The sequence below is a fragment of the Xyrauchen texanus genome, chromosome 25, assembly GCF_025860055.1.
Source record: "Xyrauchen texanus isolate HMW12.3.18 chromosome 25, RBS_HiC_50CHRs, whole genome shotgun sequence".
Classification (NCBI taxonomy): domain Eukaryota; kingdom Metazoa; phylum Chordata; class Actinopteri; order Cypriniformes; family Catostomidae; genus Xyrauchen; species Xyrauchen texanus.
In genome coordinates this window covers 20,849,451-21,084,954 of record NC_068300.1, presented here as the reverse complement: position 1 = coordinate 21,084,954, position 235,504 = coordinate 20,849,451, and the positions used below count along the sequence as shown (strand labels likewise).

Genomic DNA, 235,504 nt, shown 5'->3' with positions numbered 1-235,504 from the left:
ATCTGAAATTTCTTTATTCTTGGATCCGGGGCAGGGGCAGCAGCAGTCTGGGCATATCGCACCAGCTGAGGTAGGACAGAGGAGGGAAAAATGGGTACATAATTGATGCAAAGTCCTTTATTGAGGTTACTGACTTCAATATAAAGGCAAGGCGTCAGTATTAGTAAAAGTTATTTTAAAAATCTTTTAAAAGTGAAACTGAAAGGATTCTCTCATAATTTACTCATCCTCATGCCATCCCATGCCTATCCACACTTATATCTAGGGATGTCCCGACACCAGTTTTTTGAGAAAGAGTACAAGTACCGATACATTTTTTAGTACTCGCTGATACGGAGTCTTTTTTTATTTGCAATTTTCAAGTTCATTTCAATTTTATCATCAAAATGGTCTTTAAATAAATACATTAAAACTTAAGTATAACAATTAATTTTCAGCATATTGTATTTTTTTTTTTATCAAATGAAGTGATTATATACAGAACCTCACAGCACAATCCTTAATTCAACATACAAGTTATTTTTGTCAAATAAAGGGCTGCACAACAGATCACAACAGGAGTGAGATATTGCTTAGATATAATACAATTACAATTTACTTATTATTATTATTATTACTACTTTAACAGTGAATATTGCATAACTTAACAGTAGTGATCTATTTCTGTTTTACTTATTTGATTTAAATTGAACTTTTATTTTGAAGTGTTTCTGTGTTGTTATGAACAATGAGTTCTGACTTAAGGACAGCAGCTTCCCAATCCGGAAAAGCCGGTCGCTACATGACTCAAAGTGATTATAAACCACAAAAGGTTACCATTTAAATAAATAAATGTGTACTTACATGACCCGTGCAAAACGTGAATTAGCACTCTGCCTGCTGTCATCTGCGATGCTCATAATAGTGTTTCCATGAATGAGCAGTTTGTGTCTTTATGGCAGCGCATCACCGGCTCCACACATTCACAAGCACTCACATTTAAAACGCTGCACATGCAAACTAAATATTTCATACCTGGGATGACATGAGTAAATGATGAGAGAATTTTCATTTTTGGGTGAACTATCCCTTTAAGTGCATAAGCAATTGAAACAAATGAGCTCCACTAAAGCGCCACTTGTAGGTGTAAAAGAGAAGTGCGATGGAATTACATCACTGTTACTCAACTCACATTGAAACGGCATGGACAGTTGTTTTCAATATCACTACGTCATACTATAATGTGATTTCTGATCATTTCAGTTTCACTCCATTGAAAAGACATGTAGCACAGATATCATTTGAGAAGACACACATGCAACAGCGGTTAAGTACCATTTAACTAAAGGCAATGTTACAGGTTAACTTTTAATCTATCAGATAAATAGCTCAGCCTAATAAACTTCACATCTGGGTACAAAGTTCCGTGCAACTTTAAAGTAACCACGAAGAAGTCAAGAATACGACCGAAAGACACTGTCTTCAATAGTTAGATAACACTGTTTGATTCAGTGCTGAAATGTCTCCGATTTTTGTTGATTTAAATATTTCTCCGAGGAAAACATCATAAAGATGGCATTTTTATTGTTATAATGACGCGACCTCTTCCCGGAAATTAAACGTACGTTAAATATACAATTCTTCACTATGATTGCCGTACATCATGCGGACTCTTTCCAGATGTTGTTGACAGAGCAGATATAAACATCTTACCATCAATGCTCTAGAGTTGCGAAAAGCATCAGCGCTGCGGCCGAGAGCTGTTAACACAGACGACATTTTCCACTTCAGTGTTTTTATGTTGGAGTTTCTTGTCTTCTTGGGCACCTTGAAGAGTTTCAAATATGTAAGTGCCACCTGCCCCTCCTCCAAATGTCAACGCAGATGGGACGTGATATTACGACAACAAAAAGCGACAGCAGGACATGTAACTGTTCCTGAAGTCCTTTACGCAATAGAAATGTTACAACCTCCTAATATTGTGATTAACTGTAGTATGTTTATTAGGAATCGAGCCCATGCCCTTGATGTTGTCATGTTCTACAATATTGAGTTAAAAGTTCTTATGAACTGTGGCTGACAGAATGAACTTTAGTTAAAAAATAAATACATAAACACATAAGCCAGCTGCAATTGGGGCACGTTGTCACAAAAGTTCTATGTGTGTTCAATTAACTGTATCTTTTTTCCTGGGCAATAACGTGTAAATGTTCAATAGCCAAGACTTTAACGGAATAGTTGACCCAAAAATAAAAAATTATGATATCCCAGGTATGACTTTCTTTCTTTCTTTCTTTCTTTCTTTCTTTCTTTCTTTCTTTCTTTCTTTCTTCTGAACACAATTAAAACATTTTAGGAGAATATCTCAGCTCTGTAGGTCCATACAATGCAAGTGAATCGTGGCCAAAACTTTGAAGATCCAAAAAGCATATAAAGGCAGCTTAAAATTAATCCATACAACTTCAGTGGCAAAATACATGTCTTCAGAAGTGATATAGATGTGGGTAAGAAAAATACATTTTCACTTCCACTTGGTGATGGGTGATCCAACACCAAAAAAGTCAATTCCTTGACTCTGACTCAACCTAGTATTGGATTCTTTGTATAGGAATAAATTATTTTGTTCAACTTTGTGATTGGCTCAAATCAATGAATTAGCGTTCTTAAGAACCAGTCACATCTTCTAAAATATCTGTTGGTTGGTGGGGCACTTTTAAGTAACATACTCACTACAAAGGACTGAGCTCATGATGTTGGCACTCTGAAGGGTGCATGGCATTACAGGTTGAAAGTACCCTTCACTAAATGTCTTGTGTAGGGGCCTTTGTAAAAAAAATAACTTTCGTACTTTTGTTTGGAATGACCCTACGAGTGATGTCCTCTTCCCTAAGTGCCCTTCAAGGGCACAAAAATGCAGTGTGGAAATGTGAGTGCGTGCAAAAGAGAGAGAGGGTGTGCGACAGACAGTGTTGGATGTAATGCATTACTAAGTAATTAATTACTGTAATTAAATTACTTTTTCATTGAAGAAAAAAGTAACGTAAGGGATTACTCTGAACTTTTCAGTAATTTAATTACAGTTACTTCTGATGTAATTGTGTTAAATACTGTATAGGCTATAGAACAATACTATTTAAAACAATGGTGAATTTGAAATCGAAATTTAACGTCTAATGTTAAAATATATGTTTTATAATTTAACGCTGTCCCCTTAAATTCTTTAGCCAGTTCATGAATAATTTATTAGATTTTATATGATTTATTTGAAAGAATTAAAAGAATAGTTTCATGTCTATCCTTGTATTTTTCATCTGGTCAAGGTTGATCAGGGTTTTAGAAAGTAGTTAGTAATAAGTAATGCAATAACTGGTCAGACAGAGTAATTTTTCTCTTGTAAAAAGGCAGACAAACTGCTAAAAATAGATAGATTTGCCCCTTGAAGGTCTCTGCGTTGTTCTGTCTTTTCTGAGTGCTGAAGTAAAGCAATTATTGTTAATAATTTGCACTTTAAAAATTCATCCCGTTATTAATTTTATCTGACTCCAACTTTATATTAATATGACTCCAATTTTAAGTTGACCTCTAATTTAGATTAAGGCTCTAATTACTTTCGGATCATTCTTTTATTTTAATATTTTAAGTTACTGATTACTCTGAATCCTCTTCTGTTCATTTACCTTTTGATCAGTTTCTAATGAAATTCAATCTGACAGTCTTTAAGTGGCTTCCTCCTATATTAAAGCTTCAGTTATGATATAAATGATTCTTAAAATGGTATTCTCCTGCTCGGTTCCTCCAGAGCGGTTTCTCCTATTTTAAAGACCCTTTATTGATATAAATGATTTCAGAGAAATACAGAATAAATCAAAAAGTAACAATTTATTTGCCAGGTAGGATTTAAGTTACAGAAACAAGTCAAAGAACATACCTGGCAGTTGAGAAAATTACATGTAATTGCAAAGCATGGGAAATTTGAATGCAGATTCCTATTATTAAAGTTACACACATTGAGGTGTGGGATCATCTGACTACAGAGAACCCTGAGCTCTGGGCCAGCTTTCCTTAAATATCCAGACAGTATACACATTGTGTACCAAATGGATTTATCCTTTGAACAATGAGAATTTGGGGGTTAATGGGTTCTTGACTTCCTGGTGTTAAACCTTCAAGGAGGGGGATAGACCTCCAGAATGATTCAGTATTTGGCAAAGACCTTATAACTTTATTGTCATTAAGTTTTACAAACCTGGGGAAAAGAACACTATACCAGACGCACTGAGACATTTTAAATAATACCAAACATGTTACACTAGTTACATTATTTGTGTACATCAGATATGATATTTTGTTACATACAGATCTTAGGTGAGTTTGAGATGATTCTGAGCTGAAGGGGAACAGATGAGGAGGAGAGGGGAGAGAATGGGACAAATGTTGAAGGGCAACAATGAGGTGTGAATTTGCAATCTTCGCTCAGTGGGGTGTGGTACCTCAGGAAGAGTTGCTAATTGTGAGATCTCAAAGATCATACATTTGCTCTTTGCCTATGGGGCAGACGTTGGGGAAGGTGGTTCTTCCAATTTGTCTAGTTTCTATTTGGCAATGAAATAAATTATTTTGGTTACAGCCCATTTCTTTTCATAATCGGATACAGCCTGTTTCTTTTCATAATCAGCACTAAGGGAATGACATTGTTACCGGTTATTTTAAGGTAAAGTTACACAATGTCTCTAAATTAGACTAAAAGTGTGCTGTTATAATAGCAGGAGTTTATCTTCATGTCACACATTTTAAAAACTCTTAGGAGAAAATAAAAACTACATTTAGTTTGTGATAAAGACTGCAATCTTCACAGGACCATTGCCAGAACACATGGAATGGGGACAGATGTGGATAGTAACTACGTTATTTACTTGAGTAACATTTTGGGGAAAATGTTACTTTCAGAGTAGGTTTAAAAGTGGCTACTTTTTACTCTCATTCAAGTAAATTTCGAATAATTTGTTTTACTTTTACTTCTTTACAATGTGTGGCATTACTGTCATTACATTACTGGGTTTATTTTGAATTAATGTGTAATTTATTGAGCGATTATTGAATGTGACTTTTACGAGAGTGGAAGTTCCCAGTTGTGCATGATGAGACCTTCTCACTTGAGTGATGAGACTGTCACTCAAGTCATCAGTGCAGCAGCATCAAACTCTTCAAAGTGAAACACTTTCTTCGCACCACACAGTGAAAAAAATAATAGATTCGTCATGCAATGCCTTCTTTTAACACCAAGACAAGCTGATATTTCAAGATTAAAGTCACAGCTCCAACTTCAGGCATCACACTGAGGTAAGTTTTGGCTCTAATTCTAACGTGGGCTTTTCTGTGTAATGAGATGGTCATTTTCAGGGTGATTTTGTAACTGGGCTCTCATTTTTTAAGTGTACATTTTTAAATCAGTGCAGCAATATATCAGTGTGTTTTGTCCCACATGTCATAAGCAGTATTTATGCATTTCTCAGCGCCCTTGCGGGGGTACTTGAAACTATCGCAGCAACTTCAGGCGGATTAACTGTATAAATCCACGTAAACATCCAAGTTGAGCGTAAATCGCTGCCATTCACAAGATCGACAACTGGAGCACGAACAAACAGCATTTCTGCATGTGCACAGCGAGGTCGTGTGATGTGCACAAGGCAATAGTCGCGAGGAGAGTGGCTGAGTCTGCAAGCGATCACTCATTCACTATTTCCTATATAGTAAATGGCAGTTAGTGCACTATATCTCAGCAGTAAGTGAACCAAATGAGTGAATTCGGACGAGAGTGTCGGAGCTCTGGGGCTATATGATATTATGTTATTTTAACGCAGTAATGATTTGTCAAAAAGTTATTTACTACATTCAGCATGAAATAAAACATTGCAGGAGTGAAGGAAGCAGTAAACTCCCAGCTCATACGTCTTCCCCATGATGGATTGTGGGAAATTAGCCATCACTTGAAATGTGCATTGTGGGTAAGAATGAGTGAACAAAAGTAGGGAACAAGTGGCTCACTCAGAATTCAGACACTCCTACAAATTTATTGCTGCTCCACTCCACTCACATACTCTGGTGGCAACATTTTAAAACTAAACAAACACACAAGTCTGCATAAAAATAATCCATAAATCTCTAGTGGTTAAATCAATATCTTCAGAAGTGATGTGATGAGTGTGGATGAGAGACAGATCACTTTCACATTCTTCTTGTTTTTTGGTGATTCACATCCTTCTCTGCATATCGCCCCCTGCTGTCTAGCAAAAAATGAGAACTATTGATCTGTTTCTCACCAACACCTATCATATCACTTCTGAAGATATGGATTTAACCACTGGAGTCTTATGGATTACTTTTATACTGTCTTTATGTGCTTTTTGGACCTTCAAAGTTCTGGCCACCATTATTTTGCATTGTATGGACAAACAGAGCTGAAATATTCTTCTAAAAATCTTTGTGTTCAGCAGATAAAAGAAAGTCATACACATCTGGGATGTTTTTATTTTTTTATTACATTTTTTTATTTTTGGCTGAACAATCCCTTTAAGGTACGTGGCTATGTAGAAAATTACTTTAAAAAAAGAAACCTACCTTGAGAAAAAGTCACTAGAGTAAAAGGTGTGAGAACTAGCCCATGACCTCCCCTATATTCCACAATAATTAAATAGTTTATTAAATAAAATATGCCATTTTTTATACCTGCTAAACCTGCTAAATTATAACCCTAATATTAATAAATTCCAGGTTAATCCTAACTGTATTCCCAACCCTAACTGCTATACTCATCAGTTTAGGAGGAGAATCAGTGAAGACAGCATTTTAGAAACAACTTTGCCAGCATTTTGAGATAAACCTATGGGAAAAGAGCACAATTAGAAGTTCATTATCTTTACAACCCATCACCCCATCACTGCTGTAACAGCTGAAAACTAGCCTACGGTGTGGTTCTGAAGATATATTTCATATCTATTTCTGAGTTCACAGAGTAAGAGTTCATCTTGAGTCAACCATTCCTCACTTCTTTGAGAGATTTCTAGAATTCCGATCGTACAAGCATTAAAATCCCTTCGAGGTAAAACTTGAATTATGTTTATCGGCCTTGTCTCATTTCCAACCTCTCCAGGAGTCATCTGTTTATTTGTGAATTGAGTCCCACTTCTGCCAGAAGAGCTTTCTCTTGGACAAATCCCTTTGACCTTATGTGAGAAGGGAATATTGGGGCAAACAGGATATCAGAAAAGATTTCTTTTAAATGTGTCAAGTAATTTTCCTTATTCAAGTTAAACTGTTTAATTATTTGTTTCCACACTTAATGAAAGGTTTATCTTGTTATTAATCAGATTAAAAGGGTGATTCTTTTCATGAGTATTTGTCCTTTTTCTGTCCAATACTGAGTCTGTACAGCACTAGCTTTACATAGTGTTTTTTTTTTTTTTTTGTAATTTGTTCTACATGCATTCTTGTCAGGCATGTGAGAAGATACAGCAGAACAAGTATGTGATCTCAATAAAACTCCTTTTATAATCCTTTAGTTTCTCTAAACATGCTATTTCTGTCCTCAGGTTTTTGCTGGTTTTTGTCAGTAATTAACAATTCTTTAATTAATGACACGCATGGTTGATTTTGTTCAGAAAGATACTTTGATCTTTCTGGACTGGAGGAGAGAGAAAACCTTGCGTTGTTGTAAACTTTATTGAGCTAGGATCTGCTACCGCAGGTTTCATACATTTTCTATTAGAACTTTTACAATATTTAATTTCTCACATATTGTATGATATATTGTTACTGAACGGGAAAACAACTTTTGTTGTTGTCTCTGGAAATGCCAGCTATCTTACAATATTGTAACATTCAATCAAAATGCTTTTTTACTAAATTTTCAAGAATTCAATCACATCTTGACTATGTGGTAAAAATGGTTCTGCATTACAAGAAAGATTCCAAGAAAGGGGTCATGGTTGTGAAATCTATAAACATGTATTAACCTGAGAGGTTCGTCCATAACTTAAGTAATGTATAAATCCAGGTGAGAAAAAGTAAAAAGCTGTGTTCTCTTCTCTCTTTAGGTTACTTTATCTAGCAAAGGATGGAGTTTATATGAGGTTATTGATGCCCAAAGAATTTGAATGTATCTCTAACTGAAATAATTTGTGACGTGTTCTTGATTCACTTACTCATCCTCATCCAAAACAAAGTACCAGTAAGTAGATTTCCAGTCTTCAATTAGACTGTGAAACCAATTGGGATGGGATAATATGGTTATAACAATTCGGTTCGATTTATGATATGAGGTTCACGATTAGATATAATCTCGATTCAATATAATACTTAAATTAAAAAATATTACTGAATTTTTGGTATTTTCTAAAATTGAGCAAAATGCCCATTAAAATTTCTCATCAAAAATAAACTTCTTTAATATCACACTATAAATGCTCAAATTTTAAACAATAAGAGTTGCTCATATATCTTTCTCTATAAGAAAAGATCACAAACAAATAAGCTTAAAAAATAGTGGCTTATCAGGTGCAGAACAAGCAATAGAACTGAACAGAACCTGTCTTGAAAAAAGTATGTGAAAATATATATTTACTTTTTTTTATAATTTGTTTGTCATCATTATTATAAATCAAAATGTAACTTTGTAAAAATAAAACAATTCTACATTATACTTATATTCTATCATTAAATTGTATATATAATAATGATATGAGCTATCACTGTTTGAAACAATATGTAATTTACAAGTAATAACATTGAGTTTACCTTCATTTGTATAAGAAATGCTAAAAAGGTTACTGTAACTATAAGGGTTCAACAATGTTACGGTTCAGCGAACATTAACACAAATCTCTCCATTTCTTTAGCGCATCCATGCTGCGTGAGATTAAAATTTATATTTCTTTTTACTTTTTTATCTGACTGTAAAGAACAGAAAGAATATTAAGACACATTATTCAATGAAAGTGGAGTGCAGGCGGGAGTCTATGTAGCTAAGCGAGTATTGATGCTGACTACCACCCCTGGATTCACGAGTTCGAATGACTCCAGTCAGGTCTTCTAAGCAAACAAATTGTCCCGGTTGCTAGGGAAGGTAGAGTCACGTGGGGTAACCTCTTTGTGGTCGAGATTAGTGGTTCTCACTGTCAGTGGGGTGTGTGGTAAGTTGTGTGTGGAGAGTAGTATGAGCCTCCACATGCTGTGAGTCTCTGCGGTGTCATGCACAACCAGCCACGTGATAAAATGTGCGAATTGACGTTCTCAGAAGCGGAGACAACTGAGACTTGTCCTCTGCCACCCTGATTGAGGTGAGTAACCATGCTACCACAAGGACCTACTAAGTAGTGGGAATTGGGCATTCCAAATTGGGAGAAAAGGGGATTGTGACAGGGCGGAGGGCGGGCCGGGTCGTGATTCCGCACACCCGGCCCCTAATCAGGCTAATTAGCCCTAGAGAGGGATAAAGGCCAACCGAAGATGGCAGTGCGACAGAGAGAGAGAGATATTTACGGACACCTGTGTCTGTGTGTTTGTCTTTTTGGTTGCATTTTATATTAAACTATTATTTAGATTGTCAAGCTGGTTCTCACCTTCTCCTTGCCCATCTTAATCCCTTTACAGGGATACATTTATTTAGTTTTAAATGAAAGTGGAGTGAGCCTCATCAATGATGGACACACTTTACACAGAAGAAACAATCTGTTTTAATCTCAAGCAATTTTCATCCAAACAAGGCGACTTTCTAGGTATTCCAGTACTTACATTTTTAAAAGCTAAATTCAAGCATTTTAAGCACTTCAAGGACCTTGTGTGAACCCTGAAAACAGTGTAGAAAAAAGCGCTGTAGTATAAAATCAACCGATGGAGAGATTATGATGTTTGACGGGTTATTTCAATTATGATCACATGGTCAGAAAACAATGTTGCAAATTTCAAAATAATGAGTAATGCCACGATATGGTTCATAATTTTTAAATTTTTTGGTTTGCAATATATCAAAATTTGATATATCGTCCCATCCCTAGAAACCAATATTTTTTGCTCTACGCACTCTAACGGCGAAATCGTAAGGCTAATTCGAATGATGTCGTACAACTACATTCGTCTGAATTTGTACGACTTTCACTACAGCCAATGACATCGCAGGACATTTGTCTCCATCTAATATGCGACAATTACTTGCTTCTGTCACACACAACAGCTTCCTATCATGTTTGCACACTCTACTGAATGGTTAGGCTTATTTTAGAGGTTTGGGTAAGGGCATAATATTAATAAGCATGTCCTTTGCGCCTCGTGCATGAAACTCATGCTTACTTCCGCATTAGACATCCAAGCATTTGCACGTGATGAAATCATACAAATTTATACCAACAAACTAGTACGAAATCATTCGAAATAGCCAACTGGTAAAATATGTAAGAATTTTCATGAGACTGGGTTGTTGTTGCCATAGCCTACTACAATATTTTGAGAGTGAAGCTACAGGCAAAAGCTCCAAACTGCCAGCCAGTACAGAGCGCATAACACAACACTTACCCTAACCATATACATGAGCGGAAGTGCCGCCCCATTTTGGAGTAAACCCGTCCCATTCTGAAGTTTTGGAGTTTCCATCCCCATCTTTGGGGTTTTTGGTTATGTTTTATTATCCTGTAGAGTTATATTATTAGCTATGGAAAACTAAAGAAAAAGTGACTGTATGTGTCATTATGGATGTCATTTTATTGCCACCTCGACACCTTCAGTCGTTCAGAAATGACTCATCCCAAATCTAGGTGTCACTGATGTGCTTCAATGGCACTTTTAATAAAACAGACATTTTATCTTCACAACGACAATGTCTGGACATAAAGAGGAAGAGAAAATTGGGTCAGGGCTCTCTGTGCTGGCAGGCTGGATGTTCTTGTTTGAGTATGGAGTTGTTTAAAAGCAGACCTGGGAGGACTATTGGACACAGTGTAGGGAAGACAAGGCAAGTGCTAGCGGCTCTCTCACATTTTACGGATGACGTTCAAAACAGCAGAAAGAGCCCTGACCATACAATTAAATCTTCCTGCACTCTCTTTATTTACAGATAAAATTAATACATTCATTTATTTCACATAGTAACAAACCTAATCAATCTTTTTTAATGATCTGTTTTTCATCCATCCAAACAGTTCACAAGTCACATCTGCATTCAAAATTCATTCTTTACATTTGTCCTTTACTCTCTATTTATACACTTCATGACTCTTCTATAAGAACTTCCTACTTCTGTGTAGTCTTAAATCCCTTAAAACAATATGTAAAAGTATTTACATGAGCAGTAATCTCTAACTATACCATCACAAAACCATGACTTGACCCTCCCACCCCACCCACATTTCTCACCCATTTCCCAAAAAGTCATATCCTAATGAAAAAGCTACAAAAAAAAAAAAAAAAAAAAAAAAGTAGGGGAAAAGCAAGAAAAACCAACTTAATTGATTCCCAATGTCACAAAAAACATTTCTTGCATCCTCCCCATTCTAAAAGTGCATGCCTAGATTCAGCAATGGAAAATAAAAAGCCTGTACAGAAACTTTCCAAAAGCATTTCACCCAACTTCCTATCTCAGACATGGTGAACGAAGTGACAAATCAGGATATTGACAACAATAATCTTCTTTCTTCTTGATTTTTAGTTTTGACAAATACGTGACCACGTTGAGTGATTTTAGAAGGTCTAAAAGTTGGTTCAAACTGTAGTGGAACAATTAAAGTGGGTCTCTGAGGCAGCAGCTGGTAATGGAGCAGTTTTGGGGAAACTGTCATTAAACAGTCAGAGGTGGCGGGGGCTGGGATGACCATTATGATAGAGCTTCTGCTTGATATGCACCATGTTTCCACTGGAATCCTCTAGTTGCCGCAGCTGTGCACGTCTACGGAGGTCCCGAAGGTTACAGAACTGGGGTAACCATGACCAGGAAGGGGTATCTGTCACATGAAAAGAAAACAATTAGTAAACTGTTGAGCTTTGTCTATGGGATTCACCTGAAAAAATATAATTAATGTATGGGGTGACTCTAATGTTGTATATGTTAAGATTAGTTAATACATTAGGCATCACTACTAGCATTGAACAATATTTCTTTACAACATTTATTACTTTGGGTTAAAGTTAATTTATATATATATATATATATATATATATATATATATATATATACTACTCTGCATTTTTTGTTGCATTTATATTGCATTCAAAATGTAAACGTACAGTATAGGCTAAATCTTCCAATGGCAAAAATTATGTTTATGGTAGGGATGTGCAAGGGTGGCAGACTAATCGACTAGTCATCCAACAACTGACTAGTCAATTACTGGGGTCAACTACTAACATTAATATTTGTAGTGGTGTATTGTATTTAATGGGAGAAGCATTTCTCAAATGAATTAAGAGAGACAAATTCTTGATGACCATTTTTGCATGATGATAACTTGCTGTGCTAAACAGTGAATAACAGTCAGAACAGTAAAACCCTCTGCAAGAAGTTTACTTTCTTTCATGCTTTGGATTTAGTCCTTTTATGTGCTGCTGTTACAGCAATCAAAGTGCCGAATTAACCATACATTTTAAGATGATCACTGTTAGACATTAAATCCTCTGCTGTGAGTAACGTTACCATATATGTGAGGTGTTGTGGAGATATTAAAGTCTTTTGCAGATCCTGTCTGAAATATTTCTGTGCTTTTGAATGCATTCAGGATGTGCATAAGCGGTTTTGTGGCACTCTGTATTAGAGCCTTTCTTATTTTTTACTTTTATAGTTTCGTGCTATATGATGTTAGTTATTTAGCCTATTTAATTTTTTAATATCCATTCATTACCATGTTGAAGTGCAGCACTTATTGTCTGTATATACCTCTGAAAGTCATCTGATTCAGGTCACGTGAACATAATTGAGCCTAATTATACATTATCCTAACTGGACTAACACAGGGTACCTTCATGTGCCTGTCTGGATTTAAATTCTTTAATGAAATTAAATTAAATTCTATTCTTTTGTTGTTGTTTTTTTTTGTCCTGTGTTTAGTAATCTTTTCCAATCAGTTTTACCAGGGTCAAACTGCTGAACATTCGGCAGCATATACCAGATAATCTTTTCCCAGTTTTTGCATATTCGGACACTTTGCTGGACATTTTAGCCGCCGGCGCAGCTTTGCTGTTAAAGAGATGCAGGCGAGGGAGATGAGCAGGTGCGCTGGTGAAGCTCCATCGGCGCTGCTTTCGAACAGCGCTGCCAAGCATTCATCTAGCGAATCTCCGCTCTCTCGCTAACAAAATTGACAAACTTCCTCTCCTCACCCGTACAAACAAGGACTTTTGAACCTCTGCTGCCTTGTGCTTCACAGAAACCTGGCTGAGTGAAGCAATTCCGGACAACGTAGATGTGCTGTCCTAATTTGGAAGTGCTCTTTATTAACTGTAAGCCTTTCTACTCACTGCAGGAGTTTTCTTCACTTATTATGGTGAGTGTTTATATCGCGCCAAACACGTGTGAGGGCAGCGCTGCAACATCTGGCTGATCAGATCACAGACACGGAACAACAATACCTGGACTCAGTTATTATTATGCTTGGGGATTTTAACAAAGCAAACCTCACACGTGAACTGCCCAAACAGCACATGCCCCAGCAGAGACTGAAATATACTGGATCATTGCTACACAACAATAAAGGATGCATATCGCTCTGTCCCTAGAGCAGATTTGGCACTCACTGATCACTGTCTGGTTCATCTTCTTCCAACCTACAGACAGAAACTAAAATATACTAAGTCTGTAGTAAGGACTGTGAAGAGATTGACCAATGAAGTAGAGCTGGAACTCCTCATGCAACCCCCCTCCTGCTACTAAACCTGCATTTAAGATCTGTTCCGAAATCAAAAGTTAAGGAAAGCACAGGGCCCAGATGGTGTTTCACTCATGTGTCTTAGATCCTGTGCTAACCAGCTGGCCCCCATCTTCACACTGATTTTCAATAGATCAATGGAGCAGTGTGAAGTCCCATGCTGCTTCAAATGCTAAATCATCATTCCTGTCCCAAAGAAACCCAAAATCACAGGATTTAATGACTACAGACCTGTCACCATGATGTCCGTGGTCATGAAATCATTTGGGAGACTGGTGTTGGCCCACCTGAAGGACATTACTAGACCCTTTCTAGATCCCCTTCAATTTGCTTATCGAGCAAACAGGTCTGTGGATGATGCAGTCAACATGGGATTGTTTCATATCCTGCAACATCTGGACAGACCAGGGACATATACAGGGATCCTTTTTTGTGGACTTCAGTTCTGCCTTCAACACCATCATCCCAGCTATAATCCAGACTAAACTACACCAGCTCTCTGTTCCCATGTCTATCTGTCAGTGGATTACCAGCGTTCTAATGGACAGGCAGCAGCTTGTGAGACAGGGGAAATTCACTTCCAGCACCTGGTGTGCTCTCCCCACTACTCTTCTCCTTCTACACCAATGACTGCATCACCAAGGACCCCTCTGTCAAGCTCCTGAAGTTTGCAGACGACACCACTGTCATCGGCCTCATCAGAGATGACGTTGAGTCTGCATACAGAATGGAGGTTAAACAGCTGGCTGTCTGGTGCAGTCAAAACAACCTTGAGCTGAACACTATCAAAACGGTGGAGATGCTTGTGGACTTTAGGAGGAACACCCCAACACTGACCCCCCCCTCACCATTCTAAACAGCATTGTGGCTGCAGTGGAGTCATTCAGGTGCCTGGGCACTACCATCTCACAGGACCTGAAGTGGGAGACCCACATTGTACTTCCTTTGCCAGTTGAGGAAGTTCAACCTGCCACAGGCGCTACTGATAGAGTTCGACTCAACAGTCATTGAGTCTGTCCTCTGCACTTCAATATCTGTCTGGTTTGGTTTAGCCATGAAATCAGATATCAGAAGACTACAAAGGACAGTTAGGACTGATGAGAGGATTATTGGTTGCCCCCTGCCCTCCCTTCAAGAACTATACACTTCCAGAGTGAGGACAAAAGCAGGGAAAATCACTCTGGACCCCACTTACCCTGCCCACTACCTTTTTGAACTGTTGCCTTCTGGCCGGCGCTTCAGAGCTCTGAGCACCAGAACCGTCAGGCACAAGAACAAATTTTTCCCTCAGGCTATCCACCTCATGAACAGTTAAATTGCCCCATTGAGCAATAATAATGTGCAATTCACAGTCTAATCTTTTTATATTTGTCCAACACATCCAACCTCTTCTGCCATTCCATTCCATTGCACTGTATAAAACAGATTTTTATTTAGAGTTGCACTACGTATGTGTATGTGTTTCTGTATGTGTGTGTCTGTGAGTATGTATGTACATGTGTACGTGGGTGGTGGCGTAGTGGGCTAAAGCACATAACTGGTAATCAGAAGGTCACTGGTTCGATCCCTACAGCCACCACCATTGTGTCCTTGAGCAAGGCACTTAACTCCAGGTTGCTCTGGGGGGATTGTCCCTGTAATAAGTGCTCTGTAAGTCGCTTTGGATAAAAGCGTCTGCCAAATGCATAAATGTAATATATATATATATATATATATATATATATATGTATTCTGTATATAACTTATTTCCTATTAAATTATTATTTTTTTTTTATTAAATGTTTAATTATCTTTTATTATTATCTATGTCTTGTTGCTGTTTTGAATTGTTGTGCACTGGAAGCTTCTGTCACCAAGACAAATTCCTTGTATGTGTAAGCAATAAATCTCATTCTGATTCTGAAATGTTTTTCTGCTTAAACATGCACAGTCAGATGTCTTTTGACCACTTAGTACATATCTCAGGCTGCTTTTAAAAGACGTTTATTTTGCTGACTGTTTACTGTCGGCACGACTTGCCGCAGTGGATACTTCAATGGTAGACAACATCATTGATTATAATGGGTTCTATTTCTTTTGACATGAATCGTGTCTGGTGTAGACAGTTGTGCTTGAGAGGAACAGTTTAATATATTTGGATGCAATGTGTTGAATGTGCGTTATGTGTAAATCCTAACATTTCGTTTTATAATGTTGTTGAGCTGGGTCATTCTCATCCGACTAAGTTTCAAAAATGGCTCTATTCGAGGAGCTGCACGATGTTAGCCAATAATAACAGTGGGCGTTTATGTTGACGTTTTAAGCAGTTTTAGGCCAAAACTGAGCACTTCAGACAGAGGGCCAAACATTTTATAAAATGACCAAATATTACTAAATTATGACTATTTTAGTGCAAAAGAACCCATTACTAACATTATCAGTGGACCTCAGGAAAGATAATAAAACTACATAAAAAGACCATTTCATGACCCCTTTAACTTTGGGCACTTTCATGTTCAAAGGGTTGGTTTGTTATTAAATCAAACTTATTTAAACTTTTTTCTTTCTGTTATATGAATTTCTCAAACTGAATTGGAAACTGTTTACCAGGGCTTCCTCATTTGTATTGTTGGTACATTTCAAATTACTTTTATGTACAGATTTGAACTGTTTTACCCTTGTCCAAGACAGAACTAAACTGTGATATAAACTATTAAAAAGATATTAATCTAAACAAAGGGAAAAATAAGCATAAAGCATGTCAATATTTATTGTTTGAAAATATATGTGTGAATAAATGTTTGTAATTATTATATATTTTTTGTGCCATTTTCACCACACCAACATATTTGCTCCTATAATAAAGTTTTTTCCCCCAAAAGTTAGTGTTCTTGTAATAAGTCGGCAAAGGTGTCAGTGAAGAGCATGCTTGAAATGAAAAATGAGACAAGTGATGTTTGAAGAACAGAAAATTCTAGGTAAATATCACTGGTGAGCAGAGTAAATACTTTTAGCGTCATGTCCAATCAAGATGTAATTTTGCCAAATTATGGAAAAAGTCTGAAAATATAATTTTATTGTGTTTTGTTTTTAGTACACATAAAATGTAAACCACCAAATTAGCCTTAGCAATACAAATGAGCTGTCAATTTTATTTCAAAACTTTATTTCATTTAATTTCTCCATCATTTCCACTAGAATTATATTAAACACAATACAACATTTTAGATCTGGTGGAAATGACACTATAGTGGGAATTTTAAATCTTCTGTGGTGCATGTACACACACTATTGAACATTTAAAGAGAGTACAGTGCCAAAAATGTCTACCCACATGTAGAAATCAGGGCCTTATCCATCATAGACATGAGGGAGACATGTTTAAGACATATATATATAAACGTATTTAAAAATGTTACCATGAAAAGTAATCACTATGAAATGTCATACATTCTTGATATGTCTAATAACACGGTTAAGTGAAGCACTTTATATAATGAACCAACATGTTAATGTGTGTGTGTGTGTGTGTGTGTGTGTGTGTGAGAGAGAGAGAGAGCGAGAGAGAGCGAGAGAGAGAGAGAGAGAGAGAGCGAGAGAGAGAGAGAGAAAGAGAGACAGCTCTGCCCCTCACTACTGGCCCTGTTAGAAATGTGTGTGTGTGTGTGTGTGTGTGTGTGTGTGTGTGTGTGTGTGTGTGTGTGTGTGTGTGTGTGTGTGTGTGTGTGTGTGTGTGTGTGTGTGTGTGTGTTTGTGTGTGTGAAGGTGGGGGATATTTATAGCATTCTTGGGTATGCCATCAACTAGGACTATAATGAATGGCTTACAGAGGAAGACAGTGAATAAGGGTTTTATGAATCAAAAGGAAGCGGAGAAGAAGTTAAATAAAGACTTGCATATGAAGGGGATGCAATAACAGGTGTAAAGAGATAGAGTTCCTTAGATTAAATAAAAAGCGAATGGTGGCAAGCCATCACTTTTATAAGTGTAATCTTTCATTATTAAAAAAGATTTCATAAATGAATCCAAATACATTGCTCCTGATCTGAACAGAAAGTAAAATAACTAAATGGAAAACTGATAAAGGGGTTAAGAATACTCAAAGCGATAGCCTCCGTAGGCTGAGGAATGAGAAATTATATTGATCTCTAGAATGGGACAAAGACAGCCAAAAAAATCTAAGTGTATCTCTCAATGTACTGTGTATGTGTTTAATGTGCGAGTTGAGTGTGACTGCATATATACACGTCTTGCCAACTTGCCTTCCCTTTCCAGCTGCTCTTTGTCTATTTATAGCACTCACACAGTGCAAGGGTGCAGGAGTGTGTGTGTGTGTGCTGGTGGGGGTGGGGCATAACAGCATCTCCCTTCATTCTTCCTCTCCATCAGCCTCACCTTCACTCCTTATATTGGTGAGGCTAAATGAGGTTGACCTGCCATCAACGTCACAGTTTCACAACTGTGGTGTGATTCACTAGAGGGGCATTCCCAACACTTTTCAGTAGGTCAAATATGGAGATATTATTTTCTCTTCTAGATCTGAATTTTGACACATATATTTCTCTCAACTAGCTCAGTTTTATCCAAAAGCTTGCATACCAAACCAAATCACAGGTTATGTATTCTTTTCTAGTGGAGGCTTAGTTACCATATCATATAATAATATTTACTAATACAGTTCTTAATGAGATTCTTATGCACTAGTACCACTTGATATGGTCTTTTCGGTTAAACTCTTTTGTTCCAAGCTTTTTGTATTTGGCTATATCTTTAAAGGGTTAATTTACCCAAAAGTGAAACTTCTGTCATCATTTTCGCACCATCATGTTGTTCCAAACACATGACAAGTTTCATTTCTAGGTGAATTATTCTTTAAATCATAATAAAAGTCTGTCCAAGGAACATTATGAACATATTCATACTAAAAGCATTCCTTTTTAAAGTAACATTTACATCTTCTGCCACAGCATCTGTACTTCTTAGCCCCAATGGACCTTGGCAACTGTTATAAACAACTGCTGTTTTGCATGTGTTTCGGTTACGTTCAATGAACGCCTGCTGTTAATTTCTGCAGACACAGTCTACATCTTATTACATTCATTACTGAGGGTCATAATAATAGGGTAAAAGGGGAACACTGACAGCTCATGAAAATTAAAAATGTAGCTGTGTAAATGTTTGGGGACAGAAAATTACATTTTTGGAACTTTTGGAAAAAAATATGTTTTTTAAAAGGTTTTAATTATCGATTTGTTTCTCACACAAACCTATACATTTGCTTCAGAAGACATTCATTGATTGACTAGTAGTGTGGATTACTTTTATGCTGCCTAATTATGCCTTTTGGACCGTCAAAAAGCCAGCAGCTTCACGGTAAGATTCACTTTCATTGTATGGATAAACAGAGCTGAAATGTTCTTATAAAAACCTTCAATTCAGTTCTGCCGAAGAAGGAAAGACATACACATCTGGGATGGCTTAAAGGGGAGTCTATTATGAGAGAGTTATCATTTTGGAGTGAATCATTCCTTAAAGGCACTTGGTCATAACAGTATTGTGTTGCATGTTAATTCTATAGTTTTTATGATGACAGTGATATGACTTATTAGTATCTGCACATAATACATGGCATTTATTGAGCAAGAAAATATCTCTCAATGTCTTTCAACCTCAAGCGCATCATTCCAAATGAAATATAATGGCAACCATTATAAAAAGCATTCATGTAACGATTTCTCTTAACATTAAATAAAATGTCACTCTAGGCAGAAAAACTGTTTAAAAATGCATGACCACTCTGTGACCCAATCATTTTTCAGTTTCATTTGTCAAATCTTGGCCTGCTGGATTCCTACAAGAATATCCTTTGACCCTTACATTTATGTATGTAAAGTATATGCTTTCTCTGTTCTCTTGGTTACAGTGTTCTTCCAACTCACCATAATAGCGACTGGCTCTCCAGGCTCTCACAGCACAGTGCAAAGCTCCATCCAGCCACAACAGCAGCCAGCTGATACAGAACCCCAACAACAGCCCCAGCATGAGGTCCATCTCCTGTTTGGTCACACTGTCGCTCACAAAGTAATTCTCAGATGAGTCCACGAGTGAATTGTCTCCGTCATATGGAATTACGTAGTGAACATGATGCCTAAGACAGAGAGGGGCTTTTTAGAATACAGTTGTACATTTTGCAACAAAAGAGAAAAGTATAAACCTTAAATATTAAATAATGAAAATATAAAAATGGACAACAATAGATGGAGAGAGAGAGAATTAGGACATATTATGTAAATTACACAAACCATAAAGAAAAGCAGAGAGGGAATAAGTGCTTTAATAACTCTCAGCATGGTGGAAATAAATCAACATTTCTGTACTGTTGCTAAACTGCATGTGCGTGTATTTGGATGCAGCAGAGCTCAACCAAGCTGTGATGTTTTCTTGGAACATATAAATGCAATGCATGTGGCTAAACCCGCAGCTGTTAGAAATAATGCAATTTATAAATGATCAAATAATAAAATTAGTCATGTTGCTCTGTGATTTTTGTAATTTATTGTTATGTTATTTTACAGTTTCATGTTACTTTAGAAATAATTCTGCAGAATTATCTCCATGTGTCTTAGATAACTGTTAACTCTTCATCTGTTTTTTTAAAGTAAAAATTACTTTATATGACAACATTTTGATTCAATTATAAGCTAATTAAACAGAATTGTAAGTGCTTTTTAAGTGTTCCCCATTTATCACCCTTTTTTGCCCTGCTGTCTATATGCAAAGACACTTGATGTATGATAATTTCATATAATTTACATGCAACTTAATCCTTGACAACCTATAGTCCTATCTGAGGGTTAATAAATCATCATTTGGTGTTCTGTGTTACACATGAAAAAGTAAAAAAAAAAAAAAGAAAGTATAAACTATTAATCTCTTCCAATTCAGAAGAAGTGTATTTGTAAGATCTTATATAATAAACTGTACTAGGCACCCCAACCAGTGTTGGGTAAATTACTTAAAAATATAATCCAATACAAATGATTTATTATTTAATGTAATCAAAAATGTAATCAGATTACTTTACTAATTACTTCATTGAAATAATAAACACATTACTAATTACTTTACTTTTAACTTTCCGCTCAACAAATTCAAAACAATATCTATATTTTTTCCTTGTTCATTGTTAGACAGACAATAATTTAAAATCTAGTCACCATTGGCGACAGTCGGGATGTGTGCTTTCATATGCGGTTTCGTCAGATATCATCTTGTGAGTTACTGAATACATCTTTAGAGTGCCAGTGTGTTTCGCGCAGCTTTTCAGCCATTCCGTTGATGATACGAGCTCGCTGGCTGCACGCAACAACAAATACAGTGAATGCCATGATTTCCAATTCGTGAACAGATGACTCTTTTGAACCAGGTCTTTATAAAAAAACACCCGATCAAAAGCTTGTTTGAACTCAGGAGCTCAGGTTAGCAGTTTTAATTCTAATCACTTTCTCAATGAATCAGCAGTCAGCGTGTTCAAAACTGGGAGCGCAGACATTTCAAAATAGTAGTCTCATGTGAATTTGGGGCTTGTTTATAATTAAAAAGTACAGTGTTATGTACCAGATCTTTTTTTTTTTTTCTGTTTATTATTGATTGGGATTGGAGTGGCACAATAAACTGCATCTGGGATTTCATTCAATTTGCACACTTGTAGTCTTTGCGTCTGGGGCCATCTGGTAACAGTAAAGAAAGAGTACGATTATTTGTGTGTAATAGTTGTGTATGAGTCCCTCAATGGTCCTAAGTATCAAAAGCTGGATCACACATCACAAATAAATATATATATATATATACACTGGTGGACAAAAGTTTGAAATAATGTACAGATTTTGCTCTTATGGAAAGAAAATGATACTTTCACTCACCAAAGTGGCATTCAACTGATCACAATGTGTAGTCAGGACATTAATAACATGAAAAATTACTATTACAATTTGAAAAAGATATTCAGAACTTCTTCAAAGAGTTCTCATCCAAAACATCCTCCGCATGTTTGCACTCTATCCACTCTAACCTTTTCTTTTTGTTTTTCTGTTTAAAAAGTGGATTTTTCTTTTTAATTCGTCCCATAAAGCCTGCACCCCTGAGTCTTCTCTTTACTGTTGTACATGAAACTGGTGTTGAGCGGGTAGAATTCAATGAAGCTGTCAGCTGAGGACACGTGAGGTGTCTATTTCTCAAACTAGTGACTCTGATGTACTTATCCTCTTGTTTAGTTGTACATCTGGTCTTCCACATCTCTTTCTGTCCTTGTTAGAGCCAGTTGTCCTTTGTCTTTGAAGACTGTAGTGTACACCTTTGTATGAAATATTCATTTTTTTTGGCAATTTCAAGCATTGTATAGCCTTCATTCCTCAAAACAATAATTGAATGTCAAATATCTAGAGAAAGCTGTTTCTTTTTTTGTTGCCATTTTTGACCTAATATTGATCGTAAGACATGCCAGTATATTGCATACTGTGGCAACTCAAAAACACAAAGACAATGTTAAGCTTCATTTAACAAACCAAATGTCTTTCAGCTGTGTTTGATATAATGGCAAGTGATTGTCTAGTACCAAATGATCAATTTAGCATGATTACTCAAGGATAAGGAGTTGGAGTGATGGCTGCTGGTAATGGAGCCTGTCTAGATTTGATCAACAATAACTTTTTTCAATTCGTGATGCTGCTGTTTTTTACATCAGTAATGTCCTGACTATACTTTGTGATCAGTTGAATGCCACTTTGGTGAATTAAAGAACCAATTTCCTTCCAAAACAGCAAAATCTGTACATTATTCCAAACTTTTTCCTGCCAGTGTGTATATATATATATATATATATATATATATATATATATATATATATATATATATATATATATATATATTATTTATTTATTTGTGATGTGAGATCCAGCTTTTGATACTTAGGACCATCGAGGGACTGATGCTCAAGAAGGCAACACACTACTATATACATATTATACTTTACATAAATACCTGTTATGTAGACCCTGAAGGGCATTACTAAATAATAAAATATATTTTATCTCTTATATTTGTATAAATTAATAAAATAATACATGTGAAAACTTATGAGACAAAAGGGGAATGCAAATGTGTGCACTCATCTATTCAGTGTATATATTAACACACGATTAATGAACTATCAGCTGTCTTTTCTTTGGCTTTCTATCTTGTTTTTGAACAACAATCTAAACCAAGTAATTCTGTGATGTGGCAACTAAAACAGCCATTTGGCTCCTAAATGTTTCAGTTTAGGAGCCAATGGATTTTTAGTAAAAAAAAAATGTTAGTCTGGAGCCCTGCAACTCTGTAAACCCAAAAATAAGCTGTAAACTAAACACTGTGAACAACAATTAAGGCAATCAGTTACATCCACATTTTTGTTAATAGAAATTTCATATTTTAAGACATGTGCATGATTGCAAAATTGCTCTTAACTTGAGTAAGCTATCTCATACATTTTGATTGCACTTAATTTTACATGTAACTCTTTAGCTGAATTTAGTAATCTCAACTTAAATACTTCAGGTAGAGGAAACTAAGAGGTAGTACTAACATGAATCAGCTAGTACAGTGAATGCTAGCATGCTGAATGCAAGCTGATGGGTAACATGCACTATGCTTTGATTAGCATAGCAAATGCTCAATGAGTAAAGCGATAGATGAAGTTACTGTTTAGAAACAAATGCTCCACCCCATCCCTTCCACTTCCCCAGTTTTTATAAAGTTTTTTTTATTTATGTGCAAAATAAGGTCTGTGGTACACATTACTTGACTTTATTTTCTACAGAATAAATTACACACTTTCACACCTCAAATGTGACATTTGAAGCCACTGTACAATAAAAAAGTTTGTAATTCAATACAGCTTCAAAATTCATGTTTGAGGTATGACTGTGTGTAATTTGTGTTGTAGAACAAAACGTCCACGTATCATGGCAAATTCTCTTCCGTGTTTTTGGACTACGAGCTGAACAGCTCTATATGGAACAGTTCTATATTGTACATGTCGTCAACCTAAGCTCAAGCTTACAATCATCTTGTACAAAAAAAAAAAAACATTTACTCTCACTGTTGAGTACCATGCAAAGCATGCTGGGAAATATAATATATTTATTCTACACGGAGAGGGTACGCACATGGGGCTGCCATGTTAGAATCACATGACCAGCTGAATACTACTCACTTAATCTCAGTAACCATCCTGTTATTTGACACTTTCACTCACTGATTAAAGTAATCATGGCTGACTATGAATACTAAATTTCTACAAAGGCATTTGAAACTGAAAACTATTGATTTAAAATGATGCTGCATCCAAGCTGCTAGGTCCAAGATTATACAAAGACAAACGTTACTGAGTGCACCTTTAAACTCAAAACAATAAATCAATTCAGTTTACTTAAAAGGTGTAAACTTCATGAACTCAAAAGAAAGAGGATGTTATAAATACTCAAAGTTAATTTACTAAACTAATTTGTATGATTTAAATTTGTTCACCTCAAAACAATTAATTATTTTAAGCATTATGGTTTACCGTGAATGATGAAACAAAAAATGACAATATGGCTGTGTTTATATGATTTATGAATTGACTTGAAGTTTCATATAACAAACAAATTAAGACGCATGAGATTTTTTATGCTTTTTCTGGGCACGAATCGTGTTTTCACTGACCACAGTTCAATGACCCATTTTGAGTGCTCTTACTGTTATGTGAAACAGAATACACTCTATGTTTGGAGAGAAGATATAGGCCAATTTGAAATCACCAAGGTACAATCTGTTAAGAAATTGTACACAACTGATTCCCATCAACATTAAGAAGCACTGTTAAACAAGCACTCCTTTTAGTTGGGAACAATTTGAATTTGACCTAATTTAGTTCTCTCATATAGATGTTATGTTCTTACATGAAAAACTTGTAATCAATAGAGTTAGAAGTCTTGAAAATAAAAGGACAACATGAGGTTCTTCAGTAGCATAACTAGGTTATCTTTAGTAAAGAAGATTCTGTCTTAAAAATAATTGGATAAAGGCCATCTAAACTTAAATGAATATTCCAGGTTAAAAATTAGTTGAGCTCAATCGACAGCATTTGTGACATAATATTGATTACCTAAAGAATGTGTATAGACTCATTCCTCATTTTCTTTTAAAAAGCAAAAATCTGAGTTATAGTGTGGCACTTACAATGGAAGTGAATGGGGCCAATTCGTAAACGTTAAAATTATAGCCACAAGACGTAAACAGTGTGCCTTAACATGACGTTACTTTGATAAAATCGCTTACTTACCTTTACTTTTACTTTTAAAGTTATATCTAATTGTACAACTTTGTTGCCATGATGACATAACGCCATAAACGACTGTAAAATTAGTATTTAAACAACTTCACGGCTCAAACAATACATGAGTTTTCACAGAAGACTAAAGTAAATGCTTTCATAAAATTATAAGCTTCACATTTCTGCCTTTAAACTCTCAAAACAATGTCCCCATTCACTTCCATTGTAAGTGCCTCACTGTAACTCTATTCGAAATAAAGATTTGTGGTCATCACAATTATCCAACAAATGCTGTCGATTGAGCTTAACTTGATTTGACCCCGGAATATTCCTTTAATAAACATTTTCCCATGCTTTTGTTACTAACTTGAACAACATAACAAAACTGCATTTAAGGTGTTACTATTACTATTACTATGCATTCACTCAACGCAGTCCTTATGTATTTAAATCGCACCTAAACGTGGTGGTATGGCCAACACAATCACCCAAGACAACATAATCACTGGATGTGCTTGGAGAAAAAGCACCCCTTGATACGCAGAAAGAAACACACACACACACGCGCGCGCGCGCACACACACACACACACACACACACACACAAGCAGGGAAATCAAGGACAATTCTCTAAATAAAAACTGACGCAAACCAACAGTGGCTGCTCAGCTGTATTGCTAATCTTTCAAATTACGCCCAATTTATGGCCTAAACCCCACGAATATACAAAGGCTATATATAATGTGACAACATGCTAATGGATAAACCAGATAAAATGGAAAAGACAGTGTTTCAGAGGTTAGAGAATGGTTCAGGCCTAAGAGCTGTTAGAAATAGATGAGGGACCTATCAATGCGTGTGATAGCGACGTTACATTGTTGTCTCTAGTGATACAAATTCCATGCATTATTAAAATTGGTTGTGTTTTTTATTATTATTATTACCTTCCACAGTTGCAATGACATACGCGGTCTTCCCCTCGTAAATGCGGTAAGATGTAGTTGTGAAAGCGGTCCAGGAGTGCGTTCATGTCCATTAAACACGCTATCGCCTGCAAAGAACCATTCGAGTCAACCAGGACATGACAAGCAGTATTGGAACACAGCAACCGCTACATGACCTGGTACTGTGACCACTGCAGGGGAAAATACACATTGATACATTTCCATATCAGCCAATAATAGAAACAAGTGTGCTTGAGCTGACTTAATTAGATTTTGTTTAAATGGACCACGTACTCCAATTCTGTATTTTCTCCTCGTTAAAACACTCCCCCAGATTTTTTTTTCAGAAATAGATATTTGTAAGCTAAATGATGATGTGCATAGGCAGCCTAATTAGCTTACCATTACAACTGAAGCACCGAGGATCATAAAAATCATGGTGGTTGTGATCATATGCATCAAAACTTCCAAACTCGCCTTTATCCTCTTCACCCAGTCTTTTCAACAAATCCGGTTAAACTAAAAACATGCCGTCCCAGGAGAAGACGCTCATGGATGCGCCCTCACCACTACACCTGCTTCTCAGTCCTGAGCTCGCCAGATTGGGAAATGTTCTGAAGGTGCATAAGGGTTGGGATGACCAGATCTCACTATCCCAGCGTATTAGCCTACACACCCGGTCTTCACCCACATCCAGTGACACGCTAAGCCTCAGCCGCGCGGTTCGGTATCGTCGTGGGAGGGTGCTGAGGAGAGTGTCCTAGTCTGATTACTGATGATCTCTCTCCTCCTTTGCGCTCCAACACCGCTGAAAAAGCCGTGCGAAAACGAGCAAGGCCGGTGCCCGTTGGTTTTGTTCGCCTAAATATTGTCGGAGTTGCCAGCGTCTTCCAGACTGAGAAGAAATGCTCCCGTTTCATGCATGTGCTATTTAGTAGGACCTATACAATTGATTCTTTTCGCCGTCGAGGCTTTTTTGTCGCATGTTCAAGCAGTCGGCTTTATAGGCTATCTCCTGTGATCGCCAGTCACACACTGCGTGTTGTTCTTTAAGATCCTTCTTTCTTTATATCCATTTTTGTTCATGCAGCGGCTTCATACCTTCGTCCACGGCAGAAAGAATCGATCTCGTTGCCGCGCGTGAGCGTATGTGAATATGAAAGAAAGAGAGAGGGGGAGAGGGGGGTTTGGGAGTGGTAGAAGAGTCTGACTAATTCATTTTTCCCGTAAAGACATGGCTGATCTTTTTCAATAAATCAGATGCTTTTACATTATATAGGACGCACGCAGGCATCCCCCAAGGTAGTTTTCCCAATCCATCCTTGCGCCATGCACTCACGCGCTCTGCAGTTAATTTTGCGCCATTTCGTTGAGCCTCTGTATCTCACCTAATGTTGCCTGATACTCTGCACGTTAACTAACACATGTAAAAGGACCTTGACCGAAGATTCAAAGCACTGATTTGGCAGGAATTCAAGCTTTTAAGCCATATTGTTCTCTATCTGTTTCCCGCGTGACAGTGATACTTGATGCACTTCAGTTTCTTTCCAGGGCGTGTAGTAGTGCAGACTGAATATCATCAATATTTTCTCGAACAAAACGCAACAAAATTCATTCTATTCTTCTGCAAGAGCCTTAAAGTGAATACAATTAAAAAAATGTAGGAGATACTTTTATGTTTTCAACATGCTTTTAATACAAAATTTACTGCTATTTCTGTTTTTCACGATTACACACTGATGCATCACAGGTAACTAACGACCCATCTTAATGTGTGAAGGTCACTTAAAATATACCATGATGATGCCATCCACATTCAGCAACAATGCATTTCAGCACCCTGGAGAGCAGCCACAGTATAGATTTACTGCTGACCACCATCAAACACCACCATCTCTCTCTCATTCACCCAGTCTCTCTCTCTCTCTCTCTCTCTCTCTCTCTCTCTCTCTCTCTCTCTCTCTCTCTCTCTCTCTCTCAATAAACCGACACAAGACTGAAATGGAGAAAGAAATCAGTTGTAGATTGCTTTGAATATTTTTACAGCTGTGTTTTCTTTGCAAAGCACATAACAAATAAAAATATATATGCAGAATTAAGCTTTAAAAATAGGTGATTTATGACTTTTAATTGATTTATGACCGATTATGAGATGGTTTCAGCCTCCAAAAAATAAACAGACAGTATAAGAAGACTTTACAACTGTAATTTTAACAATAGTTTACTGTAATAATGTAATTTATTCTCTTGTTAAACTTAAAATAATTTTTACTGTTAATTATATGGTAAAATTATTCTTTTTTTACATCTAATATATATTTATTGGCCCCCTCGCGAGAGTTACTATGCGCGCACAGAGACCAGGTGCTCAGGCACCTCAGCCGTTTGGGGCTTCAGGTCAACTGGGAAAAGAGCAAGCTCACCCCGGTTCAGAGCATCTCTTTTCTCAGCATGGAGTTAGACTCAGTCTCAATGTCAGCATGTCTCTCCAACGAGCGTGCACAGTCGGTGCTGAAATGCCTCGCTTCCTTCAAGCCAGGCACCGTGGTCCCTTTAACGTTTCCAGAGACTCCTGGGGCATATGGCATCCTCCGCGGCGGCCGCACCGCTGGGGTTGAAGCATATGAGACCACCTCAGCACTGGCCTCAGACTCGAGTCCCACCGCCTGCCGCCAAATCTTCAAATCCTGGACAGACTCAAGTCGCTGCGTGCCACTCACATCCCCGGCAACTTCAATGTGATAGCGGATGCGCTGTCACGACAATGCTTGCCCAGTGGTGAGTGGAGGCTCCACCCCCATTCGGTCCAGCTGATCTGGGAACGGTTCGGCAAGGCCCAGGTAGACCTGTTTGCCTCCCAAGAAACCTCCCACTGCCCGCTCTGGTATGCCCGAACAGAGGCTCCTCTCTGGGCAGATGCATTGGCACACAGCTGGCCCACGGGGCTGCACAAATATGCATTTCCCCCAGTGAGCCTTCTTGCACAGGTGCTGTGTAGGGTCACAGAGGACAAGGAGCAAGTCACCTTGGTGGCCCCCTATTGGCCCACTCGGACTTGGTTCTCGGATCTCACCGGACAGCCCCTCCCTGGCGAATTCCCCTGAGGAAGGACCTTCTTTCTCAGGGACAGGGCAACCTCTGGAACCTCCACGTCTGGCCCTTGGACAGGATGCGGAAGGTCTAGCCGGTCTACCATCGACCATCGTATACACAATCAACCAAGCCAGAGCACCTTCTACCAGGCATCTTTACGCCCTAAAGTGGCGCCTGTTCGCAAATTGGTGTTCTTCCCGGGCTGAAGACCCACAGAGGTGCCCAGTTAGGTCAGTACTTGTGTTCCTACAGGAAAGGCTGGAGGGGAGGCTGTCGCGGCTCACCACGACACAATAGACGGCAAGTCTCTGGGTAAGCACGACTTAATTATCAGGTTCCTAAAAGGCGCCTGGAGGCTAACTCCCTCCCGGCCAAGCTTGTTCCCCTCCTGGGATCTCTTGGTGGTCCTCACGGGCCTCCGGAGACCCCCCCCCCCTTCGAGCCGCTAGATTCAGCTGGACTCAGGGCCCTCTCTCTCAAAACGGCCCTGCTTATCGCGCTCGCCTCCATCAAGAGGGTCGGGGACCTGCAAACATTCTCTGTCAGCGACACTTGCCTGGAGTTCGGTCCGGCAGACACATACGTGATCCTAAGACCGCGACCAGGCTACGTGCCCAAGGTTCCTACCACACCCTTCAGGATCAGGTGGTGAACCTGCAAGCGCTGCCCCGGGAGGAGGCAGACCCAGCCCTTTCGTTGCTGTGTCCGGTACGTGCTTTGCATATCTATCTGGACCGCACGCAGAGCTCTAGACGTTCTGAGCAGCTCTTTGTCTGCTTCGGGGGACAGCAGAAAGGGAACGCTGTCTTCAAACAGAGGTTCGCCCACTGGGTTGTCAACGCCATTTCACTGGCTTATCACACCCAGGCTGTGCCCCCCACAGGTCTGAGCTCACTGAACCAGGAGTGTTGTGTCCTCATGGGCACTGGCCAGGGGCACCTCCCTAGCAGACATCTTTAGAGCAGCAGGGTGGGCAACACCTAACACTTTCGCGAGATTCTACTATCTCCGAATTGAGTCAGTGTCATCCCGTGTTCTCTCAGGTCCGAGCCCGTAGAATTCGGTAACACGCTGACGATCTGGCCGGGTGAATCGCTTGCACCTAGCGCCCTTTCTCTCAGCCGAGGTAAAATAGTGCGCCTTTGTTCCCAGGAGACCCCATCTTTCGGATCCCTGGTTGATTCCTCCCTAGCCCTTTTGGGTCTGCAGTTCACTCAATCTACCCTGTACTGGAATAGGTGCTCCACGGGTTAAGGCCTCCTGTTCGGACTCCCCTTGTGTGTAATTCCGCAGTACTGTCCCCTCACGAGCGGACTCCCATGTCTCCCTTAGGCAGTTCCAGCTGCCTCGGTCACCGTGCTGTAGCTTCCCCCCTCCACGAGGCTGGATCTACCACTGCGCCAACTTTCCCACATAGGACCTAAGCGGCCATGTGATATGTTCGCCACTCTTTGCCTCCCCTGCAGGGTAGGTGTGGTCTCCGCAGGGTCTTCTCCCCCTGAAAGAATAGGAAACGGGGTAAGGCCATTAATGTATGTAAGGGCCCCGGCCGTAGTTGCTCTATGCGAGAAACATAGAGAGAAAAGAGGCCCAGCCAGCTGGTCGCCTTTGCACGTAAAAATACCTGTCTGCTCCTGTATCAGCAGTTCACGTACACGGCTCAGCGCATGGCATGATTGAAGTGGGACCCCTAGTGTCGCTTCTCCGACACAACGTGGAGAGAGCGACAGAAGGGGAACGTCTAGGTTACGTATGTAACCTCCGTTCCCCGATGGAGGGAACGAGACGTTGTGTCTTCCCCGCCACGTCGCTGAACCTAGCCACTGTTGTGGCCGGACCATTTCCAGCTCCTCAGAAAAATCCTGAATGAACTCCCGTATTCGCCCCGCTTAAATGCCAGTATGTCCGGGGGCAAATACCGTCTGCCAACTTCTCATTGGCCTTTTTTCATAGAACAGAGGTATATATCGGCTCTCAAGAGAGACCCCTAGTGTCGCTTCTCTGACACAAAGTCTCGTTCCCTCCATCGGGGAACGGAGGTTACATACGTAACCTAGACGTTCTCTTGTTGAATATATTAAAATGTTTTACCGTTTATGTTAACCTGTTAACCGTTGCCAGAGCGCTGGCGCTCTGAAGCATTTTCTTTTTTAAATAGTTCAAAGTTACTATCAGATTTAATGTTATTACCTTAACAAACTATACATCATTAAAAAGATATAAGACTCAAGGTTCAGTATTTGACCACTATTGTATTCTGAGAAACTTATAGTGACAGTTATGTCTTAATTTGTGTCTGTAGTTATGTAATCAAAAAATGAGTCGATACCTTTAATATGAATTATGAGCGTCAGCGCTCTCATTCAGAAAAAAACTCCTGTGAGATCGTCATGACAGCGCTTGACAAAACAACGTCCCTCAGGGCTTTTAGCTCAAAAATGTGCAGATTTGGAGAAATATTGATAGATTCTCATAGGTTTACATCAGATTTATATAGACAGGAATCATATTTATTGAATATATACCCAAATGCGTCGATGTAATCATTATGAGCGCTGGAGACTCTGATGTATTGTGTTATCAATCCATACTGGCAGCCTGAGAGCGCCGGTGCTCTGTGCACAGTATAATCGCCACCCTCGACGGTGGAGCGCGCCACAGGTACACGGAGATCCCCCAGGTGGATAGAGCTGTTGCGCTCCACTTATGTCCCGGAAGCACTACCACCTGGCGGGGCCGCCCTGTACTCCCTTCCCGGTCCTGTAGAGCAACATCCTCGCTCACCGCGAAGGCCTACAGCGCTACCGGACGCGCCGCTTCCGCCCTGCATGCCATGGCTCTCCTGCAGGTCCACCAAGCCAAGGAACTTCGCAACATGCATGGGGGTGGCCCTGATCCCGACACGCTGAAGGAACTGCGCTCAGTGACCGACCTCGCCCTGAGAGCGACGAAGGTCACAGCGCAGGCTCTCTGGCAGGCGATGGCCACCCTGGTGGTCCAGGAATGTCAGCAATGGCTGGACTTGGTTGAGATTCGTGAAGCCGACAAGACTCGCTTCCTCAACGCCCCTGTCTCCCAGTTCGGCCTCTTCGGTGACACCGTTGAGGACTTTGCCCAGCAGTTCTCCCTGGTGAAGAAGCAGACGGAGGCCATTTCGCACATCATGCCACGCCGCAAGCTTGCCGCCACGGCCCAGGCCCCACCTCTCGCCGAGGGCGTCCTCCCGCGGCCAGAAGACCTTCTGCTCCACCCCAACCTGGGCCCAGCTCTCAGCCCCGGCGTCGAGCAAACCGCAGGAAGCGTACGCCCCCTGCCTCACGGACCCCGTCAAGGACCCGGAAGGCTCCCAGGCATCCCTGAAACAGCAGACCCAGAGGACGAGAATTTAGCTCCGGAGATGGTAAGACCGCTCCGTCCCCCGGTGGAGGGCCGGGAGGAGAATCTTTTGTTTTTTCATTTGCCGCACACCCAAATTCTCAATAAAAGAGCTATTTCCTTTACCTCTGGGTCACATGGCCCGCAAATGCCGTTCTCACGGCACCTTGCTTTCAGGCCTCAACAGTCTCGGCGCCCAGGATGCGGTGCTTCCACCCTCAGCCCCATGACTGTTCCCCGGCCGGCCGGTTCAAACGAGTCCAGAGGACGCCAGCATCAGACCTCCTCCTCAGTCACGAACCCGCCCCCTGCTGGGTGCGCAGAACAAGGTAAGTGCTTTGAGTTTATTCTCAGCACCAGAGCCTCGGGACGCCACAGCGCCTCCCGACGCCGCGTTACCTGTTCCGCACCGCTGCGAAGCCCCGCTGGGTACGTCCAAAATACTCGTCCCCTTGGTGCCCCTAGCACGGAGCTTAGAGGCATGGCTTTCACTGCCCAGCTCGTCACGGTGGCTGCACCGGACCATCCGACTCAGTTACGCAATTCAGTTTGCCAGGTCTCCGCCCCCCTTCGTGGGCGTTCGTTCCTCCGCAGTGCACGGCGAACATGCCCACTCCCTGCGCGAGGAAATCGCCTCCCTTCTAATCAAGGACGCGATAGAGCCTGTCCCTCCGACCCGAAACGAAGAAGGGTTTCTACAGCCCTTGCCGTTGTACCCAAGAAAGGCGGCGGCATACGACCGATCTTGGACCTGCGAGTTTTCAATCGGACCTTGTCCAAACTCCCGTTCAAAATGCTTACCCAGAAACAAATTCTGTCTGGCGTCCGGCATCTAGATTGGTTCGCAGCGGTAGACCTGAAGGACGCGTACTTCCACGTCTCAATTCGACCCCAGAGCATCTCTTTTCTCGGTTTGGAGTTAGACTCAGTCGGACCTTGTCCAAACTCAATCGGACCTTGTCCAAACTCCCGTTCAAAATGCTTACCCAGAAACAAATTCTGTCTGGTGTCCGGCATCTAGATTGGTTCGCAGCGGTAGACCTGAAGGACGCGTACTTCCACGTCTCAATTCGCCCTCGACATTGACCCTTTCTACGGTTCGCGTTCGACGGCCAGGCGTATCAGTACAAGGTCCTCCCCTTCGGCCTGTCTCTGTCCCCTCGCGTCTTTATGAAGGTCGCAGAGGCGGCTCTTGCCCCGATACGAGGAGCGGGCATACGCATACTCAATTACCTCGACGATTGGCTCATTCTGGCTTCCTCGCAGGAATTACTACGCGCACACAGAGACCAGGTGCTCGAGCACCTCGGCCGTTTAGGGTTTCAGGTCAACTGGGAAAGAGCAAGCTCACCCCGGTCCAGAGCATCTCTTTTCTCGGTTTGGAGTTAGACTCAGTCTCAATGACAGCACGTCTCTCCAATGAGCGTGCTCAGTCAGTGCTGGAATGCCTCGCTTCTTTCGAACCAGGCACCGTGGTCCCTCTGAAACGTTTCCAACGGCTCCTGGGGCATATGGCATCCTCCGCGGCGGCCGCGCCACTCGGGTTGATGCATATCAGACCACTTCAGCATTGGCTCCAGACTTGAGTCCTGAGACGAGCATGACGCCACGGCACGCACGGCGTGGAAGTTACCACTGCCTGCCTCCAAACCTTCAAACCCTGGACAGACCTCTGCTTTCTACGGGCAGGAGTACCCTTGCAGCAGGTGTCCCGTCGCGTTCTGGTTACAACCGATGCCTCCAAGTTGGGTTGGGGTGCCGTGTGCAACGGGCGTGCAGCCGCAGGCCAGTGGAACCGAGGCCCGCTGCGCTGGCACATCAACTGCCTAGAGCTGCTGGCCGTTTTTCTTGCCCTGAAGAAATTTCTTCCGTTGATTCGTGGCAAGCATGTCCTAGTCAGGACAGACAGCACCACGGTGGTGGCCTACATAAACCGCCAAGGCGGAGAACGCTCCCTCCACATGTCACAGCTCGCCCGTTGTCTCCTCCTTTGGAGTCAGCAGCGACTGGAGTCACTGCGCACCACTCACATCCCCGGCAACCTTAATGTGATAGCGGACGCACTGTCAAGACAAACCTTGCCCGGCGGAGAGTGGAGGCTCCACCCCCAATCGGTCCAGCTGATTTGGGACAGGTTCGGCAAGGCCCAGGTAGACCTGTTTGCCTCCCAGGAAAACTCCCATTGTCCGCTCTGGTATGCCCTCACAGAGGCTCCCCTTGGGACAGATGCTCTGGCGCACAGCTGGCCCGCGGGGCTGCGCAAGTACGCTTTTCCCCCAGTGAGCCTTCTTGCACAGGTGCTATGCAAGGTCAGGGAGGACAAGGAGCAAGTCACTCTGGTGGCCCCCTACTGGCCCAACCGGACGTGGTTTTTGGATCTCACGCTCCTCATGACAGCCCCTCCCTGGCGAATTCCCCTGAGGAAGGACCTTCTTTCTCAGGGGCGGGGCACGCTCTGGCATCCGCATCCAGACCTCTGGAATCTCCACGTCTGGTCCCTGGACGGGACGCGGAGGATCTAGCCAGCCTACCTTCGGCCGTCGTAGACACTATTAACCAAGCCAGAGCCCCTTCGACCAGGCATCTTTACGCCCTGAAGTGGCGTCTGTTCATGGACTGGTGTTCTTCCGAGCCGAAGACCCGCAGAAGTGTGCAGTTAGGTCAGTGCTCGTGTTTCTTCAGGAGAGGCTGGAGAGGAGGCTGTCCCCTCCACCCTCAAGGTGTATGTTGCGCTATCGCGGCCCACCACTGACTACGGTAGACGGCAAGTCTCTTGGTAAGCACGACTTAATCGTCAGGTTCCTAAAAGTTGCCCGGAGGATGACTCCCTCCCGGCCTAACCTGTTTCCCTCCTGGGATCTCTCGGTCATCCTTATGGGACTCCGGAGACCCCCCTTCGAGCCGCTTGACTCAGTTGGACTCAGGGCCCTCACTCTCAAGACCGCCCTGCTGATCGCGCTCGCTTCCATCAAGAGGGTCGGGGACCTGCATGCGTTCTCTGTTAGCGACGCTTGCCTGGAGTTCGGTGATCCTAAGACCACGACCGGGCTACGTGCCCAAGGTTCCTACCACACCCTTCAGGGATCAGGTGGTGAACCTGCAAGCGCTGCCCCGGGAGGAGGCAGACCCAGCCCTTTCACTGCTGTGTCCAGTACGTGCCTTACGTATTTACCTGGACCACACACAGAGCACCAGATGCTCTGAGCAGCTCTTCGTCTGCTTTGGGGGACAGCAGAAAGGAAATGCTGTCTCCAAGCAGAGACTCGCCCACTGGGTTGTCGACGCCATTTCCCTGGCTTATCACACCCAGGCCATGCCCCCCCCCCTTTGCGGGTCCGAGCCCACTCCACCAGGAGTGTTGCGTCCTCGTGGGCACTGGCTAGGGGCACTACCCTAGCAGACATTTGTAGAGCAGCGGGCTGGGCAATACCTAACACTTTTGCGAGATTCTACAATCTCCGAGTTGAGTCAGTATCATCCCATGTTCTCTCAGGTACCGAGCCCGTAGAACTCGGTGGCACGTCCACGATCTGACCGGGTGAATCGCTTGCACCCAGCGCCCTTCCCCCTAACCAGGGGAAACAGTGCGCCTTCCCAGGAGATCCCAGGTTTGGGACACTGGTTGACTCCTCCCTATCCCTCGTGGGTCGCAGTTCTGCGGAGGAACTCGCCGACCCAAACCACTGCGGGTACCACTAGCTACCCTGTACTGGTATAGGTGCCCCACAGGTAAGGCCTCCTGTGCGGACTCCCCCTGTGTGTAAAACCACGGTTCTGTCCCCTCACGAGAGTTGACACCGTGTTTTCCTTAGGCAGTTACAGCTGCCTCGGGTGCCGTGCTGTATGCTTCCCCCCTCTGCGAGGCTGGATCTACCACCGCACTACTGTTCCACATAAGACCTAAGTATAGGCCATGCAATGTATTTGCCACTCAAAATTTGCCTCCCCTCCCGGGTAGGTGTGGCCTCCGCAGGGTCTTCTCCGCCCTACTAAGGGCTAAGACCCCCTTCCTTCAATGCGTGTAAGGGCCCCGGCCGTAGTTGCTCTATGCGAGAAACATAGAGAGAAAAGAGGCCCAACCAGGCTGGCCCGTTCCCATGTTGGCGGCTGTCACCTTGTTCCCCCCTCCAGGGTAACGATAAGGAATCCTGATGGCTTAAATGGGGCATTGGGGAAGGGTACGTGCAGCCTGATACAGTTGGTCGTTCTGCACGTAGGAATACCTGCTCGCTCCTGTATCAGCAGATCACGTACACGGCTCAGCGCATGGCTCTTTTTAAGTGGACCCCTAGTGTCGCTTCTCTGACACAACGTGGAGAGAGCGACAGAAGGGGAACGTCTAGGTTACGTATGTAACCTCCGTTCCCCGATGGAGGGAACGAGACGTTGTGTCTCCCCTGCCACGTCGCTGAGCCGAGCCCCTGTTGTGGCCGGACCATTTCTGGCTCCTCAGAAAAATCCTGAATGAACTCCCGTATTTGCGCCGCTTAAATACCCGTATGTCCGGGGGCGGGACATGCAAATACTGGTTGCCAACTCTCATTGGCCTTTTTTCATAGATCAGAGGTGGATATCGGCGCTCAAGAGAGACCCCTAGTGTCGCTTCTCTGACACAACGTCTCGTTCCCTCCATCGGGGAACGGAGGTTACATACGTAACCTAGACGTTCCCGTTTCTTCATTTGTTTCTCTTCATTTAGTCACACCTGACATCTTTAAACCCGTCAAAAGGCATACGCTATTAAATTATTCATTTAAGCGTGTTTAATTATTCATTAAACGATAATTTTGAATGCTCTCTAGTTTTTCATGTGTGTCATTATTTACACTTCTGCTTAAAGGAATATTCCGGGTTCAGTGCAAATTAAGCTCAATCAACAGCATTTGTGGCATAATATTGATTCCCACAAAAATATATTTTCACTTGCCCTTCCTTTTATTTAAAAAAATTAAATAAAATCTGAGTTGTAATGAGCAGGGTTGGGGAGTAATGAAATGTAACGGGATTATGTATTTAAAATACAAAATATAAGCAACTGTATTCCACTAGTTACAATTTAAATAATTGGTAATTGGAATAGTTACATTCAAAAAGTATTTTGATTATTGAAGAGATTACTCTGCATTTTATTGTCATTTGTTTCATTTAATATTTAGTCCTTTCAGATGGAAAACATTTATGATGCGATACAAAGTGCATCTGAACAGCGGTGAAACACTTTCTTAGGATGTGTCAACCCCCTATAGTGTCCCAGGATGAAAGGGTAGATATATCCTCTAGGACTACGCTCTCTGTGAAAACACATGTTAAAACCTTTAATGAAGGAAGTGGATTGGATGTTGTGACAGGGTGGAGGGTGGGGCCTTGTCGTGATTATACACACCGGTCCCTAATCAGGCTAATTAAGCCTCCGAGAGGGAGAAAGGCCGACTGCGGAAGGTGGTGCAACGAGAGAGAGATAGTTTACGGTCAGCTGACCGTCATGTGTGTTTGTGTCTTTTGGTTAAGTTTTTTATTAAACTATTATTTATATCGTCAAGCTGGTTCGTGCCTCCTCCTTTCCTTTTATTCCCTTTACAGATGTGTTTGAAGCACAGACTGTTCGTCCATCTGCGGGAACAAACATGTCAGTGTACAACCTCTTCCACGACATGCCAGTAAGAAGAAAGATCATTGGCACTGTTTTAGAAGCTGAGCACATCTGTCAGAGAGACATAGAGAGCCATATCGCAAATTCACCCATCTGTGTCATTTACAGTGAAAAAGAATAATTGGGCACTTATGATGGTGCAGCTCTCCAAAACAAGTAATACCTATTACAGGTTTGTTCAGATTCATGGGTTGAGTCGAGCCCAAAAGCTTGGAGAGGTCAGTTATACTCCTGAGCAGTTTGAAATTACTGGCTATATTGGTCGTGATGGTCACTACAACAACAGCTTGCAATTCCTGTTTGCAAATGGGAGGCTTCTTCTGAAGACACACATTTATAAAATGCTCAACTGCCTCGTGAAGAGAGTGAGCAGTGCAGTTAGACAAAAAACAGCCTGAACCTCGACTCTTTTAACATCAAGCCCTAAACTAAGTGGTGGAACTTATCTACAAGCAGTCTATGTGTTGATTATCAAATGTCACTACTCTGAGTATGACTACTCTAGAACCTGCTAAACCTTTTAGAATTCAAATACTGGGATGGTGTCCTCATCAGCATTGAGGAAGGGGTAAAATCATTCCTTGCTAAAGAAAACTTGGTGACAGAGTATTTCATGAATGACACTGAAAATTTGGGGAGTGTTTTGATAATCCAACAAGTAGTCCTTTAAAAAAAGGCAAAGACCCTTGCAGTAGTAAGAAACCTCAAGAAAAATGTTGAGGATACAAGGAGTAATACAAGACATAAGAGGTTTGAAGCACTGACTGAGAACAAGGATAATGCCAATTATATGGAAGTGTGTGATGATGTTCAAATGCTGGAGCAGGTGTCAACAAACACTGAAGTTATTTGGAGAAAGCCATTCAGGATGGTGATTTTCTATTCAGACTCCTTTATCAACTGCTACAGAATTGAATAACAGTCGCATAGGTGATGACATACTTGTATGTGATAAAAGTTAGCTAATTATACTAACATAAATAATAAAGTCTCGCCAGTAACAACAAAGTGACAGGAAGCAAGAGCAAGATTTCAATACTGGATGAAATAGGGGAACAGGATAGTTTGCAAAAATTGAGTTCAATCTACTTTGTGCTTAGATGATTTGGTTACAACCGATTGCATGAAACAAGAGAACATCATAGACAGGCCCTTTGAGTAGCAGGCCATTTACTCTTTTTGTATATACCAGTTTGAAATGTTCTGCTGAATCTTCACAATGGAACAAAGGAGACTAAATATCATTGGCTGCCAAATGTTCCTGTTTAAAATGTCCCTTCAGACATAATCGGAATACACTTAGTGCTGATAGAGAAGATGATATATTGTTCAATTTCTCATGAACTGTTGATTCAGTTGTGAGTGATCCTTCTAAGGACCTTCAACCCTTTTCTTCCACTTCAGAAAACTCAAACTTTAACAAAAATATGACTTCTTGGGGAAGTGTGAGCTTTGGTGATGAAGCTGGGTTAACATTATCCTCAGCATTATCCTCAGTCAAAAAACACAGGAAATGAAGGTCAAACTACAAATTAAAGCCATTATATTGGTAAAGTGATCCCAACATCCAGCAATTGGCTGGCTCATTATGACAGTTCATTAGGAAAACTTGATTACATCAACCAAGTTACGGATCTTGGCAAATATAATTCTCCAGTGGAGGATACTCACATGCCATGTACAATAGATGTTACCAACATGGCGGTCAGTGTTGTTTCAAAAGCAGGTATAAAGAATTAATTAAGGAGTGTTTTAATCACTAATTATGTCAATTTTTCCTGTTATCTTAGGTTTTTCAAAATATTTCAAACTCATTTTACCATAACCAACATCATAATCATCTTTTCTTTGCTCATAGGATTTGAGTAAAGGTGTTGTGCATTTCAGTCAGATATTGTACTTCCTTTTCTGCCCAAACCAAGAGCAAAAAGAGCTTTTTACTCCGAGACAGACAGCAGTACAGAGAGTACAGCTATAGACTGAAATTAGGGCAGGCTTCATGTTTTTTTGGAGCCGATTTACTAATTTTCTTTCTATACTCACTCTTCCTAAGGGGATGTCCAGGGTCCCAATTGTCTGTCGACTTTATTCTCAGAAAGGATTAACCAAGTGTTCATATGACCACCAGAGGTAAAAAGACTAGAGTTGTTCACTCAAACAAATCGTATAATTGTCCCTGAGAGTTGTAAGTTTTAGAAAAATTGTGAACTATTTTCCAATTCTTTCTGAAAAGATAGCCGTGAATGTGACCAATGGTCAAGCTGAAGGCCTTGCTGTAAAAATCCACAACATTCTTTTCCCCTACTAGTTTACCCTGCAATCTTGTAGAGTGTTGAGGAACTGGTATGTCTAGATACTTATAATAACAAGGTCACAAAGCTAGGGCTTCTTTTTTCTGGGGTGGAAATAACTGGGGTTTTTTTCAATCAAGTGGATGATAAGTGTCTTGCTTGTTTGATAAATACAACAGAGGAAAATACAACATAAATATAACACCTCTGAACGCAATGAAAAAGAAGGTACCGTGTTAAACTTGAGCTAAAAAAAAAAAAATACATTGAATTGTGTGATATTGTTTTAAACATTTGCATTTGTAAACATTGAATCCCTGTGCAGGAAATCTTCTTGTGTTGGTTGATTAACAGGTAAACACAATCACATGATCCAGGGGTCTTTCATTTTCTTTAATTGCAGGGGGGGACGACACAATCAAGAGTGCTAGAGAAAACATTTCGGGTGATGCCATGCGAGGATCGGACGTTTGAACAGCGAGCTCTGCGCACTTTGCTAATTTTAATACTTTTTATGACATAAACCGGTGAGATTCGATGCACTCTATTCCATAACTGTTCTAGGAGGACAATATGTCAAAGAATTACATTTTATTTTAAAGTGCTGGCTCGAGTAAAAGCAGCGGAGTCATTACACTGATATGTAAACATCTACAATTCAAATGTCTCAAACAGATTAAAGATAAGTTAGGAAGAGTCATTATTGTTTAAGTGAAATTCAGGGACAAAGTCTTATTTTGGCTAATATTTATGCACCTAACGTTGATGATCAGGGCTTTTTTATAGATCTTGAAGGGATGCTGCAAACCACTGGCACCCCTCATGATATAATATCGGGTGGAGAGTTTTGATGGACTCAGTCCTTGATCATAGTTAAGCAAAAGGCCGCTAGAGCAACATTAATGCTTCACAGGATGTGCAAAAATCTTGGTCTTACAGATATTTGGAGACTTTTGAACTCATCTGGGAGGGACTATACATTTTTTCATCAGTCCATAAGATTTACTATAGAACAGATTTAAAGAAAAAAATGTATAGATATATTTAAGTCCTTCATTTCATCTGTTGTTGATTGCTCAGTTGGAAACATTTTAGTCTCAGATCACACCCTTGTGTGTTTAGAGGTGTTACCACATATGGAGAAAAATAAATCATATAGTTGATGCTTTCATGTATCCCTTTTGCAAAATCCTGAATTCCAACAGATGTTAAAGGCTGAAATCAATGTTTTTATGGAGACCAACTGGTCCTCAGTATCCTCTGTGGGCGTGGCTTAGGAGGCCCTTAAGGCAGTTCTTAGGGGCCGTTTTATTATTAATAATAAAAGTGCCGAGGCAAAGATGGAGCGTGATAAGAAATCAGAAGATTTGGCTCTGACAACTTATTGCCCTGTAACAGCTTTTCAGCTGGGAACCTTCTAGTGGCCCAAGCAGGGCATTAAGTATTTGGGCATTTTATTTCCATCAAGTTTGATTGATATAATTAGGGTTAATTTTGACCCTTTAATAAAAGGGTTTTCGAGTGATGTGGACAGGTGGGGCTTCTTTACATTTGTCTATGATTGGGAAGGTTAAAATTATAAAAATTAATTGTATTTCAGAATTAAACTACTTACTCCCCATTGAAGTTCCCCTCACTTATTTTAAACAATTTGATATTATAGCCAAATCCTTTATTTTTAATGGTAAACATCCTCCTATGCATTTTAATAAGTTACACAGGCCAGTTGACAAAGATGCGGTGGGTCTCCCCAAAATTTTATTTTACTATTATGCTTTTGGTCTCATTGATCGCTCCCAATGGAGAGGTCCTCTCCCTGATTTTGAATTGAACAAGAGGCCCTTGCCCCTATTTCACCATTGCAAAGTCTTTCTACCAAATTGCCCAGAAAGGTAAAATCTCATCCCGTCATTTCGCACTTGCAATCAGTGTGGTCAAAGGTTTCATGCAATCACGACATGCTCTTGATCTACTCATTAGCAAGGGTCTGAACATTCCGTCCATTATTATTAAGGACGTTGGGCTATCTGACCATTTCTGTATTTTCAATGAAATATTGATTTCTTCTGCCACTAAAGTTAGATATGTCTCTGTCAAAAAGAGGTACGTTTAATGCAAAAACTAGTATGCAATTTATCAAGGTTATGTCTTTGAAACAGAGTATATCCGCAGACTATGTTGATGATCTCCTCGATAACTTTAAAGCAAACGTTAAAATTGCTATTGATGGCATTGCTCCTTTAAAGGTCCGGATGATCGCTGGCAGGCATAAAGCACCTTGGAGGAACACAACAGCAGTGAAAAACATGAAAAGACAATACAGGAAAGCAGAACGAATGTGGCAGAAAACACTTGAAATCCATTATAATATCTATAAAGACAGCCTTCGTGCTTTAAATTTGGAATTAAGCACAACTAGACAGACCTTCTTCTCAAATATTATTAACAGCAATATAAATAACACCCACACTCATTTTGCAATTTCTGATTAGCTCAGACAGCAACCACCACATAAACTTCAGAAATTAGTCATTATATCTAATTTTGAGGAAATTTATGGCAAAACCCTGGAAGAAATAGAACAGAAACGTAAAACTTCAACCTGCTGTCTCATAAAGATCCTTAATGATATTCAGCTAAATACTGATTCAGGCCAAATATCAGTGCTGGTATTATTATATCTCAGTGCTTCTGTTGACCACAACATTCTCCTAGACAGATTGGAAAACTGGGAAAGACTCTCTGGGTCTTCAGCTGGTTCAGGTCATATCTAGAAGGTAGGGGTTACTATTATTGGCACTTTTCCACTGCACGTTACGGTTCGACCTGACTTCACTCGACTCTGCTCACTTTTCTTTTCTGAGCTTTCTTTTCTACTGCAGTTTAGTGCCACCTTAATATGGGTGGGATTATAGGCTGATCGTCATAGTTGTGCCGCCTCTACTGCCGTGCCATCATCTTAAATGCGACTCAAACATTCCTGACCATAAGCAATAGCACATGTTAGCTACTAGTTCATTGTGTTGCATAAAGCATTTGTTGCATGGTGATTTTACACTGGTTGCTTTAGAAGCAAGCTTTCCAGTAGTTGGTCAACTTAATAAAGTGAAAATTTCAAGCAGAATATCGAGTTAACATAACAAAATGCACCATCCTCCATCGTGGACGCCAACAACGCCGTGGCCAAGTTCAGGGCACTCTTCCTCCCATTGCTCGCCGGTCTATTGCCATAGATAGCGTCCATTTGATTCTCTTTGACCAATCAGTGATCTGCAATGTTTTGAAGTCACATATAGTAACGGCTTGGCTCACTTGGAACCTCAACCGAGGTGGTACAAAACAAAGTACCAGGTACCATCCACAGTGGAAACCCCCCAAAAAGCGAGCAGAGTCGAGTCGAGCTGTACCGTGCAGTGGAAAAGGCCCCAGTGAACATGGGCAACTATGAATCTGAGTGGACATCCATGACGTGTGGAGTCCCACAAGGCTCAATTTTTGCACCGCTTCTGTTGAACCTATAGCTCCCAGTAGGCCAAATTATGAAAAAGAACGAAATTGCATACCATGGCTATGCAGACGATACCCAGATCTATCTAGCCCTATTGCCAAATTACTACAGACCCATAGACCCTCTGTGCCATTGCATTGATGAAACTAACAGTTGGATGTGCCAAATCTTGCTTCAGTTAAACAATGACAAGACAGAGGTCGTTGTATTTGGCAACAAAGGTGAATTTCCAAAGGTGAATACATACCTTGACTCCAAGGGCCTAACGTAAAAAAATCAAGAAAGAAATCTTGTTGTCATTTTGGAGTCAGACCTTAGTTTCAGTATTCACATCAAAGCGATAACAAAATCAGTCTACTCTCATCAACAAATATAGACAGAATGAGATGTTTTGTATCTAGTCAAGACTTGTTCATGCATTCATCACCAGTAGGGTAGACTGGACTCCTAACCAGCCTTCCCAAAAAGACCATTAGACACCTGCAGCTCATTCAGAATGCCGCTGCCAGGATTCTCACCCGAACCAAAAAATCTGAGCTTGTTACTCAAGTCCTCAGGTCTTTACATTGACTTCCAGTTACATTTAGAATTGATTTTAAAGTACTATAACTCATTTATAAATCGCTCAATAGCCTAGGGACCAAATACATATCAGATATGCTTGTCGAATATACAGTGACGTGCGGTGATGTCTTAAAGAGGCTAGGCACTGAGTTATGAAAGCCAGATTACCTGATTTATTGTTTAAGCTAATAATACGTAATAACAGTGAACATTACGCACAAGCGCGGCATATCAAGAAATGTAAAAATCAGGATGTATATCGTGTACTCTCTCTCTCTCTCTCTCTCTCTATCACAGACACACACACACACACACACACACACACACACACACACACACACAAGTGCGTAAACAGTGAACGTTACGCACAAGCGCGGCATATCAAGAAATGTATATGTATTTTATATATGTTTTATAAATAATATATACGATTTTGTTAATATATCTTCATTAGATATTATTATACAAAATTCAGTAGTCAAAACACAGAACATATAACAGAACATAAGTTGTTTATTTTTTACAACATTATGTGCTTATTTTTTTATGTGCAATCTTCATCTTTATAACAGAAGATACAATACAACAATCCTTTACCTTTTCATTGTGGTAGGTTATATACAGCTTCCTTTGCTCGTCAAGTGCAAGGTCGATCCGAGATTTTCCAAAGATTTTCAGTGTAATTTGACACTGGATGTGAGCTGACGACTTTTCATGCTTGGTTAAAGCTGCGGGCAGGTTGTTCAAATCACAATATCCCGCTGAAGTCCAAACAGTCTGACTGGTTGAAAAAAGCAGGCAGGGATGCTGATTGTTAGCACAGCCACATAGCCAATCTTTTCTTACATACCAATCAGTTTGAAATGATCGGATAATTTTTGGGCCCTTTTGCTGTACTAGTCCATCTAAGGCTGGCGTAGACCTCCCTCTTGCAATTAACTCATATTTGGAATTAAAATCGAGCTTGGAAGTTGGAAAAAACTCTTAATTCCGTGATGACGGCCGGTTCTGTCATTTTGATTTTGAATTTGGCGGGGATTAGGCATGTACGCTAGCTGTGGTGTAATGACGTTAGCTACGCAAATGTCCAGGAATATCTCGATTTTAATTGGTCCATGTCTGATACGTAACGGTGATGATTACGGGCATTACATATTTACGTCAAAAGGCACAGCAGATTTGTGCTTTTTGCCGTACATGTTAAAGAATACAGGATCGAAGTGCGCATGCGCAACATGGGTTTTCCGCGTGTCGTCTGCAATGAATGGACCGTGAAAGCACTGCTTATTCTACCATTTGTTTTTAGTTGATTATGCGTAACTGCTACATTTGCCATCATAACGTCTAAACAATTGGAATAACACACATATTGCATATATAAATCACAAGAATAAAAAGTAAAAATACAAATACAAGTTTATTATTTAATAAACATTTTATTTTTGAATTTTGGCAGGGTAGGCAGTGCCTAGTTTGCCTACCCAGACCGCACGTCAGTGCGAATATAACCCTAACAGACCTCTCAGATCATTAGGATCAAGTCAGTTAGACATACAGAGGGTTCACTCAAAACAAGGCGAGACAGTGTTTAGCTATTATGTGACCCGCAGCTGGAACCAGATTCCAGAAGAGGTCAGATGTGCCTCAGCAGTAGCCACATTTCAATCCAGACTGAAAACACTTCTGTTTAGCTATACATTTTCTGACTGAGCATCGTGCTGCACTTCATCATTTCACTGAATCATTTTGCTTTGTCTTTCTTTCATTTTAATTATTCTATTTAATTATTTGTATTTTATTTTGATATAACTTTTTCTCAATGTGTTTATAATTTTTGTTATTCATGTTCTTAATTGGTTATTATTTTTTTATGTATCTTGTATTTTCTTTCAAATGTATATGTAAAGCAATTTGAATTGTATTAAATGTACTATATAAATAAACTCGCCTCGTGTTACTATAAACCTCGTCACCACGATGAGCAGGGATGGGGCCAGAGCATATTACAGTGTCTGACATTGATTTTGCAAGGTCACACACCTCTTTAACATTATCTTTAGTGATCTCTGACTGGTGAAGCCGGACATCATTAGTGCCGACATGAATAACAATTTTAGAAAATCTATGTTTAGCATTAGCCATCACTTGTAAATTTGATCTGATGTCAGACACCCGAGCCCCTGAAATGCATTTTACAATAGTGGCTGGAGTCTCTATTTCCACATTCCTTACAATAGAATCACCATTATTAAGGGTCTTTCAACATGATTCTCAGTGGGTGCATCACCAAGTGGGGAGAATCGATTGGAAACCCTAACAGGAACGGGAGAGTGGTGTCAATTTGCTGAGTAATATTTCCATGCACAACATTAAAATATAATTGTTTGTTTGGTTTTCAAGCAATTAAGTTCAATCACATTTTGAATAAAGAGTGCTTTAGTCTGGTGACCTTGCTCTCCTTCCCTTCCAGTGTGCTCATGGAAAGACCTTCACCACTTGGAAGATCAACAGGTAGATTTAATCTTAAAATATTACGACTTTAATCTCATAATGCTTCGACTTTATTGTTGTAATTTTTACTTTATTCTTAAAATATTATGATTTTAATTTCATAATGCCAGAGGCGGCGGCAGACGATTTTGCCGGGGCTTCAGCCTCGAATGTTTTCAGTGTAGCCCCGAATGTATTTTGAAAAGTTGACTGACAAATATGAAACCAGACAAAAGCCTATGTAACCCCCCGTAATCATAAGTTGCCTTATTTCATTGTGCTTTGGCTTTGCACATACTGCATACAGCCTGTAAAAATAGACATAGGCATAATCTAGCCTATAGAATAAGTTCCTTTGCTGTCGGTAGCCTATGGGCGACTCCATTTCTTCCTCTCTGTTGAATATGCAGCAGGTAGGGGAGGAGCTGACATCAACTTACTTTACTTAGTGGCGAGTTAACAGCAGTTAGCAGGAAAGACAGCAAAAATGAAGCAAATGAGGCTTCTAAAATTTCCGAAAGAAGTCAGTGGGTAAGAATTCACATTTGTTTTTGTCCTTAAAGTCTAAAGATCATCATCTGGCTGGCTTTCACTCACAGTAGGCTAAACCTCAAGACGTCTGCTACTGACTTACATCACATGTTATAACCTATATCCTCGTGGTTAGCGCTTCTGCCTCTCACGCTTGATGCCGTGGTTCGAGTCCAGTCTGGAGTATAATTTTCTTGTTTATCAGGTGTTATTTTCTCTAAGGATAACCAATAAGCATTAGCATAAAATGTATGTGTGACTTGTTTTGTGATATTAGTTTGTTGTAAATATACACTTTGAGGGTAGCAAAGATGTGCCAGAATCAGGCATGGAAACTGGTAACAATTAATCAGTCACTTTACTTTAGAGAAAGTTAAAAGTGAAACATTTCTTATCACAATGATCCTAATGAAAGGATTTTGACAGATGAACATGGAGAATTATATACAATTCGATGCCATGGTGTGTCAATGAACTTAGACTAAAGTCATTCATGTATTGCTTTAACTTAGGATCTTATACATCATTTTGACTATTTATGTCAAAAAAATTAAATTATTTATATAAAAAAAATTTTTTACTTCACTTTACTCACTATAATATAACTCTTTTGTGATGACTTTATTGTTAATGTACATGAAAATTCAAGAATCATGATAGATCTTAGGGCAATCCCACTGATCTGCTCTTCCCAATACATTTTCTTCAATGGTATTGGTCTACAATTTGACATATGTAGCACTTGATGAATTAGTTGTTTGAAGCTGATTTGCAATAAGTTATATGCTTGTATCTGTTCTTTTGCATCACAGATGATTCAGGGAGGAGAGAGGATGTTGAGGATAGTACTAGAGTGGAAGATTTAGGAACTGTAGAAACAGGCCCAGCCAGAGCAAAACTCAAAGAATACCCTCTCACCAGCTTTGGACTACAGAGAAGTGGTTGCTAGTGTGAAAATAAAATTGTCTGGGCTAAGCCCCGGATGTCCTTCAATGCTGGAATATAATGCTATGACTTTATCGTTGTAATTTGGACTTTATTCTCAAAATATTACGACTTTAATTTCATTATGATACGACTTTATTGCTGTAATTTTGACTATTCTCAAAATATTACTTTTATTTCAAAATGATATGACTTAATTGTCATAATTTTGACTTTATTCTCAAAATATAACGACTTTAATCTCAGTGCAATAACCTCAATGATGTAATTTTTACTTAATTCTAAAAATATTACTACTATTTTCATACTGATCTGATTGTATTGTCGTAATTTTTACTTAATTCTAAAATATTACTACTATTTTCATACTGATCTGATTTTATTGTTGTAATTTTTACTTTATTCACAGAATATTATGACTTTAATTTCATAATGCTTCAACTTTATTGTTGTAATTTTTTCTTTATACTCAAAATATCACAACTTTAATCTCGTAATGCTACACATTTTTCTAAAACAAAAACTCTCAATATATTACAACTTTAATTTCATAAAGATACGACTTTCTTCCTGCAATTTTGTTTTATTTTTAAAACATCAGGATTTTGTTCTCATAATGCTATTACGTTTTTGTCATTACAAGAAATCTTAAGATTTGTATTTTATTTATATGTGGCACTAAAACACTGTTGTGTAATATAAACATCTTTGAAATATAAAAAAAAATATAGCTGCAAGCAGCAATGCGGATTCCTCCTCAAAATGGCAAATCATTTCAAATTGATCAGTAGAGGGTTGGGGTTAAACCCTCTCAATGGATGAATCCAAAAACATGTATTTCTGTCTGAATCCTAAACGAAACATTTTCAGTCTACAGGAAAATCCATCATACCTTATGGATCCTTGAGGCGTTTTTGTTCCCAATGAGAAATGAGGCATGTACACCAAGATTCAAAAGAATTGGTTAAATGGCGTGGAAATGGTATCACTTTGAAAATATTTTTTGGGGGCGTGGCCTGTAGCGCCTCCTATGGGCAAATGTGGGTCATTCTTGGTTTGTGGGTTCCTGTTGGCCTGTAGTATCAATGTACATAATTAGAAAATATTTGACCAGAAAATGGGACTTTTGGGAATTACCTGTAGCGCCCCTAGGGGTGAATGTTGGCCATTCTTGGTTTGAGGGTTCCTGTTGACCTGTAGTATCAATGTACCAAATTAGAACATTTTTGACCATAAAATGGGAATTTCGGCGTGGCCTCTAGTGCCCCCTAGGGGCGAATGTTGGCCATTCTTTGTTTGTGGGTTCCTGTTGGCCAGTAGTATCAATGTACCATATTAGAAAATTTTTGACCAGAAAACGAAATTTTGGGAGTGGCCTGTAGCGCCCCCTAATGGCGAATGTGGGCCATACTTGGTTTGTGGGTTCCTGTTGGCCTGTAGTATCAATGTACCAAATTATAACTTTTTTGACCAGAAAATGGGAATTTCGGCTTGGCCTCTAGCGCCACCTAGTGGTGAATGTCGGTCATTCTTGGTTTGTGGATTCCTTTTGGCCTGTACTATTAATGTACCAAATTAGAACATTTTTGACCAGAAAATGGGAATTTCGGCATGGCCTGTAGTGCCCCCTAGGGGCGAATGTTGGCCATTCTTGGTTTGAGGGTTCCTGTTGACCTGCAGTATCAATGTACCAAATTAGAACGTTTTTGACCAGAAAACGAAATTTTGGAGTAGCCTGTAGCGCCCTCTAAGGGCGAATGTGGGCCACACTTGGTATGTGGGTTCCTGTTGGCCTGTAGTATCAAAGTACCAAATTTGAAAATTTTTGACCAGAAAATGGGAATTTTGGCTTGTCCTGTAGTGCCCCCTAGTGGCGAATGTCGGTCATTCTTGGTTTGTGGATTCCTGTTGGCCTGTACTATTCTTGTACCGAATTAGAACATTTTTGACCAGAAAATGGGAATTTTGGCTTGTCCTGTAGTGCCCCCTAGTGGCGTATGTCGGTCATTCTTGGTTTGTGGATTCCTGTTGGCTTGTACTATTAATTTACCAAATTAGAACATTTTTGACCAGAAAATGGGAATTTTGGCATGGCCATTCTTTGCACAGTACTTCAGAGTGATGTCATCTTTAAGCATGTTAGGTTTGAAAAACCATCAGTCAAAATTACATTTGATTTATTGACACGTATATATTGTTAAAATTTGGACATTTACATAAACACGCCCCTTTCAGCCATTTTGTATCGTATTCATTTTTCCTAAGTAACGTTTTCAAGGATGTCCATTCTACACATGTGTACCAAATTTCAAGTCAATTGGAGCTACGGTTCAGGAGAAGAAGAGTTTTGTAGGTTTTCGCAAATTTTCAACGTACGGGAAAATCCATCATGGCGGAAGTTATGGGTTCTTGAGGCTTTTTTGTTCCCCATGAGGAATGAGGCATGTACACCAAATTTCAGAAGATTTGGACAAATGGCGTGGAAATTGTATCACTTTGAATTTTGTTTTTTGGGCGTGGCCTGTAGCGCCACCTATGGGCGAATGTGGGCCATTCTTGGTTTGGGGGTACCCGTTGGCATGGAGTATCAATGTGCCAATTTACAAAATTTTTGACCAGTGACTTTTTGAGCTATTGGGGCTCAAGGAGAAGAAGAATAATAATAATAATAATAATAATAATAATAATAATAATAATAATAATAATAATAATAAAACCATCAATTACAATAGATTCCCTCCTACGGAGGAATCTAATTATAAGCATATCTTAATCTGACAGAACCTTTGCATATCCCTATATTTTCAAATCACAGGACAACTGTTTCAGAGGAGAATACTGCATTATATGAAAATACTTGAATGTGTATGTTGATAAAGTAAAATTTTTACATCCCCACAGGATCCACCCAAACCACATCTGAAGAAACTATTAAGGATGTACAAGTCATGGCAGCTCTATGGACAATCTAAACCTCTGTCACAAAACAAAGCATGAATTTATAAGCAGTGACCTCCTGCTCTTTGCATTAGATTTTTTACTTTAATAGAGATTGCCTACTTCTCCTTATTTCCATTAATATTAAATGTTTAAAATAAAATGTAAATTAGATGTAAATCTAAGTGGGGTTTTATTTTGTTACACGTCTCTCACTTGATGCGTACATTTCCTGGCAACGAAGGATCTAGTGGCCAATAGTAACGCAATATACTCAATCAAGAAGTACGTCCTCCAATCAAATCATTCTTCTTAGCCTGTGGTCCAATCAACGTTAACGTAGGAGGGAGTTGATGATGGCCCTAGCACTAGTGGCTCATTGTGTGTGGCGTTCATCGCAGGAAGGTCTGCGGGAAGATCTAAGCCAAACCTTAACATAAGTGTCACTATATCGGTGAGTTTTGCTCCTAGAAATGCCAGATTACAACTTTCAACATGATCTAGCACTAAATGGATAATATTTATTGGTTAAGAATATCAGTTCTTGTGTTTTAGTGATAGTTTAAATCGAATATATTGCCCTCCCATTTCAAAGATGGCTGCACAGCAGTATTGACGTATGTATTTGGCGCTTTCTACGGTAGACGACAACATCAATCTTATTAATTTAATATCCCCGAGTCATTATAATGTTACATTTATATTTTCTTTATGCTAAGCCATGTTATTTTATTTCAATGTCTGGCAGCTCTTTGTGATGACAGTTGGTCACAGGATCTAATTGAAAATCGTATGTTGACTAAACTACCATATATTGTTATATAACTTAAAGAATGCACGTTAACAAACACTGCACGTATTTGGCTTTTGATACATGGGCATAATTAATTTGTGTGCAGCTTGGGTGAGCTTTTTCATGCTAGCACATGGCAATGGGAATTCAGTGCAACCTGTTTAAAGACGTTATAAATGCTCTTTATGTTGTCAAAAATGTATCGTAAATGGTGGTGTTTGTATTTATGTATATATTTTGTATGTTTGACTTTAGCGCGACCCTTCAGCAATGAACAGGATTCGGATCCACGTGTTGCCGTCTAGTAGGGGTAGAGTGACTCAGACTGCTCGAGCCCAGGAGCCTCAGACCTGCTCACATACCCAGAGACCCTGTTCACAGCCTCGCCTGGAGGGTCTAGAGTACTGCATCAAACACGTACTAGAGGATAAGAATGCTCCTTACAGGCAATGCAGCTATGTGTCCAATAAGAATGGCAAGCGCTGCCCCAATGCAGCCCCGAAACCAGAGAAGAAAGAAGGGTGTGTTATTCTTTACTCCCTTATGTATTTATAAATGTTGCTAGGAAATGTATTTGACCAATGGTGCTGCTTTCCATTCTCTTAGGGTTACATTCTGTGCTGAGCACGCACGCAGAAATGCTTTGGTTCAACAAGCTCAAATGCGGAAAGCCTCCTCGGGACCTTCCCCTGAAGTTCTGCTGTCTCAGCTCAGTGGCTACAGTCGGCCAGAGTCTGGAGTTTACAGTCAAGAGGGGCGTAGTGAAGCTAGTCGCATACTAGGTGAGCTATAACTGGCTTTGCATCATGTACTGTACTTAAACAAAAGTTTTGGACCCTGTTTCCACCTGTTGTTAAGATGCATTTTGGTGATCTGATCCCAGTCCTCCACCCTTCCACTTTCAATCAACATTTGCGCTAAAACAAAAGTTTAAACTTTGCCGGTTATGTGCGGCTTTAAAAATAAATAACTGTCCATTTAAAAAATTTGAAAAAACAAATACATAATCACGAGAACTTCACAAATTCTTCAGTGTGTCTAATATCAACATGCAGAGACATTGAGAAGCTCAAACATCTGAAGCTCAATACAGGTACTGCACTAAAATAACATAATTCTGCTTCTTATTTTTGTGTTTTCTTTGTCTTCATTACTTTTTGCTGTATTGTATCATGCAGTAACGCACTGAACGCATTTATGCTCTTACACTGATTATGCTTAATATGCCGACAACGCGTGTGGTCATGTTAACCCAATAAACACTGTTCCTTTATCGGTGGAAGGTCATAAGCGGCATAAGAAACTGGTCGACGAGTAGATTTTTGCCCATTGCTCCGATTTCTTCAGGCATGTAAACACCTTTGCCGGTGTTCTCATTGACTTATCCAATGTGTGCATGTGTTGAGCATATGTCTCTTCACGGTTTGACGTCAAAAGCAGAGAATAATGGGATTACTCTGTGGATACTCTGTTTCCTTACTACTCTGTACAATTGACAATTGCTAATGCATATGGGGAGTGTCCTTCCACACAACCTAGTTGAAACTGCTCTACAATAACAGCAATATTTTAATATTTGCTATGGTGTTTGAGACCCGCCCTTTTAAGCACGAAGCTGTCTGCTATAAAAGCAGGTGGACAAACACCATTCCTCCAGAATTTTATTACTTCAAGACAGCGATTCATCTCTCATCTAGAAGCCCTGTACTGCTTCGCCGTGAACTACACTAGTCAGCGGGCGGATCTTCACGGCAACGAGAATACTCTCCCCTGCAGTGTTCCGGCAAACATCACTCCGCCTTAACGCTTCGCTGGTGAACGGGCTGCTTCATCATCCTGATTCCCCACAGTGATTCGGCAGGTGTTGTGTATCCTTAAAAAGCTATTTAATATTGTGTGTATAAATATATCAATATAAAAGAGTTTCTTATGTTTTTGCATCTTTTTAAAAATTCGTTCCGTAAGTGTTTCTTGTGCAAGAGGCACATCCGGCCATCAGATCAGCATTTCACTGCGAGGGCACAAGTCTCAAGACGCTTCGCTCGTGAATCGCCCTCGTTCTGTGGGACAATTTAGCCTCACTCGCCCTCCCACCTGCCTCTTCTGTCACACCCAAGGGATCACACGAGGAGGCACTGCAGGGCCGCGAGGTTGAGTTGGATGAATTGGAGGTGGACCTCGTGCCAGCACATGCCCCGTGAGCCCCTCAATCTCCAAGCAGTGCATCTATGCCAATACATTATGTGCGTGATGAGCTCCGGGCCTCCACATGAGCGCACTGCCTCTTCTCATTCAGCAGTTCTGATGCTGGGGATGATGTCATGTCCCTCGCTGCATCAGGCAGGTGGTCAGTGTATGACGCCGCCACCCCTTCCCCGAGCAAGAAGTGTGTTTGGCCATTGACAAGAAGATGCTTTGTGTCCTTTCAGGGGTTGTCGAAGAGCTCAATATCGAGTGGTCTTCTACAAAGGAACCTACACAATCTCGCCTTGATGAATGGTTCCTGCGGTCCGGCGACTGCGTCTCATAGATCTGCCCCGTTCTTCCCTGAAGTTCATAACAAACGTTCAAAATCCTGGTGTGAGCCATATTCAGCTCGCCCATGCAGTGATTACGTCCTCTCAAATGTGGACCCCCTCCCCAAAATGGCAGTAGCCGCAAATCTCTACCTGGTAAAGCCACGCAAGCTGTGGCCCAAACGATGGCAGATGCAACTGTAATTACTAGCCAATCAGAGGCACTACTGAGCATACATGGAGTCTTGCTGCTTTGCCATGTGGAAAATCTGGTCCAATGTAAACTGCCGAAAAGCACACTTCCAAAGCTAGTTGTAGGGCTCACAGTTTAGGAGCGGGTTTGGTTATTAGCAATAATTATCATAGATATCTATCAATTATTAAAATCAATAGAACATTGATTAGAATCAATGTTAGCTTTTTTAATCCTTTAAATCAACAATCATCAAATTTAACAGAATATGAATTATCAAAGATAATAATGATTAAAATTAAACATTGATTAGTCTTAACACTATCTTATTGACCGTTCAAATACAACAATCATCAAAGATAATTGTCAAATATCAAAATCAATAGAATATTAATTAGGATTAATGTAGACGGATCACCACCCTGGAATCAGGGACTAATAACCAGACAGTATAACAGTCTCAATGTTAGATTGTTCTCTTAGGAAAATTGATGTCCCTAGATCATCAAGATTAAAAAGGGAACAACGAAGGGTTGAATTCGAGCACTGGCATCCCCTGCCAGCCTTTGACATGCGTATGCAAAACAAACTAAAACACTTTTAATTATAACGAAGTTTATTGAAAATATAATATCAATTAATAATCAATACAATGCAGTCAATAAACTTCTGACATTCAACGACAAATTAAACAGTGATATGATAGATATGGTAACCAAAATAAGCCTATAACACATGAGAGGACGGAATGTATGTGTGTGTGTGTGAGGGGAGTGACGCGGACGTGAGACTCGTGGAGAGTACGTCACGTGAGATTTCCGGCCAGAGAGTATGGCCGCGAATGTGGGCGGAGAGAAGCCGGTTAATGGCGTATGCCCGTGTGCGGTGTGTCTTTCGCTTGTACGATTTATGTGTGTGTGGTTAGTATGACACAGAGAGAGAGAGAGAGCGAAAGTGGCGGCGCCGCCGAAGCCGGTTTCGCGATCGTGGGAGAGAAGGCAACTGTTATGGATAAACTGTGTGCCGGTCTCATCCGCAATGGCGTAAATACACAAGTCCAGCGTGGTTGGATTACAACACAGCAAACTCTCATTTGTGATAACAGCGTTACATTTAATACCTTGAGTATTAATAGCAATAAATGAGCGGACTCCGCAGTCCGTAAACTGTACAAACAATAAACTTGATCCACAAGAATAACACACCTAAATATCCTATCGCTGCCCAGACGTAACCTCTTACTTGTATCGCTTGAGGGCGCATGAAGAACATGTGTTCATCCGTCGTTTCACTCCCACTCGGTTCCTCGAGGCTTGAGTAATGACGGGAGGCCGTTATCTCGCTCTGTCGGCGGGCGGCTGCTGATTCTCGACGGCTGGCGGAGAAATCAGCGATGTTAACTTGACTGAAGAGGAAAGGGGATCCTTCACTTCTGTAGGCAAACGGATGATGCGGTTTCCTTCGGATCCGTTAAAGTGTTCGTTGGAACACAATGTAATCTCAACTCGTCAAGCGATATGGAGATTGTATGGCCACAGTTTCAAGTTGCATGTTACTTTTGCAACGATGCAACACCTGAGAGCAGTGATGACTGCCTCTATGCACAGCGAGAGAAGTCGCTGGAAGCGAGGTACAGAGCGATTTTCACGGTATTTCTACTCCTGATGACATCATAGTTGAGGTGCGTTCTGTTGAGTGCCTCCTCCAATAGGAGTTGAGAGTTCGATCCTTTGGAATTTCACACAGTTGTAAAGTGAGCAAGGCTTCTTGGGATTTGTAGTCCGTTTTGTACTCCCTTTGTTTGATTTTGGCGCGGTTTTTATCAGTAAGATTTATGACTTTGTTTTTGTGGGCCTCAGTCAGGCTTTACGACTTCGTTAGGCCTGCCTGTGTCTTGTATCTGAATACATGAGGCCCTACACAGTAAATCTACTTTTTAGGAGTTTGTGCATGTGCATCTCCTGAACCAGCGTTTACAGACCATTCTTCTGTGTCTGTTTCAGTTTAAAGAGCAACATGCAGGTTGAATTTATAACTGAATTAATACTTTATATTGTCTGCAGAGGTCTTTTAAAAACACATATGTAGAAATTACTAATGAAATCTCATTTGATGTAGAGATTTTGATGAAAATGTGCTAGGCTCTGGAATACGCCTTTCCCGCTATCAACGCGTCATATGACGTAGGGCGAGGCAAACAAAAGAGCTCGCGGTCAGCTCTCTCATTGTGGGTGTTGATGTAGTTAGAGCAGTAGTGAGAGACAGAAAGTTTTAGAGAAGCCATAATGGTAAATTATTGTGTTTATGCTGGTTGCACGAATTCCAGCCTGTCAGGACATCGTGTCCATCATTTTCCTTCTAGAAAAAACAAGGCTTTTCGGTCTTGAGAGCGTTTTGTGCAGGTGGAGAGAGCAGACTTCACTGCCGTGTCTGTTACCACACACTCGGTCGTTTGTGGCGCACATTTCACTCCGGAGAATTATCAACCTGGAGATTTGTTGGAGTCTCGGATGGGATTTCGGAGTAAGGACCACGTGAGGCTGATTACTGATGCTGTTCCCTCGGTGCACTCGATGGAATCAAGTCCACCGTCAAAGTGTACACCGGATTTTGGCGCGGGCTGGACTGGAGGACAAAGTGCTAACGTTAGCAGACATTCTGTGCAACGAAAATGAGGACTTAGCAGAGTAAGTCTTACTTTTAATTATTTTAACTCTTAATTTGCTCATAATTATAGGCCTGTGGGCCATCATAGGCATGTTCGTCCACACCGGAGAACTTCGGTTTCTTCATTCGCATCCATTGTAACCTGAGCTTGAACTTGACCAGACTCCTCAGCCCATCGTCACTTCCGGTTAGTGCTTTATAGACGCGGAAGTTATTTTATCACAATTTATCTCAAAATATCGTTAATGGCTAAATATATATTACTCCAGTTCAGAAAATCTAGTTGTTTTATCATCAACATACACTATGCTATATAGGGGTGTCCAACCTGCATGTTGCTCTTTAAACAAAGTTTTTCAACATTTTCATGTGGATCGCGGTAACTCACCACTGTCTGGCTGCTCTAACACCATGGACAGCACCAGCTTACTTCCAACAGGGTGTTATGCTGGGTCAAGTTTTCAGAAAGAAAGTGCTGACCACAAATGCATTCAACACAGGCTGTGGCATGGTGTGTAATGGACGCCTGACTTTCATCCCCGTGAAATATGTGCAAAACGGCTGTGACAAATCAACCGCCTAGAGCTACTGGCTGTCTTTCTAGCTTTGAGAGCTTTTCTGATATTGTGAATCACCACATTCTAAATCGTTCGGACAACACAACAGTAGTGGCGTATATATGTTGCCATGATACACTGGCCGGTGAAACGTAGCAAATACCCAGTGGACTGCCCAATACCTGAAATGCTTAAATTTATTGAAGAGCGATTAGACACAGGACTCAATTCCTCAATGCTCAAAGTTTGTGGCGACTATATCTTCGTATCGCACACCTGAAGCCAGCGCCACTATAGGCAAGCATGATTTAATCATAAAGTTCCTTTTTGAGGAGCAAGATGATTAAATCCACCTCAGCCAGCTACATTCCTGACTGGGAACCTAACCATGGTCCTAAAAGCACTCGCAAGGGCCCCCCTTCAAGCCTTTTGATTCTTGATTTGTGCATGCTCTCCATTAAATCCGCACTACTGCTGGCTCTGGCCTCAGTAAATGGGTCGGTGAATTAATGCACTATCAATTGACAATTCATGTCTGGAGTGTGGCCCCAGTCTTTCAAAAGCAACTGTCAAACCCAGAAAAGGCTATGTGCCTAAGGTTCTAACCTTAAAGCTTTCTTCCTTCCATTTAATTCGGAAGAGGAACAATCCTTGCATTTGTTATGCTCTTGTGCGGGCACTACATGCATACGTTGAACACATCCGCCAGTTCAGTCTGTCTGATCTGCTCTTTGTGTACTATGGAGGACACACAAAAGGAATGTCCGTCTCCAAGCAAAGAATTTTCGTTGATGTGATTGCCCTGGCTTACGAGTCACAGGGCAAGATCTGCCCAATTGGTGTTAAACAACACTCAACTAGAGGCATGGCCTTGTCATGGGCATGTAAAGACACACCATTTGTCCAAGACATATGTTTTGCTGCAGGATAATCTTCTCAAAACACATTTGTGAGTTGCACAAAGTGTCCTGATCTAAGGGGGAGAGATTGAAACTACATCCGACTTATGCACACTCTGTCATGGGGACGCTCGCCCCTCGAGTTTGCGCTTAATGCAGCTAGATCATAACGTGATTGCTCGCGACTTATTGAATCAAAATTTGTGTCTGTGCATTTCTTATTGTGAAAAAATGTTGCAATACGCAGCTTTATTAATGAGTTAATTTTTATTTGGTTAATGATTGAACTGAACAAAAAGAGAGCGGGTGAGAGAGGAAGTCTTCACCCCCATTATACAAAACAACAAAATACCTAAAACTCATTTAAAACAATGTACATTTACTATAGGAACTATACTGCAGATTTAAAAATTGTTATCTGAGAATGTTGAATATAATATTAAAAATACAAATATTTGTATTAAATTATCTAAAAATCCTTTAAAAAAAAGATACATTCACTTGAGAAGCAGACTTATAAATATCTTCTATGTTGCTTCTCAAGTAAATTTATCTTGTTTTAAGGATTTTTAGACAATTGTAAATGGAAAACAAGACAAAAACACACAATAATATATATTTTTTTACAGTGAATTTCTAAACTGAATTAAACTTTAATAAAGTATTTTTCCCCCTTTAGTTCGGTGAATGTCATTTTATATATATATATATATATATATATAAAAAAGAATTGTCCTCTTTATTGTAAGCACGTTTAATACAACCTTTTAAGTTGGGGCACAAGCTGATTAATCGGTTAAGATTAATCATTGCAGTAATCGCCGAATAATCGTTAGATTAATCGATTATGAAAATGATCTTTAGTTGCAGCCCTAATTGAGATGCATTTTAATGGAAACATCCCTGAGATATGGTGAGCTGATGTAAAAGGATGGTTCAACAACATTTTTTATTCTTATTTACCCTCCCTCATGCCATCCCAGATGTATATGACTGTCTTCTGTAGAACACAAAGCTTTTTAGAAGAAAATCTCAAATCTGTAGGTACTTACAAGGCAAGTGAATGGTGACTAAAATGTTTAAAGCTCAAAAACACAAAGGCAGCATAAAAGTAATCCATACAATTCCTGTGGTTTAATCAATGGCTTCAGAAGAGATCTAATAGAAGGGAACAAAATGTAACTCATTTTTTTTACTATACATCTTGCCATTGCATTCTTCAGATCATGATTTCAAGCTCAATTACACTTCCTAGCACTTTACGCTTGCGCAGAGCACTAGATGACGCTATAGAAAGTGTAATCTAGATTAAAATCATGATCGCCAAGACTGATATCAAGATGTACAGTGAAAATGGAGAGAAGTTTGGGTCTGTTCTCACCCAAAATCAATTAGATCCCTTCAGAAGACATGGATTAAACCACTGAAGTCTCATGGATTACTTTTATGCTGCCTTAATGTGCTTTTTGTAGCTTCATGATTTTGGTCACCATTCACTTGCATTTTATAGACCTACTGCATAGCTGAGATATTCTTCTAAAAATCTTTGTGTTCTGCAGAAGAAAGTCATATACATCTGGGATGGCATGAGGGTGAGTTAAAAGCATTTATTTTTGGTAAACTTTTTAAAAAAAAATTTATATAGCTTTTAATATATGTAAACATGTGTTTAAATTGAATCTTAAATTTGGAGTTTTGTATCAAAGCCTACAAACGTATTTGTAAAATTGCATTGTTCTTTAACTCTTATCGGATTTTTATATTGATGAATGTCTGTTGAATTCTCTGTATAGATGACAGCTGGAGTGAAGAGGATCAGGACCCAATTGTTTTGGATCAAACATGGAGAGGAGAACCTGACAGTGAAGCTGAAAGCCTTGACAGTGACCATGAAGACCCTTTGAAGTGAGACATTCTTCAATTTATAATTGATTTTATTTAATTGCTCCAAATCAGTGCTAAATGAATGTCACCTAAGAAGTAAATTATAGGATGGTTAATTTTCAATAGGCATGCGGGTGTATACACAGCAGAGGAAGTGGCACTCATCACCCGGGAGAAGCTAATCAGACTTCAGTCCCTCTACATTGACCAATTTAAACGCATGCAACAATTATTGAAAGAAAAGAAACGACGCTACCTGCACAGCCGCAAAATTGAGCATGAGACAATTGGTAAGTTGGCTCCCATTCTACTTTACAGTGGCATGATGAACTGCTATTGACTAACTTTGAACACTAAATGTTTGTGTTCACAGGGAGCAGCCTGCTAACAGGTCCAGAAGGTCTGTCCATGAAGGAGCGAGAGAACCTGAAGAAATTAAAGGCCCTGCGTCGCTACCGTCGCCGCTATGGCGTGGAGGCTTTGTTACATCGTCAGCTCAGAGAGCGTAGACAAGCTATTACTGAGGGAGGAACACCACAGGTATCGAAGGCTTTTCTTGAAATATATCATGACTCATGGTTTTGTTTCTCCAATTTGAAGGAAAGGATTACGTAAATGAAATCTGGACAGCATACTCATTGTTTCAAAAGTGTAAATTTAAACTAATGAAAATTAAAAAAATTTGGTTTGCTATTTTTGGGTATTATTATTATTACTATTTCGTTATGTGTAAACAATAGAAGGCTCATCTTTTTTTCTGGTATGTTCTATTTCAGTTTTGCTGATTACCATTTCAAAGGGCCCTGAATGCCAGAAAAGTGCTGTATTTTTTAGTAGGGCTAGGCTTTTTTTTATGTTGTAGTAGAGTAATCTCTCTCGACTATTGAAAAGTTAAAAATGACACATATGTGAAATGTATATTTGAAGTTATTGATATATTTCAAAATACGGCAACTTAAAGTAGTCTGAAATGAACAATATTAGTAAAAATTTAAAAAACATTATAATTTTTTACTTTGCACTCACCCAGAGCTCAGAAACGGAAACTAATGCTGGCAGCATTAGGGTAATTCACAAACTCTTGAGTCTACATAAAGGCAATCACTTTTGTCAATTCACATGTTATTCATTAAAACAAGTGGTGAAAGTTGTTTTTTATAAAATACACCATGTTGAGAGTTTTAACGCACATACTCATACCGATCTGATCAGCTTAGCATTTCTTGTACCGCTTCGCAGTTTCTTTCCACCATAAAAGCAGATCCTTGTTTGTTGGTTTGCATGTCTCCAATGGAGCAGTGGTTCCCAAACGTTTTACATTGGTGTACCCCTCCAAACATTCAACATCCTTTCACGTACCCTCTCTCTAATGCGTAGATAACATTTACCCAATGTATTTTGAAAATATGTATATTTAACACAATTACCTTTGTAAAACAACTCCCTTTTATTAATTTTATTTTTGTACATGCTTTGTACATGTTATATTAATCATATACATATTGAATAAATGGCTTATCAACTGAGATGGGTATGCTAGATATAACTGCGTAACTTAAACTCCCCCCTCATGTCGCGTTATGCAAGAATGGCAACCGATTCTGTGCCTGGAATTGTGCATTATTGCAGGTACGGCATTGCCTGCCGACTTCAAGTATTGCGGGTAAGTAGATGTGCAATTGCGCAGTCTGCTCAAGGGAATTTTTTTATGTCACATTTGACACTATTAGCCAGGTTGATCTCATTTGCTGAAAAAAGATCATGTAACAATGTAAAAACGAGTTTCTAGTGTGCGAGCAAATATGAGTGAAAATTACTGCATGTGAATGTGGAAAACTATTTGGCCACACCGGATGTCTGACTCCTGTCATCAAAGCTTATGAACTTGATACTATCATCAAAACTCCCCATGCATCTAACCTTCAATACAAATTACATTTTAAACTGTGAAAAAAAACAATAAACAGTCAAACTAAAATTGTGGACGACTGACGTGCAAGTCTGCTAAAACAGTGAAGTATTAATTTTACTTTCTATCACTGAACTATGTCACCTAGCAGTGTGCTGGGCTGGTGAAAAATAAACCTGTGTGACGAACGACGCATCAGTAGATGCATTTTTTTACCGCAAAAGATAGGGTTATTTCATTGCATATTTATCTAACCTTTATGACAGCCATTGTGGTGTTTCTACATTAGAGGCACACACACTTATTTTTGCCAGTGAGAAATGCATGAACTGGGTTTGAATGTTATTTTAGATGGTGATTAAATTAAAAGAATGGTAAATCTCAGAATTGTATTGTAGTGATTCGCCTCAATTATGGGTGGCGGAGGACTAATCCCAGTCGCCTCTGCGTCTGAGAGCGTCAACCCACGCATCTTATCACTTGGCTTGTTGAACGCATATCCACGGAGACATAGCAAATGTGGAGGCTTCACGCCATCCACCGCGGCATACTTTATTGTTAGTGCTACTCTAAGCTTTGCTTTCAAAAGCTCAGACACTATTATTTCTCATCTAACAAATTAATGACACTCATCTACAGCACTCCCCACTGGACTCAATTGTAACGGCAAGATTTGGGGAGCAATTCAGATGGAAAGCGCATTCAGCGCTGCTGACGGCATGCAAATGCGCAAAGAAAAATCAATTTGGTTTATTCAAGTAGTGTTTTTAATAGTCGTCTAGCTGGTGCAGAACCGAGTAGTTGCTTAAATCTGGCTTTTTTTGGGTTAACCCTACTTAAGTCAGTTCAGTCAGAAGAGACAATCTGAGCCTATTGTTATGGTCAGTTATTTTTATTATTGTCTGTTGTATATCTTTAATTTTTTGTTCTCTTTTTGCACAGGCAATGCGTTTTGGCCAGAGGTGCATTTCTTTTGTGGAGGGGACACGCTGCTCAAATCAATGTCTGCCAATGACTCGTCATTGTGTCTCTCGTATCCTTGCACATTTATCGTGTTTCAATACCTCAGATCTGTTACATTTGTATTTATTTTTATTTTTTCAAATTGCAAAATAAAACTAGACTAATCATTTAGTTCTGCTAATCTATGAAAATGTCCTGTATTTGGGCATATATCTAAATGCCGCCTCCTTGGAGCCCTGAATCAAGGCCCACAGCTTGGTGTAGCTGTTGGTTTCAAACAGTGGCTTAAAGCAATGTCTTCTTATGGTCTGTTGGCTTTCCCAGTTTTATATAATGGGTTGAGCCAGTTCAGTTAGAAGGAACACCTCTTAGTCAGCCCTCCTTTTTCTTATAAATTCAATATTTAAGGGATAGTTCACCCCATCATGAGAATTGTCATTTACCCTTTGGTCCATTTATTATTATTTTGCCTTAAACCTTCACACTAGACATTTATCAAGACAGTAGCCAAGTTTTATTCAAGATGTGCCCAGGCCTGAAGGATGTTCCTTGTGACCGGCCTGTGCACATGGGACAGTCAGAGGAGCCCCGTTGCCCTCTGCACCTGTCCCTACCTCCACCCATGTACCAGCCTGAACAGGAGTCTCTTGCCCCGGAGGAGCTGGCTTCTGCACCCACAGACATGTACCTCAGTGCCGCAGAGCTCCAGCCAACAGAAAACCTACCTCTGGAATTCAGTGATGTATGATTTGTGTTGGTTTTTACCTCCATTAAAACAAATCACTGTGCAATTGCTTTTCTCAGCTGTTTTTGCATATCCCTTCAAATTAAGTTTCACATTATCCGAATAATCAGCTTCTTGCACTTTACTGTGTTCATCAAACACCTGGCTACATCTTCATACTGCAGAGGTATCAATCAAGTATCTACATGCCTGCAAACAGCTGCTCAAACATGCTGTGTAAATAATGTACTTGGCTATAGCCTCGCATGAATGGAAAAACAACTGAATCTGAATGTTCAGCAGTGATCTTTATTTTGGTTGTCTGACGTTTTCTGTGTGCCCGCAGTAGAACCTCTCATTAAATTTAGTTTTTGGTAACGTCTGATTTCCCTGTTACCGTTTATGTGCCTTTCAATTACTTGTTCACAGTATTTTTGAAAACGGGCAATGTCTTAAAATATTGCTGGACTTTGTTTGCTGGTTGCTTTAATCACTGACATCATAACGATGATATTTGAGGATGAGAGCGACTAGGGGATTTCTAATTTTAATAGATATTTGGTAAGCTAAAAACAAATTTGGTTTAAGGATTGTTACTATCATGCATAAACATTTTGACTTATTTCAACTAAATGGACCTTAGTTTGAAGAATTGTTCCACCATTTTAGATAATGAAAACTGAATGAAATGACCGCATAATGGAGGAGGTACCTCAGATCATACTAGGGAGCCTTTGTACTAGATTTACATGATGGTAATTACCCAAGAAATGCATGAATGTAGTCTTGCTTGGATTCAAATTCCTCATTCATTGTAACTTCACAATCAGTGATGTATATCCAACATCTTTTAAAAAGTATTTTAATGTGTAGGATCTTGACATTGAAGATGAGGGTTTGCAGTGTCCTCCGTCTCCCTTGCTATTTGACACCGCGCTTGCTTTAGAGGACCAAACCATCAGAGAGATTGCAGAGGCCCCCATGGACATACTGACAGGGGCAGAGCAGGATGATCTTGATGCCTCTCCCCAAGATGCAAAGCTGTCTGATAAAGATGAGGTGGATGATCAGGTAATGATTACTGTCTCTGTTCTCGTATAGCAGACCAAAGTTCTGTTTCGTATGGTACTTTCCGCTCACTAGTGAGCGTATAGTGTATATAGGCACTCCTGTCTTCTGTTGCTTTAGCACCACGTGTGAACACTCAAGCACCAGACTTATCTTGTCTTTTTACAGGTTGAATCTGAAATACTTGAAGCAGTTGGACAAGCAGTCGCCACACAGAATTCATCACAGGACTCTGACATGAAAACAACAGATGCCTTATTCTGACCTGATTTTCTCAGCTGCTGTACTGTTCATATTTCAAACTGTTTCAATAACTTTGCCTAAAAGCCATTTTTCAAGAAGCATGTTTTCATTGCTAAAAACATTGAAACAAAACCTTTTCATTTCATAAAATATCACTAGGCATAATGGTCTCCTAGTAAATCATTAGATAACTAAATGTAGTGATTGGACCCCAAGTTTTTTCTCTTGTGAAATTATAAGGAATTTGAAGTGCAGGTGAGGATGAGAAGTGTTTCATTACAGTTTCACCAAGCTGCAGAGAGTTTCAGCACATCACCATTTTTTCCAAGTACATTTTTAGTTCCATATTTGCAATGCATTGTCTGCTTGGATTTTTTCTTTAAATACATTTTTACATTGTGTCTTGCCTCCGTTAATTATAATTTTGCTAAATTATAGCTCTTCTGGAGCTTCACTTAATCACTTAAGTGATTGCCTTGGTTTTTTCCAGTTACTTATCCGATGTGTTGGTCAAACTAAACTAGATTTAATTTAAATATGTTCTTTCTTTAAAGGGATAGTACACTCAAAAATGAAAATATTTACTCACCCTCATGCAATACCAGATATGTATGACTCTTCTGCTGAGCACAAAGATATTTAAAACAATATTTCAGCTCTCTAGAACCTCACGATGCAAGTGAATGGATACCAAAATTGTGAAGCTCCAAAAGCACATGAAGACAACATGAAAGTAATACAAATGTTTCCAGTGGTTCAATCTATACCGTCAGAAGCTAGATTATTGGGGTGTGTGTGTAAGAAAAATCAATATTTAAGAATGTTTTTATTTCCAATCTCCGCTTTCGCATTTAGTTATTAGTGATTCGCATTCTTTGTGCATATCGCCACCTACTGGGCAGGGAGGAGAATTTATAGTAAAAAGAACTTAAATATTTATGTTTCTCACCCACACCTATCATATCACTTCTGATGTAGATTTAACCACTGGATTCAAATTGATTGCTTTTATGCTGCCTTTATGTGCTTTTTGAAGCTTTAATATTTTAGGAGTCATTCTCATGCACTGTAGAACCTACAGAAATGATATATTCTTCTAAACATCTTAATTGTGTGTTCTACAGAATAAAGAAAGCCATACACATCTGGGATAACATGAGGGTGAGTAAATTATAAGAGAATTTACATTTGGGGTGAACTTTTCATTTAGCAAGGAAAAAACTCTTTAAAAAAAACTATATCGCTGGTAAGTCATGATTAATGAAATCACTGCAGATGCATAGATAAGATCTAACTACATAGAATATTAATACAATAAATGTGGCTAGCAAATAATAAAAAAAAACCTACTTAAGATAAATGTATAAGGCCAAGCGGTAAAGAGAACCAGCTTTTGTAAATACGACGTGGAACATATAAAGATAGGCCCTTCACAAAAAGTGGGGCGGGCAACACAATTTCAAGCCATGACATCACGTTTCTTGCCTAGTGCTTTAACCTAAACACGGGAAGGGAGACGGATGGGAAGAGACAACGATAAAACCTCTGACCGACGGCTGGGAAAACAGATAAACATGTATACACGCTGCGAATTAAAAAATACAGTAGTGGGTATTTCTTAGCAATATTTATCGGGGATATTTTCACACCTTCTGAAGTAACACAAGGATCGCGCGAGGTAAATATCCCTTTTCCCTGCTATCGCGCACACAGTTCGGTGTTTAAGTGTCGAAAGTAAGCTGAATTTGCTAAATGTTTCATACCATGCAAATAGCTGTAGTTGTTGTGTAATTAAATGTTAATGTAAGAAGGTAAAGGGAAATAGGGGGGACATTAGCCATCCGGCTATCTGGGACACCGGTGGGGTTGTAGACTGAGGATGCTTGTGATATTCTGCTTTGCTCAGAGACATTGTACTTGGCTCTTAAAATCATGAGCTCTGCACAATAGAGTGGTTTTGAGAAGGTTATATTTTGCTTGTTGTCGATTTATCCTAACATTGAGGGCAGTGCACTAAAAATAACAATAATCCGTCCTTGTTCTAAGCCTTTACATAGTGATGAGTAGAAACCAGTGCAAATTGTTTCATGTAGTTAGAGGTGTAGCCCTTTTTCTTTCTAAAGCATAGCATAGCAAACGTCTGTTTATGGCCTCAAATTTTGACAACCCTCAACTTTTGTGTTTACTTTATGTGGACGCAGACTGCATTGTAAAACTGCTAATTTTGGCACATTTCATTCTGCATGAGACCCTAAAACAGCAACTAATTCAAGAGTAATTGAGGGTAAAAGCATGCCCCCATCCCCTCCCCTTTAATATTTCACAGATGTTTTTCACATTTGCAGTCACGTGTACAAAACCATGTTAAGATTATTTTTTATTTTTTTATAGCCTTCAATTCCCCTAGATTTTTCATTTTCAGACTGTGCTGAAGAGATGTTCTTACGTAGTGCATTTGGAATGTTGATGTCTAAACAAACCATTGCACACTACATGAAATAATGGCCCCAAAATAGCTGACAGCAATTGAAAGCGAGATAAACTCCAAATGGCCACAAAGAACATTACAGGCTGCTGGGGGGGGGGCTTGCTCACAGTTTAATGATAGTCACAGTTATGTGGTAATTTTGCAAACTGCTCTCATGATCAAAACATTATCTTGCTATAGCTTTTGATCTATTTGCATACCCGGGGGACATACATTGTCCTTAATGGCAGTCAGATGACACAGGCAGGATCACATTATTGCAGATCCCTAAACACTTGGTTGTATTCAAGATGTTTTATGCTGCGGTTTTCCTTTGCCATTTCTCTCATGTGATGTGCGAAATGCGAAAATGTTTGAGTAGGGGAAATTTATCTATTTTTGTAAACATATTTAATCAGGATATGTTGTTTATTTATATATATAAGCAATATCACACAAGCAAGAGTGCAATATGGCCCTACTGTGATCCGGCCATAGGTAATTACAGCAATGCTGATTTAAGGCCATATAGCACAATTGCGAGTGTTATGTTGATTATATACAAAACAGTTCAATGAACAAGCAGATGTGGAAAAACTGAGTATGCATAAAAAACGTATTTGTGCATGCCCTCATTAGTAATTAAAACATTTAACTTTAGAACTAGTTTCATGGCTTGGGCTGTTTCTATCAAGTTATTGGAGAAACAATTGTGTGTGTGTGTGAGTGTTTGTGAGAGAGAGAGAGAGAGAGAGAGAGAGAGAGAGAGAGAGAGAGAGAGAGAGAGAGTGTGTGTGTGTGTGTGTGTGAGAGAGAGAGAGAGAGAGAGAGAGAGAGAGAGAGAGAGAGAGAGAGAGAGAGAGAGAGAGAGAGTGTGTGTGAGTAAGAGCATGTGCGATCACCTGTTGCCACTCCCAAGCAGAGATGCCTTAGTGTGTTAGTCAGCTTCCTGAAGATAATGTAATTTTTATCAAATTGATCTTATATTCTCAGTGGAAAAGCAGACATCCAAGTGGGGGTATTCCTCCCTATTTTGTGGTAGCTGGTGCATAAGAGTCATTCTCTATAGAAACCGCAATCACCTCATTTTTAACAGTATGTCCTCTCCAATGTGGAAACTCCAGTAAGAGATAAGAGTTTGTGTAATTAATCAGTCTGATGGGTCTCCCAGCTGTGATGCACCTTAATGCTGAAGTTCTTAGTTTAAAGCTGTTGAAGTCTATTTGCTAGCTTTAGTAGTAATATGAGCTGTAGTAATAATATGAGTGCTGATGAATGAAAACACTGACTAACGCTGACTCACTTCACGTCACCTAACTGGCTCATATTACACACAAAAATGGTCGTTTGCCACAACCTGCTGGCTAAAATATGTAATGTCAAAAAATGTAATGTAAAGAGACACATATAGCTCTTAACACATCTGCACTGCTCTAACACTTTAGTTTAGAATGGCACTTACTCAAGCAGAGTGATACAAACAGTGAAGTGTCGGAGTGCTGATGGTGTGAGACCATCAGTACTCATTGATCGTCTCTCGTCCAATCAGATTCGAGGACCAGAACTAACTGTTGTGTATATGTGTATGTGTATGTGTGTGTGTGTGTGTGTGTGTGTGTGTGTGTGTGTGTGTATATATATATATATATATATACATATATATATATATATATATATATTATTAATATTAGGGATGCACCGATATGGAGTTTCTGGGCCTGTACGATAACCAATATAAACAAAACTCTATACTTTAACCTGGAACTGCTAGCTCATGTTTTTGGCACCATTCTGAGTAAGCTCTAGAGACTGTTGTGTGTGAAAATCACAGGAGATCAGCAGTTACAGAAATACTCAAACCAGCCCGCCTGGCACCACTAATCATCCATGCAATTATCTAATCAGCCAATCGTGTGGCACAGTGCATTAAATCATATAGATACAGGTCAGGAGCTTCAGTTAATGTTCACATCAACCATCAGAATGGGGGGAGGGGGGGGGATTTTGATCTCTGTGATTTGGACCATGGCATGATTGTTGGTGCTAGATGAGTTGGTTTGAGTATTTCTGTAACTGCTGATCTCTTGAGATTTTCACGCACAACAACTTTTTTTAATTGCATCTGTTAATGTGTTACTTTTAACAGCTCTAATACTTTATATATATATATATTGCTTCAAGACCGATTCTGGACATGCCAATGTGGGTGTATCTTTGCTTAGAGAGTACACACACATGCATGTACCGGGTTCTCCTTGGCACTTTGTGTGAGCCAGATTTTCTAGTTGGTCTTCTTCACTGTGCCTTGCCATTACAGTCCCATATCTTTTGACAAAAAACTGACTGGTGACAGTTGTATTTATTTATTTTTTTGTCTCTGCGAAAAATGTAATATGTTGAAATTAGTGACCTAATGTTTAAATGTGAAATTTCAGTGATTAGTACCACATTCACCTATGTGAAGCATAAACTATATACATTTTGTAATGACATGTACAGAAATGAATAACACTGCACTAATCAAGGGAACAAATTGAATTGAATTGATTTGCTGTGCAGGAGTTCCACTCTAGTTGGAGTTCCTGTATACTGTCCAAAGCAGCCAAATAATTACTGTTGTTTCCATGTGTGTGTATTTTTAAAAGATACTATCAGTCACTGCACTGAAATGTATTTCAACACATTACAACTCCCACATGGCCTGAAGTTGTTAATCTGCTATGTTGTAGCCGACGAACAGTGTCATTCGGTGTTTTTACAGGTTGAGGATCATGATGTTATTTCATGGACTGGAGCCCAGAATGGTTAGGGGAGATTGTGCTGGCCACCTGATCCTAGTACAAGACAGAAAAGCAGATCGGCTGCTGTCACAAAGCAGAGGCACATGAGTCACATAAAAACAAAACCCCTGTGAAACATCTGATAAAGGCATGAAATCACAGTGCTGTGGGAAAATGTTGAACTGATATCTTTTAGATTTTGCCCCCTTCTCTAATGTTTGTTGTTGAAAAGGTTTATGTCTCTTGATTGTTATTTTGCAGCATTAAGGAACCAAAACAGAAAGTAAGGAAGTGGACCCTTCCTTAAATTAAAATGTGAAAGTTTTCTGGCCATTTTTATTTATTTGTACACGTTGTTGAGGAGTTTCAGGAAATTGTTAAAGTTAGACAGGACTAAATAGAACAAAACACAGGTGATTTAATATTTAAACATTTGCTGAGAAAACCCCAAATTAATATGTCTTTAGAAGTCAATTTACTGATCTCTGTACGATTCCGTCGCTGCTTTAATGTTTGTTGTTAAAAGGTCTCAGTCTTGCTCTGCACAGCTTTAAAACAAATACAAAAAGTAGGGAAGTGATCCCTTTCTTAAATTTAAATTTGAAACACTGGACATGTTCTTGCATTGAAAAAAGCTACACGGAGTAACGAAATGGAACAAAATTCCAGTCTTGCAAGACATGTTTTTAGTTGAACTGTCATTAACTTGAGATGGTCTTGTGTAGTGACGGGGACTCAACTCAAAGAGACGATTCCTCGACTCTGACTCATGCTATAATGAATTATGCTGATACAGAAATTAATTTTACAAACAGGACGTTGTGATTGTCTTGAGACAATAGTTCAGTTTTTAAAAGCTGAACTATTTTAACTTAACACTGTGTTGTTAAAATGCAACGCTCATTATGTAAAACGTTGAAAAGAAGCAAGACTCATTGCAGTAGTCAAAAACAGCCATCAAGTGCATGTCTACATAGAAAAAATATTTAAAAACAGCACAGATGGATGCAAGAACGTGTCCTGTGTGAACAGCCCTTCATCCCCACTGCATTCGGTCATCTAAATATGGTTCTCTGAACAATTAGGTCTGAGGCATGAAATTGGACCTTTGGCAGTGCCTGCTTGGCTCTGTTCTCCGGGCAGCCTGATTGAGGCCCAGTAGTCTTGCATTAGTGTGAGAAAATGGAAGGTGTCATTATAGCAGCATCTTTTTTTGTCAACATAAAAGTCTGACAAGTGTACTGATTGGTCACTTTTGGCACAAAGCATCTTTAAACTCCCTCCAGACACACAGGCTTTTATTTTACATTTACATTTATGCATTTGGCAGACGCTTTTATTCAAAGCGACTTACAGAGCCCTTCTTACAGGGACAATCCCCCTGGAGCAACCTGGAGTTAAGTGCCTTGCTCAAGGACACAATGGTGGTGGCTGTGGGGATTGAACCAGCATCCTTCTGATTACCAGTTTACCAGTTATGTGGTTTAGACCACTACACCACCACCACTCTCAAAAAAAACATTTTACCCATGCTGTGTTAGGTTGCAGTTTCCCCTCTGTTACCATGGATTGGGGGATCATATAAGCATGTAAATATAAAAAATCTAAATAATATAAACTTATCAATTACTTTGATGCTTAAATTATATGCTGAATCCAGAGGAATTGGCTGCCCCATCCCCAAGACATTACTGCTGTTTATACAAACACTGCAGAAATTTGGGCAAAAGCAATTACGCTTCCAGTGTTCCACTCCTCCAGTCTTTGTTTCATTTTGGGGTCCACCATCCATACAGGCAAATTGAGGAATTTGCACATCCATTATATACAGTTGAAGTTTACATACACCGTAACCAAATATATTTAAACTCAGTTTTTCACAATTCCTGACATTTAATCATTGTAAAATTTCCCTGTCTTAGGTCAGTTAGGATCACTATTTTATTTTAAGGATATATGTATATATATTAGGGCTGTCAATCGATTAAAATTGTTAATCGAATTAATTACATGGTATCCCGATTAATTAATCGTGATTAATCGCATATACAAATATTTGCTGAGAAAGCCCCTCATATAACAATAATTCAATATATAATGATTATACATATATATCAATATATAATTATGCATTGTTATCTTTAGATATTAAAAAATTATATATATATTTATAAATAAAAAATATTCAGATAATTAAAATGCATTATATTCTTAATCATTGATAAGACAATACAAAAAGCGGCTTTAGAAAACAACGTATTGTTTACTACCATATTATTGATCATAAGTCAGTCATTGGCATACAGTTCACAGCAATTTCACAAGAGAATTTGTAAATCAGTACAAAACGTTTACATCTAGAGCCAAGAGGTATATTAAAACAAACAACAACAAAAAGGAAAATAAATAAACAGTTTAATAAAAATATCAAATTATTTACATATTTCAATACACTTAACAGCTTTCTTGTTACTAAAATTGGAAATTGTTCTTAGGTGTTGCTGAACCTCTGAATTAAAAATAAAATCTAATTGTTTATAACCACCATACTTACATTTATATATACAAAAATTTGCCAACAAAAGCAGAACATTAATCAAATAATATTCCTTATGAAGAGACATGTCATGGCTAAAAAAATAATAACAGCTGGGAATAATATGATCTCTAACAATCTTGCAGAAATCAGACCAAAAACAGGTCGAGTAGGAACAACTCCAAAATAAATGAAAAAATGTTTCCTCCTGCAGATCACAAAATGTACAGAATATATCGACATCACAATTAAATCTCTCTACAAGAAAATAATTAGTGAGGTAGTACTTATAAATACGTTTGAAGGAAATTTCTTAGATTTTATTAGTGATTAAATATTTATGGGTAATTTCCAAATTTTGCACCATCTCAATCCAGCGTCTGACATGCTTGTGTAGCATCTCGGGTGCGTTGCATCATAAACATAAAATGTTTAGTTCACTGTTTCAAGTTAAATATAGTTTAATACTCAATCTTTAAACACATCTTGAAATCCCTTAGTTCGCATTTGCGCTCCATCAAGCGTTTTGAGCGCAAGAATGTAACGCATGTTTGTGTTCTTCTGCCTACTGAAGTGTTTTCTTCACTGTATAAACTGCACGTTGCTCATACTGCTGAAATTTCACTTACTGCCCTCTGGAGTAAACCGGTGGTACTACAAGCTTGCATTTCTCAAGACTCTTCCTTATTATGGTCCGGGGTGGGGCCATTGCGATTAAATGCGTTAATTTTTTTAACACGTTATTTTTTTGTAAAATTAATCGCACTGAATTAACGTGTTAAATCGACAGCCCTAATATATGTGTGTGTGTGTGTGTATTACAAACTCAAACAAATGAATTGCATGATATGCCAATTGAACAACAATTTAACATAATAATAATATTATTATTAGAAAAGGCCCAAAATGAAGGTAGTTATAAAATCATTGTGTTACAAATGGTGGCTTTAGAAGTCCATATGTTTTTTTGTTGTATTTCCATAAAAATGCACATACGACTATAACTTGCATACAATCCAGAGCAATCCATTTTTCAATCTAGTTGTCGGTCTGTCTCGGCCCAATGTAGACTTAGAGGCCTTTCACACAGAACACGTTATTATATTCCATCTGCTCTATTTTTTAATTGTTGGTCTTTGTACACATGTATCAGGTGGAATTTTATCCATTGCATTTCACAGTTTTTCAGCATCTTGCACCATGAGTGCCACGTTGCTAAGATTCCATGTCAAGTCACAGTCACAATGTAGACTGTATTTAACACATTTGTGTATATATTACTGTGGGGTTGTCTCCCTTACATTCCTATTACCTAGCTTTTGCGTTGAGCACTGCCGATTAAAGAACATGTCAGTGGAGACCTAGTGAGAGAAATGCACCTTTGCAAAATATGTGGATTTATTTTGCTTCACATTCCCACTGCAGAAAAACTTAGGGCAAACATTTGCTTTGGTTTCTCACAGTGTGCCAGTCTTCAGCTGCAACAAACATTAAATTCATACTTTTACTCAACGGAAATATGCTTTGGAATGTGGCCTTAATCAATTCAAGAAAACCAGGTCAATGGCACATCCTGTTTGGGGAGAGAGGGGATAAATGTCCATGATTTGGCTGGGCAGAAATGGGAGTCAAACAAACCTCATCATGAATGGTTTAGAGTGGGGCATTTGTACAGCGACATACATTTGATATGGCAGGGGTCCCTTTGGTCTGGCACAAAGAGTCTACAGTCAGGGTCCCCTTTGAAAAGCCACACCATCATCCTGTTTGAAAGAGGGGAAAAATGGCCTCATGTGCTTTCATTTTCCTTCTTTTTTTCCTCTTGAAATGAAAGCGCTGGTGGTTTGGGACCCTGTGACCTTTAGCCCGTTAATTACGGCAAACTCTTCCCCTAAGAGGCTTGCCAAAGCTGATGTATGTTATGTTTATGTTAAATACGCAACCTTCCCTGCTCAAGGGTCTTCTTTTAAAACACTCGCACTATCAATCTGTTCTATAAGAAGTGGTGGCAGTCCGTTATCATGGTATTGTTTTTGGGTGGTAGACTTCATATGTTTAGTCCAGACAGATGCAGAGGATTAACCAGAGGACGGATGGGAACTGCACATTTGCAGCATATCCGCAGAATACATTAATACGGCTTAAATGTGATTTCTTGCATTTCTGAGTGGAATGTGGCCACATGATGCAGAACAAAAGAGGCTAGGTAGGGAGCTATAATAGCTGTGGTCGCACTGGTCCAGCTGGAAGTTGCCAGAGGGCATTTGCTTTGAGCCACGATGCCTAATGTCCAGATGTTTAGTGGCAGTGTCCATGTTCACTGGTTCTGCAGTCTGCTGAAAGCCAGGCTTCACTGCACTTTACTGCAGTGCCAGCATAGGGACACCAGCTTAGCCAGCACAGCTCACATGCCAGCCTTTAAACCAAGCATACAGCTCACTGTTTTACTATGGAAAGCTGCTTATTTTACAGTGGAAGAGAATTTTTCCAGGTTGGTTATATGTTTGGCTCATTTTATTGTTTATCATTGGATTTTTTTTCCCTCTCCCTTTGTGAGTTTAGCCAATACAGTAGTCAGTGTTACATTTATTCAAGGTGGTAACCATAGCTACAAGATTATTCAGTGTAGGATTTACCAGATGTCCTTGTCCGGTAGACAAACCATTTACGTGTGCAACCTCCAAGTCAAATTTGCTTTGTCAAGCAGTTTATTTTAATTTTTTGTAGCATGTTTTTGCTGTTCATACGTGGTATATTTGGAGTCTAAAGGATTACTGTTCACACATAATCAAGGAGGAAGAGCACATCAACTTAAGGATGAGTAGGATAAATACATAGGGCCCTATGATTTCTGTGCTGTGGAAAACACAGATGGAATCGCAGAATCCAGTCATAAAAATGGGTTTAAAAGAATGTTCTGGGTTCAGTACAAGTTAAGCTCAATTGAAAAAATTAATTTAGACTCGTCCCTCCTTTTCTTTAAAAAAAGCAAAAATCAAGGTTACAGTGAGGCATTTACAAAGAAAGCGAATGTGGCAAATGTTTTTATAAAAGCACTTGCATTAATTCTAATAACTTTTATATGAATAATTTGTAGCTGTAAAGTTGTTTAATTCATAATTTTTACAGTCATTTTAGGGCTGTAGTGTTTCTTGACATCGTCACGGTAACATTTTAAAATTGGCTATAACTTGACACAGAAAAGGTTTGTAAGTGATTTTAACATATTGCTTATGTCTTGTGGCCATTCTTTTAAAAAGTATTTTAAAGTTTATGGATTGGCCCCATTCTCTTCCACTGAATGAGTGCCTCATTGTAACTCCAGATATTTGCTTTTTTTAAAGGAAAGGAGGGACGAGTCTAAATAAATTTTTGTGGTAATCAACATTATGCCACAAACGCTGTCAATTGAGCTCAACTTGTATTGAACCTAGAATATTCCTTTAACTATAAAACGCAGAATGTCACGGAATTTGACATATTTGGGATGAAATTAATGTATTAATGCACAATGAATCAAATTAAAATCTTGATATGTCCTAGTTTGATTAAACCACAAAAGGCCTAACCCTAAATGGCAATATAAAATTTCCATTTAACTAGACACATGAAAAAAATTTTTTCCATAAAATGTAATGTTCAATGTAGTAGTAATGGTAATAATGATGATGATAATAATAATAATAATTATTTCATTATATTTAAGCAATATCTCAAGCGAGAGTTTCATCACTGCTTTCATTAATACTGTGATGGTCTACTGTGCAGCTCTGTATTTGACCCAAATAATAAAAATAATTATTGCTCTTGTATATGACACTCCACACTCCCCGTGGTGCAGAAAACAGGAGTAGGGTCAGTTTAGCACAGTGGCATACAGCCCCTCCCTTTCCCCCAGACTAGAGTCACATTTCTAAAAGGTGGATCAGCCCCTCCACCTCAAATCGAGTTCAGCACATTACCGCCCATTAAGCTGTCTCACTCTCAATGGGGGCTTTTTTGCCATGAGCCTGATTTATTCCTTTAATCCTGAGTCACCCAAATGCTTTGTCATTGACCAACTGCTGGCAAAAGAAGTGGACCAACGCTTGCAAATGTCTCAAGGTTTCTGTTGGATGTTCTTTGCTAATATATTTCTTATTTGTTTTGTTTGTAGGTAGTTGACTCATTAGGTGTCCATGGATTGAATTTTTATTTTTATGGTAAAATGTACATGAATAAATGAGTAAAAGTGTGTTTAGGTGCTGTAACTGGTTCAGATTTTTTAATCACCTTTTTTCCTTCACTAGTTCATCTGAAATGATTATTTTGTGTGAATTTTGATTGAACACTGAATGCATAATAATTATAAAAGAACTGCAAAATTCTGTTTACAATATTTTAATATCGCTTTCATAAAGAGAATAGCATGCACACTGCAGGACATGTGAACTTTGCAAAAGTATTTCTTGTCATCTATATACCATGCAATAGATGTGTGCACTGTAATTTAATTATAATAACATTCTTATCGAGTTTTTCATCTTCTCCCCCACAGAATCCAGGTTTACACAATCAGCTCTATCAAATTTGTTGTAGTTATGTAATATTTTCTATGTACCGGATATTGCCCAGTCAGGTTGAATCAACAGTTTCAGAAATGTTATTGCATGCATTACTTACTTTTGAGGTTTTCTAATTGGGTTAAATGTCCAGCTGGTTTGAAGATTTAGTTCAGCAGAATTGTTACAAGCATGTTAATGTCACTTGGCACCTGGGGCTTACAAATGCTTTCAAGTGTGCTCCAGTTTGCATGTCATTGCTGAGTAGTGAATTGGTAACACATTGGCAGCATGAGAGAAATGACAACATCCAACAAAAAGATTCTACTCTAAATTCCTGACATTTTACTAAATTGCAGGGTTATTATATTTTACAGTTATTATTATTATTTGTCATTTTATTTTCAATTTGTCCTATACAATCTGGTTTCATTTTTGGTACCTATGACTTAGTTTTAGTTTGGTTCTAGTTTTTTCAGTGTTTTCTAGTTTCTAGTATATTTCGATTTTACTTTAGTTTTATAGTTTCATTTAAAAGGGTTTAAAAGCATTACGATTATCAGGGCATTCTAGTGTTATCGCTAGCTAGTTATTTTCTTGTTTAAAGAGTGCAGGTTGTAAAGTTTTTCTAAAACTTAAATTAATTTGTGGTCATTTTTATTTTATTTTGGTTTGTTTTAGGATCATGAAAATGTATTTCAGTTTACTTTCAGTTTGTCCAAATGTTTTTACTTTAGTAACCAAAAATGTTTTCTATTATTGACACAGTGTCACAGTGCCTCCCATTGTGGATCTGGATTATTGTGTAATAATGTAAGTCTATCCTTCTTGGTGTATAGAGGTGAAAATGGACTTTAAAAGATCACAAAGGCCCTTTGTCTATAATGCTCTCATCCCTTGACTGTTGACTCCATGACAACATGTTACCCCCTTGCATTTGGGCCATTTCATCCAATTTGGTAGTCTCATGTGAAGATGTTAACATCGCTGAGATGGAATTTCACCTACAGGCATGCACATATATGAATTGGTGTCTGGCAAGGAAATGATCATTCATAGTCTGGGGCAAAGTCTTTTGTTTTGGTTAGCTACTTGGCCTTGTAGACCAGCCCTGTAGCCATAATGCTGAAATATTAAGATAAGATTTTAGTGCTTACAAGAATTGTGCTCTCCTGCTGGCAAAGGGATGGTCTTTTAATTAGGGCAGGAATGGATTGTGGTAGAGTAATTAACTTTTGGTGTGGCGGGAGTCAAAAACTGTGTCAAATTCTTAGTGTGCCCAGTACAGTTTAGTGACTTATAGTCCTATTGCTGCTGATTAAATGTGTGTGTGTGTATATATATATATATATATATATATATATATATATATATATATACACACACACACACACACGCACGCGCGCGGCTTAATGTGGTAATTTTAACGCATGTGCGTGAACAGATCGGATAACAAACGTCATAGGATGGAGCCCATGCAACAAGTCAACAAAGCACAAAGAATTCAACATTTCTGAAAATACAGTGAGGAAAATATCATATACTATAAGCTATACCATTAATACACACCTATGTAAAATATAGTCCCTCACATTCCTGTATATGCGCTTGTACATTGTGGGAATCTCGAGATTTATGTAAGAGGGAAACCCTCTTTTTGCAAATTGCAGCGCAATTCTAGTGCACGCTGTAATAGAAAGTTAAGGAAACAAACACGGGAACAACTCTGGACTATCTGGAAATAAAGCTAAGCTACATAGGATAAAATAGCAATTCCCCATCTTGGGAAAATTATGTTGCTGTAGAGAAAGCTACTTCCTGACCGAGCCGCCACGTGTATACAGAAGTAGAGTATGCCACTTATACAGTGCATGGAAACAGGAATGCTACTTTCTCACAATAAGCCACTTTCTCGCAATAAGCTGCTCTCTGGTGTCCATGTAAACGGAATAATGAATTCAAGACACATAAAGTGGCTAATGGTGCGTTGGCATCATGTCGGAATAACCGTAATTATGAGATTCCAACTTTTCCTGTCTTTTAAGGACTCATAAGTACAAGTTGGAAACAGACTTGACAATCAAATTTGAAATAAGTTGATGTAAAAGGAACCAAAATGGCAGTGGCCTTAACAGTTATGAAATGGCATTTTATTGTAGCTAACATTATCTGGTGCTCTTTCTTTGTTCTTCAACCTTTTGCAAGAAAATTGAGGTGAATTAATGTAGGGATAAATTATTTTAGCCGCACATGTATCCATTTTGGTCTTCTGAATGTTGCCATAGAAACCACTTGCACAGAGTTGAATCTCCCAAGTTTTTCCAATAAAATGTTAACCCCGCATTATAGTAAATAGGCCATGCAGATGTATAGAATGCCAAGGTATCTGCAGTTGCAATCCAAACAGTGCAAGTCTTATAAAGTAGTCCGATCCTCTTAGAAAGGAAGCTTCTGCTACTTGAGATGGGCTGAGTTGCCTGGGTAACTCCCATTTCTCTCCTGTACTTGTTCGGATATGCTTTTCTGTCCTCATCTTTGTTTGGGGTGCGGTGTTTTCCTTTTTGAAATATAACCCCCTCTTTTTTATGGCCTCTCCAGCAGTTGTAGGGTTAATGTTTAGCTGCAGCCATTGGAGGAGGGAAAGACACTCAGTGGAGAGAGGTGGGGGGCTGGCCCACAGCTGTTGTAGTAGGCTGGGTCTATTGGGGTAGGATGCCTGCCTCACACTCCCTTGAACAATGGGAGGACATGGAGGCCACTGCAGTCGGTATAGACAGTTTCCTTACAGCTGCCTAAGGACAGCCACCCCAGCTCCAAAGTAAAGGGAGAAAGATTTCTGTGCTTGCAAGGGACGAACGATCACTGAAAATTCACCCTTTTCATGAGGGTTTCTTTGTGGCATTTTCAGATCCTGCTCCTGTGTCTCGCATTTTCCTTGCATGGGTTGCACTTAAATGCCTGGGATGCTTTGACTGGAATTAAAGGTAATTTTATGCATAGCTGTTCGCAACACTATTTTTCAGCTAAGTCTGAATCCTGTCTGTATATATCACACTGTTTTTCAGTGACTTGTTTTAGCAATCAATTTGTCAGTAGTATTTTTCGTGATCCGTTGGAAATGAATCTCAGATGTGGCTTAGTATTATAAGTATGCATTTATCCCTTGGCAGACAGTTTGCACAAATCTATAGAATCTGTTGCATTTGTATTTTATCTATACTTGCGTTCCATTACTATGCTGCAATAATACACATTCCTTAAATACACGTTTTAAAATGTGCAAGTCAGTATCTCTCGGACATTAATTTCAAGCAAACACTTTCCTTAAAGGACCCAAACAAGTTTTCATTGTTGTGTAAAGCAGGGGCTAATGTCATTTTTAAATAGACTGAAGTCTTAGATTTCATTAGAGAAGCAGTTGCATATTAAAGTGAAAAGAAAAAAAAATCAGTTTGAATTGGATCAGAGACAACATGGCTTACACCTTTTGTTTTGGTAGCTCATGCTGCAGTCAGGGCCATGAAAATGGAGATTTCATCTAAACATAGCCCACATAGATGCACAACTCCAAAAGGAACAACAATAATGCATGAGTCTGCAGATGGCTGCACGCTAACTTTGCTGCAAGCTACTGAGTAACATGGCTTACCTTTCATGTTTTGAGCAAAATGGAGGTCTAGAGAGTCAAGGAAAATTTGGGGCCTTGCTGTCAGAGTGTCACTGACGCAGCAGTCTGAGCCAGTGGATAAAATTATCTTTAAAGCACATAGAAACTTGAAATAGAAATCTTAACTTGGGCTTTATAAACCTACATTATTAAAGATTTTATATATTTAATGCCACATTAAGGAAAAAAAGTTGCCTTGCATACTTCAGAGACTGTCTTTATCCCCAGAATAATTTACTTCAAAGGGAAAAATTAATGCCCTTTGGGACTTGGTGGAAGGTCTGTTTGTTTACTTTTCTTTAGGTTGTGGCATCATCTGTTTTAATTCGCTATAACTCCATTATTCAATGCATTTGAGGAGTGCCTATTTTCTCTCTAAGCATGAGTGATAATAGTATCAGGTCGTAAATCATAGGAATAGATCAATAATAGGATTATGAAGGTGTATGAGGGCTCTGTGCACATTGTGCTGGGTGTGAATAATCAGAGACTGTCCCAGTGGATGGGGATTGGCTGCTTCTTAATAACTCCTCAAGTGTGGGGGATGTAGGCAGTGCTCCCAGCACATTTTGGGATCCCAGAGAGCCCTACTTCTGTTTGATTGCCTTCACTCTGGCTTTATTCCACCCCTCTTAAGCCATACAGGGCCTCAGTTCCCCTTTTTATCTACAGTCTTTACTAAATCCTTATTTGCATTATTTAAGATATCATTCTTGACTGTATGAGGCTCTCCACCAAAAAAATTAAAATTAGCACCAAATCCATGTCAGCCATTCATTAATTCCTTCATTCATGGTTTATCGGTGACTGAAACCAGAGAAGCTTGTAAAAGAAACATAGATTTGCAGACACCAACACAAAGGACCTGCAAAATCTAGCCTACTAAATGTCTTTGGAGAATATAACACAGTGGAACGATGTTTGTCAAGAATTGGCTGGCACCGGATTGGCTGTCGACTTGAAAATGTTTGCCCCTATGTATCCATTACCCTGATTAAAATGCTTTTACCTTTCAGCCATCCATTTTGTATCTGCAATTAGTGTAAGTGTATAAATTACAGACATTCATAAGAAGGCATGTGAAAGTCATTAGGTATTTTCTCTTGGTCCTGAAGCCCTGATGTCCTGATATATTGTGATACAATAATTTTTAGGGCTGTCGATTTTACGCGTTAATTCAGTGAGATTTAATTTTACAAAAAATAACGCATTAAAAAATGCCCAGGGACCATAAAAAGGAAGATTCCTGAGAAATGCAAGCTTGCAGTACCACCAGTTTACTCCAGAGGGCAGTAAGTGAAATTTCAGCTGTATGAGCAACGCAGAGTTTATACAGTGAAGAAAACACTTCAGTAGGCAGAAGAACACAAACATACGTTACATTCTTGCGTATATATATATATATATATATATATATATAATTTTTAAATATTTAAAGATAACTATGTATAATTATATATTGATAGAAATATGTATAATCATTATATATTGAGTTATTGTTTTATGAGGGGCTTTCTCAGCAAATATTTGTATATGCGATTAATCGCAATTTAATTAATCGGGACACCATGTAATTAATTCGATTCAAAATGTTAATCAATTGACAGCCCAAATTATTTTTTTATGGTAAGGGGAGTTCTTTGGTACAATGCAAAACGGTGGCAACAGTGCTATGATAAATGCACCAAAGTTTAATAAACAGTTCAATTTGTTAATAATAATTTATGAAGAAGACAATACTTCCACCAAGTTATATAGTTAATTATCCTAACTGTAGGCTATTTGTGATTGCCAAACAACGTAGAGGCTTGGCACATTTATACAGCATGTGTGGTCACAGGTATGAGTTTAGTCATTTTACAATGGCTTGGAATGCAGCTCATTCAATCAGAATTTAGAGTTGGAACTATCTATTTTACATCTATAAAAAATTGGCACCCTATATCTTTTAAAAACTTACTAACTACTTCATAATTCTCCAGGAGTTATCTCTTTTAAACAAATAGACTCTGTGTGCCATCTCCTCTAAATCATTTGTCCAAGTTTGCCTGCCTTTAGAGAACCGTAGTCTGTTTCCTCCACATTGTCAGATATGAGAGGTCATTGACTGTTTGAGATATCCAGCAAAAGAGACAGTGGCCTCTGGTGTCTGACTCTGCTATGCTTTGCGAGAATCTCGTCTGCAGAGCAAAGCTTTGATTTCTTGTCTTTGTCCCATTCAGTAGACTTCTCTCCTCTGGGTATCATACCAAGCCGGTGACTCAGAAGGATGGGAGAATTTAGGTCTTACTAGGCCTCTGTGTTCTAATGTACAACACTAACAGTAGTCTCAGAAGCTAAGCCTCAATAAATGCACTGCTCATAGACAAATGACTTTGGGGCCCTGTTTAGGGAATGCAACAGTGCTTTATTGCTATGTTTACTATGCAGCATATCCACGGATTAGGGGGTAGCATTGTGGTTGAGCGCTGCCAAGAATCTTATTTACATGGGTACTCATTTGCCTCTTTTTGCTTGCCACTGAAATCAGCTCCACATCAAAATACTAGGCTAGATACAGCAGGGCCGTAACTACCATAGAATCCCCTGCAAAACTTAATTGAAAATTGATCAAAGGAAAAAAATTATCCTGGATGCATAAATGGAACAATGTTTTGATAGTACAACAGAGCCACAGTGTTTACATTTTTGGAGGAGTCAACCTACAAATGGAAGACTTATTGGCTGTTTAGATTGAACATGTGCCTCTGTTGAGAAAAACTAGATGCATTGCAACAAGTAAAATGGAACACAGGTGTCTCGAAATGAATTTTTAGGTTTTATGTTTTTTACTTAACGCAGTGACCATAAATGCAGCACTCCTGCGTGAGATGCTGAAAAAACAGCAATTAAAAACCAGCGCAGGCAGATGCAAAACGTGTTCTTTGTGAATGCTCTCTTATAGTTGTCTCTACATATAAAGCTGGGATAGGATATAGTAGTTTGAATGTGGAATAAATTGTGCTCTTCAGTGCTTTTAAATTTTTTAACTTTTAAATTTGGTCCCCACCAGAAACATTTCTGTGCCACTAGCGCCATCGAACGGAATTGCAAAAATAAACATTGTTTTCAGACAGCCTTCCGAATACGCCCGTCATCTGCTGTTGATAGAACAAACAGATAGTCCCACTGCAAACTCACTCATTGGTTGAGTCAGTTGTGTTGTGTCAGGCTGGACTCAAAACAGACAGGAATTGACTGAGAAAATTGCTTACTTATAGTTGTCTCTGCATGTTAAACTGGGATAGGGGAAAAGATATCTTAACATAAGATATTCTTTAAAAGTCAGGTTTTTCAGATTGGTGATTTACTAAGTGAAAGTTGGAGACCAGCATGAATGCATAATGATTATTTGTCCCAGTTAGTATTTCATAATATATTTAATCCGCAAAATGTCCTATTACAAATCTGTGTGGATTGTCACATGTGTGCAGCAAAGAGCAATTTGACAATCCTTATTTGGTCTGCATAGAACACAAACATGAAATTTAGGGTCAGATACAAACTGATGCTAATCTGTTTAGGTTCTTACAAGAGCAGAGGGGATTAGCCTTGTTCCACTGAGGGAGTGAGAGCATAGTACTTTAAGTGTGTGTCAGAAGTAATTGTACTGCAGGTGAGGCCACAAACCTTCAGGACATCTGTTCTCGACAGAGGCGCAGTTTGACAGTGATGCAAGTGCATCGGCGTAAACATTAGTCATAATTTGAATTCCGAGCTGTCATTTCATAAACGGGTGACGTTAGTGATGTGGCTATGAGCAATTTGACTGAATAATAGGTCGATGGTTTTCATTTCTCATCCTGGAGGCACCATACTAACACATCTTATTCAGGTCATTAGGTGCCAACTCAGTGGTGTAGCGGTCGAACCAGGTATAGTAGTTCTGGACTGAAAATTGTTTATTTGGCTTTTGTTTAGATGGAATGAAGTAGTTTGGAATGGATAAATGTAAACCTGACATTGAGAGGCTCAACTTAGTTAAGCTTATTACTGTTGAGGCAGTCTAGTACAGTGGCTCTCAACTGGTGGGTTGTAACCCCAAAATGTCTCCTCGAGTCTGTTAGGGTCACAGCAGTGGTAAAAAAAAAACAATGCTAAATACTAATAGTAAAATTTATCATCTTTTGTTGTTGACATCAAAGGTCATACAGTATGTTCAATCAAATTGTATGGTATTTTATTGCAAATCCATCTGTCACTTGGAAAAATCTAGCCAAATAAGGCAGATGCCAACATGGACCAGTTGTTTGACATTCCCTCATCCTCAAAAACCATGAATAAAACTATGCAAGGTAAACAAAAATACAACCCAGACTGCATTATATACAGTTTTTACTTGCAAAATGACATTGGTATGTGCCGATCTCAATAGGTTTTGTGTGGTGTATTATTAGCAGCCAGAGCTTGAAAAGATTAAAATTCAATTTCTTGTTGAGCAATTTTGAAATGGTCGCCACTTTATGTATAATCAGAGGCTTGAAGTAAAACCATTTTAGAACCACTGGCCTAGGGCAGTTGTTCCCAACCATTTTTCTTTGAAGCCCCCATATATATATATATATATATATATATATATATATATATATCTCAAGTGTGTGTGTGTGTGTGTGTGAGAGAGAGAGAGAGAAATATGATGATTATAATATAATGATTTTTAGAATGTCAATTTCCTGCCATACAACGAGATTTTGTATAACAGCAATGGCAATGATACTTGCAGTTGACACATATCGACTGGAAGCTACAGTATATAATTTTGGTGATTATCGACTCAGTCCTGCAGCTGTTTGATGGTCTCATAATGCGTTAACATGTCAACAAGGAAGGCAGTTTTAAGAGGTTTTACATTCCATGGTTATGAAGTTGCAAAAATTCCATGCATTTTTAAGATCCAAGAAAAAGAAAATTACAAGCACTTGGTGCGCTTCATTCTCATACTGTTGTGCTAAGATGCTCTGGTTTGTAAAGTGAAATGTAATTAAGTTTTTGCTACAATTTCCATGGTGTCAAGTTTATGTTAAGATTTTGTTTATATCTTATTGAGTTGAACGAGAATGCGTTGACATGCTGTCTTACTGCTGTAGTGCATTTTAGGTATCTTTGACCACCTCAACCATATTTGTAGCTAAAACTATGTCAGCTTCAATTGGTCAAAATGTAATTCTTGAAAAATGTGGCATATTCGTAATGCTTTCGGCAGACTTGAAAGAAAGGTACAAATGTACAGTAGCAGTAAATACAATTTCTCATCGTGTTTGACAATTCAAATCATTGCTAGCAGTCATCTCTCCACTGACAGTGATATCTTAAAGACTTCAAAATAGGCTTTTGAGGCTCTGTTTCACCAGAATAAGCTTTCATTTCATCCATTAATTTTTCATTGCTTGCTAGTGATTCATAGATGAAAAGGAAAGATGATTGAGGCTGGTGGTAGATCACATCTCCTGAGATTGCCCAGCCCTGGCCACCAGCATTCAAAAAGCAGGCAAGCATTAACAACACAGTAAAAATAGATAAATGAACAAAGACATAAACATGGTTCTTGCTAATCCAGAAGTATTCAAAACGTTGTGGGGTGTATTTTCAACTGACGTGTAATCACTTATGTGTAATTACATATATGAATGTAGATTTAACTTCCTTGGAGGGCAGTCAACTTTTTCACATGTATGGGTTAGGCAGACACGTGAGAAATTGAGCGTGTTTTTTTTTATTATTATTTTTAAGAATACTACCCTGTAATACCAGTTAGTTCTACTCCTCTGGCTCTATTCACTCTAAAGAAGGCTATCATGTAAACATGATAGTTAAGCTATAAGATTCCATTTATTCTTTTGTGCCTAAGGCTTTGGATTGTTACAATATAAATTTTCAAGTTTTTGGCTTCTATACTTTATAGGTATTTTTCCAGCAATCAAAAACAGAACAAACCAATTAAAACGTTTAATTTATTCCAGAATAGAACATCAGATAAGGTATTTTTTCATTTATTGCTTTTCAACACATAGACACATGATTGACACATGGATGCATAGCATATTCTTGAAAATACTGAAATTATAAAATTGTGGTGTATAATTGCTGAAAATGGTATTAAAATTTAAAATGAATTGGTTCAATATTTTATGTATTAAATATCTGGTATAATAGCAGTAAAACATTTAATGGCAACATGCATTAGTTTGTAAGATTTGTGATGTGTAGATAGAGGATAAGATTTGAATTATGATTAAACATTACTAGTCTAATAATGATAATTATTTTCCTAATTTGTCATTTGGATAAAAATTCTCTGTTGATAAAACAACTTAAACCAGCCCAAATTGGCTTGCTTGTCTTAGTTGGTTTCCCAGCCTGTACTGGATTTAGAGGGGATTTGGGCAGCTTGTCAGATGGCAAACCATCTTGGCCAGACTGTAAATTTAGCTAGACCAGCTTAAACAAACCAAAACCAGCATAGGGGGTTTTCAAAATAAAAAAAAAATGCACTGTACATGCTTCCACTCTGCACAGCTAAATGTGCCACAGTTATAGTACAAATATGTCTTCCTCTATTGGAAGACTATCCCTTGTGTTTCTATGAAAAGAGTCTGCCATGTGAAAGGAGCCTCCTGGCACTGCAGTGTTCCTAGAGGAACTACCAGTCGTATAGTGTGGCCTGGAGCTTGTCTTAGTGCCATTCTTTACTGTCAAAGGATAGTTTATTCTCTGACACGCTAAACCCTCTCAACCCTCCGACCCCAATAGCCTTTGTATTAATTTACTCTCAGAAATGGAGTTTCCATTTAGCTATTCACTTGCAAAGAGTCAGACATCTATGGATAGGCTTGCCACATAGATGGGCATAAAGAATGCTTTGAGGATCAATTATGAATGGGTCCCATGAACATGCATATTGATTTTTTGATTAAATTTAGCAATGATAGTCCATCCGCTACAACATCCGGTGTTCTTATTGAAGGTCAACTGTATCGTATAGTGCAGTGGTGGGAATGGGTGGAAGAAGGCTACTTGAGTTATGCTGTTAATTAATATAGTTGGGTTTTAGTTGGATCTACACTCTAGTGAAGGGCTTGATTTAAAATCCCCACCATTTTATTTTATATTGCATTTCTCTATGGTTTAGTTAATGAGTTTAATTAAATTACTAACAATACTTATTAATTAATGATTTTATGTTGTTATAATATTTATTTTCTGTCACAAGTTTATATTTTATCTGTGAGAAGCGACTCAATATCCAATTTCCACCTGGTATTAAGATATGTTTCGGGTGATTCGATCACATGTGATCAGTGCTAAATACAGGTCTAAATGGGATCTAAATCGTTTTGTGACCAGATCACAACATCCATTATACAGTATATACACATCAAATTTGTTTTATTTTATTTTTTATTTCTGTGTATTTAATTCTTCGTTTTGTTAAATGCATTTGAGGGCCTTTTATTATTAAATATAAATAGTTTTTATAGATGCTTTTATTTTTTATTTGTTTATTTTTTAATATCCACTTTTAAAGGACTGACAAAGATCGCATGACTGAAGCATTGCTTTTCTCCAAAATATAGGATTTCTTGCAATCTACAGCAGTGTGTAGGATTTTAACTTCAAGCTATAATTCAAAACTCCTGCACAGTGATTGGATAATAGGCCATCATACTTAATTAATTTAATATCATAAAACCCCAGACTTTTAGGATATCATATTCTGAAATGTACACACTATCACATTGGATTGAACACTTGTCCTCTTAGTTTGAATATAGGCCACGAGTAACAGACTCTGATGCAGTCAGTAAGTCAGTAGGTCATAAGAAGTTAGCATGATGGTTGAAATCCTCCTGTGTCAGACCTCTTCTGTCTAATCCGCTCCGATGACACTATTAATGTGGCTACTTCTGCACACTCCTCTGTTTCATTCACAAGTGTGTTTGGAAAGCTGGATTTGACCAGTTGTTTACAATACTTGCATACATGGGTTAAAAAACTTTTTGTATCAAACAAATTGTATTTTATATTAAAATACTTTCTCTGGCCCCAGACTGATATGCAAAAACAGCTATAAGTAATCCATTCATAGGTAGATTTTTTTTTCCATAAGGGTTAACTGTGACTGTGTGCCGTTTGTTTAGAGCGGCCAGTCTAGCCTGACATAGCAATTTTGGCACAACCAATGGTGTGAGTTTGGGCCGGGACTATCTGTTTTTCTAACCAATTGCAGATAGGGGGAGTGTTCCGTGAAAACAATTTTTGCAATTCCCTTTGGTGCTGCACAGAATGCACAGAAATTACACACTTCACCTTTAAGAATGGCACAATAAATTTGCCATTTACAATTTTGACTAAAATGTTCCACCTGTGTGTGTGTGTGTGTGTGTGTGTGTGTGTGTGTATCATATATAAAATGTCTATCTCTCTATTGTTAGATAGAGACAATGTCAGAAGAGGTCCAACATAGAGTGGATGAGGACTTTGAGTCTGAGGAGGGAGATCTTGAGTCCTGTCTGGAGGAAGAGTGTAGCAGTGAGCTTCTGGAGCAGGTGAAAGAACTTCAAGTAAGTATACCATAAACTTCCACCAAGAGTATATTTGTATCAATTTCGTTTCTTTTATTTCTTGATTCATTATTTTTTTTTGAATAGGCAGAGAACTCTGCCCTTTCCCTGGCAAATGAAAGTCAGAGAGAAGCATACGAACGATGCTTGGATGAGGTGAATTCTGATTGACAGAATAACATTTTTTCCTTACCACTCATACGTACATATTCCTAGAGATTTGCAGTGGTTTTGCCTAAGCACCCTGTTGAAGAAAAAAAAAAACACACCTTAAAACCAGAGTTTCTTTTCTCTGTTGATTATATAAACAATTGTTCTCAAAGTAATTTATTTTAAATGCCTGTTTGTTTTTAGGTGGCCAACCATGTTGTCCAAGCTTTACTCAATCAAAAGGTAAAAATACTGTTAAACGCTTTAAGGATCTGAAAGACAATGATAAAAGCTGTACTTTTTTTTCATTTATCAAAATGTAATGTATGCAGTGTAAAATACAAAATGTATGTACCACTATGTTTGCATTTTTTATGTAGTAAAAAATAAAGTGTTTATTGTATAGGGGTAATGACATTTAATAGTGGCGATCACAGTTTTAGCCATAAAATGTTCTATGTTTTAATGGTTGTACATCCTTGTCTTAGGATCTCAGAGAGGAATGCATTAAGCTGAAAATGCGTGTGTTTGATTTGGAGAGGCAGAACAGAACACTGTGTGAACTGCTGCAGGAGAAATTACACAGTCAATCATGTGTACATCAGCAGGTAGGTGATTAAATGTTGAAAATGTGATGGAAAATTGCACCGCACCAGTCATGTTATAGTTTTAAATGTGCTGTTTTTCCCCGAAACATTCTTCTAACTCCACAGGGATGTCATATTAGATTTGTTTACAAATGGAAGAAAATGTCTCAATTAACTTCTTCCTGTTTAATTTTCCAGTGCTGCCCGTGCAGCAATTTTTAATGTGACTAAAAGGAATTTTTGTATAAGACAGAAAAAAATACCCTTGTTATACATGCACAGTGGGGTTCAAAAGTCTTGAGTTGACATTGAAAATCTAGGATTTCAAAATCTAAACCTGGAAATAAACACATTTTTAGGATTTTGAAAAATGTGAACCAATAGAATTGGTTTGATGGAAAATAAATAAGAAAAATTTAAGATTCTGCAATTTTTCTAGGTCACTAATCAAATAAGCAAATTTGTGACATGATAACTTCCTGAGATTTCCTTCCCTCCATTAATGCACACAAGATGCTCCTTGAAAATTCTCAGATCATGCTGGAATAACACGGATCATCAGGGTTTGCACAAACTTGTGGAGTCCTTGCCAGCTTAAGTACAAACTGCCAGTGAATCTAAAGGGGACAAACTAAATGTAAAGAAATCTGAAATTCATGTCAAATTTTCAGCTCAACTTTTCGATCAAATTGTTATGATAATAATTTTATTTGTAATGAAAAGTGTATTAAATAAGAAAATAGAACAAAATAGAAGCATTTTCACAAATTGACTCCCTACTCTATATTTATCATTGTTATACATTGTGTTTTACAAAACCCACTAATTGATTTATATAATAAGACGCTTAAAGCTAACTTGATGTGTCTTATCACAACAGCCAGGACCCTGTATGGAACACATCGGCGAGCTGCAACACAGTGACTCAAATAAACTGACTGAGACTCAGAGGATTCCGCAGGCCAAAGTAGGTGACATACACAAAGAACAAATGCACGGCAGCAGTGTTTGATAAATCTATTATTTATGAGATCAGTGTAGGCAACTTTTCCTTATATGTATGATTCTGCTCCACAGGAAAACAGTGAATGTGCACAAACTTGCATATCTGACACCCAGGGCTCATCCACCTCAATGGAGGCCATGTCCCCATTCTTGAAAAAGAAAGCACACATATTAGAGGTCCTCCGCAAGCTTGAAGAAACAGATCCACTTCGGTACAATCGTTCCTCTGGCATTCCCTCAATCTGTGATTACAGCCAGGCTCTTGCCTCCAAGGAGGCTGTATTAGCCTGCAGAGACAATTCATCCAGGTGTAATGCACCCAAAGCACATTGTTCCCATTCCTGTCCAGATGTTTGCACACATCAGCATTTGAATGGAGGAGAGCACAGCAATGTAAAGTGTGGTAGTTGTAGCACATGCCTGATGCTGTCCAATAAAGATTCTGTTTGCTTAGCCAAGAGTAGTCACAATTGTTGCACTTCAAACCCCATTACTATTAATAACCTCAATTTGGCTTGGCCCGATTTCCAGGAGAATACGGACTTGCAGAGCCTTGTGAAGCCTGCCACAGGTACAAGTGAACCGTTTGTTAATAGAACATCTGCTGATGTGTCCATTCTTTCAGCAGACCATCCTAATGATCCCCACTCATTAGAAGCCCAAGAGTCATATTCCAGATTATTAGTCTCGGAAAGAGATCAGCCCAGAGGAGTTCCCGGTCATATGTCCATAGAAACAAGAGACAAGAATAGGCTGTCAGACATTCTGCTTGAGTCCCAATCAAACCGGTCAGGTGGCAGCACCTGCAAAGTGATGATTTGTGATGATAGCGCAATTGATGTTACCCTACTGGACTCTGACTTAAAGCACTTAAATGCTGTGGTGCCACAGAGACTTGAGAAAGTTAGTGGTAGTGAAGAGTTTGCAAATAAAGAAGACACTGACTGTGTCTGTGGAGCCAACACAGCTGCCTCAAAGCTGCCAACTTTTGGACTCAAAAACAATGCACACTGTGAGATAGAAAGCAATGAACCAGTTCACAAAGGTCTATTATTTTCACCCAATGAGAACCATACTGCCTCAAAAGTATTGGAGGACATTTCCATCCCTGTGAAAGACAGTACCCCACCTGATCCTCAGTCCAACAGATCTAAACTTGCAATGAGCCCCCATCAAGTTTCCTGCATTAGAGAGGTCAAATCCTCTCCCTCCAAACTTCTCAAATTCCTGAAAATACCCACTCTTGGAGAACGTACAGCAGTACCAAATACACCCCATCTCAGTCCACAATTGACTCGTAGTTCAAAGATTCCTTGCCGGAGCAACAACTATGAGGTGCACCAGTCACCTGTTGCTACACGAAAAGCCACCACAACCGAGAGGCAAAGACAGTTGCCAGGCTCTAAATCCGAATCACACTCTGCTCCAACTTCTCCACCCCAGCCTGATGATGTCCCCACACCACTGACAAAGGACCTTAGCTGTGGAATTCCTAAAACAAGTCGTGTAGCCAAACCTACACAAAGTTCTCATGTTCGGAAGACCCCTCAGAAGATACCACACTACGAAAATGTCTCGGATCTCTCCAAGACATACGGCACTGATGTATCCCAGTTGCTTGGGGAAGTGAGCTCATCTCTTTGCATTGCCAGTCCTAGTAGAGAAGGTGTGAAAGGAAAGCAGCTAACGTTTGGTATGGAGCGGCCAACAAGTCTGAGGCAGAATGATATCTCACCAGAATCTGATTCTTCAGACCAGGAGGACAGCTCGGAGAGCCCGGTTTGGCATAAGCAAGTCAATCATCGTAGTCTGCCTAGTCAGTCATCATCGCAGAAGGTTCAGAGCGGGATCGGCACAAGGTCCAGAAGCCAAGAGAAGAATGAGGTCATAGTTAATGATCCACATATCAAAGAGTCACCTTTCAAAAGGGATGATCCACCACCTGTTCCTAGAAAACCAGGGATTGGAAGACATTCAGGTGAATCAAACCATTCATTTAAAGAGCGTCTGGCTGCACTTGGCAAGCTAAGGAACCCAGAGGAATTTACTTCTTGTCCTCAGATTGCAGAAAAGAAAGAAATTCAGTCTGCTGATATTATACCAACATTGACCAATGATAAAATCAAAACGGCTGAAAGAAATTTTGATTGTAGGTCAGGAGAATATAGACTTCCAAAAAATTCAGAATCCACTGATGATAAACTCTACCATTCAGGTCATCTTGATGGTTCCGTCTCCAAACAGCAAGGATCCTTTCAGCATGCCGACCAAGCAGTCAAGTCACTTCCCTCTAGCTCGTTAGTCTCGAAACTTGAACATGAATCTTCTAAAACATTTTTAGCAAAGCAGGAGAGCCCAAAATCAAAGATGCATCAACCATCTGCTAACTTAGAAGCTGCACAAGCATTACGCAGCTATGCTAAAGGTACAACACCCCACAGCCTTTCATATAATGGTAAAAATTTTGCTGGCCCCCACAGTAGTAGTCCTAACAAAATCCCACTCAAATCACCGACGAAAACTGTGCCGCCATCTATGAAACGAGATGGGAAACCTACTCAGGAGTTTCAGAGGTACATGTCAAAATCTGAGGACAGGAGCCATCTCAGGGCCAATAAGAAGAAGACTTCTTATGGAGAGAGCCTTCCTCCTCCACCACCAAGGCCGGTAGAATCTGTAGAAGAAAAGAGGCACTCTGCTCCCAGCCCGCAGTCCTCTATTGAGCAGAAGGTCATGAAGGGCATTAAAGAGAATATGCTAAAACTGCAAGAGCAAGATAAAGGGCAAATGGTTGAGGTCAAGCAGAAGGCTTCCAATGGTATTGCCAACTGGTTTGGCCTAAGAAAAAGCAAGCTACCAGCCCTGAGCCGAAAACCAGAAGCACTGAAAGGGAAAGATGACAAGAGAGAATGGAAACTTAATATATCTTCGGTTGGCAAGGACTCCAAGGGTGCTGCTAAGAAAATGGAGAGTGAGAGCTTGAACATATCTATGTTAATTGAGAAAGCTGAGGGCTTACATAAAGCGCTTGAAGAAGAACGGGCCTATGTGAATGGAGTGGCTTTGGATCGCCAAGGAAAAGGACATTCCTGTGAGGTGGTGATGGATCAAGCCCAAGGGCAGTTGTCTGTAATGTACAGAGGATTGCCATCTGACAATTTCATGCAGCAACTGCTAAACCGGTTAGTACAAAACTGTATCTCAACTTACAATATTTGTTTCCCAGTAAGTTCTGGGAAGGTTAGATTGTGATTTATAAAAAAAATTCAATCCTTCAGTGAATGTTCTTACAAATGTAGGATTTGATTCCCTAAAAAAATAACCAAATGGGAACCATACAATACCATTAGGGAAACATTCTTTGTTTTCTGGGATATAGATTATTGCTATGTTATATATTTGTATTCATTTTGTTGGTTACATTCCAAGCAGACACAGAGGCCAAATTAATTGCAACTGAATGTAAGCTTTACAGCCATTTTCCTATAGTCTTTCCCCTTAGGAAATTTCTTGATGAGAACTCTTAGGAGGAACTGCACAGCCTATGAAGCAAAAGCAGTAGTGTTTTCATCTAGTGTCTACAAATCAAAATCAACAACACCAAACAAAACATTTTGTTTTTGTTCTGTTGGGGTGCATGAGCCTTGTGGTAGTGAGAGGAGAGATGAGGCACTCTCGATAAACATCTTATTATTGTATCTGTTATCCCAGGAAAAATTCAATGTGGTAATCCAGAAATCACTTTATTTTCTGTATAGTAACAGTACAGATGCAATGAAAACTCAAACCGAGTCTCCCGTTGGAGTCACGCAGCATCTCTTCTCACCTCTTGCACACACAAAATATGTGAAACTAGTGATTTTATTAGGATACTTTGTTGGTTTTTGGGTATTGGAAAATGCAAAAAAGTGCAATTCTCTGAATAGAAGTCTAGCAGCTACAAGTTTGCTTACTCATAGCGTCTGTTGACTCATCGACTCGTGTTTCTCATTGCTTTGTGCTTTGACCAATCACAGGTTGCAACACCTCCTACAGTCCCTATTCTCTCAAAAAGTACTTATCCGGGAGTAAGAGCTAAAATAGTCCCTCTAAATGGCTAAGAAAAACAATAGTGCCTCATGCGAAAATTACGAATAATAGTAGTTCTGAGTAAAAGTACCTAAAATGTTCTTATGTCAAGTTGTACAAAACAAACACATAGCCAGGTTGACGTAATTGTTGTGCAGGTTTGCATGAAAGGAAAGTGACCTTATGTGATTAAAGACTTAATTTGATAATGACTTGTTAGTCAGCTGCTTTGTCAGTGACTGGGAATTCTTATGGATAATTTTCATAGTAGCTTGACCGGGATGTAAAACGAAAATTCTTCCATCTACTCGAACCCCATATATGGTGTGTGACTGTTTGGAACATAAAGAGTTATTTCTCTGAATATAATATAATAATAATAATACAGTTAGAAATTGAAGAGGCAGTGAAGCTCCAGAAAGAAAATATAAGTACCATTAAAATTGTTGATTGTGTATTCTAAGTCTAATAGAAGCTATACAGTTTGTGTGAGGAACAGAACAAAATGTGAGATATTGCATTGTACTCAAGTGTAGAAAAACAATTAAAAGTGCTTTTCAGATCACTTATTTTTATCCTTATTCTTCAATAAGGGTTGATGGGCAGGACACAGGGATCACTATGGCACATCGACGCTTCTCATTTGACTGTAAATCCAGACCTGTATTTAGTCATCAGAGCACAGGCATTCCTAGTCAGAGAAGAAGCAGTGATGACATGGAAAAGGTAAAATCATAAGTTGAAATAATCACCAATTGAAATGAATGGAAATCAGGCACATTTTAGGTTTGAAAGTAGTTAATGTGATGTTGCTTTTTTAATTTCAGTTTAAACCCTTCATATTCCACAGGTTTCTACTTTATTAAGTAAAAATGTTACATCGGATGAAAACCTGGCTGAGACGATTCACCATGAACACTTTGCAGGTAAATTATGATTACAATGCATGGCGTCAGTTTTCATAGGCAAGAATTCTGATTGTTTAGCATATAGCCACAAAAAACAGGTTTAAATCTGGTTGTACAGACTCTGATGATGAATGATCTAGGTGCGTCTGAGTTTTTCCCCCCATTACGGTGACTCATTCTCAACAACAGCTGCATGGCAAACAGAAATTTTGTTTATAGAGTTTAATATGCATGTCTATACTTTTCATCATATTCCTTGTGAACTCCTTATTTAATAAAATCCTTATTTAATCCAAACTAGCCTTTTTATTAATTACTGCATTAGCAAAAATAAGTGACATTGGTTTAATTAAATACTTTAGGTAGAAATAAGAATCAATTGGGTAAGTAAATATGAAATTTACTTTTTTGGTCACAATCAAAACCACTAACCAAACACTGCTTACCAAAATGGGGCTTATGGCCATATAATAATTCAAATGGGGAAAACCCTGTTGATGCTTGCGGGACCTCTCACACTACAAATAATAGGGGTTCGAGCCACTTATCCCAATTTCGAGCATCTTCGTGAACTAACTTAGGAATCATATTTTTAAGGTCTCATTAATTAGCTCGACCAAGCGTCCATTTGTGTTTGGTACACGCAAATAGATTGTCTGAATAGATTTAATACCTGATAATTCATACAGCTTGACTTGAAAGTAGTGCCTTGATCAGTAAGGATTTATTTCGGTATCCCCACTTGGGAGATGATTCTGAAGAGTGCCTCTGCAGCACTATAAGCTGAGATGTTGCGAAGAGGCGCTGCTTCCAGGTATCGCATTGCATTGTCCTCCAGAACACAACTGGCTAACATCCATGTGAATGCCCGGCCATAAGAAATGGGCCATGAGATGGTTTAGTGTTTTCTCCTGTCCCAAATGACCACCATTGGACTATGATGAGCCGCCTGAATATAATTTCCTGACGGCTCCTTGGTACTAACAACTGGGTTCTTTTGTATAAGTGTCCTGCATCACTAGATACAACCAATCGTTTATAATTGAGAAATACGGATATGTGGGTGCAATGCGCAGCTGAAGGCATTGACCATCAATTAATTGGTCAAACGTATGCTTAAGAGTCTCGTCTTGTGTCTGATTCAGAAGAAAATCCCAAGCGGGAATTCCCCTAAGTGCTGGGGATGTCGAGGCTCCCTTACGTCATCCTGATGTGCAGCTTACGTAGACAGCCCCAGCTCCGCTTCCCCGTCGGCGTATTGCACACCCCACACCATCCCACTGTATTACAGGACTCATCCACACACAACCCTTTTAACAATTTGGAAAAAGCCTGCCAATTAGTACCAAAAATTAGTGGATGGGTGAGGTGGGAACTAACTACAGCCTCAATGTTATGCTTTTGACCCTGAAATAGAATAGTGACGGTCCATGCAGGATAATCATAAATATCCCCATGCACACATCTCTCCTTCACCCAATTATTTGTAATCAATGCACCATTTTGAAGCGAGCGAGCAAGCTGTACTGCTGTACTGCTTCATCCAGTGATAGTGGGCGGTGGCACTAGGCCCACTCTGCCGATCTTTACGTTAGTTGAGAGACGTCGCTGGGCACCTCAGCCAGCACCCACCGCCGGCAGGCATCATGGAGCAAACATTGGAGTCAGGGATCGGAACTGCTGGCGGTGCTCCTCTGGACTGCGGCTGACCCGCTGCAGGATGGATTTCTTCAGATCAGGGTACCTCAGGAGTTTGTCTACCGGGAGCTGTTGGGCCGCTATTTGGGCCAACCCCAGTCAGCAGCAGTAAGAGGGGGACTGGCCATTCCAGAGCTTGGACCGTGTGCTCATAGAGCTCCAGAAAGTTATCTGGATCATCTTGTACCCATATTTTCACAAGCAACACAAGGGGGTTCGTTGCTGCTGGGGTTATGGAGTGCGCCCCCTCTTGAGGCACAAGCTCAGCCACACCCATGTCACACATCACCCATAAGGGCCTGGTGTTGAGCCTAGTGGATGCTGGCGAGGGATCGGAACTCTTCCTCCAGCGGCGAAGATGACTCCATAGCAGCGTACTCTTCCTCCTTGTCCCAGGTTCAGCACCAGTGTAGCAAAGGTTCGTATTTGGATCAAAGGAGTAAATGGGAGATGGTTTTCACACTCCACAGGAGTCAGAGATTTATTAACAATAATAATAGAAAATCACTTTGCAGTTTCACACTCAACCAAAAGAAAAGATGAGACAGTTCTGCTTTTCAGCACAACACTCTGGTAACAGACATGTATTCTCTGGTCTGTATTTCTCCCTCTTTCTCTAGACTGGGCAGTCTTTTATCTCCCCCAACTCTCACTGTGAACATTGAAATGTTAATTGGTCACAATTCATCTCAGGTGGTTGTCCTTACCACATTCTCACTCCCCAAACGGGCGCTCGACCACGCCCACACCTCCACACATATATACAGTATATCCTGTAAAATATGCATATATAATATAGTAAATACAAATTTTTACTTTTAACTTCAACTTTTTCAAAATGAAACCCTCTCTTACAGGTTCAGGAATCTCTACACACACCCTTGACAGTGGCATCGGCACTTTTCCTCTTCCTGACTACAGTGCAAATGCTGGTTGCAAAAGCATTTCCAAAGGAAAGGCACATGGGGAGAATGACCCTTCTCTTCTCCAGGGAAAAAATGGCTTAGGGACGAAGATTTCCCACAAGGTCTGGACTTTGGAGAGAGAGCTGTCATCTTTAGAAGAAGACTATATGGGGAGTCAGGATCTGGACCATCACACCAGCACTATGGAAACCAAGATTCCATCCAGCCAGATTGCAAACATTGTTCATGATGGTATGACTTGAACATTATATTTGTAATACAATGCTTTTTTGTTAAAATAACTTATTTATAGAGTATTACTGTAAATGGCCATGCTAAACCAATATGTGAAATATGCCATGATAGAGAGTAGCTTTATTCTGTCATCTTGTTGAATTTGGAGGGAGCTTGTAGAATATTACACCACTTTGCTGTAACTAGCCCGTTCACATTGCCAGGCTCTATTTGGAGCATAGATGTCTGAAAACTCTTAGCTGTCCCTTAATATTATGGAGTTATGAGACCTTTGAATATAGAATGATTTTACATTTAATAAAAGGCATTATTTAAGAATTTTGTTAAAATATAACCGATACAGTGGGGTCTAAATGTCTAGACCACTTTTGAATATCTCACTGGGCACTTTATTAGGAACACTATGGTCCTAATAAAGTGCCCAATGTGGTCTTCTGCTTTTGTAGCCCCTCTGCCTCAAGGTTCAACATGTTGTGCATTCTGAGATGTTGGTTATCTGAGTTACTGTACTCTTTCAGTCAGCTCAAACCAGTCTATCCATTCTCTGTTGACTCTCTCATCAACAAGGCATTTCCGTCCGCAGAACTGCCGCTCACTGGATGTTTTTTTGTTTTTGGCACCATACTGAGTAAACTCTAGAGACTGTTGTGTGTGAAAATCCCAGGAGATCTGCAGTTACAGAAATACTCAATCCAGCCAGTCTGGCATCAACAATCATGCCACGGTGGAAATCACTGAGATCACATTTCCCCCATTCTGATGGTCCATGTGAACATTAACTGAAGCTCCTGAACCTTATCTACATGATTTTATGCATTGCACTGCTGCGACATGATTGGTTGATTAGATAATCACATGAATATGTAGTTGTACAGGTGTTTCTAATAATTGCCCAGTGAGTGTATGTCTTAATTATTTAGCATCATAATGTCTTTTGTATTACATTTTTCAAAATTCTAAAAACTTTTGTTTCCACATTTTAAATTCAATTTGTAATCCAGATTGTATTATATGTAGATATGTAGGTATTTCTTTCTCATTGGATAATAAGCTGTGATTTGTATTTTCAGGCACTGAAATCTGTGGAGCACCTGTGAAATTAGGCCCCACAAAGAACTGGACTTTCCCTAACCTCAAAGCATCTGCAGAGCCATCTGAGGTTTATCTTGGAGATGGAGTGGAGTCAGTCAGTCATAAGAGTTCGTTTAAGAGGGTGAGCATCACTTAGGACTCCTATAATTACTCAACAAGAAGATGGAAACAACAAACAACGTCCTTTCTGTTTTAATTAAACAGAAAAAATGATATGCTTCATGTGTTCATTCCTACTGTGTTACTCACAATGCATTTTCTGGTCTGTTTTATATGCAGCGCAACAAGACTAGTGATTCCATGGTCAGCCGTGAAGGCGACCCAAGAAGTCTTCCTCAACCTGGCCAGGCACGTCGAGGCAAAAGCCGGATTCCTGCTAACCCAGAGATGGTCAGGGACACTGGTCTAGAGTTGGTGAGAGAAAGACCTGATGATAGTCTGTCTCCAAGCCATCCCCAAGTTCTTGAGACCCCCGAATCCCTGAGCGATTCTCTCTATGACAGCCTCTCCTCCTGTGGTAGCCAAGGCTGAAATGGTTTTAGAAGTTAGGACTGAATGATAACCAGGTACCAAACTTTATATTGTAACCCTGATTCTCGTGATACTTCTTACGCTTCAGACATTTTAGGAGGAGGATACTTACGGGATAACCCATTTTTTTGACTGGAAAAAACTCACACAAAATGTTACTCCTGTACACAAGATACCCATGTTTGTATCTCAGTTATCCTGATGGATGGAAGAAGGACTTTTACAGTGTGCTTGTTGTGATTTTAAACCATTATAACAACTCTGTCACCTCATTCGTGTTCTCTGTTTCTAGTAGCCAAGTAGTGATGTTGATATCATATTGTTATAGGAATAGTTCATCCAAAAATGAAACTTCGTTAATCATTACATTACCTTCATGTTCTGAACTTGTATGACTTTTCTTTTAGCCTCAGTGACCATTCGCTGAGATAACATATGGTCCCATGGAAGAAAATAAGTCATTTAGGTTTGGAACGATGACTGTGTTTACATGGACATCAGAAAGCAGGTTATTACGAGGAAAGCAGTGTTCCGGTTTACATGCATGGTTTAAGCGGTGTACTCTTTACTTCCGTATACACGCGGCTCGGTCAGTAAGCAGCTTTCTCCACAGCAACGTAATTTCCCTGTGATGCTTGTGTAAATAACAAACATGGTATCCGAAAAAGACTTCACTATTTCATTCTCTGTAGCTTCACTTTATTTCCAGATATTCCAGAGTTGTTGCTGTGTTTGTTTCCTTAATTATCTATCGCGACCTGCAGTGGAATTGTACTTCAATAGTGGGGTTTCCCTTTACGTAAAACTCCAATATTGCCTCGATGTACAAGCGCATATACGTGAATGTTAGGGACTGTCAATATTTTACATTGGTGTGTATAAATGGTTATAGTTTATTGTGTGTGCTTTCCATACTGTACTCCCAGAAATGTCTTATTGTTGGGCTCCATCCTATAACGTTTGTTATTTGGTCTTTTCCATGCACATGCACACTCTTCAAAAACCCGTTAGACAGCCACTTATGTGTTTACATGGCCACATAAGCAGTGTTCTCCGGTAGAAACCTAGGTGTGCTAAACTGCTTTCTCTTAATCCCTTAAACGGCGTAAAGAAATCAACATTCTCTTTTATATGACGTTTCAGAAAGCCCCTTTCTGCAAAAACCCTGGAATAAACCGCTTTCTTAAGTGCATGTAAATGTGTTCAATATGATGGTGAGTGATGACAGTTTTTATTTTTTCATTTTTGGGTGAACTACCTCTTTAAATTAACTTTACAGATGAAAGCTTGAGTCCATTGCAACAGTCTTCCAGTTTTTAATCTCACAGAATGTTCTGCTATTCTCATGCAACATTAGTGCACATTCTTTGGTAAAATTTGTGTAAAGTTATTGGAATATGAATGTTAATATATGTGAGTTTCAATTAATTTAATATGCTTATTTCATGAAAATAAAAAATATGCATTTGTGTAAAATTCATGCATAGAGATTGTTTGATTCATTGTGTTTAAAAAAACTAAAAAAAAAAAAAAAACTTGTAGCTGCAACATAAATGCTATCCATGCAAGACTGAGCTACAGTGATCCACAGTTTATTTATTTGATTTCTTTGAATAGTGTATTGTAAGACAAGACCACATTTTATTGGTTACTCCTTTCAAGTTGTTTTAAAACATGTACCATGCCTAACTTTGTACTTTGTCTCTCTTGGTGTCTATACTTTAGTTTTATTACCCAAATTTGTCCATGGCTTATTTGTTATGTTTATGCAAGGATTTTTCAAAAACTTTTGACTTGTGAATTCATGACCTATTTTGAACTGTGTTATTGGATCACCCTGCTTACAATCACTGACATATTTATACAAAATTAAAATTTTGACCACAACCAAGTAGTAGAAAACAAAAATGAGCAAATAATCATCAAACCATTCCTTGTGAATTTTGAATACTATGCTGATAAGTCATTTAATATTTTTGTTGATGTAATTATTCTGTCTCTGCCTTACACATCTTTTCACAAGCTGTTAGAAATGATCTGACTCTGGGCCTCTGAAAAAGAGATTTTCATTGGGAAATTCTCATGTTTTTCCACAAACCCATATTTTTTCAGCCGAAAACATTTTGGTGCAATTCAAGTCAAGGTGTAGCAATGCGTGTTTTTGACAATGCTAATCCTGCAAAAAAATAAAAATTATTATAATAAATAATGCCTTGCATTTTCAAGTGGTTGCACAAAAAGCCATAGGTTAGTAGATAAGTAGTACAGCCCAAATCCTTTCTAATATGTGCTGACCTCTTTTTTTTAATAAATCAACCATAGCAAAAGACCAATCAGAAACATTCCCAAACATGTGTACTGTCATCCAGCTGTCTCTCAATGCCCATGTATAATGTACCATTTTTGTAGAGAGGAATAAACTTTGTAGTCCTGCTCCATCTTTTAAGCATGACACTCTTGTTTTGTCACAAAACCTTCTATTGATTTTTTTAAGTAGTTTGTTACTATGTTAGATCCATAATTTGCCTGCCATTAGAACTATTGTTATTTACGTTGTTGTAATTGTCAGGAATATTTTATATTAGTTTGGTATGTTTACAAAATAATGAAGTTGTTAATATATCTGTAAAATGATTATACTGTAAGGTGCTATCTGATTTTTTTTTTTTCACTCTGTCCTGCAAAAGCCATAAATGTGTTCTCATAATCTCCTTTTTAAGCAATCGCCATCACTCATGCAGCTCAATAAAACCTTTTGAAGTATTTATTTTTGTGGTTCATTATAAAATATGTGGCATGGTTTTTGTACATGTAGTTTTAAGATGGATTCCAGTGCCACTAGTGGTAAAGGATGAACAAGTTAGTCATCTAAGAGAGATTTAAGACTACTTGCAATATATGTGGTTCTGTGATATCTGAAAGTTTCATAATATTCTGATATTAACAATTATTCACCTATAATTTGTAGGTTTTTAATTTATATGTTATTTTTTCAACCAAAAATGTAAAGCTATTGTTTGGCCCAATGTCAGGCTGGTCGAGATGCTAAAAAAACAAAACATAGTGCCACAGTTAAACACTTTTTTTTTTAGTAGGAATCAACCTAAAACTGACTTGCTTGACTCTGAACATTAAACTGGAATAGAAGTTATTTTAATAACCAAATGATTTCACATGCTTTACTTTAGAATTGTGTAGTTCTGTATACAATATGTAAGATGAATATTATTGCCTTAGCCATTTTATATTCCTATTTGGGGGAAAACTAAATATTGTCTGCAATAAAAAGTCTAAAATATTAAATAGCACAAACTTTATTCAGGGCATGTTGATTTTTGAACAAAGGCAAGATAAACACCCTTTGTGTTTTTATATATATATATATATATATATATATATATATATATATATATATATATAAAAACATGGCCATTTTGAATGCTTATGCTACAATGAAAACAACTTATAGAAATGATCATGTTTAAATAATATTACAAGATTGAAAAAAAGAGCTGGAACGTCTGGTCTATGCCAGATAGAATAACAGTATCATATAAAGATTTTAAACTCAAGTTAAACCAAATATACACATATATGATGGACAGCAAGTAGTTTTCTGCATAAATACAGCATGGTGTAAACCCTCAGAGACTTAGAAGTGAACTCAACAAAATAAATATCTTTGGTTCATTCTATGTGGTTAATTCTGCCCCGCAAGTATCAAAACAACCTCTTTCATCAAGTACACTTGAAGCAGATATAAGGCCACTTAAAGATGAATACAGGAAGTGTCAAATTAAATTAACAGTATGTGGATGTAATTCACATGAAACAGTGTTAAAAACAGGAATATCATTAAAAATAAAAAATATTCATTCACCTCAGCTATTTACGCCTCAACAAGGCTTTTGTAAAGTAATAGAACTGTTACCAAAAACAAGGCTGTATTGGTCCTTGGTGTCACATTAGCATTTATAAAAAAGAATGCATAGCATGTTGGATAGTTAATATAAGATGTATTCCATTTAAGCCATTTCACAATTTTTGTGGCATTATGCTTACGTCTGGAATACTTTAAAAACACCAGTTTCCCTTTAAATATTGTAAGTATAGTTTTGAATTCATGATGTAAATTAACATGTGACGTGAGGGTGTGTTCAGGTAGAGCTTGCATAGAGACACTGGCCTGAAGGTATATTGTGCTTACATTACAGCTGTATGCCATAATGCATCGACTTCAGTTTGTTAATGACTTGATTAGACCCTGTGTATTGTCCTGTTTAACAGCATCTGTTTAAATCTCCCCAAAGATGGCATTATAATTGTAAAAAAATACTCATAAAATAGTACAAAAAAAAAAAGAAATAATGATGATAATAATACAAAATTTGTAAATTGTTATTGCAAAAAGCAAGCTCTATGACCGAGACAGTTGGTCTCTGACCAGAATATCATCCACGTAAGTGTAATCCATAGTAGAACACACATTTCTCTCTGTTCAGTAGAATACTTGTTTATGTTTTTAGGTCAGAGGGTTGAGCCTTCTGTCATATGAGCCGCTTGCGTGTGATTGGCAGTCAGTGCAATGCAAGATTTAGGTTTGCTGTGGTCTGGCAGTTGTAGGGATTATGGAACCCTGAGTTGTTCTAGTCTGCTATAAACATCTTCAGCCTGACTTAACTCTTCAAATACTGGGATGAGGTGCAGCAGCTCAGTGTCCTCTGAATCATCAAACCAGGACATTACAGGAACCTGTAAAAGACACAGAGGTCCTCATATAGTCAGCATTACATACAAAATGCATGTCATTATTAAATATAAGTGTATTAAGGATACAAAGTGTAACCTACTGTATATATGATTTAACATTCATAATTACATTGTTACATACAGTGGGGTACAAAAGTCTGATTTAATACAGTTTGCTTTCATTAGAAATTATATTTTCAGTACCACAATTTAAGTAAAAAGTTCCAGTTCAATGCCAGTTAAGCTTAATCAACAACATTTGTGGCATAATGTTGTTTAACACAAAACATTTTTTGACGTGTTTCTTTAAAAAAAAAAAAGCAAATATTTAGGTTACAGTGAGACACTTACTATTGAAGTGAATGGGGCCAATTTTTGGAGGATTTAAAGTCAGATATGTGAAGCTTGAAATTGTATAAAAGCACTTTCATGTAAAACTCTGGTATTATTTGAGCTGTAAAGTTGCTTAAATTGACTTTTACTGGGATTACGGGGTGTACAGTATTATGCTGTCATGGCAACGAAGATGTAAAATATAACTTTACCCAGAAAAGCTTAGCAAGCGATTTTATCACACTAAACTCATGTTATTGCACGCATTGTTTAAGTTTTGTGGCTATACTTTGGAAACACTGAGTATTTTAATGTTTACGGATTGTCGAAAAACATTTTGTTTTCCATAGCAATCAACATTATGCGACAAATGCTGTAGATTGATTTTAAATTGTATTGAACCTGGAATATTACTTTAACATTTGGTATGTCTCCCTATTGCTTTGATAACTAGAGCTGGCATGGGCTACACAGGTTTGTGCAAAACCAGATGATCCATGTTATCCCAGCATAATTATTTTGTACAAAGGAGTTAATATGGTAAATGTCACAAATTTGCTGATTTGATTAGTAACCAAGAAGCAAAAAAAAAAAACCCTGCACAATCCCTTGATTAATATTACATAGTAACATTTCTTTGTTTAATTTTTTTGTTGTTGTAAACTTTCATTTCCAGGTTTAAATTAGATTTTCAGTCTCACATTTTTAATGTGGACTAAGACTTTTGAACACCAATGTACACTTACTGACAACTTTATTAAGTCCTTTTATATATTAAGACCTCTCATCAACAAGCCTTTTTGTCAGCAAAACTGTTCACTGGATGTTTTTGGCACCATTCTGAGTAAACCATAAAGACTGTTGTGCGTGAAACACCAGGAGATCAGCAGTTACCGAAATACTCAAACCAGCCCATCAGTCACCAACAATCATGCCATGGTCAAATCAAATTTTTCCCCAGTCTGATGGTTGATGTGAACATTATCTGATACTCCTGACCTTTATCTGCAAGATTTTATGCATTGCACTGCTGCCGCACGATTGGCTGATTAGATAATTGCATGAATAAGTAGGTGCACAAGTGTTCCTTGTCTCAGTGAGTGTATATATTATGCCCAATACAACTAATTCAGTCTTAAACTGCCCAATTCTGTTCACAATAAGTGGATGCATGAAACTTAAAATGTATGTAAAATGGCAAGAGAATTAATCTAGAAGCCAAGCACAGGGTTCAACAAAGGCTAATCGACAGCAGGAAAATGAAACCCACAGCATTCTCAGGGTGGAAGATGTAGGAGGCAGGGGAGTTGTCTAGGATCAGGGTTTTGTGGAGCTCACGGCCGAGGCGACTCAGGTCTTTCACATAGCAGCCTTGATAGAACACACAAGATTCACGGAACAGCCGTGCCCGGAATACACCACACTGATCCAGCAGGTCAGTCACTGGGTCTGCATACTACCAGAGGGATAAAAAAAGGATAGACGAGAAGGAGGGATGGACTTAGAAAAGGGCAATGGATCTGCAAATTTGGATCAATACAGGATCAGAACAAACATTGGAAAGCTGGGATAAGCAAAACTATCAGGGCATAATTCACTAAAACAGGATTCCCACACTAATGAACTACCATGATTTTACCAGGACTTTTACAGTCACTTGTGATTACTAAATAATAATTTTTGGCTTTTGCACTCACAAAAAGAGATACTTAGCTAATTAAATATTTTAAAGCTAAGCATATCTAGTATACATCTATGAACAATTGAAATGTTCATGTACTTTAAAAATGTTAAAATTTTTATTTCCATGATTTTTCCAGGTCAGGAAAACAAACGTTTCAAATTCCTTCATATTTCCAGGTTATCCATGACTGTGGGAACCCTGCTAAAACCATTTGGTAGGTGAATCACAAACGGTCAAATAATGGTCAAATTATTTAAAATTGATACCTTAGCAAGGCTTGCAGTGAACAAAACACATTCAAACAGTTCTCCCATCCTCCGAAGAAACTCATCCACATATGGCCTCTTTAACACGTACACCTAAAACACAAGTGTTTTTTGTCAGTATAGTTGACATCACAGATATATTAAATGCAAAGTTCACTGCTAAAAGAAGTCATCAAAAATAATTTGATTTGAGAACATAAATAAAAAATAACACCACAAAATGTTCTGTAGTGCACTGTGGTGCTTATAGTTCCGCTGCTGGTAGCCTCCTCCTGAAACAAGTAATCGAGAATAGGTCGTACTAGTGGGAACTAACCTATCCTGGATTACTTGAACCAGGCAAAGGCCAAATGAAGGTGAAAAGTTAGAAAGAGGACAACCACAAAGGACTAAGATATTTGTAAAGAAAGATGCAAGCTCAGTTTAAAAAAAAAAAAAAAAAAATCTAAGCATTGGCAAATGTCTTCTGTGATTACTTGTGTACATAACATCGCAATCCTCAGCCACTGCCAAAGCTCTCTTCTCACATCAGTCCAGCAGAGGGTGCTCATCATTCATTTTTCATTGGGAAAAAACTGCGCACATGCAAGTCAATGAAAAACACCAGTGCACTGGCAGGGGAATACCAGTGTTTCTCACATATACAAATATGAATCAGATCTCACCTGGTGTGTGGTCCCCTCAATCTCCACAGGCACAATGAAATCTGCATTGCTTATTGGCTAAAAAAAACACAATATATAACTTAAGATATTACATATTAACAATGCTGTTAAATGTGAATATTATATGAACTGTTTTAATATTTATATTTTAATATGATCTTACTATGTAAATCGACATAAAATAACAGGATACAAAGTATTAAAACTGCTGCATGTCGCTTAATTTATTTACAGACAATATATCTAGTTCATTAGACATTTGCTTCAGAGACTCATTTAAATGAGTATGCAATCTCATACGTTAAAGTTTAATGCACAACTGGGCGTACCTTAAAGGAGCTATGCACCAGTGTTTCATCCAGATCTATAACCACACAGATCTTCCCCTGGTCCTGAGAGGTCACTGCTGGCAGAAGACACTCCCCTGGAATCTGGAGATGATACCATAACTCTTTAGGTAAGTATATGTACATCATGCTTTTATCATTTCCTAACCATGTGAGCTTGTAACTCATGATCAAACAGCTTATGTCTGACAGGAGAAAATACTTAAAGGCATATTTTTATTGTCTGTTCATTTTATAGAACAGAGGGGGAATTCATTTGGTGTTTTTATATGTATCTTTTGCATTCCTCTACCCAAAGATTTCATCACATTCATTCTACTGGGCAGGACAATGCAGTGGCTTACAATGTAGAACAAATGCTGAGCAGAAGCCCAAGCATGAAAATGTTTCCTGATCAATGCATTATTCAGTCAACTTGCAGCTAAATTTAATGTATTGGATGCAGCTAGAAATGTATATTTTGTTTTGTTTACACTAAAAATGTAAATGGTTCAAAGTTAAACGAGTCAGTTGTCAGGAGCTGCCAGTTATTTCTACGTGATCTGACCCTTAAAAAATGACTTTTGCTGGTACAGCCTAAAATATTCTGGTTTATTCAAATTAGATAATATTTTTGACCAGTTCATTTAGATGTTACCACATAAAGTTGGCAGACAAAACATTTTTACACTGGAGGTAGCTACTGTTAGCTAGTCCAACTCTTTATATAAATTAAATATGCTTTACATAAATCTAGTAATCTTTAGAAATGTATTTTTACATATTTTTAAGGTGTAAAAGTGATTCAATGATAATTTAATACTTCAGCAATGGTCCCATTGTCCTCAGGTGATAACAAGGCATCATGGTTAGGTGATGTTGGCAGCTGGGCATCTTGAGGTCGAAGGCAACAGATTAGCTTTTTGAAGATGTTCCGACTTCCAGGTTTCCGAGGCGAGTTATTATTTACCTGATCTGTTTGAAGGACAACACAATAAAATATAATTTTTACATTTTCTACCTTCCTCAAATGAGTTAAATATAATAACAAGTTTCCTGGCGATTGTTTTACAAAACAATCTAAGTCTGCTATTAATAATTATTTTGATATATCAATTAATCTTTTGACACTTTCTTCAATTAATCGAATAAAAATAAAAATGTCCTGTATTTTTTAGTATATCATATATTCCTGTACTATTCTTCTCATAAATATTGTTACTTGCATTATTTGTTGGATTTAAATTAAATGTGGTTAATTCAAAATATAAATGTAATTATCATTTTAGTAAATTTTTGTTTAGTTAAAATTGCACTCAAAATTACAATTAATTTCCTCAGGAGTAAAACATTTTTCATTAGGAAAAAACTACAGAGTACACCTTTAATTATTGTTGTTCTCCGTTTCTTTATTGTACTCTGCTTGGTTGAGACGCATGCACATGCCTCTGCCTTTTTTTTTTGTGATCAAATGTGCTTATATCATAAAAAAAACAAAAACATTTTCGTCATTGTAGAGTGACATCACTTATGGAGTATCTCCAAGCATAGCCAAAAGACCTGACTAATAGAGAATACAATTTATTGTTGACCATTTTCAGTTTTATTGATTAGTTGTTAACACCATAAATCAATCTAACTTGAAGCTACTACAAAGTTCTACAGACTATTGCTAGACCCCACCCAGTGTGCATTAATGCATTTTTCTTGATAAATCAATTTAACCTTCAATAGATAAGACAGACCTTGTACTACATGCAAACAATATTTTTCTTTCACTATTTAGCATTTAAGTATACCTCTGGCACTTGACAGATCTTATAAATATTTAAGAGCACTGCAATGGAATTTGTTTTCGTCAGTAAACACAGTGATTGTAAACATCAAAATGATCAAATGCTCAGCCACCCTTCTGCAGAGATTGCACACGTTGCACAGAAACAGAAAATCTGTTTTAAATGAGACTGCTGGCCATGGCTGGTATATGTTATATAATCTCAGAGGGCGGGAAAGCCCACACATTTCAGCAGTACCATTGGAGCACACACACACACACACACACACACACACACACACACACACACACACACACGCATGTTGGTCTACCTATCATTATGAGGACTTTCCATAGACATAATGACTTTTATACTGTATAAACTATAGATTCTATCCTCTAAACCTAACACAACCCCTAAACCTAACCCTCACAGAAAACATTCTGCATTTTTACATTTTCAATAAAACATTGTTTAGTATGATTTTTAAGCGATTTGAATTATGGGGACACTATAAATGTCCTCATAAATCACATTTATAGCATAATAACCTTGTAATTACCAGTTTGTAACTTACAAAATTGTCCTCGTAAATCACAAAAACACACACACACACACAACACACACAAACAAACACACACACACACAACACACACACAAACACTGCTATTTCATCACAGGAGAGTCTGCCAGAGACAAGTCCTAGAAGTGCATATATGGAGGACCGAATTTGACTACATATATATATATATATATATATATATATATATATATATATATATATATATATATATATATATATATATATATATATAAAATATAATATATAAATTAAGGTTTTAATTAAGGTGCACTTATAAATAAATAAATGTTCAAATCTGACATAAATGAGTATTTATACATTTATTTCCTTATTTATGCATTATTGTATTTATTACCAAATTAATTTTTTCTTATTTATTTATTTATACATGTATTTATTCCCAAATATTTTTATTTATACATTTCTTTGTCTGTGTGGTAATGAGAGGGCGTGTTTTCTAATTCAGGCATAGCAATCAAGTTCAGAGTGCTCCAGAATAAAGCTTGGAGGCCACAGTCAAATAGGTTGAATGGATAATGAATGATATCTACTGAATGAATGATTTAGAGGTAGACATTTTATAACACTGTTTAAGTAATTTCATATCATGGTAACTGTATGTACCTAGGATGACAATACCTGTCAGACACTTTTAGAAATCCCAGCCATCAGGGATTCCGCTGAATATCTTGACAATCTGAACAGAAACCACAATTTCAACAGATCTGATAACAGACACTTTGACATAATGCGTACTTCCGTCTCCCTCCACCTGGCCAGTGATTATGTAATTGACACTAGTGCATGAAAACTCGGCTAGTGTGGCCCAGCTTAAGGCATGTAAATGAATAAACACAGTTTGTTTTGTTGTTACACACAAGACTCTTGATTAATTTTTTTTACAGATTTTTATTTTATTTGAAAAAAGTTAAATAAATTCTTAACAATTTTATAAGCATGTAATTTACTATGTGTGATATCCTACAGTATACACTGTATATGTATATTGCCATTATATCGTCCATCCTGCTCTCTAGATATCTCCATTGAATATGAATCAATACAAATCAGTCGATTATTAGTATCAATTCTCATTTATGTCAAATTTAAACATTTATTTATTTATTTCTAAGTATACTTTTTTATTTTTTACATTTCTTTGCAAATATATATATATATATATTTAATATTTTTTTTCTTATATTGTCTCATTCGGTCCTCCATATGCATCCCCCACAAACACAACTTCTAACCACAGAAATAAGAGCTATGTTTTGTAACATGACATCTGTAGCATGTTTTGCAATTCATTAAAGAGGACTTATGGCTCACTGTAAATTTAGGGGCTTCTGCATACTATGGCTTAAAAATATGCATGTAAGTGAAACATGATTTTGTCCAGACTTGCCTGTTACGATTACGAGGAAGCATATAATATAAGAAATAGACATTAAAGCTCTTGCACATGAGAGTAAATCATGCAATGATTAGAATCTGCTTTTTATTTCAACAATGATGTAATATGAGTACTAGTTATTATTTCTATTTTTTTGTTTCTCATATGAAGGCATTGACCATCCTGATGGGCAATGGAAAAAGAGGCTGATCCTCATTTCCAATCCATGCACCTTTTCTCCCTCTTGAAGCCTTTGGGGGCTTATGTAGCCATAGGACTCATCTTATGTAACATACGAGCGGCATGTACAGCGGAGAGAGGATGAGAGAAAATGGCCTCCTTCGTCATCATTTACTCTTGCTGTATTTGCCCATCTGTACACTCACTGATAAAGCCCTGCTTAACACAAGGACTTAGGAAATGAAGTACAAATGTAATTATCCATGAATTTAAATCTACTTTCTGTTTCACGTGCAGATGGAACAGTATTGCACTGATTTCTGAGCGGTCTGAAATAAGGAATGCCATTTTAAGGGCCATCAAAGGTTCTGTTAGAAGCATGTAAGTGGTCAGAGTACTAACTTAATAGTAACTAGAATTAAGAGACTGTGAGTCCTTTTATAAAAATCAATTTTCTGTTTAACACTGAATAAAAGTAAAAGTAAAAATTAAACACTAAAACCTGGAGATTCTGCAGTACTAATTTGGTCCTTTAATTTGGTGAATTATCATTTGCTTGACATTTCCTACATAATAAAGATCTAAAGAAGGTGAAATAAATGTCAAGCATGGATTTGAGTTCCAAGAGGTTGGTGTAACTGGACTCCAAGGAATCAGTTAAGAAAACAGTAATAGGCCATGTGCTTGATTTCTGTAATTAGAGCACTGGATGGAGAAGCTCAAATATACATACCTGCCCCCAGAACTTTTCAATTCTGTTCAGAACTTTTTTAAGATAAGTTGTATTTTTTTTTACATGTATCTAAAGAGCAGATATCTGAAAACACTGGGAGAACATCAGCAATGTTATCCCACCCAAAAATGTCTTTGTTCTGGTCTTCACCAAATGAAAAACAAATCGTTTAGACTTAATGTTTTATCAATACATATGGAAGCTATTTTTCAGGTATGCAGTGAGTTACTGGACATTTGATTAAACTAGCCATGGATCTATAGTGTCCTCAAGTATATACAGATTACAACACTAAAATTAAAGTCAGTAACGTAATCTATTGGACTATATTTTAAAGTAATCTAATCTGATTGCTTTTGGATTTCTTCCTACCTAATTCTTGTTTATGTGATGTCACATACATTTGAGTAGGACAAGCTTGAACCATTTTGATATAATGTTGTAAAAAATGCTTCAGTGCAGTAAAGAAAACGTAATTAAACCTGATGTATGTAATTTATGCAAAACTTGCACCACCAAATGGACTTGCAAAAAGAAATATGCACCAGATCTGGGCATCGTTTCCCAAAAGCATCGTAAGCCTGAGTAGATCGTAAAATCCAATTTATAATTAAACTTAGTTTTGAGGCCCATTTCCCAAAAGTATCATAAATTAAGTAGTTCTTGAAAATGCTTCTAGATTAACGAGTGCTCTGGAGTAATCGTACAGAGCTAAGAACATCGTGAGGATACAGATTTAAGCAGACACCTGCAGCACGTCTCCAATTTTGCGCTCCACGATAACACAGAATAATAGTCAATGAATGCTTGTAATAAGCAGGGCCTCCACTGTCGTCACTATAATCCTGGAAGCTTTTATACCGAGAGGAATTTGTGAAAACAATATATTACAAATGCACACCTGATTATGGAAGCAGATTGTGTAAAAGAACGTTCTGCACAAAATTATTGTAAAAACAATATGTAAATATGCAGTTAACTAGGTCGAATATTTAAGAAATGTTTTTAAAAAAATGTTAGTGAGGTAAATTACAAATTGTAAAGTTATGAACAAATATATTGAAGTTACAATGACGAGCAGCACTATATGGTCACATTTCAGCACTGTCACAAGGAAGGCAAGTCTCTTAAGCAGCACTTAAAGCACATCCTCGCATGTTCATATTAAGTGCAGTTTTGGGATACGCTTGTAAAAAAATAACAAACGTTCGTAAAATTGCCTGTAGAAAATGCTCTTAACCGCTAAGATCGATCGTTGTTGGGAAATGTAGTCCAGACAAGTTATATTTGTGAATTTAGTGGTGTCAAAAGTACAGGTACAGAAAAGTCGATACTAAAATAAAAAATAAAAATTTAATGATACCAGTGTTTCTGCAGTACCGGTAGTACTGAGCACCGACTCAATCTAGTCCCAACACACTGTCTGACTGTAGGGCTGCAACTAACGATTATTTTGATAAACGATTAATCTAACGATTATTAGAATGATTATTCGACTATTTGGTGATTATTGCAATGATTAATCATTAGCTCTTAAACGATTATTCAGCTTGTGCCCCTGCTTAAAAGGTTGTATTAAACGTGCTTACTAACAATAAAAAGGAAAAATAATAATCTTTTAAAATACCTTTAAATGACATTCATTGAATTTAAGGGGAAAAAAAAAACCTTTTATTAAGTTTAATTCAGTAAAGAAATTCACTGCAAAAAAAAAATTGCAAGTGTTTTTGTCTTGTTTTCCATTTAAAATAGTCTAAAAATCCTTAAAAAATATAAAATATTTTTCAAAGAATTTTTGGATATTTTAAAATATTTTTTCTTCTGCAGTATAGCTGCAAAAGTAAATGTACATTGTTTTAAATCAGCTTAAAAGAAAACAAACCATTTTACATTGAAATGGACAATTAATCAAATTAAAATAGGGATATGTCCAAGTGTGATTATTAAGCCATGTGATTATTAAGCCATGTGATTACTGAACCGTGCTAAATTTAGTCTGCATGTGCTGCACGCTTCAGCACACACGTGTATGAGTGAAGCCACTTCTATGCGGAAAACACCAAATTTTTTAAGCATCAAGCACTGCGCTTGTAGTAGACGACAAGAGAGAATGCACATTTAGTTTAAAGTGTGCAGCGCCTGCAGACAGTAAATTTATCAAATTAAATCATAGCATTTTTCCCTTTAATAATCACACTGGAAACTATAACCAAAGTATTAATTGGAGATGTGAAACAACAGTGAAAAACACAGAACGGAAAAGCCGTCACGTTAAAAAAGAAGTTTGATTCAACATAAAAGCTTAACGGGAGAATTAAGGAAATCACAACAGAAATATATAAGTAATGTATAGTACAATGTAGTATTTACTGTAGTAATAATAATAATTATTATATTTAAGCAATATCTCACAAGCAAGAGAGCTGTTGTACTGAATATAATTTTTCATCATTGTTTTGCTATAATGTGATATACTGTTGTGCAGCAATTTATTTGACAAATTAAAACCAATTTTGTGTTTTGAAATATGCTGTGAGCATCTTTAATGAAGCACTTCATTAACTGACTTAAAAAAACCTTTGATTAAAAGAATGCAATGGTTAAGAAGTGGTTGTTCTATTTTCATATGATTGCAGTTATATTAATTAATTTAATTAGACACTATTTTGATAATGAAATTGATGGAAAACACAGAATTTGGAGGTAAAACGGCATTTAGAAAAACAAATCATTTTATACGGTCCTACTTGAGGAAACATGCAATTATTTTAATGTATTATTTCCATCGATACATTCAACTTTATTAAATAGGCTAAAGGAGTGTTCAATAGCATATTACCGAAATTGATATCGAAAATCTGGGAGTTTTACTGGTATTGATACTACTGATATTTTGGTATCGTGACAACACTATATGAATCAAAAGCGGGTTTGGGAAAATTTTTGAAGCCGTGTACAAAAGCATTTTGCAAAACTAACTTTACCGCACTAATGCAATCGGTTTGGCATTTATGTGTGGATTACTACCACATTTTTGTTTTATGTAAATCAATCTCATTACAAGTACTTGGGTTTGTAATATGATTACATAATACAGATTACATGTAATCCGTTATTATCCAGCACATGTACAACTAAACCATAGATAGGCTACAAGTGGATAATTCTCAGCTATTGACAAAGGAATGTCAAACAACTATCTAAATAACAAATGAATACACTGTAATCCTCACTTTAATCATTTAAATATTTATAATACTGAATAAAATTCTTAACTAATCGAATTTCTTAAGATTCTAAAGCAAACACACAACTGAAAACAATACAAAATGCAACACTGCAAAACATTATTTGCCACAGACGTATGTTTACATTTGCACTTTTTTATTTGTTCACAATCTGAGCTCCATAATTTGACTATTTGCTGTCATGGCCACAAACGAGTCATTTATTAGACATGTGGTAGAGTCGTGTAATTGGACACTTCTTTATGCAAGCAAGCATGTACAACTGTGTTCAACTATTTTTTGCATACTTGCCTTGGCCATTTCCATCATAATGGCTGCTCGTAATTCACTAATACATAGGTCGTAAAATATGTTATAATAGCCTTATTAACATCAATAACATATGGTCACAATAGAACGACGGCTTTCATATCAGAAGTATTTACGTCAGGTCTATAATAAGAGCAAAGCAGAAGAAACACGATAACCAGTAGCACGTCAACACACTGTCGAGAGGATAGGCTGGTCCGCCGTGTAGTAAGTAAGGGAACAAAAGGGCTACTTGGTATTTTCTGCAGAACATTGTGGCCTTTACGCTAAAGAAAAATAATAATAAATAAAAAAACACACACGATCCTTTAAATGCTTAAATGAATGCGTCCAGGTTTACAATTCGTGTAATCGTATCGCCTGTGGCTGTTCGTCGAGCGGCAGATGGAGGGCGTGTGCTGAGGGGTGTGTTTGTGCATTCCTCCGCGGCACCTTGCGTTCTCGGTTAGGCCGATGTTTTTCACATTTAAACTCGATGTTTTAGCAGTTTTACTTCAGCGAGGTAGAGTATGAGATATGCGATTTTAGGAAACGCGTTCAAACCGAAAATAGTTCAGAAACCTAATCTGCATAATGTTAAGAAAAATTGTCTCTTGAATTATTCATTAGACAAGCTATGAAACACCGCCCGTTTAACATCACAAAAGAGCAAACAGTAGATTATTTCAACAACAATGAACTTGGTAGGATTGATGACGTTTAAAAAAAAAAATTACAAACCTTCAGCAAAGTATCATAGTATTGTAATAAGGAAACATAAATAAATAGAAAACGACTCATTAATAATTTATAAGCTGAAAACAATAATAAAAAAATTAGAGAAAGAGAAACAGTATTTTAATTATATTACGTAAACATCAAGCATCTGCCTGATTGCAACAGCAAAACATGTAGATTAAATAATGGGGGGGAAAAATCAGCAGTTACACTGAGATTTAGCCTTGTCTTAACAACAAACACACACGCGCGCGCACACACATATATATATATATATATATATATATATATATATATATATATATATAGATAGATAGATATATATAGATATATATAGATATATGTTGTGATGTTGAGCTGATTGATGTGTCACATTATGGAGCGGATTTCGTTAAGTTCCGAAGAATTCCGCTCCATAATGTGACACATCAATCAGCTCAATATCACAAATAACAATGTGCGAATCTCACGTCGCGTTAGAGCCAAAGCGAGAATCTCTGAGTTCAAAGAGGTCCGCTTGTATTGACAGCGCTGAAACACTACCATTTTACATGTGACAGTGCATTGCCTACCTGTTTTCGAAGGCAACCGAGAATTCTCTCTCTGCACTTGAGTGATGATCGAACTTTCCATCTAACAAACGCACAGCCCTCAACGTCCAACCAACCTTTTCCAGCGACAAACAGTCGGACCGCATTTAGTGGCTTTAATGGCTATCGATACTTGAAATTAATAATTTCCGTTCGCGCAAAAATATCTCGAACCTACGGCGACAAATTATGTTGATATTTATTTATTCCCGCCTTCTATTCTCTTCCACATGGGAGGGGCATGGCACTTTGTTTTGTTTTCTCTTATCTGCTTTTCTCTAGGCTTCGCGTCTCAGTTTACTTTATCGCTTGTATATTTATCCGTAGCCGCCTCTAGTCTAGGTAAAGCCCTCACTTTTTCTCCGACAACATGGAGAATCCAGGCGAAAGAAGAAAAACAACCGAGGACATGGGGCAAGGGACGGTTTCAAGTTCCCCTTACTACAGATAAACAACCCGTAGCTGGCTGGGCTATAACCAGCATTATGTTTTCAAAACAAGATACGGCCAATTCGCCTAGATTTATAACTTGTAAAGAAAAGAATCGAAAATAGCCGATAATTGATGATTTTAATGTTTTTCTGTGTATTGTTTTGCTTATGTTGGGCTCGGAGGGGCGCCTTGAAACAGCTGGTCGTTTCGGATTGGATCTCCAGGAAGTGGGAGTAACTGAAGCATTCTTCTGTACATTGCACAACTCACTGAAAACATTCTAGTGCTGGTATAGGCTGATGCAGTAGTCTTATTGAATCTAAATGAAAGTGTCGGAATGCTAATTAAATAATGAGGACATTGCAAAGGAAATTAGGGATGCGCTTGAATTGGTAATATTTGAAAAGCTTTGTTTTCAAAATGTATGACACCAAATCTGCCTTCTTTTCTTACCTCATCCTCCTCATCATAATTGTAATTTTAGAAATATTGATTTACTATTGATCCTTTTAAAATACCAGCTAACAATATAATTGCAACATTCCAATGAACTTCAGATTATTATTATGCAATTATTGAGTTTCTAATTTTGTATTTTTACTGCATTTAATGCAAGCGTAATGCTGATTCGGGCATGAGCATTTTCTGGCGTTATGGAGTATGTCATATCACTAAAATCTCTGTAAAGCTGTAAGACCACTAAACATCAAAACAGTTATGAATCTTCAAAATCATCAAGTTTCTCCAACCATGTTACCACTTCGATAACAGTGCTTTGACAACAATATTGCATGGTATCCGTGCAAGGACTTTGGCTCAGTGAAAGCATCTATGTAAAACTGTTATGATGATCTGCATGAAAAAAAATGCCTCTGGCTGAGATACATATTCTGTCTTCAGGGTTGGGGAGTAATAGAATACATATAATGGGATTACATATTTATTAGTAACTGTATTCCACTACAGTTACAATATAAATAATTGGTAATCAGAATACAGTTACATTCAGAAAGTATTTTGATTACTTAAGAGATTACTTGAGTACTCTAACGGAATATGTTACAAATTACATTTTACATTCTGTAATCTGTAGTGGAACACATTTCAAAAGTAAACCTCCCAACCATAACTGTCCTGTGACAGTATGCTGCTATAATCTCATAACCCAGTTTGACCAATTTTTACACATGAAATGTGCTGTAAGCTATTTTTTCTTGGAAAGGTATGCAAAAATGTTCCTACTCCCTGAAAGAGATCACTGAAATATGTGTCATGAGATATCTCACCAGTCTCTGCGACAACTCTAGTCTCTGTAAACAGCAAATAAAAATATGTTCGCAGACCGCAGTCTCTGACGCTTTCTGCCTGTCAATCATTTTGCTAGTTCTCATAGTGTTGTCATTGCAGCTAATTATTGCGACATACTGCCATATTCTGATTTATGATTTGTCAGTTGAGGGTGCTATTTCGCTAATGTTGTGTTTAATAAATGTGGGCACATGCTTTGTGTCGGTTTCAATGGTATTGGTGCAGTGTTTTGGAGGGGGCGTGGCTGGCTCAGTCTAATGGAAGTTAGAAAGGCTAAAATAACTTACAGCACCTTTAAAGGGTTAGTTCGTCCAAAAATTACAATTCTCTCATCATGTACTCACCCTCATGCCATTCCAGAGGTGTATTACTTTCTTCTGCAAAACACAAATGAAGAATTTGAAAAGAATATCTCAGCTCTGTTGGTTCTCACAATGTAAGTGAATGGCTAACAAAATGGTAAAGCTTCAAAGCACATAAAGGCAGGGTAAAAATAATCCATATGACTCCAGTGGTTTAATACATATCTTCAGAGGCTAAATATTGACCTGTGAAAAACAAGTAAATATTTTTAGTAATTCTTTGCTATAAATTCACCCACCAAGTAGGTGGCGATATGCTTGAGGAATGCAAATCTCTAAAAGCAAAAGAAGAAGAAAGTGAAAGTGGAGATTTATAGTAAAATACAATCTTAAATATTAAGCTGTTTCTCAACCACACCTATCATATCACTTAGGAAGATATGGATTAAACCACTGGAGTCATATGGATAACATTTATACTGCCTTTATGTCCTTTTGGACCTTCAAAGTTCTGGCCACCATTGATTTGCATTGTATGGACCAACAGAGCTGAAATATTCTTCTAAACATCTTCTTTTGTGTTTGGCAGAAGACAGAAAGTCATACACATCTGGGATGGCATGATTGAGTAAATGATGAGAGAATTTTCATTTTTGGGTGAACTTTAGTTCGCTCTAGACGCTTTAATTGCGTCGTATGTCTAGTGCAACCCAGTAAGGTTAAGTTAATTTAATAATGTAAATAATTACTTCAGACATGCAGTTGCATTTACTGTAGTAAATAATTCCCATTAATGTGGTGCTGCTGTTGAATTAGTTGAAGCAGTGTTATTGTACTATGGCATCCAATCTGAACATGTTTTCAATCAAAAATATAATCTCTGCTCACTCGCACATTGTTTATCTCGTTTTTATTTTAGTTATGAGAACAGAGGTAGAGGTAAATATTAGTGTATAAAGAGGAAAGGTACAGCGACAGTGTTATGAGTCTGAGTGCTGCCCAGATCTCCTATGTTGGAAATCTATTCCTGACTATTCCCAAATGGGACCAATTCTATACCACAAAACCAAGACATAAACAAGAATGGTACCACTGTTTACATTCTTAGTTTTAGAAATGTTGAAGTTGTGCAGATGTCAGATATGTGACTAAAATAAGTGTAACCAGGAGAGTTCCAAAACATGTTCTGCATTTGAAAAAGTTTTTTTTGCAACACCATGCAACTAAAAGCATGGAATCACAAAAAACCACGATGCATAATATATATTATATAATATCTTCTATGTTTACCACATAAAAAATATATATATTAAGATAAAATAAGCCACAATTTACTTTTAGCACAAAGTGAAATTACTTTCTCAATCTATTGATATAGAATATGAAAGCATTTATGTGTTACAGAAACTTTAACACCTCTTGCTTGCTCTAGACAGTGCCCCTTGTTTGTCCTGCCGACTAAGCATTCCACAGAGGTCAAAGCTGTGAGATAAAAAGAGGTAAATGAAGCTCTATCTTGATTTAACTTGAGTTGAGCTGTTGAGCTGATTTAATATTGAAATATTAGTTACAGCAAATAAGCTTGGTCCAAAATATAAAATGATGATTATTATTATTTTTTGTTATTATAAATAATAATAATAATGATTATTTAGAAAGTATATTATTGTCTGTTTTTCACATAATTTTTTTTAAACATTTCTATTACTAATTCCATTTCTTCCATTAGAACTAAAGCTAACAGGTACAGGTAACAAGAGCAAAATTGTTATATATTGCCAATTTAGGATTGTTTGGCAACTTGTTCCTTTCAAATCTTCTCCTGCAAAAGATCCCTTGTAAATGAATCACGGAACATCATGGAGTAGTTGTACCTCACTCCAAAGAGTTTATTAAACCCTACTGTAATCCTAGCTCCTGCATGCCCTCACCCAAAAGGGCAACCCAATTGTTGTGTTTTTATAAGGTTACAATTTTGGATTAGTGCCTTGAACAAGGGCGGAGCGAAATTAGAACATGCTCCCTTGAACTCAAGCATCTGTACATTTCAAGAACAGCAAGCGAGAAAACTGTCAAACTGTTGCACACACTTATCTGATGCATTTAACAATCATGTATATTTATATATAATATACATATTTAATTATAACATTAATCTTAGATCATGCATGTGTGCTATTTTGAATGACCATAATATTTAAGTTATTCTTTATCTAATTTTATGTCCTTTAAAGCATTTTTGTCGTTGAAATCTGCATTGTCAAAATATGGCACTTGATTAAATCTTAAGATCTCCAGTTTTTCTTCTATTTGGTATTTTTATAAATATAATTATTGTAAGTATAAGATACAAAATGTAACTTATCACAACATTGTGGTATGTTGTTTGTACACCTAAAATATCCTCCATGTTTAAACATTATTTGCACTTTTTTGTATATGAATAATAACTGAACAGGATGTAAGATACTTAATCTGGCATAGAACCTCCCACCCTCGGTGTCAGTCCATGCATGTACTCAATGACCTGAACACAAATATCGTCAATGCTCAAGAAGAGCTGTGCCCAGATTGACCAAATCTGAGGTTTCTGTAAGGCTCAGATTTAAGTCTGATACCATGTGATTTTCAGGAAGGGAAAGGAGACCCCCTTCCTCAATCACACTCTATCTCCCTCCAAACCTGCCCCTATGTGGCCCCTGCCAGGCTCTGCTTCCAGGAAAGGGGCCTAGTGGACAGGCACAGGGGCCTGCGTCAGGGAGAGCCTGGCTCATTGAGAAAAACAAAAACAGGGAGGGGAGGTGGGGAGACTCTCCCTCCTTACATAACATTCTCTAGCAGTGAAAAAAGCCTCTCTCTACCCATCTGTTTGCTCTTCATACAATGCCACACCCTATTGTAGGTCTGTGCTAGAACTTCATCATTCATTTCGGACTGTTTTATTTATTAAAGAGAAAGAAATGCCCTGCTCCTTTTAATAAGTTAAAGATAGATTCATTCTACACGAAGACATACGTGAGGCTTGCAAAAATCTCTGCAAGGGAATGCTGTGCATACATTTTAAGATGACAAAAAGTGGTAGCAGCAGGTTAACTGGGTTTTCACTAGCCTATTTACAGAGCACATGCAGAGTTTTAGTGCTATAGATGCTAAAAGCAACAGTCTTTCTGAATTTTAATACTTGACTGCCACCTTGTGGCTAAAAATAATTCTGCAAGTAAAAAATAAGATTAACTAAACGTAAAAAGATTTTTGATAAATACATTTTAGTAGCAGTTTAACGTGTTTATGAAAAGAATAATAATAGTTTACTATTTTAATAGTAACATTTAGTAGTTTATCTAAAATTAATCTAAAATTTCTTTTTTTTTTTTTTAAACCTTTTGATGCCAAGGACCCCAAAATACGAGAAACCATTCTGCAAGTAAAAAATAAGTTGAACTGTGATGTATAAAGATTTTTAATAAATTAATTTTATGAGCAGTTTCACGTGTTGAGTCAAAAAATACCTATGGTATTCAAAAATGGCACCTTCCTTTGCGTCTTTTTTGACCGAAAGGTTTAGATGTGTAACATCTAAACCTTTCTTAACTTTTTTTAATTTTTTTAAAAAATTTTAAATAAATGAATATATATATATATATATATACTGTATATATATTGTGCGCACAGCTTCGCTGTCAAACAAATCAAAATATCAGGTCGGGAGATGAGATTTTGCCCTCCCTCCATGCCTCTCTACATCTCCGCACAGTTTCACACAGTCAGGCAGACAGCAGCCCCTCCCAGCTCATATCTCAGTTGTGTTTTTCATGGCTTGTGTGGAGGTGAGTGGTGATGAACAAAAGACTAAGCTACCAGTGCATCGACTTTACAGCTAATTAGCCAAAATCCAAAAGCCAAATAAAGCTAATGTAATAAGTTAGCTAAAGTTTAGCTAAGGCAACATATCATGGCCATACAGGCTATTGTACTGGTGACACTACAGGTGAATACTATAACATTTTTGTCTAATAACATCATCACAATCAACACATTGATATGCAAATTAGGTGTTAACTAATTAAAATGCGCTAATTTGTGCATACATTTGCCAAATAGTTTTTTTTTTTAAATAAATAATTATGATAAGTGCCATTTTTTTCCACTTGAGCCCCTGCCCCCCACAATGTCTGTGTTTGTAAGTGTGTGTGAGGGGGTGTGTATGTTACACTGTTATGTTATAGTGAGAATGTTTTAGTCTCACCCTGAAATTTCTGTCTGTTTTTTTCTGCATTGTGGCTGATATCTTGATCGTATTTGACAAATCAAAAAAAGAATAGCTCTGTTTTTTTCCAACCCCAATATGATAAGGATCAGATAAAGGAAACCATTTTTATTACATTTGTTTTGGTCAAAAATGACCGAATAACATAGGAGGGTTAAATAAATTGTAATAGCAATTTCAGCAATTCATCTAAAATGAATCTAAAATGTCTGTTTTTAAACCTTTTGATTCCAAGGACCCAAAAATATGACGATTGTGTTGTAAGGGAATCACTTTCTAAAATAAAAAGGCTGCTATACATTTTAATGTATTAAGACCCATTTATTCTGGGCATGAAAATAGTATACGTAATAATATAGACAACATGCTGTTGGCTTTAATATTGTCATATTACTAAAGCCAAAAGAAGTCATTAATATGATTTGAAAAGTATTTACATTGTTTTAAGTATTTACTTTATATCTTTTTTTTTCAACCCACTGTTAGAATAAGGTGAATGTTAGGTTTTTTTAGTTTTAAATTTTCAAATTGATTGAAATGTATTTGTAGACTTTATAATGCAGAATGAAACATCAGTAATGTTGAATTTTTGCAACTTTATTATTTCTCAATAATTTTACAGTATCTAGCAAATTAATGATGATTTTACATGTGGATATGATTCTGATATCAAAACAGATGTATTTACTTCATCTTGCAACATTTGTTTTATGGTATAAGATAGTCCAGAACAAATATCAAAACAGTCAACAATTCTGATGTGCTGATATCATGAGGGTCAAATTAATCAAAATTACATACAGAGATTAGTACAACTATAATTTTTTTATAATCAAAATTTTAGCCTGATTTAGCTTTGCAACCTCTCTAATCTAGCACACAGTTTAAGCAGGAAGTGTTAAGAACGTTTAAAAGTTTTAAAGGTAGTGTGTCAAATTTAGAGGTATGTTTTGTCCATTGCTTGATCAGTGTATTAAAATGTGTATAATAATGGGATGAAAAAATCGTTTTCATGAATATATAAACTACAATATGGAGCATTTCAAAGCTTTTTCATTTTAAAGCAATGTTCAGCAGTCAAAAACTCAGACCAAGTGGGTTTTTCAAAACTTTCTGTCAAGCAGTCACTTGAATTTCCACAAGATGGGGGCAATATAATTAGTCAATGTTCTGTACAACGATGATTGCAAACAGATTAGGAGCTATTATTTAAACAGCAAAAAAGTACTCTGTGGGAATAAACCACAAATCAAAAGAAAGAAAAATAAGCCTTAGTCATCAATAACTCAAATAGAAAAAAAATATATATATATATTTCTGAAAAATTCAAAATCTGAAACTTTACCAAAGCATGCTTAACAATTATTGCAAATTCAAAGACAGTGTCTTTGAACACCAAAACCTGAGATTGGTGCTCAAATATATAGGCAAGACAAGAAAATACATTAAACTCTCCATCCAATAATCATTAAATAATAATAAAATCATAACTTTTCCTCTGGATGCGTATGCCTTATGCATTTGTCTTAAGCTTATTTTATAATACTTGGAATAAAAATTACTTCTAGATCTCGAAATACAAACTTTAAAAGAGCAAGCGCTATGACCACATTTGGGCACAAGTTTTCAGAGTTAATGAACTACTGACTTATAAGCATGTGACTGAAAGAGATTGCTGAGGTAACAGGGTCATTTGAATTTTCACTTGCAGTCATAAAATAGTAAAAAATAAACTATTTTCAGGCCAACTGCAATTATGAATTCAACAAAATGGCTCCTCACAAAAAAAGCTGGTGCCCAAATAATACAATACATCACATCTGGCTTTATTAATCTATACTCTCTCAACTAAAATTATTTTTTTTTACTAGGTTTTTGACATTTATTTACTGCTTTGCATTGAACAATGAGATCCCAAACAGAAGTGCTATATACTTTAGCTTTCACAAAATGACCACCCTAAATAACTTTCTTCTTCTTTGGAAATAATAGGGGTTGCAGCTTAGTGAACTAAATATACAAACCCTGTCAAAGCCCTGCCTTACAACTAACCCACCCAAAATGTCAAAACATTTATATATAACATGTATATATTATGGCACTCCAAGTAACTATATTATTTACATTAATACATTTATAAGTCAATTCAAGCTTTCCCCTGACCAAATTCCTCATATACATATATTTCTCTAAATAATCAACACTCAACAATTCATGAAAGTGACAAAGTGTCTCAACATAATTACAGGGGAATGTATGGGGCAAGCTCATATGGAACTTGGAAAAACTTTGAGAGCACACCTGTGACATCACATTTGTACTGCAATATTAAAAAAGGTTTTCTGGCTTGCAGGTTTGTAAAGTTACAAACACATGTTCAAATGAACTTGTTGAGTCCAATCTGGAAGGCAAGCAAAGAACAACATCATCCTTGCAACACTTTGTATAGCCCTCAGTGTAGCTTAAGGGATTTATACATACATATTACTATTCTTATTTTTTACAGATTTGAGGAGATTAGAACTCCTCATGTACGTTGCGGGCATAGTCCATGAGTTTGCTGCCAGTAAAGTACTCGCTGTATTTAAGGATCTCTTCTAGTTCCAAGTTATGGTTTTGGTTCTCATCTGCAACAGCAATCATCTGCTTGGCTTCATTCAGAGCATTGTACTCATTCATGGGGTCCATGTACTCCTGTGAGAGAAAGATATAAAATGAATGAGACACTACTGTATTAAGGTTCCATCAACAACACTTAAAAAAATACCAACCTCCAACTCTTCCTTAGTTACAATTGTATCATGGTTAGCATCAATGACCTCTTCAAACTCCTTCTTTCTTTCACGAACCCAGTCATCATCAATGTCTTGGGCCTGCTGATTCTCAACCGTTCCCATAGGGAGGGAGATAAATTCAGCAAGAGTCAACTTTCCATCTCCATCTTGATCTGTTTATTTACACAGGGTTCAGTTATCAATAATAATAATAATAATAATTAAAAAAAAAAACATTTCACATTCTGATCTTTCATGTGCTAAACTATCATGTTCTTAAAGGGATAGTTTACCCAGAAATATAATTCTCTCATCTTTTACTCAGACTCATGATGACTCAAACTCATAGGACTTTCTTTCTCTCTTCTGTGGAACACAAAGATATTTTGACTCGAGTGGTTTAATCCATGTCTTCCGCAATGCGAAAAATGCACCAAAACTCATTAAAAGTCCAAAAAGTCCTTATTCGCTATAAATCTTGACATCGAACCCGATTGGAACCCAGTGCAGGCTTCAAGACTTTGAATAACATTTTCAATATCGGATCCTTTTAACTTTCATCTACATTTATAAAAAATATGTTTCTATGATGTTAACCTATATTTTATTGCTTCTTTTCAGTATTGAATGGATTATAAGTACATATACAGCAGTGGCCAAAAGTATTGGCAGTGACATACATTTTGTGTTTTGCAAAGTTTGCTGCTTCAATATTTGTAGATAAATTTTTCTCATGTTTCTATGGTATACTGGAAAACAATGATTATCATTTCATGAGTTTTAAAGGCTTTTATTGGCAAAAACATTCAAAATATGCAAAGAGTCAATATTTACAGTGTTGACCCATGTTCTTCATAACCTCTGCAATTCGCTCTGGCATGCTGGATATCAGCTTCTGGGCCAAATCCTGACTGATGGCGATCCATTCTTGACTTATTACTGCTCGGAGTTGATCACAATTTGTGGGCTTCTGCTTGTCCACTCGCCTTTTGAGGATTGACCACAGGTTCTCTATGGGATTAAGATCCGGGGAGTTGCCTGGCCACGGATCCAAAATTTCAATATAATGATCTCCGAGCCACTTCATTATCACTCTTGCCTTGTGACATGATGCTCCATCATGCTGGAAAATGCACGGATCATCACCAAATTGCTCCTGGGTCGTTGTGAGAAGTTGCTCTTGCAGGACGTTTTGATACCATTCTTTATTGATGGCAGTGTTTTTGGGCAGAATTGTGAGAGAGCCCACTCCCTTGGATGAAAAGCAACCTCACACACGGATGGTCTCAGGCTGCTTCACTGTTGACACGACACAGGACTCATGGTAGTGTTCACCTTTTCTTCTCCAGACTATCGATTTTCCAGATGTCCAGTCAGAAGGGGGATTCCTCAGAGAAAATAACTTTGCACCAGTCTTCTATTGTCCAATCCTTGTACTTCCTGCAGAATTTCAGTCTGTCCTTGATGTTTTTCTTGGAGAGAAGTGGCTTCTTTGCTGCCCATCTTGACACAAGGCCATTGTCCAAAAGTCTTTGCCTCACTGTGTGTGCAGATGCACATCCTGCTGCCAATATTGAGAAAGCTCTGCACTGGTGGTGACACGATTCTGTAGCTGACATCCTCAGGAGGAGACAGTCCTGGCACTTGCTGGACACTCTGGGATGCCCTGAAGCCTTCTTCACTGCAGTTGAACCTCTCTCCTTGAAGTTCTTGATGATCCGTTAAATGGTTCTTTCAGGTGCAATATTCTTAAATATTGCACCAAAAAACAGTGAAAACAGTAACTGGAATTTTTTTTGGTCAATAAAGCTTTTTGCAATTATTTAAAATGCATCTGATCATACATATGTGATGCACAATAATCTAGAAACAATGTGAATCAACACCACAACAACTGATGCAGAACATTTTGAGAAACACAAAATTGATGTCACTGCCAATAATTTTGGCCACGGCTGTATAATCAACTTCTCGCACTTTGTCCGCCATCTTGGATTTATTTATCCACAGTGCTAATCACGGTGTATTCTGGCATTCTGACCTACCCAGTGAGGATACATAAAATTATACCTTAGAATTTGAACAAAATTAGTTATCTTATGAGGCAGCATGATTTAGATACCTACCTAGCCTTCACGTCGGGGGAACTCCGATGATTCCTTAAAATGCTGCCTCCAGAGGAAGCTCACTTGGTTTAGTGTGTAAAGGAAATTCTCTCGTAAGTGTGCAAAGGAGACTGTCGATGTCATGATTTATAGTGAATAAGGACTTAAATTTTACGTTTCTCATACAACGCTATCATATTGATTTAGAAGACATGGAATAAACAACATGAAACGTATGGATTCTTTTATGCTGCATTTATGTCCTTTTTGGAGCTTGAAAGTTTTGGACCCTATTGACTTACATTGTGTGGACAAAAACACATCATACATCCTTCAGAATATCTTCAGCAGAAGATAGTCATACTGGTTTGAGACACATGAGGATGAGTAAATGATGAGAGATGGGTGAACTATTACTTTAATGACCCCAAAATTATATGACAGTCTGTATGTATGACATTCCTATGCTTACCAAGATCTCGGACAATCTCCTTCACCATGTATCTGAGCATGCCTCTGCTGTGCTCAGGGTGCAGAAAAGAGAGGAACTCTTCTTCATTCAACAACTGGTCAGCTGGAGGGTTATCTGCCTGGAACCAGCGATCCTTCAAGCTCTCCAGAACCTCCTGGGCTGTGGTGATGCCATGTCATTAGAAATTGATTTATTAAGAGTACTGCACACTAACCATTTAATTCTTCTCAACAACTTACTTTCTTCATCCATTTTTAGTTCTTCATTGTTCTTTATCTTCTCAGCTACTTCTTTCTCATTGAAACCTTTGCTGGCCAAAAACTTCACACGGTATTCATCCCAAGTAACATGTCCTGAGAGAGAACAATTTGAGCATATCAGGTAAAAAAAAATTGCATTTATTTATTAAGCCCAAGGTGGCAAAACTCACATTTGAGACATTGTGGTCACAAAGAAGATGTAATCGCTGCTAAACATCAGGAGATGAATGTAAAAACAACAACGGTGGATGTGTACATCAAGAGCGCACGTGTGAATGTCAGGAGATACCTACATTTGTATTTGTAACTCAAGTCTGAAAGAATATAGACATCTTTATGGGTCTAAACTCCTGAATAGAAATAGTCCAGAGTCTCGTAGTAGTCGTAGCGTGCATGCAATAACCACCTGTTTATGTGCGCACAGTCATGTGGAGAACACTTTGACAGGCTCACGTTCGAATGTACAAATACGCTGAACGGTCGTGTCAAAATCGAAGTAAACTTTGGGCTTTTTGCTGGAAAAATCAGCTAGTGTGTTGCTGGCTTAACATGTAAAACACCATTTTTAAACAAGGATACATTTTAAATAGATGAAGTGTATTTGCTCTAGTTTAGTAACACAGTGTAACACGTAAAGCCATTATAACCAGAAGATGGTATCTATGGGAAACCATTTTTAAACCTCTTAAAAACCTGATCAGACATTTGCTATCCTATGAAAATGAGATCTGCTAGACAATTCCATGGCACAAATCTATTGCCAATTAAATGTTATTTACCATCCCCATCAGGGTCCACAGCATGGAAACTGAGCTTATTCTCTCTAACAGCTTCCTGAAAATGTTCCTCCGTCTTCTCCATGATCCAGCGCTGCATTTCTTTAGCACTGACACTCCTGTCTTTATTGATATCCACCCTAGTGACAGTAAAGAAAAGCTAATTATGTATTTATAGAGTATTTGAGCTTCAAATGAATTCTATGCATGTTTATTAAAAGTCTTATAATCTTGAATATCAACACCTTCAGGGGATCAAATATGCACTTAATGCCCAAGTTTGACGTTTTTTTTAATTATATTTATAGAAGTTGTTCATGATGACTAACAGAAATTGCTTGCTGTTCATTGTGTTAAGTGAGGAATGTGGGCCTGCCTTTAGAATGAGACTTAAGAACATATCATGTATTTCAACAGATGTGGACATACTTGGTGAAGATTTCAATAAGCTTCTTCCTGTTCCGTCTGGGTTCTGAGTCTTCCTCAAACTCCTCCATGTCCTTCCCCAGAAACACCTCCTGATGAAAGTCTTTATTGAGGTGTCCATCCATCTCCATCTTCACGCCGTTCAGATGGTCAGGTGGAAGGATCTCATTTTCTTCTTTACTGTTGGGATGCTTGTCTTTTAATGCTGACATATTCGCCGGCCTGGCGTTGACATTTATGGCCAGAATTATAAACACAACTGCTGCCAAAGATGAGGCCCACAGGCGGTCAGTCCGAGATCTTCTCCGGATACTCATGGTTTACCGTGTCAAACTTCACAAACTAATGCAGAAATACTAAGAAAAGAAAATAAGACTTAATTCAAACACAGGCGAAGACATTTATTTAGTGAAAACTTGCGGTTTATGGGTCAAATTGTACAATGACTTTGCTGCTTTGATTCGTGTTAATTTGACAGAATATGAACAATCAGATACCGGTTATTTAGATCAGTTAGCGTTAGCGGCTATAGAGCAGCACAACTTTGACAACAGGCCACTGAAAGAAATAAAGACAAATCCTGTCAGTTAGTGAAGGAGATAAAATAACACATTACCCACCTGTCAGTTTAAACGGTAACTTGGATAAAAATAAGTAAATGAAAAGTAGCAAATGGCCTGCTGTCTATACACTATGCGTGTACGTTCCTGTACACGTCGCCACTCGAGATGAAAAGCTGGTCACTGAAGCAGTTTATGGCGCTGAAAATGACCTCCTCCCTATGTGTGTGTGTGTGTGTGTGTGTGTGTACTCTGATCAAACATGCAACCCCGTAAAAGAGATAGCGATGAACGCAGGAGTTGACGCAGCTGACACCGGGAGCGTTCACGAAAGAAACATTGCTACGTTGTCAAGATCTCACTTCCTCTTCTTGTGTAACAGGCGGTGAACTGGAGGAATAACGCGCATATCGCCTCCTATTGTACAAGGAACTGCATAGCAATTACAGTGCATCCGGCACCATTTTGGTGAAAAAAAAAAGCATGAAACCTTTGACAGATGTGTATAAGCTTACCAGTTAAAGCTATTGACGAGGAAAGACAAACCTGCAAGAGATACACTGGAGAGAGGAAGACATATAGTACATAGAAAACTGTATTAATTTAAATAAACATTTCAGGGACTAAAAACGATTCGAGGAATGAATGTCTCTTTCAGTTGTTCCGGAGTACAAACGGTATTTTTAAATGTTGATAACCAGTTAAAATTATTGCAAATTAATTTTCATGAAATCGAAGTGTGAATGGTTGATCACATTTAGTACATTTTTGGAACAACACTTTCTATATAATATATATATACTGTATATATATAAATATAAAAAAGCCGCGTTGCTTGCTTAGAAATGGAGTCTGTAGACTGGGCTGACCTGACAGATGTAGCCTTCCGTGACATGTTGAAGAACTTTTTGCCAACTAAATATAATTACTACATATACATGCACAATTAATCCAAATGCAAGTCAAATATTGAGGTAAAAGTACATTTCTCAGTTGTTTCCAAGTCTTCACTGAATTATTGTTAGATATGATGCTTTAGAACAGATTTGATGCTGCTGGGATTTGACTGACAAGCAGATCTGTAAATAAAACAATTAATTCAAATAAAATAATTAAACAATTATTCAATAATTAAAATACAATTATTTGGCCTGCATAAGATGATGTTTAGTCCAAATGTGCCCATGCCATGTGTGCATGTATGCAGGAGAGAAAAATTTAGGCTATTAATTGATTTTAGATGGCCAGATGTATGTATTTATATTTGTTATTAACCGTTCCTTATTTTGTTTTAACCAGTTACCCGTTAGAAAGGAGGCTTTTTTAAAAAATGTTTTATACTTTTTCTGCTCATAGTGAACCAAAATGAAAAACATTTTGTTTTTAGTACCTGATTGTGATATTGTTGCAGTGGTTGTTGCTATGCTTTTTATCTCTATACATTGTAATGGACAGTTTTTCTTAGCAGAAGCTTTAAGCTAATCTACAAGGAGTGAAAACAATTATAATTAAAACTCAAATCTCAATTTCACATACATGCATTTATTATATCGTAGATATACCCTGATCATGCTAAACTGCAGACAGACACTTGGACTTAGTCTTTTTCATAAACCCCTGTGTGGCCTGCTACTTTGCCCAAGGTCAAAAGGTCAACATCTCTGGATCATTTCACTGTTCTGCCTTTTTTTTCTCAGTGTGATTGACAAGTACTTGTACAAAAGTGTGCTGCATTTGCACAAAGCAATATCTCAAGAAGGTGCGTGGTTATATAGAGGAAAATGTAGAATACATTTCAGGAGAAGATACCTTTGATTGCAATGAAAACAATGCTTAGCTTTTTCCCTTGCTCAGTCAAATCAAGTCACTTTGGATAAAAGCGTCTGCCAAATGCATAAATGTAAATCATCCTCACAACTAGAAAATAAACATATCACTTAACATTGATAGATATCTTCCTGTGAACTGAATTAAACTGCTTATCATGACTGTTTGGGACACTGTTGCATTTGGGAAGAAATTGGACCAGAAGCAGTAGTTTTGCATCAGAACTCTTTGTTTTTTGTTTTTTTATTATTTGGCTCTGTAATAACTTAATCTTTAATTCTTATAGGCTAAATGGATGGGTCTTTCTACTCACTCACTCACTCACTCACTCACTCACTCACTCACTCACTCACTCACTCACTCACTCACTTTTGATGTAAGAAATACAAGAAATACTTTGTCATTATAGTATTCCTATTATATCATATATAACATGATACAGTTGGTTAGACACATCTAGCAGTACTCATTTTTATTTTTTAAAGTATGTAATTAGGACTACAAGTCTGTAAATATTGGATAGAAATATCATTACTGAATTTTTATATTTGAACTTTTATATTTTATATTTGAAGGAGTAAGAGCAAAAGTTACTTAATATACTCTAAAAATAATGCACCAGTATGCATATTTATTTCCTTTCATATTTGAATAAAAAAGACAACATTGAAAGACTCTGTAATGACAAAGGACCTTTATTGCAAATGCTTCGTTTGTGTATCAGTTTTCCACGCTGATTTGGGATTGTCTGACCATTTGGCTATCTTTTTTAATATTGAACTCCCACACACTAACATATCCTGTTCTCGCACTGTACAATACCGCAAATGGAAATCCATTGATCTCGCTGATTTCACTGACTTTATTGACTCTACTTTAATTTGTTTGTCTCCATCTGACCCACTGGAGTACAAAATATCTATGTTAAATACTGTTCTCTTGTCTGGCTTGGACTCATTTGCTCCTATGAAAACACGGTCTGTTTCCTTTATGCGTTCTGCTCCTTGGTATAATGATGAGCTGCGCTCTATGAAGGCAGCTTGTCGCAATATAGAGCGAAGGTGGCGCCTCTCTCTGGCCTGAACGTACATCACCAGGCTTGGAAAGACCACCTGCATGAATGTAAGGCAGAAATTGTATACGCCAGGTCCAGTTATGTTTCTCAGATAATTGTCAATAATCAAAGAAATCCCAGACAACTGTTTCATACCATTAACAAATTGCTCAAATGTAACAGTTCCTCTATTGTGGCTGCATCAACTCACCTCTGTAATAGATTCCTTGATTTTTTTCAGCACCAAGATTGACAATGCTAGTAAAGGCATTCTTAATACTCCTTTCTCATCGGCTTCTCCTCTTTGTATCTCTTATTTCTCTGGCACCTCTTTCTCAAATTTCTCCTCACTTGACCTGGTTTCTCTAGATAATGAGGTATCACAAATGAAAGCTGCCACTTCCATAGTTGATCCTATTCCAACTTGTTTGTTAAAATCATGTTTCGCCTCTTTGTGTCCTGTTGTCTTGAGTATAATAAATTACTCCCTGTGCAATGTTGTTGTGCCATCAGCATCTAAAACTGCTGCTGTAAACCCTGTACATAAAAAGACTAACTGGGATGTGGACCATCTTAACAACTTTCATCCTAATTCTAATCTTCCCTTTCTTGCAAACATTTTAGAACGAATTGTGGCTTCTCAATTATATACTCATCTCACTGTAAACAATCTTTTTGAGGCCCTTCAATCTGGCTTTCGCAAACTTCACAGTACTGAAACAGCATTAGTAAAGGTCACAAATTACTTGTTAATGGCATCGGACTCTGGCTGTCTTTCAATTCTGATCCTCCTTGATCTCAGTGCCGCTTATGACACTGTAGATCATTCTCTTTTACTCACACGTCTAGAGACAGTCTTTGGTGTTACTGATACTGCATTAAACTGGTTTAAGTCTTGTTTCTCAGATCGTTGGCAGTTTGTTTCCTTGGGTGGATGTAAGTCCAAGTTTGGTTTGGTTAAATGTGGTGTTCCTCAGGGTTCAATTTTGGGGCCCTTACTTTTTAGCATTTACATGTCTCCCCTTGGTCAGCTCTTGAGATCTCTCGGCTTTAATTATCATTTTAAGGCAGATGACACCCAGATTTACACCAGATAAAAAAATGGATGTCTCTAAATTTTCTTTGTCTTAACACTGACAAGACTGAGGTAATGCTCATTGGTTCACCCAACAAGCTTTGTAAAGCTGGTTCTTTAACCTTAAAAATGGATGGCTCTGGTCTGAATTTTCAAACAAAATTCAAAAATTTGGGGGTGATATTTGATGCAAATTTAACATTTGATCCCCATGTCAAGAATTCTGTTAAAACATCATTCTTCCATCTCAGAAACATTGCAAGACTGCACCCTATGTTATCTATCTCTGTGGCTGAAAAACTGATCAATACTTTTGTATTTTCTCGTATTGATTATTGCAATGATTTACCTTAGTTTCTAACTTCAAATAAATTGCAGTATGTGGAAAACTCTGCTGCTAGAATCGACAGGGACAAGTGATCACATCACTCCTGTCTTGGAGTCCTTGCACTGGCTTCTTGTCAGGTTTTGTGTAGACTTAAAAATTCTCATGATTACCCACAAGGCTTTGCATGGTTTGGCCCTTCAATACTTGTCTGAACTTTTAACCACTTACACTCCAATGCGTGATCTCCACTCCTCCGAATCTGTTTTTTTAACTGTTCCTTCTACTCATCTACGTTCTATGGGTGACAGGGCGTTCTCTTCTTTTGCTCCAAAACTGTGGAATTCTCTTCCCTCTGAGGCTAGACATGCTGAATCTTTTAGTATTTTTAAATCTTCTCTTAAAACTCAATGTATTTCCATTTTTCTCTTGTAAAGTGCTTTGAGATGCAACTTTTAAAGGTGCTATATAAAATAAAGTTTTATTATTATAACATTAAACTGAAAATGTATTAAACTGAACAAGATGCATTTGATTAGTATTATTGTCAGCCACCAGATGGGGGAAGAGCGTCAAGTGGTGAAGAACATCTTCCAGTACTGATGCTTTGCAGAGAGAGGTTTTCCACAGTAATACTTAAAGTTACAAAAATCTACATCATTTAATAAATTAATTTAAATATCATGCTGCTTTGATTAATAGCATTATGCTTTTTATGTAAATGTAAAACACTGAATGGATGACATTGTAGAAATAAATGCAAAATGAGAGGGTATGTTAACACTAAAATTACACTCATCTTGTCTTTTTCTGAAGATTTTTACTCAAAAGTGCTGTGTTGCATATTATGAAAAAGTATAGTTTGCATTATAGATATGTCTCGGACACAGTTATGTCACAAAGTGTACATGCATGTGGATACATTTCAGGTTATCAGATTAGTAAGTTAATGTATTTTCAGCACCTCTTTCTACAAGTGATGCCATGAAGAAGCCCTTTGTGAGTTTTTTGGATTCTCTTGGACTAAATGTCACATGTGCAGAGCTTCTTCAAAGTAGGACAGTCCTCAAACAGATTAACACTTACACACATGAACACACGTTCGCTTGAGTCTGCCTGCAAAAAGCTCTCCTTTGCTTTCTAAAAACCTAAGTAATTTATTAGTGAAATAAAACAGGGGTGAGCCCAATTGGGTTGCCAGTTTTACTGATGAGAAAAAGTGAAGCAGGGAAATCAGAAAGAGAGAGGGAGAGAGACAGAGAGGGGGTTGTGATAAACTCAGCCGTGAGCACTCCTGTAAGCAGAGTGAGAGAGTGCAGCAGTACAAGATCTGGAGAGAGTGAAAACACAACTGTGTTGAAACAAGCAAGCACAGAGTGAGCAAGACCTACCACAAAGTCTAGGCAGATTGTGCACTAAGAGGTGAGTGTGCATTTGTTTTTGTCACCCTGATGAATAAGGACTGGTGAGATGTGTGCAAGGGGGTGCGTTTGAGGGTGTCAGACTGCGATCGTCCCGTCAAGTGCTTCACTTCTTTGAAGTTGCTCCGAGGCAGCCGTAGGGGACCAATTTTTCCCTGCAAGGTAAAAAAGGCAATAGAAGGCTAAAGGCTACAAAAATTTCCAGTTCCCTCAGGACATTTTTCTCAACTCAGCTTCAAGAAGGAACCACATGTGAAGACTGATGGGGCAAGGGCTCAGAGCTTACCAGAGAATCAACTCAACTGCATCCCTGACCACAGAGACTCCACAGCAGACAGAGGTAAAGAACCAGAGAAAGAGCTAGGGAATCTCCATCCACTCCCCCCTCCCCACATTTCTTCATCTGCCTGGACCTTCCTCAGTTGCCCTCTGGTACCCCCAACAGGGCAGGAAGCGTGAAAAATCTCACTAATGGGTTTATTTACCGTCAGCTCAGCCACGACCTGTCATTTCCCAGGACTACTTCACTTGACACGTTTCATAGTCGAGTAAGCTTTACTTTGTTTCTGCCAAAGGAGCTTGAGAGCTGGAAGATCAAGACCAAGCTGAGGTATCAGTCAACTTGTTTCCCACAGGGAGGAGAAGTCCCTTAATCACGTTGCCTGTCTATTGCACTATTTTCTTCCAGTGAGGTCAAGCATATGATTTGAAGCCTGGGGACATCTCGCTGTTGCTTTTTATTTCTCAAAGCCGAGTGACCAAGAACTTCCTGTTGAGAGGACAGACAGAGTGAGCGAGTCTGCTTTCTGACCCAACAAAAGTCTTCTGGCTGGTGGACTGAAGATGCGTTGCTGGCTGCTAGCTGTGGTGACGGCAGTGCTCTGGAGCCAGTGCATCCTTCTAGGGTGGGCTGAGGGCAGGAAGGTGCAGAAGAGGCCGAAGGAGCTCACTCCACAGCACACCGAAGCATTCAACATCACCCTTTCCAACAGCGAGGAACTGGATGGCAGCACAAAGGTAACAGGCCTGATTATACCCTATTCTGAATTCCTAGTGATATAGTATCTGGGTAGTTGACATAACATTTCAAGCAGTTTTAGCATTGTTCTGTGTGACAAAGCAACATTTTATTTTTTAAATAAAATTAAAGTTTCTCAATATATAAATATATACAGTACATACATACATACATACACTGTATATACACTGATGACAAAACATTCTGTCCACCTGCATAAAATACTGTTGGTCCTCCGCAAGCTGCCAAAACAGCGCCTACCCGCTGAGGCATGGACTCAGATCCTTTAATTCCTGTAAGTTTAATTCTGGAGTGGTGGTGGTGTAGTGGGCTAAAGCACATATCTGTTAATCAGAAGGTCGCTGGTTCGAGCCCCATGGCCACCACCATTGTGTCCTTGAGCAAGGCACTTAACTCAAGGTTGCTCCGGGGGGGATTGTCCCTGTACAAAATGCATGGATCGGACTTGTTGATCCAGCACATCCCAAAGATGCTCAATCGGGTTGAGATCTTGGGAATTTGGAGGCCAGGGCAACACCATGAATTGTGCAGTGTGGCAGGGCGCATTATCCTGCTGAATGAGACCACTGCCATCAGGGAATAACATTGCCATTAAGGGGTGTACTTGGTATGCAACGATGTTCAGGTAGATAACTCGTGTCAAATTGATGTCCACATGAATGGCCGGACCCAAGGTTTCTCAGCAGAACATTATCCAGAGCATCACAATCACTTCACCAGCTTGTCATCTTCCCACAATACATCCTGATGCCATCGCTTCCACAGGCCACCCCAGGCCGTCCACGTGATGTCCACATGATGTAAAAGAAAAAAGCACTCATTGGACCATGTGATCTTATTCCACTGCTCCAAGGTCCAGATAAGATGCTCACATACTCATTGTAGTTGCTTTCGATGGTGGACAGGGGTCATCATGGCCACTCTGACTGGTCTGTGGCGACACAGCCACATACACAGCAGGATGCACTGTGTGTTGTGATACATTCCTTATGTAACCATCATAAAAATGTTCTGTGACTTGTGCTACAGTAGATTGTCTGTCGGTTCGGAACAGAGTGGTAGTCTTCGTTGCCATTGCGCATTGATTAGCCTTGGGTGCCTAGCACCCTGTTGCCGGTTTGTGGTTTGTCCCTCCTCGGACCACAGTCAGGTAGGTACTCACCACTGCTGACCGGGAGCACCCCACAAGCCTTGCTTGCCTGTCATCTGGCCATAACAATTTGGCCCTCAGTCGCTCAGGTCATTACTCCTGCCCATTTTTCCTGTATTCAACACATTGACTATCAGAACTGATTGATCGCTTAAAATCGAATCTACCCAGACCCTGACATGTGGCCTTGTTTGGAGATGTGAGTGGTCATAATGTTTTGGCTCATTGGTGTGTGTGTGTGTGTGTGTGTGTGTGTGTGTGTGTGTGTGTGTATATATATATATATATATATATATATATATACATATATATATTGTGCATCTGAAAATGTTGCCTAATCAGTTAATGGCTTAACTGACAGCATTTTGAATGAATGGAACTCTTAATGAAACTGGTCTCAGAACAGTTTGAAAAGCACCTTATTTTGATCCTACCTGTGTATACAGACTCTAAAGGCAGCATTGTCCAGTTTTCGGATGCAGCCAAGTTTAACGTGTTAATTTTTCTGAATCATGATTAACACATTTACCGTTAATACACCATAAACATGCATAAACACTTTCTGGAATGGTGGAACCTTTGCAGTGTGTTCACCCAGAGTTATTACATTGACTCGCACACAACAAACACACACAGCAGTGATTTGTGTCAGTGATAAAGTGATGGGGAAAGAACCTCTTAACACTATTTGTTGCATAAAACAAGCCTAGATGGGTCTTGTGATAGAAATCAAGTACTTTTAGCCTATGTAAGGCACATTTTAATTACCACAGAGGCACATCAAGTCTAAACAATCACCAAAATGCAGAATGAGACGTTTTTGTCACTGACACCCTGACACAAATCATGAACACAGCTTCAAGATTGCTGTAACAAAGTGGATATCCACAGTCTACTGGCTTATGTGTTATATTTCAGCATTTCCAAAATCTGTGATTAATCGTGTTTAACTGAAAAATTATGCGATTAATCCACAATCCAATAAAATGTATACCTCAAGTGAGATGTAAATTACTTTGGATAAAATCATCTGCCAAATGCAAATGTAATACATTTCATCAACAGAGCCTTCCTCAGAGTACTGTATGTCAAAATCACACTGTAACAACTAGGCAGAGAAAATACTTTGTGTACTTGAGTGATGTTTTATAAATGCTCTTAAATATGTCTGGAGACTCATCAGAAAGCAAGACTGCTTTTGGCAATTACAATTGTCTCTCCTCAAACTTTGTATATGTGCCCAGGCAGAAGTCGGCAGCTGCTCTGCAAGCCTTGGCTATTTGAACAAGCTTAGAAAGAGCACATCCAAAGCCCTTGATGGAGATGATACAACTATTTCTGATTAGCTTGGCACAGATTCAAACATGTATGTTTCTAGAGAATTAGAGCCCTTGACAATTGTAATTCTCAAACAGCTCAATAGAATGTGATTCGATGTGTGTAAAAAATATTTTGGACATAAATGTTTTGCAAGTGTTTCAGATACATATAGTGTGAAAGTCAAAGCGCAGCCTCTAATGTGTTAAATGGATGACAGCCTGGATAACTGCCTGAGTTATGTGAAGAATGCACATTCAGTGGGACTCATCAGAGCATCAATTAGTCCTCATGTTAGGGGTTCTCCACCAGAACTGCCGTTTGAACCTAAAGGAAAGGGCTTGTTTATTATTTGAGACTCTGGTGTGTCTGTAGGTTACGGATGATGATAACTGTAGACAACTCAACCTGACACGTGTATTGGTAACATGGTACATTAATGCTCTATTTCTTAACATTAGTTAATGCATTGGATTTTACAAACTAGCAATGAATAATGATTTTACAGCATGAATTAATCTTGGTTAATTTATAAATATACATGTTTTTAGTTCATGATTGTTCATAATTAATTAACTAATGTTATCATATACAACTTTTAATGTAAAAAATGTAGAACCTAGAAAGGTGAAGTTTGTCACAACAAACTTTGATGTTGGCTTGACAAAGCCTATCACTGAAGTTTAAAATAGTTTTGAAAGCTTGATGTTTGAAGGTTTTACAGGCCCAACTGTCCAACAGACAGACAAAAGAATAGTAAGAAAATATTTTTGATTATCCGTTATGGGAAAATTCTAAGTCGGATAAAGTTAGAAAAGTCGTAGCAACCCGAGTCAAAACAGTCTGAAGGCCTGTGCCAAATTTGCTGAATGTAGGAGTTAAAATTGGAAATTTAGCTATTGGTTTGTTTTTTGGTAAAGCACTAAACATCTTTTTCAAGCCAATGTACAGTATTTATCATTAGATTAGAAATGCTGTTAAACTATGCACTGTTATTTCATGTTAACTTATTGCGTTAGACGCTCTCAAAAGTAATTTTAACAAATGCAGCCTTATTGTATTGCTACCCATATATTTTTCTTTAAATATTTCTGTGTATAAAATAAACACAGATATTTTCAAATCTGAAAATTACCATTCATTTCTTGGAAACCTTGGAAAATGTCATCATGCTCTCTGAAGCTGAATTATCATATACAATAAGTGCGTTGACATTTTCTGGCTCCAGCATGGCCAACATATTTCTATTTCAATCCTTTATTTGTTTATTGCTGCAGTATTGTTTAGATATTGGGTTTTCCTTGGAAAATTAGCTCTTGTCCTAGCCCACCCATAGAGATGGCATTCTCAAATAACTCTCCCCCTCTACCCCTGTGCCAACCACTCTCACTATAACTTGTGTGCTTGAGTGGTCTTGTTGACAAGGGTTATTGTGTTATTCAGATAAATGTCAGAGAAAGAGAGTTCTTAGTTTTTACACATCACTGTAGTATGTTGTGGACATCTGGCTGTGCCTTATCTCTGTACTACATGTTTATTTGAAGTGCTTGGCCCCTGTACAAGAGGCTATGACCAGTGACCTTGAGTCAACCTCCATGGCCTCTTGAGGCTGTAACTTACTGAGACTTCTTTGTGCTTTCTCATCATCGCACCCTAAATGTCTCCTTCACCACATCTTCTTCGTCCATTTGTGGCCCTGCAAAGGCAGGCTGCCATGATGTAATTCCTGGGAAAGTTAGGTGGGGAGATATTTCAAGACCCTTGGCAGAGCTCTTTCCCAGCCCATTGATTCTGTAATTCACAGGCCAGGCTGACTCCGCTGTGTCTAGGACATCCGATAGGGGCGGTGCTGCCCCCTGAAAAAACTGGGGCAGCAGGCCGCATAAGCCCCTTACAAAGCCTCATAGAAAGGGTCTTGAAAGAGGACACCTAGAGAAGGATTAGTCACTTTCCCTCCCCTTGCTTACATTCTTTTCATCTTGTCCCATACAATCAAACAGTAATGACATAATCGCTCTTAAACCCAGTGTTATGCCAGATTGTGTCACTGCCAAGAAGTGTCACTTGGGTTGGGGACCCAGGGTTAAGGTGACATTCAGAGTTAGGGATGGAGATCACCTTTTTGAGGTATATGTGAGATTTTGTAGGATCCATGTGCTATTTATTGTTCTACTACCATTACATGCTACAAGCCATGCTGGAAATCTATATAATGATACCATTTGAAGGTTTCTGCTGCTTGATATAAAGCCAAATAATTTTGTTCCAAAGCAGTAATGACTTGGTACCAAAAGAAACCCCAGTTTCATGTAAGAAGTCGAGTTCAGGTTTGTTGTGATTTTAATACCATAATAGAACTGATCAATAAAGCTATTCATCACCACTCTTTGATATAATTGTCTAAGGTGACATTTATTGTTAGAGATAGTGATCACTTTTACATATATGTGAGATTTGTATGATCCATGTGCTGTTTATTGACCTACAGTACTACCAACATGCTATAACAACATGATCACATGTTGCTACTGAATATTCTGGTACCCTGACATTGTCAGGGGGTAAAAAAAGAAGTTTGTAACAGCCGTGCAATGGTATAGTGTTGGCAAACATTCAGACACCCGCAACACCTCTTTGGGAGGCATTTAGAAGTACTCGGAAGACCACATTTAAAACCTTAACTAATGTAATATTAAAAAGTGTTATCAATGACTTAATGCCTCATTCTAGGAGTAGAATTCATATGAGATCAGTAAAAGAAATTGTTACAGCCACTCAGTGATGATTAAAGTAATATATGCAGTAGATAATTTGTCTCGTTTACATTCTGTATTCATGATGCTAATACGCTATTCATGCAGCCATTATATGCGGCGACTACACTCTGTTATTGTAATTTATGTTGACACTGATAATAATGCAAAGATGGGTGTATAAAAGAGTGTTATTGGGCAGAATGAAGACAATAGTATGGTGATAAGAGAGGGATATCTTACTTAGGGCAGATGTTTAAATGGCTTTTGCTGCAGATGGCACATAAGCAGTGGTGAATTCTTGGGGCCAGCAAAGCCTTCTCTACTGGCCTTCCAAGCCAAATAAATAAATATTTTTCCTCTTTTCATTCTAAATCACATATTTTTTTATTGCTTTCCACTCTATATTAATCTTAAACAAATAGAGGAAGTTTATCCAGTAAGAATTTATTCCTTGATGCTTACAAGCTTAGTGTGACAGCTGTTTCACCAATCGCATGCCGAAAGCCAAGCTCATTAGCAGAAGCAGTGTGTGAGTTTGAGTTCCACCCCCTCAGGCCTTCAGAATTTTCACAGAATCCCTCAACAGTGCAAATGAATGGGCAACTGAAGTCAGATTTTCAGATTCATCAGCCAATCAGATTGATTTATTTGTTCTTGGTGGGTGTGATCTTTAGGATATTTCCCGGTCGAGGTCTTCTAACTGGCCTTGAGTTATGCATTAAGTGATGTATTTTGAAAGCAAAGAGCGTAAGATCAAGCTGATAAGTCGACTGTCATTATTGCTGCTATCGCCATTGAGAACGAGATCCTTATAGATTTAAAAACCTGAGATGTTCTGCATGACCGTGTGATTGCTTAATTTATTAATCATGAAAGGAGGCTTGATTTGCACTTCAAGCTAATTCTTAAGTGCTTTTTGCATTGTTATATCAACATCAGGAGTTTTCTAAGAGTAAATTAGATTACTGGAGCATTCAGTGTTGGGTCAAGTTTTGAAAAGTAGTGATGTGTTCCGTTCAACTCGGTAAGTCAGATTTTACAACTTCCTACAAGGAAAGGTGCAATGGAAAGCATCTTGAAGTCAGAATTACAACTTGTAGGCTCGTGCAGAAATTCTCAACTCCGATTTCGTCGAGATGCAGGGGCATGATGTAACACAAACATGTCGACACTCGGGGAGATATACAAAGTAAGTGATAAACATTCACTTTATTAAGTAATATCAATAAATTAGTTTTTTTCCCACATTACATGATATTAAAGCTTGTTTAACAAATGCCTGCAGAAACAGGTATAAAACATTATAATCTCTTTTGATAATCGTAAACATGAAGCACACTTCCTAGTGATGAAGCATGTTTATCAGTTGGGTTGCTAGGAGACATCTCTAATGAGAGTCAAACCACTGCTATGCCATTTACTATTTACACCCTGCTATTTATTGCAAGCAACATTTAATTATTAGATAGATTTTTCCAGGTATTATAGACCTCTTTGGTAGATTTATGTGAAAAGGTATGATTTTTGTATGTCTGTTTGGGAGATGCTCATTTCACAAAACAATCATGCTGCAGTTAAAATTAGGATTGCTTGAGCATTAAGTGTTATTTGAAGTTCTGGCTTTCGTGCTTGGATGGGTTTTTAAAATGTCAATTGGTATTATTAGTTAGCTGCAATATAATGTATGATGCCCAAAGGCATAATGTGTCTAATTCATTGTGAAACTGTGTTTTCTTAATGGAAAGAATCACATTGAAGGCCTAGACTTTTAATGCACGGCCCGCCACTGCACATAAGGAATGGGTAATTAAGAGTATTTGAGTATATTTGATTCCTTTTGTAGACTAATTTAACAAGAAAAATCAAATAACATGGTCTTGGAAAATGTCTCTACGTGAACGATCATACAGATGTAGGTAAATCTGCACCAGCTCAATAATAACTCTACTCTCCGGCGTATTCATGTTGACTGACCTTACCTGAATGAACATTGTAAACACAATAAGCTGTATGCCTCAAAGCAGGTGGAGGCCACACCTACCAATGATGTGGACCAATGGCAGTAAGAATGTGTTTAGCAGCCGGTCAGAAATGTTCCTAAAAGTTTGCTCTGGCAAGCTGTTTTGGAGCACTGAAACTAACTCAAAAACACCTTTTATTGGGCAAATTTTGTTGTCACAAGCGTTCGTTCTTCGATTTTGTATTAAGTATATTAAGTATGTATTAAGCCTTAAGAGTGAGCTACTGTTTTTTCTTGTTTGTTTCAGTTTGTTTCAGAAGAAATCATTAAGGCTTAATTTTTTTAGTTCTCAAAGATGGAGAAACTTTTACACCCCTGAAACTGATATTTTTGAATAAGGTTGTTTGATATCACTTTTTAATATTATTAAATATTTTGGGCTTCTTGCCTTTAGGACAGTAGTGTATAGATAGGAATGTAGGGATGAGATAGGGGGATTGCAACCAGGATACAGATTGGACATGAAACCAGGATCCACACGTTTACTGTTTGGAGTGGTGGTGGTGTAGTGGTCTAAGCACATAACTGGTAATCTGGTAATCAGAAGTACACTGGTTCGAACCCCACAGCCCCACCTGTCCTTGAGCAAGGCACTTAACTCCAGGTTGCTCCGGGGGGATTGTCCCTGTAATAAGTGCACTGTAAGTCGCTTTGGATAAAAGCGTCTACCAAATGCATAAATGTAAATGTAAATGTACTGAACACTGGCCATTGGAGCACCACATGGGACACTCAGAACAGTAAAATAATTTCCTTAGGCAGACACTTTTATCCATATCAACTAACAGTGCACTTATTACAGGTACAGGCTAAGTGCTTTCTCAATGACATAATGGTGATGGCTGTGGGGATTTAACAGGCAACCTTCTGCTTACAAGTTCTGTGCTTTAGCCCACTGTGCCACCACCACTCATTACAGTGAGGAACACCATGTACAGACATAATGGACTTAAAATAACTTAAAAAACCTGTCCTAAACTGTAGTCATATATTTATATTTGTACTTTTTTTTTGTGCTGACATTATAGTATTTTGTTTAGGATGATTCTATAGGCTAAGCAGTTAAATAAATGTTTTCCTGAGATGTAATCTTTGAATTATTCACTTTATCTCTTTTTAAGTTCAAAATTACTCCTGAGAAGCTTAAAACCACAAGAGTTATTTCCCTCCCAGAGAATGCAACTTGGTACACTGCTGTAGGTGTGGTGTATCTGAAGAATGTCTTAGCTGTCCATTTGACCTACCACAGATAATAGGGAAATGAGCACTAGTGAAAACTAGCTCAACATTATAATTTGAACACAAAGCAGGTGTGATGCTGCATTCAGACTTGACTTTTTATGGTGAGGGGAGGGCACGATAATTCCTCAGCAGATCTCATAATTGGCCTTGTGCCTCTCTCCCCTCACATGTCTTCACTAGCCAGGAATGCACACTTGATATATACATATAAATATCTAAATGATGTTTACACTGCTATACATTGTCATGGAACAAGGAGAGTTATTAAAACAGCACAAAGACCTCATTACCTTGCTCATACAGTATGTTTGTTTTTTGAAAATACGAATGTAGTCTCATACATAAATGATGTTGTGCTTGGTAAGAGTGTGCTAGATCTGAGTAAAATAGATTTAGCCATCTGTGATGTCACTATTTAATGACCTGTGGGCTTAATGGGTGAATTTCCAACTTTCCCCCATGAGTAATAACACAGCAGTTAACTGCCTGCTTCATTGCTCACATAAGAATGTGATGAAAGGACCTTTATGGTGACTGCCAAAAACTTATTCAATGTACATGTGAAAAAAAGATCTGTTGTCAATTTGGAGTGTATTTGTTATCAGACCTTGTCCACAGGGAGGGATTTACAGAATAACGAGGCCTAAGAGATGAAATATACAGTGGTGCTGTGTCTGTTACCTGTTAAATGATGGCTTTTGAAGGTTTCTGTTGATTGATATGGAGCCAAATAATAATTTGTAATTTGTATCTATTTGTTGAGTTCCAATGCTGTTATGACTTGGTACCAAAAGAAACCTTAATTGCAGGTATGAATTGGAGGTATGTTGTATAAAATAATAAATAGTAATAATAAAATCCATAAATCTGTTAACTGACCCATAAAGCTGTGTTTGGGAACATACCACCATCACACATTGTTCTCTCGTACACATACCGGGTTCTTAGCATGGGGACTGCCTATCAAAAGGGACTATATAAGGGGTAGTTCACCTAAAAATTCTGTCATTATTTACTTACCCTCATGAATTTCCAAATGCATATGACTTACTTTCTTCCATAAAACACAAAAAGAGATATTTAGTAGAATGTTCAAGTTGCTCTGGCCCTTTTCTCCATTTACTTTCATTGTCATTATGTTCGGTACAATGAAAATGAATGGTGACTGAGGTGGTGTCATTCTGCCTAACATCTCCCTTTGTTGTCCTCACAAGAAGAAAAGTCATATGGGTTTGGAACAATATGAGGGTGATTAATTGATGACAGGATTTTCCTTTATGGGTAAACTATCCCTTTAATAAGACCTGTGTATGGCCATATTTGGTGTATTGCATGGCTTATCCATCATGCTCTCTTTTGTCAGTTAGGGTATAGAAGTGAAACGGTGGGTGAATGGAGAGATGGGTGCGTGACATAGATGATGCACGCAGGATCCTCGTGATGATACGGCATGGGGGGATCCTTCCCCAAAGGCAAGGGATGGGTAAAATCATCAAGCCATGCATGGATGAATGCACAGCCAGTAACGATACACCCATCTAGAAACAACAAAGACTTTGGGAAAGCCCTCAGTCACTGTGTCTCACTGTATACTGGCTTTGCCAGCTTTTTCTGAGGTGTTGGCATTGAAAGCTGGATCTTTATTTTGCCATTTCAACAATATGGTTATTCCATCTTTGCAGTATTCAGAATAGTATAAACGTTTTAGTGATATATTTTAGATTTTTTTTTTAGATTTAGATTTTTAGGACTATATTTATAGGAATAGTTTACCACAAAATAGTTTACAATTATTTATTCAATAGTGACTGAGACTACCATTCTCTCTTCACATCTCATGATAGTAAGTCAAAGATGAAAGAATGTTTGTTTTTTGGATGAACTGTAATATACAGTAAACATCTGGTAAATAAGGTAAACAGATCTTTTTATTCTTTCTTTCATTAAATGTAATTTAAACCCAGTACTGTGTAAACATACTTAAATTTAGATTTTAAAGTTACATGTCACTGAGTTCATGTGAAGTGAAATGATTTTGTTCCATTTTGTGTATTCAAAATGTGTAATGAAATGGATATAAATCCCAGGTGAGGCTAGGTTCTCCACAATCAAACACTGCTGCATAATTGTAGATTGTGGCCTCAAGGCAGGTTTTAATGGCTACAGTCTGTTTACGTTTGCTGTGGCGGGCTGCCATAAAAAATGTCTCCAATGTTTCAATTTCAAAATAAACACATTTCTAAACATTTTCTAATTTTCCCTAAATGTTAAACAAATATTGAGCTCTAAAGAGTTGTGGAGGAATTTTGCAATCTTAATTAAGTTATATATGTGAACACAGGCTGTTATTACATGCCCTAAATCTAAAAGTTAATCTGTTCAATGTATGTTGGAATTTTTATATTTCTGGAAAAGAGAATTCCATCATTATCTAAATAATGTTAAATACTACAGCAATGCATTTTGATTAATCAGCAGAAGCTTGATTGTTAACACACCCTAATTGGTGCACTACAATTAATAAACTTAGTGTACTACAAATTTAATTGAATTGCAGAGGAGCTTTGTTCTGGGAAACCAAAACCGAAATTACAATTTGGCAAACAACTGTATTTGCAATAACATGGCAATTACAATTATGGTTGCACTTTGTTGTACTGTATGTGTACTTTCAGTATACTTACAGTGTACTTACTCAAGAAAGTACTGCATATTATTTAGGTAACTACAGTACATGTACTTAATATGGGTCAAGGTTAGGGTTTAGGGTTAGTACCCAGTAATTACTATAGTTACTGTAATTATGTAGTATGTAAATGTAGCACAGTACTGTAAAATAAAGTACTACGAGCATAATTCATAAATAAATTAATTTGTAATTACAGAGTTAGTAGAGTAAATATTTCTAAACATGTTGTGCAGGTTATTGAATGCTCATAGAATTTAAACCAGTTTACAAAAATATATGCAATACACTACAGTTTCCATATAATTCATTTGCTTAGTAGTAGGTAGTATGCTCATAGTAGTTTGTCTAATCCCCTTTTTTTCATCATTCTTTCAGAGTACTTTGAGGTTCTATGCCTGACTTTTTTACACTCTCTCTAATGGAGCATTTGGCAGCTTTGCTTGACAAAGGTCTGCTGTTTTAACAGCCCCAAAACAAACTCATCAGAGAAAAATCCACCCCTGTGGTATGCTGAGATAATAACAGCTTGCCATGATCTGTCATGATCTGAATAACTTCGGCATAGGGCTTTTCATACAAGCCATGCTACCGCTGTCAACTGCATCGACTGTGTACATAGTGCACTGAAATATTGGAAACCGTACCGTGCTATAATAACCACTGCACATTCCATATCAACCTAAAGTTTCTGTAAAAAAAAATCTTTCTTATCCAAAAATGGTTCCAAAGACCTTTAGCAATTTGTGTTGAAGTCTGACCAGACAAATGGTCATTTTGCTATTTTCAGTTACAATCAGAATCAATGTTCCAGGGAGGGCAATAATGTGTTTGCATATCAGTATTGAGCAAAAAATTGGTTTGGGTTTTTTTGTGTTAAAGAGAACATGAGAGAATATGATAAAAAAAAAGGTTGCATGAAGTCTCCACAAACTTTTCAACATTTCCAAGCAGCAACTTTAGGCAAGTTAATCCTTGCCTTGACAGAATTATGGATACTCCCCATACGCTACGTATCTGATGTGTCTCTGATCATTCTTAGTGTTAACTGAGGTTCCTCATGTATTTTTAGCGAAGGTGTTGACTTGTCCATCTTGCAAATCTTGTGGAAACTGGTTGGAGCACTCTAGGTGTACAGAGAGAGAGAGAGAGAGAGAGGTATTGGTTTCAAACTGAAGTTTGAGAAGGCTTCTGTGGCTTTAACTGTTATAGATTACAGATGATACGGTTACAAAAAACAAACAAACAAACAAACAAGCAAACAAACAAACAAACAAACAAACGCACAAACAAACAAACGCAACGTTCCACCACTTATGGGTTCTTTTGACAGCCCAGAAAAAAGCTGTGTTCAATGTGAACTTCGCTCTGTGGGGTAAATAAAAACACCAAGTTTCCTACCGATTATTGGAGATTTGGGGCTTCTTTAAATTTCCATCAGGATTGTTGGATCATTAAAAACTCACTCTGTCTACTTTAAGGAATATTCCTTGTTCAATACAAATTAAGCTCAATCGACAGCATTTGTGGCATAATATTGATTACCACAAAAATGTATTTATATTTTTTCTTAAAAAAATTAATTAAAAATCTGGGTTACAGTGAGACACTTATAATAGAAGTTAACAGGGACAAAACGTAAATGTTAAAATACTCACTATTTCAAAAATATAGCCACAAGACATAAACAATATGTGTGTTAACATGATTTTAGTGTGATAAAATCACTTACTAACCTGTGGCACGGCGGAGTGCGGGGCCGGGTCATGATTCCGCACACCTGGCCCCTAATCAGGCTAATTAGCCCTTGAGAGGGATAAAGGCCGACCGAAGACGGCAGTGCAACAGAGAGAGAGTTTTACGGACAGCTGTATGACACCTGTGTGTGTGTTTGTCTTTTTGGTTCAGTTTATAATTAAAATATTATGTTAATTTATTAAATATTATTTAACATGCATATTGCATGTCTCATGGTAGTTTTAATTTCCATATGCCACATTTCTAAGGCTTTAGAAGTGTGTTAAGTGTGCGAGAATGTCTGTTCATCAAACTATTACATGTCTGACATAGTCATACAGGCCTTTTTAATCAATTTAAAAATAATTCTGAAAGAACCTGCATAATTTCTTCACTGTAAACCTTTATAATAAGTTTTATTAACATTAACAAACATTCTTACATTATCTAATGTTTAATAGATTATTAAGATTGCAGCGCTGCCCACATCGACCATTAAAATCTGCTGCTCAAAACAACCTTGATGCGTGGTTGCCTGAACTGTGATGTCAGAGTAATTTCATCTTTTTTGGCACAGGAAATTAAACAACTTAACAGACCTGCCAAAGTAGATATTGATCCTTAATGAACCCGTGTTGTATCAACAAAATTTTGGGGACTTCATGACCTGAGCATTTGTCTAACCTTGTCTTTTTGGTAACATCCTGTGGATAATCTTTGGCGAGGCTTTGACATACTGATAATAAAGTCTATATTTATGAAGCATTCCTTAAAAGACAATGGAAAAGAAACAAATCATGTCTTCTCCCAGTGTTTGGGGAAGATCTGAGGGATTGCCGTAACAGTATCTTCACAAATCTGTCTGTCTTTTAGCTGTCTCCAGGTTCTTAATTCACAACAATAACACACAGACATCCAACATGCAAGAGGCTTGTGTGCTAGTTAAGTTGTTTATTTTGTCTCCTGTCAAAAGTAAAAGGGGAGAGAAAAAAATGACACCCAACCAAAAATATGAGCTCCTCTCATTCCAGTATATGTAACAAAAACATGGGGTTACTCTGCTTAAAATGAGGCAAGTCAATCTGAAGAGATGCAGCATATCTGTTTAACTGATAAGTGATCCAGGTCTCAGTGCCAAACCTAAACAAATTCCATTTCAGACAGCTCACCTCTACAACTTGTCTCTATCTTTGTTTCTATCTCAACCGCAGTCACTTGAAATTTAGGAAAGAGCTCAAGGAGATTTCATATTTGTGGTTATTGCCATTTATAAAGCCTTGCAAAACATCATCGGCTCTTCAACACTGTTGGTAGTTAGTTCTTCATAGTTATTCAAGTAATAATTATACTTCATATTTAATTTGGAACAGTGCTCCTCAACCAGTGTGTTCATTTGTACTAGAGCATTTTGGGTGATCCTATCACAAATGTACCCTGATAGTACACATGCATCAAAAGTCGTCAGTTTCATGTCTGTGTTTACATCTGTAAGACAAATTTTTGCATTGTTTGCTCATCTGCAATAAGTTTTTAAGGCGTATGTCTCAGATGTCAATAAGCCATTCGGTAAATGTCTTTGAGAAGTTTATGATTTAGAATGTTTGTAAATTTGATCTTTTTAAGATGTTTAGCAGATGTTAATTAGATTGTGATGCTTTCCAGATGAAAAGATCTCAAAATTTGCACATGGACGTATGCTATCTGGGGAGACACGTCACCGTTACACCTGGTCATCTCTTTTGACCACTTGTGTTCGGATTTCAAGGAGAGAGAGTCTCTGATTTCATGAGGGCATACATTAGTCTTTTTGTCTGTGTTTTACAAAATGACACTAAAGCACAAATCGGCGGGAATCGGCTGAACAATAAAACTCAACATAAAACAAACATAAACACAGACACACATGCAACATGGCCGCATGCGTCTCTCTTGAACTGGCGCCTCCGGCTCCCCTTTATCTTGCTCTCCCACTGATCAGCTGATTCAGCACCAGCCATGCATCATCACGACATCAACAGTAAACCTAAGTTTAATGTTAAAACTCAAACTTAAAACAACATAAAACAAACACAGACAAACATGCAGCACGGCCACGTGTGCCCCTCTCTCTCTCTCTCTCTCGCTCTCTCTCTCTCTCTCTCTCTCTCTCTCTCTCTCGCTCTCTCTCTCTCTCTCTCTCTCTCTCTCTCTCTCGAACTGGCACCTCCGCTCCCCTTTATCTCACTCTCCTGCTGATCAGCTGATTCAGCACTGGCCGTGCATCGTCAGTGAGACTAAAAGAAGTGCTAAAAACTGGCACATAGTTTCTCTTAATTACACTTAAAAACTTTTAAGAGCAGAATTCAGATTTCTTTTAGCACAGTATCTGTAACTGAGCTTCTAATGTGCATGATGCTCCTTTCGGTGCCCCTATTGTGTGTATTCATGTATGCATTTTTTATATTTTCAGATAGTATGCTTATTTCCCTTTCAATCCGCATGTAACAGGCAAAAAAAAAAAAAAACCCGGCAATTACAGCTGCCTTTAGCATTGTCTTGTTTCAAATGGATCACCCAAAATGCATATTAAAATTTAGATAATGGAATTAATTCACAAACTCTCATAGTTTATTTTTGTAACGTCAACAAACATGAAAGTACAGCTCTTATTGGCACCATTTGAGAAGGAAAAAAAAATGCTGAAAATAATAAAGGTAGGGAGATGTGGGTGAAGTTACATTTTATTTTCTAATTATGTTTTGTCTTCTGCTTGCTAATACCTTGCCCTCCTCTTGCACTCTCTCTTTATTTCATTGGCTATTGCTCATTGTCGGTCTCTCGCTTGTCGGGACAGTGTGTACACATGATGACAAGACGTCTAGATATCAAGCTGTTTTGAAAACTGTCGTAGTGTCTGGGACTAGTCTCGGCATGTTGCAGGAGAGCACATCCAACAAGATCATTCGTCGTCAGATCTGAGACTTCTCGTCACAGGCCAATCACAGACTCAATCATAGGCCAATCAATGGAAAGAAGCTTGAGTCCTGTAGTGTACACTAGTCTTAAGTCAGCATTGCATGTATCCTTCATGGAGAAGGAAGACAATGGATTGCTATGAGCTTTGTTAAAAAACAAATCCAAGATGGCAGACAAAGCGAGAGAATTGTAAAATATAATTCTTTCAGTACAAGAAATGTAGATAAATAAATGTGTTTTATGCATTTTAGGGTATCGTGCCGATTCCAGGTTCCCTGCTTGGTACCTGACAGGTTGATTGTTAGCTTAGCAACATGCTAACTCTATTCTCAATTGTAAGTCGATCTTCCTGTGGTCTTCATGTGAGAATCCACATTTGTGTTGATTCCTATGTATACCCAGATAGCACACATACATCTTTTCATCTGGAAAGCATTTCATTCTAACTAACATCTGCCAAACATCTTAAAACATTAGAAATCATAAACATCTTAAAGACATCTGATAAATGTCTTACAGAGACTATTTAGTAGAGACAGGCAACTTCTATAAAAAGAGAAATTGGAGTGGCCAACCAAGGAGCTCTAAGTGATCTAAAACATCACCTGTCAATCATCTTGCGAACGTGTATGAACATTAGCTATACAAGCTGGGAATATTGTGTTTTTAGCTAAATCAGAGGTAAAGAAACACACTTTATGATACTAGTGTTGTCGGATTTTACTGCTGATTTGAAATATGTTCTTTGATCGTTTTCTCAAACAACCGTTTTGGAGATTTCAGTCTTTCACCATTCAAGTATATGTCATAACTGGAAATACCTTCCCAGTGAGCATTCCAAAGATGGCCGCCAGTGGACTGACTTGCTAGAAATGTCTTATTGACAGCCGAGAGGAAATATCGTTGCAGATAAGCAAACAACCTAAAAAATGTCTTCAAATAGACGTTTGGGTGATGTGTGTGTGCTATCAGGGTTGTGTTCCAAAATCATTCACTTATGAGGAACCATTTCCAGGATTCTGCCTTAGAAGATAGCTGAATATAAGATAAGGCAATATGAATAGGATAAGGAATATAAAAGTCAATAGTTATCAAGGCAGCTAACCCTGATTTGGAACAGACCCGAAGTGCTTAAAACTACTATTGGGGAAAAAAATAATATTCTAGAATTTTCCCAAAAAAGGGAGACGTTGTTTGCTTGGCTGATGATTGTTGAAGTCTTTCCAGTTCTGGATTTAGAGGGTTCAGACCACTGCCAAAGAGAATGAGTTATATCAGAGATTGCATATTTGATAAGCTCTCCCTCTCTTTGAGTTAGCTTGCTTCCTTTGAAAAATTAACGTCAGGCTGTGAAAGCTTATTGAAAAGAAGAAGCCAGCAAGATTTCCACTGTAACCCACTCTACTGTATGTGTTTAGACAGTTGCATAAAGCAACCCACAGTGTAATGCAACATGTCTTGGCCACTCATTTTTAGGTGAATAGTAATGTTTTGCTCATGGAAACTTGTTGAGAGAGATCAGTTTAGAAATGCTGTTTATTTTTCACAGACCCTACTGGGCAAAACTGATGTAGCACCTAAGTGAATTACTAAGAAGGAGCAATTAACCAAAGGGTAAATTGCTCAAAATTTTTTTGTATGAATGTGTTTGGCTTGAGGTAGTGCTGCATGCCACTAAAAGACCCATTCCTTTACAGCAGTCGTGAGGAGAGAGAGACTGAGAAGTAGAAGGGTAAAGAGTGCAACCTGCCTTGATGTCTGGCACCATTTAATAGCATCTTTAGAAATTTTTCCTATGAGGGTTTGTAAACAGAAATTATGACTCATTGGATTTAGTTGCGTAGCTACAGATCTTTGGCTTAAATATCTGATCAATCACACAGTTAATACTTCTCTCTATGACTCATCAAATGTAAAAATGGGAGTAGCATGCCCACACTCTCATGCTTATGTTGGAAAACAACCCTAAGGTATAGAGAAATTCTTATGTGTGCTATCACATCCTTATTATCTAAATACTAAAAACAATACAAAGAGATACATTCCCAAAAAAACATACATGCCCTAGACATTTATCATATCTGGTTTTGATTCAGCAGGTCAGTGAGAACCAGAGAGTAGACCCTCATGGATCATGGATGGATTTTGTGAAGAGACCTGTGGGCAACTTTCCCGGAAAATGCAGAAAGCGAAAACGACCACTGGTGCGGAAAATCTTTACAATCACATATTATCAAATTTCAGAGACTTAGTTGACAGAAAAACGTGCGACAAAGCTGGAGTGGTGCAAGGAGGGCAAAGAACATTTCTTTGCCAACATTTAAGGTGAATACAGGTAAAGTGGGCCATTTAGGTTTTTATATTTCATATTTCTTCCTTTTTCCTCTGTATAACTTATTGGAGATCTTTAGCTATTTAAAAAGGTATTATGTGAGAGGCTAAGCCATATGGCACCATATTTTAAACCAATGACAATGACCAATTATCAGAAAGTGCCCCATTTTACCTTTATTCACCGTACTTGTCAAAGCGACTTAAGCGACAAGACATTGCATATACAGTATTGCATGAATGCCAAATTAATAAAACAGATTGCTAGAGTCACATGCCTAGCAGGCTTGAGGTTAAATGTATGTGGCGATAAGAACTACTAAGTAAAATTGCAGACATAGGAGACTTCACTAAATGTTAAGGGATTTTGGATGTACATTTTTTATTGTAGGCTTATAATTATCTCTACCAAGAACTATTTTATGCATTGCATAATACATTCCTTGATGCATCTCAAGCTGTGACATGTCTTTACATAAATGAGATACTCTTGCGATCGTAGAAAGAACTTTGAGGTTGATTTTAAATTACTGTAACAATTGTATTTCTTTGACTATCAGCCTGGCCCCCCGGGCCCTCCTGGGCCTCCAGGCCCTCAGGGACCCCCAGGATCCCCCGGGGCAGAGGTCACTCAAGAGGTCCTGCTGCAAGAGTTCAAAGAAATGATCAAAGGTGAAGACCTCCAGCACATACAGCTAAAACCATCTAAGTGATTGTGACGGACATTTTCTATTCATTATCAAATGCCCATCATGAAGGTTAGTTGGACATTCTGAGATGCATGATGATGAGGTGTGATGTGTCTATTTGTGTTATTCTTGAACAGAGGCCACAGAGAGGCGAGCATTAGTAGACCAACCAAACGAGCCTAGTCAGCTGCCCACTGCTCTCATTACACTAGAGGGCATGACCTCCTACAGGAGAATTGAAGAAGCCTTCCACTGCAAACTCAGAGGTCCTGTAGTTGTGGACAAGAAGACTCTGGTAGAGCTCCAGAACTTTCAGACAGTAAGTGTTGTACTCTCAAAGTGATCATATAATGAGGAATCCAGTTTTCTTTGAATGTAGCTCAATCTACTATGAAGACAAACTGTAGCTTTCAGAACACAAAACTTCCTCCACTGTCCAAAAAGAGCATTTATTGGAACTAAGCTGCCAAAATGGCTTGTTCTGAACCTCCGCAACTTTCCACATTTAAAAGTCAGTGATGCTTATTGGGTGATCAGAAACTTGGACCTCCAAGTCAAAGTGAAAGTAATAAGGAGTAACCAAGATAAATGCTATTATTCCTACACACAAGAATAACTTAGAGTAATATGTCAGAAAGTTCACCAAACCTTAAACTGTTCCTGATTGTGTAAAGCATCTGACACTCTGCATCCTTCTGAAGTATCCTAACGTTGATAAAGTGTGGCTGAAGTTAATATATTTCCTGATCATTGCAGTTTGATCCTAACTGTTTACAGCATATTTCAGTAAATATTTGGTGAGGCGAAAGTCGAAATAAGCACAAATTATAAGAGCAAATAGTTTTCCTAATTATTTATAGCAATATATGTGGACAGCGGGACTAAGTTGTGAAATTTTAAATAAAGCCAAGCCATAGAAAGACAGATTTATTTTAATCAAATTGTTTTTTATGTTTTCAGGAGTGTGGGTTATTCATGTTTTTGATATTACAGATGTTACATCAGAAATTTGCTTAAGTAATTTTGATTCAAAGTAATGGTAAGCATCATCCAGTCACTGACAACCTTGTTAAAATAAAATAATACATTATATATTCTGAATATATGTACTGATTAACATTGTCCCATGTCTGCCAAACATGAGTGGTCCAAACATTATCTGCAGCCTGAAACTGAACTTTTGATCAGATTTTAGGTGTGAATGCACTTAGCTGCATAGGAAAGCTATAGGATCCTCCCTTGCTCCTTATTTAGTGAATGACTTAACCTTCAGTGTGCTGTCTGTCTGCACTGTTCTCAGAACAGTTTGAAATGCACCTTATTTTCATCAACTCCATACAAAGCCTATGAAAGCACCATTTTTCAGCTTTTGCATGAACCCATTGATTCTCAATGTGATAATGGACAGTATATATAGGAAGGAAAAATGTGCTAAAGTACATATTAGTGCACATGTTTTTAGCAGCATGGCGTTTTGCGATAAATCGCATACATATTAAAAATGGCATATCGGATAATCTTTTGACTCAAGCAGGTTTCAGTGTAAAAATTTAATTAGGTTTCTAACCAGATGTAGTTTTTTTTGGCGTTTCTCTCAAAGACAAACTCCGCTGTGATTGGCGCCATGTTGTTTTGTCACATGACTCCAGTTGTCAAAAGTTTAACCCTTTACTGACAGCCCAGAGTCTCCTGAACTGAGATCAGTCGGTTAAAATTAATTTAAATTATGCGTTGCATATAGCAAAGCCAAAATACAATGCATGTGTATGTGGGGTCGCACAAGGATAAGCATATTGCTTCAAAGCAATACATTATAAATAAATAAAAAAATACTGTTGGCTTTTATGACGGACGTACATCAAAACGGAAGTATAAAATGTCAACATGACATAATGGTCATCATTGTTTATTTTTTATCTCCATTAATTTTCAGCTGTCTTTTATAACTCATTTTGCTTCTCTTACTGAATTGATTTCCCTGTATTTTGAAAGCTTATTGATCTTTAATCACCACAAGTGATTTAGTCATTCATGGTTATATCTAGATCTTTAACATCATCAAATGAACAGATGCATCATACTCAAAACACATCTGAAAATAGGGAACTTTTGAGAGGTCAATTATGTTATAACTGCATCAAGAGCACATAAGTGTTGACCGCCCAACTTAATAGAATGAAACGGCCATAAATATTACTGGGAGCAGCAAATTCACATTAATGGCAATTTGAATGAGCATTCCAGTGATTTGTGTTTACAGTACATAATAACATTTTCAAAGTACATATGTGACCGTCTTCCTGTGGGAGCAGGGTAGGCTTTTTCCAGAAATTCCAGTTTGTTGAAAATTATTTCAAATTGGCATGTTTTGGCGGCAAATGAAATAGCGTCTTCATTGTGACAGTTTTACAGAATACCGAATGCCATTTCTAAAAGCTTTCAATCCAACATGTGTGTTAAAAACACAACATTATTTTGGCCAGCTATGGTGTAAGAAGTAAGCTCCTAATTTGCTTTTGTAATAGGGACATAAGTGACAAGACACTGGATTGGCCAATCAAATAGGGCCTCAGCCACCCTCCTCCTAAAATATATATCCTTTTTCAAATGCCACTTTGCTTTCTTGGTGGTACAAAAGGTACTCTGTCTTGGGTTTTGGACTAGTGAGTGGTGTTGGTAAAAATAGACACTGTTTGAAACAACACTCAGTTTCAAGGAAGAACCTTGCCTGGTGGCGTTCTGATTAGGCAGACAGAGTATATATCAACCACTGACTTACACTGAAAATCCATGTTATTTGTGGAGTGTCCTCTAATCATGGAAAAAATTATCTAACAATCAATATGGACAGTTATGAGTCACTCTAATTTCCAGTGCCAAGCATCTGAGCATTTAAAGGATGAGTGTGTAATTTATGTTAAAATACTATCCCAGCTTAATATGCAGAGACAACTTCAAGTATGCCATTCATAGGTTGATTCCCGTGAAATGTGTAAACACGGTCTGCCTCTGTTTTGCTATTAAAAGATTGCGTCCCAACCAGCCTGACATAGCAAATCTGGCTTAAACAAGTTTGGGCCGGGACTATAAGTTTGATTGACCTGTTTGAAAACAGTCAATGCGTTTGCAATTCCGTGTGATGACACTAGTAGCACCGATATGGTCTTCTGTTTTTGTAGCCCATCAGCCTCAAGGTTTGAAGTCTTGTGCATTCTGAGATGCTATTCTGCTCACTACAATTGTACAGAGTGGTTATCTGAGTTACCATAGCCTTTCTGTCAGCTCAAACCATTCTGGCCATTCTCTGTTGACCACTCTCATCAACAAGGCATTTCCTTTCACAAAACTGCCACTCACTGGATGTTTTTTTGTTTTTGGCACCCTTCTGAGTAAACTCTAGAGCCAGGAGATCAGAAGTAACAGAAATAGTCAAACCAAACCTGCCCATCTGGCACCAACAATCATGCCATGCCAAAATCACTGAGATATAATTTTTTTCCCATTCTGATGGTTGATGTGAAAATTAAATAAATCTCTTGGCCTGTATTTGCATGATTTTATTTGTTGCACTGCTGCAACACGATTGGCTGATTAGATCATTACATGGATAAGTAAGTGGTATAGGTGTACCTAAAAAAGTGCTTACTGAGTGTATGTCTAGCTGTAGAAGTTTCATAAATCAACTGATGATATATGATTTTTACTTCCCCTTCTGTCACTCACTCGATGATGTGTCGAATGAAGTGACACAAGGGGTCTTTCTTGAGAGCCTTGCGTACCTCTTAACTTGAGAAAAGGCCAATGAGAAATTGGCAGACAGAATTTGCATGTCCCGCCCCCGGACATATGGGTATAAAGGGAAGCGGGCATGCATCTGTCAGTCAGATTTTTTCTTTGGAGCCGAGCGGTTGTACAGCAGCAAGATGAAGTTCACTACTGTTCCACTCACCTCTGTTGGCAAAGCACTGCTGTTGGATCTACGGCACATTACCAGCGGCTTTCTCCCTCTCTGCACGCTGTGCAGTCCACGCCCCTGGGCGCTTCGACAGCACTTCTGTCTGAAAGAGTGTTCTCTCTTAAAAAAGTATTTTTCCTCTAAAATAGTTTACTTTCACTCACAAGAGAGCAATACACAGCAGGCATTTTAAAGATGCCTTTCCAGCTCTGTGCAGTTCTCTCCAAGACTGAAAGTCATAGATGATGCCTTGTGTGCCTGGGCAACAATCACACTGAGGCAGTGTTTGTGGATGGTTCATGTACTCACTGCGAGAACATGACCATGGCAGCGTTGAGATTGAGGACGACCCGGCTGGCAATGGAGGCGATTTGGGGATGGCAGCGGGCTCGGTTTCGACGGGTAAATCCCCACAAATTACCTGCCCCCCGGCATGCTCGTTGCTTCTGTCCGGACTCGAGGTGAGTGCAGCTCACCTCACGGCCACCTCACATTCTCTCTTGAGCCCCCGAAATTAGATGTTGATGTTGCCGCTGCATCGGAGAGCGTTCAGTCGTCTGACGCAAAGGACACGACTGGACTGCCACCTTTGGGTCAGCCTGCCCAGTCTGAGGCCGACGTGCAGATGGCCAACATGCTTGCCCGGGCCGCCGTGAGTGTGGGCTTGGAATGGAACCCCTGTCCTCTCCACAGTCTTCACGGCTTGACGATTGGTCGATGTCAGAGCTCTGCTCCCAGCCACTCCCCCCTTTTACTGCCAGGAACTGGCCTCCTCACTCGTCCGCTCTCACTATCCTTAATGGTGGGGCGGCCCACGGGTACACGGAGGTCCCCCAGATGGACAGAGTGGTTACGATCCACCTGTGCCCAGAGAACGCCGCCACCTGGTGGGATCACCCGGTACTCCCCTCCAAGGCCTGTTGGATGACGTCGTTGCTGACCTCGAAAGCCTACAGCGCCATCAGACAGGCCGCCTTCGCCCTGCATGCCATGGCTCTCCTGCAGGTCCTTAAAGAACTGCACCTGGGTAGTCCTGACCCCGATGTGCTGCAGGAACTGCGCTCTGCCACCAACCTCGCTCTCAGAGCCACAACAGTCTGGCGATGGCAACCCTCTTGGTCCAGGAACGCCGAACATGGTCGAGATGCGTGATGTTGACAAGGCCCGCTTTCTCAATGCCCCTCGGCGGTAAAGAGGCAGACGGAGGCTATCTCTCACATCCTGAAATGTGTCACTACATTTGACACAACGCTTGTTCCCTCCATCAGGGAACGGAGGTTACAATAGTAACCATGACGTTTTCTATATTAGAGAAACTAGGATCATATATTCTTTCAAATTTGTCATGTTGGTGAAATGGTTGTAAATGTCACAACACAACACAAAGTTGACTTTTAATCCAATTTAAAAACACACATCAAGAGAAATCATATTCTTCTTCAGCTGTATGTTTGGATCTAACATGTAATAAAAGGTATTTATTTTATGTGTTCTGAGCTGACAGCACAAAAATGGCATAACTGAAATAGTGTTTAGCACACTAATCTGAGGATTCATTATAAAAGGGTCTGGGTTTGGAACTCTTGGTGGGTTCTGGAGGCAGAATAATGTGGTCTGGCATTGCTGCACCGTGCAGTTTTGATCAAAAACAGAATCAGAGGATTCTTGGCAGATGTCTACATATTTCTAGCCATTTAATGGTTTTGTGCTCCCAAACTGAGCACTAAAACTGGTTTATTTTCTAACACTGTATGCGGGATGCTGCGATTTGTATGCGGCTTTATTAAAGTGAAGAGAGTAAGTATTCTGCTGAAAAAAACTTATACTTGAGACATTTGCTTGGAATGGCGGTTAACAGTTTATGCGTTCCTGTGATTTTCTTTTATATCGCTTCAAGTTATTTTCTTTTATAAAAAGTGACTGGTGTTGATGTTTGTATACTAGCTTCTGATTCATTGTAGAAACTGGTTATTTGGTATGCGTTGTTCATTGTAAGCCCTTAATAATTCTCACCTATTTCATACCTTCAGCCTCCTGCCAAAGGTGCCTTCCTCAGAGGGACGGGGATGGATCAGTCCACTGGCCGATTTACAGCTCCCATAACTGGAATTTATCAGTTCTCTGCCAATGTTCATATTGGTAAGGAAAGGTCGAAAGGTTCACTTCACTAATAACAAGCATTCTATCTTTCATAATCACTGTCTTTTGTTGATAATATTCTTCCGTCTGAGAGATATGTTTTAGATATGACAAGGATTTGGTTTGATTGATTGATTGATTTATTGATAATGAATGATTTGAGAATGTTACAGTAATTACAGTATTTTTTGTCACACAAATGTATAAATACACAATATCACATGAGCAAGAGTGCTGTTGTACTAAACAGCACTGTGCTGATATTCATTACAACAGCACGATTGAGAGTGTGATATAACTTAATTGAGAAATTAATATCGAGTTACACACATTTTATACATAGTATGGCCAGTTATTTGTATACAGTATTTTAGCACCGCTAGCGAAATATGTATAAAGTCAAAGCAGGATCAACCTTGTATTTCACTTAGCAATGAACAGACAGTCTGTCTGGAATGCGGCAAACACAGACAAGCAAAGTTATACAAACATTAGCTGGGTTTCCATCCATGTGTTTTTATTAACATTTATTAACGAAATATCGCATAAAAATGCTGGATGGAAGCACCAAAACACACGCGCATAAAAATGTCAAAAATAGCATAAAGAATATATACGCTTACTTAAGGTGGATACATTTTTAATTAGATAAGAAGACGTGGGTATAAACTACGATGGAAAAACAATTACCATATATATTCCTATAGAATCAATATATATAGAATATTGAATATTAATTTTAATTTCTAATTTGCACCAATTTACCCAGAAGTACCGATTTTGTTCTTTTAAAGGCATGGGATGGAAATGTTGCATTATTCGCAAATTGTTTTTGCAATAATATACATTTTCTTATGAATTAAATGTGTAACTTGGATGGAAAAATGGCTACTGAAGTGTTGTTATACTAAATATTTTGGAATGCTGTTTTTCCAATCAGATTAAAGCTCCAGAACTAACTGTTGTATAAAATGTTGTATAAAAACTATTTTTTGCTATTTCAGCTCCATTAGAAGATGTAATGAATGTATTTCAGAGCTGGTACATTCTCAATTTCCCCATAACTTACAGTGCATTCCACCCTTGCTGCATTTGTTTTCTGAGATTAATATTGGCAATCTTGCACGATTTTGCAAGTTGAAAGAGAAATATTTGGTGCCATGCCTGAAAGTGCTCAGCCATATTTTTTATTGTTTATTCATGCTCTAAAGGGAAAATTAAGTGATCTTGTTGACTTCATGCTATCAGAGTGAAAGCTTACATGGAGTTACACTAAAATAAGCCCAAGGGACTCCCAGAGCAAAACTCTCCTAAGCTGTGGCGCCACCATGCAGCTCCGGGAAAAGGAATTGGCTCTCTGCAGTAGACTGTGGCAGAAAATCAACATCCCCAAACAAATTCACAAATCCACTGCAGACTTACAGAAAAGACCAATGTTTAGACGCGGCCGGAGGTCAAACATGACTGGCTCTGGCATCTTGGGCCCCAGATTCAAAACTCTGTCAAACACAACACTTCAACAGCCTGTACTCTTCATAATACATCAAACTGTACAACAGTTTAATGTGCACTAATGAAAAGTATTCTCAGGACTTGCTTTCAAAAAAGGAGGGGAATATAGTATTTCTGCATAGATTGGCTTTAATATATTACTGAGATGCTGCATTCATTTTCGATTTGAAAATGAATTGGTGTGGAGAAACTTCTGAAATTTACAGTGCTTGTTTGTACTTTGTTGTAGACCACACTGAGGTGAAGAAAAGTAAGAACCAGCTGAGAGCCAGAGACAATGTCAGAGTTTTGATCTGCATTGAATCACTCTGCCACAGATATACGTAAGTTTCCACCTTCTCACAATAAAAGTATAGTTGAAACTAAAATGAAAATTCTGACATAATTTACTCACCCTCATGTCATTCAAAATCTGTATGAATTTCTTCTATGGAACACTAAAGAATTTACTGGTTGCTCTTCTCAATGCAATTACAATATATAGGGACTGAAACTTTCAAGCTTCAAAAAGGAGGAAAGAGCATCATTAAAGTATAATCAAAATGTGGTCTATGTGACTCAGGTGCAATATTCCAAGTCTTCTAAAGTAATATGAGACAGATTGAAAAGACAGATCGCTATTCACTGAAAATCTTGACATCTGCCCTAGCTCTCTTTGAGGAATTGATTTAGTGAAAAGATTTTAAATAATAATTATTTCACAAATTGGACCTCACTGCTTATCTAATGAAAGTTATACTGGTTTGGAAAGACACGAGGGTGAGTAAATGATCAATTATTAAAAAAAAAAAAATTTTGTCAACCAAAAGTTGTGTTGGCTACTCAAAATTTCTTGACAGTTTTAGTGACTTTAGGTCAGTTTTCTTAGCAAATCTATCCAGGAGAAAAGCTGACACCATGAAGTAGGTTCCAAGGCACTCATCAGTTCTTCATTAAAACCACATTATTAAGGTGGCTATTTATTATTTCATATTATAAACAATTGAAAAACTATAATAAACAGTAAAAAAGGTGAAATGTGGATTGAAAACCCATGCGTATTGGCACAACTGCCTTCTTCAGGGTACTAAGCTGACACCAGCAATTTAGCTAGGAAAGTAATTATGTTTATATTATGTATAATTTACCCAAAAGTAGTCTATTTATTAGAGTCAAACATTCGATTTTAGACTCAGCATCCACAAGCCACAACCACATCAATATAAATTCATGATTCAGGCTCTAAGAAGTACATCACTTATGATGTAAATGTGCATTTTTCTTGAGCTCCTTTTAAATTCAGAGCATGTGGTTTTTATTTAGGTGGCTTAGGCGTGTGAGCGCATGTCATAAAAATCCTCTTTCGCAAATTAAACCAAAATGATCTTACTTAAAGGGAAGAAAAAACAACAACTATTAGGGCTGCAAGAGCTGGTTGAGACAGAATAGGAGTGGCAAATAAGGATAAATTCTCTTTCAGTGTTTGTTGGTTGTTAGTCTAACAGTGGCTGGCAAAGACAGCAGTCTCTTGCTCTTTGTGTGTAATGCATGATCTGTAAAGCATGTTGTCTGTTCTAGTTTGTATGGAACCAGCAAGGCATTTCCTGTGTTAAAGTGGAGCAGGCCTTTAAAAAAATGTCCTCTCACCTTCAGTCTGGTGCTTGTCACTTTAATAACCTTTACTACCCCACCTTTGACTCATAGGGTTCCTGTTGGTTTTAGCAACAAAACAGGAGGGTAATTCTTAAACTGTATCACTGGAAAACTTGTTTTTATGTAACAATATATATATATATATATATATATATATATATATATATAGTATTTATTTGAGTAATCTTAATACTCTGAGATGATCTATAACTGTTACGATGCAGGAGGAGGCAGACAAGGAGTTGGATCCAAATGCAGTGACTTTATTAACAACGGTGAAAACTAACGGACAAAACACAAACAAAGGAAATAGCCGCGATGGGGAAACAAAACGTAAACACGGAAAACATGAAAGGCAGAACCGGCAGGATGAACACGAGGAAGAGCACGAAGACAGGCATCCACAAACATCAACGATAGACAAGGGAATGGAGAACAAACAGGGTATATATACACTGGATCCAAAATGATGACAAACTACAATCAGGTGAGCACAATGACACACGGCTGGCAGTGATGAGTGCTGGGGATCATGGGAAATGTAGTTTTAACACGAAGACAGTGAAACACGGGGCGGACAACAAGGAAAACGTGACATGGAATGTGAACAGAGACGGGAGAAACAGAAAACACGGGACGGACAACAAGGGATCATAACATAGGCCCCCCTCAAAAGGACCGGATTCCAGACGGTCCTAGAGGGGAAAAGACCCACAAGAACAACAACAAGAAAAAATGACCAAGGAGTGAGGGGGTAGACCCGGGGGGAAAACAGACAGATGAAGGGGGGCACAAGGGACACAGAGACAGACCAAGGAGATACAAGGGACAATTAGACAGACCAAAGGGAGGCAAGACAGGCAATCCAAGGGGGCAACGTGGGGCAGATAGACAGTCCAGGGGGCAACGAGGGGCAGGCAGGAAGTCCAAGGGGGCACAGAGGGCAGGCAGGAAGTCCAATGGGGTACAGAGGGCAGGTAGGAAATCCAAGGGGGCACAGAGGGCAGGCAGGAGGTCCAGGGGGGCACAGAGGGCAGGCAGGAAGTCCTGAGGGGCACAAAGGGCAAGGACAGGTTCAGGTGGTCTGGGAGCTGGCCACCAGGCAAGGACAGGTTTGGGGGGCCTGGGAGGAGGCCACCGGACAGGGACTGGGTCAGGGGGCCTGGGAAGAGGCCACAGGACTGGGACTGGGTCAGGAGGTCTGGGGGGAGGCCACAGGACGGGAACAGGGTCAGGAGGAGGCCACAGGACAGGGACTGGGTCAGGAGGCCTGGGAGGAGGCCACAGGACAGGGACTAGGTCAGGGGTCCGGGGAGAAGGCCACACTAAGGGGACAGGTTTGGGTGGCCCGGGAGCTGGCCACAAGGCAAAGGCCGGTTCAGGGGACCTGGGAGGTGGCCATCGGACAGGGACAGGTCCAGGAGGCCTGGGAGGCAGCCTCAGGACGGGGCCAGGTCCCGGAGGCAGAGCTGAGAGGGGCTCTGGAGACGAAGCTGTGGGAGGTTCTGGAGGCCCAGGAGGCGGAGCCAAGAGAGGCGGACCCATGGAAAGCTCTGGAGGAGCAGGGGGCAGAGCTGAGGGAAGCTCTGGGAGCTCAGGAGGCGGAGCTGAGGGAGGCTCTGGAGGCTCAGGAGGCGGAGCTGAGGGAGGCTCTGGAGGCTCAGGAGGCGGAGCTGAGGGAGGCTCTGGAGGCTCAGGAGGCGAAGCCGTAGGAGGCTCAGGAGACGGAGCTGAGGAAGGCCCAGGAGACGGAGCCGAGGATGGCTCAGGAGGTGGAGCCGAGGGCGGTGGCACCGCAGGAGGCTCCAGAGGCGAAGCTCTGGGAGGCTCGGGGAGAAGAGCCGTAGGAGGCTCTGGAGGCAGATCCCTAGAAGGCTCTGGAGTCTCTGGGAGCAGAGCCGTAGGAGGCTCTGGAGGCGGAGCCGTAGGAGGCTCAGGAGGCGGAGCCGTAGGAGGCTCGGGAGGCGGAGCCGTAGGAGGCTCGGGAGGCTCTGAGGGCAGAGCCGTCGAAGGCTTGGGTGGCTCGAGAGGCGGAGCCGCAGGAGGCCCGGGAGGCGGAGCCGTAGGAGGCCCGGGAGGCTCCGAGGGTGGAGCCGCCGGAGGTGGCGCCGTAGGAGGCTCTAGAGGCGGAGGCTTGGAAGACTCTGGAGGTGGAGCCGAGGGAGGCTCAGGAGGTGGAGCCGAGGAAGGCTCAGGAGGCGGAGCCGAGGAAGGTGGCGCCGTAGGGGCCTTTAGGGGCGGAGCCGCAGGAGGCTCGTGAGGCGGAGCCGTAGGAGGCTCGAGTGACTTGAGAGGCAGAGCCCTGGAAGGCTCAGGAAGCTTGAGGGGCGGAGCCCTAGAAAGTTCTGGAGTCTCTGGGAGTAGAGCCAAACCTGGTGACTCCTCACTTACTATTAACACAGAGGATGTGGTGGGAGCCCTCAAGAAGACGGAAGTCAACACAGCAACAGGGCCGGACAAGATCAGCGGTCGTACTTTGAGGTACTGTGCTGAGCAGCTGGGGGGAGTGTTCCAGGTGTTGTTCCAGAGATCCCTGGATGATGGCACAGTTCCTCAGCTGTGGAAGGATTCCACAGTTATTCCAATCCCAAAATAAGTACTGTTAAGATCATGAACGACCTCAGGCCAGTGGCTATCACCTCTCTAGCCATGAAAGCTATGGAGAGGGTCATCAAAAAGCATATTATTAAGATTACGGATTTACAGATGGATCCACTTCAGTTTGCTTATCGCGCAGGTAGAGGGGTGGATGATGCAAAGGTTTTTATTACTGATACTATCCACAAACATCTGGATTCTCCGAATATGACAGCCAGACTCCTTTTCGCTGATTTCTCCTCAGCATTTAACACCTTGCAGACACATATTCTTGCTGAGAAACTCTCTACTTTCCTCCTAGATGACCAACTGATTTTGTGGATAATCGACTTCCTTACCAACAGGTCACAGAGAGTCCTGGTCAATGACTCATTATCTGATGTCCTGTTCACATCTACTGGTTCCCCGCAAGGCTGTGTCCTCTCACCCCTGCTGTTTATTCTTTACACCGATGACTGTAGGTCCTCCCAGCCAAACTGCCATTTGGTAAAGTACGCTGTTGACACAGTTCTCCTATCTTTGCTTTCGGGCTCCTTGCAGCACCACAGCTCAGTTCTTCAGGAGTTTGTGGAATGGTGTGATAAATCCTGCCTAGAACTAAATGTGAACAAGACCAAGGATATGGTAGTGACCTATTCCAACAAGCAGAGGGAACTGGCTATGGCAGGATGTACCACTATCCATGGGAGGCCTGTAGAAATTGTTGAGGAATATAAGTATCTGGGTACAATCTTTGATAATCGGATGAAATTTAATTCAAACACGGAGGAGATCCTCAAGAAATGCCAGCAGCGGCACTATCTCCTGAGGAAACTCAATTCATTTGGGGTCAGCAAGGTCATCCTCAAAACGTTCTACTATTCGTTTATTGAGAGTGTTATGACATTTTCCATCTCTTGCTGGTTCCACTCCACCACTCTACAAAATAGAAACTGCCTGCAAAACTCAGCTAAAGTCTGTTCCAAAATAATAGGACATCCGGTCAGAGCCCTTCCCATTGTATGTGAGCAGCAGATGCTGAGGTTAGCTGGCAGGATTTTACAGGACCCTTCACATGCTATGTTTCCTGCATTTGAGTGGCTTCCCTCTGGACGTCAGCTACGCTGTCCAAATTGCAGAACTCAGAGGAGAAGGGCAACCTTTGTACCTAAGGCTGTCCAGCTCCTAAACTCCCAACCATCTCTGAACTCCTTCTTAACCTGATTACTAGTTACTTCATGCCACTGTACACGCTTACACACTCAAGTACACGCACACTTTTTTAGTGATTTTAAATACTTGCAAGAGCGGACTATGAGCTTATTATGCCTGAATCCATTTACTTATACTACAATCAAACTATATAGTATGTGAATTAATTGTCGATATCAACTGGTAAATGCTGCTTGGATTTGTTGACAATGCTGATATATATCTGTCTATTTATTTTTTAACATATAAGGTTATCTTTATCTTTATTATGAAAGATTTATTTGTACTAATCTACGGGTCTCGCAATTGCCCCATGGGGATAAATAAAGTTTTTGAAATGAAAGAGCCGTAGGAGGCTCTGGAGGCGGAGCCCTGGAAGACTCGAGAGGAGGAGCCCTGAGTGGCTCGATAGGTTCGAGAGGCGGAGCTCTGAAAGGCTCGAGAAACTTGAGAGGCGGGGTCCTGGGATGCTCGGGAAGCTCAAGAGGCAGAGCCCAGGAAGACTCGAGAGGTTTGAGGGGCGGAGCCCTGGAAGGCTCGAGAGGCTTGAGAGGCGGAGCCCTGGGAGGCTCGAGTGGCGGAGCCTTGGAAGGCTCGAGAGGCTTGAGGGGCGGAGCCCTGGAAGACTCGCGTGACTTGAGGGGCGGAGCCCTGGAAGACTCGAGTGACTTGAGGGGCGGAGCCCTGTAAGACTCGAGTGACTTGAGGGGCGGAGCCCTGGAAGACTCGAGTGACTTGAGGGGTGGAGCCCTGGAAGACTCGAGTGACTTGAGGGGTGGAGCCCTGGAAGACTCGAGAGGTTTGAGGGGCGGAGCCCTGGAAGGCTCGAGAGGCTTGAGAGGCGGAGCCCTGGGAGGCTCGAGTGGCGGAGCCTTGGAAGGCTCGAGAGGCTTGAGGGGCGGAGCCCTGGAAGACTCGCGTGACTTGAGGGGCGGAGCCCTGGAAGACTCAAGTGACTTGAGGGGCGGAGCCCTGTAAGACTCGAGTGACTTGAGGGGCGGAGCCCTGGAAGACTCGAGTGACTTGAGGGGTGGAGCCCTGGAAGACTCAAGAGACTTGAGAGGCGGAGCCCTGGAAGGCTGGAGAGGCTCTGAAGGCGGAGCTCTGGAAAGCTCGGGAGGCTCGGAAGGCGGAGCTCTGGAAAGCTCGGGAGGCGGAGCTCTGGAAAGCTCGGGAGGCTCGGGAGGCGGAGCTCTGGAAAGCTTGGGAGGCGGAGCTCTGGAAAGCTCGGGAGGCTCGGAAGGCGGAGCTCTGGAAAGTTCGGGAGGCGGAGCTCTGGAAAGCTCGGGAGCTCTGGGACGGTAGAGGCTACAGGCGCTGGCTCTGGGACGGTAGAGGCTACAGGCGCTGGCCCACTGACCGTGGCAGGCGTGGGCTCTGGCTCGCTGACCGTGGCAGGCGTGGGCTCTGGCTCGCTGACCGTGGCAGGCGTGGGCTCTGGCTCGCTGACCGTGGCAGGCGTGGGCTCTGGCTCGCTGACCGTGGCAGGCGTGGGCCCTGGCTCGCTGACCGTGGCAGGCGTGGGCCCTGGCTCGCTGACCGTGGCAGGCGCGGGCTCTGGCTCGCTGACCGTGGAAGGCGTGGGTTGGGAGGCGGAAGCCCTCCTTCTCTTCCTCCTTCGGGCGGACGAAGTTGGCAGCGCTGGCATGTTGGTCCGGGTAGGTAGGGGCTCAGGTTCGACAGCCGGAATCACGAGGGGTGGTTCCTCGGGCGCGAGTTTCCTCAGCACGAGACTCACGAACTCCCTCCACGGGTGGTCTCCGGGTTTCGGCGCCTCTCTCCGCCGGGATGACGGTAACCCGACCCAGTAGATGGTCCTCAGGGCATCGTCGTCGAACCCGGTGTGGATGGCGACCGTGGAGAAGAGTCGTGAGTACTCGCGGAGGGGAAGATTTGCCTGGGCCAGTTCAAGGAAAACCGCTGCTAGATCCATAGGTGGTCTATCGTTCTGTTACGATGCAGGAGGAGGCAGACAAGGAGTTGGATCCAAATGCAGTGACTTTATTAACAACGGTGAAAACTAACGGACAAAACACAAACAAAGGAAATACCCGCGATGGGGAAACAAAACGCAAACACGGAAACCATGAAACGTAGAACCGGCAGTATGAACACGAGGAAGAGCACGAAGACAGGCGTCCACAAACATCAACGATAGACAAGGGAATGGAGAACAAACAGGGTATATATACACTGGATACAAGATGATGACAAACTACAATCAGGTGAGCACAATGACACACGGCTGGCAGTGATGAGTGCTGGGGATCATGGGAAATGTAGTTTTAACACGAAGACAGTGAAACACGGGGCGGACAACAAGGAAAACGTGACATGGAATATGAACAGAGACAGGAGAAACAGAAAACACGGGACGGACAACAAGGGATCATAACAATAACAGTCTAAAACAACCATAAAGGAAATATTTAGCAATTATACTAATTCATTTTTTGTAAATGTAATAAATAAAAAACTAAATAAAAGCAAATATTAAGTTCAGTTTTCCCATACCGCATTACACCACTAGAGTCACTAAAAAATTCAAAGGATGTGAGATAAAGCTCATTGAGATCAGTTAGAAAGAAAACAAAAATGATTGATTCTCCATAAAAACTTTAAACCAGAGAAGAGCAGATAATTGAAGTGTGATTAGTGGGGCCTAACTCATGCTGTGCATTCTGATCTGGGTCAGAGAGTAAGACTGCCACATAGCTTTAGTTTTTGCATTCAAGTGGAACATTTTTAATGAGCTGGTCCAGTGGTGATCAGAATAGTGTCAAAGACACATTTCTGCTACCAAAGACTAATAACTGCTGAACCTGTCAAGGGGAAATTGTAATGATTTCTGAAATCTGCAAATCAATACATTTTCAACTTATTTTATTCTTTGTACAGGTCCTTGGAAATGATTGTTGGCCTTGAGAGTAACAGCAAGATATTTACAGTGTATGTCCATGGACTGCTGGAACTTCAGGTAAGCCTTAGGGAAGTTGATCCATTCCATCTTCGATATGTCCCGCCCAAACTTCTTGTTTCAACATTAAATACATCAACACAGCTTGGTACAGCGTTGCTGCAGAGTTTTTAAAATGTAAGACTTTTAAAGACCTTTTTCAAGACCTGAACAAATAAAATTAATACCGTTTCCCCATTCTAAAACAAACCCACACAATCTCAGAATAAATCATGTATCACAGACTCTTACAAAACAGGCAGGGGCACAAATTCAATATGGCCTTAACATTGCTTATCAGTAAAACAGGTTAGGCTATATGCAAGTTTAAAATACATGTTTTCCAGTATATCACATTAAAATTGTTAATTGTCAATATGTATTCTTTTGAAGTTTGATAATCACATTAGGTCATATCATGGTTTCTGTATTTTCACCCCCAAATTTAAGACCTCTTTCAATCATTGTTTTCATTCCTCAAAACAATGATTGACTGATGAGCTTCTAGAGAATGCTCTTTCTTTTTTCTTTTTTAATTTTTGACCGAATATTGACCTTAAGACATGCCAGTCTATGGCATATTGTGGCAACTCAAAAACAAACACAAAGACAACATTAAGCTTAATTTAACAAACCAAATAGCTTTCAACTGTGTTCGCTATAATGGCAAGTGATTTTTCTGGCACCAAATTAGCAATTTTGCATGATTTATCAAGAATAAGGTGTTGGAGTGATGGCTGCTGGAAATGGGGCCTGTCTAGATTTGATCAAAAATGACTTTTTTCAATTAGTGATGGTGGTGTTTTTTACATCAGTAATGTTCTGACTATACTCTGTGATCAGATAAATGCCACTTTGGTGAATGAAAGTATCAATTTCCTTCCGAAACAATATAATCTGTACATTATTCCAAACTGTTGGCTGCCAGTGTATACCCATGCAATATAATTGATAGGATTAGATGATCAAGCTCCTCCCAAATTTACATTTGGAACTACATTTCTAATGTGAATCGTGTATTTGTGCGGTGCCATGGAAGCCTGGTTTTCTGATGCTACTGCAGCATTTTCTAGTTTAATACTGGGTAATATATTGTTCAATTGTTGACATCAAAATTATCACAAAACATTATGTCACTTGATACATGCCATTATACTTGAAATACTTGAATAATGTGATGTTTTCTTTCTGGTAGGCTGGGCAGTACACCTCCATATTTGTGGACAATGCAGCTGGAGCATCCATCACAATACAGAATGGTTCAGATTTCATGGGCATTTTGTTGGGTGTATAGCCTTGTTTTATTGCCAGGCTAAATCTGGCAGGCCAAATAAGACTGCACATAGCTCCGCGTTGGACTTTCACCCAGCACCAGATTTCCTCATAAGATATTATTTGCCTGCCACCATGAAAGTTGTTGGCTGATACATCTTCATGGAAGATACATGGACAAATTGAAACCAACAAAGCAACTAAAGACAAAGACAGTTGGATATAAATTAAATACATTACTGAGGACAGTCCATATCTGCCTTTCCCCTGTTCTGTCTACAGTGAGGTTCTTGCTTCTTCAGAAAAATTAAACATCTTTTCAAATCCAAAAGCAAAATCATTGGTATCTGTGTTCTTATAGGATGGTACCAACAGACCCTATTGTGTGATATACACAGCAGATACAAATAGATTTTTGTACCTTGACGTTGATGCATAATTGTGTTATAACATCTTGCTCCTCATAGTTAATCATGTTTATATACACAATTTGTTTTCAACAATGAGAAGTGTCTTAGAGTATGTCCAATACAAGATCTAATCTATGGGTTTATATATGGGCTTTATGGGCTTTTGGAGGTGAAAAATGCACACCTCCTCCTCTTGTGCATACATGACTGTATTGTGTATTTTTAAATATAATAAGCTATAAGTTTTATTTACTATGAAGCTCCAAAAAGCATGTTTTAGGATCTTGATAATTGATAAACAATAGATTTTCTATTATGCTTTGCCAAAAGAAGGAAATATCCAAATATAAAGAAAAGCAAATCATAGTGACTATGAGTCTATTTTTATGTAGAGTGGGAGTGTGTACTTGGAAAGCAACTGCCATGATCGATTATGCCTATTAGAGTCCTGCTGAGTTCTCATCTTGTTTACTGCAATGCCAAATACGTCATAAATGAACTCTTTTTGTTTTTAACATTTCCTTGAGAAGCATTCCCCAACTTCTCTCTCTTTATGTAAATGTATTGCTCTGATTTGTTTTGCATCTTTTTTGTGCAAAGGTTTACTTATTTTTATAAGCTTTAGTAAATACAGACGTTAAGATGCAAATATACAGTATCAGCACATGTAATTTGAAATACAAATTATTTATATTTACATTAAATGTATCTGGCAATTAAAATAGATGTTAATTTTGAAGTTGCTTCTAGGCTTCCAATAGATCTCAATACAAGTGAAAATAATATAAATTAAGCAAAACTATTTAAGCATATATGCTTTGAAATAGCTTGTATTGTGGTGTAATGGAAATCAAACTACATTCAATAAATGTAAAATATCTATTCACCTGGGCATACTTGCGGCTGACTTTAAATGATTTTTATGAGCTTTGCGAATCATTGGGAACATTCTAAATTCTCTGCTCAATAAAGCAGGTGGGACATGCTGCCAGTGCTTTTGAAAGTTCATAGGCAGCACTGCATATTGTATCTCATGGAAAATATTCTTTACTGCAGTAGTGTGGAAAATGCTTCTTTGCATCATTTGCATTGTAAATAATCTAGGATACCTCAAATACCTTGACAAACATTCACATGTCTGACAGACCGATGGTGGTATGCCATTTGGTCACACTAGAGAGCAATCTCTGAAATACAGTCTTTAAGTGTCATTTAATCTTGTCATCAAGTGTCATTTAGAATATCCTATGGAAAACAAGGCACTCACACACATACACAATGTTTTTTTTACAAGAGCATTGGTTTTTCAAGTCCCTGCAATCCACTGTGCCTTCAAGCCTCATCTTGAATAAATTGGAAATGTTGCTGTTTTAGAGAACAAAACTCTTTATTAGAATGGTTTTTAAATGATTACTTTGTTTTTTTATGTCCAGCTTGCCATTTGATGTCTCTCTGGAGAATGCATTGTGTTGATCAGGTTCTGCTTTAATAACTTTCTCATCACATCCCTCAAGAGCAAAAATGGCACTTTCAATTTAAGCCAATACAAAGCTCTGTGGTTCCATTGTCAGTCTGCAGTAAAACCATCTGCAGTCCTGTTTAATGATACAATTTGTATTCTATGGAGAGAGGCTTCTTAGAGTAAAGCTACACTATTAAATAAGGGTAACCAGGAATTGTAACCTTAAGTATCTATTTCTACTCTCAAAATGTTCTTTGTTGGTGTAACTTAATAAAGTTAGGTTGATTCAGTTATATTAAATAATATATATATATATATATATATATATATATATATATATATATATATATATATATATATATATATATTTTTTTTTTACAGTGTACAGGTTAATATGTGGGGCGTAATCAGGGGCGGGTTTACAATTTCTGAGGCCCCAAGCAACCAACCAACATGAGGCCCCATTCCAAAAAATTGTGCTAAAAAAAAATCTTATCGTACTAAAAAATAAAGTCTTCCTATCAGCCGTTGTAGCCAAGTACATTCAAAATGTTTAATGAAATAAAAATCTAGTTAAAGATAATTAATGCCTGTTTTCCACAATACAGTGATAAAAAAAAGCAATATTTACCTACATATATGGTTACAAAACACTTTGTGTGTGTGTGTGTGTGTGTGTGTGTGTGTGTGTGTGTGTGTGTGTGTGTGTGTGTGTGTGTGTGAACAGGGTGGGCAAAACCTACTACTACACCCAGTAACATTTTGAAATTCAGTTGTAACAGTATATTTTAATATTATAACCCAACAATTATTTATTGTTATCCAGATTTTCATGATAATACGATACAGTGTGTTTATTATTACTTTGAGGATTTGTTGTATACAATAGTAATATATTCCTTATTTACTTTCACCTGGAGCTTATATTCTAATGCTGCAGTGTACATCCGGGGCACCACGCAATTGCATGGTGGTTAAAACGGCTACTGGGCGTAATGGTCTAATACCTATTGAAGGTGTAACCCAAAATGCACACCTCCTCTTGATCATGATTGTATTGTGTATTTTAAAAATCATAAGCTAGACAATGTTTTATTTATGGCTCCAAAAAGCATTTTGTAGTAGCCTGATTATCGATAATGAACAGATTTTCCATTATGCATGGAAAAAGGAGGAAAGAAAATCAGTGATGATGACTCAGTTTTGAAACAGCTTGACTTAGTTTAAAGCTTATTATGTGAAAAATTTACTCATGAAAGACTCCAAAAACTTGTGACAATGTTGTGCAACTTTTCCTTTGCACTTAGGAATAATGATTAAAACGTGAGTACTAGTTATACACAGTGTCAGCAAGTAATCTCTTTCAGCTGTTATCATTATAAGCATGTGCACAGTAGCCCTGGCACATTTGAACTCTCCCCCATTGACTTCAGTGGAGTTACTAAACAGAAATATGTTTTGTAAGCTTACGTTCATCTGTGATCAGAGGGTGGCTAAAAAGGATGAATAAAACTCCAAAACTGATATAATTATGGGTACACTTTTGGAAAGTGTCCTGTGACTCTTTCTAAAACTATTTTAAACAGCATTTTGCAATTTCCTTTATAATAGTTGTGCATGCAGACCTTATATTCATTGAGAGAATACATGGAATATTTGCACTTTTAAAAATGTAAATTCATTTGAAAATACAGGACCATTTAAAATTAGGACTACACTAAAAAACTATTTGGAGTGGGGTTTACTTAAAAAATTTGAAAATTAAGAAATAAAATAAAACTAGGAAACAATTTCCAGGCAGAAATTGCTAATAAATTTAATAAACCACATTTTCAAGTAAAGGCTAAACACAATTCTTGTTGGCTTTAATTAGAAATTTTCTAGTAAAATTTACTTGTTTCAAGAAAACTTTTGTTTGTACAATTCACTCAAGCAATGTAGCACTGAATTAATCCAAGCTTTTAAAAGTGTATTATTTCAATAATACTTCTTAAAGTACTTAGACATGTACCATATGACAAACACAAGCCTTCTACAGAGAAGCTTATTGCATGCTATGTAGTCTATTAGACAACATAACCTTGCTATACAGGCAAAAGGAATACGATCCAGTGCATGCAGACCTCAACACACAACGATGGTAACAATAATAAAAAAATAAAATAAAATAAAATAATATATATATATATATATATATATATATATATATATATATATATATATATATATATATATTTTTTTTTATCATAAATGGGTAATTTTGAGTAGAAAGTGAACTTTCACAAAATAAATGTTACCAAACCTAACAGCGAAATCAACAACAAAAACGGTATAAATCAACATGTAAAGAGTCAAACCATGCAAGCTCATAAATTATACAAGCTGGAAACACCATCTTAGAAAAGTTAAGTGAAATTTACTTATTTAATTTACCTGGGAAATTTTCTCAAATTAACAATTAAATATAACAATGTTTTCTAATTTAAGATTTCTATATGGTAATGATTGTAAAGATAAACAATCATAAATAATGAAGTTGAAGTCAGAAATTTACATACACTGTAGCCAAACACATTTAAACAAATTTTTTCACAAGTCCTGACATTTAATTGTAGAAAACAATTTCTGTCTTATGTCAGTTAGGATCACTATTTTATTTTAAGAATGTGAAATATCATGATAATAGTAGAGAGAATAATTTATTTCAGCTTTTATTACTTTCATCACATTCCCAGTGGGTAAGAAGTTTACATACACTTTGTTAGTATTTGGTAGCATTGCCTTTAAATTGTTTAACTTGGGTCAAATGCTTTGGGTAGCTTTCCACAAGCTTCTCACAATAAATTGCTGTAATTTTGTCCCATTACTCCAAACAGAACTGGTGTAATTGAGTCAGGTTTTTAGGCCTCCTTGCTAGCACACGCTTTTTCAGTTCTGCCCACAAATGTTCAGGCCTTTGTGATGGACACTCCAATACCTTGACTTTGTTGTGCTTAAGTCATTTTGCCACAACTTTGGAGGTATGCTTGGGGTCATTGTCCATTTGGAAGACCCATTTTGTGACCAAGCTTTAACTTCATGGCTGATGTATTGAGATGGTGCTTCAGTATATCCACATCATTTTCCTTTCTTATGATGCCATCTATTTTGTGAAGTGCACCAGTCCCTCCTGCAGCAAAACACCCCCACAACATGATGCTTCCACCCCCATGCTTCACAGTTGGGATTGTGTTCTTTGGCTCGAAAGGCTCACCATTTTTTCCTCCAAACATAACGATGGCCATTATGGGCAAAAAGTTCAATATTTGTTTCATCAGACTATAGTAAATTTGTTCAAAAAGTTAGATCTTTGTCCCCATGTGCACTTGTAAACTGTAGTCTGGCTTTTTTATGGTGGTTTTGGAACATTGGCTTCTTCCTTGCTGAGCAGCCTTTCAGGTTATGTCAATATAGAACTCATTTTACTGTGGATGTAGATACTTGTCAACCTATTTCTTCCAGCATCTTCACAGGGTCCTTTGCTGTTGTTCTGGGATTGATTTGAACTTTTTGCACCAAACTACATTCATCTCTAGGTGAAAGAATGCATCTCCTTCCTGAGCGGTATGATGGCTGCGTGGTCCCATGGTGTTTATACTTGCATACTGTTGTTTGTACAGATGAACACATTTCCTGAAAGCATTTGAAAATGGCTCCAAAGGATAAACCAGACTTGTGGAGGTCCACAATTTCTTTTTCTGAGGTCTTAGCTGATTTCTTATAATTTTCCCATCATGTCAAGCAAAGAGGCGCTGAGTGACTCAAATTAGCCAATAAGCCTATCAGAAGCTAATTTGCTAATTGTCTAAAGGCTTGACATACTTTTCTGAAATTTCCAAACTTACACAAACAGCGAGTGCCAGTCAGGATTTTGTACTGAGGAGACGAAAATAAGGTATGGCCGTTTACAGTGGTAGGTCTAGTGCTGTGACAGGAGGGACACAACATCTCGTTCCTTCCCTCGGGGAACAGAGATTACAACAGTAGCCATGACATTCCCCTTCTGTCACTCACTCGACGTTGTGTCGAATGAAGTAACACAAGGGGTCCCATATAAAAACGTCACACACTGACAGTGTTACATGAACTGCCGAGACAGGTGCAAGCAGGCTACTGTGTGCTAGAGGCAACTGTGTCGGTGTGGCAGCGGGGGCGTGGTCAAGCCCCCGTCAGGGAGAGAAAAGCGGTAAGGGCGCTTGCACCTGAGCTAAATTAAGCCTAACACCTGTATCTAATTGCAGTAGTGTGAGGAGTGCGGCATAAAAAGCAGCAGCCACAGAGCATCGAGAGGGAGAGCCCGACACCAAGGCCAAGAAACAATTGTAACGTCATTTGATGAAGCTGTTCAAAATATACATTAAAAGAAACCTTACCCTTGAAGCTGACGCTGTTTCCGACCCTTCCTTAGTGGAAAACAATACAGTCGGCTGCACGTAGCCCTCCCCAAAGAGGTGTCACTTTCAGACCTTAGGTTCCCCGCACCCCTGAGTGGGGAACAGACGCTACGTGAAAAGCATGGGAGCAGGCCCATTAGCCACGCCTTTTCTCTCACTATGTCTCTCACATAGGACGTGAAGTGGCTGGGGCTATCTTAACACTATAAAATGCGTCTGTGAAGGCGATCTTTCCCGGTCCTATTCTTTCAGGGGGAAAAAAACATGCAGAGGCCACATCCTGAAATACATCACAGGGAGTTTGCCTGAAAAGGGAACTAAGCCTGTGGAGCCCGACCCCAGTACAGAGCACCTGTGACTCATAGTGGATCTGGCGGTGAATTGCTCTGCTGAAGGCTAGAAGGCTAGGGAGGAGAACATCCAGGGAGCAATGCTTAGTGGCTTACCTGGGATAGAAGGCGCACTGGATCAACTTGGTGAAGGGCACAGTTCTACTAGCCTGGACCTGACAAAACACGGGACGAGACCGACTCAACCCTGAGATTGTAAAAAAGGTATTGGGTGTTGCCCAGCCCGCTGCTCTGCAGATGTCTGCTAAGGAGGTGCCATGGCCAGTGCCCACAAGGATGCCACACTTCTCGTAGAGTGTGCTTGAACCCGCAAGGGGGCGGGCACGGCCTGGGTGTGATAAGCTAAGGAAATAGCATCAACGACCCAGTGAGCTAACCTCTGTATGGAGATGGCGTTCCCTTTCCGCTGTCCGCCGATCGTGATCAGGAGGGCCATCTTCAGGGAGAGGGCCTTGAGCTCAACTGAATCAAGTGGCTCAAAGGGGCTCAACTGAATCAAGTGGCTTCAGCCGTCTCTGAAGGCCAGAGAGGACCACAGAGAGATCCGAGGAGGGGAACAGGCTAGGCCGGGGAGGGATCAGTCTCCGGGCACTTTCAGGAACCTGATAATCAAGTCATGCTTAACTAGGGACTTGCCATCTACTGCGTCGTGGTGGGTTACATACACCTTCAAGGTGGAGGGGGACAGCATCCCCTCCAGCCTATCCTGCAGGAATGAAAGCACTGACTGAACTGCACACCTCTGTGGGTCTTCGGCTCGGTAAGAACACCAATTTACGAACAAGCGCCACTTAGGGCTTAAAATTGCCTGTTGGAGGGAGCTCTGGCTTGGTTGATCATGTCTACGACTGCAGGTGGTAGGTCCACTAGATCTTCCACGTGCCAAACGTGGAGGTTCCAGAGGTCTGGGTGCAGGTGCCAGAGGGTGCCCTGTCCCTGAGAAAGAAGGTCCTTCCTCAGGGTAATTATCCAGGGTGGTGCTGTCACGAGGAGCGTAAGATCAGAGAACCAGTCCCAGGTGGGCCAGTAAGGGGCCACCAGGATGACTTGTTCCACGTCCTCCCTGATCTTGCACAGCAAATGCGTACTTGTGCAGCCCCCGGGGCCAGCTGTGAGCCAGCGTGTCTGTCCCGAGAGGAGTTCCTGTCTGGGAGTGCCAGAGCGGGCAGTGGTAGTTGTCTTGGGCGGCAAAGAAATCGATCTGTGCCTTGCCAAATTGGTCCCATATCAGCTGGACCATCTGGGGGTCTAGCCTCCACTCTCCGCTGGGCGAAACCTGACTCCAAAGGAGGATATGGTGGGTGAGTTGTGAAATATGACTAGAACGCATGCTGCCATGGCGATTTATATATGCTACATCGCGGTGCTGTCTGAACGGTCAAGACGTGCTTGCCCCGGATTGATGTGCCAACACTGCTGGGGACCTGTCCAGAGGCCAGCGGCAGTGTGCCCATTGCACAAGGCACCCCAACCCTGTCAAGAGGTGTCTGTGGTCACCACAACACATCTGGAAACCTGCTGCAAGGGGACTCCGGTCTGCAGAAAGCAGAGGTCTGTCCAAGGGTTGAAAGTCTGACGGCAAGAAGGGGTGATTTTCATATGGTATGTGCCGTGGTGCCTTGCCCATCTCTGGACTCGAGTCTGTAGCCAGTGCTGAAGCGGTCTCATATGCATCAACCCGAGCGGCTTGATGCCTCTGGAAGTTTTTTAGAGGAACCGCTTTGCTGGGCTTGAAGAGAGCGAGGCACCTGAGCACTGACTGAGTGCGCTCATTGGTGAGGTATGCTGTCATTGAGACTGAGTCTAACTCAATGCAGAGAAAAGAGATGCTCTGAACCGGGACAAGCTTGCTCTTTTCCCAGTTGACCTGAAGCCCTAGATGGTTGAGGTGCCTGAGCACCTGGCCCTAAAACTCGAGAGTGAGCCAGGATGAGCCAGTTGTCAAGGTATTGAGTATGCGGATGCCCACTTCCCTTAGCGGGGCAAGAGCTGCCTCTGCTAGCTTCGTGAAGACATAAGGGTACAGGGACAGGCCGAAGGGGAGGACCTTGTACTGATACGCCTGGCCGTCAAACGCGAACCGTAAGAAGGGTCAGTGTGGAGGCAGACGTGGAAGTACGCGTCCTTCAGGTCTACCGTTGCAAACCAATCTAGCTGTCGAACGCAGGTAAGAATCTGTTTCTGCGTGAGCATTTTGAACGGGAGTCTGTGTAAGCCCGGTTGAGAACTCACAGGTCCAAGATTGTCGCAACCCACCGTTTTTTTTGGGTACGATGAAGTAAGGGCTGTAAAAACCCTTTTCCATCTTGGCTGGAGGGACAGACTCTATCACATCCTTGAGGAGCAGGGTCATGATCTCTGCTCGTAAGGCGCTGGCTTTCTCGCTGCTCACGGAAGTGGAGAGAACACCGAGGAAACAAGGTGGGAGCCGGGCAAACTGAATCACGTAGCCGAGTCGGATGGTCCTGGCCAGCCAGCACGATGGATTGGGAAGTGAAAGAAACGCATCCAAACTCCGCGTGAGGGGCACTATCGGGACGATCGCTTTTGACACACTGGGAGGGGCTTCGCAGCGGGGAGCAGGTAATAGCACGTCGGAAGGCAGAAGAGTGTCCCGAGACTTGGGTGCTGAATAAAGACTCAAAGCACTTACCTTGCCCCATGCACATGGCTGGGGGCGGGTTATAGACTGAGGAAGAGGTCCTAGAGAGGCGTCTTCAGAACTTGTCAGCGCTGGCCTGCCTGGAACTGCCTCTGTTGAGTTTTGGGGCAGGGGTGCCGTGAGAATGGCGCGCACCGGCTGGATGATCCAGAGAGTGAGGAAATTTTATTTGTGAGTGAGCTCTTTATTAAGAATATGGGGCTGTGGCAAATGAAATAAGGATTCTCCTCCTGGCCCTCCACCGGGGGACAGAGTGGTCTTGGTACCAGCTCCAGAGCGATCGTCATCCACAAATCGTCTTCATCGCCAGCCGGGTCGTCCTCGATCCCGTGGGAAGAAGGAACGACGCAGGGGGCAGTTGAAGTGGCTTTCTCTCGTGAGAAAAGAAAGCCGCGATCGCAATGTTGCCATGGCTATGTTCTCGCACTGAGAACATGAACCATTCATAAAACGCTGCCTGCGTGTGATCACAGCCCAGGGACGTGAGGCAGCTTTTATGACCGTCAGAAGTGGAGAGAAATCAACCAAATCCAGGAACTACACAGAAATGGAAAGATATCTTTTAAAAGATGCGTCCTGAAAAGGACGTTCAACGCCTGCTGTGTATTGCTCTTTTATGAGTGGGAACTCAAACTCTTTTAGAAGAAATATACTCTTTTTAGGAGGAGAAACACTCGTTCAGGCAATGAAAGCGCTGTCGAAGCGCCCAGGGGTGTGGACTGCACAGCGAGCAGAGAGAGAGAACACCAGCTGGAAATGTGCCATAGATCCAACAGCCGTGCTTATCACCAGTAAAACAGTGGTGAACTCAGCTTGTTGTTGCACAACCGTTCGGCTCCAAAGAAAAATTCTGACTGGCACTCGCTGCCTGCTTCCCTTTATACCTGTATGTCCAGGGCGGGGCATTCTGTCTGCCAACTTGACATTGCCCTTTTCTCAGGTTCAGAGGTAAGTTTGGCGTCCCAGGAAGACCCCTTGTTTCACTTCATTTGACACAACGACGAGTGAGTGACAGAAGGGGAATCTTGAGTTACTGTAGATTTTGTCTGTTTGACCCTGGTTGGCCATTCTCTCCACAGAACTGCCGCTCACTGGATGTTTTTTGCACCATTCTAAGTAAATTCTAGAGACTGTTGTGTGTCAAAATCTCAGGAGATCAGCAGTTATAAGTACATAATACATGTATGGGAAGTACATAATATTAGTCAGGTGGTTTCAATGTTGTGGTTTCAATGTTGTCGGCGTATGTAAACTACCCCTAAATATATAATTTTCCCATCTAAATATGAAAGATTACCCCTGCCTTTATGACATAATGATTAGCATCAATCAGCTAAAAATGAATCATCAGGTCAGTTGATGTTTGGAAAACTGTCATGGCCTTCTTACAGAATCTAATTAGTGATATTATTGCTGTGCTTGGGTGGTCCATATATCTAAATATATCTTTAAGGTGTGTAAAGACTCCGGAAGAGTGGTTTGATGTATTTTTACAAGGCTGTTCAATTAAATGCATGTAAATGTTACTACGCACCTAAGCACACCCTTGATGTTGTGTCAAACTCAAACAACCACATATAAAAACCCTTCATATTTGTGAAAATTGTAGCTTTGTTTGTTTTATTTTCACTCTTAAAATAGGCTATTTAATTTGTGTAAATGACTCATGTTCTAGACATGATTACTAGACACGACTGAAATGTTTGAAAACATAGACAGCTAAACTCCACAATTTTGCTGCAAATTTATACTGCGGTTTTTGGAACATGTGGTTTCAAAACTAACTATGCTTTGCCTGGCATTGGCCTCTTGGCTCAAGGGCTGCAAGGCCATTTTCATAGAATAACATTAATTGGAGCACTGAAACATGTGGTTAAGGACTCTAAGATATTTCAGTGCACTTTCAGGAGTGTTAATTATAGATAATTAACTTTTAAACTCTTTTTTAACTCTTTCTTTAACTCTTTTATTAGATTTTAGAATGGACTGAAAGGTTTAACAGGAGTATTTAAAGTAGCAATGCTAGCTACTTTTTGAAATAGACTAAACACTAAATAGTACAAATAGTAAAATAGTGAAATAGTACACTAAAACCTGAATATTAACAATAGATATGGTCATAACAGCTGCCTTGATCCTGCAATGGAAGAAAAAAAAAAGTATCTTTGTATCTTGAAATTGCAACATTATTTCTCGTAATTACAAGATATGTACTCACAATTGCAATAAATTACATTGTAATTGTGAGATATAAAGTCGCAAATGAAAGATATGAATTCAGAATCATGAGAAATAAAGTTGCAATTGCAAGATATTGCCTAGTCACAACTGCAAGAAGTTGCAATTACGAGGAATAAAGTCACAAATACGAGAAACACAGTTGCAATAACAAGAAATAAAGTTGCAATCATGAGAAAAAAATGAGTAATTATGAGAAATAATGTCACAATTGCAAGATGCATTGTCCCAATTACGAGATATAAATTCCCAGTTGCGAGATACAGTTGAAGATGGTTCAAAAGTCGTTTAAACTCATTTTTTGACCACTCCACAGATTTTATATTAGCAAACTATAGTTTTGGCAAGTCGCTTAGGACATCTACTTTGTGCAAAGTAATTTTTCCAACAATTGTTTACAGACAGATTGTTTCATTTTTATTTGTCTATATCAGATTCCAGTGGGCCAGAAGTTTACATTCACTAAGTTAACTGTGCCTTTAAGCAGCTTGTAGAAATTATGCAATTAGGAAATTAGCTTCTGATAGGCTAATTGGCTCATTTGAGTCAGAAATCAGCCAAGAACTCAGAAAAAGAAATTGTGGACCTCCACAAGTCTGGTTCATCCTTGGGAACAATTTTCAAATGCCTTAAGGTACCACGCTCATCTGTTAAAACAAGAATAAGCAAGTATAAACACCATGGGACCACGCAGCCATCATACCGCTCAAGAAGGAGACGAATTCTGTCTCCTAGAGATGAATGTATTTTGGTGCAAAAAGTGCAAATGAATCCTAGAACAACAGCAAAGGACCCTGTGAAGATGCTGTAAGAAACAGGTTGACAAGTATCTATATCCACAGTAAAATGAGTTCTATATTAACAAAACCTGATTTTTGCTCAGCAAGGAAGAAGCCAATGGTCCAAAACCACCACAAAAAATCCAGACGTGCACATGGTGACAAATATCTAACTTTTTGAACAAATTTACTATAGTCTGATGAAACAAATATTGAACTTTTTGGCCATAATGGCCATCGTTATGTTTGGAGGAAATATGGTGAGCCTTTCGATCCAAAGAACACCATCCCAACTGTGAAGCATGGGGGTGGCAGCATCATGCTGTGGGAGTGTTTTACTGCAGGAGGGACTGGTGCACTTCACAAAATAGATTGCATCATGAGGAAGGAAAATTGTGTGGATATATTTAAGCAACATTTCAAGACATCAGCCATGAAGATAAAGCTTGGTCACAAAATGGGTCTTCCAAATGGACAATGACTCCATACATACCTCCAAAGTTGTGGCAAAATTTGAGGGAAGAACTGAAAAAGCATGCACGAGCAAGGAGGCCTAAAAACCTGAAATAGATGCACCAGTTCTGTTTGGAGGAATGGGACAAAATTACAGCATCTTATTGTGAGAAGCTTGTGGAAAGCTACCCAAAACGTTTGACCCAAGTTAAACAATTTAAAGGCAATGCTACCAAATACTAACAAAGTTTATGTAAACTTCTTACCCACTGGGAATGTGATGAAATAAATAAAAGCTGAAATAAATTATTCTCTCTACTATTATCATGATATTTCACATTCTTAAAATAAAGTAGTGATCCTAACTGACCTAAGACAATGTTTTCTACAATTAAATGTCAGGAAAAAATACGTTTCAATATATTTGGCTATGGTGTATGTAAAGTTCTGACTTCAAATGTATGCCTTGCCTCAACAGAATTATCAATTCCTTTTTTAAGTTCTAAGTGTCAGTTGGTCTAAATCTGAAGCTTTGACCCTGACAGCATGCTGCCCAGCAATGGCTTTTCAGCCAGGTGTCTTCCAGTGGCTCAAACAGGGCATTAAGTATTTGGGCATTTTATTCCCAGCTAATTTGTGTGATTTAGTTAGTTCATTTTGACCCATAAATAAAAAGGTTTTCAAGCGATGTGGGTAGGTGGGCTTCATTACATTTTTCTATGATTGGGAAGGTTAATTTTATAAAAAAAAATTTCCAAAATTGGAACCTGCTATCTCTTCCTGTAGGTGTACCCCCTCTCTTATTTCAAGCAATTTGATAGCATAGCGAAGTCCTTCATTTGGAATGGTAAGCGTCCCAGATTACATGTAACATAAGTTGCCTAGGCCGATTGACAAGGTTCGCTATGCCTACCCAAGATTTTGCTTTATTATTATGCATTTAGTCTCAGATATTTGGCTCATTGGTCCCTTCCAGCTGAGAGAGCCCCTCCCTGGTTTTGTATTGAACCATAAGTTCTCGGCCCAATTTCTTCATTGCAAAGCCTTTCTATCAAACTAACCGGAGAAGTTAAGTTACACCCCGTTATCTCGCATTTGCACTCGGTTTGGACAAAAGTGACCAGAGTGTTTAATTTGGACATTTAATTAAATGTTGCCTTGAGCATATGGCTGATCCCAAAATATTGTATTAATAAGTCCCCTTTCTGCTGGTCAGAGTGGATTGTGAGGGGAGTTGCTATAGAGAGTGGAGTGTTGAGATATTTTGAAAATTTGGTTCAACATTCCCAAATCTCAGTTTTGTACGTATTTACAGCTGCGCCACCTGCTCTGTATTATTTTTGGGAGTAGTTTACACCCCCCCTAAAGCGGCAGACACTCGGGGAGTGGTAATTACTGCTTTTGGAAAAGGGCATGAGGCATCAGTGTATTACTCCCTGCTAATTCAGAGTCTGGGATATGGAGCTTTAACTTCTATCATAGATTATGGGAAAAAAGTTTAACTTGTATTGGAGGAGGGAGTGTGGGTAGGATTCTAAAAACGTCAAGTCTGTATCTAGAGACGCAAAGGTGCGCCTTATGCAATTCAATATTTTACATAGATTCTATTGGACCCCTCTAGATTGTTTAGGCATGGTCTTTTTGTTCTCCCCTTTCTTCCCAATTTGGAATGCCCAATTCCCAATGCGCTCTAAGTCCTCATGGTGGCATAGTGACTCGCCTCAATCCGGGTGGTGGAGGGCGAATCTCAGTTGCCCCTGCGTCTGAGACGTCAATCTGCGCATCTTATCACGTGGCTTGTTGAGCGCATTACCGTGTAGACTTATCACATGTAGAGGCCCATGCTATTCTCCATGGCATCCACACACAACTCACCGTGCACCCCACAGAGAGTGAGAACCACACATTATAGCGACATATAGGATGTTACCCTATGTACCCTCCCTAGCAACCAGGCCAATTTATTTGCCATGGAGACCTGTCTGGAGTCACTCCGCACGCGCTGGATTCGAACTTGCAACTCTAGGGGTGGTAGTCAGTGTCAATACTCGCTGAGCTACCCAGGCCCCATAGGCTTGGTCTTAAAGACACACCCACCTGCTGGTGATGCCAATCGGAAGATGGAGACATGACCCATGTTTTTTGGTGGTGTGCTGAGATCCAGATTTTAGTTGAAGGTTCAGAGTTTATATATATATATATATATATATATATATATATATATATATATATATATATATATTTACATTTTTGTGTGTGTGTAATAATGTGAGACCACTGGGATGTTCATTGGGGGTCAGGGTGGGGTTGTTGATTGTGGAGGGGTAGGGGTAGTAGTGGGAGTTAAAGGTTGATTCATTGTATATAGGTTTTGTTTTTCTTTGTCATCTCTATGAATCAATAAATATGTTAATCTTAAAAAAAAATAAAGATAAAGTCCAATTGTGAAATATAGCCTTAAGTCGCAATTAAATGAAATAAAGTTGCAAAAACAAGATACCTGTGTAAAAACAGTTGCAAGAAAGTCATAATTGTGATATAGTAAGTCAAAGTTAAATTTTTTTTTTTCTTTTGTTACATGTCAGGATCAAAGCACCATATAATAAACATACATGTGTTGTGGATCTAAAGACATTTAAAGGCATTTAGGGTGGACTTTGGAATTTCATGCCCACGAAATGAGTCACATGGTTGGCCAACAGCACTTTTAAAATGTTCTGTTATCAAAATGTTTCTCTTATTAAACAATTACATTTTAATAATGTGTAACTGCGAAGTTACACATTATTAAAATGTAATTGTTTAATAAGAACAATTACATTCATGTCTCATTCACATTGGACACAACATTTAAATAAATGTAAGTAATTTAAAAAGTGCCTCCAACAACAACTGCAGGTGCTAAACACATTTAACCCATATGTTCATGGTGTGGAGCATACAGAAAGCATTTTCCTTCATAATGACGAAGTATTACCTATAGTCCACAGCAGTACTGATCATCTGCTATTAACATAGTCAAAATAGTAAAGTAGTAGGACAACTCACAGCTTTGTCCTTTTTATGGTATTATGTTGTTGTTTTAAATATGTGTAATGATAGCTATGCAAGCATGCTTCAACTCATACACCATCCTAGTGTGGAGTGTACAAAGCCTGCCAAGGTGGTTGCGAAACCGCCTTGCACCACAAACTCTCTGACAGGAATTTCCCATTGCCCCATTATCAGCATCAGACGAGCTGAGTGATCCCAATTACCTCTTGCCCAAATGCTAAGAGCAACTCTCTTTTTTTCAGAGAGAAGAGTGAAAGTTTATGAATGGTTCCATTGTGAATGTGCGAGTTTCCTTGTTCGTTCAGCGCTGTATAAACAACCCTAGCATATGGCTGTAGCATATAGGTTGAACAGAGTTTTTAATTAATAGATTCCTTATCCCCGACAACTGGACAGGTAGACAGATAACAGCATGGACTCACAGGGATTAACTCTCAAGATAAAATCAGGCAACGTTAGATGCTAAGTACCGACCCATAACTGACTTCCTCTTCATGAATCTATGCCTTCATTGTGGTACTGTACAATGCAAAATATTTTCTTGGATAAGATCTAAATGACAACCCTTATCAAATCTAAATAAAAGTGACCAAACTAGAACTTTCAAAAATATTTTTATAACCCTAATTGACATTTAGAAATGTTGTTATTGCATTTTTGAGACACTATATGGGGTAAGATGTCACAAAGGGGACCTGCTGTTTACTGAAACTGATAGAATACATTTGTCTGAGATGAATAACTAAAATACTAAATAGAGTAAACAATACTATTTTCTTCAACATGTATCTGTATTTAAACTTTATTAAAGGCTATTTGATAACTTTTAAGATAAAATTAAACAATAAAATAACTATGACACCCAAAACAATAAAGTGAAACAGCAAAATGAAAACGGTAGCACACATTTAACAACTTGCCTCTTCCTGACATTTATGAAAAACTTCTTAAAATTTACTTTCATAAGTACTTGAACTTAGCCTAATATACAGTATTTTGTATGTATAATATATATCAGTTTGTATTGTGTTCAGCTTTTACAATTACAGGATTTTTTTGTTTTGATCATAAAAATAAATACATAAAAACTAGGTCTTTGAAACCGAGATAGTGGAAAAACTTGAGAAAACATTTTGATTTATAAATTTCAAAACCTTATAGTTACTGAGATATAGACATTGTGACAACTTCCTCATGTGACAACTAGTCCTCCCCTACTATAACTGTGGGCTTTTCAGAAAACACAGATAATTAATTCCTCCTATATATGCTCTCAGATCCGTAACCCAATGACCAAACCCTTCTAAAGTAAGACAAATAAAGTGTTTGTCTAAGAAACCTGGACATTATACAAAACCATCACGGTGGACTTTGCTTTTAGAATGAGCCATAATTCTCAACTATTGCTCCAAATTTCCTATTTGTCAGCATTTCCAAACAAGGCCACCTGTTGAGAGCAGAGCAGACAGAGAGACTCTCTCCCTGGGTGACGCAGAGTCCCTGTATATTATGTTTTGTGCATGCTTAGGATTTTTTCATGGCAAACCGAGTTACTCTAAACAGCTCTGTGCAGCCACAGCCCCACTGATACCAGTCGCCACCAAACAAAATGGTTGCCATAGCTGCTGCTCAATCCTGTCTCTCTCCGGTCTAAATTGAGTGAGGGCAAATCAAAGCTGAGGTTGTCATTTTTTTATGTTAACATTCTTTCTCATATCCCATCTTAATATAAAGAGTCAAATACTCAATTTCACCTCAATGTCAACATCTGTGGTGCTATCAAAACTTTCCTCTGTTTGTTTGAGAAGCCCATCCAGCCCGACACAGCAACATTGGCTCGATCAATGGTGTGAGTTAAGGGCAGGGCTATCTTTTTGTACAACCAATAGGAGACAGGGAAGATAGTTTTTTTGGAATCTGTTTGAAAATAGTGATTCTTTTTGTAATTTCAATTGGTGACGTTAGTAATGCAGAAAATTATTTCAACTTTTAATGTCTCAATCATCAGTTACTCCCTGTCTAAAAATGTGCTCTATAAAATAAGTTTATTATTACTAGTATTATTAATATTTCACTGCCTGTCTCTAAGCCCCACCTGGCAACATTTTTTCTTTCTTTCATCCTACTCTCCTTTTTAACCCCAGTTGTATTTGTGGTGTTCTGGATAATAAATTAGCCTGACAAGTCTCTCCAAGCTTACATTACAATGTGCAGCACCGTAAAGCTTTGGAATGAGCAAAGTACACAGACAGGGAGCAACGATTGATTTTCCTATAAATTGTAAGCAGCTATTGCTCAGACACGGAGGCTTTGGTAAGACACAGAAGGCCTTGCCAGGAATGAGAACTACGCTCCTGTCTCTGTCTATTCCTCTGTCTCATTGTGCATGCAAAAATTATCAGAAAGAAAGGGGATAGAAAGGTGTGGGATGAGTGCTCACCATTATGGGTTGTGTGAAATAACTGCTAAACTTATTTTCAGCATGACTGAGTTTGGAGATCTAGTGATCTAAGTGATAAAATTGTGTATACACTCACTTAGCACTTTATTAGTAACAATATGGTCCTAATAAAGTGCCCGACGTGGTCTTCTGCAAGGTTGGCGTGTTGTGCATTCTGAGATGCTATTCTGCTCATTACAATTGTACAGAGTAACTGTAACCTTTCTGTCAGCTCAAACCAGTCTGGTCATTCTCTGTTGACCTCTCATAAACAATGCATTTCCATCCATAGAACTGTCACTAACTGGATGATTTCTGTTTTTGGCACTATTCTGGGTAAACTCTAGAGACTGTTGTGTGTGAAAATCCCAGGAGATCAGCAGTTACAGAAATACACAAACCAGCCCATCTGGCACCAACAATCATGCCACAGTCGAAATCACAGAGATAAAAAAAAAAATTCCCTATTCTGATGGCTGATGTGAGCAGAAAGTGAAGCTCCTGACCAGCATCTGCATGATTTTATGCATTGCACTGATGCCACATGATTGGCTGATTAGATAATCGCATTAGATAAACACATGTTGTACAGGTGTTCCTAATAAAGTGCTCAGTGAGTGTACAAAATCAAACCATTAATAATGTAAATATTGTAATCTTTCAGAACACAAACACTTTTTTTCCAATAATAATAATAATTATATCAATAATACAAATTGAAACGTCTGTTACAAAAAGGATGCAAAAAGCACCATAAAAGTATCACAAAAGTAGCCCATACACAAGTCATGCCCTATTTTCCAAGTCTTCTTATGTCATACGATGTGTGAGGAAGATACAGAAAATTTAAGTCATCAAAATAATACTATGAGGAACAAAACAAAATTTCTATCTAGACCTTCTTCGCATTTTTGTATCACATGTGGAGTTGATGGAGATGGAGAATGGCTCATATACAGCATGATATTGAGAGTGACACTTACAGTATGATGTTAAGTGTGACACACAAAGACCAGTGCTTTATGCCATTAATATACAAGGAACAAAACAGTACAATCTACATTTTTAATAAAAAAAATACCAAATGCAGTTTCATGCATATTTTTGGTGAAGAATGCTTCATTCTTTACAATGCAGTGTATGTTGTTACATGAGCAAATAAAACTAATTTCAGGTAATTATAGTTATATAGTCATTATCGGTACAGCCGCACTTGCTACACAATTCCATCTTGCATTCTTCTCCAATTTCATAATCTCTCAGACTCCAAAACTGCAAAGTAACACCCTGAGAAAAGATTGTGACTCACATAGCCACATCATTAAGTTAATTACCTGACAAACGCATAGCGGCTGGGTATGTTCATTTCAGTATGGCGACTGTGGGATGTGATGACACAGGCTGTCTTTTAGAACGTCTTCATAATTGCCCCTGCTCTGACATGCATCTGTCATTGACACACAGCTCATGTTAATGCCCTTCTGTCTACAAAAATGGAGGGGGAAGGGGGCATTTAGGTACTTTAGGGTTGGACAGGTTGTCCCTGAGAGACAGTGGGAGGCCCGAACTGGAGCCATTGGTTTAGATTGGTATCGTGTTAATGGTTCCCCAGACTCCGAGAGCCACACTGGTAAACTGTAAGAGGCTGAAGAATGCAGATCTCCCAGAATCAATGTCACAATTAGAGACAATTGCATGTACAGATTTGAGTCTTGCATCCAGACACAATTGTGCCTGTTGGAACGTGGCCCTTCTCATTTGTTTTCTGGAGTCTCTGTGTGTATATGCTCCCCTAATTTATCCTTGTGACCAACCATACTTTACCCAAAAATGAAAATGATTTACTGACCCTCATGCCATTCCAAACCCGTATGACTTTCTTCTCTGAAAAACAAAAGAAGGAATTTTGAAAAATGTTTTGGTCGCTCTTGTCCATGCAATTATAATGAATGGGGACTGGAGCTTAAAGTATGCAAAAGCACTATAAAACTTGCTGTTATAAAATCTTAAAAGAGGTTAATCCGACTGATGCGCTACATTCCTGTAATGTCTAGATGTGTTTTTGGTCATGTTTTGTTTTCTGAAAAGTTTTGTTCCCGTTTCCTAGCCGTGTGATGTCCTGTTTCGCCTCCATGTTTGTGTGTCTTGTTTTCATTGGTTCTTAGTTGTAAAAGAGACTCAGGTTGATTGGGATCCATGAGCAGTCTTTTATTTAAAGGCAGGGTTCAGGTCAATAAACAGGCAAGGTTCAGATATGGAGCAGACTGGAGTGTTAGAGACAATTGAGCTCGTAGTCAGGCAGGCAGTGGATCGGGGTAGGCAGCGGATATCGAAGACGGGTAGACTGGCATAAGAGACAAGGGCTGGTGGCAGGCAATCGTGGTCGTAGACAGACAGAGTAAGAACACAGGAGATCAAGAAGCAGGTTGATAATTAAACGCTCAGTAATGCAGCCGAAACAAACAAGACTTCGCAGTGAAGGCACAGACACGCGTGATTTAAATAGCGTGGCGATAATGGGGAACAGCTGCGTGCAATCAAGCCAGGTATGTGGGGTTATGGGAGGTGTGGTTAGAACTCGGGTGAATTAGACCTCCGGTGGCCGGTTGAGGAGGCGCCTTCACCGGCGTTCATGACATTAGTCTTGTTATTGGTTCTTTCATGTAATTGGTTTATGCTTATTGTCTTGTTATCTTGTTTGGAGTTCTGTTTGTTCATTGGCATATGTTTCCCCATGTCCATGTATTTAAGAACCTCATGTTTGCCATTGTCCTTTGTTGAGTATTGTTTGTGTTGCGCTGTGTCTTATAAAGTCAAGTCTAGTTTAAGAATAGTCAAGTTCATGTTTATGTTTCTTATGTTTCACGTGTGGATTTATGGTTTTTAGATGTCACTATTGTAAATAAACTGCACCTGGGTTCTTACATCATCGTCTTCATTTGCTCCTGTGTTATTGCCCGCCAGCAACATTACAATTCAAAGTCTTCTGAAATCATAAGTTGCTTTCTATGAGAAAAAGATATAGAAAATTCACCTGTTATTCCCTGACAATCTTTCTCTCAAATGAGCTCTTAACTTGAGAACCACTACAAATGTATAATTGTGTTTGTGAGTTTAGATCAGTTCAGATCATTCCAATTCATGAATCAATCATTCTGTAATAATGGGTGCCCAAATCGGCTCGAACCTGTGTCTCTAGCGTGAAAGGATTGCTAGACTCACTGAGCTACTGGAGACACTTTTGTTCTTGGACCCAAATACAGACACAAGGCTGGAGACAGTGTGTTGTTCCAAAGGCTGTCTTTACTGAACACAAATGATAATCCAACAGGAGATGCAAAGGCACAAATCAGTCTTAGGGGAAAAGGCAATTCCAGAACATCAACAAAGGTGTAATCCACATGGAGAGGCATCAAAATAAGGGAAAAATTCCAAAGTTCCTGAAGTCAAAAATTTATAAATTATAAGTGCATATAGCACATGTGTCAGTTGATATGTACTTACTACTAATATTATCCATAGGCCAGTAGGTTAGACTATGGAGGCGTAACTGAAACAAAACTGCTTAAGGAATAAAGAAAATCTGCATTGAAAATAAATTCAGTAATTGTTTTTTTATTTTAAATAAATAATAAAATAAAATGAGTGACAATTTGTTACAATCTCTACCCAAAATCACAGTGATATAAAATTCCAATTCACAGTAATTTAGCAGTTTACACCTGACTCACATTGTTCATTTGGGTGCAACTTCTAGGACTGGTAAAATTTATTAGAACACATACAATATTAAACGTAAACAATGACCTTGTTCACAATTATAAAATTGGACAATTAAACAATCACATTCAGAAATAACTCTTTGTAGTGAACACAAAGTAAACAGTTCAAATAATTCAGTTAAAGAGATTCAGTTCAAATGATTCACATCAAGAGATTCAGTTCAAATGATTCACATCAAGAGATTCAGTTCAAGATTCACATCAAGATATTCAGTTGAAGAGATTCACTACAAGAGATTCAGTTCAAGAGATTCACTCCAAGAGATTCAGTCCAAGGAAAAAAACTCTTTGAGCAGTCCCTCAAAATCAACGCTTGGTTCTGTTTATAGGACAGAATAACAAGCAGGTAATTAGAACTTTCATACCCAACTCCTCGGGTGTTGGTTGGAACTTAACTCTCACAGTAGTAAATGCTCATCTCACTGGGGAATGGCTCGCCATCTTGCTTCATCACGCTGAAACGAACGCAGTTCCAGCATAGGACAAAAAAACCCTGACAAAATCCAAAGAAAATAGAACATAAATTATCATTTTTATCTGATGCTGTTAACTTTTGATCAAAGTTACGAGGCTGCTTGTCTCACCAGTCTTACAGAGAAAAGAAAATTGCTTTCTCCATCCAGCAACTAGTGTGCTGGGGTGGTACTTCCAATTTAGAGCTCACGTAATTGGACAACCATTGCGATGTCAATCATTATATAGGCATGCATTTTATTTAGATTTTCCTATTTTCCATACACTCTTAACTCTTTTCTGGTTAGTTTATTATTTTAACAAACTTTTTAATTATTTCCTTTTCATAATTAAGTTGCTAAATTATACAGGGTTATGATAGCACAGGGAAAGAACTGAAGCTGACTTACTTCAAGAGAAGACTGAGCAAATAACAACTGAAAAGACTGGGTTTAAAAACAGATGACAAAACTAGGCACAGGTGAACTAGACTATTAATCAAAGAGAGGAGAGAGTCCCCCTCCCCCTGAATGTCTCTTGATGTTCCCTTGGGATGGTCAGGGTGGCGATGGTGAAACTCCTGGATTAGTTCAGTGTTCAGGATGTCCCACGCTGGAACCCATTACCACACCCCTCCCAATCCACTAGGTATTGTAGCCCTTCACGAACCTGGTGAGACTATCAGACAATGGACTGTAAACACAGGTTCGTCCCCAACATTACAGGGAGCAGGGGGTTGGGGGAAGGGGGGTCTGGTGACAAAGCTCTTGAGCTGTGACACATGGAAGGTTGGGTGGATCCTCATGGTTGGAGGAAGTTGTAGCCTGTATGCCACTGGATTAACTCTCCGCAGGACTTTGAAAGGGCCAATGTAGCGAGGAGCCAGTTTGTGGGATTCCAAACCCTCTGCACCGGGTGAAACAGTGGAGCTAGTCTGTGTCGTTGGTTGGCGAATTGTTCATAGTAGGGCTGACCTTGCTTTTCTCTATATGCAATGGCAGCGACGAACCATTGACTCTGCTGCAGGTACACCGAGCTCAGACTCTTACTCTGGAAACAGAGGAGGTTTGTAATCAAACTGAAATTCAAATGGTGATATACCTGTTGAGGAGCTCTTTAATGTGTTGTGAGCATATTCCACAAATAAAAACAGTTCTTTACTCCTGAATGTGGGATTGGATGAAACAAGGCTTCTCAAGGTGGTCTCCAGCTCTTGATTCATGCCCTTAGTCTGCCCATTGGACTGAGGATGAAACCGAGAAGAGACACTAACAGATGCTAAGCAGTTCCCTGTTGCCAATGTCATAATTCCATTCACTGGGATAGAGACGGGATGAGAGAAAAGAGCACAGTGTAGTTTCCCATCAGTGCTTGCTCGTTGGGAAAGTATATCCCCCACCCCCACGTTAGAGGCATCAACTTCAATGATAAAAGGGAACTCCGGTTCAGGCAGGGTAAGTATTGGAGCTGTGACAAAACGCTTCTTCAAATCCTTGAATGCCTTGTCTGCCTCTGGAGTTCAAGAAAGCTTCTTAGGGAGACCTTTAATAAGGGCAGTGAGAGGTACAGTTATGGAGCTGAAATTCGTCATAAAAAGCCTATAGAAATTTGCAAACCCCCAAAAGCATTGTAGCTCCTTAACTGTGGTGGGGCGTGGCCAGTCAGTAACTGCCTGAGTCTTGCGAGGGTCCATCTGGTTGTGACCATTCGAGACAATTAATCCAAGGAATGAGACAGTGGGCCAGTGGAACTCGCCCTTCTACACCTTAACAAACAGGTTGTTTTCAGGAGGCGATGGAAGACTTGTCTGACATGTTGTACATGTTCATGGAGGCTCTTGGATCATCTAAGTAAACAAAAAAAAATTATTAAGCATATCTCTGAGGACATCATTAAAGAAAGCTTGAAACACAGCGGGGGCATTAACTAAACCAAAAGGTATAACCAAGTGTTCATAATGACCACAAGGGGTATTAAATGCATTTTTCCATTCATCACCTTTACTAATACGGACAAGGTTGTAAGCATTTCGCAGGTCTAACTTGGTGAAAATGGTCGCTCCCTAAAGCACCCCCCCCGGAAGAAAGTAATACAGGTTTGGATATGAGGATAAGTCCAAAGGATAAGGAATAAAATAATGACAGAATTTTCATTTTTGGGTGAACTGTTACATTAAATTATGTCCAATGACCCCTCATATGCTATAATATTGCAATTGTAGCATGCATCTTATTCAATGTATCATTCATTCATCTGCAATGGTCAGGTTGTCACTTCCCACAGTCCTCACTCAAACCCATATCCAGGAGCAGCCGTCAGTCAAGCTCATTGCTCAGCGCCACTGTGCTGGGCCGTTATGAGAAACATGTCAAGCATCTCTTGTGAGGAGACAGGGATAGAACTAATAGCACTAATCAGGGTAAATCTGGCCCTATTATCTCAGCTCTGAGTGATAAGACAAGTGGATTGTCTGTGGTACCCCTCACCAGACTGATGGGAAAATGCAGTGGTGAACTTGACAGGATGATAGAGTAAATAAATCAAAAACCAGCATTCCACTCCCCAGTAAAAATTACCACATTTAAAAATGTGTTGACGGCTAGGTTGAATATATCCATAATCTGCACCTCAAAGCTATATTCCAGATAGTATTGTTTATGGTTAAAGAGTAAATATTTGGTGTAATACAGGAGGGCTACTTAAAAAAAAAAAAGAATTTCACTAGATTACAGAATACATGCTATTCTGAATAAAGTACATTTCAAATTAAAGTAATGACAGTAAAATTCAAAGTAATCCCTTCAGTAATCTGAAGATTTTTTACTGTATCTAATCTGATAACCAATAATAAGGGAACACAGCTACTGAGTTTTTGTATTTTTTAATAAGTAACATTGTTACATGTAATTTGTTTCTACCCAACCCTGCACGAAAATGATATTCACATAATAAAACAATGAAAGATTAAAATGCAAATCAGTGCTATAATACATACTGAATCCGATAGTGCTGTGAAGGTTAGTTTAGAGCCACTTGAAAATGGCTCAAAGCATCTGTGGAAAAGCTTTTCTTTTGTTTTGTTTTTTTCCTTTTCTTCATGTTACTGTTAAAATGTCAGGGGCTTGTAGTGTTGAGTGAATTGTCATAAAATACAGCACAATAAAAACATTTCACTTCTAGGTCCGCCCAACATTCTGACAATTAAGGCAGAATGTTAGCCTCCGTCAACATCTTCTTTCATTGCATCTTTTTTTCCATACTGAAAGTAAATTGTGACTGAGGCTGTCATTCTACTTAACATCTCATTTTGTGTGCCATAGGGGTTTGGAACAACATTAGGGTGAGTAAATGATAACAGAATTTTCATTTTTGGGTGAACTATTCCTTTGAAGGAGTCACACTAGGCTTTGACCACGCACCTTTTTTTCAAACAACACAACGGTCCAGGATATGATGTCACGTGGGAGGGTTTCTGGTGTAAGTAAATAATAAATCACAAATAACAAATAATATTATATAATTTAAATATATATATATATTCTACTCACTGTCCTGCTACAAAGAACACACAGGTTTGAAATATGTATTCTTCAAGAGGTCAGGGTGTGACGTTTTGATTTTTCATTTCGGTATGCAGCGTAGTACGAAATTACTCCGGATACATTTAAATGGGTGTGAATGGAGATCGAAATGCGTTGTGACCACCCATCCTTAGAACAGCAAAATTCCGTGAGTGAAATGCATGGAGTTCAAGTTTGGAGCTCTTTGACAGGAGAATTTGCTGCATTGACCAATAGTAGATTTGGCAGTGACCTCTGTGTGGGTGGTGCTTTGTACACAGCTACACTGAATATACACAATGGATAAGAATTTAAATTTAGCGGCAAGTTTTTTAATTTCTCTCTCACAGAGTGTAACATGCAGCATTACAAATAGGTTGCTTGGCAACTCGTATTTTGCTGGTTTCACGCATGCTCAACTTCAGCTCAAACCTTCTTATCCCATGAAATTTCGCTGTGCAAAGGTAAATGTGGGAAAGCCTTAAGTTGGGGATGTCCAAACGGTGGCCCGTCGACTGCTCTGGTGCGGCCCACGAGAGATTTAAGAAACAAAACAGAATTTGGCCCGCTTTTGAGAAATTATATGAAATTCATATTCTGAACACTGGATGTCTAGTAGCATCTTTTTTTTTTTTTTTTTAACTATTACATTGATCTGGCCAGCAACACCTTATTGTTTCTGAATTTGGTGCTTTAAAGGGATAGTTGTCCCAAAAATGAAAATTCTCTCATCTCTTGCTCAGCTTCAAGCCTTCCCAGATGTGTATGACTTTCTTTCTTAATAAACACAAACAAAGATTTTTAGAAGAATATTTCAGCTCTGATGGTACTCACAATTCAAGTGAATGGTGGCCAGAACTTTGAAGGTCCAAAAAGCACATAAAGGCAGAGTAAAAGTAATCCATACGACATGGTTAAATCCATATTTTAAGAAGCGAACAGATCAATTTTTTACCATGAATTTTAGTTATTGACTTGACTGAGTTTAGCACTGCTGATTTAACTATAGACTCCTTTGAAAACTGAAAGGATAGTAATAAAAGTTCCAAATGGGAAATGAGTTAACACAGGCTATGTTCGGAATGGAATACAAGATTGCTATTTTAGCATGCTATACTTCATGGTATTTTGTTTTATAGTAAGTGTAACACAAGGCATTATTCCATCCATCCATCTTCAACCGCTTATCCGAAGTCGGGTCGCGGGGGCAGCCGCTCCAGCAGGGGGCCCCAAACTTCCCTATCCCGAGCCACATTAACCAGCTCTGACTGGGGGACCCCGAGGCGTTCCCAGGCCAGTGTGGAGATGTAATATCTCCACCTAATCCTGGGTCTTCCCTGAGGCCTCCTCCCCCGCTGGACGTGACTGAAACACCTCCCTAGGGAGGCGGCCAGGGGGTATCCTTACCAGATGCCCAAACCACCTCAACTGACTCCTTTCAACGCAAAGGAGCAGCGGCTCTACTGCAAGCTCCTCACAGATGACTGAGCTCCTCACCCTATCTCTAAGGGAGAAGCCCGCTACCCTTCTGAGGAAGCCCATTTCGGCTGTTTGTACTCGCGACCTAGTTCTTTCAGTCATGACCCAGCCTTCATGACCATAGGTGAGGGTAGGAACAAAAACTGACCGGTAGATCGAGAGCTTTGCCTTCCAGCTCAGCTGTCTTTTCGTGACAACGGTGCGATAGAGCGAGCGCAATACCGCACCCGCTGCCCCGATTCTCCGGCCAACCTCCCGCTCCATTGTCCCCTCACTCGTGAACAAGACCCCGAGGTACTTCAACTCCTTTACTTGAGGGAATACCTCCTTCCCTACCTGGAGTATGCACTCCATCGGTTTCCTGCTGAGAACCATGGCCTCAGATTTAGAGGTGCTAATCCTCATCCCAGCCGCTTCACACTCGACTGCCAAGCGATCCAGTGAGAGCTGAAGGTTATGGACCGATGATGACATGAAGACAACATCATCTGCAAAAAGCAGCGATGAGATCCCCAGCCCACCGAACTGCACACCTTCCCCACCCCGACTACACCTCGATATCCTGTCCATGAATATCACAAACAGGATTGGTGACAAAGCGCAGCCTTGGCGGAGACCAACCCCCACATGGAACGAACTCGACTTTGTGCGAGGACCCGGACACAGCTCTCGCTTTGGACGTACAGGGATTGGATCGCCCTAAGAAGGGACCCCCTCACCCCGTACTCCCGCAGCACCTCCCACAGTCTCTCCCGGGGGACCCGGTCATACGCCTTCTCCAGATCCACAAAACACATGTAGACTGGATGGGCATACTCCCAGGCCCCCTACAGGATCCTTGCGAGAGTAAAGATCTGGTCCGTCGTTCCACGGCCAGGACGGAACCTGCATTGTTCCTCTTCAATCCGAAGTTTGACAATCAGCCATTATTATTCCATGATAACGTTTTCAAACAGTTCTAGTATGCTAAATTGTTGCCACGGCAGCTCTATGTTTGTCACATTACCACATCAGTGTCGTCCAGTAATCTTCTTGGAAATAAAAAAAGATATTTTGCATTTTTAATGCAATTCTGTGTAAAAAATTTATTTGGCAGTCTGATTAAATAAAGAGAGCTCTGTTGTAGTGTATATTGCTTATTTTGGCAATTAGCTTATACAGGTATTATATACATATTATTCATACTATATACAGCAGCAATGGTTAGAGAAGGAAATAAGTATGCAATTCTGAACAAAGCCACAGTGAAGAAGGCCCAGGTCGAAACATGTATTAATCCCTTGTTGCATTAAAACATACTTTTTGATTATTTGTATTAAATCACATTCAGAAATCACTTATAGACATGAAGTAAACCTTTCCTTTAAACTGAACACCAGTCTATGATTATGAGTTCCAGGTTCCCCAAGAGAAAATCAGGAGTAACACAGGAGTGAGATGGAGACAGCCAGAAGGAGAAAAATATGAAATATTGCCTTGTCTGGTTCGTAAAGTTCATTGTCAACAATCCAAATGCTTTGGTGATGGTATGTGGTGTAGTTTGAAACAGCTTTGTGTAGACACACAAACTCCCCCTTCCTCATCCAAGCCAGCCACCGTTTCAACAGTCATTTACATTTACATTTCTGCATTTGGCTGACGCTTTTATCCAAAGCGACTTACAGTGCACTTATTACAGGGACAATCCCCCTGGAGCAACCTGGAGTTAAGTGTCTTGCTCAAGGACACAATGGTGGTGGCCTTGGGGATCGAACCAGCAACCTTCTGATTAACAGTTATGTGCTTTAGCCCACTACGCCACCACCACTCCACAACAACACTCAATCATCTCCTTTTAACAGTGTTAACAAATGTCCAAAATATCAGTGCCTTTACATATGAGGACATTGCTCTCTCCATTTCTGCTCATTTCAGGAAAGTGATCTTTTACAGGGTGATGATAGGGTGTTGGTTGGGTCATTTTGAGGGAGAGTTGCTCTGCTTCCCTCTGTCGATGCCTCTCAGCCCCTGTTGTGATGAGGGGAACAGTAGCCCAGAGAAGTCTGCAGGCTTTCTCTGAAGGATGTGTGTGTGTGTGTGTGTGTGTGTGTGTGTGTGTGTGTGTGTGTGTGTGTGTGAGCGTGTATTTATCACTTTGTGGGGACCAAATGTCCCCATAAGGATAGTAAAACCCGAAATTTTTGACCTTGTGGGGACATTTTGTCGGTCCCCATGAGGAAAACAGCTTATAAATCATACTAAATTATGTTTTTTGAAAATTTAAAAATGCAGAAAGTTTTCTGTGAGGGTTAGGTTTAGGGGTAGGGTTAGGTTTAGGGGATAGAATATAAAGTTTGTACAGTATAAAAACCATTATGTCTATGGAAAGTCCCCATAAAACATGGAAACACAACATGTGTGTGTGTGTGTGTGTGTGTGTGTGAAAGTGTGAAAGTGTGAAAGTGTGTGTGGCAGGGTTATTACTGTTTAATTTAAAGTTTAGTTTTCACTAAAATAATTTGGAGTGGGTTTTACTTAAAAAACCTAGGAAACTATTTTCACGCAGAAATTACAAGTAAATTTAACAGACCATATGTTCATGTAAAGGCTACACACAATTTGTGGTGGCTTTAATAAGAAATTCTCAAATAAAGTATACTTTGTGATATTTTTGTTTTGAGTACATTTTACTCACTCCTTGTTTGTACATTTTACTCAAGCAATGTTAAACTGAATTAAGCCAAGCTTTTAAAAATTTACTCGCATTTCAATGTTTTAAATGTTTTAAACAAACTTAGTCATTTACCACATGACACACAGAAGCTTGCCATTAAGGGAGCTTAATTCATGCAGTGTAGTCTATTAGACAACATCACCTTTCATTACTGACAATAGAAACATGATGTAGAGTGCATGGAGACCTGAACACTTAGTGTAAAAAAACATGATGACTGTAACAATCAACAGATTTTTTTTTTTTTATCATGAAAGAGTAATGTTGAATAGAAAATGTAGAAAGTAAATATTCTGCTATATTTACTTCACCACAAAAAACTTTTTATTTCTATTTTATAATTGAATTTAGTTTTCATTAGTTTTCACTCTACACTGAGAAAATTGGTCCTCTGCAAAGTGGTATTTGATAGCAAAAATCTATTTCAACTTGATCTGATTGATGATTGACCCTTAAAATTACTAATGTTGGAGTGACCTAATTTGTCTGGAAAATTCAGTCAGATTAATAGCATATTTTATTTGAATTCAACCAGTTAATTGATATGTTTAGACCACATGAATATGTTTTTTAAGTTAGACCTACCTCATATAACATTTGACAATGTATGACTGATAGTTTTAGTTTATTTTAATAAAGCATTATATAAAATGTATATAATTTAACTATTTTAACAGCAGTACATTTCGCATGACTGTCTGTTATCTCTATATACTGTATTAGTATTTTCATGTTTAATGAAGGCACGTTGTAAAGGTTTAATATTTTATCAAATGTACAGTATATAAAAAACACAAAAATAAAATTAATTAGTTCCCCGTCTGTTTCTCTCTTCGACGTTGTGTCGGAGAAGCGACACTAGGGGTCTCTCATGAGCACCGAATATACCTGTGATCTATGAAAAAAGGCCAAATAGAAGTTGGCAGCCAGTATTTGCATACCCCGCCCCCGGACATATGGGTATAAAGGCGAGGAAATAATAGAGTTCATTCAGAAAATTTCTTCGAAGCCGATGGTTGTGCATGCTGTTCGCGTGAAAACACACCTGTTCCTGTATTCCTCTGACGCTCTGTCCCCTCGCGTCTTCACGAAAGTCGCAGAGGCAGTTCTTACCCCGCTCCGAGAAGCCGGCATCCACATACTCAATTACCTCGACGACTGGCTCATACTGGCCCACTCCCGAGAGTTACTATGCGCTCACAGAGACCAGGTGCTCAGACACCTCAGCCGCTTGGGGCTTCAGGTCAACCGAGGAAAGAGCAAGCTCACCCCAGTTCAGAGCATCTCCTTTCTCGGCATGGAGTTAGACTCAGTCTCAATGTCCGCACGTCTCACCAACGAGCGTGCAGTCAGTGCTGAGATGCCTCGCCAAATTCAGGCCGGGCACAAAGGTCCCTCTAAAACTCTTCTAGAGGCTCCTGGGGCATATGGCATCCTCCGCCGCAGCCACGCCGCTGGGGTTGATGCATATGAGACCGCTTCAGCACTGGCTTCAGACTCGAGTCCCGAGACGAGCATGGCGCCGCGGCACGCACCGTGTGACAATCACCCCCGCCTGCCGCAAAACACTAAAACCCTGGACAGACCTCTGCTTTCTACGGGCAGGTGTGCCCCTGCAGCAGGTGTCCCAACGCGTCCTAGTCACTACCGACGCCTCCAGATTGGGTTGGGGCACCGTGTGCAAAGGGCACGCAGCTGCGGGCCTTTGGAGAGGGGCCCTGCTGCGCTGGCATATCAATTGCCTAGAGTTGATGACTGTTTTCTTTGCCCTGCAGAAGTTTCTCCCATTAATTTGAGACAAACATGTCCTAATTAGGTCAGACAGCACCACTGCGGTAGCGTACATAAATCCCCAAGGCGGCATACGCTCCTGCCACATGTCACGACTCATGGCCCCTTCGTTGCTGTGTCCGGTACATGCTTTGAGTACCTATCTGGACCGCACTCAGAGCTTTAGACGTTCTGAGCAGCTCTTTGTATGCTTTGGGGGACAGCGGAAAGGAAACGCTGTCTCCAAACAGAGGCTTTCCCACTGGGTCACACCCAAGCCGTAGAACTCGGTAACACGCTGATGGGCTGGCCGGGTGAATCGATTGCATATAGCGCCCTTTCCCTCGGTTGAAAAAAATTCCCAGGAGATTCCACATCTCGAATCACTGGTCTATTCCTCCCTAGCCCTCATGGGTCTGCAGTTCAGCGGAGGAACTTGCCGACCCAATCCACTGCGGGTACTCAGTCTACCCTGTACTGGAATAGGTGCTCTGCAGGGTGAGGACTCCTACTCGGACTCCCCCTGTGTGTATTTTTCCGCTGATACGGTCCCCTTACGAGCGGACCCGCGTTTTCCTTGGGTACGTTTTGGCTGCCCTCCGGTCGCCGTGTTGTAGCAACTCCCCCTCACTGAGGCTGGATCTACCACCGCTCAACTTCCACGTGTCGCCTAAAAACACATGTGATGTATTCACCACTTTACCTCCCCGCCGGGTAGGTGTGGTCTCCGCAGGGTCTTTTCCCCCTGAAAGAATAGAAAATTGGGTAAGACCCCCTTCCCTCGATGCATGTAAGGGCCCCGGATGTCTATTGCTCTATGCGAGAAACATAGAGAGAAAAGAGGTCCGGCCAGGCTTGGCCCGTTCCCAGGTTGGCAAGCGTCGCCTTGTTCCCCTAGGGTAACCAGAAGGATTCCGACGACTTTTTTGGGGCATTGGTGAAGGGTACGTGCAGTCTGACACAGCCGGTCGTTTGGCATGTAAAAAATACCTGCCCGCTCCTGTGTCAGCAGAACACGTACACGGCTCAGCGCATGGCGTGATTTAAATTGGACCCCTAGTGTCGCTTCTCCGACACAACGTCAAAGAGAGCGACAGACTGGGAACATCTAGGTTACGGATGTAACCTCCATTCCCTGATGGAGGGAACGAGACGTTGTGTCTTCCCGGCCACGTCGCTGAGCCGAACCGCTGTAGTGGCCAGAACCATTTCCGGCTCCTCAGAAAAATCCTGAATGAACTCATTGGCCTTTTTTCATAGATCAGAGGTATATTCGGTGCTCAAGAGAGACCCCTAGTGTCGCTTCTCCGACACAACGTCTCGTTCCCTCCATCAGGGAACGGAGGTTACATCCATATCCTAGATGTACTCTTTTATTTATTGTTGTTTCACGAGTTTACATATTCATAGAAGCCTAGAATTTGATGAAGGTAAAAACATTTAGCTTGCTACCCAGCATCGAGCACTCAAGATCAAGACTCTACTTGAGCACTAAAAAGCCCCTCTGGACTACTTATTAAATGAATTAATGAAGTTAGATAAAATAAAACAGGAGATGGGGTGGTAGAGGGATGCCGAAATTGTCACACAGTTACAGTAAAGAGGTAAGTGGCTGTTTATAGGCCTACTCCAGTGACTGATAGGATAAAATAGACCAGCTCCTCCTGAACCTTCATTTTAGAATTCCATTAGTTTTTCCAATTATTATTTATTTTTTATTACAATTAACAGATTTTGTTTTTTAATTTCATTTTTTGTTTATTCTTGATAACACTGGTGTTTGAACAGTTATTGTGGAAATGAAAAGCAAAAGAAAATGTTCACAAACAAATTAAATATATTAGTCCACATAACTGTCTTAACTTTGGCTTTTTAACATTGGCCCTGGAAGTATTCACATACCATAGCCACATAATAATATTTCAATGCGGAGTGTACAACAGATCTTTTCCCTTAACATACAAGAGTGGAGTTTTCAGTTGCAAGGTTGAATGTGAGGTCACGGCTAGGTGAGTATATATTGAGGTTGTGACTGATAAAATGGTCTGGCTTAGCTCTCTATTTGTACCAGCTTTTCAGCTTATAATGTTGCCTTCTCCACATGGTTGCAATAATGTTAGCGCTTTCCTCAAAATCCAGTGGAAGTTATACGTTATAAAATATAAATATGAAGTGCCTTCTGTATGATAATTGTATGATCTATGTTTGCATTTTGAGGTATTGATGTGAGAGATAATGGGTTTGCGGGATCATTAAAAATGCACTAGTTTTGTTGCTTAGCATTTTTTTTGTTTTTGTTTTAACACTTAAAGAAATTATAATTTTTTACTAGAGCTTCTGAAAAATATGCTTAAAATCTCATTCACTCTCATAAGATGGAGATTCCATAATCCAGTCATATCAGTGGACTAATGAAAATGTATTATATTTTATTATTATTATTTTACATGGATCTGGCCATGTCGAAATAATCACACGGGAAGAACACATTTTGTTTGTGAGAGTTTCAGTACCTTAGAATTGGCCACATTATACTCACTGACAAGCGCTAACTCCTGCCAGACAGTTTTGCATCGGCTCCAGAATGTCTACCTTCCCTTGTGGTGCGACCGGAACCAAGTTGCGTTAGCAGCATGGGAGACCTGGGTTCAGATTCCATGTTGAATCCAGGAAGTAATCACGTTTGCATAATCAGTGAGAAGTGAAATTCAAAGGTTTCATTTTGACTCCACTTATGGTTAGGTTTAGATTGGGGGGTTATAGTTTATAAAATATGCATTCCTCTTCACTATATTACAGCTGAATACAAATCGCTTCACAATTTTCTTTTTGCGCCCCTCCGTGGACATCAAACACAGAAAATGGAGCACACATGTGCCCATATGCCCAACATTTTCCACTTTGGCCACTGGGGGCAGAGTTTTTCCTCAGTCGATTTCGCACATTTACTGAAACAACTTACAATTGTCAAAACTCTAAGTACAATCCTCACTTCACATGGTACATTCAGCCCACCACTCTGTGACCCGCAAAAGGTGATTACTCAAACGATTAACTCATATTTCAAATTAAGGTAAATCCATCAATGAATTGTCATTCATTGTCATCAAAATGAAAGGTTCCTTTATCATTGCTTAGACCAAGACAGTCAAAATGCAATGCAAAGACATCTTGTCAAAATGACAATGTATTCTGAAAGCGTGATAGTTACCCACTATGTAAAGTTGTCCAATTGCTAACATTGTATATTTAGGCAGCTGAATAGTATTGATGTCAAAACGTGGCACACACACTATACTTTCAACAAAACATTTATTCAAACATTTCTCATTGTATGTGCATACTTTAGCCAATGGAAAATACATAAAGCTTGTACAGAAAAAAAATAAAAAAACTACAAAAGCAAAATTAAGAAACTACAATATGTGCAAGAAAAAAGAAAACATGCTGCAAGTTCATCAACCTAATGGGTCTTCCAATCTCTCCTCTCTGTCTTACCACAGCATTTCATCTGCATCACACTTGATATCCTCCCTTGCAATGCAAAGAGAGTAAAACATTTGTCATGACACAGACAATCTGCTGTGATATCCTCACAACCAGCATCCATTGCACCCAGTAAGGACAACTGGTTGTGAGGACAGTGATCATAGACCTTTCATCTCCATGCAGAAAATAACACCTCAATGGGATTTAGGAATGGGAAGTATGATGGGACAAACTCCATCAAAAAACATGGGTGGGCAACAAAACATTCCCTGACTGTATTTGAATGATGGAAACTTACGTTGGCAAGTAATTTCTTACAAACCCCCTCTCATTCTCAGGAATGAGATCCCTGTAAAGAGTTTCCAGGAAATTGAGATATTGTGTGTTATAGAGCCCAATGATGGGAATGTGGCAGAGTCATTCCCGCATATGGCAGCACACATTGTAATGTTCCCTCCACGCTGGCCTGGCAAATCAACAGTGGCTTGGTGACCAATAGTTATGTCCACGTCTCCCGACTTTGGTCAATTTAAATCCTGCCTCATCAACATACACAAAAATGTGTTGGGATACATCAGCCTCCAGCTCCATCACTCTATACAAGATAGGAAAGCAATTTAGAAAATAATTTACAGTAGATATTGTAAATCAAACAGTTACACATATCCGACATTGTGTAACATTCTGCATATACAGATTGTACTTGTCAATACTGAAAGACTAGGAGATTACAGCACTGTGTAGTGTACAATGATGAATTCTTGCCTGTACATACTGGTACCTCAGCTCCTTCACTCTCTCACCATTCCTCTTAAAAGGTTCCTTGTAGAGTTGCTTCATTGCAATCGGATTTCTCTTCAGCACTCTATCAATTAAGGAGAGACTGACGGAGTTGACATTTTGAAAGATGCTGTCATCTTTTATGATATTTTTTTAGTCTTATAGCATTGTTTGCTATGATCATATTACAAATATCAAGTTCTTGTTGAGCAGTGAAAACTGATCTTCTGCCACCACCTTGGGGCAGACACTCAATCCTAGACAGAAAATACAGCACAGTAAAGTCAATTTATTCTAGGCCTATATAAATTTAATGTATAATTGCATTTGAGAGTAATATCATTCAATAGCAAATGAATGCAGACTATTTTGATCTGCAAGGCTTAATCAATGCATTTTGTGCCAAAGCAATTATAAATGACTATAGTCATGTGAACAAATGACCTCATGTTCCTATAGTTAGTCATATAGTTTGACGAAGTTTAATAGTCATGCGACGATTGTGCCAAAGTGATAAAAACTGTAATCATAGATCGATTTTAGCTAAAGAAAAGTCAACCAACTGTGGACACTTTCACACACAGAGCAAACTTATCTTTTCTGACTGTGAATAGTGTATTTCTGCAATGGCATCGGTAACCAAAAATGATTGTTGGATCCACGCCTTGGTGTCAATATTATCACCACTGCACATAAGTGCACATGAGTGCACCTTTAAAGATATATCAATTTGACTGAATGAAAAACATCAAGCCACATGTACAATATTGCTCATCATATTCTTATTATTGTTTTTAACCAGAAACCTTACACTTATCTATTTATTTTACCTACCACATAAGATAATGCATAAATGCTTTTAAACTAAATAAAAAGGGCTTGCAGATACTTTGGCAGCTAAATAATAAAGTTTGGAAGGAAAAGGGAAAATTTGTGGACATAATTTTCCCAATGTGGGACAGGTTTACAATCTCATGTTGGCAAAATAAATTCCTGAAATAAACGTACCAGACTCTGGGAGTGAAAACAACTCCATTTCTTTAGTGAGTGCGACTGGCCTCAGCCTGATATTCATCAGCAGGGATAACCTCTGACCTCTGGAATCATGTGATGCTGAGTGCCAGGGATCCTGTTGTAGCCAGACAGTCTGACTGTGAGGCAGCATCTCTTTCTTGCTTACAAAATCTCATCTTTCTCTTTTCTCTACTCTTTCTCACAACTTTACACACAAAACCAAATCTTCAAACTACATTCACAAAAACCCCTGACTCAGACTGAGATCACAGCATCCAGGGCATGAAGTTACAGATTTTTATTTTTATTATTGTATATAGTAAGTGCATTTTGCAATTACTGTCAACAAAGTGTAGTAATCACAACTTACATTAGTACAGTGAATATATAGTATACTGTATGTACTTCAAGTAATACAGTATTGAATGTCTGTACATTCAGTACTTGCATACTGTAAAAATACAATAGTCCAACTACAACCCTCCAAAGAGCAAAGAAAGCTCTAAATGAAAAACACATTACAGAACACTCTCTCAAAATTACTGTGCAACTGCAAAATCGAAGTCAATGAGAGATTAATTCTGCCTCATCATCACGTTTTTACATCGCTAGAAACAAGTGTGAACAATTTTGAGTCGTTGTGTGTAAACAATGACAACTTTTGCTGCCCGTGTTTACCGTTTTGCAACACAAGTGTATCACAGTTCGAAATGTGTTTTAGTGAGTGAGAATGTGTTTAGAGTTTTGCAAAAAGAGTGATTGATTTGACAAATGGGTTTAGGCCACTGAACATTTGGTTCAGAGGTTTAGTGTTTTAGCAATTCAGAAAAACTGTAACTCGAGAATGCACATGCGCATAAGCTGGAGCAGCCTGAAAAATACAGTTCCCTATCGAGAGGTCTCTCCTATTGCGTAAGTAGCTTACGCTATGTGAAAACTCAGTTTCTCGAGAAATATTGAAGTCTTTATGTAAAACGCATTGCAGCTGCACAGCAGACAGTAATGAGCGAGGCAGCTCGGTCATTGGCTGTGCTGCGGCAACTGCTCGAACCAATGACGGGGCGACTCTGAACGCGCGACCAATGGGCAGAGCCCGTCCTCAGAGCCCGCCGAAATTAGCATAGCCAGGCTATATAATGGGCACCCCCTCATGCGAGTTCCTTTAGATTTAATCTCCTTCAGCGAAGACCTTCTCTTCGCTGGATCCTCCGGATTGTTGGAGTCTTTCGCCCGCCGTCGAAAAGCCTACAGCAGGACTGCTAAGAGGACGCCGGCGCCCTTCAGCCGCCTTCTTCGAAGCCTTCTGCTACGCCATCCGGCGCGCATCGCATATCCTTTACTGCAAGCGCTTGCCCCCGCGACGCTTTTTAAAGTAAAGGAGTAATTTTTCAAGGCGTTGTTTCAAATGCCTTTAGCCTGCGCCTCGTGCAGAGGCCCTCTTCCTGACGGAGATCGGCACATCATTTGCACTCGCTGCCTGGGACCGGACCACGCAGAAGCTGCACTCATTCAGGGCGGATGCCCCGAATGCAAATTCCTTGGCCTCGCCGAGCTGCGCGCTCGCTTTGCCGCTTCGCGGCAAACGAGCCTGCTTCCACCGTGCTGCCACCTCTGTTCGAGCCGTGCAAGAAAAAGCGCCGCTCACAGAGGCTGCCGGAGCACGTAGACTTCGGTGACGTCACGTCGGCCCAGTCCCCGCGTGCGTCACCGCTACCAGAGATCTCCTGCCGCCAGTCCATTTCACGAGAGCGGACCTACACCCCTCCAACAGAGCGGTGGGTCTCGTCTCGTTTGGCACGTCAGGGGACAACAATGAAAAGGATGACAGCCTTTCTATTAACGCTGCATCCGACGACTGGCCGGGCTCGTTCGACCCCACGCCATCGACATCAGCGGACACGAGCGCGGGCACCAGCATGGACTCTGAGATCGTCCGTATCCTGTCCAAGGCCGTGGAAGACCTCGGGCTCGACTGGTCTTCTCCAGAAGAACCCGCACGCAGCCGGCTGGACGAGTGGTTCCTACAGGGGCGCCGGCAGGCCCCCCGACAGAGACCCTCTCCTTTCTTCCCCGAAGTCCACGACGAACTCACGAAGTCGTGGAAAGCCCCGCACTCTGCTCGCCTAAAGCCTTCTTTTTCTTCCTCGCTCTCCTCAGTGGACGGCGCGAGAGAAAGAGGCTACGAGGCAACTCCGCCCCTCGAGGAGGCCGTGGCCAACCATCTGTGCCCACCCTCCACCGCTGGATGGAAGGCCAAAGCTTCTCATCCCTCGAAGCCCTGCAGATCCACCTCAGCTCTCGCCGGTCGCGCATACGCCGCCGCCCGTAAGCTGCGTCAGCGCTTCACTCAATGGCGGTTTTACAAGTCTATCAGGCCAAACTTCTCCGCACCATGGACGAGTCTGGACCTGAACCTGAGGCTTTCAAGGACCTGCGCAGCGCCACGGACGTAGCCCTGCGAGCCACAAAGGCCACCGCCCAATCCATCGGCCGGGCCATGGCTAACTTGACTGTCCTTGAGCGCCATCTGTGGTTGACGCTAACGGAGATGAAGGACACGGATAAGGCGCCATTCCTTGACGCGCCTATCACTCCGAGCGGCCTGTTCGGACCGGCGGTGAAAGAATTCGCTGAGCGCTTCACTGAGGCCCGCAAGGATTCGCAGGCTATGCATCACTTCCTACCCAAGCGCTCCAGCTCGTCTCAGAAACCGCCTCAGCAGCAGCAGCGAGCCAGGGCGGTGCCTCCCGTCTCCCAGCCAAGGAGCAGACCTGAAAAGGACGCTCGACGCCGCTTGCGTTCCGCTGGCCTAAGAAAGCCGCATGAGCAACGAGGTCCTCGGCCCAAGATCACACTGAACCCGGAGCCTCATAAGTCTTCCTAGCAATAGGAAGAATAAGAGAGAGTTCGTGTCTCGCAAAAGCCGGACCACTCTCTCTCAAACATGTAAAACATTACCCAGTCCCCTTACAGGCGGCTGGAAATGTCTATACAGCAGTCAATGGGCCAGTCATAGAACTCGCTCACCTGCAATCAAACGCCGTTTTTACGGCGACACACAGAAATCACGAAAAGAGACATTTTCTGCCTGTGTCACTAAGGGTTCACATGTCCACACTAAAGTGCGCATTCCCACATATCAATACTGTCCAAACAGTGCCAAATACCTCCCCAGTTCAGGCTGGACGTCCCAAAAATGTAGAACGTGTGCCTATTGTCATGTATGCACCACTACACACAAGCACTGTTCCCACAGTTATAAACACTTCCCCAGTAAAAACGGGAAATACTATAAATGTAGCGCGCGTGCCTGCTGTACTGCACGCACCCCTACACACAAACACTGTATGCATAGCCAAGAAATCCCGCCATGGCCGAAGACTTTATGGAAGTGGTGCGGCGTGCCTACTACAGTATATGCACCCCCACCCATAAGCGCTGCCCATACAGTTCCAAACAGCTCTCTATCTCATGCCGCAAGCATCACAGATGCAATGCGCGAGCCAAGAAACTCCCCGCTAAATGCGGGAAGCTTTATGAATGTGGCGCGCGTGCCTATTACGATGTATGCACCCCCACCACAAAACTCTGTTCATACAGTTTCAAGCATCTCTCCGACTCATGCTGCGAGCATCTCGGAGATAGCGCGCGTGCCTGTACTCTCACACGCACCCCTGCACTCGGCACTCAACACGGCTGCTCAGCGCGCACCTGCGCCTCTGAGAGCTGTAGACTCTGTGTTAGCACAAGGCAATTTGCCAGTGGGGCCCATACGTCACTGCGACACGCCCCCAGCCAGCATTCAGCCCATATCTGTGCGAGCAGAAGCCTGGGAAAAAATCCCTGACATGCCGAAATGGGTTTTGAACATAATAAAACACGGTTACTCACTTCAATTCGCTCGCAGACCACCCCGCTTTTCAGTGGGGGTCGAGACGAAAGTGAGGAAAGATGTGTCACATGTTCTACGCACCGAGGTGCTCAAACTGATAGAGAAGGGCGCTATAGAAACTGTTCCTCCCTCTTTGAGCGAGGTGGGTTTTTACAGTCGCTATTTTCTCGTCCCGAAAAAGGACGATGGCCTCCGCCCCATCCTAGATCTCAGACATCTGAACAAAGCTTTAATGATTCGCTCGTTCAGAATGTTAACGATCAAACATATCCTCGCGCAAGTTCGCCCCGAGGATTGGTTTCTATCAGTGGATTTGAAAGACGCTTACTTTCACATTCCAATAGCGCCTCATCACAGGCCTTTTCTGAGATTCGCCTTCGAGGGACAGTCATACCAGTACACAGTACTACCATTCGGCCTATCATTGGCCCCCCGTACATTCACGAAATGTATGGACGCAGCACTTTCCCCCCTGAGACAGCGGGGAGTGCGAATACTGAATTACCTCGACGATTGGCTAATCATAGCACAATCAGAGGATCAGTTAACGATGGCCTGGGTCTGAGAATCAATTTTGCAAAGAGCGTGCTATCCCCCAGCCAGAATATCTCTTTTCTGTTAATAGTGCTAGACTCATTGCAGATGACAGCACGCCTCTCATCAGAGTGCACGCTCTCTATTCAACGCCTTGCAACATCATTCAGAATGGGCGCGCACGCCCCCGTCAAACGATTTCAAAGAATGCTCGGTCTCATGGCCTCGGCATCAGCTGTACTCCAGCTAGGATTGTTGCACATACGTCCTCTCCAGCGCTGGCTCAAGAGCCGTGTCCCCACTCACGCGTGGTGCTCGGGCCACTTTTTGATCAGAGCGAATCACGGCTGTGTAAAAGCCCTGACGCCCTGGAAAGCCATCAACTGGTATCAAACTGGCGTGAGTTTGGGCGTGAATACGCGGAGAAAAATGATCACGACAGATGCCTCCAAAATAGGATGGGGGCCCTTTACGAGGGCAGGCCTGTCTCCGGCTTTTGGTCAAACCCGGAAAAGCACCTACACATAAACTGTCTGGAAATGAAAGCGGTCGCCTTGGCTCTCAGAGCCCTGCTTCCGTACCTGAAAAACGAACACGTCCTGGTCCGAACGGACAACATGATGGTAGTTTCGTATATAAATCGCCAGGGTGGACTCAGGTCGACCTCCCTGCACTCTATGGCCAGGGAGCTCATCCTATGGTCACAGCACCACCTGCGCTCGCTAAGAGCAGCGCATGTGCCAGGCGCCCTGAACCAGGGGGCAGACATGCTGTCCAGAGACAAGGTTCTCCCAGGGGAATGGTCTCTCCACCCCCCTGACGGTTCAGTGGTTATGGCAAACCCTTGGCGAGGCAGAGGTCGACCTCTTCGCCTCCAGGGAAAATGCGCACTGCCCCCTTTTCTTTTCAAAAAGCACGGACGCGCTCGCCCAGGTCTGGCCGAGCCGCCCCTTGTATGCTTTTCCCCCGATCGCGATGCTACCTCAGGTCATCAGTCGGATCAGGGAAGTGAAATGTGCAGTGCTCCTGGTAGCCCCACTGTGGAAAAACCAGACGTGGTTTCCAGAACTGATGCAGATGATGCAATCTGCCCCATGGCCGATTCCGTTGAGGCTAGACCTCCTCAGGCAGGGGGCTGAGACCTCCTCGACTGGTGTGATACCAAGAGCTTGAACCCCAAATCATGCGAGATACCAAGTGTACTCGCCTTTTTGCAGGAGCTGCTGGAGGTGGGCCGCACACCCTCCACGCTCAAAGTCTATGTGGCTGCCATAGCGGCGTCACACAATCCTGATAAAGGACATTCATTAGGGAAAAACGATCTAATCATTCGTTTCCTAAGAGGCGCTAGGAGGATGAACCCTCCTCGCCCCCCCTCGGTGCCGATCTGGGACCTGGCCACGGTCCTGGACACACTCAAGGGTGCCCCGTTCGAACATCTCCGAACCGTGCACCTTAAACAGCTCTCGCTCAAAACCGCGCTCTTGCTGGCACTCGCTTCAGTCAAGAGAGTGGGCGACCTGCACGTGCTGTCATCGAGCTGCTTGCCTGGAATTTGGACCAAACGACTGCAGAGTTGTCCTTAGGCCAAAGCACGGGTATATTCCTAAAGTGCTCTCTACACCCTTCAGAGTACAGGTGATATCTCTGGCAGCGCTATCGTCCCCAGCAGGCTAAAGCGACGCTAATTTACTCTGCCCGGTCAGGGCGCTCAGAGTATATTTGGAACGTTCTGCCCTGTTCAGACAGACGGAACAATTATTCGTATGCTTTGGCGGCCGCACTAAAGGTCTTGCAGTTTCAAAGCAAAGAATATCAGCTGGATAGTGGATGCTATAAGCTTGCTTATGAAGCCAAGGGCCTTCAATGCCCCTTAGGCGTCAGAGCTCACTCTACGAGGAGCATGGCCTCCTCGTGGGCGTGGTCGAGTGGGATACCCATTGAAGATATTTGTCAGCGGCGGCAGGCTGGGCCTCGTCTTCGACATTTATCAGGTTTTATAACCTACAGGTCCCCTCATTACATTCCAACATTCTATCAGCCTGACTATAGAATGGAATAGAGTATGTATATGCTGGGCATTGTCTCCTCCCTTATAAGGTCCGTCTCTGACCGACTTAGAGGATTTTTATGCATACCAGTACATAGAAAACTCAGTACATAAGATATGTGCTTGTGTTTGTACAATGAGCGCCCACCTTGGGGCAAAGGCTCTGTGTTATCCCATTATATAGCTCGCCGTTGGCGGCTCGTGGAATAATCACTTTGCTTTAAGGCTCAGGCATCTGCCTCTGGCTTTATAGAGCTGAAGTCAGCACGCACGGCGTTTTGCAGGGTGTTCCCATAGCGTAAGCTACTTACGCAGTAGGAGAGACCTCTCGATAGGGAGCGACTCGGTTACTAACGTAATCTCGGTTCCCTGAGAGGAGGGAACGAGTATTGCGTAAGCTGCCGTGCTTGTGCTTGGTCAGTTCAGCTTCAGTCGATTGAACCTAAAGGAACTTCGCATGACGGGGTGCCCATTATATAGCCTGGCTATGCTAATTTCGGTGGGCTCTGAGCTGCGACGCGAGGCGGCGCCCATTGGTCACGCATTCAGAGTCGCCCGTCATTGGTTCGAGCAGTTGCCGCAGCACAGCCAATGACCGAGCTGCCTCGCTCATTACTGTCTGCTGTGCAGCTGCAATGCGTTTTACATAAAGACTTCAATATTTCTCAAGAAACTGAGTTTTCCCATAGCGTAAGCTACTTACGCAATACTTGTTCCCTCCTCTCAGGGAACCGAGGTTACGTTAGTAACCGAGTCGTTTTTTTTGCATGATCTTAGCCTAAGAAGCACAATTTATGATTTATGAATTTAAGAATGATACGATAACTATAAAGATAACTATAGCCCTAAAGTTTTAAAAATGGTTCTAACTCGAAGAGAATAGCGAGGTCCACACCACAACTATAACGATAACGTCTCGGGTTACATGTGTAACCCTTGTTCCCTGAAAGAAGCGGAACGAGATGCTGTGCTGGGGCTGTCCGGACCCCTACGGCTGTGAAATGTGCTCACAAGAACATGAGAGGTCTCAGACATGAGCTTGAGATATCGACTCAAGGACGTAAGAGCCCGGAGTAGCATAAACATCTAAACCATAAAATTTGACGAATGTGTGCGGAGAGGACCAGCCTGCCACATCACAAACTTGTTCAGATGTGAGCTTGAGATATCGACTCAAGGACGTAAGAGTCCGGAGTAGCAAAAACATCTAACCCATAAAGTTCGATGAACGTGTGCGGTGAGGACCAGCCTGCTGCATCACAAACTTGTTAAGGCATGAGCCTGCCATAAAAACTGATGAATGTGCGCGGAAAGGACCAGCCTGCGGCGTCACAAATTTGTTCGGGCATCAGCTTGAGATGTCGACTCAAGGACATAAGAGCCCGAAGTAGCATGAACATCCAAACTATAAAATCTGATGAATCTGTGCGGAGAGGACCAGCCTGCCGCATCACAAACCTGCTGCAGAGGGACCCCTCTAGCCAAGGCTTTAGAGGAGGTGACCCCCCTGGTGGAGTGAGCCCTGACACCTACTGGCGAAGCTTGACCGCGCGCCTCATAGGCCAGGGCAATAGCATCCCTCACCCAATGTGATGTAGTCTGCTTGGTCGCCCCCCTGTGGCGGCCCCCATAGCAGAAAAATAATTGCCCTGACTTATGCCACTGGCTAGTGCGGTGGACATAAGTCTGAAGGGCACGGACTGGACAGAGTCCGTGAAGTCTTTCCTGCTCCGGCGTTAAAAACGGCGGGGAGCAGAAGGCTTCCAGAGTGACAGGACGTAGTGTCGAAAAAGACACCTTAGGAAGGTAGTCAGGATGAGGATGCAGAATAGCTTTGGCCATACCTGGGGCAAATTCTAAACAGGCCGGCAAAACAGACAGAGCCTGTAGATCCCCAATCCTCTTAAGAGAGGTAATCGCCATAAGAAAGACCATCTTGAGAGTCAGAATCTGTCAGACGCTGATTCTAGAGGTTCAAAGGGGGTCTCAACCAGACCCTCCAGGACAATTGCTAAGTCCCATGAAGGAGTTCTGGTCCTAACAGGAGGCCTCAGTCGCATGGCTCCACGAATGAAGCGAGCGAGTAGAGGATGCCTCCCCAAAGGCACTCCGTCCATAAAGGCGTCCATCAATGGCAGCCACATAAACCCTGTAGTGTGGGGCATATGCCTGCTGACAGTTTTTCCTGCATAAAGTCCAGAACTGAAACAATTTAGCAGTTGACAGGATCTGCACCATGTGAACCGCAGCACTTTTCGAAGACACCCCATTTATTGGTGTAGAATCTTCTGGTAGAGGGAGCCCTAACACTAAGAATGTACTCGATAACCTCAGGTGACAGCCCTGTGTCCCTCAGTTGGTACCCTTCAGGGGCCAAACATGAAGTTTCCACAATATATCGGGGATGAAATATCGTCCCCTGCACTTGAGACAGAAGGTCCCTCCAAGGCGAGCCGTCGATGAGAGATATTAGCTCTGAGAACCATACCCTGTTTGGCCATAGCGGCGCTATCAGTAAGAGGCAAGACCCTTGCTGGCGAACTCTGGCCAAGTCTCCCGGGAGCAGAGAAACCAGGGAAAAACACATACAGACACATTCAGGGCCATGTATGCGCCATCATTTCCAGACCCAAGGGGGCTGGGTGACTCAGGGAGAAGTAGAGGAGACACTGCGCTGTTCATAGAGGTGAAGAGGTCCTCTTCTACCCTGTAAAATCGCACCCAGATTTGTGCCACTACCTAGGGGTGGAGTTTCCACTCACCCGTTGGTATTTTCTGCCTGGACAGTAAATCTGCTCCCACATATGGGAATCCAGGGATATAAACTTCCCTGAGTGACAGGGGCTTGCCCTGGGCCCCGAGGAGAATCCGACGCGCCAGAAATTTAACTGACGTGAACGTGGACCTCCTTGATGGTTTATGTAAGAGACTACCGCTGTATTGCCCACCCGCACCAAGACATGGTAGCCTCTGGAGGAAGTATTTCAGGGCCAGAAATACCGCCATCAACTCGAGACATTTACTATGACAACCGAGCTGACAACCCTCCCATCCCCTTGAGCTGGACGACCAATTAAGACCGCTACCCAGCCCGTCAGGGAGGCGTCTGTCGTTAGCAGCCTGCGACGACAAGACGCACCTAGAGTGGGACACAAGGTAAGAAACAGGGGTCTGAACCACATAGCAAGGGAACGAAGCATGCAGCACTTAACCCTTATAGCCCTAGGGGACTGGCCCTTGGACGAAATCCCCTGGCTTTTAGCCACAGCTGAAATGGTCTCATATGGAGCAGGCCCAAAGGGATCACCTTGGACGCAGATGCCATGAGACCTAGTATTTGTTGATACTGGTGAACAGTGCAACCTTGACCTAGCCTGAGTTTGCTCAGGGTGTTATGAATGGGCGTGATACGAGCGGGAGACAACTGTGCCCGCATCGTGATCGAATTCCATATAACCCCCAGATAGGTGATTCCCCGGGTGGGAGAGAGAACGCTCTTTGATGTTGAGTCTCAGACCCGGAGAAACCATATGAGCTAAGACAATATCCCTGTGCTGAACTGCCAGTCGCTCTATGTAATTCAGAATGCGGATGCCCCGGAGTCGCGAAAGAGCCAGTACTGCATCCATGCATTTCGTGAATGTGCGGGGTGATAGGGCTAGGCCGAATGGAAGAACACGATACTGGAAGGCTTCATTCCCGAAAGCGAACCTCAGGAACTTCCTGTGCTGTGGCAGAATTCCAATATGGAAATATGCGTCCATGAGATCGATCGTGATCAGCCAATCGTAATGTTGTATTTGAGACATGACCATCTTGACAGTTAGGATCTTGAACTTGAACACCCTGAACGAGCCTCAAAGATCTAAAATCCGATGCAACCCCCCCCCCCCCATTCTTCTTGGGGACCAGGAAGTATCTGCTGTAATAGCCTGACTCTTTCTCTGGAAGGGGAACACGTTCATGGACCCTTTGACCTAGAGATTTTGCAGCTCTTTCCACAGTAGACGTGTCTGCTCGGTTTCACGGTAGTGGGAAACATGCCGTTGAAACGTGGAGGGCGGCGAGCTAATTTAATTCTGTAGCCCCTTTATACTGTGTTCAGAACCCACATAGAAATGCCTGGTTGAAGTTTCCACACTGCCAGGTTCTCTGAGATGGGTATAAATTTCGACACTTCCTGTTGAGGGGATGTCGAGTGTTCCGCGTTCTGGATAAAGGCAGGAAGCAACGGTACACCCAACTCTTTGTTGGAAGCCTCTGTCACCCGAAACACCAAAGGTGGCGGGAGTGAAGAGGTTTTGTGAGGGTATCGGGAGGGCTGAAGTGGATATGTAAACGTGCCCCATCCTGAGAGGAACCACCCCCACAAGGCTGGGTACAAGACCATCAGGGTTTCTTTCTTTTAGAAATCACGACCCTGAGGTCCTGCTTCGGGGGATGCTGAGGGCGACGAGCCTGTCCCCAGTCTTTACGAGGGGGAGCATGACTCGACACATTCTGCCTAGCAGAGTCAGGGCGAGACTGGGTGGCCGACGGCACTGCCCCCCTGAGTGCGGCGAGGAAAAAACTGCCCGAAGGCTTCCTCGTGGCTTTTCGCCTCCTGGAATCTGGAGATAACCGTATTCATGGCGTCTCCAAAGAGACCGGAAGGCGAAACCAGGGCATCGAGTGGGACAACTCTGTCCTTATCCTTGATGCCCAAAAGGTTAAGCCTAAAGCGGACATACACCGACCAATGGCACGGGCTGTCTGCTTGGTCGCACGGAGAGATAAATCTGTGGGCCGACGAAGTTCAGAAAAGGCTTCTTCGTCGAGCGTTGCACCCACACTCAGGTCTTTCAGTAGGTCAGCCTGGTACGCCTGTAACACGGCCATGGTGTGCAGCGCAGCACCAGCCTGACCTGCCACTTGATAAGCCCTCCCCACTAGCATGGAGGTAGTCCTGCATGGCTTAGTGGGGAGAGCAGGTTTGACCCGCTCTTGAGAGAGATCTCTTCGACCGGCAGCATCATTGAATACCCCCGTGTCTCAGCACCCACCATAGTCGAGTATAAAGACGTCGTGGGTACATGAACATGGGAAGTATATGGGTTCATCCATGAGTGAGAAAGCTCATCTTGGAGGTCATCAAAGAAAGGAAGGGACTAATATAGCGTTCCCTTTTTTCTTTTTTTTATTATTTATTACTCAGCCAAATATATGCGAGAGCCCCACGATGAAAGAGTGGGAGCTGACTCCCGGAAGTAAGCGAGGCGAGCGCAATGTGCGCACTCGCCCTGCCCCAACGCGAGAGCAGCATGCTCTTCCCCCAAACAAAGAAAACAAAATTGATGCGTGTCCCTGACAGTCATAGAACGTTGACAGGGAAACACACATCGTTTCTCCGACATTTTTCCACCTTTTTCTTTTCTATTATATATATATATATATACACTCACCTAAAGGACTATTAGGAACACCATACTAATACTGTGTTTGACCCCCTTTCGCCTTCAGAACTGCCTTAATTCTATGTGGCATTGATTCAACAAGGTGCTGAAAGCTTTCTTTAGAAATGTTGGCCCATATTGATAGGATAGCATCTTGCAGTTGATGGAGATTTGTGGGATGCACATCCAGGGCACGAAGCTCCCGTTCCACCACATCCCAAAGATGCTCTATTGGGTTGAGATCTGGTGACTGTGGGGGCCATTTTAGTACAGTGAACTTATTGTCATGTTCAAGAAACCAATTTGAAATGATTCGAGCTTTGTGACATGGTGCATTATCCTGCTGGAAGTAGCCATCAGAGGATGGGTACATGGTGGCCATAAAGGGATGGACATTGTCAGAAACAAAGCTCAGGTAGGCCGTGGCATTTAAACGATGCCCAATTGGCACTAAGGGGCCTAAAGTGTGCCAAGAAAACATCCCCCACACCATTACACCACCACCACCAGCCTGCACAGTGGTAACAAGGCATGATGGATCCATGTTCTCATTCTGTTTAAGCCAAATTCTGACTCTACATCTGAATGTCTCAACAGAACTTGAGACTCATCAGACCAGGCAACATTTTTCCAGTCTTCAACTGTCCAATTTTGGTGAGCTCTTGCAAATTGTAGCCTCTTTTTCCTATTTGTAGTGGAGATGAGTGGTACCCGGAGGGGTCTTCTGCTGTTGTAGCCCATCCGACTCAAGGTTGTGCATGCTGTGGCTTCACAAATGCTTTGCTGCATACCTCGGTTGTAACGAGTGGTTATTTCAGGCAAAGTTGCTCTTCTATCAGCTTGAATCAGTCGGCCCATTCTCCTCTGACCTCTAGCATCAACAAGGCATTTTTGCCCACAGGACTGCCGCATACTGGATGTTTTTCCCTTTTCACACCATTCTTTGTAAACCCTAGAAATGGTTGTGCTTGAAAATCCCAGTAACTGAGCAGATTGTGAAATACTCAGACCGGCCCGTCTGGCACCAACAACCATGCCATGCTCAAAATTGCTTAAATCACCTTTCTTTCCCATTCTGACATTCAGTTTGGAGTTCAGGAGATTGTCTTGACCAGGATCACACCCCTAAATGCATTGAAGCAACTGCCATGTGATTGGTTGATTAGATAATTGCATTAATGAGAAATTGAACAGGTGTTCCTAATAATCCTTTAGGTGAGTGTATATATATATAGAAACAGGGAAAGGAGAAAAGGTTCACTTCGCAATGCCTAACAAATTCTAAATCCTAGCAGAGGAAAGAAAGTTTCTGACAGGCTTGTGAGACACACAGCACAGTTTGCTCTGAAGAAAACGGATCTGATGACATGCTGGTGACGCGTCTATTTATAGCCTGGCCACAGGTGAATCTAATGATCTCACCAGCCGAGGCTATAAATTCTGGTCAATGTTCATTGACCTGTTACACACATATTCACAGCTGGTCACAATGCAGGATTGTTCCCAAAAGCGCTTAGCAAAGCGCAGCATCATAGTGAAGCTTTTTGTAAAGGGAACAACACAGCGGAACAATATCATTGGGATCACTTTCAGAACTTTTTTTTTCCCAAGCTGTTGAACGATAAATACATTGACAGCCATTCAAAATCCATCCAACTTTAAAGGGATTGAGCCGCAACATGCACACATCTTCAAAATAACACATTCCAGCTCCTGATCGACACACACAATCGGAAACTCATGCTCAAGAACTGGCAATGTTTCTTCTGCATTCTACTTCAGAATTCATAGAGACGAGATAATGAAAAGCTAATGCAAGCTGGTAGCATAAAATTACCTCAGGTATTCAGAGCTAATGTTGACAACATTACCTTGTCTCCTTTGAAGTTATATACGTGTGTTTTTCTTAAGTTTTTTTTAGGTCATCTTCATCCATTTTCATGACTTTTAACATATCCGAAGCACGCATTTAGAATAAATAGAACCTTATTGTCCATTAGTGTGGGTGCTAATTTATTTATCGTTATAGTTATCGTTATCATTCTTGGTGTGAATGGGCCTTTATCGTGGTCAGTGTGTATGAAATGTTACCTGAGTACCCGGGAAGCTATTGATACAGTGTTCTCAGAGACTTTCTGTTCTTGATACACACATATTCTTTCTAGTTGGTACCCTGTGTGACAGATGGGCTCTGAGTTCGGTTTGGTGTGGTAACGTGCACTGACTGCAATATATTTAAAGTGCACTAGCCTCACTTTTATTGCATATTTGTGTAATTTCACACATGTTTTACCACTACAAGTTACTATACAACTCTTAAATAACCCATTGACACTGCATATTTATGGACAGAAGTGGAGATGAGAGCATTTCTCTACACTAAAAGTCTGATGTCAACTTATCTACAAACAGAAACACAAATGTCTTCTTTCAGTTTTCTTACAAAATAAAGGCTGTCATTAACTATAAAAGCTTTAGGGACTGCTTAGGAAAGCCACGTGCAAGTTAAGAAATTATTACGTAAATATAAACTCACTGAACACTTTATTAGGTACACCTGTAAACCTACATATTCATGTGATGATTTAATCCTGTGGCAGCAGTGCAATGTATAAAATCACGCAGATACGGGTCATGAGCTTCAGTTAATGTTCACATCAACCATCAATATGGGTCAAAATGTGATCTTAGTGGTTTCGACCACGGCATTGTAGTTGGTGCCAATTGAGTATTTCTGTAACTGCTGATCTCCTGGGATTTTCACACACTACAGTCTCTAGAGTTTACTCAGAATGGTGCCAAAAACAATAAACATCAAGTGAGCTGCATTTCTGCGGATGGAAACACCTTATTGATGAGAGAGGTCAACAGAGAATGACCAGACTGGTTCGAGCTGAGAGAACTCAGGTAAATCAGATAACCACTCTGTACAATTATAGTGAGCAGAATAGTATCTCAGAATGCACAACATGCCGAACCTTGAGATGGATGGGCTACAATAGCAGAACACCACGTCAGGCACATTAATAGGATCATAGTAATCTTAATAAAGTGTTAAGTGAGTGTATTTTTATTGTAAATTGTTAATAATAACAATAATGCATTGTTAGATGCATAGAGTGTTATGTGCTGCAAATTTCTTACAAATACAGAAACTAAACTGCAGAAACCTGATTTGACCTTGCATGCTTTGTACCATTTTTGTTCCCCAGATCCCCAACCATCATAATCTGTATTCTGAAAAACAATTAAGCTTGTGATGCTGTTAATTGTATAATCCAGCATACACTTTGGACTGAAAGAAAAAAACTCTGAAGAATTCCTCATTTGTTAGTCATATTACTGCTCTAGCACTGAGACCTACACTATTGGAGTTGAGCGTGAGCCAACATGTTTGGCTGTCATGCCCTATTGTTGATAGGAGCTCAGCTCAACACAAAGCTTTTCAGAGCAAGAAAAAGTGTAGCACTGGCAATCCGGCATCACGGTCTCAGCCTGGTCAACTCAGTCTAAGCTGTCCATGACGGCTGGCCACTGACCAACAGCACATATGAAGCCAACAAGTGGCTCCCAGCTGTAGCAGCGCTCTGCTTAAAGCGACACTTCACCTGAAAATAAAAGTTCTGTCATCCTTTACTCATCAATATTTGACTTCTGCGAAACAGAAAAGGATATTTTAGGCAGAATGCTAGTCTCCATCGCCATTAACTTTTATTTTATAGAAAATTGCAATGAAATAAATAGTGACAAAGGCTATCAATCTGCATATATCCAGTTGTGCTCCATGGATGAAAGAAAGTAAAACGCAACATGAGGATGAGTAAATTATTTTTGGGAGCACTGTACCTTTAACTTGCTTCAGCCCACTTGTTGGAGTGCATCGGAGAACATGTGTGAGGTACGAGGGAACAGGTTTGTCTTTGATGAGAGAGTTTGTTTTTGGTTCTCAGTGAGCAGAGTGAGGTGGCGTAGTCTGGCCGCTGACGTAGCCTGTGGAGAGCCGAGACCGTGTGGGGGGTACAACAGCTTTCCAGGCAGTTGTGAGCTCCTGTGCTGGGATGACTGGCTAGGGATTTAGCTCTCTATGGACATGTCTAGATACTGTGTCTTTATTTCCAATGGCCAGCCCACTGGATGGGGGCCTGTACTGTGTGTGCTCTCCTAAATGAATGCTGCTCTGTTCGAATTTCTCCAAGCTGTGCCAACTGTCCTCTGCCTGTATGATGTCTGTAATGCAGACCTAACACACATAGTTTAACATACAAATTAAGGGTGTTATGACATTTCAAAAATGGATTTGGTAAAAGAGATGCTGCAGTTTTTACTCAGCATGCAAACATATGCTACATAAGCATCACTTTATTCAGTTCAGTTTACATAAATGCTCCCACATGAGCTAATTAACATTATGACACATGAAGGCTCCATCATTCTCAAACATGCTTCAGCAAGTTCTTCTGTTTTCTTTGAGGGTACCTTATTGCGCAAGACTCGGTTTCTGTGACCATCAAGACTAATTGTGCAATATATTGTTTCACACCTAAATAAAACACACAAATAGGGGTTCTAACCATGAAACACACCAATGGACAGTTTTATCATAATACCTGCCCACAGAAGCGTCATGCATGCCTATATAAAATCTTGCCCTCTCAGAATTTCCACCGAAATTTATTTTAAATTAAACTTTCTTAATCTTGATCTTTGATCATTACGTTGCAATATTATTGTAGGTAAAAAAAAAAAAAAATGTCTGTGTCATATATCACACATATCTAAATTTGGTCAGTCCAATTGCAACCCACCCTCATTTAGCTTATAATATTTTTTCAATTGATTTAACGCCTTTCTCTAAACTCAGGTCACTGCTCTCAATACAATTAACACTACCTTCTGAACATGTTGTGATTGTCCTAAACAGATTGTGCATTTTTCTTGATTTTCCTAATTGTCTCGAAACACTACATAAAAATGTATCTGATCTAAAATGAACACCTACATTAAAGCCGTACTCTCAAATGCACGTACTAACTTTTTCACACAACTGTCATGACTTTTCTATCTATAAAACGTGTGGCTATCGCTGCCCAAGCCATTGCACTGGTTGGCCAGGAACATCCGACTCGGCTACGTGATTCAGTTTGCCTGGCTCCTGCCTCATTTCGGCGGTATTCGCTCCACCTCCATGCACGGCGAAAAAGCCAGCACTTTACGGGCAGAGATCACAACTTTGCTTATCAAGTACGCGATAGCCCATCCCTCCGGCCGAGATGAAGAAGGGTTTCTACAGCCCTTACTTCATCGTACCCAAAAAATGTGGCGGGTTGCGACCAATCTTGGACATGCGAGTTCTCAACCGGGCCTTGCACAAACTCCTGTTCAAAATGCTCACACAGAAACAGATTCTTACCTGCGTTCGACAGCTGTAGACCTGAAGGACGCGTACTTCCACGTCTCCATTTAGACTCAGTCTCAATGAAAGCGCGTCTCACCAACGAGCGCACTCAGTCAGTGCTCAGGTGCCTCGCTCTCTTTGAGCCCGGCATGGCGGTTCCTCTAAATAAATTCCAGAGGCTCCTGGGATATATGGCATCCACTGTCGCACTGCTCGGGTTGATGCACTGGCTACAGACTCGAGTTCCGAGATGGGCATGGTGCTGCGGCACATACCGCGTGACAATCACCCCCTCCTGCCGTCAGACTTTCAACCCATTTACAGACCTCTGCTTTCTGCGGACCGGAGTCCCTTGCAGCAGGTGTCCAGACGTGTCATGGTCACCACAGTCGCCTCTCAACAGGATTGGGGTGCCGTGTGCAATGGGCACACTGCCGCTGGCTCATGGACAGGGCCCCGGCTGCTTTGGCACATCAACTCTCTAGAGTTGCTGGCTGTATCTCTTGCCCTGTGGAGGTTTCTCCCTGTAATTTGGGGCAAGCATGTCTTGATCAGTTCAGACAGCACCGTGATGGTAGCGTACATAAATTGCCAAGGCAGCATGTGCTCTCGTCATATGTCACAACTAGCCCTCCATCTCCTCTTTTGGAGTCAGCCGCAACACAGGTCACTGCATGCCACTCACATCCTTGGCATCCCACTGTCACGACAGGTTTCGTCCAGCGGAGAGTGGAGGCTCCACCCCCAGGTGGTCCAGCTGATTTGGGACCGATTCGGCACAGCACAGATAGATCTCTTTGCCTCCCATGACAACTCCCACTGCCTGCTCTAGTACTCCCTGACAGAAGCCCCTCTCAGGACAGACGCGCTGGCACACAGGTGGCCCTTGGGGCTGTGCAAGAACGCATATCCCCCAGTGAGCCTCCTTGCACTGGTGCTGTGCAAGATCAGGGAGGACGAGGAACAGGTTACCTTGGTGGCTCCTTACTGGCCCATCCAGACCTGGTTTTCAGATCTTACACTCCTCGCGACAGCACCTCCCTGGAAAATTCCCCTGAGGAAGGACCTTGTTCTCAGGCACAGGGTGCCCTCTGGCACACGTGCTCAGACCTCTGGAACCTCCACGTCTGGCCCCTGGACGGGACGTGTAAGATCTGAGTGATCTACCACCTGCAGTCGTAGACACGATCAACCAAGCCAGAGCTTCTTCCGACAGGCAGCTTTACGCCCTAAAGTGGTGCTTGTTCGTGAATTGGTGTTCTTCGCAGTTCGGTCAGTGCTTTCATTCCTGCAGCAGAGGTTGGAGGGGAGGCTGTCCCCTTCCACCTTGAAGGTGTATGTAGCCGCTGTCGCGGCCCACCACAACACAGTAGATGGCAAGTCCTTAGATAAGCATGACTTGATTAACAGGACCGGAGACTGAACCCTCCCCGGGCAAGCCTTTTCCCCTCCTGGGATCTCTCAGTAGTCCTCACGAGCCTTCAGAGACCCCCCTTCGAGCTGCTTGATTCAGTTGAGCTCAAGGCCCTCTCCCTGAAGACGGCCCTCCTGATTACGTTAGCCTCCATCAAGAGGGTTGGGGACCTGCAAGTGTTCTCTGTCAGTGACACCTGCCTGGAAATCGGTCCGGCAAATACTCACGTTATCCTGAGGCTGCGACCGGGCTATGTGCCCAAGGTTCCTACGACCCCCTTCAGGGACCAGGTCCGAGCACACTCGACAAGAAGTGTGGCATCCTTGTGGGCACTGTGCTCATTGGGACCTTCAATGCTGCAGAAATGTTTCTGTACCCTTTCCCAGATCTGTGCCTCGATACAATCCTGTCTCGGAGGTCTACAGACAATTCCTTGGACTTCATGGCATGGTTTGTGCTCTGGCATGCACTGTTAACTGTGGGACCTTATATAGACAGGTCAACCGAATTTACCACAGGTGGACTCCAATCAATTTGTAGATACATCTCAAGGATGATCAGTGGAAACAGGATGCACCTGAGCTTAATTTTGAGTGTCATGGCAAAGGCTGTGAATACTTATGTACATGTGATTTTTCGTTTTTTATTTTTTGTAAATTTGCAAAGATTTCTATCAAACTTTCACGTTGTCATTATGGGGTATTGCTTGTAAAATTTTAAGGAAAATAATAAATTTAATTCATTTTGCAAAAAGTGAAGCGCTGTGAATACTTTCCACATGCACTGTATGATAAGGATTTGAAACTAGATTAAATGAAACTTTTACCGCTACATTATCACAGCTTAAGAAAAGGTTCATTCTGGTTTCTAAGGACCATAAATAGATTTCAATTGAATTGAAATTTCTCTTCAGGTTTATACATGTAACATAAGGCTACTCCAAAAAATTCTGCTTAATACAAAGTACATTTCTTCATTATATTCTTTAAGGTTTACACATTCCAATTTCATAACAAAATTCCATCAAATAGAACTGTGTAATATTTTACTAAATTAATTGAATAAAACCTAAAATATTTAGTTTTTTTTTTCTTTTTCTTTTTTTTTTTTTAAATTGCTCAGTTCAATTTGATGGAATTTTGTTATGAAACTGAAATGCTTAAAACTTAAAATTATGTTTTTGAGTCCTTGCAAGGAGGGAGATCAAGTTTAAAAAACCCTGGTCTAGGGCATCAAGTAAGCCTGCCACTGGTGCCCCCTCAAATAACAATAATAATATTAATAATAGTAAAAATTAAAATAAGTGCTTTACGGCCATGTCTGCCCTATAGTGCATAATTTTGAAAGAAACATATTTACAATAAACTACTTTAGGGCGAGAGCACTCCAGTTTAAGGTCCAGGAGGCAAGCACTCAGGCCCACTACTTGATTAAGAGCGCAAAGTGTGCCCGAAATTGGAATCAGACAAACTAAATGTCAGGCGAGCATGCTGCTAATTATGCCTTGACTATTACCTGGACTGACAGCAACAGAATGGGAGGAGAGGGGGTGGGTCCAGAACATCCAGTCAAGCAGAAAGTTCTCAAACGCCGAGGCTAACACAGGTCAAGTGATTTGGCGCCTCGGGTATATTAAAGCTATTTACAAGAGCCAGAGGGATTTATGGTGCTTTTGCACAGTCTGTTCTATTATATGACCTGGCACTAGATGATCATGCATTCTGACCTACTCAATCATTATTTCGACCCAATAAAAATCTTTCTTTTCATATGAATTTAGGCTCTATATTAGGGGGTGGAAAAGTGCTACCTGAGAATTGCTTCTCTGCAGGGAAGAAATCCTCAACATCACTTCTGACCTAAGAAAGAAGTTGTTTAAGGATTTAATAGTTATAGAACTTTAGGTATTACATGAATCATATGAATAGTGTTGTAATATTTGTAAGTTATTTGTGCAGTAAGCATCATTATGATTAATCTTCATTCTTTTTTGTGTTTATTTTAATGCTGTTTCATAACATGATTGAACCAAAATTACACTCATAAATGTATTTGCTTTGTATGTTACGGAATGTGAGCCCTCCTGTCCTTGGAAATCCTAGTATTATATTCACACATTTTTGCAGCTGGCTTATACTTCCATCTTGTGGACATAGATAAAACAGAAATAATCCAACAATGAAATCATCATCAAGGGTTCATAATCTCAAATCCGCAAGCAAGCAGCTGACAATGTTGCTTAGACAGACACTCACAGCACAAGTGAGGCATAAAAACAGAAAAACAAGAAAATGTGAAGAAACAATGAAGTGCATCCTTACAGGGTAATTATTTATTATATTTAAACTTATAAAACTACAAGACTTATTTGATATAAATGCAAATGACAAAGGTTTTTGACATATTATAACATATCACGGTCTTCTCACTCTCTCCCGCACAGTATGTTTTTTCTTTCTGTTTTTTTTCCGTTAATGGATTTGTAAAGTAGTATTTTAAATGTTATATGATAAATAAATAAATAAATACAAAAATAAATAAAAAATAAAAAATAAATTATACCAATTTAAAACAGTTTGTGGCTGAAATAAATATTGGTAATAAATGTAAATATACAAAACTACTAATTCCATTCACTGCCTTCTTATTTATATAAAGGCCTATGGAGTGGAATGTTGTCTTGCTGTAGTTTGAATAAAAAGGTTTTAATTCTATTATAATAATCTATTATTTAGTTAATTGTATAATTTTATCTAAGTTAGAATTCATGCTTTTATTTTTTATTATGAATGGATATTGTATGGGCTTTGAAAGGAATGATAAATTATTATTTTTGGGGGGGTCAATCTTATATTGCAGGATATTTCCCCTTTGTTCGGGTTTGTGTTGGCTACTTTAGGTTAGCTCTTTTTTCAATGACACGTAATATAGATTTTAATGACAAACTGTTCAATTCTGACATTTGTATAAAATGGGATATTTAGCTCAGGCTGTAATGATCCTTGATAAAGCTCAACTGTCTGTCAAAACAAAGGTCAGGTTCTTCAGTCACTTAGCCTGGAAAGCACATTGACATATAGTAAAAAAAAAAAATGCATACAGAAATAAATTGTAAAATCACTGAGAATCTGTAAAAAATGTCATGTACATAGTATTTAAAAACAAATTCAAGATGTTGACCCAGTTAAATAACACATTCATTTTGAACAACATTCTTTTCAATCGCCAGAGCTGTTCTTTTGAGAACTGAGGAAAATTGACAAGGCATTTAATCAAAATAACTCCAATAACAAAACAATCAGAAATTGCAAAAATGTGACTGTATTTCACTCTGCATAATTCAGTTTGCCTTCCAAGGAATCCTGACTTGCATTAAACTTTAAACGAACCAAGTGCCCTTTTGGTGGTATTTGCATAAGTAGGATTACGTGATTTCCTTATTTCTGATTAGAAATTGTGGCAATGTTTAAATCTGATGATTTTATTTGTTTTAATTTTATAATTTTTATTTTTAGGACTATACTTTCTTTATGTTTGGGGTCCCAAAGACCCCAGTCCTGTATATATAAAAATAGTAATACATTTTAAATGTAATCTTCTATA

General features: G+C 39.8%; 6 protein-coding genes, 1 non-coding gene and 1 pseudogene across 10 annotated transcripts; 5 read left to right on the top strand and 3 right to left on the bottom strand.

Moving 5' to 3' along the window:
* Positions 1–11,387: 11,387 nt before the first annotated feature.
* Positions 11,388–27,278, bottom strand: LOC127619275 (transmembrane protein 240-like). Of its 2 annotated transcripts, none has more exons than XM_052092131.1 (4): positions 26,561–27,278; positions 26,159–26,349; positions 19,802–20,010; positions 11,388–11,966 (listed from the first exon to the last, which is right to left on the bottom strand). In XM_052092131.1, the coding sequence occupies exons 2-4, from the start codon at positions 26,248–26,250 to the stop codon at positions 11,812–11,814; spliced, it is 456 nt and encodes a 151-aa protein (XP_051948091.1). In that variant the 5' UTR covers positions 26,251–26,349; positions 26,561–27,278; the 3' UTR covers positions 11,388–11,811. The 2 variants fall into 2 exon arrangements, with proteins under 2 accessions (XP_051948091.1, XP_051948090.1); XM_052092130.1 differs by having other exon boundaries at positions 26,159–26,265.
* A 10,575-nt stretch (positions 27,279–37,853) lies between these two features.
* On the top strand, positions 37,854–40,925 carry LOC127618420 (DNA mismatch repair protein Mlh3-like; annotated as a pseudogene).
* A 10,996-nt stretch (positions 40,926–51,921) lies between these two features.
* Positions 51,922–66,359, top strand: LOC127619054 (KAT8 regulatory NSL complex subunit 2-like). The gene is made up of 10 exons (XM_052091775.1): positions 51,922–51,996; positions 52,591–52,856; positions 52,942–53,117; positions 60,961–61,072; positions 61,178–61,341; positions 61,425–61,591; positions 63,903–63,993; positions 64,412–64,665; positions 65,521–65,718; positions 65,884–66,359. Exons 2-10 carry the CDS (start codon positions 52,606–52,608, stop codon positions 65,977–65,979), a joined length of 1,509 nt encoding a protein of 502 aa, XP_051947735.1. The 5' UTR covers positions 51,922–51,996; positions 52,591–52,605; the 3' UTR covers positions 65,980–66,359.
* Positions 64,154–64,290, top strand: LOC127619388 (small nucleolar RNA SNORA2/SNORA34 family). The gene has a single exon (XR_007967558.1). It is a non-coding gene; the product is annotated as a small nucleolar RNA SNORA2/SNORA34 family (small nucleolar RNA).
* A 1,110-nt stretch (positions 66,360–67,469) lies between the features above and the next one.
* LOC127619277 (nck-associated protein 5-like) lies at positions 67,470–104,564 on the top strand. Of its 2 annotated transcripts, XM_052092134.1 has the most exons (13): positions 67,470–67,636; positions 81,191–81,266; positions 90,421–90,549; positions 90,637–90,705; positions 90,904–90,942; positions 91,188–91,307; positions 92,167–92,253; positions 92,364–95,473; positions 96,953–97,085; positions 97,210–97,285; positions 99,823–100,122; positions 101,196–101,338; positions 101,497–104,564. In XM_052092134.1, the coding sequence occupies exons 3-13, from the start codon at positions 90,430–90,432 to the stop codon at positions 101,746–101,748; spliced, it is 4,449 nt and encodes a 1,482-aa protein (XP_051948094.1). In that variant the 5' UTR covers positions 67,470–67,636; positions 81,191–81,266; positions 90,421–90,429; the 3' UTR covers positions 101,749–104,564. The 2 variants fall into 2 exon arrangements, with proteins under 2 accessions (XP_051948094.1, XP_051948093.1); XM_052092133.1 differs by lacking the exon at positions 81,191–81,266.
* A 566-nt stretch (positions 104,565–105,130) lies between these two features.
* Positions 105,131–119,806, bottom strand: LOC127618837 (carboxy-terminal domain RNA polymerase II polypeptide A small phosphatase 2-like). Its single transcript, XM_052091480.1, has 7 exons — positions 119,285–119,806; positions 110,595–110,746; positions 109,775–109,876; positions 109,446–109,502; positions 108,781–108,873; positions 108,101–108,286; positions 105,131–106,500 (listed from the first exon to the last, which is right to left on the bottom strand). Exons 1-7 carry the CDS (start codon positions 119,343–119,345, stop codon positions 106,375–106,377), a joined length of 777 nt encoding a protein of 258 aa, XP_051947440.1. The 5' UTR covers positions 119,346–119,806; the 3' UTR covers positions 105,131–106,374.
* Positions 119,807–126,207: 6,401 nt separating this feature from the next.
* Positions 126,208–133,340, bottom strand: LOC127618838 (45 kDa calcium-binding protein). The gene is made up of 7 exons (XM_052091481.1): positions 133,045–133,340; positions 132,428–132,780; positions 132,002–132,138; positions 131,202–131,315; positions 130,963–131,121; positions 128,383–128,558; positions 126,208–128,305 (listed from the first exon to the last, which is right to left on the bottom strand). The coding sequence occupies exons 2-7, from the start codon at positions 132,739–132,741 to the stop codon at positions 128,129–128,131; spliced, it is 1,077 nt and encodes a 358-aa protein (XP_051947441.1). The 5' UTR covers positions 132,742–132,780; positions 133,045–133,340; the 3' UTR covers positions 126,208–128,128.
* A 5,154-nt stretch (positions 133,341–138,494) lies between these two features.
* On the top strand, positions 138,495–177,590 carry LOC127618911 (adipolin-like). 2 transcript variants are annotated; one of them, XM_052091613.1, is made up of 8 exons: positions 138,495–139,703; positions 157,688–157,792; positions 158,480–158,591; positions 158,746–158,927; positions 164,594–164,702; positions 166,444–166,537; positions 174,534–174,612; positions 175,787–177,590. In XM_052091613.1, the coding sequence occupies exons 1-8, from the start codon at positions 139,530–139,532 to the stop codon at positions 175,883–175,885; spliced, it is 954 nt and encodes a 317-aa protein (XP_051947573.1). In that variant the 5' UTR covers positions 138,495–139,529; the 3' UTR covers positions 175,886–177,590. The 2 variants fall into 2 exon arrangements, with proteins under 2 accessions (XP_051947573.1, XP_051947572.1); XM_052091612.1 differs by having other exon boundaries at positions 138,499–139,703; positions 157,685–157,792; positions 175,787–177,589.
* The last annotated feature ends 57,914 nt before the right edge of the window (positions 177,591–235,504 follow it).

Excerpts from the sequence above, each read along its gene's own strand:
- LOC127619275 (XM_052092130.1), bottom strand. The coding sequence starts at position 26,617 with ATGCATATGATCACAACCACCATGATTTTTATGATCCTCGGTGCTTCA. Across the intron at positions 26,266-26,560 it reads TCGGTGCTTCAGTTGTAATG|GCGATAGCGTGTTTAATGGA; the intron begins GTAAGCTAATTA and ends GGTTCTTTGCAG. Across the intron at positions 11,967-19,801 it reads GAGAGCCAGTCGCTATTATG|ATACCCCTTCCTGGTCATGG; the intron begins GTGAGTTGGAAG and ends TTCATGTGACAG.
- LOC127619054 (XM_052091775.1), top strand. The coding sequence starts at position 52,606 with ATGAACAGGATTCGGATCCACGTGTTGCCGTCTAGTAGGGGTAGAGTG. Across the intron at positions 53,118-60,960 it reads TGAAGCTAGTCGCATACTAG|ATGACAGCTGGAGTGAAGAG; the intron begins GTGAGCTATAAC and ends TTCTCTGTATAG. Across the intron at positions 64,666-65,520 it reads TACCTCTGGAATTCAGTGAT|GATCTTGACATTGAAGATGA; the intron begins GTATGATTTGTG and ends TTTAATGTGTAG.
- LOC127619277 (XM_052092133.1), top strand. The coding sequence starts at position 90,430 with ATGTCAGAAGAGGTCCAACATAGAGTGGATGAGGACTTTGAGTCTGAG. Across the intron at positions 95,474-96,952 it reads ATGCAGCAACTGCTAAACCG|GGTTGATGGGCAGGACACAG; the intron begins GTTAGTACAAAA and ends TTCTTCAATAAG. Across the intron at positions 100,123-101,195 it reads TGCAAACATTGTTCATGATG|GCACTGAAATCTGTGGAGCA; the intron begins GTATGACTTGAA and ends TTGTATTTTCAG.
- LOC127618837 (XM_052091480.1), bottom strand. The coding sequence starts at position 119,345 with ATGGAAAGTTCGATCATCACTCAAGTGCAGAGAGAGAATTCTCGGTTG. Across the intron at positions 109,877-110,594 it reads ACAATGGGACCATTGCTGAA|ATTCCAGGGGAGTGTCTTCT; the intron begins GTATTAAATTAT and ends TATCATCTCCAG. Across the intron at positions 108,874-109,445 it reads TTGAGGGGACCACACACCAG|GTGTACGTGTTAAAGAGGCC; the intron begins GTGAGATCTGAT and ends CTTGTGTTTTAG.
- LOC127618838 (XM_052091481.1), bottom strand. The coding sequence starts at position 132,741 with ATGAGTATCCGGAGAAGATCTCGGACTGACCGCCTGTGGGCCTCATCT. Across the intron at positions 128,559-130,962 it reads GGAGATTGTCCGAGATCTTG|ATCAAGATGGAGATGGAAAG; the intron begins GTAAGCATAGGA and ends GTAAATAAACAG. Across the intron at positions 128,306-128,382 it reads TAACTAAGGAAGAGTTGGAG|GAGTACATGGACCCCATGAA; the intron begins GTTGGTATTTTT and ends TTTCTCTCACAG.
- LOC127618911 (XM_052091612.1), top strand. The coding sequence starts at position 139,530 with ATGCGTTGCTGGCTGCTAGCTGTGGTGACGGCAGTGCTCTGGAGCCAG. Across the intron at positions 157,793-158,479 it reads GAAAGCGAAAACGACCACTG|CCTGGCCCCCCGGGCCCTCC; the intron begins GTGCGGAAAATC and ends TTTGACTATCAG. Across the intron at positions 158,592-158,745 it reads GTTCAAAGAAATGATCAAAG|AGGCCACAGAGAGGCGAGCA; the intron begins GTGAAGACCTCC and ends ATTCTTGAACAG.